General features: G+C 45.8%; 1 protein-coding gene across 4 annotated transcripts; it reads left to right on the plus strand.

Moving 5' to 3' along the window:
• The first annotated feature begins 4,631 nt into the window (after positions 1 to 4,631).
• kif20bb (kinesin family member 20Bb) lies at positions 4,632 to 145,708 on the plus strand. 4 transcript variants are annotated; one of them, XM_085994828.1, is made up of 34 exons: positions 4,632 to 4,871; positions 15,521 to 15,680; positions 16,610 to 16,705; positions 16,796 to 16,912; positions 31,126 to 31,261; positions 31,355 to 31,539; positions 33,305 to 33,353; positions 35,531 to 35,764; positions 35,960 to 36,071; positions 36,233 to 36,301; positions 41,432 to 41,578; positions 48,136 to 48,298; positions 52,068 to 52,355; positions 53,858 to 53,997; positions 62,833 to 62,977; positions 66,101 to 66,308; positions 73,296 to 73,354; positions 75,189 to 75,293; positions 89,692 to 89,845; positions 90,853 to 92,071; positions 102,609 to 102,747; positions 123,423 to 123,545; positions 124,201 to 124,338; positions 124,665 to 124,764; positions 128,103 to 128,228; positions 128,719 to 128,870; positions 129,851 to 130,006; positions 132,117 to 132,293; positions 132,686 to 132,898; positions 134,210 to 134,278; positions 138,311 to 138,415; positions 141,687 to 141,822; positions 144,195 to 144,337; positions 145,437 to 145,708. In XM_085994828.1, exons 2-34 carry the CDS (start codon positions 15,525 to 15,527, stop codon positions 145,518 to 145,520), a joined length of 5,643 nt encoding a protein of 1,880 aa, XP_085850954.1. In that variant the 5' UTR covers positions 4,632 to 4,871; positions 15,521 to 15,524; the 3' UTR covers positions 145,521 to 145,708. The 4 variants fall into 4 exon arrangements, with proteins under 4 accessions (XP_085850954.1, XP_085850956.1, XP_085850957.1 ...); XM_085994830.1 differs by having other exon boundaries at positions 35,564 to 35,764; XM_085994831.1 differs by lacking the exon at positions 134,210 to 134,278.
• The last annotated feature ends 142,650 nt before the right edge of the window (positions 145,709 to 288,358 follow it).

A 288,358-nucleotide genomic window follows, 5' to 3' on the forward strand; every position in this document is an offset into this window, starting at 1 on the left:
CCCCCCGTCGCGCTCTCTCTTCCCCCCCGTCGCGCTCTCTCTTCCCCCCGTCGCGCTCTCTCTTCCCCCCGTCGCGCTCTCTCTCTTCCCCCCGTCGCGCTCTCTCTCTTCCCCCCCCGTCGCGCTCTCTCTCTTCCCCCCCGTCGCGCTCTCTCTTCCCCCCGTCGCGCTCTCTCTCTTCCCCCCCGTCGCGCTCTCTCTCTCCCCCCCGTCGCGCTCTCTCTCTTCCCCCCGTCGCGCTCTCTCTCTTCCCCCCGTCGCGCTCTCTCTCTTCCCCCCGTCGCGCTCTCTCTCTTCCCCCCGTCGCGCTCTCTCTCTTCCCCCCGTCGCGCTCTCTCTCTTCCCCCCGTCGCGCTCTCTCTCTTCCCCCCGTCGCGCTCTCTCTCTTCCCCCCGTCGCGCTCTCTCTCTTCCCCCCGTCGCGCTCTCTCTCTTCCCCCCCGTCGCGCTCTCTCTCTTTCCCCCGTCGCGCTCTCTCTCTTCCCCCCGTCGCGCTCTCTCTCTTCCCCCCGTCGCGCTCTCTCTCTTCCCCCCGTCGCGCTCTCTCTCTTCCCCCCGTCGCGCTCTCTCTCTTCCCCCCGTCGCGCTCTCTCTCTTCCCCCCGTCGCGCTCTCTCTCTTCCCCCCGTCGCGCTCTCTCTCTTCCCCCCCGTCGCGCTCTCTCTTCCCCCCGTCGCGCTCTCTCTCTTCCCCCGTCGCGCTCTCTCTCTTCCCCCCGTCGCGCTCTCTCTCTTCCCCCCGTCGCGCTCTCTCTCTTCCCCCCGTCGCGCTCTCTCGCTTCCCCCGTCGCGCTCTCTCTCTTCCCCCCGTCGCGCTCTCTCTTCCCCCCGTCGCGCTCTCTCTCTTCCCCCCCGTCGCGCTCTCTTCCCCCCCGTCGCGCTCTCTCTTCCCCCCGTCGCTCTCTCACTTCCCCCCCCGTCGCTCTCTCACTTCCCCCCCCAGTCGCTCTCTCTCTTCCCCCCAGTTGCTCTCTCTCTTCCCCCCCAGTCGCTCTCTCTCTTCCCCCCCAGTCGCTCTCTCTCTCCCCCCAGTCGCTCTCTCTTCCCCCCAGTCGCTCTCTCGCTTCCCCCCCCAGTCGTTCTCTCGCTTCCCCCCCCCAGTCGTTCTCTCTCGTCTCCCCCCAGTCGCTCCCTCTCTCTCTTCCAACAACATGCCCTCAAAAAAGCCTCTGCACCGCCCCCCCCACTCGCTCTCTCTCTCTCTCTCTTCCCCCCCACTCGCTCTCTCTCTTCCAACAACATGCCCTCGAAAAAGTCTCTCTCCTCTCTCTCCCCCGTCTCTCTCTCCCCCATCTCTCTCTCTCTCCCCCAGTCTCCATCTCTCTCTCCCTCAGTCGCTCTGTCTCTCCCTCTCTCCCCCCGTCAGTCTCTCTCTCTATCTCCCCAGTCTCTCCCTCTCTCTCTCTCCACATCTCTCTCTCTCTCACCCCTCAGTCGCTCTCTCTCTCCCCCTCAGTCGCTCTCTCTCTATCTCCCCATTCTCTCTCTCTCTCCCCAGTCTCTCTCTCTCTCACACTCCCAGTCCCAGTCTCTCTCTCACACTCCCAATCGCTCTCTCTCTCACTCCCAATCTCTCTCTCTCTCACACTCCCAGTCTCTCTCTCTCACACTCCCAGTCTCTCTCACACTCCCAATCTCTCTCTCACACTCCCAATCTCTCTCTCACACACTCCCAATCTCTCTCTCTCTCTCACTCCCAATCTCTCTCTCTGACACTCCCAATCTCTCTCTCTCACTCCCAATCTCTCACACTCCCAATCTCTCTCTCTCACACTCCCAATCTCTCTCTCTCTCTCTCACTCCCAATCTCTCTCACACACACTCCCAATCTCTCTCTCTCACACACTCCCAATCTCTCTCTCTCTCTCACTCCAATCTCTCTCTCTCACACTCCCAATCTCTCTCTCTCACACTCCCAATCTCTCTCTCTCACTCCCAATCTCTCTCTCTCTCACACTCCCAATCTCTCTCTCTCTCTCACACTCCCAATCTCTCTCTCTCTCACACTCCCAATCTCTCTCACACTCCCAATCTCTCTCTCTCTCACACTCCCAATCTCTCTCTCTCTCTCACTCCCAATCTCTCTCTCACACTCCCAATCTCTCTCTCTCACACTCCCAATCTCTCTCTCTCTCACACTCCCAATCTCTCTCTCTCTCACACACTCCCAATCTCTCTCTCTCTCTCACACTCCCAATCTCTCTCTCTCACACACTCCCAATCTCTCTCGCTCTCTCTCACTCCCAATCTCTCTCTCTCTCACACTCCCAGTCTCTCTCACACTCCCAATCTCTCTCTCTCACACTCCCAATCTCTCTCTCTCACACTCCCAATCTCTCTCTCTCTCACTCCCAATCTCTCTCTCTCAGTTCAGTTCAGTTCAGTTCAAATGCTTTATTGGCATGAAAGTTTACAGAGAACCATATTGCCAAAGCTTACATAGCAAAAAGGTACAGTTTTCCAACATTCTGTAGGTGTCAATCGATTTGACATTTGTTGGGTACATACAATATTACTTTTAAACAATATTAATTTTAAACAGTCTTTCTACTTCATTTGGTACGTTCAATATTAATTTTAAACAGTCTTACTTTTAAACAGTCCTCAGGTTGTGACATGTTGTTACATATTTAGCCCCAAGGTATGGTCTGTCTCCTTCTCCTAGGACTAATCTCAATTTTGACAGATCATCCAATTCCTTGAAATCTGGGGTTGTTTGGCTTAGCTTGTTGAATAATATGTTTCTTGATGTGTTGAATTTTTCGCATTTTAGGAGGAAATGCATTTCTGTTTCAACCTCGCCAGCCAGACATTGATCGCATATTCTATTCTCTCTAGGCTGCCAGGATTTCTTGTATCTGCCTTTTTCAATTTCCAGTTGGTGGTCGCTTAGTCTGTACCTGGTGAGGGTCTGTCTCTGTTTTGTGTCTCTGATGGTCGTGAGGTAGTCTGCCAGTTTATATTCTCTTTTTAGGGCCCACACTCCCAATCTCTCTCTCACTCCCAATCTCTCTCACACTCCCAATCTCTCTCTCCTTCCCTCTCTGTCTCTCTCTCCTTCCCTCTCTGTCTCTCCTTCCCCCTCTCTCTCTCCTTCCCTCTCTCTCTCTCTCCTTCCCCCCCCTCTCTCTCTCTCCTTCCCCCTCTCTCTCCTTCCCTCTCTCTCATTCACTCTCTCTCTTCCCCCCAGTCGCTCCCTCTCTCTCTTCCAACAACAACATGCCCTCGAGAAAGCCTCGGCACCGCCGGGCTCCCCCAGCTAGTATATCTATAAAGGAGGCAAAGTCCAACGTCCTCCCTCCAAAGACAAAATTGTGCACTTATTGCCAATTTGAGCTGTACTATTACCAGTAAACATGCAACATAAATAGGGAGCAACACAAGACTCTCTCCCCAGACAAGTGTGATAAGCAGGCATGGACAGTAAATGGTACAGAGTTAACCACAGCTCATTGCACTTTTTACTTAACAAATGATCCAAGTTGATTCCAGATCAGTGGACGCCAAATAGGAAATGAGAGAAAAGTTATGACCGGTGATCAAAGACTCAGTTGCAGAAGATGGTTTGAAGGAGGCCTTTGAAGGTCGAGAGGTGGAGCAGTTTAGAAAGAGAGTTCCAAAGTGGAGGGGTGTGATGAAGGCTTTTGCCACTAACTGTGAAGTGAAGGGAAAAGAACAAAAGTCAGAAGAGCATGGGGGGTGGGGGCGATTGTTGCGGTCGTGTTTATTTGCAACACCTGATTTCTGATTGCTGTATAACTGTGGACAGCTTCAATTTTTAGCGTGTGAAGGTTTTCTAGTTTGGGAAAGGGTTTCAATTGTAAGCTCTATGCAGCATGTGGGTCTCCTACTCTAAAGGACGGAAAGCAGTTTGTCATCATAATACATAAAAGTACACAAAAAACAATTAAAAGACGCTAGAAGTTCCGCATTCCTCGGACATCCAAGCAGTTAACCCGTTTGACTCAGAAGCACAAACAATACTCACGATGCGCCGCGGTTTCTATGATACTTTGCAATCGCTTTCTCTCGGCGGTGTTGACGACGTTTAAATCTACGAAAAGCGCCATGCTTTCAAAAACGTGACGGGAAGTGATTGCTCGAGTCAGCGGCTTGACCTTTCCGCCTCAGTGGATGAACGCTCAACTCTCCCACCGCTCCACAGGGGCCCAAGAATTTGGGCTCACAGTCGTCATCCGCTCAGGGGCCCTGCTTTGAGTCAAAGAGCGTCAACTCGAGCAGCGCTGCCTCGGCCCGCAGAGCCCAGGCCCAGGAAACTACAATTCCCAGACTCCTGTGCGTCTTCCTTCCGCTTAGTTTCGATGTCCTAACAATAACAACACTTTCTCCTCACGAATGTCAACGGGATACCCTTGGGCGCTTCCGTCGGGTTTAATTTTTCGACGCGCCGTCACCAGTCCGCCAACCAGCGCCCGGTTGGCCGGGACCTTGGATCTCTTTTTGTAAAACCAAAACAAAAACAAGTTAAACAAGAAAACTGTAACTAAAAGTCTAGTAACCTTTTAAATAAAAAATTCAAGAATCAAATTAAAATTTGGTCACTTAACCCGATTATGCCGGGACCTTGGAGCAGGTGTACCGTCAACACCCGTGATGCCCCGCGGCGCTGCTGGCTGGCGATTGGTGGAATTTGAAAACTAGGGCGCGCGACAGGAGCGTTAGTGAGAGAGAGGGATTGCGAGCGCTGGTCGTTAGAGTGCGAGCTGCTGCGGCCGCTCAGCGGACTTCTGACTGACTGAGGGAGGGTCGCTGGGGTGTGTCCGGCTGGCCGGCCGTTGACTGCGGGGCTCGTTGTCTTCTGGACCGCGCAATTGCCAGTCTGCAGCAGAGCGTTCCTGGTCCTCGCAGCCCAGGTAAGCCCAGTGCCGGTTTACTGAGGCTCTCCCTTCACGGACTAGTGCCGGTTTACTGAGGCTCTCCCTTCACGGACTGTTGCCGGTTTACTGAGGTTCCCCCTCTGCGTTTTAACACTCAATCCCCATCTGCTCTGACCGCTCTGCCCTTGTACACTGTCCTGGCCATGTTCAACGGAAGTTTCAGGGATAGTGTTCGATCTTTCTCCTGGGCCCTTTGCAGCCCCTGGTCTCAACATTGATTACAAAGCTTACTAAAAAAAATCAATGTTGATACTTCAGTGCGGCACTGAATTCACTGACGTTGGTCAAGCATAACTGCATGGTTAGAGCAGCTGTCCTTTTGGATGAGATGTTCACCTAGGATCGTACGGGATCCCATGGCACTATTTGAGCAAGAGCAGGGAGATCTCCGTGTCTTATCCAACAGTCTTTTCTCGACCAAAATCCCTGAAAACAGATTACTTGGCACTTACCGCACAGAAACAGGCCTTTCGGCCCCACTGGTCTATGGCAGTGTTTATGCTCCACACGAGCCTCCTCCCACCCCTCTTCATCTCACCCTATCTGTGGATCCTTTCTCCCTCGAGCACTTCTCTAGCTTCCCCTTAAAGGCATCTATGCTAGTTGCATCAACTATTTCTTATGGTAGCAAGTCCCACATTCTAACCACTCCCAGGGTAAAGTAGTTTTTACTAAATTTATTGGATTTATTAGTGGCCATCTTATATTTATGGCCCCTAGTTCTGGATTTGCCCACAAGTAGAATCATCTTCTCTACATCTATCCTATCAAACCCTTTTGTAATCTTGAAGACCTCTATTAGGCCACCCCTCAGTCTTCTCTTTTCTGGAGAAAAGAGCCCTAGCCTGTTCAATCTTTCCAGATACTTGTAACCTCAGTGTTCTGGTATCATTCCAATAAGTCTTTTTTGCACCTTCTCCAGTGGCTCTAGATCCTTTTTTTTTATAATATGGAGACCAGAACTGTGTGCAATACAGCAAATGTGATCTAACCAAGGTTCTGTAAAAGTTTAACATAACTTATTTGCTTTCCAATTCTATCCTTCTAGAAATGAACTCCAGTGCCTTGTTTGCTTTTTTACACGCCCATTCTGCAAAGTTGTTAATGTCATCCTGTATTTTGTCACAGTCCTGAATTTTTTAATGAAGCAACAGGGAGGATCGATGAAGGGAATGTAATGGATGTTGTCTACATGGATTTTAGGAAGGTGTTTGACAAAGTACCACATAGAAGGCTGGTTAACAAAATTGAGGCTCATGGAATAGGTGGGTCAGTGGCAGCTTGGATAAGGAATTGGCTTAAGGACAGAAAAAGCAAGTTGTGGTAAATGGCTGTTTTTCAGACTGGAGGATGGTAGACAGTGATGTTCCCCAAGGGTTAGTGCTAGGGCCACTGTTTTTTGATATATAAATGACCTGGATATTGGAATACAAAGTAGAATTTCTAAATTTGCCGATGCCACCAAACTTGGGGGTGTGGCAGACAATGAGGATGATACCAATCGACTGCAACAGGACATAGAAAGGCTCGCAGAATGAGCAGACAAGTGGCAGATGGAATTTAATACAGAGAAGTGTGTGGTGATTCATTTTGGCAGAAGGAACAGGGAGAGGCAATATACACTTAATGGCGCAGTTTTAAAGAGTGTGCAGGGACAGAGGGATCCGGGAGTTAATGTGCATAGGGCCCTGAAGGTGGCGGGACATATTGAGAGAGTGGTTAGCAAAGCATATGGGATCTTGTGCTTCATAAATAGAGGTATTGAGTACAAAAGTAGAGAAGTTATGCTGAACCTTTATAAAGCATTGGTTAGGCCACAACTGGAGTATTACGTCCAGTTCTGGTCACCACACTTTAGGAAGGATATGAAGGCACTTGAGAGGGTGCAGAGGAGATTTACCAAAATGGTTCTGGGGATGGGGGAATCTTAGCTACAAGGACAGGTTGGAGAAGCTGAATTTGTTTTCATTAGAGCAAAGGAGGTTGAGGGGTGATTTGAGGTGTACAAGATTGACTGGTTTAGATAGGCTAGATGGGGAAAGGCTGTTCCCACTGGTTGATGGTACAAGGACTAGGGGACACAGATTTATGGTTTTGAGCAAGAGATACAGGGGGACTGTGAGGAAAAACCTTTTTACGCAGCGAGTGGTGAGGACCTGGAAAACTCTGCTGTTGGAAGTGGTGGAAGCAGAGACACTCCATATTTTCAAGGGGAGACTGGATAGGCACTTGAGGGAAATAAACTTGCAGGGCTACGGGGATAGAGCGGGGAATGGGACTGACTTGATTTGCTCTGCAGAGAGCCGTCACGGACTCGATGGGCCGAATGACCACCTTCTGTGCCGTTATGACTATGACTCCTCCTCTATTAACTACACTACCCTCCACTCCCAAATTTGGTGTCATTGGCAAATTTTGAAATTGTACTTCTGTTTCCTGAGTCCAAATAGTTTATGTCAATGGTGAACAACAGTGGTCCTTGTGGAACACCGCTTCCCACCATTTGCCAATCCAATTAATTACCTTTAACCCCTATTTTCTGTTTAGTAGCCAGTTTGCTATCCACTCTGCTACTTCTCCCCAGACTCCATGTTCTGACCTTAGTCATGAGTCTACTATGCGGTACCTTATCGAAGACTTTTTGGAAATCCAAATACAGTATGTTGCGTCAACTGCATTACCCTTGTCTACCTTTTCTGTTACTTCTTCAAATAATTCAATGAAATTGGTCAAGCATGACCTACCCTTTTGGAATCCATGCTGACTACTCTTTATTATATTTTCAGTCCCTAGATGTTTTTCTATTACATCTTGAGTAAGGATTCCATTATCTTTCTTGCATTAAGCTAATTGGTCTGTAGTTCCCTGGGCTCGTTCTATCTCCCTTTTTATATACAGGAATCATAATAGTTGTCCACCAGTCCTCTGGCACTATTCCCTTTTCTAATGAATTTTCATATATATGTAATAATGCCTCTGCTAACTTATTTTAATATGCACGGATGCAATCCGTCCCGGCCAAGGGTTTTTTCCTACCCAAGTTTGAATAATTTATCAATTATCTCCCCCTTTCTATCTTGATTGTTTTTATATTTTGTATTACACAAGCTATTTATGCTAATTTTTTCCCTCTCCAGTCTAAGATTGTCTCTTTTTGAGATTTCCATCTTTGATTGCAATATGTACTAATCTCAGTTCTGCTTATAGCCACTTAAGTGTGACTGGTCAGGTGGACATGTGCTAAAATGTTAATAGAAACATAGAAGATAGGAGCAGGAGTAGGCCGTTCGGCCCCTCGAGCCTGCTCTGCCATTCAATGTGATCATGGCTGGTCATCCAAATTCAGTACCTGGTCCCTGCTTTCTCCCCATACCCCTTGATCCCTTTAGCCTTAAGAAATATATCCAACTCCTTAAATATATTTAATGAATTGGCCTCTACTGCCTTCTGTGGTAGAGAATTCCACAGGTTCATCACTCTCTGGGTGAAGAAATTCCTCCTCATTTTCTGTCCTAAATGGCTTACCCCTTATCCTTAGACTGTGACCCCTGGTTTTGGACTCCCTGACCATCAGGAACATCCTTCCTGCATCTAGTCTGTCCAGTCCTGTCAGAATTTTATAAGTTTCAATGAGATCCCCTCTCATTCTTCTAAACTCCAGCGAGTACAAGCCCAATTGACCCAATCTCTCCTCATACATCATACCTGCCATCCCAGGTATCAGCCTGGTGAATCTTCGCTGAACTCCTTCCATGGCAAGAACATCCTTCCTCAGATAAGGCGACCAAAACTGCACACAATACTCAAGATGTGGTCTCACCAAGGCCCTGTACAACTGCAGCAAGACATCCTTGTTCCTGTACTCGAAGCCTCTTGCTATGAAGGCCAACATACCATTTGCCTTCTTAACCGCCTGCTGCACCTGCATGCTTACCTTCAGCGACTGGTGCACAAGGACACCCAGGTCTCGTTGCACTTCCCCTTCGCCCAATCTATTGCCATTCAGATAATCTGCCTTCCTGTTTTTTGCCACCAAAGTGGATAACCTCACATTTATCCACGTTATATTGCATCTGCCATGCTTCTGCCCAATCACCCAACCTGTCCAAATCATTCTGGAGTTTCTCGGCATCCTCCTCACAGCACACACGCCCACCCAGCTTTGTGTCGTCTGCAAATTTGGAGATATTACATCTAGTTCCCTCGTCTAGATCATTAATATATGTTGTGAATAGCTGGGGTCCAAGGACCGATCCCTGCGGTACCCCACTAGTCACTGCCTGCCACTCGGAAAAAGACCCGTTTATTCCAACTCTTTGCTTTCTGCCTGCCAACCAGTTTTCTCTCCAAGTCAATACCTTGCCCCCAATCCCATCTGCCTTAACTTTACACGCTAACCTCTTATGCGGGACCTTATCGAAAGCCTTCTGAAAGTCCAAATATACCACATCCACTGGTTCTCCCTTATCTATTTTACCAGTTACATCCTCAAAAAATTCCAGTAGATTAGTCAAGCACGATTTACCTTTTGTAAATCCATGTTGACTTTGTCCGATCCTGTCGCTGTTTTCCAAGTGCTCAGCTATTACATCCTTTATAATGGACTCTAGCATTTTCCCCACTACCTACCACCTGTTTTGAATAGTGGGGTAACATTAGCTACCCTCCAATCCATGGGTACTATTCCAGATTCCATCGAATGTTGGAAGATGATCAGCAATGCATCTACTATTTCTAGGGCCACTTCCTTAAGTACCCTAGGATGTAGATTATCAGGTCCTGGGGATTTATCGGCCTTCAGTCCCATCAATTTCCTTAACACCATTTCCTTACAAATACTGATTTCTTTCAGTTCCTCCCCTTCATCAGACCCTATGTTCCCTGACATCTCTGGGTGGTTATTTGTGTCCTCCTTTGTGAAAACAGAACCAAAATATGTATTTAATTGGTCTGCCATTTCTTTGTTACCCATTATAAATTCCCCTGATTCTGACTGCAAGGGACCTACGTTTGACTTCACCAATCTTTTTCTGTTTTTCTGTTCCCTGCAAGCTTACACTCATATTCTATTTTCCCCTTAATTAATCCCTTTATCCTCCTTTGTTGAATACTAAACTGCTCCCAATCCTCAGGTTTACTGCTTTTTCTGGCCAATTTATATGTCCTATCCTTGGATCTTATGCTATCCCTAATTTCCCTTGTTAGCCACGGTTGAGTCACCTTTTTTGTTTTATTTTTATGCCAAACTGGGATGAACAATTTCTGTAGTTCATCCATGCAGTCTTTGAATGCTTGCCATTGCCTATCCACCATCGACCCTTTGAGTGACATTCCCCAATCAATCCTACCCAACTCGCACCTCAGACCATCATAGTTTCCTTTATTTAAATTCAGGACCCTAGTCTCTGAGTCAACTACTTAATTCTCCAACTTAATGAAGAATTCGATCATATTATGATTGCTCTGACCCAAGGGGCCTTGTACAACAAGATTGCTAATTAATCCTTTCTCGTTACATAATACCCAGTCTAAGATGGCCTGATCTCTGGTTGGTTCCTCGACATATTGGTCCAGGAAACCATCCCGTAAACACTCCAGGAATTCCTCCTCCACAGTATTGTTACTAATTTGGTTAGCCCAATCTATATGTAGATTAAAGTCACCCATGATGACTGCTGTGCTCTTATTGCACGCTTCTCTAATTTCCCTTTTAATGCCATCCCCAACCTCCGCATTACTGTTTGGAGGTCTATATACCACTCCCACTAACGTTTTCTGCCCCTTGGTATTTCTCAGTTCTACTAGGGTTGCAAAGGGGTGGAAAGTTTCCAGGAAATTTCCGGAAATTTTCCACGGGAAGTTTAGCTTGGGAATTTGGGGAATTTTGCCCAAAAAAGCACATGCTAGCATAATATTGTTTTTTTTGTATTTTTTTTCCACAGGTCCTCTCTTAAGATTCCATCTCTGTTAGTAATTTTAATTATTAAGGAATTTCTTAATCAATATATGTTTATCGTCTTACTTGGCTTGTTTTAATAATTACAAGTTTTGTGTGTGACTGTGAACAAATGTGTCCTGATTGGTTGGATGAGCGATTAGCTCCCTCTATTTGTAATATTTGCATATCGAATTGTGATTGGCCTGCAGGCATCTGTAAGACTGCTATAGTTTTTTTTAAGATCCAGGTTAGGGGTCCTGAGGGAAGTCATTTTGTTTTCTGCTGATGTTGTGATGATGCAGTAAGTAAATCAGACTTTATACCAAATAAACCAGTTACTTGTTGAACTCTGTTGTCCTTCAATTTAAAATATACAAAATAATACACTATTGGTGATGTAGCGTCGTGTGTGTACAGGTCATGCTTCCATCACATGGAGCATCAGCAAAAATGTACTCACCCTGTTGCAATCGTGCTGATCGACCGCAGTTCGACACAGAGATGAATGCCCTTTATTTCTCTGCATAGAACAATGCCACGTTTACCGTCGGATGTGTGGAAGGATTTTACCCCAGGCATTAAAGATGGAAAGACTGTGTACATGTGCAAACACTGTAGAAAGCCATATGTAAAGAATGCCACAAAGATGCAGCAGCATTTATCCAAATGCAACAACTTCACTCAAAGCTCACCAGCAGTCAGCCAGAGTTCCTCTGCTTCCATTCAAGAAGATGATGGTTCTCATTCAGCATCAGGCTCCTTATCAGCCACTCCTGGCCCACTTGGAAGGTTCTTTGATACAATGGATAACCATAGCCAGAAGAATGCAGATGAGTGCCTTGCTCGAGCTGTATATGCAACAGGCTCACCCCTCATGCTCACAGCCAATGTGTACTGGAAGAGATTTTTTCAATGTTATTCGCCCTGCATACTGTCCTCCCACCAGACATGCTTTGTCTACTTATTTGCTAGAGGCTGAGTATAACAGAGTCCAAGGAAAGCTCAAAGAAACGATAGCGATGGCAGACTGTGTTGCAGTTATCTCAGATGGGTGGTCAAATGTACGAGGGGAGGGCATCATAAACTACATCGTCTCCACTCCTCTCCCAGTGTTCTTCAAGAGCACAGACACGAAGGACAACAGACACACAGGCACATACATTGCTGATGAGCTGAAAGCGGTCATCAACGATCTTGGATCACAAAAGGTCTTTGCAGTAGTTACTGACAATGCTGCGAATATGAAGGCTGCTTGGGCTCAAGTGGAGGAGGCCTACCCTCATATTACGTCTATTGGGTGCGCAGCTCATGGGCTTAACCTGCTCCTCAAGGACATCACGGGTTTGAGAACCATGGAAGCACTGTACAAGAGAGCCAAGCAAGTTGTTAAGTATGTCAGGGGAAAACAGGTAGTTGCAGCAACCTACAACTCCAAGCAAATGACAACGAACAAGAACACCACACTGAAGCTGCCCAACAACACTAGATGGGGTGGTGGTGTCATAATGTACAACAGCCTTCTGGAGGGTAAGGAGTCGCTGCAAGAAATGGCAATATCCCAGTCTGGGGATATGGAAACCACCATCAAGAAAATACTGCTGGATGATGTGTTTTGGGAGAGAGTGGTTAGCAGCCTTAAACTACTCTCACCAGTAGCATCTGCAATTGCTCAGATTGAAGGAGATGACGCTGTCTTGTCAGATGTTCTCAGGCTTTTTACTGATTTTAAAAGAATAAATCAGCATTGCCCTACCCACATCCCTGCTGCTCAAAACAGAGAAGGCAATTGTTCAATTCATACAGACGCGTCAAGAATTTTGTGTCAAGCCGATTCATGCTGCAGCATACATGCTGGACCCAAAGCATGTTGGGAGACCAATACTTTCTGGAGAACAGATCAACAGCGCTTAGTGTGATTTCTACCCTCTCACACCATCTCAATCTGGATGTGGGCAAAGTTCTGGGACACCTGGCAAAGTTCTCTACCAAGCAAGGTCTTTGGAATGGGGATGGGATATGGGAATCATGCAAGCATATCAGTGCACATACCTGGTGGAAGGGACTTTGTGCATCTGAGGCCCTGTCACCTATTGCATCGGTGATACTCCAAATCCCACCTTCATCAGCGGCCTCTGAACGAAACTAGTCGCTTTTTGGGAATACGCATACAAAGGTGCGCAACAGGCTGACTAACGAGAGTGGAGAAACTGGTGGCTATCCGGGCGAACCTACAACTTATTGAGCCAGATACAGAAGTGTCCACCACATAACTAGACAGTGACACAGGAGGAAATGAACACGTCAGAGCCAGAGTCAGAGAATCAGGAGGAGCAATGAGGAGTAGAAGACTCAGAAGGCTCATGAGTAGAAGACTCAAAGGGACAAAATAAGGACAAATTACAGGCTGACGCTCTTTTTATTTTATTTTAGATGGGTCTTTTTTGTGGGGGTTCAATAAAGTTCAAAATTATAACCTAAATAAAGTTTTGAAAGCCTGTTTTTATTTGTATGGAACAGTATGTCTATTTTGACAACAAAGATAATATAAGGGTCAGAGACAAAAACCATCAGTGTGCATAAATTCCCATGGAAAGTTTCCTCTTTTAAAAATTCCCAGAATTTTGCAACCCTAAGTTCTACCCATACAGATTCCACATCATCAGAGCTAATATCCTTCCTTACAATTGTGTTAATCCCTTCTTTAACCAGCAATGCTACCCCACCTCCCTTTCCTTTTTGCCTATCTTTCCTGAATATTGAATACCCCTGGATGTTGAGTTCCCAGCCTTGGCCACCCTGGAGCCATGTTTCCGTAATCCCAATCAAATCATATTCGTTTACCTCTATTTGTGCAGCTAATTCATCCACCTTATTCCGAATGCTCCTTGCATTAAGACACAAAGTCTTCAGGCTTGTTTTTTTAATGCTCTTAGACCTATTAGAATTATTATTTACTGTGGACATGTTTGATTTAAACCCTTGATTTCTCTGACTGCCACTTTTGTTTTTTCTCCTTCCTATCTTTTGCTTTTATCCTGTTTCCCTTTCCTCTGTCCCCCTGTTCAGGTTCCCAACCCCCTGCCATTTTAGTTTAAACCCTCCCCCAGAGCACTAGCAAACACTCCCCCTAGGACATCGGTCCCGGCCCTGCCCAGGTGCAAACCGTCCGGTTTGAACTGGTCCCACCTCCCCCAGAACCGGTTCCAATGTCCCAGGAATTTGAATCCCTCCCCCCTGCACCATTCCTCTAGCCACGTATTCATCTGAAATATCCTTCTATTTCTAGTCTGACTAGCACGTGGCACTGGTAGAAATCCTGAGATTACCTTTGAGGTCCTATTTTTTAATTTACCTTCTAACTCCCTATATTCAGCTTTTAGGACCTCATACTGTTTTTTACCTATATCGTTAGTGCCTATATGCACCACGGCAACTGGCTGTTCATCCTCCCCTTCCAAAATGTTCTGCAGCCGCTCTGGGACATCCTTGACCCTTGCACCAGGGAGGCAAAACACCATCCTGGAGTCTCGTTTGCGGCCGCAGAAACGCCTATCTATTCCCCTTACAATAGAATCCCCTATTACTATAGTGCTCCCGCTCTTTTTCCTCCCGTCCTGTGCAGCAGAGCCACCCCTGGTGCCAGGAAGTTGGCTGCTGCTGCCGCCTTCCTCTGATAAGCCATCCCCCCAATCAGTATCCAAAGCGGTATATCTGTTTGAGAGGGGGATGTCCACAGGGGACCCTTGCACTACCTGCCTGCGCAGGTAGTCCTCACGACCCTGTGCTCCCCTCTTCAATTTTTTGTTAGTATGAATAAACTACAATAAGCATATTTGTGTTGATGGATCAATGGCATGAATTGGCTGCTGGTCCTCGTGTCAATAGGATCTAAAACATCAATTTGAAACCTTGTTTGCAATAAAGTGCAGACTAACTGAGTGAGAGTGCAATATTGCAAATAAATCAGTATTTGTCTTATGAAGCAAATGTAATTTGCATTTTAAAACTTTCTAGAAAATATAGAAACTTAGTAAACAAAATTGTATTGTCACATGACTGATACCAGTCAAGGTACAGAGATTATGTCAAATAACAACAGAAAATGCTGGAAACACTTAGCAGGCCAGGCAGCATCCGTGGAGAGAGACAAAGTTAACGTTTCAGGTCTGGGACCCTTCTTCAGATGCTGCCTGGCCTGCTGAGTGTTTCCAGGATTTTCTGTTATTTCAGATTTCCAGCATCCGCAGTATTTTACTATTGTACAGAGATTGTCAATTGAAACGAGCCCTGAATTATGCAACAAGTTCCAAGCATTCTCACATTTGGGGAAAATAGAGCCTTTTGGCTAGTTGCATCTAGCATTTACAGTAAACTCTTTCGTATCAGGCATCTATGGTGGTGCCGGTTGATGAAAAATTCGGGATAACAATTTAACACAAAAAAAATAAAAACCGCGGAGTAACTCGGCCACCGCGGGAAACTTAGACTCGGAAAAAGGAAAAATGGATGGATTCAGCAAGATTACCGGTTATCTATTTTGCTGTTTTTTTAAAGAATTCTGGATGATTAAGTGCAGTTTAAACAAGAGTTTACTGCATTATACTTTACACTTACACAGGAGTTTTCCATTTTTTTTCCAAAAGTCAAAAATAAAATGTAATTTGCCAATATTTGTTTTTTTTCTTAGCACAATGGAGCCGGTACTAAATTCAAAGTTCACATTTATACAATCGCATGGAACTGTGAATGACGAACAAGAGATGTCTACTGCGAAAGATTTTGAAGACATTAGAAAGGATTTGATTGATGAACTTTGCAGGGAAGAAAATTCAAACGCATCACATGTGGTAAATATATAATAGGATGTCGCTGCATGCAGCAAGACATGGACAACATCCAGGCTTGGGCTGATAAGTGGCAAGTAACATTCAGGTCACACAAGTTCCATGCAATGACATCTCCAGCAAGAGAGAGCCTAACCACTTTCCTTGACCTTCAATGGCATTACCATTGCTGAATCTTCCACTAACCTCGTCCTGTGGGGTGGGGGGTCACCATTGACAAACTTACAACTGGACCAGCCACGTACATACTGTCACTACTAGAGCAGGTTAAAAATTGGGTATTCTGTGGTGAGTGGCTCACCTTCTGACTCTCCAAAACCACTCCAAACTACAAGCCACAAGTCAGGAGTGCGATGAAATACTCTTCACTTGCCTGGATGAGTGCAGCTGCAACAACAATAGAGATGCTTGACACCATGCAGAACGTAGAAGTCTGTTTTGATAGGCAACCCATCAACCAGTTTAACAATCCATTCCCTCTATGACCAGTATACTGTGGCTGCAGTGTCTACTGTCAACAGGATGCACTGCAGCAAGTCACCAAGGCTTCTTGGGCAACACCTCCAAAACCCATAATCTTCACCACCTAGAAGGGCAAGGGCAGCAGGTGCATGGGAACACCACCACTTCCAAGTTCTTCTCCAAGTCCCACCCCATCCTGACTTGGACATATATTCCCATTCCCTCATCTTTGCTGGGTCAAAATCCTGGTACGCCCTACCTAACAACTTTGTGGGGCTACCTTCTTCACATGGACTGCAGTGGTTCAAGAATGCCCACCATCACCAAGGGCTACTAGGGATCGTCAATAAATGTTGGCATTGATAGCAGTGCCCATATCCTGAGTGATTTTTTTTTTTTAAAGTGGACTTGCAAATTGTTTTCAACTTTCTTTTGATGTCTTGAAAAATATAAAAACACTTTTTTTTCAGGTTCAACAAAATTGTTCAGGTACAAAGGATCATTTGTGTGTTCATCTTCGTATTAGACCTTTCACTGAAGCTGAAGTCACACAAAATGAATCTCAGGTTGGTTATCTAAATTACTTTGGGAAAAGTAAACTCTTTAAACGTTTACCCCATTGATATTTATGCTGATATGTCAAACTCTCCTTCTAGGGCTGTGTGTTAATAGAAAACTCAACTCATGTGATTCTGAAAGCCCCACGAAATTCCTTGAGTTCCCGATGTGATCGAGGAACTGGCCAAATAGCTCAAAGCTTTACATTTTCTCATGTAAGTAAGAAATATAGTGTGTTGTGTATTTTACAGGCTAGCATAATAATCTTGAATAGAGGCCTAATTGGTACACTTATTTGTGCTTTTAAACAGAGTTCTGTATATGATGTGTTCCTTTTCTGAGCCTATGTCTGCATGCATTTAAAGATAGTAGCTAATGGCCTACTACATTTGTGACAAATTTCTAGCTTAAAATTTCACAGCTAACAAAAATGAAACTGCCTTGGGTAACAAGAGTTTGGCCGTGCTTAATGGTATATACTTCAATGCAAGGAGTCTAGTGAATAAGGCAGATGAGCTGAGAGCACAGATGGACACGTGGAAGTGTGATAACACGGCTTAAAGAGGAGCAGGAATGGCAGCTCAACATTCCTGATTACAGGGTTTTGAGATGAGATAGAGAGGGGGATAAAAAAGGAGGGGGGGTGTTTGCAATATTGGTTAAAGAAACAATTACAGCTGTGAGGAGGGATGATATGTTAGAAGGATCATCAAATGAGGCCATATGGGTTGAACTGAAGAACAAAAAAGGGGCAATCACAATCACTGTTTTCCCCCTAATTTTTTTGGTGCGCAGCCCATTCAGTTTCGTGCATGTGCAAAACTTAACATTGAAAAAGTCGGTCCCAGACTGCGGCTGTGCAGCTTCGCGGGAACATTGATCACAATGGGAGTGTACTATAGACCCCCAAACAGTTAGAGGGAGATGGAAGAGCAAATATGTAGGTACATGTCTGAGAACTGCAAAAACAATAGGGCAATAATAGGGGATTTCAACAACCCTAATAGTAACTGGGATAGAATTAGTGTAAAAAGTATAGAGTGCAGAATTAATAAAATGCATTCAGGAGAACTTTTTTTTAGCTAGTATGTAGCAATCCCACCGAGAGGGGGCAGTTCTGGACTTGGTTTTAGGGAGTGAAGCTGGGCAAGTGGAAGGGGTATCAGTGGTAGAGCATTTTGGTGGAAGTGATCATAATTGAGTTAGATTTAGTGTAGTTATGGAAAAGGACAAAGATGGAACAGGTGTAAAAGTTCTCAATTGGGGAAAGGCCAATTTTACTAAGCTGAGATGTGATTTAGCAAAAGTGGACTGGAAACCGCTAGTTGAAGGTAAATCAGTGTCAGAGCAGTGGGAGGTGTTCAAGGAGGAGATAGAGGATTCAGAACAAATATGTTCCTACAAAGAAAAAGGGTGTGACTCCCAAATCTAGAGCCCCCTGGATGTCAAGGGGCATACAGGGTAGAATAAGGATTGGCAGGGGGGGGGGGGGGGGTGCGGGATTGGGAAGCAAAGCTTTTGTCAGATTTCAAAAGCTCAGTACTACAGAAAGCCTAGAGGAGTATAGAAAATGCAGAGGTGAAATTAAAAGGAAAATTAGGAAAGCAGAGAGGGCATGAAAAATATTGGCACGGAAAACCTAAAGATGTTTTATAAATACATACAGCAAGACAAAAGCTAAGGAAAGAGTAGGGCCTATGACAAAAGGTAACTGTGTGGAGGCGGAAGACATCGGTATGGTTCTTGATGAATACTTTGCATCTGTCTTCACAAAAGAGAGGGAAGATGCAGACATTGTAGTTAAGGAGGAAGAATGTGAAATATTAGATGGGATAAACATCGTGAGAGAGGAAGTATTAAGGGGTTTAGCATCTTTGAAAGTAGATAAATCGCCAGGCCCGGATGAAATGTGTATCAAGCTGTTGAGAAGCAAGGGAGGAAATAGTGGAGGCTACGACCATCATTTTCCAATCCTCTCTGGCTACAGGCGTGGTGCCGGAAGACTGCTAACATTGTACCATTGTTTAAAAAGGCGAAAGGAATAGGCCGAGTAATTACAGGCCAATCAACCCAACCTTGGTAGTCGGCAAATTATTGGAAAAAATTCTGAGGGACAGTTCTGCTAAGTTAGTTAATAGCCTATAAAATAGAGGGAAATAGCTGATTGGTGAGTAGTGGGGGAGTGTTTTTTATTAAGTTTTAAGTTTTTATTTCTGCTGAGTTAGTTCTATTAATTAGAGAATGGCAGGGCAGCTCAATCCCGTGGAGTGCACAGGTGTTTCTGCGGCCGCAGACGTAACTCCAGGATGGTATGTTGCCTCCCTGGTGCCATGGTCAAGGATTTCACTTTGTGGCTGCAGGACACTCTTAGGGGGGAGGGTGAACAGCCAGAGGTTGTTGTCCAGAGACATGGGCAGAAAGAGGGATGAGGTCCTGCAGGCAGAGTTTAGGGAGTTAGGAGAGATTAAAAAGAAGGACCTCAAAGGTACCTGTCTGCCCCCCCTAACTATCGAAATGTGTTCAGGAGAATTTCCTTGACTAATATGTTCTTGGCCCAACTAGAAAGGAGGCATTACTGGATCTGGTGTTGGGGAATGAGGTGGGCCAGGTTAACCAAATGTCTGGGAGAACACTTGGGTATGAGTGATCATCGCATCATAAGATTTAGATTAGCAATGGAGAGGAGCAAGGAGCAATCTAGAGTGGAACTTCTAAACTGGAATAGGGCTAACTTCAATGGGATGCAAAAGGATCTAGCCAGGGTAAAATGGAACCAAAGACTGACAGGAAAAACTGTAACGGAACAATGGGTGATCTTTAAGGAGGAGATGTTCCAAGTACAGGCTAGATATAATCCAACAAGAGGGAAGGGTAAAGGAACCAAAGCAAGGGCTCCTTGGATGACTAGGGAGATAGAGAAGATGATGCAACAAAAAGAGCGTGTATAATGCATGCCAGGTGAATTCTTCAAGGGAGAACCAGACCAAATACAATAAGTTGAGAGGGGAAGTGAAGATGAAAATAAGATTGGCAAAGAGAGAATATGAGAGTAGAATGACAGTTAACATAAAAGGGAACCCAAAAATCTTCTATTGGCATGTAAACAGCAGTAAGTGGGTAGTAAGAGGCGGGGTGGGGCCTATTGGGGACAAAGCAGGTGATATATGTTTAGAGGCACAGGGCAAGGCTAGAATACTCAATGAGTACTTTATATCGGTGTTTACTAAGGAGGTATCTAAGTGGAAAAGGTAGAAGCAATGGAAGGGGTGAAAGGCACTTGAGGGAAATAAACTTGCAGGGCTACAGGGATAGAGCGGGGGAATGGGACTGACTGGATTGCTCTACAGAGCTGTCATGGACTCGATGGGCCGAATGGCCTCCTTCTATGCCGTATGACTATAAATCGTCATTTAGAAAGGCATGGATTAATCAAGGATAGTCAGCATGGATTTTTTAGGGGAAGGTTGTGCCTGACTAACTTGATTGAATGAGGAGGGATGATGAGGGTAGCAGGTTTGGCGTAGTCTACATGGATTTTAGCAAGGCTTTTGACAAGGTCCCACACGGCAGACTGGTCAGAAAAGTAAATGGGATCCAAGGGAAAGTGGCAAGTTGGTTCCAAAATTGGCTCAGTGACAGGAAGCAAAGGGTAATGGTTGACAGGTGTTTTTGTGTCTGGAAGGCTGTTTCCAGTGGGGTTCAGCAGGGCTCAGTACTAGGTCCCTTGTTTTTTTGTGGTATACATCAATGACTTAGACTTCAATGTAGGGGACATGATTAAGAAGTTTGCAGAAAGTACAAAAATTGGTCATGTGGTTGATAGTGAGGAAGAAAGCTGTAGACTGCAGGAAGAGATCAATGGACTGGTCAGGCGGGCAGAAAAGTGGCAAATGAAATTCAATCCAGAGTAGTGTGAGGTAATGCATATGGGGAAGGCTAACCAGGCAAGAGAATACAGTAAGTGGTAGGATACTGAGCAGTGTAGAGGAACAAAGGGACCTTGGAGTGCATGTCCACAGATCCCTGAAAGTAGCAGGGCAGGTAGATAAGGTGGTTAAGAAGCCATACGGGATACTTTTCTTTATTAGCCGAGGTATAGAATATAAGAGCAGGGCGGTTAAGCTAAACTTTATAAAACACTGCTTAGGCTACAGCTAGAGTACTGTGTACAGTTCTGGTCACCACATTACAGGAAATATGTAATTGTACTAGCGAAGGTACAGAGGAGATTTACAAGGATGTTGCCAGGACTGGAAAATTTTAGCTATGAGGAAAGATTGGATAGGCTTGTGTTGTTTTCTTTGGAACAGAGGAGGCTGAGGCGAGACCAAATTGAGGTCTATAAAATTGAGGGCCTAGATAGAGTGGATAGGAAGGACCTATTTCTCCGAGGTGAATAATCAGGGGGCATAAATTTAAAGTAATTAGTAGAAGCATTAGATGGGAGTTGAGGAGAAATTTTTTCACCTAGAGGGTGGGGATCTGGAGCGCACTGCCTGAAAGGATGGTAGAGGCAGAAATCCTCATCACATTTAAAAAGTGCTTGGATATGCACTTGAAGTGCCGTAGCCTACAAGGCTACGGGCCAAGTGCTGGAAAGTGGGATTAGGCTGGATAGCTCTCTTTCGGTCGGCACAGACACGATGGGCCGAACGGCCTCCTGTGCCATAAATTTCTGATTCTATTCTAAAGGTGACTCAGTGTTCATTATTCTCGGGTAACAAGAGTAACTAATTGTTCATAACTGTTGAGATACCGCGGCAAACGTGGGAGTCGAGACCAGAGCTATTGAAAACACAACTGCTTTATTCCAACCACATGACAAACAGGAACTAGAAAAGCCCGCGCATCCACTTAAATACTTCCCAGACAGGAAGTGCTCCCGGCAGCCTGTCCCTGCGGGAAACAAGTTGCTGGAGGAAAGGGCCTCCGGCTGGGGGCTTCTGCTTAGACTGTCTGTGCTGCCGTGAGCGGATTATGTCCAGTGGTGGCGTGTCGCCACAGAGCTCCCCCCAGAATCCGCTTAGGAGGAGTGGACGAGTCGTGACGGTGGTCTAATGGTTCTGCCGCAGCGGCTCTGAGTGGTCGCCGGTCTGGTTGGTTGGGTCGGGCGGTTCGCCGCTGGCTTGCCGGGGGGACGGCCTCTAGTTGGAGGCTGGGCCACGGGGACCTGTTCCCCTGGTTCTGTGTGCTGGTTTGAGCCGGTCGATGGAGACTGTCTCGACCCTGTCGCCGAGTCGCAGCTTGAAGACCTTGTCCCCGGTTTGTAGTACCTCGTACGGACTGTCGTACGGGGGTCGCAGGGGCCCGCGGTGCGCGTCGTGTCGCACGAAGACGAAGCGCGCCTGCTGTAAATTTGGCGGGACGTGAGGCGCGAGTTTGCCGTGTCGGTTGACCGGAAGTGGGGCGAACTGCTGAGCGGAAGAGAAAGAGTCGAGCCGCTGCTGTTCGGCCGACCAAGGCTTGGTAGGCTCCGGAAGGAATTCGCCTGGGACGCGCAGCGGTTGTCCGTAGACTAACTCCGCTGCCGAGGACTGGAGGTCTTTCTTGACCGCGGTGCGTAGGCCGAGTAGCACCCACGGTAGGCGGTCAGTCCAGGTACTGTCCTGCAGGCCGGCGCGGAGTGAGGCCTTGAGTGACCTGTGGAAGTGTTCACAAAGTCCGTTGGCCTGCGGGTGGTACGCCGTGGTGCGGTGGAGCGTCACCCCGAGGTTGCGTGCTGTGGCCGTCCAGAGTTCGGAGGTGAACTGGGCGCCTCTGTCGGAGGTTATGTCGGCCGGTACGCCGAACCTCGCAACCCAGGTGTTAACGAACGCCCTGGCGATGTCGGCTGTGGTGGTGGAGGTCAGCGGCACTGCCTCAGGCCAGCGTGTGTAGCGGTCGACCATCGTGAGGAGATAAGTTTGGCCTTGCGATGGCGGCAGGGGACCGACTATGTCGACGTGTACGTGGTCGAAGCGGCGGCTGGGTACCTCGAAGTCTCCCAGGGGTGCTTTGGTGTGCAGCTGTACCTTAGCCCGTTGGCAGGCGAGGCAGGAGGTGGCCCAAGTCCGAACATCTGTGCTGAGGCCGTGCCAGACGAAGCGCTTGGAGAGGAGTTTGACGGATGCGCAGGAACCCGGGTGAGAGAGCCCGTGGAGCGCGTCGAAGACGCGGCGGCGCCAGGTCTCAGGGACGACCGGCCTGGGTTGGCCGAGTGAGACGTCGCACGTGACTGCCGTGGCTTCGGGCCCGTGCGCGACCTTGGCTAGGCGTAGCCCTGGCAGGCTGGTAGCCGCCGAGAGGAGGTCTGGGTCCGTGAGCTGGGCCGCTGCTAGTTGTGCGTAGTCGACCGCGAGGTGATTCGCACAGACGGCGGGACGGGAAAGGCAGTCGGCGACCACTTTGTCTCTACCGGAGACGTGCTGAATGTCCGTAGTAAACTCGGAGACGGCCGCGAGCTGGCGTTGCTGCCTAGCGGACCAGGGTTCGGTGTGCTTGGCCATCGCGTATGTGAGTGGCTTGTGGTCCACATACGCGGTGAAGGGGCGGCCTTCTAGGAGGAACCTGAAATGGCGGACCGACAGGTGGAGTGCGAGAAGCTCGCGGTCGAAAGTGGAGTATTTGACCTCCGGGGGGCGCAGTTGGCGGCTGTAGAAGGCAAGTGGCTGCCACGCGCCATTGACCCACTGCTCGAACACGGCCCCGACCGCGTGGTCGGAGGCGTCGGTGGTGAGCGCGACCTGGGCATCGGCCCTCGGGTGCGCGAGCAGTGTGGCGTCGGCGAGCGCGTTTTTGGTGGCGTCGAAGGCGGCTGCCGTGTCAGTGGTCCAGGCTACGTCCATCTTGCCGGATTTTCCTCGGAGGGAGTTGTATAGGGGCTTCATGAGGGCTGCGGCTCTGGGGATGAACCTGTTGTAGAAGTTCACCATCCCGAGGAACTCCTGGAGGCCCTTGATGGTTGTGGGGCGGGGGAATTGCTGGACGGCCTGCACCTTGCTGGGCAGGGGGACGGCCCCAGCAGGGGTGATGTGGTGACCGAGAAAATCGATCTCGGTTAGGCCGAATTGGCACTTCGCCGGGCTGAGGATGAGCCCGTGTTGGGCTAGGCGCCCGAACAGGATGCGAAGGTGTTCGAGGTGTTCCTGTTTGGAGGAGCTGGCCACGAGAATGTCGTCTAGATAGACGAATAGGAAGTTCAGGTCCCGGAGGACTGAGTCCATAAGGCGCTGGAAAGCCTGTGCTGCATTCTTGAGGCCGAAGGGCATCCTCAGGAACTTGAACAGGCCGAATGGGGTGATGACGGCCGTTTTGGGGGTGTACGGGGACTTGGTGGTAACCGCGCACCAGGTCGACTTTGGAAAAGACGGTTCGTCCGGCCAGTCGGGCCGAGAAGTCCTGGATGTGTGGCACCGGGTATTGATCGGGGGTGGTGGCGGCGTTGAGGCGGCGGTAGTCCCCGCAAGGGCGCCAGCCTCCGCCGGGCTTGGGGGCGATGTGGAGGGGCGAGGCCCAAGGGCTGCTGGAGCGGCGGATGATGCCGAGTTGTTACATGGTGGTGAACTCGGCCCGCGCGATTTCCAGCTTGGCCGGGTTGAGTCTGCGGGCGTGGGCAGAAACTGGGGGGCCGGTGGTGGGGATATAGTGTTCCACACCGTGCTTGGCGGCTTTGGCCGAAAAGGTCGGGTTAGTGAGGGCGGGAAACTCAGCTAGGAGTGCCGAGTAGTCGTCCGTGGCCCTGGCGAGGCAGTAGGTCGTCAGGCCGGCCGAACGGGCCGGGGTAAAGGCGCCGGGGATGAGGGCCATAATGTTGATGTCGACGAGGCGGTGCCTCGGAATGTCGACAAGGAGGCCGTGGACGCGTAGGAAGTCGGCGCCGATGAGTGGGCAGAGGACCTTGGCTGTGAGGAACTCGTAGCGGCGGCCCGCGAGGTCGAGGGTGACCATGCGGGTGCCATATGTGCGGATTTCAGAGCCGTTGGCTGCAGCCAGTGTGATACCCCGTGTGCCGCGTTGGATCTCGAGGGTGGGGGTGATGCTGTGCTGGGCCCCTGTGTCGCACAGAAATCGGCGGTTGGTTCTGTCGTCAGAGTGACGTACAGTAGGGGCTCCTTCTGCCCCGCGGCCATCGCGGGGGGGGGTTTGAAGGTACACGGTGGTGTGCAGCGTTGAGCCCTAGCGCCAAAACGGGTGTGGTAGTAGCAGTGACCTGGAGTGGTAGGGCGGTCGGGCCTAGCGGCCCGGGAAGACCGCGTGGTCGTTGCCGTGAGGTCGGGCGCGACGTCGCGAGCGGCCTGTGCAGAGAGCAGCCGGTCGGCCTTTTCGGCTATATCATTCAGGTCCGTGGAGTCAGACTCCACAATGAGCGGGCGGATGCTGGCGGGGAGCTGCCGAATGAAAAGCGTGCGAAAAAGGGCGCCGGGGTTTTTGTCGTCTGAGAGGGACAGCATGTGGGAAAGCAGGTCTGATGGTGAAGCGTCACCAAGGCCGGGGAGGTCCAGGAGTTGGCAGTGGCGCTGGTAAGAGGACGTTTGAAATTTTTTAAGTAGCGCAGCCTTCAGATGTTCGTACTTGCCCTCCGTTGGTGGATTCTGCAGCGCTGCCCAAACCTTGGGGACTGTAGCGTAGGTGAGCGAGGCGACGAGGTAGTCGTACTTCGTGGCGTCGACTGTAATGCCTTTCAGCCGGAATCTGGACTCCGCTTGAACGAACCAGGCTTCGGCGAGGTTCTCCCAAAAGCCTGGTAATTTAACCGTGACTGCGTTTGTATCTGCCATGCTAGCTTAGGATTCGTCCTGAGCGTCGGGGTCACCAGTGTTGAGATACCGCGGCAAACGTGGGAGTCGAGACCAGAGCTATTGAAAACACAACTGCTTTATTCCAACCACATGACAAACAGGAACTAGAAAAGCCCGCGCATCCACTTAAATACTTCCCAGACAGGAAGTGCTCCCGGCAGCCTGTCCCTGCGGGAAACAAGTTGCTGGAGGAAAGGGCCCCCGGCTGGCTTAGACTGTCTGTGCCGCCGTGAGCGGATTATGTCCAGTGGTGGCGTGTCGCCACATAACCATAATAACTGAAAGGGGCAATTCAATCAAAGAAGCCCGTTTGAGAACTACCAAATTAATTAGACAAAATATACAATTGGGCTGAATATCAGATTAAATTTAACAACAAAAAAATAGGAAGAAAGATGGACAACAAGAACTTTCATGCATGGTGTTGAAATTGTATGGGCAACATTGAAAGATCTAGAGGTTTTCGTCACATTTTTGCTCTGCAATGATTTAATCAACAAAGCAAGTGGAATGCTGCACCGTGTAGCAGTGGAGTACAAATTGAAGGAAATCATGGTAAAATGATAGTGTTCTGATCAGATCATGCCTTGAGAGCTGGGTATTGCTCCGGAAACAGTACAGAGATGATCCACAGGATTGGTTTCTAGTGTCAGAAGACAGTAATGAGAAGGTGGCAGTGGTGTATAAGATAATTTGTGCAAAAGAGCTAAAATGGAACATTACTTTAAACTAACAGTAGGACAAGGGTACATGGGTTCTAATTTGTAAAAGGCTAATTTAAGATTGGCAGTTCTTTGCACAGAGGGAACAATGTATGGAATGGATTTCTAGATGGAGTCATACAAGTGAAAGCCATGGGACAGTTGAAGAAATGATTGGATGCTGTGATGGCTGAAAGTGCTAAGATGGACAAAATGACCACCTTCATCTGCATTTATTTTGAGATAATTCCCCCCTTCCAAATATTGAGAGTTTGCTTCATCATGAAAGGGTACAATAATATCACGATGAAAATGTTCTGCATTTAAAATGAAAATTTAGGTATTGACCATAGTCCAAATTTGATAAATAATTGGCCTTTTCAGCCTCTCCCCAGGCAACTACATTGGCCATGAACATAGAATAATACTTGAAACAGCCTTGTGCATTAGAACAGAAAAGGGCATTGGAACATAATCTAGTGTTTGACTAGAAAATGATGTACTATATTGTGGTTCACTTGCTGGCAGGAGATTATTAAGCGTGCTGCACGCATGACACTTTAGGTTTCCCTAAAACTTTGAAAACTGGTGTGTATGTGCACTATGTAGCTATACTTGCAAAGTAATGTTTTGAAAGAAGTTGAAATGGTTTGCATACATCCTAGATGAGACATCTACGAACTTACCTGAGGGCTCCCGAGGTCCAGATGCTCCTGGGCCTCTCCAAACTCGAAATGCGCAGGGCTCATGTATCCCAGAGGTGCATGCAGTTCGCAAGCGTCCTTGGGATCACGTGGGCCAGGCCAGCCAATAGTAGAAGGGAATCTCTCTTCATACTTTTGACAGATAGACCTGTCAAATATATGAATGGAGATCACCCCAAAAACACAGTAAAACATTAAATACATTTTTAAAAACCATCACGTTTTTAAAATTAGTTATAAAATTACAATAAATTAAATATTTTAAACAAAAATTTAATTTTTTGAAAAAAATAATTGGCCCAGAAATTCGGGTCGGAGGCTTCCTGTGGGTGCAAGCCTCCGACCTGCACTTACCTAGCGCGCCGGCCATTGTGCTGTGGGCCCGCGTGGGATTCCGACCCTGGGCCTCCTCCAACTGCCGGCGTGCAGAGCTTGCGTATCCCAGGGGCGCAGTTAGTTCGAAGCGTCCCCTGGGATCACGTGGGCCATGGAGAGCCAATCGGAGCAGGGAATCTCTATTCATAGATTTGACAGGAAGACTTGTCAAATCTATGAATATAGTTCAGCCCCAAAACATAACTAAAACTTCAACAACAAAAAAATTTTTTAAATCACATTTTTAAAATAACTATAAATTACATAAAATAACTATTTTAAACAATAATTTAAATTTTTGAAAAAATTAATTAGTTTTTAACGAGGCTAAAAATAAACTTACCTTTCTTTAAAGTATTTAAAAATAATCAACCTGTGGAAAAAATGTTTTAATTTTACTTAATTCACCACTTACCTTGTTAAAAGCAGGCCTTGCGATTGCTTTTTAAAAGCGTAGCTGCTGGAGACTTACCCTCCCGGAGAAACCTGCAAAAAAAACGGAAGTTCCAGGCGTACGCACTGCCTCTCCGGGGCACACGTTCGACCTGTGAACCCCTTCCTTTAAGGGAACAGAAGTCCCGGTTTCCCGCGCACGCGCAGTGCATGCACAAAACCAGCACTTTCATTGTGCCTATGCGTGAGTACCCAGTGCGTACTCGCTTGTGGGGACCTGAATTTCTGGCCCATTAAAGTTTTTTACGGGGCTAAAAATAAACTTAACTTTTTAAAAGTTTTTTTTTAACTTTTCTCAACTCTTATGCTGGTAAAAGCAGGCCATACGCCTGCTTTTACCAGGCGTAAGATTTCTAAGGGTTTTCTGCAGGCAGAGGTTCTCCAGAAAGCGGAACTTCCCTGGGGCAGGCATCCGATCTGTCAAGAGCAATTCTTGACGGATCGGAAATACTGGTTTTCAGCGCATGTGCTTTGCATGCCTGAAACCGGAATTTCTGATGCCCCTACGGGTATGTACACAGCCCGTACACACCCGTAGGCATCGGAAAATACAAGCCATAATATAGCTGGATGAAACAAAACTTCTCCAACTGAATATTGACATCCTCTTCACCTAAAATCAGTGTCTCTGGCCTTGAGCCTGTCACCCTTCCTGGCTTCTTTCCCCAAATCTGCTTTACCAAAACAGCATTCTTCAACGTCCACAATTCTTCCCTCTTCTCCCCACCCTTCTGCTGCCAAAACCCTAGTCCATACCTTTATTGCTTCAAGGCATGACTTTTCCAACACTCATCTAGCTGGGCTTTCCACATCAATCCACCATAAGCTTTAACTCATCCTAAAAGACAATAGTCCAAGTCTTTGTGCACACTCTGTCCTTTCACCATGTTCCCTTTGCACTGGCTCACTGCTCCGGCATGTCAATTTCAAAATTCTCATCTTTTGTTTTCAGTCTCTGTATGGTCTTGCCCCACCCAACCTTAGTTCTCTCTTTCTGCCTAATGTCTCTGCCTGCACCGGCTACTTCCCTAACACAGAATTGATCGCTGCACCCTTTGCCCTCTTACTTCTTCATTGGTCTTTAGTCATTCAGTTACTATGCAGTTGCTCTGTGGAATTATCTACTCCGTTCCCTCTCCCTCACCACTTGCACCTCCAGTCCCTTCTGTGTCATCTCCCCCCCCCCCCCCCCCCAAACCACTTGCAACAACACTTTCAAACTCTTAACTGTCTAGTCTTTGGCCCTCCATTCACCTGCTCAACAACTACTACAGGAAACTCTCTTAACCGGCACCTAAATATCCGGAAATCTCTCTTAACTGGCAAAATTCAGGAGTAGGTTCAGGTAAGTTTTACTATATATTAGTGGCCATGTAACTGGGGTTCCTGGATCTGTGGCCATGTAACCAGGGTTCCTGCACCTGTGGCCGTGCAACAGGGACTCTTGGATCTGATCCGTATAACCGGGACTCCTGCACAAGTGCTGTGTAACCGGGGCTCCTGCACCTGTGGCCGTGTACAGGGCTCTCGTACCTTGGTAAGTATACCTCTCTCTAATCTGGACTTTTTGATCAACCGGCACCACGCCGGTCCCGTTGGTGCTGGATAAGAGTTTCCTGTAATCTGCTCAATCACATCCTCACCTCCACCTTGAATGCTCTTGTCCACAGAAAAACCCTTGGTACGGCCCCCATCTTTGCTCCCTTAAGTCCAAACAATGCAGATGTGAACAGTTTTGCTCACAACTAGTTTAGCCATTCAGCACCAGATCTGGCTGGACCCACCAAGCTCTGCCAAAACTGCTCACGATGCCAGGTTCATACTAGAATGCAAAGATAACTCCTGGCCTCTTTTCTTCACTATCACACTCCCCTGCCTGCTCTGCCCTCGCCTCCCAACAAGTGTGAAGAGCTATGGACTTCTTTGTCACCAAGATTGAGGCTATCTGTTCAGCTACCTCTGCTGCAACCCTCCCTTCCCCATACCCACCAAGCCAAGCTCCCCCCCACCAAGGTTTTTCGCTCCGATCTCCCCTTGTGCCCTCCGAGCCCATCTTGTCCATGAGACTGACCTCTTGCTCTCTTGACCCTATTCCCACTAAACTGCTGACCACCCAACTTCCCTTCCTGGTCCCCATGTTAGCTGGTATTGTAAACAGTTCCCTCCCCTCAGGTACAGTTCCCCCTCCAATTTCCTCCAATTAAACATTGAGAAGACCAAAGCCATTGCCGTCGGCCCCTGCCTCAAACTCTGTTCCCTAGCCACTGATTCAATCCCCCTCTTGACCTGAACCAGCCTCAGCGTCCTATTTGACCCTGATCTGAGCTTCCAACCCCAAATCTTCGCCAGCATAAAGATTGCCTACTTCCACCTCCATAATATCACTCACTTCCTCCCCCTGCCTGAGCTCATCTGCTGCTGAATCTCTCCTCCGTGCTTTTGTTACCTTCGACTCGAATATTCCAACGCTCTCCCAACCGGCCTCCCATCTTCCACCCTCCATAAACTCGAGCTCATCCAAAGCTCTGCTGCCCGTATCCTAACTCGCTCCGAATCCTGTTCACCCATTACCCCTGTGCTCGCTGATCTACATTGGCTCCCAGACTGCCAACGCCTTGATTTTAAAATTCTCATCCTTGTGTTCAAATCCCTCCATGGCCTCACCCCTCCCCAGCTCTGTAACTTCCTACAACCCTCTGCGAACTCTGCATTCCTCCAATTCTTTTCTCTTGTGCACCCCATACTTCTTTTGCCCCACCATTAGCGGCCATGCCTTCTGCTGTCTAGGCCCTAAGCTTTGGTATTCCATCCCTAAATCTCTCCGCTTCTCCACCTCTCTTTCATCCTTTATGATGCTCTTTAAAACTTACCTCTTCGACCAAGCTTTTGCCCACCTGTCCTAATGTCTCCTTCTTTGGATTGGTGTCAATTTTTGTCTGGTTGTGCTCCTTTTGAAGAAGCACCATGGGAAGTTTTACCATATTTAAAGGTGCTATATAAATGCAAGTTGCGGTTGTTGATCGGCACCCACCCAGCTTTCAAAAACCTTGTTTAAAAAAAAAAAATCCTCTTTGTACCTTTTAGTTCCCCATTCTACTCTCCATTTTCTCCTTTTTCTCTGTTTGGTGTCTACTCTTTCTCCCTTAGTGTAAATATGTACCTGCACATGGGTGCAAGTTGTTATAATATATCTGTCTACTCGCTCTTTGTCTGCTGACCTAGTGAGTAGACTTGCACTATTTGCGGTATACTGTTGGATTGGGTCTACAGCAATGCTGCTTCACTGCCAGATGACCACTTTGTGTGATGTTTTAGGGTACTGGCTTAAGTGCAAATCCTTTTCTTTCTCGTGCATATTGATACCCTGATATGCTAAATAAGCCTGTTCTTTTTTTTAACCCATTATTTTAACTCTTAGGTTTACGGACCAGAAACCAAACAAAGGGAAATATTTGGAACAGTAAAACCACTCATTGAGGAAGTTTTGAATGGACAGAACTGTTTGGTGTTTACCTATGGTGTCACCAATGCAGGAAAAACATATACATTTCAAGGTTTGTTTTTTTTTAAATTATGGAAAAATAATATTTTGATTTTTCTTAAAAATAATCAAGTGTAACAACATTAAATGTTCTGTTTTGTTGTAGGACCAGACCACGATTTGGGTATCTTGCCGCGGTCGATGAGTGTTCTATTTAAGAGTATTGAAGGAAAGATTTATCAAAATATGAACATTAAACCTCAGAGATGCACAGACTTTAGTAGATTAACAGACGTGCAAGTGAAAGCAGAGGCGGCTATTAAAAAATCAGTACTTCATCTATTTAGAGAGGTAAACAAGTGAATTTATAGTTGAACGAATTATTTTTATGTTTTGTTAAAATCTGTATGAATAAACGATCTGTATTTAAACTAGCATAATTATTGGTCTTATCTTTCACAGCTGAGGATGAATGAATGCCCAAACAGCTCTTTACAAAGAATTGTGGATAACTTGATTTTTTTCTTAATATTAATTCAAAAATGATAAATTTGTATATTAATTGACTTCAAGTAGATACTAAACATGATATTAGTTAATAACGTCCACTCCATCAATCCTGTTCTTTTATTAAAAAAAAAAAAAAACATTTTAACATCTGCACATTGATTCAGTTCTTACAGTATTTATCTCATTATCCCAAACACAGAATTTTAATCCTGAGGAGGCAGGTTACTGCAGAATAAAGTGCTTTATTAAGAATAAATGATCATAATTACATTTTAAGGCCACCCCCTGTAGAGGAGCGTCTGTTTATTTTATTTAAAGTTGAAGAAACCAAATATTTTTGAGGCTTCAGTAGACCCCACACAACTTCTCTACAAAGTAAACAAAAATAATTATAATTAGGCTGCATATAATGACAGCACACTTCCCGGCCAGAATGGAGATGATTGAATAATACCCCCATAATTATAATTAGGCTGCATATAGTGACAGCACAAGTCCTGGCCAGGTTGGAGATGATTGAATAATTCCCCCATCAATCACCCTTGGAAACTGCACTGCTGAAAGTGACTGGGATTGATTTTACGGACATTATTTGTATTCTGCAACTATCTTCCACTCGCTGCATTTCGCTGGAGAAATAATCCTACTTTTATTGGGAGACTGGCCTCACTATCAAGCCCCCACGACGGGTGGGAGGAGGTCGGTTGGAGGGGATGGGATTAAACACTTTTTATTTTTTTTATTTTTTTTTAAAGGAACACGTCCCCAACCTGCTGCATAACGCTTACAGCGGCAGGTTGCAAGGCAGTGCCATTGGGTGCCTGATTTTAAATTTAATAGCTGCCAGGCAGGTTTTCCAGGGCTCGGGGAAACCTAGCAGCAAAAGGGAGGCGAGAGCTTTTCTAGCACTCCTTGTAAGACAGGAGGAGCTGCAGTTCTTTCCCGCCCCCTCAAGGATGTCTTCGGCTAATCACGGTCTCTCTCTAACTCCTGCCGCGATTGGCACCCTCTCCCCAAGCCCCGATTTGCAGCCTGCCCTGCGATCAGATTCTTGTAAATTTGGCTGGCTGCCGGGCAGGAAACTGGAGAAAAAAATTGAGGTTGTGTGGTCAAATTTGGCAGTACCGCTGCCTCCCCAGCTTTGCCAGTTTCTATTTCGCTTCCCTGCCTCCCCGTAAATATCAGGGCCTCTGCTGTAGTTTGTACAGACTCTGTTTAAATAGACTCTGTTTGTTTGTTGAGTGAATGGCCTCGGTTCGCTGTCAAATAGACTGCTGTAAGTCCAGCCCTGCCTTCAACTCATTGGCGGATAGAGTGGTGTCAATACCCACTCTGTTATAATTAAATGATTTTTTTAACAATGGTAGTGTGAAACATAACTAAGAAAAACAACCAAAGCCTTAAGTTAGACTAGAGAGTTAGCCTGTATATCATATTACATTAGCCTGGGGCCATGCTGCAAGGTAAAGTCCTTGTCCAACTCTGCTATAGCATGCTGTGCCCTCCAAAAGTGGACCCTATATAACTGGTCGTATTAAAGATCATTTTGGATTTAAGTACATTAAAACACAAACTTTACATTTTAAAAATCTTGTTTTCCCCTTAGAGTGACCAGTGTAATGGGAGCAGTCAGAGTACACTAGATGCTACAGAAGGTAAGTTGAACAATTATGTATAAAACATGTAAAATTTACTGATTCATTGGGGTATAATTCGATATTGTAAACTTTAGTCATGAATCAAAATAGTTTTTCTAGACCATGTTATAAACTTTCAGTGAGTTGGTCTTTTAAGGTTTGCAAATACAAGGGAGCAACTTTCAGCACCTTTATGTTCGAAATAGGCTACTGATTTGTTGCTGATTATGCCTCCTAGGTTATAGATGGGCGGGCCATTGAAGGTATTAGTATTTTTCAATCATCTTAACAAATTGTTTGGTGATATGGTCCTGCACCTTTGGGGTTCAAATGGCTATGTTACGCCTTCTAAATATGTATTATACTTTCAATGTGCCTAACACTTGCATATAAAAGAAAATGGCAAATGCCAAGAGTAAGAATTCTAATAATGTAACTTGTTTTGAATCATTGTAAAACCACATGCTTCGCTGCAGAGTGCCAAAGTACGCAAGTATATTTATATTTCCTTTAAAGATGGCTGAAAAGATTTAATTTATATTTAACTTCAGCCCTTGATGTTACTTTCTTAAATTTCAAACTGTTTTACTCCAGTATTGAGCCACATAGTTTTTGAATGACTGATTAGCAGTCAATTAGACCATGGTTGAAATCCCAATCATTTTCTTGAATTAATGTCACATCTACTGATAAATGGAACAGAGTAACAGGAGTAGGCCATTCAGCCCAGAGAGCCTGTTCTGCCATTCAGTTAGATCATGGCTGATATGTATGTTGTCTCCATTTACCTGCCTTTGATCCATATCCCAGGATGCCCTTGCCAAACAAAAATCTATTGATCTCGGTCTTGAAAATTTCAATTGACCCAGCATTCATAGCTGTATGGTGGACTGAATTCCAGATTTCCACTATCCTTTGTGTACAAAAAAAAGTGCTTCCTTATTTCACTCCTGAATGGCCTATCTCTAATTTTACGATTGCCGCTTGTTCTGGGTTCCCACCACCAGATGAAGTAGCTTCTCTATGTACCCTATCAAATCCTTTTATCATTTTAAACACCTCAATTCGATCACCCCTCGAACTTCTAAACTTGAGATAAACGCCAAGTTTATGCAACCTGTCCTCATAACTCCGGTATAATTCTGGTGAATCTGTGCTGTATCCTCTCCAAGGCCAGTGTATCCTTCCTGAGGTGCGGTTCCCAAAACTGAACGTAGTACACCACATTGGGTCTGATCAAGGTGCCACTTCCTCCCCTTTGTATTCCAGCCCTCTTAAAATAAAGATTCCATTAGCCTTTGGTTACGTTTGGCACCTGCACACTAGCGCTTAGTGATTTTGTGTAGCTGGACACCCAAGTCCCTTTTCTCCTCCACAGTTCCTCGTTTTGCTAGTAAGAAAATAATGTTTTTTGTCTTTCTTGGGTCCAGGGTGGATGACCTCATATTTCTCCACATTGAATTCTATCTGTCACCGTTTTGCCCACTCACTTAATCTGTCCATGTCCCTTTGTAACTTCCTGCTCCCATCTACACAGTTTACTGTGCCTCCTAACCTAGTGTCATCTACAAACTCGAATATGCAACTCTCTATCCTTTCATCCAAGTCACTGATGTATATGGTGTAAAACTGAGGCCCCCGTACAGACTCATGGGGAGCATGACTTGTCCCATCCCACCAATCAGAGTACATTCCTTTATTCCTACTCCCATTCTCCTAACTCGCAATCAATTAGCAACCCATGTCACAAAGTTACCTCCAATTCCGTGTGCTTTTATTTTTGCTAATCTCTTGTGTGCAACTGTATAAAGTATCTTCAGGAATTCCATGTAGAAAATTTCCATAGACACTCCTCTGTCCACCATGTTAGTGACCTCTGGCTCAGTTACTCCATTAGAATCTCTGAAGGTAAACTGACTTAATGATCACTGTTTAAAGCAAGATATTTGAAACAGCAACCAAGACGAGGGGAAAGTGTTAAATCATTTGTTGTAAGAGTACTAGTGGAGAAACTTGCTTTGTTCACAAAAATTAAATTCAAGATTTGTGTATTGACCAGATATTCTGAATTTTTGGGTCAGTGAAATTTGCAGAATAAATCAGCAGTGTGTGACTGTTAGGGGCAATATAGCATTTGTAGTTTGTTTCAAATGTGAGAGACTAATATTTAACTCATCTGACAATATCCAATCCAGCCGGAAGTTCACTGAAGCCACTTGGTATTCTAGGAGATTTTGCCGAACACTTAAAGCATTCCGAACAAGTTGCTGTGCATGCACCAGAAAGGATCAGATTTTCTGTCTGGGTTTCATTTTGTGAAATATACAATGAAACGCTTCATGATTTACTTGATCCAGTGCCATATAAATGTCAGAAAAGAAAGCTACTTCGTCTTGCACAGGATGCAAAAGGCAACACTTATGTGAAAGGTAATTGAGCAACTATTTAACAGCTTTATAATTTTTGCAAAATTGGTACTGAAGGAATAACATTGGCTTCTTACAATGTTTCATCCTTTTTTTAAGCCTTGTTTTCCTGTGACTAGTAACAAGTAGTTTTACTGTATTATTCAGTAGACGATCAGGGTCTTTTCAAAATGTCAGTGTGCTTTATTTTATTTTTAGATCTAAAATGGATTCAAGTTTCCAATGCAGAAGAGGCATATACAATATTAAAACAAGGGAGAAAGCAGCAAAGTATTGCGTACACAAAAATCAACAGTCTTTCAAGTAGAAGGTAATTTACTTAATTAAATTCAATTACTGATGTAAATGTTGTGTAGTAACAGCTATAAATAATCAATTTGCTTAACTTTGGTGTGTAATTCTGAGCAAAACCACATGCTTTAAACCAGTAACAGCTGAATTTTAAATGTCTCTTAAATGTTTGTTCTACAGCCATTGTACATTTTCAATAAGAATTTTGCATGTGGAGGATGGCGGACTTCATGTTACAAGAGTCAGTGAGTAAGTAGTATATTCTAGTTGAGATTTCTTTTCAATGAAAACATGATATTAAAAATTAGCAATAAATCCAAGGGGGAAAGTTGTTTGTCAAAAATTTGAGCTGTAATGAATTTTATATGCTGTAATTAGCAAACTGTGCCCCTTAACTATTCTCTCCCAACATTTGTGTGCCATCTTCACCTCCATCCTTGTCCTTTTTTTGTGGTTGGATTATGTCCCTGGTAAGGGGTTTAATTGCCCAAAACCAATCAAACCAGCAATCTGTATGATTTAAGAAGCTTTCAACTGTAGGCCTACCCTGCTTCTTTTCTGACTTCCCCACCCACCCACCCATTCCACTTCATCATGAGGGCTGCTTACAACTACATGAAATCTATGGAGGAGCATCACTACAGTTACATCTGTCAGAAGCAATTCAGACAGACTTTTGGACTCTGGATAATCCAGATTCTGGAATTCTATAAAAGATTATTTCAAGAATCTGAACAATTACAATTCACATTTTCCCTTTTAACTCTTCCAGTTTACAAACGAACTGCACAATTGGGAATTCTTCAGAAAAGGCTTTTTGCACATTATTTCAGTTGTTTTGGTCTCTTAGACTCTTGGAAGAACCTGCTCCTCAGCAGCAAAAGCTTCTCATTTACATAAAGCAAAAAGTCTTTGAGGGTGTGATAGTTAATCATTATCAAAGCAAGACTATTATTGTGATATGTCGAAAATGCGCAGACCTCCTTAATATGTCTCTAAATTTAGAAACCTATAAGATAGAAGCAGGAGTAGGCCATTCGGCCCCTCAAGCCTGCTCCGCCATTCAATGCGATCATGGCTGATCATCCAAGTTCAGTACCCGGTCCCTGCTTTCTCCCCATATTCCTTGATCCCTTTAGCCTTAAGAAATATATCTAACTCCTTCTTGAATATATTTAATGAATTGGCCTCAACTGCCTTCTGTGGTGGAGAATTCCACAGGTTCACCACTCTCTGGGTGAAGAAATTCCTCCTCATCTCTGTCCTAAATGGCTCACCCCTTATCCTTACACTGTGATCCCTGGTTCTGGGCTCCCCTGCCATCGGGAACATCCTTCCTGCATCTAGTCTGTCTAGTCCTGTTAGAATTTGATAAGTTTCAATGAGATCCCCTCTCATTCTTCTAAATTGTAGCGAATATAAGCCTAATCGACCCAATCTCTCCTCATGCGTCATTCCTGCCATCCCAGGTATCAGTCTGACGAATCTTTGCTGCACTCCCTCCATAGCAAGAACATCCTTCCTCAGATAAGGCGACCAAAACTGCACACACTACTCAAGGTGTGGTCTCACCAAGGCCCTGTACAACTGCAGCAAGACATCCTTGTTCCTGTACTCAAACCCTCTCGCTACGAAGGCTAACCTACCATTTGCCTTCTTAACCGCCTGCTGCACCTGCATGCTTGCCTTCAGCGACTGGTGCACAAGGACACCCAGGTTTCGTTGCACTTCCCCTTCTCCCAATCTATTGCCATTCAGATAATCTGCCTTCCTGTTTTTGACACCAAAGTGGATAACCTCGTATTTATCCACGTGTTACTGCATCTGCCATGCTTCTGCCCAATCTGTCCCAATCATCCTGGAGTTTCTCGGCATTCTCCTCACAGCACACACGCCCACCCAGCTTTGTGTCGTCTGCAAACTTGGAGACATTACATCTAGTTCCCTTGTCTAGATCATTAATATATATTGTGAATAGCTGGGGTCCAAGGACCGATCCCTGCGGTACCCCACTAGTCACTGCCTGCCACTTGGAAAAATACCAGTTTATTCCAACTCTTTGCTTCCTGTCTGCCAACCAGTTCTCTATCCAAGTTAGTACCTTACCCCCAATCCCATGTGTTTTAACTTTGCACGCTAATCTCTTATGCAGGACCTTATCGAAAGCCTTCTGAAAGTCCAAATACACCACATCCACTGGCTCTCCCTTGTCTATTCTACCAGTTACATCCTCAAAAATTCCAGTAGATTAGTCAAGCATGATTTACCTTTTGTAAATCCATGTTGACTTTGTCTGATCCTGTCACTGTTTTCCAAGTGCTCTGCTATTATATCTTTTATAATGGACTCTAGCATTTTCCCCACTACCGATGTCAGGCTTACCGGTCTATAATTCCCCATTTTCTCTCTACCACCTTTTTTAAATAGTGGGGTTACATTAGCTACCCTCCAGTCCATGGGAACTGTTTCAGAGTCTATAGAATTTTGGAAGATGACCAGCAATGCATCTACTATTTCCAGGGCCACTTCCTTAAGTACCCTAGGATGTAGATTATCAGGCCCTGGGGATTTATCGGCCTTCAATCCCATCAATTTCCCTACAAATACTGATTTCATTCAATTCCTCCCTCTCATTAGACCCTATGTTCCCCGACATCTCTGGGAGGTTATTTGTGTCCTCCTTTGTGAAGACAGAACCAAAATATGTATTTAATTGGTCTGCCATTTCTTTGTTTCCCATTATAAATTCCCCTGATTCTGACTGCAAGGGGCCTACGCTTGACTTCACCAATCTTTTTCTCTTCACATATCTATAGAAGCTTTTACAGCCAGTTTTTATGTTCCCTGAAAGCTTACTCTCATATTCTATTTCCCCCCTCTTAATTAATCCCTTTGTCCTCCTTTGCTGAATCCTAAACTGCTCCCAATCCTCAGGTTTGCTGCTTTTTCTGGTCTATTTATATGTGCTTTCCTTGGATCTTATGCTATCTCTAATTTCCCTTGTTAGCCACGGTTGAGTCAGCTTTTTTGTTTTATTTTTATGCCATACAGGGATGAAGAAATTGTGTAGTTCATCCATGTGACCTTTAAATGTTTGCCATTGCCTATCCACCGTTTACCCTTTAAGTAACGCTCCCCAATCCATCCTAGCCAACTCACACCTCATACCATCATTGTTTCCTTTATTTAAATTCAGGACCCTTGTCTCTGAGTCAACTATTTCATTCTCCATCTTAATGAAGAATTCGATCATATTATGATCGCTCCTCCCCGAGGGGCCTCGCACAACAAGATTGCTAATTAATCCTTTCTCATTACATAATACCCAGTCTAAGATGGCCTGATCTCTAGTTGGTTCCTCGACATATTGAGCCAGGAAACCATCCCGTATACACTCTAGGAATTCCTCCTCCACAATATTGTTACTAATTTGGTTAGCCCAATCTATATACAGATTAAAGTCACCCATGATGACTGCTGTGCCGTTATTGCACGCGTCTCTAATTTCCCATTTAATGCCACCCCCAACCTCGGCATTACTGTTTGGAGGTCTGTATACAACTCCCACTAATGTTTTCTGCCCCTTGGTATTTCTCAGCTCTACCCATACAGATTCCACATCATCAGAGCTAATATCCTTCCTTACTAGTGTGTTTATCTCTTTAACAAGCAATGCTACCCCACCTCTTCCTTTTTGCCTGTCCTTCCTGAATATTGAATACCCCTGGATGTTGAATTCCCAGCCTTGGTCACCCTGGAGCCATGTCTCTGTAATCCCAATTATATCATATCCATTAACTTCTATTTGCACAGCTAATTCATCCACCTTATTATGAATGCTCCCTGCATTAAGGCACATAGCCTTCAGGCTTGTTTTTTAACACTCTTAGTCCTTTTAGAATTATTATTTACTGTAGCCCTGTTTGATTTACACCCTTGGTTTCTCTGCCTTCTACTTTTGCTTTTTTCTATCCTTGCTTCCCATTCCTCTGTCTCCCTGCACAGGTTCCCAACCCCCTGCCATTTTAGTTTAAACCCTCCCCAATAGCACTAGCTCCTCCATGGACATCGGCCCCGGTCCCGCCCAGGTGCAAACCGTCCGGTTTGCACTGGTCCCACCTCCCCCAGAACCGGTTACAATGTAGCAGGAATTTGAATCCCTCCCCCTTGCACCATTCCTCTAGCCACGTATTCATCTGATACAAATTTATGATACAACCTCATGAGAAATGCCACAGAAAATACTCATGAGTAAATAAATACCCATTATGTGTAATATCCGATGTCTTAACAGCTCTTGACTGCAGACCGGGGGATGTAATAGATGCGCTTATGCCTCTTGCCCATCTGTAGAATGTGGGATGGATAAAAGAGATAATTCACACACAAATCAAAAGAAACAAGTATTGGGCAACAAACCTGCTGACATAAGAACATAAAAATTAGGAGCAGGAGTAGGTCATATGGCCCCTTGAGCCTGCTCTGCTATTCGATAAGATCAAGGCTGATGTTTGACCTCAACTCCACTTTCCTGCCTGATCCCCATATCCCTTGATTCCCTCAAGTACAAAAATCAATTATCTATCTCTCTGCCTTGACTATTGACTCCATTTAATATTGAAGGATGAGTGATTTGAATCCATCTTAATACTGATTTAAAAAAAAAAATACACACCTTAGATAACATTTCTATATTTGTCACACTTGACTACTTCTAAGCTAACTGGAATAGGGCATTGTTGTCATAATATGATGCATGTTCTTGTCTGAGCATCAGTGGCATGTCAAAAGCTAGGTTATAATAAATCTCAAAAGCTAAATACTGTGGATGCTGGAAATCTGAAATAAAGCGAAAATGCTGGAAATACTCAGCAGGTCAGGCAGCATCTGGAGAGAGAGAAACAGTTAATATTTCAGCTCAATGACCTTTTGTCAGAACTGGAAAAAGTTAGATGTACCAGTTTTAAACTAGTACAGGAAAATGGGGGAGGGGAGGGAAAGAACAAAAGGGAAGGTCTATAAATCTCTCTAGCTTGTATGGATTAAGTCAGTATCCAGTGTTGATGTGAAGGCTGCGGGATTGGTTGGGCAGATTAAAATGTTGCACCAGTACTTTACCTTTATTGGCAGGAGCCAGCTTCATTATTATGTACTTGATGAACCTTGTATAACTGCTGAAGACCGCTTAATATTTTGACCATGGTCCTAGACTGGTGTCCCACCTGTGGGATATCCTATTATAATCTGAACTAAAACTCTAATTTAGAAAGGAAGCTTCTCAACTGCCAGGCCAAGCTGTTAAAGCGCACAGTATAAATTAATTAATTTCTGGTTCAGTTAAGGATTTTTTTTGTCTGAATGAAACTGCTCTATTTACAGGTTGTCACTTTGTGATCTTGCGGGATCAGAGCGGAATGCAAAAACCAAGAATGATGGGGACAGATTGAAAGAAGCCGGAAACATTAACACTTCTTTGTTGATTCTTGGAAAATGCATTAATGCATTGAGACATAACCAAATTTCAAAGTAAGAGAACCCTTTGTCTCTTCCTGCCCTCCCCCCACCCCCACCACCATCAATTTGCTTGCTACAAGTAGTTCTTGTATCCTTTACAATTGCAGAATAAGATTTTAATGTTGTTTTCCTTAAGTAGTGATGAGAATTGTAAGTTTAAACATATCCTTTTGTTTACTGTAACATTCTTCTCTTCTCCCTCCCCAGTCATCAGCCATGTTATTTTTAAAAAAATGCTCCAATAGTGAGTAAATGAGATTTTTGGTAATATACAATTATCTGTGTTGCAGGTGGCAGTCGATTAACTACAGGTTGCTAAATTAGGGCAGACTCTAGTTTATCTCTATGGGCCCTTTTTGTATTTTTCAGTTACTCTGGCTCTAATAGACGAGACCACTAAAGGAATTATGAATCAATGATGTTTCCTATACTCATCCTGATATAAATACATTAGCTATCCTGGGCTTCAAAACAAAAAGGTATATCAACCTGAAACCTAGAGAAGGAGCTGAAAACTGCAAGTCGTGATTGTAGTCAACAACAACAACTTGTATTTATATAGTGCCTTTAGCGTAGTAAAACATCCCACAGCGCTGTACAGGAGTATTATAAGACACAAAATTTGACACCGAGCCACAAGGAGAAATTAGGGCAGGTGACCAAAAGCTTGGCCAAAGAGGTAGGTTTTAAGGAGCGTCTTAAAGGAGGAAAAAGGTTTAGGCAGGGAATTCCAGAGCTTGGGGCCGAGGCAACAGAAGGCACGGCCACCAATGGTTGAGCGATTATCATCAAGTTAAGAGGGCAGAATTAGAGGAGCGCAGATATCTTGGAGGGGAATGGGGGGTGCTGGAGGAGATTACAGAGATGGGGAGGGGCGAGGCCATTAAGGGATTTGAACACAAGTATGAGAATTTTGTAATCGAGGCATTGCTTAACCGGGAGCCGATTGTAGGTCAACGAGCACAGGGGTGATGGGTGAATGGGACTTGGTGCGAGTTAGGACACGGGCAGCCGAGTTTTGGATCACAAGTTTATGTAGGGTAGAATGTGGGAGGCCAGCCAGGAGTGCATTGGAATAGTCAAGTCTAGAGGTAACCAAGGCATAGAGGGTTTCTGCGGCAGATGAGCTGAGGCAAGGGCGGAGATGGGTGATGTTACGGAGGTGGAAATAGGCGGTCTTAGTTATGCCATGGATATGTGGTTGGAAGCTCATTTCAGGATCAAATATGACACCATGGTTGCGAACAGTGTGGTTCAGCCTCAGACAGATGTTAGGGAGAGGGATGGAGTTAGTGGCTAGGGAATGGAGTTTGTGGCAGGGTCTGAAAACAATGGCTTCAGTCTTCCCAATGTTTAATTGGAGAAAATTTCTGCTCATCCAGAACTGGATGTCTGATAAGCAGTCTGACAATTTAGAGACCGTGGAGAGGTCGAGAGAAGTGGTAGTGAGGTAGAACTGGGTGCCGTCAGCGTACGTTTGGAAACTGACGCTGTGTTTTTAGATGATGTCGCCAATGAGCACCATGCAGATGAGAAATAGGAGAGGGCCAAAGATGATCCTTGGAGGACACCAGAGGTAACAATGCAGGAGGGGGAAGAGAAACTGTTCCAGGTGACTCTCTGGCTACGATTAGATAGATGAGAATGGAACCAGGCAAGTGCAGTCCCACCCAGCTGGACGACAGTGGAGAGGCGTCGAAGGATGGAGTGGTCAACCATGTCAAAGGCTGCAGACAAGTCAAGAAGGATGAGGAGGGATAGTTTACCTTTGTCACAATCACAAAGGATGTCATTTGTGACTTTGGTGAGAACCGTTTCGGTACTGTGGCTAGGGTGGAAATCTGATTGGAGGGATTCAAACATGGAGTTGCGAGAAAGTTGAGCACGGATTTGGGAGGCGACAACACATTCAAGGACTTTTGAGAGGAAAGGGAGGTTGGAGATGGGGCGGTAGCTTGCAAGGACTGGAGGGGTCCAGGGTTGGTTTTTTGAGGAGAGGGGGGGAACAGTACCTGAGGAGAGAGAACCGTTAACAATGTCAGCTAACATGGGAGCCAGAAAAGGAAGTTGGGTGGTCAGCAGTTTGGTGAGAATAGGGTCGAGGGAGCAGGAAGTGGGTTTCATGGACAAGATGAGCGAGGAGAGGTCATGAGGGGAGATCGGAAAGAAACTGGAGAAAGATGTGAATTCAGGGCTAGGGCAGGGGGGAACCTTAGAGGAAGTTTGGCCCGGTGGGCATGGGGAAGGAAGGGAAGTGGCAGAGGCAGCTGAACGGATGGTCTCAATCTTAGAGACAAAAGTCCATGAGCTCCTCACGCCTGTTGTCGGAGGTAAGGGTGGAGGAGACAGGAGAGAGGGGTTTTAAAAGACGGTTAGCAGTGGAGAAAAGAAGCCGGGGTTTATCTTTGCATTCCAGAGTGATTCTGAAATAGTGAGCAATTTTGGCAGACGAGAGCAGGACTCGATGATGCTTTCTGGTCCAGCCCGATCTGGCGGTGAATGGCTAAACCAGTTGTCCGCCATATCCGTTTAAGTCTGCGTCCCTTGGACTTAAGGGAGAGAAGTTGAGGGTTGTACCGGGGGAACGGCCAGGGTAAGAGAGAGTAATTGTTTTAATAGGGACTCCGGCATCAAAGATGCTGGTGAGGGTGTGGTTGAGCAGATTGGTAGCTGCAGAAATGTCATGGTGAATGGATAGCTAAATCCTGGACAGTTGGGATTTCACAAGTGCAGTTGTAAGAGAATTTGGAGAGTTTTTTCCGGGGTGGACACAGAAGGAATTGGGGTTAGTAGGGAAGGTTGGTGAGAGAGTATGATGGGACAGTTGGGGTTGCTTCTTGTAAGGAGGCAGCAGCGAGTGCCTCGACGGGCCCTTTGTAGGATGCCAAGAGTGGCTCAGAGGGAAGCTGTAGGCTTACCTAAGAGGGAGTCAAGCCTGGGATGGCGTCAGGAGAGTCGGATGGTTGAAGAGTAATGAAGGGTGGGGATTTGGGAGAGCAGTGTATCCGAAAGAGGAGAGATGAAAGATGGCATGACTACAGGAGAGAGTGGTCAGGGAGGGACAGAGGGAAAAGGAAAAGGGGTGGGGGGGAAGTGGAAAAGTATTGAATGGCTTAGGTCCGGAGCGGTCCTAAATAATCGGTTGAGCTAGACTGACCGAATGCTCATTTGTCCATAAGAAGTTTGGTAGAAGTCTGAATAAAAAGTTTTTCCCAACATAAGCCCTTCTCGATATTCATACTGATAGGAAAAGGAGTCAAATATCTCGACTGAAATAAAATATCCACTACGGACTGAATTATTTACCTTGTTTTCTCTGCTTAATGACACTGGGATTCTTGACTGCATTTGTTTTCAGATGATTTAATGCCCAGCTAACGTTCTAAACTTTTAATCTCTATTTGGAAACTTCTACTTGTTCTCACAAAAGGATTATAATGTGAGACCAATTTATTTCATTAGTATTCAACTTCGAGGCAAATTTTTTATTGAACATGGATTAATTTAATCCGATTGAAGATTCCTTTTGCCAGTGGAAAATGAGTTGGGATAATCTCAGCCCAGTTTTCCTAATTAATTAGTGAGAATCCATAGTGCAGAATAGTTTATTACTTTGGACTTGTGTTGGCAGTCTCACTTCAGAGGTCAAAAGGTTGACTATTGACATGAAATATTTCAAGTAGTTGTGGCACATTTTTGGGGCAAAGATACAGGGAGCTTTTTCCTGTAGAGATGTCACAATCCCATGATCCAAAATGCTTTGCAGCCAATGAAGTACTTTTTGAAGTGTAGCCAATGTTGTAGGAAATGCATCAGACAACTTGCACAAAGCAAGGTCCCACAAACAGCATTGATATAAATGACCAGATAAATATTGGCGGAGACACTTGGGGAGAACTCCCCTGCTCTTCAATTAGTGTTATGGGATCTTTTATGTCTACTTGAGAGGGCAGATGGCTCGGTTTAACATCTCATCTGAAAGACGGCACCTCTGACAGTGCAGCACTCCCTCAGTACTGCACTGAAGTTCCTGCCTAGATTATGTGCTCAAATCTCTGGTGTAGTGCTTGAATCCATGACCATCTGACTCCGATGAGAGTGCTAAAACTGAGCAGCTACTGGCAGAAGGCAGAAATCCACTAGTGAGCAAAACTTTACATTTCAACTCTAGTTATGCCAAGCTTTGGGTTAATTTGCCATAGTTCCGATAAAACCCCATTCTGCCTCCACAATGATACTCGATTAAACTACCCATCCCCCATTTGCTACCAAACTGCAGCAGCTCTGCTGCAGTACTATCAAACTCCACGCCCCATCCCAGTTTTGCCAAACACTGGGACATTCTCTCCAAATACAGCTAATCATCTTTTCCCCCTCAATTCTGCTACTAATGTAAATATATCGCTAGTTGGTGCATATTTTATATAGAATCTTGCAGCACAGAAGGAGGCCATTCGGCCTGTCATGCCAGTGCCGACACTTTGAAAGAGCTGTCCAATTTAGTCCCATGCCCTAGCTTTTTCCACATAACCCTGCAAATTAGTCCTCTTCAAATTCATGTCCAATTGCCTTTTTAAAAGTTCCTATGGAACCTGATTGTACCACCCTTTCAGGTGGTGTCCAGATCTCAACAACCTGTGTGAAGAAATTTCTCCTCAATTCCCCGATAGTTCTTTTGCCAATTATTTTAAATCTATGACCTGGTTACCGGCCCAGTTGCCAGAGGAAATAGTTTCTCCCTACGTGCTCTATCAAAACCCATTATAATTTTGAATACCTCTATTTGGTCTCCCATGAACTGTCTCTGCTCTAAGGAGAACGATCCCATCTTCTCCAATCTCTGCACATACCAGTTCAGTTATCATCCTGATAAACCTCCTCTGTACTCTTTCCAGGACCTTGACATTATTCCTAAAGTGTGGTGCCCAGAATTATACACAATACTCCAGCTGAGGCCTAACCAGTGATTTGTAAAGCTTTATTTGACTTCTGTATTCAGTATTTTGTATTCAGTGCCCCTATTTACAAAGCCAAGTATCCCATACACTTAACCACCTTCTCAACTTGCTCTGCCTCCTTCAAAGATTTGTGAATATTGAAAGATCTTTCTATGTAATCTCAGCTTTAAATTTGGTAAGGAATCGAAATTAAGGCTAATCCTTTCCAGTTTCCACGGAACAATAGACAGAGTTACAGAATTCAATCCCTAAATCACCAGGAAGAATCCAAAAGACCAGGAAAATTTACAAAAATGGAATTTGACTTAATCAGTTACTGTAAATCAGTTGTCCTGATGTAATGCCCTACTTCTGTTATAAAACATCAAATCCTCCAATTCACTATTAGCATTGTTACAGGAGGTCTACTAGAATACAATATATATGAGCAATTAAGATTTACTTACAAGGAAAACACAGTTTTGAAATGTACACTAAACTGTTATTTTAATAAACCAAGTACAGGAAACTTTGTGCTATCCGGCACCCACGGGACCGAGCTACTGCCGTTGCCTCAAAACTTCCGGATAGACCAGCGTCAATGTTATCAGATGGGAGCTTTTCATCTCCGTATCTGACAACAAAGACTGTTGCTTAGCAACAGCTTGTCAGCACTCGGCCCGTGGCTTGGAAGTGTCTCTGGAGCTGTTGCTAAGATAGAGACGCTTTCTAGAGCCTGCCGTATCTGACCACAAGCACTGTTGCTCAGCAACAGCTTGTAAACACTCGGCCCAGTAGCTTGGAAGCGTCTCTGAAGCTGTTGCTAAGCTACAAAGACGCTTTCCAGAGCCTGCCTGTGAAAAGAATGCGAGGAGAAGAAAAAAAACCTAACCAAAATGGCTGCTGATTTCTGCCGTTAGATCGAAGTTGCCAGACATTCAACCTCCGGATAGCACAAAGTTTCCTGTATTTTTTATACACACGGTTCTTTTCTTGTCTCCTCTTCAAGCACTGGGAGCTAGCTATATATATTTGGTCAGATTTCAATCTGTTCAACTCTGCTCCACTCAAAGTTCTCTTTGCTCTTTTTATACACCTCCTCCGATTGCCAAGGCTCATTAGAAATTCATCACTGGCCACCCTGGCAGAAATGAAGTCCATGTATAATTGAAATTGTGTGTTGGACTTTGCAGCATAAGCAATGAGGTAGGCTGGGACAGTGCAGGTGTTTTTAAATGTTATGTCTGATTTAAGGGGATGGCTATCACATTTAAACATGATTGAACGGCTTAATTTCACTTTTTAGTTCCATATAAGAGATTTTCTGGCAAATCCTGTTTTGGAACGATCATATTTCAAATCTTCGAAACTTGTATTTTGAAAAGCCTGTTGGCAGTTTGCACTATTTAAGAAAAATTGAAGTTTCTTTCTGTTAATCTTTAACTTCAGTGTGCAAAGCTTACATTAGGTAGAGATCTAACATTTACAATTCAATTTGACGTGAGGGATGATTCTCTTGTCAATGAGATCTAAAAGGGGAATGTAGAAAACGGAATACTACTGTGGATGCTGAAAGTTATGTATGACAAACTCATTCAAGTTTCTGTAAAACTTTTTCTTTGTGTCCCTTAGGACTCGCAGCCATGTTCCATTTAGGGAAAGTAAGCTTACTCGCTACTTCCAGGGGTTTTTCTCTGGGAGAGGAAAAATTTGCATGATTGTAAACATCAGCCAGTGTGCTTCTATGTATGATGAGACGCTGAATGTATTGAAGTTCTCTGCAGTGGCACAAAAGGTAGGTTAGATATGTGAATTGATCAAATTGTCCTATTCTAATCCATAAACCTTTGTTAGTTGCACAATTGAACAAATGACAAGTACCCATTGGTAGCAGATTCAATAATAACTTTCGAAGGGGAGTTGGATAAATACTTCGAGGAAAAATTTGCAGGGCTATAGGGAAAGAGTGGAACTAATTGCACAGATCTTTCGAAGAGCTGGCACAGACATGGGACAAATGGTCTCTCATTGCACTAAGATTCTATGTATCACCATTTGCGTGATTCATGATTGGAGCTGCAGTTTATTATTTTTTTAATTGTTTTTATAGGATGTGGGCGTCACTGGCAAGGCCAGCATTTATTTCCCATCCCTAATTGTCCTTCAAAAGGTGGTGGTGAGCTGCTGCCTACAACTGCTGCAGTTGGTGTGGTGAAGGTACTCCCACAGTGCTGTTAGGGAGGGAGTTCCAGGATTTTGACCCAGTAACGATGAAGGAACGGTGTTATACTTCTAAGTCAGGATGGTGTGTGACTTGGAGGGGAACTTGGAGGTGATGGTGTTCCCATGCGCCTGCTGCCCTTGTCCTTCTAGGTGGAAGAGGTCGCGGGTTTGGGAGGTGCTGCCGAAGAAGCCTTGGCGAGTCGCTGCAGTGCATCTTGTAGATGGTACACTGCAGCCACGGTACGCCAGTGGTGGAGGGAGTAAATGTTTAAGGTGGTGGATGTGGTGCCAATCAAGCGGGCTGCTTTGTCCTGGATGGTATCTAGCTTCTTGAGTGTTGTTGGAGCTGCACTCATCCAGGCAAGTGGAGAGTATTCCATCACACTCCTTACTTGTGCTTTGTAGATGGTGGAAAGACTTTGGGGAGTCAGGAGGTGAGACACTTGCGGCAGAATACCTAGCCTCTGACCTCTTGTTGCTACAGTTTTTATGTGGCTGGTCCAGTTAGGTTTCTGGTCAATGGTGACCTTGATGTTGATCTTGGGGGATTTGGCAATGGTAATGCCATTGAATGTCAAGGGGCGGTGGTTAGACACTCACTTGTTGGAGATGGTCATTGCCTGGCACTTCTGTGGCGCGAATGTTACCTGCCACTCATCAGCCCAAGCCTGAACGTTGTTCAGGTCTTGTTGCATGCAGGCATGGACTGCTTCATTATCTGAGGAGTTGTGAATGGCACTGAACACTGCAGTCATCAGCGAACATCCCCATTTCTGACTATGTTGGAGGGAAGGTCATTGATGAAGCAGCTGAAGATGGTTGGGCCTAGGACACTGCCCTGAGGAACTCCTGCAGCGATGTCCTGGGGCTGTGCTGATTGATCTTCAACTACCACAACCATCTTCCTTTGTGCTAGGTATGACTCCAGTCAGTGGAGAGTTTTCCTACCGATTCCCATTGACTTCAGTTTTACTAGGGTTCCTTGATGCCACACTCGGTCAAATGCTAACTTGATGTTAAGGGCAGTCACTCTCTCCTCACCTCTGGAATTCAGCTCCTTTGTCCATGTTTGAACCAAAGCTGTAATGAGGTTGTGAGCTGAGTGGTCTTGGTGGAATCCATACTGGGCATCAGTGAGCAGGTTATTGGTGAGTAAGTGCCACTTGATAGCACTGTTGATGACGCCTTCTATCACTTTGCTGATGATCGAGAGTAGACTGATGGGGCAGTAATTGGCCGGATTGGATTTGTCCTGCTTTTTGTGGACAGGACAAACCTGGGCAGTTTTCCACATTGTTGGATAGATGCCAGTGTTGTAGCTGTACTGGAACAGCTTGGCTAGAGGCGTGTCTAGTTTTGGAGCACAAGTTTTCAGCACGATAGCCGGGATGTTGTCAGGGCCCATAGCCTTTGCTGTATCCAGTGCACTCAGCTGTTTTTTGATATCACATGGAGTGAATCGAATTGGCTGAAGACTGGCTTCTGTGATGGTGGGGACCTCGGGAGTAGGCCGATATGGATCATCCACTCGGCACTTCTGGCTGAAGATGGTTGCAAACGTTTCAGCCTTGTCTTTTGCACCTGCGTGCTGGGCTCCACCATTGAGGATGCGGATATTCATGGAGCCTCCTCCTCCCGTTAGTTGTTTAATTGTCCACCACCATTCACGACTGGATGTGGCGGGACTGCAGAGGTTTGATCTGATCCGTTGATTGTGGGATCGCTTAGCCCTGTCTATAGCATTAGTTCATAGCTTTAAGTCAAAAGCTTTGGTCGTTGTCTGATGTCTGCTTATTATTCAAGGAGAGTGTGTTTTAGTACAGCAATTGGTGGCAAGGAAGCCTATATTTATGTAGCTGATGTCCTTTTCCTACTTCATTATTGTATTTAGAAACGTATATTCTGGCTCTTCGATAGGTTTCCAAACTCCAGGGGTAAGACGCATTTTCTAGCTTTAGTGGCCAAAAAAATACTTTACAGTTTGTAATGTCTTTTTGATTTTCATCTGCAAATTTTAATCTTTCATTAGGTTTTTTTGTTCCCTTGTGTTCTGTTGCAGCTCTTTAAGCCATACATTAGTTTGTCTTCTGCATCAACGATTCCTTTTATGATGCTTTTTATTTAAAGCACAGGAAACTATTTGAGACTAATTGACTGACAGGTTTGAGAAAAGGTCCTGTTTGACAAATGGTAACAAGACATTTTCCCAGCATATATTCTGCAATTCAGTATGTTGCAAAGTTCTGTTGCCTCAGATCCTGTTGAATAAAACTTTAAAAAGCTTAAGCTCTATGCGAGGTTGTCTTTCAAGCTGTTGTCAATGTTTCTCTGGATAAGCTTCAGCTGACCTGTTGGTTTTCTAAAGTGAGAGTCTTCACAAAAAGGATCATTGAACTTTGTTGCCTAAGAAAATGTTTTTTTGAAGTCAAGGGTGGGGTAGAGAAGAAAAGTGAGCAACTGTGAAGGGAAGGGTATTTCCCTGAGGTAGGCTTCAGTTGTATCCTGACAAATTATTCCTTATTGAAAAGCTGGACACCAGTAACTAATGTGTTTCTAGTTCCAGTTAGAGACTCTCTTCACACTTTCAGACTAAGTGAAATTGCTTCGGTGTTATATAGGATTGTAGACCTATAATGGATGATTTATTGTAGTTTTAAGGGATAGCAGATATCTGCATTCTGTATGATTTGCTGGATTCTAGAATAGTGCTAAAGCGTGAAGAACTTAATTGAGTGAATACAATAGAATACTCCTCATAGTCCCTACGCAAGCCTAAACCTGGATCATATTCGTCTGTAGTAGGTAAAAGTGTTTAGAATAAGATTGATTTTTTTTTTAATGGATTGACACTACTTTGTAATTGATTTTCAGCTATGTTTATTTATGAATATTGTTTCCAGATTTTATTGAAGCAATTGAGATGATTGTGGCTGCGCAAACAGAATCTACTTATGGAACCAGAGACCAAGGAGCTAATATAATATGCATGTTTCAAAGTGCACTGAACTCACTTTTGCATAAGAGCTTAAATTTGGCTTTGTTTCCTCCTGAAGTACTGAAATTTTAATGGACAAATTAGTTCCCATCTCTTGTGATTGTCATTTTCTCACTTCATTTCGGATGCATGTAATTGACGGATTTGTGATGAGGATAATCTAATTAATGGGTGTGGATTAACAGCATTCCACTTGCAGCGTGGTTGCTTTCAGTGATTATTTTTAACAGCAGTGAATAGTTTCAATGCCTTTACTGTGCTGTGCTAACCTACTAAAATTAATTTTTGTTTTCTCTGACCAAAAAATAGGACTCACTTTTTATTAAACTAGTATTTTCTATTCTAGGTTCTTCTCAATAGTTCAAAGCTTCTTCCCACATTCTTGGTTCCAAAAAGATCAGCCAGGGATGTTTCACTGATCATCAACAATGCTGAAAATGAATCATTTTTGGGAAAAAGACGAACTATGTCTTGGGATGCTAGTCTGGAGGATGTTATTGAAGTGGAGGAGGGGGATACTGAGACAATTACTGTAACTGAAATGGAGGAGGAGGAAGAGGAAGAAGAAGAGGAGGAGGAGGAAGAAGAGGAGGAGGAAGAGGAGGATATAGTAATGAGAAAAAGCAACTATGAGGTAAATACATTGTATTTAATCTTACTACTAAACTGAAGAGAATTTTGTGCTGTGATATTTAGAAAGTCTTCTTGAATAGGTAGAAGATGACCATTTGCTAACACACTCTATTTTTAAAAGTTAATGAGAAACCTTTATCTACCTCCTGGATATGGACAGTACATCTTGCATTGGAATGTACCCTGGGTTCTGCATGTGGAGCTACCTCCCATGATTGGTAATGGATATAACTCCTTATGGAGAAAGCTTCACATAATAACAGAAGAGCAGGTCATTGAAGGATTTAATGTGATGTACAGTACAGTCCAAGGTATAGGATATATGGCCACCTTTTTCTATAAAACTACCATCTCTATAGAGGGTTGGTGACAAAGAACAAAACTGTGTGCCAGCTCAAGATGTTTTGAATGGCCCACTGGTACGGTAGTGTAGTGGTTATGTTACTGGACTTGAGAGTTCAAATCTGACCATGGCTGTCTGAGAATTTTAATACAATTTTATATATTTTTAAAAAGCAGCTGGTACCAGGAAAAGTGACCATGAAGTTGTTGGATTGTCATTAAAAACCCAACTTGTCCCCTAATGTCCTCAGTCAGTGCAACTACGGATGGGCAATAAATACTTGCCTTGTCAACGATGTCCACATACCAAGAATGAGAATAAAACTTTTTTCCTGTGTCATCTGTTAGTTTAGTTTGTTTTCATTCTCTAGTGATTTAGTTGGACAGATTGTTGTTTGGGCTCTTCCCTACACCCCACTATGTATGGTTTGTCGTTCACTAAGAAAATGCAGTGGCTATGATTCCTTTTGATTTTCAAGTATTGGTGTGGGAGCACATTCACACAAGTGTACTCTATACTTTTGGGTTGTTTTTCTCCCCCTTCTAAACATGGAGCAATATGAGGGGGGGAAGAAAGGTCCAGTCCTGTCTGATGAAAAATCAAACAAAGTTCTTTTGTGTGCGTAGATTTTATTTAATATCTCTTCAGGTGAAGTAAGAGATGTCATTGCAAGAGAATGGAACGTTATTTTCAGTACCAATAGATCAGGTATAGCATAGCCAGAAGCAGATGCCACTGTTCTCCAAAATGCACTTTAACCACATCTGCGATTCCACCCACCCCAAGCACTGTAATAGCGTGACATTTCCATATCCTATATTAATAATCACTACTGTTTTTTTTTCAAACTAGATCATTTGTGCTCAATTACAGGCAGTTGAGTTGCAACTACTTAAATGAATTTTGTTTGGGATCGTTGTAGCCAGCAGAGCAAGGACTTTCATCTCTAAGTTTGTGCTGAATTCAAGCTAAAGTCCCAGGAGTGAGAGTACTGAAGTTCCCTGTGATTTATGTATAGTTTTGATAGTGTTTCCAACATGCTTTATACTCTTTAAATACTGTTTTAGGGAAATATAATAGAAATATTCTCAAATTAAAGAAATTCTTCTGTTCGAATTTGAATGCGCCCTCTAGTTTTTCAATTGTCTTGCCATATATAGAAACTGCTGCTTTACATACAAGACCTGAAAAACAAGTTGATTGAGGAAAAGAAAGAAAAAGTGATCTTGGAAAAGAAAATCCGGGAAGAAGTTTGTCAAGAGATGGAAAAGTTCATGGCTCAGTTTGAAAATAATTTAAGGTGCGGTCTTGGGTGATTTTTTTATGGAAATGGTCACTTTTTAGAGTTTTGAAAATGTAATTTTGAAGGAAAATCCAAACCTATTAGTTAATTTAATGCATGACATAAAAATAAGTTTCTCATTTAGTTTTTTTTTTTAAATGTGTGAAGGGTGGGCACTTTAACTATAAAGTAACATCTATCCTATACTTTCATCTCCTACAACCCATGTCTGGAACTGAGATCACTGGTAAAGCCAGAGGAGACCTGACATTTCAAGTCCGAGGGTTTCAGCTTTTCTGCTGTATGTAACCTTGTTCAACAATTGTCTACTCCTAAGTACTTTATTGCTTAAATGAAAGAAGAGATCAACAGATTTTATAACATCAGTGATGTGGTCATAGCTTTTGATCATTTTTGTATCTTCAGGATATTCAATTTGAGATTGGTGGCATGTACGTCCCTTGTCTTATTCTGTAGGGCTGTGTTCTGGAAATTATCCATTGTTTTTTTTCCTTAAGTAGTTCATTCTTAACTAGAGCATGGGACAGCAGCCTAGTTGTATGTCTCTTTTCTTTTGTATCCAAGTTGCAACAAAAGAAAAGAAGTGTCCTTCGTATTAGAACTGCCCCAATTTTAAATTAGCTTCTCCGGTGAAGTTCGGAGACAAACCAAATGTGCATGTTAAGATTTAAATCTGTCATATTTTCCAGGTAGTTAGAGCATGAACTGCCTCTCACCGGTTTATTGCCTTTCTTTTGCCATCTGCTTAATTACCAGATCAAGTATAATAGCAACTAAAACTTGTATTTGTAGTAAAACTTCCCAAGGTGCTTCACAGGAGTGTTATCAAACAAACATTTGACACTGAGCCACATAGAGATATTCGGGCAAATAAGAGGTAGGTTTTAAGGAGCGTCTTAAAGGAGGAATAGTGTAGCGAGGCGGAGAGGTTTAGGGAGGGAATTCCAGAGCTTAGGACCTAAGCAGCTGAAGTAACGGCTGACAATGTGAGTGATTAAAATCGGGGATGCTCAAGGGGCCAGAATTGACTTGCTTTCCCATAGGCAGCCTCTGAAGTGCCAAGCAGCTTTGTTCTTTTTTGAACACCTAGCTGGCACCAATGGTAAGCAAGCCTGTATGTTTAGCATTTCAGACCCCTGAAGTAATTACAGATGCAATGTCTTGTTTAAATAAAACAAAATGAGAACTGAAAGGGGAGTCTATTCTGCTTTTCTTTAATATTAATCTTGGTCACCACCACCATTTCATTTGAATTTGTCATTGTTTTAGCTAACAATTGGTGCCTAACACAGTACAGTGAGACAGATTTCTTTATTGTTGTTTTCAGTGGTTGTGATACTGGGCTAACAAGCTAGTGGTTGGGAGGTAAAATCCCACCATGGCAACTTGTGAAACTGAAGTCAATAAATCTGGTAATTTAAAGACTAGTACCAGGAAAAATGATCTAAGCTGCCAGATTATTGTAAAACCCCACCTGTTTCACTAATGTCCTTTCAATTGGAACATGCTACCCCTAATTACCCGTATGCAGCACTTTGTGCGATCCAAAAATCTCCCATTTTCTACGGAAGATGTGAAAAGAATGTGCTCCTCCTGTAGAACTTGTGCGGAATTAAAACCGCAATTCTTCCGTCCATCGGATGGCTCACTCAGACACGCTATGCAGCGACTCAGCATTGACTTTAAAGGGCTACTGCCTTCCTCAACGCGAAACACCTACTTACTTACTATGGTGGACGAATATTCACACTTTCCCTTTGCTTTCCCCTGTCCCAGTATGCTTACTTCCACAGTGATCAAATGCCTTGATCAAGTCTTTTCCCTTTGCGGTACAGCCAATTTCATCCACTCTGATCGGGGTCCCTCCTTCATGTCAAGCGAACTCAAAAGTTATCTTTCCCAACGGGGAATCGCCACAAGTAAAACGACACGTATCATCCCATTGGTAACGGACAGGTTGAGAGATACAACGCTATCATTTGGAACGCTGTTCGTCTTGCACTGAGGTCACGCAACCTACCAGACCAGCAGTGGGAAACTGTGCTCCCTGACGTGTTGCATTCCATCAGGTCTCTTCTTCCCACGTCCACTGTGGTGTATGTAACCTGTTCCACCTTAAGAGAACTTAAGCCTGTTCCACCTTGAGAGGTACTACTTTCTCTGGCTGCTGTATACGTAATACCGGTGGTGACCACACCGGTATATAAGCACTGTGTAGTAATATTGTATTCAATATAGTCCCGACCTCCAACCAATAAAGACCTGTTGAATTTACTCTCTTAGTCTGTGTAGTAATTATCACTATAACACACACTTAACAGTGGCGACGAGTCCGATTCTTACCCTGCGGCAGTTATTTCCACGGCGGCTTCGTCCACAGACAGGACGTCGAAGAGAGGTTTCCACCCTCATCACCCTACTGGAAGACACGTCGAGCGGCAGGCATCGAGAAACCGGAGTGCAGAAGACATCCTGACCTCGAAGCCTCCATCAGCGACTGTCAGCTTTCTTCTTCTACCTCGGTGGTGGGTAAGCCGGGCAGCGACGCGACAGAAAGTCAACCGCGTTGGCTGTACAGACGGGGCTGGGAAGACGGAGGAATAAGGGCGGTGAGATCGATCGCGACCGGAGATAAGGGCCGGGCCGCTTTCGAGCGAGAGGCGCAGCGCGGGGACATTGATCGCGACCGGAGATAAGGGCCGCATTCGGGCTAAAAGGCGCAGCGTCTGGGGAAACTGAAGGCGCGAGAGCCGCGGTGAAGCGGAGACAGCGTCGGGGGACGGTTGAAGACCGCCAAGCGCGGGAAAACCGCCATTTTGTGGGCGGAGGACGACGACAAAGAGCGGGAAGCCACCATCTTGGATAACATAAAAATACAATAAATTGCAACGATGCCTAAACATGGGAACATTAATACCTTTGATAGTGACATCGAAGATTGGGCCATGTATGTAGAACGCATACAAAATTATTGTACGGCAAATAAAATTCCTGATGCAGATAAAGCACTAACATTATTAAATTTAATGGGTGCAAAGACATACGGGCAATTGAAACACCTGTTATCACCAGATGAACCGGCGGATAAGACGTTCGATGAGATTGTTACTGTCCTGAAAAATCATCTAAACCGCACGCCGCTGATGCTAGCGGAACGATTTAAATTTTACGACAGAAGGCAGCTGCAGAATGAAAGCAATGCTGAATATTTGATGGAATTACGTAAGCTAGCAAAATATTGTCAGTTTGGAACGGGACTGACAGAGGCACTACGAGATAAATTTGTGTGTGGTTTATTTAAACAGGATACACAAAAGCGACTGCTCGAGGAGAATGAGCTGACGCTTGAGAAGGCGGTCACTATGGCAGCAGCACACGAAGCTGCAGCGAGAGGCACGGCAGTAATGCAGCTACGGTCACCGGAACTCGGTACAAACAAATTGGGTTTGAGTTCTGTCAAATGTTATCGTTGTGGAAAGACCACGCACGATCAGAACCAGTGTTGGTTTAAAAACCAAGAATGCAGAACGTGTGGCAGGCTTGGCCACATAGCTAAAGTATGCCGGTCAGGAAAGAAGACCAGCAACAAAAAGTCACCGCAAGGAAAATACGCAAAGGTACACAAGGTGACAAAGAACAGTTTGACCGAACAGAAGTCAGATTCAGACGCTAGCAGTAATGAACTGGATAGCTTAAGAGTACACAACGTTGGTAAGGATGCAGATCTCCAGACAATTTGGGTCACTCTTCAGATAGCAGGAGTCCAAGTAAAAATGGAATTGGACACTGGATCGGCATTGACGGTCATGAATAAGAAAGATTACAGAAGGTTATTCCAACATATTCCCCTACAGGATACTGAGATTATATTGAAAACATACACGGGGCAAAGAGTGTACCCCATCGGAAAAATAGAGGTAGAAGTGGTCCACAAGGGCGAAGAAAGCCAAGTAATGGACTTATATGTGCTACCTGAAGGAGGTCCACCACTACTAGGACGGGAGTGGATTAGGAAAATGAATATGGACTGGCACTCCTTGAAAGCACTAACGGTAGATTCCGGGGAAACAGCTGTCGAACCTAAACGATTGTCCAGAATATTGGATGATGCTAAAGAGGTGTTCCAGCAGGGACTGGGAACACTGAGAGGAATTACGGCAAACATCAAGATTGATGAACATGCACAACCAAAATTTTTTAAAGCCAGACCGGTACCCTATGCAATACGACCTACTGTTGAAGCGGAACTGGAAGCACTAGAACGTTCAGGTGTACTGTCTAAGGTAGATTGGAGTGAGTGGGCTACGCCCATTGTTCCCGTTATGAAACGTCCTGCGAGCAACAAGCCAGGAGATCCAGGGAAGGTTCGCATCTGTGGAGATTTCAAAATCACCGTTAATCCGGTGCTTCACACGGTGCAGTATCCGCTTCCACGGATTGAGGATATTGTCGCTTCATTGTCTGGCGGGAAACACTTCACCAAGATAGACCTGGCGCAGGCGTACTTGCAGATGGAGGTTGAGGAAGAGTCACGCCAATACCTCACGATCAACACGCATCGAGGGTTGTACCGGTACAATAGGCTGGTTTTTGGAGTGGCATCGGCTCCAGCAATTTGGCAGAGGGCCATGGAGCAGGTATTACAGGGAATTCCAGGCACACAATGTTACCTGGACGATATTCTGATCACAGGTGATGGTGATGAACAACATCTCGCAAACTTGGAACTGGTGCTCAACAGACTGAAAGAGTATGGACTTAGAGTAAATCGGCAGAAATGTGAGTTCTTCCAGAAGCGGATCTCGTACTGTGGCCATGTCATTGACCAGGAGGGGCTTCATAAGTCTCCTGACAAGATTGAGGCAGTTGTAAAGGCTCCCGCTCCGGAGAATGTCTCTCAGTTGAGGTCGTTTCTAGGATTAATGAACTATTACCATGAATTTCTGCCAAATCTATCCACGGTACTGCACCCGTTAAACGCTCTTTTACAGAAAGGGGTACCATGGGAATGGGGCGAAAACTGTAAGAAGGCATTTCGCAAAAGCAAAGAATTGATCACCTCAGGAAGTGTTGGCTCACTTCAACCTGACACTGCCTATTCGGTTGGCTTGTGATGCTTCCCCATATGGTATTGGGGCAGTATTCTCACACAAGTTGCCAAATGGCACGGAAAGGCCAGTCGCGTTTGCATCCAGATCATTGACCTCCGCTGAGCGCAACTATGCGCAGATCGATAGAGAGGCTCTTAGCCTTGTATGGGGAGTGAAGAAGTTTAATCATTACCTGCAGGGCCAAAAATTCACACTTCTGACAGACCATCAACCGTTGGTATCAATTTTTAACCCTAAGAAGGGCGTTTCGGTGATGACAGCGCAGCGTCTCCAGAGATGGTCTCTTTTCCTAGGGGCACATCAATATCAAATAGAATTCAAAGGTACGAAACAGCATGGCAATGCTGATGGGCTGTCGCGCCTGCCACTACCTGAAGAAGAAGACACGACGAAAGTTGACCCTGTTGAGTTATTTCATTCGACCATCATCAAGTGTTTACCAGTCACCAATGCAAGTATTGAAAGAGAAACCAGGAACGACCCGACACTGTCCAGAGTCTACGAGGTGAAAGGATGGCCAACACGGGGTGATCCTCTGTTACCGGCATTTTCGGCAAGGCGAGACCAGCTGTCAGTCTGCCATGGTACCTTGATGTACGGGACAAGAGTGATTATTCCTCCCAAGTTAGGGGAAAGAGTTTTAAACGAACTGCATGAAGGTCATCTGGGGGGAGTTAAAATGAAAAGTCTTGCTAGGGCTTATGTATGGTGGCCGGGTATTGACCAACAGATTGAGGAGTTAACGAAAAGCTGCGCTGGGTGCCAAAAAGTGCAAAATGCACCTCCGATAGCACCGCTACACCCATGGGAATGGCCTTCAGCCCCATGGCAACGCGTACACATTGACTTTGCTGGTCCATTCATGGACTCCATGTTCCTAATCGCGGTGGACGCACATTCCAAATGGCCAGAAGTCATCAAGATGAATACCACTACTTCAGAAAAGACAATTGCGGTGTTAAGAACAATATTCGCAAGGAATGGATTGCCAGAACAGATCTGTTCGGACAACGGACCACAGTTTGTATCGGAAGAATTCCGACAATTCTTAAAGAAGAATGGAGTAAAACATTATACCTCTGCCCCATATCATCCGGCGACAAACAGGTTGGCTGAAAGATTTGTCCAGACATTCAAAAAGGCAATAAAGGCCATGAACGATGATCAGATTCCGCTGCAACACAAGGTCGACAAGTTCCTGATGTCATATCGAAACGCCGATCATGCAGTGACTGACCAAAGTCCTGCCATGATGTTTTATAACAGGAGGTTGCGGTCCAAGTTGGACTTGTTAAAACCAAATGTGCGGAGGGAAGTGGAAAACAAACAGTTTCGGCATATTAACAACAAGACCACTCGAACTTTCGACGTAGGACAACCAGTGTTGGCAAGGGGCTATGGAAACGAAAAATGGCAGTCCGGAACAATTCGGGCCAGACAAGGACCTCTGATGTACACAGTAGATATTGGTCATAATGTGATAAGGCGTCATGCGGATCAACTGGTCGAGTCGAGAGCAAGGGTCGAACCCATGGTTGTGACAGAGACAACTGTGGAAGACGTTAATGAACCTGAAGCATCTACCTCGGCAGGGAATGTACTTGATGATGATGACACCCAATACATTGGAAACCAAATAGAGGAGGCACCTCAACAACAAGAATCAGAGACTACTGAGGTGTTATCCAAGCCGCATCAGAAAGCCTCCTGAGAGACTGAACCTTTGAACTGTTATACCTGAAGTTATATATGTTATGATGTTATGTTAAATGGGGATATGACTGTTAAGCTAAAAAGGGAGGATTGTGGTGTATGTAACCTGTTCCACCTTACGAGAACTTAAGCCTGTTCCACCTTAAGAGATGTACTACTTTCTCTGGCTGCTGTATACGTAATACCGGTGGTGACCACACCGGTATATAAGCACTGTGTAGTAATATTGTATTCAGTATAGTCCCTACCTCCAACCAGTAAAGACCTGTTGAACTTACTCTTGTAGTCTGTGTAGTAATTATCACTATAACACACAGACTTAACATCCACCAACGTCACGCCTCATGGGCAATTCAGGTTCCAGCGTCGCTCCACACATGGGACGTCCCTACCGTCATGGTTGGCAGCTCCCGGCCCCGTGCTGCTCCGAAGATTCGTCCGATCTGCCAAAAACGATCCCCTCGTTGACGAGGTGGAGTTGACTGACGTTAATCCCACTTACGTGCACGTACGGTACCCTGATGGCCGGGAGTCCACCGTTTCACTGAGATCTGGCTCCCTGTCCAACCAGACCGAAATGATAGAAGGTCCCACGGTAATGATGCCGACACTCTGCGCTCCTTTTGAAGATGACGCCCTACCTGGGACATCGAGATCTGCCGGCTACTCCACCGGATCAACTCAGGGAGCCGAGCGCTCCCCATGGGATGGCCACCCGAAGCCAGACGCCAGTCAATCCCCGGCTACCAAACAAAATGAAGCCAGCTCCGCGCCTGTGGGGACCCACACCCGGAGTCACAATCTCCCCAGTCTCCCTCGGGTCGATCAAGGCGACATGGGCCCTGTCGACCCAGGGACCCAGACACGGTCCGGGGAGACGTGCCTTCCAGCCACAAGCGAAGAGCTAAAAGACTGCGGCTATTCGTGGTCCGGCTAATCCGTTAAAAGGAAGTCATCGGACTTCCAAATCTTTAGGGAGGAAGAATGTTATGAATCTTATGATCCATGAAGAAAGTCTCATGAAATAACACTGGACGGCCAGCTGGTGGCGCCGTCCAAGGAGTATAAATACTTGGGCGTGGGCCCAGCTTGCCCAGGACATTTTGTAAACAGGAACTAGTGAAAGATAACTAGACCTCCATGTTTTGAAACTAGTTGATTTAAAGCCTTGCTTTATACTCGAACCAAGTGCGTAGTGAGTTTTATTACGTCAACTAGCACAAAGGAAGAAGGTTGAAGGTCAATCATCACAGCCCCAGGACATCGCTGCAGGAGTTCCTCAGGGCAGTGTCCTAGGCCCAACCATCTTCAGCTGCTTCATCAATAACCTTCCCTCCAACATAAGGTCAGAAATGGGGATGTTCGCTGATGATTGCGCAGTGTTCACCATTCGCAACTCCTCAGATAATAAAGCAGTCCATGCCCACATGCAACAAGACCTGGATGACGTTCAGGCTTGGGCTGATAATTGGCAGATAACATTCGCGCCACAGAAAATGCCAGGCAATAACTATCTCCAATAAGCGAGAGTCTAACCACCGTCCCTTGACATTCAACGGCATTGCCAGCGCCGAATCCTGGGGGTCACCATTGATCAGAAACTTAACTGGACCAGCCACACACATACTGTGGCAACAAGAGCAGGTCAGAGGTTAGGTATTCTGCAGCGAGTGTCTTGCCTCCTGACTCCATTGATTATAATTACTGTAAAATGTTGGCGTTCTATAGTGACCATTAATTGACTGAATTAATCTGCTGTATGATTCCCCTCTGCCTATTTTTTAAAATGTTTTAATTCCCCATCCCCTCTCTTTTTCTGGATGCCTGTCCACCTCTTATTTTTCCGGCCTTAAGCAAGGGCCTTCACCTAAAACATAACCTTGCTGTATTCTCCATGCATAGTGATTGCCCTGCTGTGAGTTCCAAGCATTTTTTTTTTCCAGATTTCCACCATCTCCGGTATTTTGCTTTTCACTTGAATTGTTTCACCTGTGTTTTTTGTTTATAGAGAGCATGTAAAGGTAGAAAATCAGTTAACTGAGGACAGAATTGAAAAACGCAATGAAATATTTCAAACTTTGGTCAAGACGTATGTTGCTATTGACAAGAATGATGCTGTTACTGAAGCCTGTACTGAACCAGAAGTCAATCGGGTATGTGTTTTGCAGTTGTTTTCAGCAGAAACTATTGCCTTTTGAGATGTTCTTCTGTGCTGTTCATTGACAAACCATTTTCACAAATTCCAAGTACTCTTGCTAATCGAAACCTAGTACTGGGTGTCCAACCCTATCCAAATCTGCCTTGGTTCACAATTTCATCTGTCTCATCTAGCAGTTTTGGAGTCATCGTCCTCCAAAAGAAAACTCTGGCTGGAATTTTCTGGGGGGGTCAGCAGGCGGGGTCGGGTGGGAAATTTGATTTTTTTTTTTGGACCGGGTCAGGAACCCGCCGCAACGTGCCTTTCCCAATGTTGGGGTCTGTCGGCACTGAGCAGACCCGACAGGCAGCAGCGGGCAACCCAGTTAAACTCATTAGCATCTAGTTGACGGATCATTAACAGGCTTTTTTAACTTGCCTTTTCACTTTTTAACTTCATGGCCACGGGAACCACACTGTTCGGGGACCACGGCTGTCAACCTGAGGCGGGAGTTCAGTGGCCATTGCTCCAGCTGATTACTTGACAGCTTCAAATGTATGGTAAAAGCACCCACCTGCCATGATCACTTTCATTAGCCACAAGCTGTTTCTCAGTCCATTTCCAGCACAGATTCTACATGCTTTCCACTCTCCATTCTCCATCCATTCTTACCTCATTGGAAGAACACTCTCACCATTGGCACAATGCTTCCTTCATCTCTTCTTCACCAGCCATCTATTCCATTGACATGGGTGCCTTTATACTGTCTCACATTGGTCCTCAGAATCCGACCATGATCAGCCCCAACACCAGCAGCACGAGACACAGCAGCACCAACAACACCACCAACCTTCTCCACGATCACCTGATGCTGCACAGGATAGAGGGCATCAGCACCCAAGCACATTGCTGCCCAGGAGGCATGGGAGGGCCTCACTATGGCCATATTTACTTCACTTGACACTGTACACCCTGGCTGCCATGTGATGTGCCAGGTTGGCACCACCCCACACCAACACCATAAAGCATCCCTACAATGTCCAAGCCTTTCCTTACACCCCGCAATGGTGGGGACGGTGAACAGTTATGTCTCGCCATTCACTGCAACTCAGTAAGCCACTACCAAAGGTGCACACAAATCTGTCCAAGAATGGCAATTGTTGAAAGTATAGGTTTCAAAGTTTGATGGCACATTAACAGAAACTTTACATGAACATTGGATAAACACCCAAGTGGCGACCCGTGTTGTTAGTTGGTATGCTTGCACTAGGATGAGGGTGAGTGTGAGGGTTGGCTAGTGAGATGGGGATGTGAGAATGTAGATAGAGGGGGATGGGTGGACGTGCACGGTAAGTTGGTGAGTAAGGATGTGCAGGAGTAGGGTAGGGAAGGCAGAGTGATGGGGATGTGATGAGCGGCACAGCAGGATGAAGCTGAATGTGACTTTGTACTAACGTTTCATGATCTAATGAGATCATTGGAAGGTTTGTGCCACTGCACCCAGGTCCTCCTGACAACATCCCTGCTTGTGACCTCCTCTGCAATGTGCAACTAGGTTGTTTTGTTCTCCTGGGGAGGTCTCCTCCGCCCATCAGAAGGGAAGAGGAGCTCCCTGCATGCCCTGACTCCCCCATAAGCATATGGAGGGAGTCATGGGAGAACCTGGGTGCAGCCCTGCACCTCTGTGCAGTCATTCAGTGTTTGCAGCACTTCAATGCTGTAGAACACTGACGGCACAAATGTTAAAAGAAAGTTGGCCATGGTCCCTTTAAGGAAACCGGCTGATGATGCGTCATGAATGACTTCACCAGACCCGCGTCCTTTAATTAGGCAGGGAAACGTGCTGGGCGGGCTTAACGAGCCCCATCAATGGAAAATCATTTTCCAGAGCAGGATGGAGCCAGCAGTGGGGTCGGTGCCTGCCCCGGACCTACTGAGGTGAGGAAAATCCAGCCCTCTGTATCTGATCTTTCCTGTTCCTGGCACAAAGCTATATATGAGTGAGGTGAGCACCATTACTAAAAAGCAGCCCCCCACCACATACAATGAAATGCAGTGCTGACCACTGTCAATGGGAGCACACGTGCCTCCTGTGCGCCTTCTACTTTCAGTGGCAATGTCTGTTCCCCAGGGCTTTGAGGCTGCATGCCAGTGTCTGAGCGAGGTGTAGCAGGGTCACCAATTTTCTGTGGTTCTCTACAAGACTGTTTATGCTTGAGCCTGATTTTCCATGTCTGTCGGGAGCGCAAGGTACTAAAATTCCTCAATTTGTACCAATCCAAAAAGCCACACAAAATAAGAGTAATGAGCTTCAGATGCTATTACTTCTCTCCCTGAAACTTTTTCTTTGTATGTAGAATTTCACATGTAAAATTAAGCATCATTTGTTGAACACTGAAGCATGCATTTGACTGGGAAATTCACAGAATCACAGAAATCCCACAGTGCAGATAGAGGCCATTTCGGCCCATCGAGCCTGCACAGACACATATCCCACCCGATCCCCGTAACCCCTACACCAACACATATCCCACCCTATCCCCGTAACCCCACGTATTTAATCCCCCTAACAGTAAGGGTCAATTTTATCATAGCCAATCAACCTAACTCGCACATCTTTGGACTTGCCTTTGCACATTTGCAAATTGGCCTTGCACATTTGTTTCCAAGCACAGTTTCTCCCAATTTTGATGCTGGCAACCACCAAGATCAGCCTCATGTGTGATGTATCGTTAGTTGCCTCTGAATGAACAATCTTCTGCCACCTAATTGATCGTCTAAGGCCCACTGGCTTTCTCTGTTTCATTGTCAGCCTATTTTGAATAAGGGAAGGTTGAATAAAGTGACTGACTTTTCTAGGTTATTCTACAGACAGTTGGGGCACAGGATCACAAAATCTTGCTCACTGCTAACCTAATGGTTTGTACCTCCGTTCCATTGGATAGTCTTTAGTCACAAGGTTGCTGAATAGTTTCCACAGATGTGTGAAAAATTAAATGTAAGCATTTAGCTAGCATGTTATTAACATGATATGCAAGTTCCACTTTCAGTTAGTGTTCCAAAGATTTACTTTTTTCAATCCAGTGATTTGCTGATTTTATAATACTAGCTGTGCAATCCATCTACTTTTTCAAAACAGGAGAGTGTGGTTAATACTAATGTTGTGGGATACATCAAGTCCTTGGAACCAGATGTAGCTGAAATCAAGAAGCAAGCTGAAATGATCCATCACCATCTAACAACTGCTCCAGAACCTCCAGAAACTATTGCACTCCTGGAAGCTAATTTAGCTCATGTCATTCAGGAGCGTAACCAAACACAAGAAGCACTGAAAAAGAAAACTGCTGGTAAGCCTCGGCAAAAATATTGTTGTACTAATAATTATAAAACATTATGGTGTTAATACATGGTATTGGGTTTTAAGGTGGTTTGTTTTAGGTAAACAAATATGGCTTAATTTATGTAAAATTTGAATAGAACGGTTATAGCCATAGGGGATTTGGTAATTAGGGGGATAGATGCCATGCTCAAGTCACGACTGAATCCTAGGGTTCTAAAAGAGGTGAATGCATTGGTTGTGATCTTTCAAAATTCCCTAGATTCTAGAATAGTCCCCGTGGATTGGAAGGTAGCAAATGTAACCCCACTATTCAAGAAAGGAGGGAGAGGGGGAACTACAGGCCAGTTAGCCTGACATCAGTCGTTGGGGAAAATGCTGGAATCCATTATCAAGGAAGTGGTAACAGGGCACTTAGGCAGAGTCAACATGGTTTTATGAAAGGGAAATTGTGCTTAACAAATGTATTACTTTTTTGAGGATATAACTAGCCGGTTAGATAAAGGGGGAACCAGTGGATGTAGCATATTTGGATTTCCAAAAGGCATTCGATAAGGTGTCACATAAAAGGTTGCTATGCAAGATAAGGGCTCGTGAGGTTGGGGGGTAACATATTAACATGGATAGAGGATTGGTTAACGAACAGAAAACAGAGAATAGGGATAAATGGCTCATTTTCCGATTGGCAGGCTGTAACTAGTGGGGTGGTCAAGGATCAGTGCTTGGGCCTCAGCTGCTTACAATCCTATATTAATGACTTCGATGAAGGGACCGAGTGCAATATATCCAAGTTTGCTGACGATACAAAACTAGGTGGGAAAGTAACCTTTGAGGAGTACAGAGTCTGCAAAGGGGTATAGGCAGGTTAAGTGAGTGGGCAATAAGGTGGTAGATGGAGTATAATGTGGGGAAATGTGAGGTTATTCAATTTGGCAGGAAGAATAGAAAAACAATACTTTTTAAATGGTGAGAAACTATTAAATGTTGGTGTTCAGAGAGATTTAGGTGTCCTTGTACAGGAAACATGGAAAGTCAGCATGCAGGTATTGCAAGCAATTAGGAAGGCAAATGGCATGTTAGCCATTATTGCAAGGGGGTTGGAGTAGAAGAGTAAGGAAGTCTTCCTACAATTGTATAGAACTTTGGTGAGACCACACCTAGAGTACTGTGCACAGTCTTGATCTCCTCTGAGAAAGGACATACTTGCCTTGGAGGTGGTGCAACGAAGGTTCACTAAGATTGATCCCTGGGATGAGAGGGTTGTCCTATGAGGAGAGGTTGAGTAGAATAGGCCTATATTCTCTGGAGTTTAGAAGAATGAAACATAGAAGATAGGAGCAGGAGTAGGCCATTCGGCCCTTCGAGCCTGCTCTGCCATTCAATGAGATCATGGCTGATCATCCAAATTCAGTACCCTGTCCCTGCCTTCTCCACATATCCCTTGATCCCTTTAGCCTTAAGAAATATATCCAACTCCTTTTTTGAATATATTTAATGAACTGGCCTCCACTGCCCTCTGTGGCAGAGAATTCCACAGGTTCACCACTCTGGGTGAAGAAATTCCTCCTCATTTCAGTCCTAAATGGCTTACCCCTTATCCTTAGACTATGACCCCTGGTTCTGGACTCCCCGGCCATCATCAACATCCTTTCTGCATCTAGTCTGTCCAGGCCTGACAGAATTTTATAGGTTTCGATGAGATCCCCTCTCAATCTTCTAAACTCCAGTGAGTATAAGCCCAATCGACACAATCTCTCCTCATACGTCATTCCTGCCATCCCAGGTATCAGCCTGGTGAATCTTCGCTGCACTCCTTCCATGGCAAGGACGTCCTTCCTCAGGTAAGGCGACCAAAACTGCACACAATACTCAAGGTGCGGTCTCACCAAGGCCCTGTACAACTGTAGCAAGACATCCTTGTTCCTGTACTCGAACCCTCTTGCTACGAAGGCCAACATACCATTTGCCGCCTTAACCGCCTGCTGCACCTGCATGCTTACCTTCAGCGACTGGTGCACAAGAACACCCAGGTCTCTTTGCACTTCCCCTTCTCCCAATCTATTGCCATTCAAATATTAATCTGCCTTCCTGTTTTTTGCCACCAAAGTGGATAACCTCACATTTATCCACATTATAGTGCATTTGCCATGTTTCTGCCCAATCACCCAATCTGTCCAAATCGTACTGGAGTTTCTCGACATCCTCCTCACAGCTTACCCTCCCTCCCACCCAGCTTTGTGTCGTCTGCAAATTTGGAGATATTACATCCAATTCCCTCGTCCAGATCATTAATATATATTGTGAACAGCTGGGGTCCTAGGACTGATCCTTGCGGTACCCCACTAGTCACTGCCTGCCACTCGGAAAACGACCCGTTTATTCCAACTCTCTGCCTTCTGTCCGCCAACCAGTTCTCTATCCAAGTCAATACCTTGCCCCCAATCCCATGGGCCTTAATTTTGCACGCTAATCTCTTATGTGGGACCTTATCGAAAGCCTTCTGAAAGTCCAAATACACCACATCCACTGGTTCTCCCTTATCTGTTTTATCAGTTACATCCTCAAAAAATTCCAGTAGATTAGTCAAGCATGCTTTACCTTTTGTAAATCCATGTTGACTTTGTCTGATCCTGTCACTGCTTACCAAGTGCTCTGCTATTACATCTTTTATAATAGATTCCAGCATTTTCCCCACTACCGATGTCAGGCTTACCGGTCTATAATTCCCCGCTTTTTCTCGACCACCTTTTTTGAATAGTGGGGTAACATTAGCTACCCGCCAATCCATGGGTGCCGTTCCAGAGTCTATCGAGTTCTGGAAGATGACCAGCAATGCATCTACTATTTCTAGGGCCACTTCCTTAAGTACCCTGGGATGTAGATTATCAGGCCCTGGGGATTTATCAGCCTTCAGTCCCATCAATTTTCCTAACACCATTTCCCTACAAATACTGATTTCTTTCAGTTCCACCCTTTCATCAGGCCCTATGTTCCCCGGCATCTCTGGGAGGTTATTTGTGTCCTCCTTTGTGAAGAAAGAACCAAAGTATGAATTTAGTTGGTCTGCCATTTCTTTGTTTCCCATTATAAATTCCCTTGATTCTGACTGTAAGGGACCTATGCTTGACTTCACCAATCTTTTTCTCTTCACATATCTATAAAAGCTTTTACAGTCAGTTTTTATGTTCCCTGATAGCTTACACTCATATTCTATTCTCCCTTTCTTAATTAATCCCTTTGTCCTCCTTTGTTGAATCCTAAACTGCTCCCAATCCTCAAGATTATTGCTTTTTCTGGCCAATTTATATGTCGTCTCCTTGGATCTCATGCTATCCCTAATTTCCCTTGTTAGCCACGGTTGAGTCACCTTTTTTGTTTTATTTTTATGCCAAACTGGGATGAACAAATTCTGTAGCTCATCCATGCGGTCTTTGAATGTTTGCCATTGCCTATCCACCATCAACCCTTTGAGTGCCATTCCCCAATCAATCCTACCCAACTCACTCCTCAGACCATCGTAGTTTCCTTTATTTAAATTGAGGACCCTAGTCTCTGAGTCAACTACTTCATTCTCCATCTTAATGAAGAATTCGATCATATTACGATCGCTCAGACCCAAGGGGCCTCGTACAGCAAGATTGCTAATTAATCCTTTCTCGTTACATAATACCCAGTCTAAGATGGCCTGATCTCTGGTTGGTTCCTTGATGTATTGGTCCAGGAAACCATCCCGTAAACACTCCAGGAATTTCTCCTCCACAGTATTGTTACTAATTTGGTTGGCCCAATCTATATGTAGATTAGTCACCCATGATGACTGCTGTGCCCTTATTGCACGCTTCTTTAATTTCCCTTTTCATGCCACCCCCAACCTCTGTCTTACTGTTGGGAGGTCTATATACCACTCCCACTAATGTTTTTTTCCCCTTAGTATTTCTCAATTCTACCCATACAGATTCCACATCATCAGAGCTAATATCCTTCATTACAATTGTATTAATCCCTTCTTTAACCAGTAATGCTACCCCACCTCTCTTTCCTGAATATCGAATACCCCTGGATGTTGAGTTCCCAGTCTTGGCCATCCTTGAGCCACGTTTCTGTAATCCCAACCAAATCATATTCGTTTACCTCTATTTGTGCAGCCAATTCGTCCACCTTATTACAAATGCTCCTCGCATTAACACACAAAGCCTTCAGGCTTGTTTTTTTAACGCTCTTAGACCTATTAGAATTATTATTTACTGTGGCCACGTTTGATTTTAACCGTTGATTTCTCTGACTGCCACTTTTGTTTTTCTCCTTCCTATCTTTTCCTTTTATCCCTGTTTCCCTTTCCTCTGTCTCCCTGCTCAGGTTCCCAACCCCCTGCCATTTTAGTTTAAACCCCCCCCCCCCCCCCCCCCCCGAACAGTGCTAGCAAACCTCCCCGCAAGGATATTTGTCCCGCTCTGGTTCAGGTGCAACCCGTCTGACTTGTACAAGTCCCACCTTCCCCAGAAGCAGGCCCAGTGATCCAGGAAACTAAAGCCCTCCCTCCTGCACCAACTCTTTAGCCACGCATTCATCTGCTCTATCCTCCTATTCCTATACTCACTAGCACGTGGCACCGGGAGTAATCCAGAGATTACAACCTTTGAGGTCCTGCCCTTTAATCTGCTAACTAGCTCCCTAAATTCTTGCTGCAGGACCTCATCCCTCTTCCTACCCATGTCATTGGTCCCAATGTGAACCACGACCTCTGACTGTTCACTCTCCCCCTTCAGAATGCCCTGCAGCTGTTCAGTGACATCCTTGACCCTGGCACCAGGGAGGCAACAAACCATCCTGGAGTCAAGTCTACGGCCACAGAAACGCCTATCTGTTCCCCTTACGATAGAATCCCCTACCACTATTGCTCTCCCACTCTTTTTCGTCCCTTCCTGAGCAGCAGAAGCACCCCTGGTGCCGAGAAGTTGGCTGCTGCTGCTGCCTTCCTCTGGTAAGTCATCCCCCTCAACAGTATCCAAATCGGTATACCTGTTTGAGAGGGGGATGGCCACAGGGGTCCCCTGCACTACCTGCCTGCCTCTACTACTCTGCCTGATGGTCACCCATTTCCCTTCTGCCTGTGCAGCCCTTACCTGCGGTGTGACCACCTCATCAAACGTGTTATCCACGACCCCCTCAGCATCGTGAATGCTCCAAAGCCCATCCATCCGCAGCTCCAGCGCCGCAATGCAGTCTGCTAGTAGCTGCAGCTGGATGCATTTCTGGCACACGTCATCAGGGACACCGGCAGTGTCCCTGAATTCCCACATAGAGCAAGAGGAGCATAACACTGGGCTGGGCTCTCCTGGCATGACTTACCCTTTAATTAATTTAAATTAATTCACTATCACCAATTAAAGATAAACTCTAAGGTGCTTGTATGGTTTACCAACAGTTGCTGCTACACCAGAAAAGACCTTAGCAACTATAAACCACAGAGTTAAAGTTTAAAAAAGAGAAATACTCACCAACCAATCACTTACCTGCTCCCTGGTGACGTCACACTCTGATTACTTTTTATCTCTCTCCCCGCTGCTGAGTTGGTGGGCCTCGCCTCGCTCCTTTTTATACCCGGCCTCGGTGCTCTCCTGGTCCGATCTGGTCGGGCCTCGCCTCGCTCCTCCTTTTATACTCGGCCTCGGTGCTCTCCTGGTCTGAACTGGTCGGGCCTCGCCTCGCTCCTCCTTTTATACTCGGCCTCGGTGCTCTCCTGGTCCGATCTGGTCGGGCCTCGCCTCACTCCTTTTTGTACTCCGCCTCGGTGCTCTCCTGGTCCGATCTGGCCGGGCCTCGCCTCGCTCCTCCTTTTATACTCGGCCTCGGTGCTCTCCTGGTCCGATCTGGTCGGGCCTCGCCTCGCTCCTCCTTTTAACTGCCGCCTCGGTGCTCTCCTGGTCCGATCTGGTCGGGCCTCGCCTCGCTCCTCCTTTTGTACTCTGCCTCGGTGCTCTCCTGGTCCGATCTGGTCGGGCCTCGCCTCGCTCCTCCTTTTGTACTCCGCCTCGGTGTTCTCCTGGTCCGATCTGGTCGGGCCTCACCTCACTCCTCCTTTTGTACTCCGCCTCGGTGCTCTCCTGGTCCGATCTGGTCGGGCCTCGCCTCACTCCTCCTTTTTGTACTCCGCCTCGGTGCTCTCCTGGTCCGATCTGAGAGGTGATCTCATTGAAACATTTAAGATTCTGAGGGGGATTGACAGGGTAGATGCATCCCCTGGCTGGGGTATAGTCTCAGGATAAGGGGTCGGCCATTTAAGACTGAGATGAGGAGGCATTTCTTCACTGAGGGTTGTGAATCTTTGGAATTCTCTGTCCCAAAGGGCTGTGGCTACTGAGTCATTGAATATATTCAAGGCTGAGATATAGATTTTTGAACTCTAGGGGAATCCAGGGATATGGGGATCGGGCAGGAAAGTGGAGTTGAGGTCGAAGGTCACCCATGATCTTATTTAATGGTGGAGCATGCTTGAAGGGCCGTATGGTCTACTGCTCCTAATTCTTATGTTCTTTTGGCCTCTCTGGCTCAGCCCAACCTTTTGCCTCAACCCCTTGGGTCAGTGTAGATCAATGATAGTACTCAGTTGGCTGAGCAGTGCATCTTGGTCTCTAGCACCTGATGGGTGCAGAACCCCTCTTTCCACCACCACCCCCCCCCCCCCCCCCCCAAACGCAGGCTTGAACAAAGTGTTTTCCCATAGCTGCTGAAGTGGCGGTGATTAGACATAAATTCAGACATCAAGTAGGAAACGGTTCTGTTGATATTGAAGGCACCATACAATTGAGACATCAACCACTAATTTACTGTAGTCACATCCTGGCTACCTCTTTGGCCAATTTTTGTGCAGAATTCGTCTAGAGATTATGTTCAGGATGCCATGCTTTGATGCTGTTTTTCTAAGAGCTCGAACAGAGTGCCTTTTACTATCTGAACATTTGAGTAGGTTTACATACATGTTGTTTTTAAATTTCAGAATTAGAGGCGTATGAAAAATTGACTGAAGATGAGGGAAAATTGGGGGAAGCTCATAAGGTGACTGTTTGAACACTATCTGAAGGCTTTACTTCTACCATTTTCTCAAGTTGTATTTTGTTTTCATTTTGGAAATGGTGTTCACAGTTTTGGTATTTTTTATTTAAGAAAGCTATTTGAGAGTAAAAGTTAAAAATCTGCATTACATTTACCTTCCTGTCACATGATTTCATTGTAAGCATCTTGGAATTCATAGTGGTGAACTAGTCAGATTTGTTGCCCTATTCTGTGTGATTTGTTAGAGCTTTCTAACACTTTCTTCTGTTTTAGATGCATCTTTGACCACAATTTGATTTTTTAGCAGTGAGACATTTTCTTTTAACCTAATGTTTAGTCAAGAACTTGCATTTATCACCTCTCTCAAATATCCCAAAGAATTTCACATCATTAATTACTTTGCAGTGCAGTCACTGTTATGGAGGCAAATGTGGCAGCCATTCTGCACAAAGCAAAATCTCAGTGAGGTTAATGATCAGTTAAATTATTTTGGTCCGCATAATGTTTGCAGGATGCAGATAATTCCTGTTTTTTGAGTAGTGATGTGGGATCTTAAGTATACTATGGAGTGACAGACAGGGCTTTGGTTTAGTACCTCTGAAGGATGGCACCGCAGCACTCTCTCCATACTGCATTGAAGTGTCGACCTAGATTATGTACTGAATTTGTAGCCTGGGGCATGAGTTCACAACCTTCTGATTCTGATGAGAATGCTACCAAATGAACCAAGCTGACACTGTTTGAAAACTTAAAAGTGCAAGTAACTCATAGTGGTATGACAGTCACTCTCCGTAAGTTAGCTCTCTTTTGAAATAAAAACTAAAAGTGCTGGAAGTACACTACGGGATAGTCAACATCTGAAAGAAAAAGACCTGTTAAGAATTTCAAGTTAAAACCTTTGTATGAACTTTTATGGTCAGAGCATTAAGATTGCTGGAAATTACCGAAGCAACAGGTGGAGGTGAAGAGTACGCAGATGGTAACTATTTTCACAGAAAAGATAGCATTTGGGTGAAATAGTCTAACTTTACTTTTAAACCACAGCAAAGAGATTAAAAATCTCTCTGTTATACAAAGATCATCTTAGGTAGAGATGTGAAGAAATACACGAGTTTAAAAATTGCAAAACGAAAAGGGAAAGCAGTGGAACGTGAAGAATTCCTGAAATTCGATGGCGCGTGCAACCGCTTGTCCACGCCAGATCTGATGTCCTGAGGCATTTTTTGGTACAAGATATCCATGTCAATACTATTGTCTAGGTGCCCGAGTCTCCGCTTTAGCATGTACAAAGTCTTCTGAAAGCTCAGCTCCACTGCTGGCAAGGATAGGAACAATTGTCAGAAAGGAATCCTGACCCTAAAAATATCTGTCTATAATTGATTTGTTGTTGGTCTAGATGGGTCTCTGGTCTTCTGTCTCTTTCATTCTTATCAACTACTTTTTGCATAGTCCAGGGATCGTTGCCTCGATCTGCTTGGTCTCTATCCCTCAGATGCTTGCTATATAAATGCTGAGTAATTGGAAGAGCCACACCTGTAAATTTGCAGAGAGCCTTTAGTCACTGAGCCATACGGTCAAGTCAAGAATATCTATTTAGGTTGTGCTTTATTCTGTTTTCTGTGGGTTGGTTTTTATTTTAGCACCAGCCAAAGTTCCAATGGACAGCAAGTATACTGAACTTGTGTACTCAAACTTAAATTTAAATTAATGCTATTGCCCCAATTGATTCTGACTGCAGTGATGTTGGATTTTATTTTATTATCTACCTTGAGATAACATCCTACATGTATTTGTACTTATTTTTAATAATGCATTCTTTTCATATGAAAATGCATAGAATGATGAGATCCAAAAGTTGAAGGATGATTTAATGCTCAAGGATGCTGATCTGAATAAGGTGAAAACTCTGCTTGCAAGTTATGAGGAAAAAATGGAAGATTATGTAAGTTTCCAAATTATGTAATTTTAATTGCTTATTGTGGAACAGTTAGACAAATTAACTAGATACTTGCGCAAATATGAAACTTTAAACCTTCATAGTGACAGTGTAAAAACAGAGGTTTTAAGGAGCACAAGCCAAACTCGCTGCCAATTTTGGACTGAAGCAGTGGTTTTCAAACTTTTTTTGTGCTTGGCCCCGCAAAAAGAAAATCACCACTTCTTTTGCCTGATCAACTATGAATACTGATAACCAATATATTGGTGATATACCTATCAATTCATCCAATGAAAAGCGACGAGTTAAGAAAGTAACTATAGGTTTTTATTGGCTAAATAACAGAGCCCACCCTCGTGGGTGATCGGATACAACAAGGAGGAATGCCAGCCAGTCGACTACCTTTATACCTGGGCAGGTAGGTGGAGTCAGCAGTGGTCAGCCCAGGTATAGCAGCGTGACAAGAGGCGACCTCGTATAGTGATACAACAGTGTGAACAGTGATAACCATAGAGTAACGATATAACAGTGATAACTATAGTGTAGCGATAGTGAACGATAAAAGTGGTTTACCACATTCACCCCTTGTTTAGATTTGAGTCCGGCGGGGTGAAGTGTACTACCAGTTCTGGTATGTCAGTCTGTCCGGAGGCCTCGTAAGCCTTTCTGATCGTCGCAGCGGCGGTGTTGCATTATCCGTTGTTAATGCTGGTGTCTGCGTGGTCGGCGAAGGCTCGTGGGGTTCCGGCATGCCGTCTACCTGGTCTGGAATTGGGGGGGGTGGTGAAGGTGGTGTCTCCGGAGTGCCCGAGGGTGTGAGGTCTCGTAAGGAGACTGTGTCCTCCCGCCCGTCTGGGTATGCCACATAGGCGTACTGGGGGTTGGCGTGCAGGAGGTCCACCCTCTCGACCAGGGGGTCCGTTTTATGGGCCCCCACGTGCTTTCGCAGCAAGACGGGCCCCGGAGAGGTCAGCCAGGTTGGTAGCGTGGTTCCCGTAGTCGACTTCCTGGGGAAAACAAACATTCGTTCATGGGGGGTGGCGTTGATGGCAGTGCAAAGTAGTGACCGGGTGGAATGCAGCGCTGCCGGGAGGACTTCCTGCCAGCGGGAGGTTGGGAGGCCCTTAGACTTTAAGGCTAAGAGGACGGCCTTCCATACCGTCGCGTTCTCTCTTTCTACCTGGCCGTTCCCTCGGGGGTTGTAGCTGGTGGTCCTGCTTGCAGCAATACCTCTCGCTAGTAGGAACTGACGGAGTTCCTCGCTCATGAAGGAGGAGCCCCGGTCACTATGTATATAGTTTGGGAACCCGAACAAGGCGAAGAGGTCGTTCAGGCATTTAATGACCGTGGTACTGGTCATGTCTGGGCAGGGGAAGGCAAAGGGGAAACGGGAGTACTCATCAACAATGTTGAGGAAGTACACATTACGGTCAGAGGACGGGAGTGGCCCCTTAAAGTCGATGCTCAGGCGCTCGAAGGGGCGGGTGGCCTTGATCAGGCTTGCTCTGTCCGGCCTAAAGAAGTGCGGTTTGCACTCGGCACAGGTCTGGCAGTTCCTGGTCATGGTCCTGACCTCCTCGATGGAGTAGGGCAGGTTGCGGGCCTTAATGAAGTGGTAAAGTCTGGTGACCCCGGGGTGGCAGAGGTCGTTGTGGAGGGTCTGAAGTCTATCACTTTGCGCGCTGGCGCATGTAATTCGTGACAGAGCATCGGGGGGTTCGTTCAGCTTACCTGGCCGGTACAAGATATCATAATCGTAGGTGGAGAGCTCGATTCTCCACCTCAAGATCTTGTCATTCTTGATTTTGCCCCTCAGCTTGTTATTAAACATAAAAGCGACCGAACGTTGGTCGGTAAGGAGGGTAAATCGTTTGCCTGCCAGGTAGTGCCTCCAGCGTCGTACCGCCTCCACAATCGCCTGGGCCTCCTTCTCGACCGACGAGTGTCGGATCTCAGGGCCCTGTAGGGTCCTTGAGAAGAAGGCCACCGGTCTCCCCTCCTGGTTAAGGGTGGCGGCTAGGGCGAAGTCAGATGCATCGCCCTCGACTTGGAAGGGGATGGACTCATCCACTGCATGCATAGTGGCCTTGGCAATGTCTCCCTTAATGAGGGAGAAGGCTGCGCGCGCTTCCTCCGTAAGGGGGAAGGATGTGGACTTCATGAGGGGTCTGGCTTTGTCCGCATAATTGGGCACCCATTGGGCATAGTAGGCGAAGAGCCCCAGGGTTCTCTTCAGTGCCTTTGGACAGTGGGGGAGGGGTAGCTCCATGAGGGGGCGCATTCTTTCGGGGTCGGGGCCGATGACTCCGTTCTCTACTACGCAGCCGAGGATGGCAAGGCGCGAGGTGTTAAACACACATTTATCCTTATTGTAGGTGAGGTTCAGCCGTTGGGCCGTACGGAGGAATCTCTCCAGATTAACATCGTGGTCCTGCCGGTCGTGGCCGCAGATGGTGACGTTATCTAGATAGGGGAACGTGGCGTGCAGCCCGTTCTGGTCAACCATCCGGTCCATCTCCCTTTGGAAGACCGAAACCCCGTTGGTGACGCCGAAGGGAACCCTAAGGAAGTGGTAGAGGCGGCCGTTCGCCTCGAAGGCTGCATACTGGCGGTCCTCAGGGCGGATAGGGAGTTGGTGATAGGCCGACTTAAGGTCGATGGTGGAGAATACCTGGTACTGCGCAATCTGATTGACCATATCAGATATGCGGGGAAGGGGGTATGCGTCCAGCTGGGTGTACCTGTTTATGGTCTGGCTGTAGTCGATGACCAGGCGGTTTTTATTGCCGGTCTTAACGACCACGACCTGGGCACGCCAGGAGCTGGTGCTCCCCTCGATGATGCCCTCCTTCAGGAGACGCTGCACCTCCGAGCTAATGAAAGCTCTGTCCCCGGCGCTGTACCGCCCGCTCTTGGTAGCGACGGGTTTGCAGTCGGGGGTGAGGTTAGCGAACAGGGAAGGTGGCGGGACCTTGAGGGTGGATAGGCCGCAGGTGTTACGCGGTGGGCGGTTTAAAATCTGCTGGTTGTCGACTGTGAGTGGGGGGAGGGGTCCGCCGTATGCTAGCGTGACGCTTTGGAGGTGGGATTGGAAGTCTAGGCCTAGTAGGACAGCAGCGCATAGCTGGGGCAGGACGAGGAGTTTAAAATTTTTATACTCCGTACCCTTAACCAACAGGGTCACAACACAGTAGCTGCTGATGTCTGGCGTGTGACCTCGATGCCATCGAGATCCGGTTGCGCGTTGGCAGGACAGGGAGGGAGTAGTGGCTCACCGTGTCTGGGTGGATGAAGCTCTCCGTGCTTCCGCTGTCGAACAGGCAGGTCGTGGCGTGGCCGTTTACTTTGATGTCCATCATCGACTTGGACAGGTGATGCGGGTGGGCCTGGTCCAGTGTGACGGAGGCTAGTGTATAGCTGAGCGAGTTGTTGTAGTCTGCGGTTGAGGCGGTAGTCGGGTCTAGAGGCACGGTGGTGGTCGGGCGTGGTGGGTAAAATGGCGTCTCCCACGAGGTTGGACAAAATGGCGGAGATGATGGCTGCCCCCATAACTCACATGAGGCATTGCTGGTGTCGGTTGCCTGTATCAAAGATGGCCGCCCCATGACTCATGTGGGGTTGCTGGCCTCTGTTGCCTTGAAGGAAGATGGCCACCCCCACAGCTCGCATGAGGCACTGCTGGCCTCTGATGATCCACCTCTGCAGGCCTTAGCGAAGTGGCCTTTCTTCATGCAGCTGGGCAGCGCGACCTCGGGTGTTTCGCCTGGCCGCAAAAGAAGCAGCCGGCGGCCCGATCGCGGGGGTCCGATGTCGGAGCCGGTACCGGGGGTGGCGGTCTCGATCGGGTCCGGGACGCCGACGCTGAGGTAGGTCCCAGGGGGGTTGCTGCGGGGGGTATCGCGGTCGGGGTCGGTCCCAAGTCCCAGGGTCGCGAGTTACAGTACCTTGAGTATGCCTCGAGGTCCCGATGGGCCACCTCTAGAGAGAGAGCGAGGCTGCAGCTTTGTCCAGGTCGAGGTCCCTTGCTTCCAGTAGTCTTTGCCGTGAGTAGTCTGACCGCAGGCCTTTCACGAAGGCATCGCGGACATTGTCTTCAGTATTTTTTGCCGCCGTTACCGCTTTAAAGTTACAGTCTCTGCCGAGTGCTTGTAGCACCTGTAAAAATTCCTCCACGGGCTCTCCTGGCTGTTGCGGGCGGGATCTCAGGAGGTGTCTGGCATACATGGAATTTACCGGGGTTTGGTACTGTCTTTTCAGCCGGTTGATGGCGTCCTCGTATGTTTTAAGGTCCCGGATGAGTGCGAATACGTTAGGGCTCACTTGGGCGTTCAGAACTCTTAGCATGGATTTCTGAGGCACGCCGGATTCTCCCAGGTAGGTTTCGAAGCAGCTCAGCCAGTGTTCGAAGTCGAGGGCTGAGTTTGCTGCCTGTGGGTTTAGATCCAGGTACGGTGGTCTGAGGGCTCGCAACCAGGCCGGCTGCTGTGGCTGTTGTAGCTGGGCGTCTGGCTGGTCTCTTGGCTGGTCGTTTGACTGCTCAAGGGTCGACATTTTAAAATTTAGCCAATAAAATTGATATACCTATCAATTCATCCAATGAAAAGCGACGAGTTAAGAAAGTAACTATAGGTTTTTATTGGCTAAATAACAGAGCCCACCCTCGTGGGTGATCGGATACAACAAGGAGGAATGCCAGCCAGTCGACTACCTTTATACCTGGGCAGGTAGGTGGAGTCATGGGCGGAGTCAGCAGTGGTCAGCCCAGGTATAGCAGCGTGACAAGAGGCGACCTCGTATAGTGATACAACAGTGTGAACAGTGATAACCATAGAGTAACGATATAACAGTGATAACTATAGTGTAACGATAGTGAACGATAAAAGTGGTTTACCACAATTGGCAAAGCTTGCATTGTCTCCCCTGTTCTCTCATCACTTTTCACTTTTTCCTCATTCTATTCTCATTTCTTACTTCTCTGTTTTTACCTCTTTTTTTTTCCCCCTATTTGTTTAACACTTCCCCCTATATTTCCTGAAACATTCACGTGTGATGTGGGGAGAGTCTGCTGGAAGGTGGCAGAGTGGCTGTGATGCCCAGCAACAGGAGTTCAGGACTTTGTCATCCCATTGTGGCCAGCAAACATTTCATTTTAAAGCTTAAATTTTGCACCAGCAGATAGTGGATAGCCAGGAAAACCATTGGTCAAAGAGGGAGGAGAGCAGCACAATTCTTTACTTGAAGTTTGGACTAAGATCCTTTTGTTTTAAGCTATATTTGCCTAATTTTAACCACTAACTACATCCCATGTGGAAAGGCCTTGGTTGTATTTACTTTCAAACCTTAATGGTGGTAATCCGTGACTCTCTTCACAGCTAAAATTTGAAAACCCCTCTGGATTTTTCTGACTCCTTGATTCCAAGGCTGATGCTCCCAATGCCTGTCCGGCATCAAGTCTTGGATGAGTCAAGATTTCCTCCAGAGTCAAAACTGAAGTCTTCCCTCTTTGGCTTTCATCAGCTCCGACATGTCTACCTTCAATTCCACCACTCTCCTGACTGCCATCTTAGGCTAAATCCAGTAATGTAAAATCTGGGTATGCTGCTTGGTCCGAAGCTTAGTTTCCTTCCCCACATTTGTTTTGGTGCAAAGATGGAAGAAGGAGGTCATAGTAACATTGCCTGCCTGTGCCCCTACTTTTCTCCCATTGATCATGCCTTTGTCCATGTTGGTACCAACGACATAGATAGGACAAGGAAGGAGGTTCTGCTGAGGGAGTTTGAGCAGCTAGGGGCCAAATTAAAAAGCAGAACCACAAGGGTAATAATCTCTGGATTATTACCTGAGCCACGAGCGAATTTGGCTAGGACAAATAAAATCAGAGAGTTAAATGCGTGGCTCAAAGACTGGTGTGGGAGAAATGGGTTTTGCTTCCTGGGACACTGGCACCAGTACTGGGACAGGAGGGAGCTGTTCCGTTGGGACGGGCTTCACTTGGCCAGTGCTGGGACTAGAGTCCTGGCGGATCATATAACTAGGGCTGTAGAGAGGGCTTTAAACTAACTAGTGGGGGGGAGGTTCCTAGAGAGCAAATAATAAAAATGACAACAGAGAAGGTCAAAGACTTAGGTAGCAGTGGGGAAATTAAAAACCAGAGCGTGTCAGGAAGGGGTAGAAGGTGTGGAGTAAAAGGTAAAGTAATAAAAAGGGCAATAGCAGGAACTAAGTGTCACAAAACATATTTGAAAGTTCTTTATCTGAATGCACGTAGCATTCGTAACAAAATAGACGAGTTAAAGGCACAAATAGCTACATATGGGTATGATCTTGTGGCCATTACAGAAACATGGCTGCAGGGTGACAATGCCTGGGAATTAAACATACCAGGTTATTTAACAATCAGGAAGGACAGGCAGGAAGGAAGGGGAGGTGGGGTGGCTATGTTAATAAAGGAAGGAATCACTGTAATACAGAGAAATGATATTGGGTCAAAGGATCAGGATAATGAAACAGTTTGGGTGGAGATAAGGAATAATAAGGGGAAAAAAACACTAGTGGGTGTAGTATATAGGCCTCCGAACAGTCGCAACTCGGTTGGACGGAGTATCAATCAGGAAATAGTTGAGGCTTGTAATAAGGGAACATCTATAATTATGGGGGATTTTAACTATCATATAAATTGGACGAATCAAATTGGGCAGGGCTGCCTTGAGGATGAGTTCATTGAGTGTATTAGGGATGGGTTTCTTGAGCAGTATGGAACTGAACCAACCAGGGGGCAAGCAACCTTAGATCTGGTCCTGTGTAACGAGACAGGATTAATTAAAAATGTCCTAGTAAAGGATCCCCTTGGAATGAGTGACCATAACATGGTTGAATTCCATGTTCAATTAGAGGGTGAGGAGGCTGTATCTCAAACAAGCGTGCTAAGCTTGAATAAAGGAGACTATGAAGGTATGAGAGCGGAATTGAGTAAAGTGGATTGGGAAAATAGGTTAAAGGATTAGACGATACATGATCAGTGGTGTACATTTAAGGAGTTATTTTACAAATTCCAAAAAAAGTATATTCCACTGAGGGGAAAAAAAGGGTGTAAAAGAAAAGACAGCCATCCGTGGCTAAGTAAAGAAATTAAGGATAGTATTCGACTAAAAACAAGGGCATATAAGGTAGCCAAATCTAGTGGGAGGATAGAGGATTGGGAAAACTTTAAAAGACAGCAAAAAATAACAAAAAGATTGATTAAGAAAGGGAAGATAGATTATGAAAGTAAATTAGCAAAAAATATAAAGACAGATAGTAAGAGTTTTTATAGTTATATAAAAAGAAAAAGGGTGGCTAAAGTAAATGTTGGTCCCTTAGAGGATGAGACCGGGAAATTAATGGTGGGAAATATGGAGATGGCAAAAACACTGAATGAATATTTTGTATCAGTCTTTACAGTAGAGGACACCAAGAATATCCCAACACTTGACAAGCAGGGGGCTATAGGGGGGGAGGAGCTAAATACGATTAAAATCACTAAGGAAGTAGTACTTGGTAAAATAATGGGACTCAAGGCGGATAGATCACCTGGACCTGATGGCTTACATCCCAGGGTTTTGAGGGAAGTGGCGGTAGGGATTGTGGATGCATTGGTAATAATCTTCCAAAACTCCCTGGACTCAGCAAAGGTCCCGGCAGACTGGAAAACTGCTAATGTAACACCCTTATTTAAAAAGGGCAGTAGACAGAAGGCTGGAAACTATAGACCGGTTAGCCTAACATCTGTGGTAGGTAAAATTTTGGAGTCCATTATTAAGGAGACAGTAACAGGACATTTGGATAATCATAATTTAATAAGACAAAGTCAGCATGGTTTTATGAAGGGGAAGTCATGTTTGACAAATTTGCTGGAGTTCTTTGAGGAAGTAACATATAGGGTGGATAAAGGTGAACCAGTGGACGTAGTGTATTTAGACTTCCAAAAGGCATTTGACAAGGTGCCACACAAAAGATTATTGCTTAAGATAAAAAATCACAGGATTGGGGGTAATATTCTGGCATGGATAGAGGATTGGCTATCTAACAGAAGGCAGAGAGTTGGGATAAATGGTTCATATTCAGACTGGCAATCAGTAACCAGTGGTGTTCCGCAGGGGTCAGTGCTGGGTCCCCAACTCTTTACAATCTATATTAACGATTTGGAGGAGGGGACCGAGTGTAACATATCAAAGTTTGCAGATGATACTAAGATGGGAGGGAAAGTAGTGAGTGAGGAGGACATAAAAAACCTGCAAGGGGACATAGACAGGCTAAGTAAGTGGGCAGAGACTTGGCAGATGGAATACAATACTGGAAAGTGTGAGGTTATGCACTTTGGCAGGAAAAATCGTAGAGCAAGTTATTATCTTAATGGCAAGAAACTGGAAAGTACTGAAGTACAAAGGGATCTGGGGGTCCTGGTGCACGAAACTCAAAAGGTTAGTATGCAGGTGCAGCAAGTGATTAAGAAGGCCAATGGAATGTTGGCTTTCATTGCTAGGGGGATAGAATATAAAAATAGGGAGGTATTGCTTCAGTTGTACAAGGTATTGGTGAGACCGCACCTGGAATACTGCATACAGTTTTGGTGTCCATACTTAAGAAAAGACATACTTGCTCTCGAGTCAGTACAAAGAAGGTTCACTCGGTTAATCCCGGGGATGAGGGGATGGACATATGAGGAGAGGTTGAGTAGATTGGGACTCTACTCATTGGAGTTCAGAAGAATGAGAGGCGATCTTATTGAAACATATAAGATTGTGAAGGGGTTGGATCGGGTGGATGCGGGGAGGATGTTCCAGATGATGGGTGAAACTAGAACTAGGGGGCATAGTCTTAGAATAAGGGGCTGCTCTTTCAAAACTGAGATGAGGAGGAACTACTTCACTCAGAGGGTGGTAGGTCCATGGAATATGCTGCCCCAAAAAGCTGTCGAAGCTACATCATTACATAAATTTAAAACAGAAATAGACAGTTTCCTAGTAGAAAAGGGAATTAAGGGTTACGGGGAGCGGGCAGGAATTTGGACAGGAGTCTAGGTTCGGATAGGTCATGGCCCTGTGGGTAGCGGAGCGGGCCCAGGGGCCGTGTAGCCTGATCCTGCTCCTGTTTTCGTGTGTCTAATGCTGTTAGATTCAGGAGATAGTCCTGTCATAGTGGATTGGCGGTTAGGATCAGATCAGCCATGATCTTATTGAATGGCGGAGCAGGCTCGAGGGGCCAATTGGCCTACTCCTGCTCCTATTTCTTATGTTCTTACCTTGGGGCTCTAATTTTCTCCTAGCTGGCCTCCCTGCAACTCACTCAAAGCCATTCACTTATCTGTCTCTTTAACTCCATTATTGATGCTGCTTTTTCAGCCACAATGTCTTTGGAACTCTTTCTTTCCATCCCCTATCCTATTTGAAAAACTTTCTCCAATTGCTTTTTCATCCAGATGACTCCATTCTACCTATTAATTTCTCTGCTCTATGTCCACTGGCCTCAAATTTGTAAAATCCTCTGAACTCTTTCAAATGTGAGGAGCCATACATAAATACAAGCAATTGTTCATTGAGCATAATGCAATCTTGCATATATAGTGGAACATGTTTTTAAAGACAGCCTGTTCTGCCAAGAAAGTGATATCTCAAAAAATGTGATTGCTCATTGAGGGACAGTGCATAATGTGAGACTTTCTACCCAGGATATTGTGGTTGCATATGACCGGCGTTTAAAAAGACAGGTTGTGTTGTATTAAATTTTCACAGCCAGAATAGTTTTTATCATGTTATGTAGATAGACTATGCATTTAGATTCTTTCCTTCCTTTGTATTTTTAAAATCTTTTGCATTCAACAGTCAGTTTGAAATATTATAGTGAAGAAAATGATAGCAATAACTGAGGAAATATCTTGCGTTCTTGTTTATAGTGTGATGGATTTTAAGCAAGACAGTCCTAAGATTGCATCAGAAGTTTAAATTAGGAAGAACGCATTATATTGCATGGGAACATAGGAATATACAGGATCAGAGAAGACCATTGATCAGTCCCACTGTCTAGAACATATCTTCTCTCACGACACCGCTTATGACCCTCTACCTAGCTTTCCTCCAGGTACTTAGCCAATTCGCTTAAATTTGTAATCAGTCTTTGCTGGCTGCCTCCTTGTGGTCCATTCCATACATTTAACACCATCTATGTAAGGTAGTTAAATCTAAACTGTCTTGTAGAATCTGACTAAATTATACTTAATTGGGATAGAGTTTTCGCTTTGGATTCAACTGGTAATCCGGGAGCAAATCGCGCTAGTTTTGTGAAGCGTTTTTTTTCCCCCCTCAAGTTTCTGCTCAAACTCATTTCCATATTGCTGAGCACAAAATCTGCCATAAACCAGTACAATTGGGCAGCATTTTGGAACATAATTTAAAAAAATTTGGAGGAAAGTATTCCGTAATATATTTGTGGTAACTTGGTGTAGTTCGATTAATACAGCTGAAAATGAGTATCACCAATAATAAGCATTTTAATCAGTGTCTCGTCCACCACTTGTGAGTAACTTGATTTTAAATAACTGTGACTTTTAAAAACTATACCGAACCATTTACTAGTTATATTGGTGTACAGTAGTCAGTTTCTTAGTAAATTAAATTATATTCAATAGCTTTTAAAACTTGCCTATTCGTGTCCTTGTGCCTTTTATAAAAAAAAAGCTTAATTTTTATAGCCTCCACGTAGGCCTGCAAACAAATGCAATTAGTGGAAACTCGCATTGGTGATTTGTGGGCAGGTCCGGCTTCTAGCACTTTTTTAAACTACCACAAAAGATCGCGGAAACTCGAGTTGTACTGAATGTAATTTGCACTTAAAATTGAGCGAACTTTTGTGCTAGGTTGCTGATTTTGGGCGAATTGTACTGAAAACAACAGCGCAACCGAGTGGAAACTGCAGGCCATTGACATTAATCTTGTCTATACCCTTTAGGATCTTGTATATTTCATTAATGCCGCCCAGGCCATTTCTTCTCCAGTGCAAACATTTCCAGTCTCGGAATCTAATCGCAACTATTAGCTACCTTTCACTGCACCCTTTCTATTGCATGGATGTCTTTCTCATAATATGGTGACAACAACTGTGCAGAATACTTGGTGGAGTCAACTAACATGCTATCCAAACTTGGTCACTGAGATTTGTGCAATATAGCCTGAGATCTTATTGCTGTCTTAACTGCTGCCACATGCTTTGATGGCTTCACTGATCAATCCACCAGTACCACTAAATTCATCTCCTGTGTTGTGTCCTGCAGGATATCAATTAATTTACACTACCACTATTTATTATTCTTTCCCAATTTCAAGACTTCATTTGTCCACATTAAATGACATCTGCCACTAGTCAGCCTAGTACAGGAAACTCTCGTTTAAATGGCACCTAAATATCCAGAATTCTCTATTAACCGGCAAAATTCTCACTCCGAAAACAACACCTCAATAACCGGCAATGTTTCCGAGTCTCCCGCGGTGGCCGAGTTAGTCAGTGGGGGTAGTTCTCCAAAATAACAACAGAAAATGCTGGAAAAACTCAGCAGGTCAGGCAACATCCGTGGAGAGAAATTTGAGTTGACGTTTCGGGTCGAACCTTTCTTCAAAACTGGAAAGAAAAGAAAATAGATCGAAGGCAGGGCTGCGATTGGACAAAAGAAGTGAAAGAAACAAAAGAAGTAAAAGAGCTAGACGAGATGGTAATAGGCTGAGATTAGGTGTAAAGTGTACTGGCAGGGCAAGAGATAGCTGCCAGGTGTGAGAGAGAAACAAAAGGAAAGGGGGGGGGGGGGAAAGGAGTGGAAAAATTACAAGAAAAAATGTGTAATAGGGGCCGAGGTTATGATCTGAAATTGTTGAACTCGATATTGAGTCTGGAAGGCTGCAGAGTGCCTAATCGGAAGATGAGGTTTCCCTTTCCTTTTGTTTCTCTCACACCTGGCAGCTATCTCTTGCCCTGCCAGTACACTTTACACCTAATCTCAGCCTATTACCATCGCGTCTAGCTCTTTTACTACTTTTGTTTCTTTCACTTCTTTTGTCTGATCGCAGCCCTGCCTTCGATCTATTTTCTTTTCTTTCCAGTTTTGAAGAAGGGTTCGACCCGAAACGTCAACTCAAATTTCTCTCCACGGATGTTGCCTGACCACCTGAGTTTTTCCAGCATTTTCTGTTATTTCGGATTTCCAACATCTGCAGTATTTTGCTATCGGGGCAGTTCTCCAAACTGCCACTACTCGGCTTCGTGGCGCTGTCGGAAGTCGGAACACCTCCATACCCCTGTAACAGGAGTCTGACTCTCCCACGCTGCCGGTAGTCTCTTCTGATCTGCCATTTTACAGGGATACTGTGTCTCCCACGCTGCTGGTAGTCATTGCATTGCATTACCCTCAACTGGCAGTACTGTACTTAATCAAGCATCTTCCACCATCCATTTAACACAACATTCTGTAGGTGAGTACCCAATTACTGTATACTGCACATTTCTTGACTTAAAATTTTTTTTTTGTTAAAAATAGCCTCGGTAGATTACCCTCTCCGTCATCCGGAATTTTTGATCAACTGGCAACACGGCGGTCCTGTCGGTGCCGGATACCAAAGAGTTTCCTGTACCCTAATCTATCCAGCTTCTTCTGTAATTGCAGTCCCTTCCAGCTCGGCATCATCAGTAAACTTTGTTTCTGTTCCCACTTTTAAGTCATTTATGTATACTGTAAACAACAACTGCAGCACTGATCCGGGAAGCATCCAATAATTTCCTCCTTCCCTGCTGATTCAGCTACACACAATTTCACAAGCACTAGGCCATGCCATTCAGTTTCATGAACCAATCTCCTGCATTGCACTATATCAAAAGCTCAAATCTACATCCAATCAGTTTTCCCCATCAACCAGTTATTTATCTCCTAAAAGATCACTCTGGATTTGCCAGGCATGATCTTTTTAGAGGACTTACTTTTTTCAATATTTAGATTAATTAATAAGGTTATTAGAATGTTAATGTCAAGTCAGTTTTATTAAGATTATAGTACTTACAATCACACCAAATGATTGGGGAATCAAATGTTTTGTAGCTCTGAGCTCAGTCTTCAGATTGATTCACCCTCCGAATCTGAATCTGCGTTAAAGTACACTACCGTATATACCTTAACTGCTTACAAGTTTCTTATCAAAATGTCCTTTAATAACATGCTCAACATGACATCATCATGCCTTGTTTGCATGCAACTTTACATTTGAGCTACAGTGTACATGATCAATTTATGATTTGCAATGATCCTATTGACATGGATGAAGATGACTCAACCTTCCATCATCCTGTTTTCAACTTTCTTAATTTGGCGAAAGTAACCAAGGTCCACATATCTTTTCTCGAGGTTGCCAGGCCAATCTCAAATTTTAATGAGGTTAGAGACTCTCAGTACCATGTATGAATGTTACTAAGGTTCAGTAAATGATGATGCCAAGTGGGATATGCCTCTCCTTGCAGGGGAAACAAAATGGTGACTTACCGAACAATGGAGCCTCTGCTGTGTCTTTTTTTAACCGGAGCCACCATTCTGAATTTAAAGCCTTTTCACCCATGCCTCCTTACCATCTCCCTTCCGAAAAGTCGTGCTGTCTCCCTCTTGTAATTCCATATTTCTTCAGATGATTTATTACTCTTGCTTCAGGACACCCTCCAGTACTTTCTCTCTCTGGGTATCAGAATGGCCGGCCTATAGTTCCCTATATGTATGGTCTTCCTCTTTTTTTTGAGTGTTGGCTAACCTCCGCATGCATCTCTACCTCAATGGGTTTGGAGCTTCTTCTTTTGCCTTTTTATTACATTGTAACCGCTTAGTTTGTTATTGCTGTGCAACAAGGTGGAATTTTAGAACAAAGCATTTTGTGCATTAGGAGCTAGGGAAAACCATATGCTTGCATGGCTTAAGAAAGGGTGTCTTCAAAGCTGTCTAAAATTGTTTCAGCCTATTCTCCGGAGACTAAACTACATTTAAAGAATAATAATTGTGCCCCTTAACTAATTTACTATTCTGACTGTCTTTTGACAAAACAAGTCAACACAAAAATAGCTTATTGAAGCTTACTAGTGATTCTTTGCCATCCTCAAGTGAAATCAAAATTCAGTTTCAAATTAGAGCTCTGCCTTTTTCCATTTCTAATCACCTGTTTTGTGAGTAATTGCCTGTGATTTTTCTTTTGCTGAGCTAGACCTTTGCCCTTCATGCGATTTAAAAATAATCTTTTGCCTGCGTCAACCTCCTAATCAAAACTTATTTTGGCTTTTCCTCTTAATTTTTTCACTTTGTGCCCGTTATAGTATAGAAACTGCATGTGTGTTTTTTTCTTGTTGCTTCTAGGAGAAGACTATAGAAAATATTCAAGAAATGTTGGAAACACGTGGGGTAACTGAGGATCCATGCACTAAACCAATGAAAAATCTTTCAACTACTAATAGAAAACGTACTTGTGAAAATTGTGATGAACAGGAAGACCAGCCACCTTCCAAGAAAGGTACCACTTTCCCTTGCATTAAAATGATCAGACGCAAGCCGGTACAAAGGAATGATGGTAAAGCAGCTCGTAAATTTCTCAAGCCGAAGAGGAGCAATGGTTTAAGTAAATCTACAAATATAAGTTTATAAATTCCATTCTTTTCATGAACTGTTTCTGAAGAACTTGCATACATACTGTATTCCACTGAATGTACATAAATGTGAAATCCACTGAGAGGTTTTATTGTTTGCATTTGCAAAAGTAGCCCTTCTCATGAGTTGTACAGACCAAGCTCACTTGGCTAATTAATAAACTATGCCATCCTATTGTGTATCTTCTCTGTACCAGGCATTTCAGGTTAATGTAGTGTGTAATAATATAATTAATTGCTCTTTGTAGACTGACCAGTTGTCCCATAAAAATGCTACACAACACATTTTTGAAGTGCCATGATGGATTTGCATGGTATTAATTTCTGTATGTTATTGCGGTGATGAGCAGGCTGGCAACATGTGGTTGATTACTCCGAACATGGGCATTTGAAAGAACCATATTGTTTATGTTCTACTTGTGCGCCTTGCAATACGTTCTGGTCATTGTACAGTTTTATTTTAGAAAACTTTTCTCTTCCTATACAACAAAAAAATACAGTAATATAATGAAATAACAAATTCAAAAAACAGTCTAGAATACAAAATTCTGAAGATAGTGTGTTCTTGGCATGTGGCATGCTTATCCTAGAAATCTGCATCCCCTTGCATGTCCCATTAGGTGTGGACCTTCATTTGAAAACCTGTGGGTTAACTAAACTTTAGCAAAGCAATGTGTGCATATTGTTTAAGTGTACTTTTCAAAGCCTTTTTTCACATTAAAATTTTGTATTTTATGAATTTGAAACTTACCATCCCATGTGATGTACTTTTTATTTGCTGTTTGGTAGCCAAGCACACACTTCTATCTGCTTCTGGAAATTCTTTTAACAAATAAAAGTTCCTTGAACTTTTATTGTGTTTTTCTTTTTATAGGTCCATTTAACAAAGAGGCATACAACTGCACCAGCATGAAAACTCTGGAAGAGAAGGTTGAAGGAATGAGAAAGGAACTATCTGATAAAGAGAGAGTGACGACATTAAAAGGAGAAATACAGTCTTTAGAAAGCCAGTTAGCTTTAGCCAAAGAGAATCTTGACAATGAGAGAATCTCAAAGGAAGGGCTGAGTAAACAGGTAGAAAGGCTTCAATTAGAACTAGCTTCTTCGGCTGAGACCGCTTTGAAACTAACTGAAGAGATTGCAAACCAAAATTCTAATTATGAAAAGTTTGAGCTTAAATTTGAGAAGGAATTGAATGAGCAACAATCTGAAAAAACTAAACTGCTCCAGCTAGAGATAGAATTAGGTAAGCAAGAAATAGCACAGAGAGAACAGCAAAATAAAGCATTAGAAGATAAAATAAGCAAGCTAAATGATTTCCAGAAAGAATTTGAATTGTGCGCTGTGGAACTGAAAAACACCATGGATCTCCTGGAAAACGCAGATAGAGAGTCTCTGAAGAAAATGACAGAAATTGAATCTCTGCAGAGACAACTATCTGTGCTTAGTCAAGAACTAGATAATGCAAAGGATACAGCGCAAAGACGGGACAGTGCTCACTTCCATAAAACGATTGAAACACTCCAGAAGGAGTGTGAGCATATAGTTAAGATGTCATCCCAAAAAAGCCAGCAAATTCAAGAACTAGAAGAAAAGCTCGAGTTCTTGAAGCAAAGAGCAGATCTCCAGGCTGAACGTACTGAACTGAAAGTAAATGAAGCTATAACTCAGGATTTGCTTCAAGAAAAAGATGCCCACCTTCTTCAGTTGAAAGTAACGCTTGAAGAAACTGAAAATAAAATGCAGGCTTTAATACAAAGCAAAGAAAATATTACAGAACTTCAGAAAGAGATTGAAAATTACCAACACACAATAAAAGCTCAAGAGTTGGAAATCTCAAAAAATAAAGGCAATTTAACCAGATTTGAAGAGCAATTGAAAGAGAGAGAGCACCTCATTGTCGATTTGCAAAATAATTTAAAATACACGGAAAAGAAATTTCATGACTCAGAAAAATGCATTGGTGATCTGAAACTACAGGAAATGAGATTTGAGAAAGAAATCAGACAGGCCCAAAATGCTCGGGATGTTGCAATGGAAACTCTATCCAAGAAGGAAGGAGAACTGGAATGTAAACATTTAGAATTTCTTCAGTAAGTACTCTGAAATGCATTACTTGATGGTGCAAATATGGTATTCGTAACTCTGCAGTACTATTTGCAGATGGTGACTCTGAAAACGCCAAGCTTTGCTTATTGATGAATGCAAGACGGCAAGGTGTATATTACTCTGATATTGCAATATATTCTTTTCAATCATGCCATCTTTTAAAATCACTAAACTTAAAAGTGTGACTTAATCCATCTTACCCATTTAATTTTTGCATCTACTGTAATTTTCAAAATTTGATTTTTTTATAGATCTGATCTCTTCCTAACCTTAGAGTCATTGAGTCATAACGACACAGAAGGAGGCCATTTGGCCTATCAAGTCCGTGCCAGCTCTCTGCAGAGCAATCGAGTCAGTCTCATTCCCCTGCTCTATTCCCGTAGCCCTGCAAATTCATTTCCCTCCAGTGCCCCTTGAAAACATTGCGTGTGTCCGCTTCCACTACTTCCGTCGGCAGCGAGTTCCAGGTCCTCACCACTCGCGTTAAAAAAATTTTTAAAAAATAAATAAATAAATAAATAAAAATTCCCCCACATGCCGAAAACCTTAAATCTGTGTCCCCTAGTCCTTGTACCATCAACTAGTGGGAACAACCTTTCCCCGTCTAGCCTATCCAAACCCGTCATAATCTTGTACACCTCTATCAAATCACCTCTCAACCTCCTTTGCTCTAATGAAAACAAATCCAGCTTCTCCAACCTGTCCTTGTAGCTTGGATCCCCATCCCAAGAACCATTCTGGTAAATCTCCTCCTCTGCACCCTCTCAAGGGCCTTTACATCCTTCCTAAAGTGTGGTGACCAGACCTGGACTCAATACTCCAGTTGTAGCCTAACCGGCGCTTTATAAAGGTTCAACATAACTTCTCTACTTTTGTACTCCATACCTCTATTTATGAAACATAAGAACATAAGAAATACGAGTAGGCCAATTGGCCCCTCGAGCCTGCTCCGCCATTCAATAAGATCACGGCTGATCTGATCCTAACCGCCAATCCACTATGACAGGACTATCTCCTGAATCTAACAGAATTAGACACGCGAAACAGGAGCAGGATCAGGCGACACGGCCCCTGGGCCCGCTCCGCTACCCACAGGGCCATGACCGATCCGCACCTAAACTCATGTCCAAATTCCTGCCCGCTCCCCGTAACCCTTAATTCCCTTTTCTCCTAGGAAACTCTCTATTTCTGTTTTAAATTTATGTAATGATGTAGCTTCGACAGCTTTTTGGGGCAGCATATTCCATGGACCTACCACCCTCTGAGTGAAGTAGTTCCTCCTCATCTCAGTTTTGAAAGAGCAGCCCCTTATTCTAAGACTATGCCCCCTAGTTCTAGTTTCACCCATCATCTGGAACATCCTCCCCGCATCCACCCGATCCAACCCCTTCACAATCTTATATGTTTCAATAAGATCGCCTCTCATTCTTCTGAACTCCAATGAGTAGAGTCCCAATCTACTCAACCTCTCCTCATATGTCCATCCCCTCATCCCCGGGATTAACCGAGTGAACCTTCTTTGTACTGACTCGAGAGCAAGTATGTCTTTTCTTAAGTATGGACACCAAAACTGTATGCAGTATTCCAGGTGCGGTCTCACCAATACCTTGTACAACTGAAGCAATACCTCCCTATTTTTATATTCTATCCCCCTAGCAATGAAAGCCAACATTCCATTGGCCTTCTTAATCACTTGCTGCACCTGCATACTAACCTTTTGAGTTTCGTGCACCAGGACCCCCAGATCCCTTTGTACTTCAGTACTTTCCAGTTTCTTGCCATTAAGATAATAACTTGCTCTACGATTTTTCCTGCCAAAGTGCATAACCTCACACTTTCCAGTATTGTATTCCATCTGCCAAGTCTCTGCCCACTTACTTAGCCTGTCTATGTCCCCTTGCAGGTTTTTTATGTCCTCCTCACTCACTACTTTCCCTCCCATCTTAGTATCATCTGCAAACTTTGATATGTTACACTCGGTCCCCTCCTCCAAATCGTTAATATAGATTGTAAAGAGTTGGGGACCCAGCACTGACCCCTGCGGAACACCACTGGTTACTGATTGCCAGTCTGAGAATGAACCATTTATCCCAACTCTCTGCCTTCTGTTAGATAGCCAATCCTCTATCCATGCCAGAATATTACCCCCAATCCCGTGATTTTTTATCTTAAGCAATAATCTTTTGTGTGGCACCTTGTCAAATGCCTTTTGGAAGTCTAAATACACTACGTCCACTGGTTCACCTTTATCCACCCTGTATGTTACTTCCTCAAAGAACTCCAGCAAATTTGTCAAACATGACTTCCCCTTCATAAGACCATGCTGACTTTGTCTTATTAAACTATGATTATCCAAATGTCCTGTTACTGTCTCCTTAATAATGGACTCCAAAATTTTACCTACCACAGATGTTAGGCTAACCGGTCTATAGTTTCCAGCCTTCTGTCTACTGCCCTTTTTAAATAAGGGTGTTACATTAGCAGTTTTCCAGTCTGCTGGGACCTTTGCTGAGTCCAGGGAGTTTTGGAAGATTATTACCAATGCATCCACAATCCCTACCGCCACTTCCCTCAAGACCCTAGGATGTAAGCCATCAGGTCCAGGTGATTTATCCGCCTTGAGTCCCATTATTTTACCGAGTACCACTTCCTTAGTGATTTTGATCGTGTTTAGCTCCTCCCCCCCCCCCCCCCCCCCCCCCTATAGCCCCCTGCTTGTCCAGTGTTGGGATATTCTTAGTGTCTTCTACTGTAAAGACTGATGTAAAATATTCATTCAGTGTTTTTGCCATCTCCATATTTCCCACCATTAATTTCCCGGTCTCATCCTCTAAGGGACCAACATTTACTTTAGCCACCCTTTTTCTTTTTATATAACTATAAAAACTCTTACTATCTGTTTTTATATTTTTTGCTAATTTACTTTCATAATCTATCTTCCCTTTCCTAATCAATCTTTTTGTTATTTTTTGCTGTCTTTTAAAGTTTTCCCAATCCTCTATTCTCCCACTAGATTTGGCTACCTTTTATATGCCCTTGTTTTTAGTTGAATACTATCCTTAATTTCTTTACTTAGCCACGGATGGCTGTCTTTTCTTTTACACCCTTTTCTTCTCAGTGGAATATACTTTTTTTGGAAGTTGTAAAATAACTCCTTAAATGTACACCACTGATCATGTATCGTCTTACCCTTTAATCTATTTTCCCAATCCACTTTGCTCAATTCTGCTCTCATACCTTCATAGTCTCCTTTATTCAAGCTTAGCACGCTTGTTTGAGATACAACCTCCTCACCCTCTAATTGAACATGGAATTCAACCATGTTATGGTCACTCATTCCAAGGGGATCCTTTACTAGGACATTTTTAATTAATCCTGTCTCGTTACACAGGACCAGATCTAAGGTTGCTTGCCCCCCTGGTCGGTTCAGTTACATACTGCTCAAGAAACCCATCCCTAATACACTCAATGAACTCATCCTCAAGGCAGCCCTGCCCAATTTGATTTGTCCAGTTAATATGATAGTTAAAATCCCCCATAATTATAGATGTTCCCTTATTACAAGCCTCAACTATTTCCTGATTGATACTCCGTCCAACCGAGTTGCAACTGTTCGGAGGCCTATAGACTACGCCCACTAGTGTTTTTTTCCCCTTATTATTCCTTATCTCCACCCAAACTGTTTCATTATCCTGATCCTTTGACCCAATATCATTTCTCTGTATTACAGTGATTCCTTCCTTTATTAACATAGCCACCCCACCTCCCCTTCCTTCTTGCCTGTCCTTCCTGATCGTTAAATAACCTGGTATGTTTAATTCCCAGGCATTGTCACCCTGCAGCCATGTTTCTGTAATGGCCACAAGATCATACCCATATGTAGCTATTTGTGCCATTAACGCATCTACTTTGTTACGAATGCTACGTGCATTCAGATAAAGAACTTTCAAATATGTTTTTTGACACTTGGTTCCTGCTTTTGCCCTTTTTATTACTTTACCTTTTACTCCATACCTTCTGCCCCTTCCTGACACGCTCTGGTTTTTCATTTCCCCACTGCTACCTAAGTCTATGACCTTCTCTGTTGTCATTTTTATTATTTGTTCTCTAGGAACCTCCCCCCCACTAGTTAGTTTAAAGCCCTCTCTACAGCCCTAGTTATATGATCCGCCAGGACCCTAGTCCCAGCACTGGCCAAGTGAAGCCCGTCCCAACGGAACAGCGCCCTCCTGCCCCAGTACTGGTGCCAGTGTCCCAGGAAGCAAAACCCATTTCTCCCACACCAGTCTTTGAGCCACGCATTTAACTCTGATTTTATTTGTCCTAGCCAAATTCGCTCGTGGCTCAGGTAATAATCCAGAGATTATTACCCTTGAGGTTCTGTTTTTTAATTTGACCCCTAGCTGCTCATACTCCTTTAACAGAACCGGCTTCCTAGTCCTATCTATGTCGTTTGTACCAACATGGACCACGACGACTGGATCCACCCCCTCCCACTGCAAGTTTCTTTCCAGCCCAGAGGAGATGTCCTTAACCCTGGCACCGGGTAGGCAACAGAGCCTATGGGACTCTCGCTCTTGGCTGCAGAGAACTCTATCTATCCCCCTAATAATACTATCCCCTACCACTACAACATTTCTATTTACTCCCCCCCTCTTGAATGGCCCCCCGTTCCACGGTGCTGTGGCCAGGTTGCTCATCCTCCCTGCAGCCCCTGCTCCCGTCCCCACAGGGTGTAAGAACCTCGAACCTGTTGGCCAAGAGCAAGGGCTGCGGCTCCTCCAACACTACCTCCTGGTTCCCTGTACCTGCCTCACTCGTAGTCGCACCGTCCTGACCCTGGCCATGGGCTACATCTGAATTAATTAACTTCATAGGTGTGACCACCTCCTGATACAGAGTCCAGGTACTTCTCCCCCTCCCTGATGTGTCGCAGTATCTGAAGCTCAGACTCCAGCTCATCAACACGGAGCTGGAGATCCTGTAGCAGCAGACACTTGTCACAGATGTACTCACCGTTAGCCTCAATGGGGTCTACCGGCTCCCACATCTCGTAACAGTAACACATCACCTGCTCCATTCTATGTAATTAAATTTTTAAAAATTTATTGTTAGTTATGGACAACCTCTTCCCGATTATAGATGCTAGTATCCCCTTTAATTAATTGGATTTAAATTAAATCAATCCCTCTAATTACACCAGTTAAATGGTTTACCAACTGTCTCCACTACAGCACAGAGACCCTAGAAAAAAACAGCAGAATTTAAGATTGTAATAAAAAGAAGAAATACTCTCCAACCAATCACTTACCTCCTTCCTGGTGACGTCACACTTCGATTACTTTTTACCTCTCTCCCCTGCTGTTGAATTGGTATGCCTCGCCTCGCCCCTCCTTTTAAAGTTGCCGCGCTGCCTCTACCTCACGCAGGTCCGCTCTGGTCGGGCGTCGCTGCTCACTGCATATGCTTTGCTAACCACTCTCTCAATATGTCCTGCCACCTTCAGGGACCTATGCGCGTTAACTCCCAGGTCCCTCGGTCCCGGCACACTCTTTAAAACTGTGCCATTAAGTGTATATTGCCTCTACTTGTTCCTCCTGCCAAAATGCATCACTTCACACTTCTCTATTAAATTCCATCTGCCCATTCTGCTAGCCTTTCTATGTCCTGTTGCGGTTGATTGGTATCAGCCTCACTGTTTGCCACACCCCCAGGTTTGGTGTCATTAGCAAATCTACTTTGTATTCCAATATCCAGGCCATTTATTTAAAAAAAAAAAAAAAAAAAGCAGTGGCCCCAGCACTGACCCTCGGGGAACACCACTGTCTACCATCCTCCAGTCTGAAAAATGGCCATTTACCACAACTTGCTGTTTTCTTTATTCCTAATCCAAGGTGCCACCTATTCATGAGCCTCAATTTTGTTAACCAGCCTTCTATGTGGTACTTTGTCAAATGCCTTCCTAAAATCCATGTAGACAACGTCCATTGATCCTCCCTGATACTTGATCAAAAAATTCAATTAGATTAGTCAAACGTGATCTGCCTTTTACAAATCCGTGTTGGCTCTCCTTAAATATCTGAAACTTCTCCAAGTGCCTGTTAATTTTTCTTGTGATTATTGTTTCTAAAACTTTACCCACCACTGATTTTAAACTGACCGGCCTGTAGCTACTAGGATTGTCCTTGCACCCTTTCTTGAACAATGGTGTCACATTTACCACTTTCCAATCCTCGCATCTAGGGAAGATTGGAAAATTATGGCAATCTTGCTAGCACTGACTTGGTGAACTCAATAGTCTACGCAGTTAAGCAATCGCAACGGGCACCTTGCAAAACACTACAATCTATTTTTTTTTAAACTAAAGTTCTTAAGATTTGTGAGAAATGTTGTGGTTATATTTTCCACTGATTCCTGAAAACAGACCTTGGTTTAACTGCTTTTGTAGCAACTGATCCTTCAATGGTTTACTTTTGGAATATGTTTTTGTCCCTCTCCGCCCTGCTGGCTTGCAAATTTGACCTTTTCATAGTTTAAGAAGTCTTGTGGTTTTGTATGACCTCTAGCTTGATGCATTCTGATTTGGTTTATGATAAAGACTGTACAAGACTGAATCTTGTACTTTTCTCCTGAATGGTCAACATTTCTAAGTACAATGATTACAATTGGAATTGCTGTTGTGTGACTAACCAGAAAAATTGTAAGAAGGGGAGATCAACTTTACCAACGGATCCTTCGCTTGAACAAAGTTTGTGAAGCTTGTGCTTGTACCTTTTTTTAAAAACGAGTATGGGAAGGTGACTTTCAACTTGCAAAGCATTGATGTCAACAACATTGATAAAATGGCGAGTGCTGTGATCTGTAATACTTAAATATGAACAATGCAAAACCTATGTGTGACAATCTTGGTCTTCCATATGTCCACAAACATATATCTTGAATAAGAATAGAAAATCGGAGAAGTTAAGTGAAACCTATTCCAGTCAGGTTCTGTTCCCATAATTTTAAAAAGAATTGTAATGCTCTTTTTAACTATTGATCAGTTTGTTCCTACACAGAGTCACCCAGTGGTAGATACTTCCCAGGAAGGATAAAGTAAGACAAACAATACTGAAGATAATAGTGAGGAATAAAAAAGTGTACTAGGCTAGTGAAATGGGAGATTAGAAGGCCTAAAAGGAAATATGAAAAAAAGGCTAGCAATAGTATAAAAGGAAATAGTAACCGCTTATATTCGCTTATTCAAAAGTTTTTTTTAAAAAGTAGGGAATGTACGACCACGGATGAAGGATTTATGGCAGATACACTAAATATTTTACATCAGTTTTTACAATTGATCAGGGAAATGAGAACATTGTTATGCTAAAGGAAGATATAGAACAATTGATAGAAATGACTGCAGAAAACAATTTAGTTCTGAAGAAATTAGCAGATCTCAATATGGATCTGTCACATGGCCCTATTGGCATACACTCTAGGTGTTGAAACAATGGGCCAGAAATTCGGGTCGGAGGCTTCCCGCGGGCGCAAGCCCCCAACCTGCACTTGCATAGCGCGCCTGCCGTTGTGCTGTGGGCCCGCGTGGGATTCCAATCCTGGGCCGCCTCCAGCTGCCGGTGTGCAGTGCTCGCGTATCCCAGCGGCGAAGTTAGTTCGCAGCGTCCCCTGGGATCACGTGGGCCATGGCGAGCCAATTAAAACTTCAAATAAATTTAAATCACATTTTTAAAAACTATAAATTGCATAACTATTTTAAACAAATTTAAATTTTTGAAAAAATGTATTCGTTTTTAACGGGGCTAAAAATAAACTTACCTTTAAAGTATTTTAAAATGATAAACCTGTGGAAAAAATGTTTTAATTTTACTTAATTAACCTCTTGCCTTAAGAGATTAGCGTGTAATATTAAGGCACATGGGATTGGGGGCAAGGTATTGACTTGGATAGAGAACTGGTTGGCAGACAGAAAGCAAAGAGTTGGAATAAACGGGTCTTTTTTCAAGTGGCAGGCCGTGACTAGTGGGATACCGCAGGGATCGGTCCTTGGACCCCAGCTATTCACAATATATATTAATGATCTAGACGAGGGAACTAGGTGTAATATCTCCAAATTTGCAGACGACAAAAAGCTGGGTGGGCGTGTGTGCTGTGAGGAGGATGCCAAGAAACTCCAGGATGATTTGGATAGGTTGGGTGATTGGGCAAAAGCATGGCAGATGCAATATAACATGGATAAATGCAAGGTTATCCACTTTGGTGTCAAAAACAGGAAGGCAGATTATTATCTGAATGGCAATAGATTGGGAGATGGGGAAATGCAACTTGACCTGGGCGTCCTTGTGCACCAGTCGGTGAAAGTAAGCATGCAGGTGCAGCAGGCGGTTAAGAAGGCAAATGGTATGTTGGCCTTTGTAGCAAGAGGGTTTGAGTACAGGAACAAGGATGTCTTGCTGCAGTTGTACAGGGCCTTGGTGAGACCACACCTTGAGTATTGTGTGCAGCTTTGGCCGCCTTATCTGAGGAAGGATGTTCTTGTCATGGAAGGAAGTGCAGTGAAGATTCACCAGGCTGATACCTGGGATGGCAGGAATGACGTATGAGGAGAGATTGGGTCGATTGGGCTTGTACTAGCTGGAGTTTAGAAGAATGAGGGGATCTCATCGAAACTTATAAAATTATAACGGGACTAGACAGACTAGATGCTGGAAGGATGTTCCCGATGGTCGGGGAGTCCAGAACCAGGGGTTAGTCTAAGGATAAGGGGTAAGCCATTTAGGACAAAGATGAGGAGGAATTTCTTCACCCAGAGAGTGGTAAACCTGTGGAATTCTCTACCACAGAAGGCAGTAGAGGCCAATTCATTAAATATATTCAAGAAGGAGTTGGATGTATTTCTTAAGGCTAAAGGGATATAGAGAGAAGGCAGAAACAGGGTACTGAATTTGGATGATCAGCCCTGATCTCCTTGAATGGCGGAGCAGGCTCGAGGGGCCAAATGGCCTACTCCTGCTCCTATCTTCTATGTTTCTATGTAAAAGCAGGCCTTGCATTTGCTTTTATCACGTGCAGCTGCTAGGGACTTACCGCACGGAGAAACCTGTTTTTAAAAAAAAAAAAAAAAAAAAAAAAAAAATCTGAAGTTCCAGGTCTATGCGCTGCCTCTCCAGCGCACGCGTCTGACCTCCGAACCCCTTCCTTCAAGGGGACGGAAGTTTCGGTTTGCAGTGCATGCACGAAACCGGCACTTCCATTGGCCTTCCGGGTGAGTACACAGCGCGTACTCACCAGTGGGGACCCGAATTTCTGGCCCAATCAGAGACAAGATGGCCAGGGCCTGGCCACGGTTTGTCAAATCTCATGCAAATTGTTCTGTGGGATGAGAGTAATAAAGAGACTTACATTTAGTGTCAGCATAGATTTTTGTGTTCCAGTCTTGAGTGGGACTTGAACCCACAACCTTGTGACTCAACGACGAGAGTGCTACCAACTGAGCCACAGCTGACACTGTAACACTCTTGTTTAAGGAGAGAGTAAAATGCACTGGGTAACTATAGACTAGTTAGTTTAATGTCATTTGTGGAAAATCTTAGAATCCATAAATAGAGATAAAATTAGTAAGCATTTACAATTGCATGGGTTAATCAAGGACAGCCAGCATGGATTTGTTGAAAGCAAGTTGCGCTTAACAATTTTTTTTTTTTTTTTTTTAAATAGTGACCAATTTGGATAGATAAAGGGAATATAGTTGTAGTGTACATGTTTCTTGAGAAGGAATTCCATAAGATGTCCCGAGGCTTGTTACAGGCCTATGGTATATGAGGAAATGTAGCAGCATGGATAAAAGGTTGGTTGGAAATAGTTAAGGTAAATGGATACTGCTCAAACTGGAGGAGTGTTTGAAGTGGTGCCCTAGGGGTCAGTGCTGGGTCCATTTTTGTTCCCTGTGTATATAGATGATTTGGACTTTGGCCTTGGGAGCACAATCTCAGAATTTGCTGATAACAGAAAAGTAAGATGTTGTGACCAAGAGAACAAACAAGTTGGTGGAAAAGGCAGAACGGGACCTCGGTATAGGGTCTTGTCTCATCCAAAATCCAAACTCTCCAACAATATAGCAGCACTCCTGTTCTGCACTGAAGTGTCAACTTGGATTATTTTCAAGTCCTTGGACTGCGTTTTAGAAACCACAACCTTTTGACTCTGGTAAGAGTGCTACCACTGATTATCCTGACACTTCATGTCAAATTTGCATTATTGGGCATAAATTCAGAAGCAAACTTGCAGTATAATAGCTTAATATGAATAATGCCTATATTGCAATTTATATTGTTCCTTGACAAACTGGGGTATGTCTACACTCGCATTGTACAAATATCCGGAGCAGGCATGTAATTAAGCTCAGGATGGATTGGGCTATGTCTAATATCCTGCTCTTCGCTGTTTCCACAGGTTTATTTTTCCCTTTGAACAAATTTTCTTACCAAGTTTAACTTTTGTGTTTGTGTTTTTGTTGTATCAAAGGCTAAGGAATGAACTTTCTGATAATGCTTCAAAATGTCAAATATTGACAGTAGACCTGCAGAGGAAAGATGATGAGTACAGTGAACTCAAGGAAAAATACGTAGATGCCAAGAAACAGATGCAACAGGTAGAGAACGAGGTGAGTCATATGGTTAAAATAAATAAATGCTGCAAACCTGAAATATAAACAGAAAATGTTGAAAATGCATAGCAGGTTTCTGTAAAGAGAAAAGATCACTCAATGTGTTGTGTGGAAGAGTTCCTTAATGGAGCTGAACAGCAATAAAAGGGGGGGGGAGGGGGAGAATGGGTTGAATGGCCACACAGATTTTGACTTTAAATTTGTGTAAATTACAACATAACTTTATATTTGTAAATCAAGAAATTAGTCGTGATTTTATTTAGTTACCATGAGATTCTCTTGCACCAGTTCCTTTCTGTGAATTATACCTGCAGTAGTGTTACTTCAATTCAATGTTGCTATGTCTATTGTGGCTAGTTCTGTAGAAGTTTGGCTTTAGCAGTTAGTTAATTTAAGTAGTAACTAGTTGATTCTCTCGTGGCTTTGCCCTTGGATCTGAAAAATTAATATAACAGTCTCCCATTTTTTAATTCTTTGTCTCACGTTTTGTGTCTCATTCTCACACTTAGACAAACTATTAGGTGTGGGAATCTGCCATGTGCAGTGAAGACAACTACTTGTATTCTGAAACTAGGTAGTTTCATCTAGGCCAAGAGATCACTGCCTGCTAGAACACTAAATAGGTGGACTGTTTTAAATTTCTCAGGAAATCAAAAATCACAGATATAGCAATAAAATCTAAATATTAAATAGAACATACAAACCAGGTTATGGCTCCCAGTTTCAGCCAGCAGTTTGTCATTCAATTTTGTAAACATTAATATTATTTCCCTCATAGCTGGAGGAATAAATTACAATGTTTTGAGCAAAAATATGAATGATTTCTTTTATATTCCAGATAAGGAGCTAATGCAGTCAGTCCCTCTGAAGGGATTCTTTCAATTAGAAAGATTGCCTCATTGTTTAGAGAGTGGATTTTTATAGTAAGGACCAAGAACTGTAAAGCTGTAGAAAAGATTAACCTAATCTTTGGTAAATTAAATATCCAATATTTAATATTACTAAAGTTTTGCTTAAATATGTTTGAGGGCTTTATTCAGAGCTCCCCTCCAATTTGATTAACAGTACAGCTCTTCCAGATATCTGTCTTTCCTTTTAACCCTCGTTTTTAGTTCTTGCGTTCTCTCTGATACACCGGGAACTGCAGCTGCTTTAATCATTTAGCATACATTCCAACAGTGACAAAATTTCACTTGTTTGCTGTTGAATGTTGTAACTTATGGTTTACCTTATTTTGATGCGTTTTTATACGCACAAAATGCCAATTCCCTTCACTTCAAATAATGGATTTGCTTGGTTTTTAGTGCTGCCAGTCTTGGGTATATTTCCGTTGCTGGATACAGGAAATATGGCGTTTACAAATGGCAAGTCCTGACATGCTTTGTGAATTGTCAGGTTTGCGGTCAACCACGTACATGGGGCCTGTGAGCACCGATTGCTTGACAAGAGTGGCCTTTGGTGTGTTCTGGGAGTTGTCTATTACCTTAAGCCTCTTCAGCTGACTTGAGAATTCTGGTAAGCCCCATGAACTCAAGATCTAGGCTGCCCAGAGAGGCACAGGTGTATGCTGGAAAACATTTATATACATTTCAAGCACACCGTGCTAATGTGTGGGTAATTTTAAAAATACATATTTTCCAGCCAATTTTTTTGTTTTGTTTTCATTGTTACAAATTTTTTTCCAATACATAGCTTTTCAACTTTAGCGGATGTACTGTCATACCTCTCGCATCGTGTCTGCAGTTCTGTTTGTGTTCAACTATTATTTTGTGCCTCAGCACCTTTTTTCTAGGCGTATCCTTTGCATTTCTTTCAATCTCCCTGTATGGCTTTGCCAGATTTATGTCTTGTCTTTGTTAAAGGCCAGGGTAGCTAGATGCCAGCCAACATTTATAGGGTTGGTGGTAGATACTGGAATCAAGTGGAATAGACTGGCTAGGTAGGGGCTGCTGTAATGTATAAGTGAGTAAAAACCTATATTAAATAACCACTGCACCATTTTTGTAGAATGCTAACAATTCTATTTATACAGAATGCCTCTGCATTTTTTTGTGTTTCTTGCTTCTATTTCCAACTATTGATAATGTAAGAGCAACTGAACACTTTGTTTTGTACCTGCAGGAGTGGGTGGAAGGGGCAATAGCTATGGTTTAAGTCTGAGTAGAGAGAATAGGTTGCTTGGAGGGAGTAGGTGAGTTTGTTTTGTGACTGGAGCGGGTTGTGTCAGGCCTGTGAGCATGCAAGGTAATGCTGCAAACTTGAAGAGTTCAGGGGGGGCTCTTAAGGCATGGGCACATTCAGAAGGGATGCCTGGGATTTGGGAGATATCTGGAGTGGACATGGAATGTGAGCACCTGAGGAAGAGCAGGCACTGGTGAACACTCACAGGGAAGCTGGGGCCAGTGAGCAATCTGGTTGATGTGGTGTGGTATGGGTAAGTGAGCACTTGTGTGCGACTGGAGCTAGTGAACACTTGTGGCTGGGGATGGGTGGAGAAAGGAAAGAAAAGTTAGGCACAGGGTGGACATAGTGCAGTGTAGAATTGTATTGTGTAGTTGAGGAAAGGGATGGATCCAAGAATAGAGCACAAGAGCCCATGCAGTGAGCAGACTGGTGGCAATGAAGTTGGGGTTTGGAATAACTAGGGAGGAAGCAAGTGCGCAAAGCCTGGGCTTGGCATTGTTATCAAGCAGAAGGGAATAGATGAAGTAGACAGTGGGGACTAGAGATCATTGTCGAGGACAACATTAAGTCTCACTTGGGGAAGCATGGGTTAATAAAGGACAGCCAGCATGGATTTGTTCAAGGCAAATTGTGTCTGACTAACCTGATTAAGTTCTTTGATGAAGTAACAGAAGGTTGATGAAGGTAGTGCAGTTATTATAGTGGTCATGGCTAAAGTATTAAATGAGTACTTTGCATCTGTCTTCACAAAGGAAGCAGATGATGTGAAGGTTACACTATAAAAGAGGAAATGGAAGTTATGAACAGGATAGTAACAGATCGAGAAAAGATGTACTAAAAAGATTAACATTACTGAAAGTTAGCAAGTCACCTGGTCCAGATGGATTGCACCCCGGGTTGCTGAAAAAAACAAAGGTAGAAATAGCAACGGCATTGGTCACAATCTTTCAATCCTCATTGGATACAGGAGTAGTACTGGAGGGTTACTAATGTTATACCACTATTCAAGAAAGGGGAGAGAGATGAACCAGGAAACTACAGGCCAGTCAGCCTAACATTGGTGGTGGAGAAGTTGTTGGAAACCATTCTCAGGGACAAAATAAACTTTCATTGGGAAAGGCATGGGATAATCAAGGCGAGCCAGCATGGATTTGTTAAAGGCAAATAGTGTCTGACTAACTTGATTGAATTTTTTGAGGTAACTCAAAAGGTTGATCAAGGTAGTGCAGCAGATGTTGCACATATGGACTTTCAGAAGGCATTTAACAAAGTGCCACACAGGCTTGATAAGATGGAAACCCAAGGAATTAAGGGGAAAGTGGCGGCATGGATATGGAATTGGCTCACTTGCAGAAAGCAGAGAGTGATGGTGGATGGATGTTTTTCAGACTGGGAAGTGGTTGCAGTGGTGGTCCCAAGGATCAGTTTTGGGTCCATTGCTCTTCATTTTTATAAGCGACCTAGACTCTGATGTTGGGAGCAGCATTGTAAAGTTTGCAGATGATACGAAACTTGATAACATAGAGTGATGAGGATAGTTGTAGACTTCAGGATGACATACAGGATGGTGAAATGGGCAGAAGCATGGCAGATGGAGTTCAATGTGGAGACGTGCGAAGTGGTGCATTGTGCAATGCCAGTATACTATAAATGGCACGATTTTGAAAAGTGTAGATGAGTAGAGTGACCTTGGTGTCTCTATACAGAAATCCTTAAACGTGGCAGGGCAAGTTGATCAGGTGGTTAATGTCGTGTATGTACCTTTTTAAGGGGAGAACTACTTTTTACAGCTCCTGTATACTGTAGTACCGGCAGTGACCCCACCTGTATATAAACCCTGAGTAGGGATCTGTACATTTAGTTTTAGAGTAACCCTCATCCAGTAAATACCTGTTGATTGTTCCTGCAGTCTCGTGTCTAGTTATTGAAGGACACACTACATCAAAAATACACGGATCTAACAGTTAAAAAAGCATATGGGTTACTTGGGTTTATAAATAGAGGCATAGAATATAAAAGCGAAGAGTTCATACTAGAACTTTATAAAGCAGTGACAAAGGATCTAGAGGGAGATGAGAATTTTTTTCACTGAGTTGTCGAGATCTGGAACGCTCTACCGGAAAAGGTGGTGGAAGCTGATTCTGTTAGATCCGTGTGTTAATGGAGACACGGAATGCAGGAGTTGATTTAACAAGTGTTTACTGAACAAAGTCTGGAGGTGAACTAACTACACAAGACGCTACACAGGCTTATATACCCGAGTGGTCACTACTGGTACTACAGTATACAGGGGCTTCAAAAACATAGTTCCTCTTAAAGGTACATACACTACAATTCCTCCCCTTTTAGATAAATAGTACATAACATTTTATGTAATCATTAAACAACATTTTTACAAGAATAATAATATACACATTTGCTGAAGTTAATCAATTACAAATTCAGTCTCTCTGGAGGCTTCCTGGCTCGGTCCGGATAACGCCTCGGTGGTGTAGTAGGTTCTTTTGGCAAGGTTGATTTGGCTTCAATGCCAGTGTCGGGTTCATCTGGTTCCAGTATCAGTGGATCGGAGGTAGATACTATGGGTAGCTCTGCTTCATCACTAGGCGTATAGAGTTGTGGTGTAGGTTGTCCTTTTTTGGATGACTCTATGATCTGGTCAGCATGGCGCCTTATTATGCTTTCGCCAATGTCCACGGTATACATCAGCGGTCCTAGTCGTGGGCAAATAGTTCCAGGCTGCCATTTCTCGGTACGGTAGTCCCGGGCCAAAACTGGTTGACCTATCTGGAAGGTTCTAGTTGGCCTTTCATTCATGCTTTGAAATTGCCGGTTCTCTACGTCCCTTCTGACGTTTGGCTTGACCAAATCCAGCCGGCATCTTAGGCTTCTATTGAAAAACATCATGGTGGGGGTTTGGTTTGTAACCACATGTGTTGCATTCCTGTACGCAAACAAGAAGTTATCTACCTTATGTTGTAGATTTATGCCTTCATTACCCATGGCCTTTATGGCCGCCTTGAAGGTCTGGACAAACCTTTCAGCCAATCCATTGGTGGCGGGATGGTATGGGGCGGACGTGTAGTGCTTAACCCCATTGTTTTTTAAGAACTTCCTGAATTCTTCGGATACAAATTGCGGTCCATTATCAGAACAGATCTGTTCAGGCAGCCCATTCCTGGCGAATACAGTCCTTAATACTGTGATTGGTTTTTTCCGTGGTGGTGGAGGACATCTTTATTACCTCCGGCCACTTGGAATGTGCAACCACTGCGATTAAGAACATTGAGTCCATAACTGGACCAGCAAAGTTGATATGTACCCTTTGCCATGGAGATGAGGGCCACTCCCATGGATGTAGAGGGGCTTGTGGTGGGGCGTTTTGGACCTTCTGGCATCCTAGACAGCTCTTGGTCATTTCTTCGATGTCTCCATCGATACCTGGCCACCACACAAACGCTCTGGCTAAGTTCTTCATTTTCACTCCACCCAGATGCCCCTCGTGAAGCTCCTTTAGCACTCTATCCTCGAGTTTGGGTGGAATCACCACTCTGGATCCACACATCAAGGTTCCTCGGCACACTGACAGCTGTTCTCTTCTTTGCGAGAATGCTGGCAACAGTGGTTCGCCATGTGCTGGCCATCCCTTCACCGTTAAATCGTAGACTCGTGAGAGAGTCGGGTCATTTCGCGTTTCCTTTTCAATGGTAGAATTTGTCACCGGTAGACATTCCACTATGGTTGAGTGGAACATCTCCACTGGGTCCACTGTAGGCGCCTCTTCCACCGTTGGCAACGGTAGGCGCGATAACCCGTCAGCATTCCCATGCTGTTTTGTTCCTTTGTATTCTATGTCATATTGGTGTGCCCCTAGGAAAAGGGACCACCTCTGTAGCCTTTGCGCTGTCATAATGGGAACGCCCTTTTTAGGGTTGAATATGGAGGCGAGGGGTTGATGGTCAGTCAACAAGGTAAATTTTTGTCCGTGTAGGTAATGGTTGAATTTCTTCACCCCTCTCACCAGGCTGAGTGCCTCCCTGTCGATCTGGGCATAGTTACGCTCAGCTGAGTTCAATGAGCGTGACGCAAAAGCTATCGGCCGCTCCGAGCCATCAGGGAATCTATGCGATAATACCGCTCCCACACCGTAAGGGGATGCATCGCACGCCAGTCTGATTGGCAGTGATGGGTTGTAATGAGCCAACACTTCCCTGGACGTGATCAAGCCTTTGCATTTATGGAAGGCACGTTTACAGTCTTCGCTCCATTTCCAAACTACTCCCGTTTGTAGCAGTGCATTAAGAGGGTGCAGAACCGTCGACAAGTTTGGTAAAAATTCATGATAGTAATTTACTAATCTCAGGAACGACCTTAATTGTGAGACATTTTCAGGCGCTGGGGCCTTTACGACCGCTTCAATTATTTCAGGTGACTTATGCAACCCTTCTTCGTTAATGACATGGCCACAATATCATTATTTGTTTCTGGAAAAATTCGCACTTGGGGCGATTTGCTCGTAGGCCCCGTTCTCTCAGCCTCGTGAGCACCTGCTCCAAGTTGGCAAGGTGCTCGTTGTCGTTTTCTCCTGTTACAAGGGTGTCGTCTAGGTAGCATTGAGCCCCCGGAATCCCTTGCAGGACTTGCTCCATAGCTCTTTGCCAGATAGCCGGAGCTGATGCCACTCCGAAAACCAGTCGATTGTACTGGTACAGGCCTTTGTGTGTGTTTATCGTGAGATACTTTTTAGAGGCCTCCTCAACCTCCATCTGTAGATATGCCTGTGCTAAGTCAATTTTGGTGAAACCTTTCCCTCCGGATAGTGAGGCGAAAATATCTTCTGTACCGTGTGAAGAACCGGGTTTACAGTCACCTTGAAGTCCCCACAGATGCGAACTTTTCTCTGTTCTTCAGATTTATCATTATTCAACGTTTTCTTCATGACCGGGACGATGGGTGTTGCCCACTCGCTCCAATCTACCTTGGATAGCATGCCTGCTTTTTCCAAATTCTCCAGCTCTGCCTTGACGGCTGGACGAATTGCGTATAGCACCGGCCTTGCCTTAAAAAACTTGGGAATTGCTGCATCTTCCACTTTTATTGAGGCGGTGGCGCCTTTCAGGTTTCCTAGTTCCTGTTGAAACACTTCTTTTGGCGTTAGCCAAGATTTCTTTTAATTGTCCAGGTATGACGTCATCATCGTTTTTTTTCTTACTGGTCACTGTCGGTGCCTGAATGGAGTGCCAGTCTTAACGTATCTTTCTCATCCATTCACGTCCCAACAACGGTGGACCACCATCTTGCAGAACATATAAATACAACTTCTGTATTTCCTTGCCGTTGTATACAACAGGCACCCTTATTTTCCCTTTGGGGTATACTTTCTGCCCCGTATATGTCTTCAAGATAATGGATGTGTCTTTCAAAGGTATATGCGGAAATAGCCGCTCGTAATCCCGTCGACTCATGACGGTCAGAGCTGATCCTGTATCTAGCTCCATTTTGACTGGGGACCCGGCTATCCTGAGGGTAACCCAAATGGTCTGGTAATCTTCTTTGGCAATTACATTATGTAATTTGAGACAGCGTAGTCTCTTGTTTCCGGAGTCGCTATCACTCTTCTGGTCTTCGGACCTACTGTCCGTCATCATTTGTACCTTTCTGTACTTTTCCTTAATGACCTTTTTACTGTCAGCAGATTTCTTTCCAGATCTGCATAGACGTGCAATGTGTCCCATCTTTCCGCATTGCCTGCATGCTTTGTCCTTGAACCAGCAGTCCTTCTGGTCATGGGTGGATCTGCCGCAGCGATAACATCTCTCGAAACCCCATGTCATTTCATGGGTGCCGAAGTCCTGTGGCTTTTGCTGTATCTCTGCAGCTCCTCTTGCTGCTGCTTCGTATGATACAGCCACACTGAAAGCCTTGTCCAGTGTCAAATCTTTCTCAGAAAGTAGTCTTTTCTGTGTTCCTTTGCTTAGGAGACCGCAGACGAATTTGTCTCGTAGAGAATCTGCCAGTCCTGCCCCGAATAGGCAGTGCTTTGACAGCTTTCGTAATTCGGTGAGGTAATCAGCGTTACTTTCATGTGCTGATTCCTCCTGAAGAATTTGAATCGTTCCGCTATCGGCAGCGGTGTTGGGTTTAAGTGCTCCTGTAAGGTATCAACAATCTCCTTAAAATTCTTGTCCATCGGTTTGGCTGGAGTGATCAAGTTTCGTAACAGCCCGTATGTCCTTGCGCCCATCAGATTTAGAAGTACCGATGCCTTTTTATCATCCGCTACTTCATTCGCCTTGCAATATGCCTCCACTCTTTCCACATATGTGGTCCAATCTTCTATATCACTATCGAAAGCAGTAATATTGGCAGTCTTTGGCATCTTGAAAATCTAAAATGGCGCTTCCCGCGCTTTTCCTCCGTCCCCGATGGATCAAAATGGCGCCTCCCGCGCTTTTCTTTCTTCCCCGCCGAGTTAAGATGGCGCTTTCCTGCCGCTGCTGCCAACGCTGTTCTCTGCGGTTCCCGTTGCGACCTGCAGCTTTTCGCGGTATTTCTATTTTTTTTTATATATCGCTTCAATAGTTTCTCCGTTACTTGGAGAACCGTTCCCGTCGTGGAGCGGACCCTCTGGGACTTTCCCCTCCCTCTGCTCGGTCCGAACGCCGACCTGCTTTGCAGCACCAGCTGCACCCTGAGTGCTCCACCCTCTCTCTCTCTTTGCTTCTGCTTCCCGACTCGCTGCCCGGCCCCGTTGCAGAGCCACCCGATTGAGCTCTAGCCTGCCGCAGCCCAGGAAGGATCAGTGCACTACCTGCCACCAGCCCGTTTAGCTGGTGAAACCACAGTTTTTTTTTCTTCTTGCTTCTGGCTTCGACCTTCGTCTGAGGAATCGATCCCCTTGAGGTGCTGCCGAATTGCAGGCAAGTTCGTTTCTAACTCGTCGCCACTGTTAGATCCGTGTGTTAATGGAGACACGGAATGCAGGAGTTGATTTAACAAGTGTTTACTGAACAAAGTCTGGAGGTGAACTAACTACACAAGACGCTACACAGGCTTATATACCCGAGTGGTCACTACTGGTACTACAGTATACAGGGGCTTCAAAAACATAGTTCTTAAAGGTACATACACTACAGATTCCATAAATAATTTTAAAGGGGAGTTGAACAAGTACTTGAGGATGAGTAACTTAACAGGGTTATGGACAAAAAGCAGGGGTGTGGGACTAAGCACAACTGCTCTTTCAAAGAGTCAGCACAGGCATGATGGGCCAAATGGCCTCCCTCTGTGCTGTAAGTTTCTATGATTCTATTTGACAAGTACCTCATAACAGACTTACAGGAAACTTTTTTTTAATCCGGGACCGGCGTGTTGCTGGTTTATCAAAATTTCCAGATGACTGAGAGGGTTATCTACCGAGGCTATTTTTAAACAAAGAAAAATAAAAAGATCAAGAAATGTGCAGTATACAGTAATTGGGTACTCACCTACAGAATGTTGTGTTAAATGGATGGTGGAAGATGCTTGATTAAGTACAGTACTGCCAGTTGTGGGTAATCCATAACTCTTTAATTACTTAACAGTAAAACAAAACTTAAACGACTGTACAGTACAGTATAAAGTACTGTGGTTGACTGTACACTTATTCCAAGTCAACTGGTTCATCAGGAATATCCATGCCAGCTGGGTCATCAGGATCATGCACTTCAACAGATTCTTCAGGCACTTCCATTGCTTCAACTCTTTTGGAAACTTTCTTAAACATGTCCCGGATGTCTGCTTGCTTAGTGGACTCTTGCCTTTTTTTGTAGAAAGGTGGAATGCAGAATATGGAGGTGCATAACTTCTTGGGCAGAATAGCAAGGATGCCTTTCAGCAAATTTGAGGAATAAAGCAAATCCTTCTGCAGCTTTAGCCCAAGAAATCATCGTCTCTTCAGAAATCTTATCCTCTTCACTTTTCATCTCGCTTTCCTTTTCTTTTTTTGGATTCAAAACATTCTCCATTATTTCATCATCACTTCGCATATGCACAACAGCAACTTCTCTATCTGCATCAACCCACCAAAATAAGCCAGTTTCATCGGCATTGTATAGCTGTGCTGGCGACAACTCATGTTGCTGCACAATCCGATTGAGATAATCGCAGTATTCTTCTGCGGCGTTGTGATCAGCTGATTTCTTCTCCCCGGAAATATCGAGTCGTCGTCATCCCGTGCCATACCTTGAAGCACATTAACCATCCCTCGGAGAAAGCAGTGAGCTCCATCTTTGTGTAGAAATCCTTTGCTTTTTCAACTAGCATGGGTCCGGAAATCGGAACACCCTCCGAACGCTTAAGAGAAAACCACTCCTAAAGCATGGTACCCAGCTCTTCAAGCTTAGGCTTACAAAGCGTACGCCGTTTCTCTACACCCTTAGATGTCTCCGAGCTTGAATAAAATTTGAGCAGCTTATCCTTCTGCGATTTGATGTCGTAGATTGTTGACGAACCGATTTTGAATTCATTCATAATGTTGATACGCTTCTCTCTCCTTTCTAGTCATTGGCATATGTCGATTTTCTGTTTTAAAGTTAACACCACTCTCTTCCTTTTGCTTGGACCAACTTTTGGGATTTCCATAATGCAATGACTACCAGCAGCGTGGGGGAGACACAGTACCCCTGTAAAATGCGGATCAGAAGAGACTACAGCAGCGCAGGAGAGTCAGACTCCTGTTGCAGGGGTTTTGAGGTGTTCCGACTCCCGACAGCACCAAGAAGCCAAGTAGTGGCAGTTTGGAGATCTACCCCCACTGACTAACTCGGCCACCGCGGGCGACTCGGACTCGGCAACATTGCCGGTTATTGAGGTGTTGTTTTCGGAGCGAGAATTTTGCCGGTTAATAGAGAATTCCGGATATTTAGGTGCTGTTTAAACGAGAGTTTCCTATATTTGGAAAATTGAAGCAGATGGTATTAAAGATCGGTGATAACTTGGGTATAAAATTGGCTACAGGGTAGGAGGCAGAGTGTAGTGCTGAATGGATTTCTTTTGACTGGAGAGAAGTAAGCAGTGGGGTCCCCCTGGGGTCAGTATTGGGACCATTGCTTTTCTTATGTATAAATTACCTGGAGGGAGTTCAGTTATGTGGAGTGATTGGAGAAGCTAGGATTGTTCTCTGAGCAGAGAAGGTTAATGGAAGACCTAATAGAAGTATTAAAAATTATAATGGGTTTTGATAGAGCACGTAGGGAGGAACTATTTCCTCTAGCGACTGGGTTGGTAACCAGAGGTCATAGATTTAAAATAATTGGCAAAAGAACTGGAGGGGAAATGAGAAATTTCTTCACTGAGTGTTGAGATCTGTAATTTGTAGTGCTATGGGAGAAAGGCTGGGGTGTGGGACTAAATTGGACAGCTCTTTCAAAGAGCCACCACAGGGGTGATTGGTCAAATGGCCTCTTTAGACTAAATTTTCCGTGGTGTTAGTGGGTGTGATCGGTGGTGGGTCGGGTGGGAAAGTTATTTTTCCACAGGCGCATCTCAGCGTGGAGCAGACCTGACCTGCAGCGGCGGGGGGACCCAATTTAAATCCTTGAGGTACTTTTTAAGTTTCCCTGCATGGCCACAGGATTCACACAGCTCGTGAACCACGTCCGTCAACCTGAGGTGTGAGTTCTGTGGCCATTGCTCCAGCTGATGACTTGATAGCATGGAAAACAAACCAAAATAAAAACATGTTGATTACATCAGCTAATAGATTGATGGAGATTCTGTGCTACTTGAAAAGCTACTGGTAAATGTTAATTTTTCACTGGCCATCCTCGGCTGTTGCCTTCCAACTGAACAGTAATTGCAGTGAATTGATCTGCACTATAAAAAATGACTAATAGAGATTGTAAATAGCCATGGCCCAAGCACTGATCCTTGCAGCACCCCCCCCCCCCCCTAGTTACAGCCTACCAATCTGAAAAAGGACACGTTTATCCCTACTCTTTTTTTTCTGTCCTTTAACCAATTCTCTATCCATACTAATATATTACCCCCCAACCCCATGAGTATACTGTGATCGTTCAGTTGCACATTAAACAAGTTATCATCCGTAACAATTTCATTCTCATCACTCATTCCACTGGTTCAATTTGCTTTTCGGTCCCTGAATGACTAATTTAATTTTTCAGTCTGAGACTTTAGTGTGAATTTCTGCAGAGGTTTTCTCACTTGTCCATTGTTAACTTCAATGGAAGAGCTACAGAAATCCTGGAAGCACATTGTAAGCACCACTTACACTGTTTGTCAGGGATTCGGCAGCTCTTCCGCTGAACTTGCATAAGATTGTAAATCCACCCCATTACAATTATGTTTAAAATCTGCTTAATTTTATGTCTTACCTGTGCACACATCCTTTATATGTACCAGTTACTGATACAAAAGTCTATAGATTTGTGACTAAAGCACCAATAACTTCCCAATTAATGTACTTTTTAAATTATGTTCTTGATTGTGTTTGTAGATGGAGTCATATTACTTAATTTTATTTAAATGTTTCTTTGTCACTCACATATAACTTATTGTACAGTAAAGATTCAATACCCACGGTTAAATTGAACTTAAAATTTAATGTGGCCAGGGTCCCTTTAAGGATCCCAGCTTAAAACGCATCATGAGTGATGTCACCAGACCCACTCCATCTAATTGTGCTGGGTAACGTGCTGGGTGGGCTTAATAGGCCCCATTAAGGTAAGTTCATTTTGTACAGCGGGATGGAGCCAGCAGCAGAGTCGGGACCCACCAAGGTAAGGAAAACTCTGGCCTATGATTCTATGAAATTAATGGTTTCCTAGTACATTTTTCAGTAGAAGAAAGGCACAGATTAAGATCATTTGTATAGAGCCCCAGCATTTAAAGAAATATTTCATAATTCTCAATGAATATACATTCCATTGAGAAATTAAAAACTCCACAGGAAAAGAGATCTGTTCGTGGCTAGCTAAAGAAGTTAGGGATAGTATCAGATTAAAAGAAAAGGCTTATAATGTTGCCAAGAGTAGTAGTAAGCCTGAGCATTGGAAGAGTTTTAGAAACCAAAAAATTGATTTATTTTCCCCCTCTATCAAGAAATATAAAGATTGTAAGAGGTTCTACGAGTATGTAAAAAGGAAGAGAGTAGCGAACGTAAAAGTGGGTCCCTTAGAGGCTGAGACAGGAGAAATTATAATGGGGAATAAGGAAATGGCAGAGATGTTAAAAAAAATTAAAAAAATAAAAAAAAAATACTGTGCATCTGTCTTCACAGTAGAAGATACAAAAAACATATCAGAAATAGTGGAGAACCAAGTGTCTAATGAGAGTGAGGAACTTAAAGTAATTAATATTAGTAAAGAAAAAGTACTGGGAAAATTAATGGAGCTAAAAGCCACCAAATCCCCTGGACCTGATGGCCTACATCCTGGAGTTTGGAAAGATATACCTATCAATTCAGTTCATGAAAAGCGACGAGTTAAGTTAGTAACTATAGGTTTTTATTGGCTAAATAACTGAGCCCACCCTCGTGGGTGATCGGATCCAACAAGGAGGAATACCAGCCAGTCGACCACCTTTTATACCTGGGCAAACAGGCGGAGCCATGGGCGGAGTCAGCTGTGGTCAGCCCAGGTATAACAGCATGGCAAGAGGTAACCTTGTGTAGTGATACAACAGTGTAAACAGTGATAACCATAGTGTAACGATAGTGAACGATAAAAGTGGTTTACCACATTCACCCCTTGTTTAAATTTGAGTCCGGCGGGGTGAAGTGTACTACCAGGTCGGGTATGTCAGTCTATCCGGAGGCCTCGTAAGCCTTTCTGATCGGCGCAGCAGTGGCGGCGGAGGTGTAGTATTCGAAGTTAAGGCTGGTGTCTGCGTGGTCGGCGAAGGCTCATGGGGTTCCGGCATGCCGTCTACCGGGGCTGGATTTGGGGGAGTGGTGGGGGGGTAACGGTGGTGTGTCAGGGGTGCCCGAGGGTGCGAGGTCTCGTAAGGAGACTGTGTCCTCCCGCCCGTCTGGGTATGCCACATAGGCGTACTGGGGGTTGGCGTGCAGGAGGTCCACCCTCTCGACCAGGGGGTCCGTTTTATGGGCCCTCACGTGCTTCCGCAGCAAGGCGGGCCCTGGAGAAGTCAGCCATGTTGGTAGCGAGGTTCCCGTAGTCGACTTCCTGGGGAAAACAAACATTCGTTCATGGGGGGTGGCGTTAATGGCAGTGCAAAGCAGTGACCGGATGGAATGCAGCGCTGCCGGGAGGACTTCCTGCCAGCGAGAGGTTGGGAGGTCCTTAGACTTTAAGGCTAAGAGAACGGCCTTCCAGACTGTCGCATTCTCTCTTTCCACCTGGCCGTTCCCTCGGGGGTTGTAGCTGGTGGTCCTGCTTGCAGCAATACCTCTCGCTAGTAGGAACTGGCGAAGTTCCTCGCTCATGAAGGATGAGCCCCGGTCGCTATGTATATAGTTCGGGAACCCGAACAAGGCGAAGAGGTCGTTCAGGCATTTGATGACCGTGGTACTGGTCATGTCTGGGCAGGGGAAGGCAAAGGGGAAACGGGAGTACTCGTCAATAATGTTGAGGAAGTACACATTACAGTCAGAGGACGGGAGGGGCCCCTTAAAATCGATGCTCAAGCGCTCGAAGGGGCGGGTGGCCTTGATCAGGCTTGCTCTGTCCGGCCTATAGAAATGCGGTTTGCATTCGGCACAGGTTTGGCAGTTCCTGGTCATGGTCCTGACCTCGATGGAGTAGGGCAGGTTGCGGGCCTTAATGAAGTGGTAAAGTCTGGTGACCCCGGGGTGGCAGCGGTCGTTGTGGAGGGTCTGCAGTCTATCAATTTGCGCGTTGGCGCATGTACTTCGTGATAGAGCATCTGGGGGTTCGTTCAGTTTACCAGGCCGGTACAAGATATCGTAATCGTAGGTGGAGAGCTCAATTCTCCACCTCAAGATCTTGTCGTTCTTGATTTTGCCCCTCAGCTTGTTATTAAACATAAAAGCGACCGAACGCTGGCCGGTGAGGAGGGTAAATCGTTTGCCTGCCAGGTAATGCCTCCAGCGTCGTACTGCCTCCACGATCGCCTGGGCCTCCTTCTCGACAGAAGAGTGTCGGATCTCAGGGCCCTGGAGGGTCCTTGAGAAGAAGGCCACAGGTCTCCCCGCCTGGTTAAGGGTTGCAGCTAGGGCGAAGTCGGATGCATCGCTCTCCACTTGGAAAGGGATAGACTCATCCACCGCGTGCATTGTGGCCTTAGCAATGTCTCCCTTTATGAGGGAGAAGGCTGCGCATGCTTCTGCTGTCCGGGGGAAGGAGGTGGACTTCATGAGGGGTCTGGCTTTGTCCGCATAATTGGGCACCCATTGGGCATAGTAAGCGAAGAGCCCCAGGGTTCTCTTCAGCGCCTTTGGACAGTGGGGGAGGGGAAGCTCCATGAGGGGGCGCATTCTTTCAGGGTCGGGGCCGATGACTCCGTTCTCTACTACGCAGCCGAGGATGGCAAGGCGCGAGGTGTTAAACACACATTTCTCCTTATTGTAGGTGAGGTTCAGCCGTTGGGCCGTATGGAGGAATCTCTCCAGATTAACATCGTGGTCCTGCCGGTCGCGGCCGCAGATGGTGACGTTATCTAGATAAGGGAACGTGGCATGCAGCCCGTTCTGGTCAACCATCCGGTCCATCTCCCTTTGGAAGACCGAAACCCCGTTGGTGACGCCGAAGGGAACCCTAAGGAAGTGGTAGAGGCAGCCATTCGCCTCGAAGGCGGTATACTGGCAGTCCTCAGGGCGGATAGGGAGTTGGTGATAGGCCGACTTAAGGTCGATGGTAGAGAATACCCGGTACTGTGCAATCTGATTGACCATATCAGATATGCGGGGAAGGGGGTATGCGTCCAGCTGGGTGTACCGGTTTATGGTTTGGTTGTAGTCGATGACCAGGCGGTGTTTATCGCCGGTCTTAATGACTACGACCTGGGCACGCCAGGGGCTGTTGCTTCCCTCGATGATGCCCTCCTTCAGGAGTCGCTGCACCTCGGAGCTAATAAAAGCTCTGTCCCCGGCGCTGTACCGCCCGCTCTTGGTAGCGACGGGTTTACAGTCGCGGGTGAGGTTAGCGAACAGGGAGGGGGGCGGGACTTTGAGGGTGGATAGGCCGCAGGTGGTACGCGGTGGGCGGTTTAGGAATTGCTGGTTGTAGACTGAGGGGGGGGGGGGGGGAGGGATCCACCGTATGCCAAGGTGACACTTTGAAGGTGGCATTGGAAATCCAGCCCTAGTAGGACGGCAGGACGAGAAGTTTAAAATTTTTATACTCCGTGCCCCTAACCGACAGGGTCACAACACAGTAGCCGCTGATGTCTGTTGAATGGGACCTCGACGCCATCGAGATCCGGTTGCGCGTTGGCCGGACAGTGAGGGAGTAGCGGCTCACCGTGTCTGGATGGATGAAACTCTCCGTGCTTCCGCTGTCGAACAGGCAGCTCGTGGCGTGGCCGTTTACTTTGATGTCCATCATGGACTTGGACAGGTGATGCAGGCGAGCTTGGTCAAGTGTGACGGAGGCTAGTGTATGGCTGCGGGTGAGGCGGTGGTCGGGTCTGGAGACAAGGTGGCTTACGAGTGTGGTGAATAAAATGGCGGCGCCCACGACGTTGAACAAAATGGCGGAGAAGATGGCCGCCCCCGCGACTCACACGAGGTGATGCTGGCATCTGTGGCCTTGATGAAAGATGGCCACCCCCACAACTCGCATGAGGCACTGCTGGCGTCTGTGGCTTTCCCCCTGCAGGCCTTCGCGAAGTGGCCTTTCTTGTGGCAGTCGGAGCAGGTCGCGTTTCTTGCAGGGCAGCGCGCCCTCGGGTGTTTCGCCTGGCCACAGAAGAAACAGCCGGCGGCCCGATCGCAGGGCTCCGATGTCGCAGCCGGTACCGGGGGTGGCGGTCCCGATCGGTTCCGGGACACCGACGCTGTGGTAGGCCCCAGGGGCGGCGGTGCGAGGGGTATTGCGGCCGGAGTCGGGCCCGAGTCCCAGGGTCGCGCAGCACAGTACCTGGAGTACGCCTCGAGGTCCCGATGGGCCACTTCCAAGGAGCGAGCGAGGATAGCAGCTGTTTTCGGGTCGAGGTCCTTTGATTCCAGCAGTCTTTGCCGTGAGTAGTATGACCGAAGGCCTTTCACGAAGGCATCGCGGATATTTCCATCGGTATGTTCTGCAGCTGTTACGGCTTTAAAGTCACAGTCCCTGCCGAGTATTTGCAGCGCCCGTAAGAAATCATCAACCGACTCTCCTGGCTGTTGCGAGCGGGATCTTGGGAGATGCCTGGCGTACATTGAGTTTACCGGGCTCCGGTACTGCTCTTTTAGCAGTTTGAGGGCGTCCTCGTATGTAGCAATGTCCCGGATGAGTGCAAATACTTTAGGGCTCACCTGGGCGGTCAGAACTCTTAGTTTGGATACCGGAGGCACGCCGGATTCTCCCAGGTAGGCTTCGAAGCAGCTCAGCCAGTGTTCGAAGTCGAGGGCTGAATTCGCAGCCTGTGGGTTTAGATCCAGGTATGGCGGTTGGAGGGCTCGCAGCCAGGCTGGCTGCTGGGGCTGTTGTAGCTGGCCGTTTGGCTGGGGCTGTACGTTTGGCTGGTCGTTTGGCTGCTCCGGTACAGACATTTCAAAATTTAGCCAATAAAATTGATATACCTATCAATTCAGTTCATGAAAAGCGACGAGTTAAGTTAGTAACTATAGGTTTTTATTGGCTAAATAACTGAGCCCACCCTCGTGGGTGATCGGATCCAACAAGGAGGAATACCAGCCAGTCGACCACCTTTATACCTGGGCAAGCAGGCGGAGCCATGGGCGGAGTCAGCTGTGGTCAGCCCAGGTATAACAGCGTGGCAAGAGGTAACCTTGTGTAGTGATACAACAGTGTAAACAGTGATAACCATAGTGTAATGATATAAACAGTGATAACCATAGTGTAACGATAGTGAACAATAAAAGTGGTTTACCACATAGAGCTAGTGGATACATTGGTTGTGATCTCCAAAATTCCTTAGATTCTGGAATCTAAGTGGATTGAAAGGTAGCACATGTAAGACCGCTGTTCATGAAAGGAGGGAGAGAGAAAATGGGGAACTACAGGCCAGTTAGTCTTGCATCACTTGTTGAGGAAAATGCTGGAATCCATTATCAAGGAAGTGGTAACAGGGCACATAGAAAATCATAATGGGCAGATATTCCGATCCCTATGGGCGGGTACGTGCTGTGCACCCACCTGTAGGGACATCGGAAGTGCCAGTTTAAGGCATGCGCTGAAAACCGGCATTTCCGATCTGTCAAGAATGCTCTTGACAGATCCTCCGGCTGCCCTGGAGAAGGACCTCTGTGGGCGGATAGTTCCGTTTTTTGGAGACCCTCCGCCCGCAGAAAACCTTAATAATTCTTACACCTGGTAAAAGCAAAAAAGAAAAAGAATTTTCACTAATTAATCATTAAAAAATACTTTTAAAGAAGGCAAGTTTATTTTTAGCCCCGTAAAATACTTTAATTATATTTTTCAAAAAATAATGTTTTTGTTTAAAATACTTAATTTATTGTAATTTCAAGTCACTTTAAAAAATGGGATTAAAAAAAAAATTATTTAAAGTTTTACTATTTTTTTCATTTGAGCTCCATTCATATATTTGACAGGTCTTCCTGTCAAACGTATGAAGGGAGATTCCCTTCTGTGATTGGCTCCCCATGGCCCACGTGATCCCAGGGACGCTGCGAACTACTTGCGCCTCTGGGATACGTGGGCCCTGCGCACTTGGAGTTTGGAGAGGCCCAGCATCGGAACTGTGTGCGTCCTGGGAACCCTCAGGTAAGGGCGCAGATTTTTCCAGATCGCAGGCCTGCGATCGGAAAATACGGGCCATTATGATTAGGTAGAGTCAACATGGTTTTATGAAAGGGAAATAGTGTTTGACAAATCTATTCGTTTTTTGAGGATGTAACTAGCAGGGTAGATAAAGGGGAGCCAATGGATGTAGTATATTTGGATTTTCAAAAGGCATTCGATAAGGTGCCACACAAAAGGTTGTCACAAGTTAAGGGCTCATGGGGTTGGGGGTAATATTAGTATGGATCGAGAATTGGTTAAAGGACAGAAAACAGAGTAGGGATAAACGGGTAATTTTTCAGATTGGCAGGCTGTAACTAGGGGAGTGCTGCAAGGATCAGTGCTTGGACCTCTGCTATTTATAATCTACAGTATATTAATGACTTGGATGAAGGGACCGAGTGCAATGTATCCAAGTTTGCTGACGCTACAAAGCTAGGTGGGAAAGTAAGCTGTGAGGAGAACACAAAGAGCCTGCAAAGGGATATAGACAGGTTAAGTGAGTGGGCAAGGTGGCAGACAGAGTACAATGTGGGGAAATGTGAGGTTATTCACTTTTTGATAGGAAGAATAGGAAAACAGAATATTTTTTTAATGGTGAGAAACTATTAAATGTTTGTCTTCAAAGGGATTTGGGTGTCCTTGTACACAAAACACATAAAGTTAACATGCAGGTACAGCAAGCAATTAGGAAGGCAAATGGTACGTTGGCCTTTATTGCAAGGGGGCTGGAGTATTAGAGTAAGGAAGTCTTGCTGCAATTGTACAGGGCTTTAGTGAGACCACACCTGGAGTACTATGTATAGTTTTGGTCTCCATTCCCAAGGAAGGATATACTTGCCTTCGAGGGGGTTGCAAAAAAGGTTCACTAGATTGATTCCTGGGATGAGAGGGTTGTCCTATGAGGAGAGATTGCATAGAATGGGCCTTTACTCTGGAGTTTAGACGAATGAGCGAGGATCTCATTGAAACTTATAAAATTCTGAGGGCTTGACAGGGTAGATGCTGAGAGGTTGTTTCCCCTGGCTGGATAGTCTAGAACTAGGGGGTACAGTCTCCGGATAAGGGGTCGGCCATTTAGGACTGAGATGAGGAGAAATTTCTTCATGCAGAGGGTTGTGAATCTTTGGAATTCTCTACCCCAGAGGGCTGTGGATGCTCAGTTGAGTATATTCAGGGCTGAAATTCATAGATTTTTGGACTCTTAAGGGAATCAAGGGATATGGGAATCAGACGGGACAGTGGAGTTGAGGTCGAAAATCAGCCGTGATCTTATTGAGTGGCGGAGCAGGTTCAAAGGGCCATATGGCCTACTCCTCCTATTTCTTGCATTATGTTCTAAAAATTGGGACTCCAAAACAATGCTACCACCAAACTCAAGTGTCCTGGACATATACATGGTTGCCAGAAGAAATGAGTGGAAATTGTTTGTGATTTGGTTTATTTTCAGCAATGGTGGTTACATGAGACAGTTATAATCCAAACCTCCACCTTCCCCAGGAAATGTAACATTATGACCATGCTTTAGATGATTTATTAGCTTATCTCCTTTATTTCTGATTGATTTTAAAAATCTTCTGCCATTGTTCACTCTCAAATTTTCAGATTTCCACAAGGCGTGAAGAAGAAAAGTCTCTGAGACGCAAAGTTCAGGAACTTGAGAGAATGAAGAATCAAGTGACTCAGGATCTTGAGACTAAAGAACGGATGATCCAACAGTTGAAGAAGGTACTACTTTTTTAAATAAATGCTGCTCCAAGTGGATAAATGGGGATGAAATACAAATCTATAACCTGATTGTGGATTCTTTCTAATTGTCAGCAATATACTAGTGGTGATTCACTTGGAAAGTGGTCTTCAGTTGCTGTTTTATACTGTCCTTTTGAAGATTTTTTCAGTCCCATTTCCAGATCTCGATTTTGATTCTTCTGGTTTGAAGCTTAGTGAGCTTTTTTACTCGGTGTATTAAGGTCTTCAATCAATATTTACATTGTGCTTTCTTCAAAGTTTTGCCAAGATTGCCCTAGCCTTTCATACACTCTCGCTGTCTCGCACACAGGCTGTCATTGAGATGAGGAAAAACCACAGAACACTTTTTTTTGAAGAGCTCACACTCCCTAATAATCAAAACACAGTTTGCCTACTGTGTATGGAATTCTGTTCTGGTACTGCACATCAGTGCTCTCCTACATTTACGAGCAGCACTCCTTATCTTTGCCCCGCCTCTTGGTTATATGGTAACAATACTTGGCAGCAAATCTGTGGCTATTTCCATGTTCATATCGTGTTAGTAGCTTATCCTTTTGCAAATGTTTCTTCATATTTTTGTAAATACTGTGCAAGAGTTTTTAATTTACTAACCATATTCCTTAATGGGTTTTAGGTGTGTCATAATGAAGCAGACTTGAAGAAGAAGGTAGAAGTGTTAATGATCACCTTAGATGAAAAAGAGACTACTTTAACGAAACTGGAAAAGGACTTGGAAGAGAGTAAAACGCTACACCAATTGAGGGAGCCACAGGTCAGTGTGGTTCGAGTTTAAGCTAAGTAAAGTAAGCGATAATTTTTATAGCTTAAGCATTTAAATAGTAAGCCTTTCAAAAACCAGCATGGAATGTTTATGATATCCTAACCACTACAAGTCATTACCTATTTACCAACCCAAGCTAATTGCAGTAACCGAATAGTACTTTACTGAAAGTGTCTATTGTGTTCTTTAAATTGTATTCGGATATGTAATTTTTTCCTTTAAATATTCTCCTCGCTTGTTAACATAACACAATATTCTTGTCAGAGTAGTATTTGTGTTGATATCTACATTGCTTTAATGATGATGTTGATGTCTAGGGGTCAAGTGAAGATCATAAACCCACACAAGAACCTCTCATCATGTTAACTGATATTAAGGCAGAAGAAGCTGTACATCTTTTTCAGACTCCTTCCAAAGGTAAAGAACTGTGCAGTGCAAATCAAGTGAAGTTCAGATGTTTATCAATCATGCTTTATTCAGATGCTGAGGATTTTGAACGAAATTCCAAAAAATTGATAAAGGGAAAATAGAATGAGAGTAAACTAGTGAGAGACATAAAAAGACTAAAAGCTTCTATAGGTATGTAAAAAGGAAAAGATTAGCAAAAGTAAATGTGTCCCTTACAGGCTGAGACAGGATAAATTATAATGGGGCATAAGGAAATGGCGGAGAAATTAAACAAATACTTTGTGTCTGTCTTCACAGAAGACAACGCAAAAAACTTCCCGGCAATAGTGGAGAATCAAGGGTCTGGCGGGAATGAGGAACTGAAAGAAATTAGTATTAGTAAAAAAAAAAAAAATAGTACTGGAGAAATTAATGGATTGAGAGCCAATAAATCCCCTGGACTTGATGGCCTACATCCTAGGGTTTTGAAAGAGGTGGCTATAGAGATAGTGGATGCATTGGTTGCCATTTTCCAAAATTCCATAGATTCTAGAACGGTTCCTGCAGATTGGAAGACAGCAAATGTAACCCCACTATTTAAGAAAGGAGGCAGAAAGAAAACTGGGAACTACAGACCAGTTAGCCTGACCTCAGTAGTACGGAAAATGCTAGAATCTATTATTAAGGATGTGATAACAGGGCACTTAGAAAATAATAATAGGATTGGGCAGAGTCAACACGGATTTATGAAAGGGAAATAAAGTTTGACAAATCTGTTAGTGTTTTGAGGTTGTAACTAGCAGAATAGATAAGGGGGAACCAATGGGGGTGTGGTGTATTTGGATTTTCAGAAGACATTCGATAAGGTGCCACACAAGAGGTTATTAAACAAAATTAGGGCTTATGGGATTGGGGGTAATATACTAGCTTGGATTGAGGATTGGTTAACCGGCAGAAAACAGAGAGTAGGAATAAACGGGTCATTTTTGGGTTGGCAGGCTGTAATTAGTGGGGTACCGCAAGGATCAGTGATTGGGCCTCCGCTATTCACAATCTAGATCAATGATTTGGGTGAGGGGACCAAATGTAATACAGGAAACTCTCGATTTACCAGCACCTAAATAACCGGAAATCTCTGTTAACTGGCAAAATTCGGGAGTAGGTTCAGGTCAGTTTTACTTCATATTAGTGGCCGTTCCTGCAACTGTGGCCGTGTAACCAGGGTTCCTGCACCTGTTGCTATGCAACAGGGACGCCTGGATCTGTGGCTGGGGTTTCTGCACCTGTTGCCATGCAACAGGGATGCCTGGATCTGTGGTAGTGTACAGGGCTCTCGTACCTTGGTAAGTATACCTCTCTGTAATCCGGACTTTTTGATAAACCGGCACCACGCCGGTCCCGTCGGTGCTGGATAAAAAAGAGTTTCCTGTATATCCAAGTTTGCTGATGATACAAAGCTGGGTGAGAATGTAAGTTGTGAGGAGGATGCAAGGAGGCTTCAAGGGGATATAGACAGGCTAAGTGAGTGGGCAAGAACATGGCAAATGGAATATAATGTGGAGAAATGTGAAGTCCTACTGCAATTATATAGGGCCCTGTTGAGACCACGCCTGGAGTATTGTGTACAGTTTTGGTCTCCTTACCCAAGGAATGATATATTTGCCTTGGAGGGAGTGCAACGAATGTTCACCAGACTGATTCCTGGGATGGGGGGATTGTCCTATGAGGAGAGATTGAGTAGATTAGGCCTATATTCTCTAGTGTTTAGAAGAATGAGAGGTGAGCTCATTGAAACACAACATTCTTACAGGGCTTGACAGGGTAGATGCAGGGAGGATGTTTCCCCTGGCTGGGGAGTCTAGAACCAGGGGTCACAGTCTCGGAATAAGGGGTCGGCCATTTCGGACTGATGAGAAGAAATGTCTTCACTCCGAGGGTGGTGAATCTTTGGAATTCTCTACCCCAGAGGGCTGTGAAGGCTCAGTCGTTCTGTATATTCAAGACAGAGAGTGATTAAATTTTTGAATATTAAGGGAATCAAGGGGTATGGGGATAGTGCAGGAAAGCGGAGATGAGGTAGAAGATCAGCCATGATCTTTTTGAATGGCGGAGCAGGCTCAAAGGGCCAAATGGCCTTTTCCTGCTCCAATTTCTTTTGTTCTTGTTGCCTAGGGGACTCTGACAATTTGGAAGCTTGTTGATTAAAATAAAGGCACATGAATAGCAATTAGGTTTTTTTAAATTTGTGTTTTTATTCAACTTGATTATTTTGCAGCAGCAGGTTGGCTAATTTTAACATGGAGTTCCGGAGCATCTTGCACAATGTCTGTCAGCTGTGGCTCAGTGGGTAGCGCACACTCCTCTGAGTCAGAAGGTTGTGGGTTCAAGTCCCACTCCAGGGACTTGAGCAGTGCTGAGGGAGTGCTGCACTGTCGGAGGTGTCGTCTTTCAGATGAGATGTTAAACTAAGGTCCTGTCTGTGCTCTCAGGTGGACGTAAAGGATCCCATGGCACTATTTTGAAGAGCAGGGGAGTTATCCCCGCTGTCCTGGCCAATATTTATCCCTCAACCAACATAACAAAAACAGATTATCCGGTCATTATCACATTGCTGCTTGTGGGAGCTTGCTGTGTGCAAATTGGCTGCTGTGTTTCCTACATTACAACAATGACTCCATTTATTTTTTTTTAAAAACTTCATTGGCTGTAAAGCACTTTCAGACATCTGGTGGTCGTGAAAGGCGCTATAGAAATGCAAGTCAGTCTTTTGTGCAAAAATCTACAAATTGCAGGGCATTTTTAAGTGGAATTCGATTTTATCAATCCACTTGAAGCTGGAAGACAATCTGTAAATAAGCAGTAGACCTGTTAACCTCAAGCCAAAACATAACTTGTGGAGAAAATATGGCACGTATATATTTCAGAGGAGTCTTTAACAAGCGCGGTACATCAGTAGCTTCAAGAGACTTCAATTCAAAAATGTGTGTGCTTCGATCTGGTTTGCTGCTGCGGATCCAGGTTTTAACTCACGGTGATAAATTAGGTTGCATTAAAATATGGAAACAATGTGGATGGAAAATTACAGGGTTTTCCTCCCATGGAAGCTACTCTGTAACTTATTTTTAAACAAGGTGTTTGTAACATCAATAATGTGTTTGGAGATTTCTAGCTTTAATGAAAGGATTACATCCATTAACGTGTGATTTGTCACCCTGATACCTTCAGGTCCCACACATTTCCTGCCCCCTCACCACGGCGCAATTATCACTTTACCTCAAATTATTGAAAATCTATTTCAAAATTAGAGTTCAAAATCTATCTGTTTACTCTGGAATTGCTGTTGACCTTCTGTTATGATTCATGTCAAGAACTTCAGGAAAAAGAGAGAATAATTCAAGATATGAAAATTGCATTAACTGAACAAGATCAAACCCAAGCTGAGCAAGATCAAGTGCTTGAGGCCAAGTTGAAAGAGATTGATGAATTGAATACAGGTGATTGCACTATTACAGTTACACTAGGGATTTTGTATATTGGTAACTGCTGCCCATCAAATAGAATGCAAAGTGGAAAATTAGTTTGCTCAGTTTTTTTTAAATTGCTGTACAACTAGTAACTTGTGAGATGAACAAACCCAGCCTCTAACTAACTGGACAAAACTGCATGCTGTACTAGCAGCTGGGCCCCTGAGATTAACTATAGTAAACCAGCCAAAATGAGATGTGCGCTCTTTTTTGTTGTGTAAAATTTAATTGCTTTGAGTTTGTTAAATCATTTTTTTAAGTAAAACATAGTAGAAGCCTGTTGGAGTCATTGGGTTCTTTTGACAGCTGATGTTCCATGGCGAATGCTATATTCTGATTACAGACATTTCAAGTTTTATAATGAGTCCATTTTATTTTGCTCTTGAATTGAGGAATTGTACATGTACAAAACCGATTATTTTGGCTTGATTTTGTAAAATATATTATTTTCCCTTCTTAGAATTAGAGAAATGGATACAGCATGCCAAAGAATTTGAGAAAAAGTGTAATACACTTGAACACAGCCAGTTGGTGAAAAATGCAAGAGAAGGTCATAATACAGAATCAGGACAGTTTCAAAAAGAAATTGAAGTTTTAAAAAAGCAGTTGTTGGTAAGTTTTCTCATCGTTGGCTCAGTGGTAGCACTCTTGTCTCCTTGAGGCAGAAGATTATGGTTCAAGTCCCACTCCAGAGACTTGAGCACATAATCTGGGCTGACACTTTAGTGCAGTACTGAGGGAATGCTGCAATGTTGGAGGTGCTGTCTTTTGGATGAGATGTTAAACCAAGCCCCCACCTGCGCCTCCGGTGGACGTAAAAGATCCCATGGCACTATTTGAAGAGTAGGGGAGTTCTCCCCAGTGTCTTGGCCAATATTTATCCCTCAGCCAACATGAACTGAAACAGATTATCATATCATTATCTTATTGCTGTTTGTGGTACCTTGATGTATGCAAATTGGCTGCCATCATTTCCCTATAGTGACTATACTTCAAAGTACTTAATTGACTATAAAGTGCTTTGGGACATCCTGAGGCCATGAAAGGTGCTAGTTTCTGTTTATTTTTTTTCTCTCTTTCTCTTCCCCCCTCCCCCCACCCCTCTCTCTTTCCCCCTCTTTCTCTCTTTACCCCTCGCTCTTCCTCTGTCAGATTTTTCTACAGTAATTTAAGGAAATCAGGAGCTCTTTTTCTTACTATATCCAACTGTTGATCTCCTGTGACATTACACATGTGGAGATGAAACCAAGTGTTGCCTTCAGGTGAGGCAGGGTTAGCAGCTGGGAGACATAACAGGGACTACAGCGGCCCATACCAGCAGGAGGATGTAATTGCAGTAGGACGTGGGTGGTTACCATTATAACTGTGGATGTAGGAAATTATAATGGGAAACACTGATAATAGGAAATAAGGTTTTGTAGATGGGAAGTATTCACAGATGAGATTTTTAATAAGATTGTAATATTTTCTAACTATTTGGATATTTACAATTGGAGGCTATTGAATATAAAACCTCCCGGTGGCTGGTTAGCTGACTTTTTAACATTTTAAAGTTCAATGAACATTGAGTGAAACTGGTTTAAATTCTTTAGGAAATAGAAGATAAGCAGATATGTAATCGAAAGAAATGGCTTGAAGAGAAAATGGTTCTCATTAAGCAAGCAAAGGAAGCTGAAGATCGGCGCAATAAAGAGATGAGAAAATGGACAGAAGAAAGAGAGCATTATTCTAAATTACAATTGGAAATGGTAAGAAAAGTCTGGCCAGATTTAATCAATTTATATGAAGTTGCCAAAAGAAATGTTTTTTTAATGTGTGTGTGTGTGTGTAAATTTTTTCTGTAAAAAGTGCCCCGCAATTTCCGGGTTTCTGCATGCACTGTGCATGCGTGAAAACCCGGAATTTGCAATGTCAATTTTCAGCTTGATAGATCCTCTGCATGCGCAGGAAATGGACATTTGCTGGCGGAGAGTTGGGCTATTTACCCAACTACTGCCCAGCGAATGCTCACTAAACCCTTACGCTTGATGAAAGCAGGCGTAGGGTCTTCCTTTACCAGTGTATGGGTGAAAATAAATAGGAAAAATCATTTAAACATTCAAAAATCTTTAAAATTAGTTTAGGTTATTTTTGGCCCCTTTAAAAATGTTTACATTTATTTTTCAAAACATTTAATTTTTGTTTTAGATGTTTAATTAAATTGTATTTTTATTAATTTTAAACGTGATTTATTTTTATTTAGGTTGTGTTTTTTATGTCGTTCCTAATATGCTTATGAAGATTCCGAGCATAAATGGAATCCCCATAAGCATAATGGGAATCCCCCTTTGTCATTGGTTGGGCCGACCCACATGATCCCAGGGACGCTTGTGAACCACATGTGCCCCAGGCCCAGGACTGCAAGAGTCCGAAGATACGGAGGCACCTGGTAGGGGCATATATTTCTTGCGGATCGGAGGCATTCGCCTGCGGGAAGCCTCCGACCACAATTTCAGGTCATATATTTTCTGCAAACATTGTCCTCCAAATTTTAATTGGTCGTATTTTTAAATGACAAAATATATTTTGACACTGGTATATACTAATATAACAAAACCTTGTATAGCTTTTCTCAACCAATTTTGTTTTAAATCCTATCCTCGGTGGGAGGGTTGGGCAGGGCGGGGAGGGAGAGAAGGGAAAGAGAAAGTTGAATGGCATTAAATCATAAACCTATTGAAATTTCCATGCCCTCTGGGTTTTCCTGGTTTTCCTTTTTGACTTCTGCAGAAGCGTCCCATCTCAGAATTTTTCTAAAGCAATGTATTGGCCAAGCCACACTCCACCCTGGATGGAATGTCATGGTAAAGTCATCAAGATCCTATGGGAATCTCAAATCTCAACCACCATTATGTTGAAATGTACTCCCAAATTTGAGTTCAGCTTCTACTGGTGCAACTTTCAGCATTCTACAAAGCTGTTGCTTCAAGTTGGACTGCAATGAGAATCCAATTTAACTCTAGAATCTTGGCAAGAAACTATATAAAGTCCTTAAGAATCAAATTTGTTCCAACACTTTTTTGGCTCCTTTTATTTATATATAGTGGCTATCTCTTCACATGTAGCCTTAAACAAGGCCAAGCAGGATTGTCCCTTCTACTACTGATGTCAGCCAGGCCAGATTTGGCTTCATCTAACAAACAGGTCTATCTAACTTATTCAACCAAAGCCAGTGGCTTCTTTCTGACTTATTCCGATTTCTCTACCTTCTGAAGAGGAGATCTAGAAGGGGGAGGCCATCTTTTCCAGGAGCCACTTCAGACCTTTGATTCTGATCTCCACACTGCATTCATCTGTTGGAGATGACAGCATGGTCACAAGCAAGTTACACTGAGATCATTTTCCCTATAGATTAATGGAAGTTTCTCTAAGTGTTAGGTTACCTCAGTGGTAGCACACTAGCCTGAGTCAAAGTTGTAGATTCAAGACCCACCACAGTGTGAGCCCATAATTCATGCTGTCGCTTCAGTGCTTTTGTATGAGATGTTAAATCAAAGCTTTGTCTGCCTGTTCAGGTGGATATAAAAGATCCAATGACACAATTTGAAGAGGAGCAGGGAAATTCTGTCAGTAACCTGGCCAACAGTTATTCCTTAACCTACACCAACAAAAACAGATTAATTGTTCATTTATCTGATGTGATGTTGGTGGGATCTTGTTTGCAAATTGGCTGCCACATTTGCCTACATAATAGTGACTACGCTAATTTGTTGGCTGGGGATTTCGTGATGACAAAGTCCATATATAAATGCCAGCCATGTATGCTATGGTAAGCATGCTAAACTGTTAAATAATTTTTTTAAATTGTTCTTTGTTAAGGAAAACCTTGCATCTGTGGTGGTTGAGAAGGATAAGAATCTGCAGAAGTGGCGAGAAGAGAGGGACAGCTTGGTAAAGGAGCTAGAAGTGCAGCTTGGGAATCTTATAACCAGCAATAAACAGAAAGATAAAGTAATAGAAGGACTCGAGGCTTCTGCAAAAGTGAACACAGGAGAGGTGAGGAGAGAAGGTTGTGTATGTGCGCTCCTGACTGGCTTAGAAAAGTGCTTGTTTACAAAAAACACGATGTAATGGCAAGTGGGCAGGGTTTTTATCTTGGAAGGATTAGATCAAATGGGCTGAAAGGCTGCTGCCTTGTGACGTGCAAAGTCAATGCATATGAAGTTGACAGAGAAAATAATGAATGGTGAGTTGGTTAAGAGGTGTAAGAGTAGGAGTGCTCATTACCATTACTTCACATTTGGAACTTGTATGAAAACATACTTTATTTTGAGTGGTTAAAATAATTACATCTTTTTTGAATTTTGTATATAGAATCACAATCTTGAACTTTAAAATGAATCATCTTTATGGGACTTAACTTTTTTTGTTTAAAAAATGCTTTCTAGCTGTTAGTTGACCAGTCAGAATCTGTCCTAGATTCTTCAGAAGTTTCAACAGACAATGGAGAAAGAAAAAGTAGGTTTCCAAAACCCGAATTGGAGATTCAGTTCACACCTCTTCAACCAAACAAGATGTCGGTGAAAGAACCAAGTGGCAATTTGATCACTGTGAAAATACCCAGATCCAACAGAAAAAGAAAAAGCTCTGCACTGGAAGAGGTAAAGAATGCGTGTAAAGTACTTGTTATGTTACGCTACTACATTGCCTTCAGTTTGACAGAGGGAGGTTTTTTAAAATCCAGGTTCATCTATGTACATAGCACTCTCACCTCTGAGTCAGAAGATTGTGGGTTGAAGCGCCATTACAGGGACTAGAGCACAAAATCTAGGCTGACACCCCAGTGCAGTACTGAGGGGGTGCTGCACTGTTGGAGATGCCGTCTTTCAGATAAGATGTTAAACTGAGGCCCTGTCTGCCCCCTCAGATGAATGTAAAAGATCCCATGGCACTATTTCGAAGAGCTAGGGAATTGTCCCTGGTGTCCTGGCCAATATTTATTCCCTCAACCAACACCTAAAAACAGATTTATCTAGTGATTATCACATTGCTGTTTGTGGGACCTTACTGTGCACAAATTGGCTATAAAGCACTTTGGGACTTCTTGAGGTCATGATAGGCCCTATATAAATGCAAGTCTTTCTTTACATTGTGTTTATCAAATTACTTCTTACAATAATAGCTTAAAATTGTCTGTTAGCAAGCTATATATGCTTTACACGAGAGTTAGTGCAGATTGGCTAAGCAGGTATCCTGGGTACCCTTCCTTGGGTTGAGGGAAGCTGCTTAGCAATGTGAAACTGCTCTGCTTCACTGTGTGTGTGTGTGTGTGTGTGTGTGATAGAATCATAGAAATTTACAGCACAGGAGGAGGCCATTCGGCCCATCTTGTCTGTGCCGGCCGACAAAGAGCTATCCACCCATATCCCACTTTCTAGCTCTTGGTCTGTAGCCTTGTAGGTTATGGCACTTCAAGTGCATATCCAAGTACGTTTTAAATGTGATGAGGGCCTCTGTCTCTACCACCCTTTCAGGCAATGAGTTCCAGACCCCCACCACCCTCTAGGTGAAAACATTTCACCTAAAATCCCCTCTAAACCTCCGACCAATTACTTTAAATCTATACCCTCTAGTTATTGACTGTGTGTGTGATTATCTGTACTTCATCTTACCAAAGCGAGGTTTATATTTGCAGTAGATGTAGTTTTGAAGTCTATGGAAAATGTATTTCATTTGATGCATTGGTGCTTTAACCATTCTTAAATATTGGAGTATTTGTTTTGAAAAATAAGTTCAGATCTTCCCTTAAATAATATAGATTGCATTTTAAAACTTGCCTCTTTAGTCTTTTAAACATAAAATCTGGTGCAATATTTAAAATTTCTGAATGAGGTGCTCATTTATAAGGTTCCATATATTTTGGTAATATTTAAATATACTTTTTTCCCCTCATTCTGCAATTACCCTTCAAGAGTGGTATGCTGTCAGGCTGCTGGAAAAGCAATTCTACAAAGAAATCCTCAGCAGCTGGCACTTGTAAGGTACAAATCAGTCTTGCTGAATAAAGCAGTAGTATCTTCAGTGGAGTTTTAATTCATGCAAAGGAGATTAATATTTGAGTTATAACTCCTTTAATTGGGATTGTTGATTATCATAATCCAGTGTTCTATTTAAATAGAGACATGTGCCTGTTCAAGTCTAATTCTGATAACGTGAGCAATTTAAATGTGCACAGTTATCCATTTACTTTTATTGTATGCAATTCTGAACCAAACATTACCCCCTGAATAAAAATCTTATTCAAGCATAAAGTATTCCTTTATATGTTCAGTGCACCAAATCTGGCCAATTAATTGCAAAAGAGCATAGAGAGATGTCATTCGTCAAATACTTTCATACTCTGAGCCCACAAGGAAGTGGAAGATAACCACAGCCAGCTTCTACACATTTAAACAATCAACAAACAACCCTGGTCATTCAACAATTACACACAACTGTGGTTTTTTGTTTTTAATTTGAAAAATGTCCTTCCCTTCCCTTTCCTGATGGTGCTGACTACCACTTGTGGACAGTTCTGTGAGCGCCAGCCGTGTGAACCCAGACAATGTGTCATAGCAGGTTATTTAACCATAAAGGGCAGCATTGCCAAGTCCGATCCTGTTCTCTCCTGAAGTTCAACTGGTTGCATAGGGATCAGAAGTAGTAACCCGACCAAGTTTCTTCTAGTCACCCCACCCCACCCCTTGGTTAGGGGCAGTGAAGCCAATTGTAGTATCCCAATTGCTTCACCATGGATTTCAGCTGCATAGGAACAGGAATAGCCTCAACTCCATTTAGCTGCCTTTACTCCATATCCTTTGATAATTTTACCTGCTTTTTCACCATATCCTTTAATAACTTTACCTATCAAAAAACTATTGATCTGAGTCTTGAAAATTTCAATTGACCCAGCATCCACAGCCTTTTGAGGGAAGCGTGTTTGATTTCCACTGCACTTTGTGTTTAAAAGAAAAAGTGCTTACTGATTTCAACCCTAAATAGCCTAGCTCTAATTTTAGAACGGTGCCCCCTTGTAATGGACTCCCCCACCAGAGGAAATAGTTTATCTGTATCTACCCAACCTAATCCCTTTATCATTTTAAAAACCGCAATTAACTCCTCCCTCAACCTTCTAAACGCAAGGGAATACAAACCCTGTTTATGTAACATGTCCTCATAATTTAGCCCTGGTATTCTGGTGAATCTATGCTGTAACGCCTTCCTGCGGCCCTTAGGGGAGACGACTTGTCACTTACCACCAATCAGGAAGAATCCATGAGGAATTGGATCTTGGGAACTTCTATGTACAGCTTACTACAGGAAACTTTCTGATATCTGGCACTGACGGGACTGAGCTGGTGCCGTACCGTCAAAAGTGCCGGACATACCAGCGTTAATGTTGAAACATACGGAACTGAAAAGCTCTGTGAATCAACAAACCCAGCTTCAAAACAGTCGGCTGCAGCTGCAAGCGTCTCTAGCTGAAGCTGTTGCTATAGCTACAGACCTTGCAGTGCCTGACTTTGGGGGGGGGGGGGGAAAAGCAACGCGAACTAAAAAAACTTAAAGAAAACGGCTCCTGATTTTTGCTGTTAGATCGAGTATTCCGGACATATAACCTCCGGATAAACCAAAGTTTCCTGTATTACATCAGGCAGTACATCAGGGTAACTGTTTGATTAAATTGAAAGTGGCTGTTACAAATATCTACTAGATTAGGTATTAGCATTTTATAGCCACCATGTTAAGTTTGTTTCTTGGGGAAAACTTAATTATGATCCTTTCAGGATTCAACTGCAATTCTTGTATTTAGTATAAGAGCATCAATTTTATTCAAAAACAGTCTGGTTGGCTATAATTAAATAGAACACTAGGTATCTTTGATTAAGGAATGTGACTGTTTCATCAAATATTCCTGTAATTCAAAGACTAAATTTAATCAGGAGAACAAACTGTTCAGAAAATAATTCTTGATATTTGGAGGTATAGTCACATTGTACTGTAATTGCCCCATTAACAGTATTTGGTGTAGGTGTTACAGCATTAACAAAAACATCTTAGCATTAGAGCTTTTGCATCTGTCAGTCAGTTAGAATTTGGTCATATACCTCTTCCCATTTTTAAAAACTTATTTTTCTACTGTTTCAATTTACCATTCGCAACAATCACTTGGCTTTAATGTGGACTGAGTACTTTACATAATCTGTGTGTGGGACAGAGAGCATTGAGGAATAACTTGACATAATTTCACTAAAAGTGGGATTCTTGTCTAGTTTAAGGAATGTGGTGTTGATGTTTCTGTCGGGAAAATACATTCCAAACTTTGAACAAATGCATGACTTTACCTAATTATAGTATCTGCATACATTGCGATTAGATCTGTTAGAAATTTTGCTTGTGTTGTTTAAGGTTTTCCCCCCCCCCCCCCCCCTTTCTAGATACGCTTCCCTGTTCATCCATTGAAAATTAATCTAATCTTTGGGTCATTCAAAAACACAGGAGATTCAGCCCACTTCTTTTCCTCTCGATTTTAACAGTTTATTACTTTAAATTTTATTTCTAACTTCATACCCTTGGTGAAGGAAAGCATAGTGAGAGGGAATGAAGCTGAGCTGTTCATCTCTGGGAGTATCTGACAATTTGATGGAAAGCACAGGGGGAAAAGAATATTAAAAGCCTGAAGAGAGTGAGGAAAACCAAGGCCGAAGGTGCACCTGCAGAAAGCAGCAATGACAGGCCACATATGTGCTCTGAGGGGCAAAGATGTTGCACATGAGCAGAGAGACCTGACCAGTATCTGTAAAGAAGACCCATGTGAGAAAACGAGGCTTCAGGAAGGGAGCCAAAGCCAACCCAAGCGCTCGGCTCATGCGTTCAGAGCCTTGTATGGTGAAAAATTGTAGAAGTGATTTGAGTACATGGGCAATTTTTTGTATTTTGCTGATTTATTAAATTTTTACATCTCTTTATAGATGTTTTCAGCTGTTTGCATAACCAAAATGACCACTCAAAAAATTTGGAGCTAATTCTTGAGTAATTTGCTTGGACTTTTGATAGTTGTTGATTCCTGGTTGGTGGCTTGGGTACAATTTGAGCAGCTTTTTGGGGTGGTTGGTTCCTGACATTTTTGCGGACTGTCCAGTGACAATTGCATATTTGAACAAATCCAATGATTAGTTACAATAATCATTTGGTGAGGTGTGGTGCTTTATGGATGTGCCTTAGACACATTTAACTGTATAGATAGACGTGTGCAGCTTCTATCATAAAAAATTGAAAGCTAGATCTTATAAATTGGAACTGGAGAAATAATGAATTGAAGAACGTTTAAATATTTACACTAATCTTGGAATAAAAATGGGAGTTGCAATTAGGATTTCAGTGAAATGTAATAGTGTAATATTTCTGTACTGTTTTCGGTTAAACTCTTACTGTTTTGGTAGTTTTTTTTAATATTTTGATTTTTGTCCTTCAAACTGAAATTATTAGAGAGCATTTTCAGTTCTACAATGCACGGGTGAAGTGCTGGTGGTATTGTTGGGGGAATTTGAGTATCTCACAACATTAAAGTGTATTGACTTGAGTTCACTTTCCTATAACGTTTTGGTTCCATATATGCTGAGTTGACAATACTATTGTAAAGGGATCAGTGTGTTGTGAGAAAAAGATACTTGCAACTTGAATATCACACACACATTTGAATTACAAGTCTTGCACAGTCCATAGATTCAGTATATACACTTGAGTTGAGAGGATCTGCTTGGTGCTTGCAAGTTACGTAATGCTAGTTCAGCTTCAGAGTTGCGAAATACAGGAGAAAAATAAATCACTATCAGTAAAATGTTCATTTCAAAGTATAATAATTTAGTATAGGGATTGCAACCTCTTAATACCCATTACCTCACCCCACATACACACATGCTTGTAGTTCTCTTGCATTGTTTGCTAATGGCTGCTGGCATTCTTCCCTTCCCAAGAAAGTGGAATTCATGCTTATCAATGCTTTTCATAACTTATTTCTTTTGCATTGTTAGAATAATGATGACTGTGAAAACAGGAAAAATGCCATTGTATCTAGAATGGGATGCAGCACTCCTCCAACTTTTCCTACTCTCACCCTTACCAGCGTTGCAGAAGAGGTTGGTCTTTCTATTGCTACCTTTTAGCAAACGTGTTACTTTCCTATTTTTTGCCATTATGCAGAGTATAATTGGTAATAGACTTTTAGTAAATGCTTTCATTCATCCATTAATGTGCAGTTTTGTCTTTTTTGACATTGCAAAAAAAATAAAAGGTAACATGTGCTTCTAAACTGAGCCAGGCTGGTCTATAGTACTCCAGGGCACTATTGATGATTGACCAGCCAGCTTGGTTATTAAGTGCTCCAGAGAGGGTAGATCCAGTGGTGTAGTGCCAGTTTTAGAAGTACAGTAGGTGTATTTTTGATGTAAAGAATTGTTTTTTCCCTATGGAGATCTGTGGGCATGCTTCCCCATCCCCCAGAAATGTTAGGTTTTTAACACTATATTTGGTGCATTTTGGAGTACATGTTTTCATATATTCAGAAATATTTTCTGATGTATATACCACTTTGTATGAGAGAATATAGTCCACTTGGCTGGACTGAACTATAGGTAGGGTGAATCATGGATATTGTAGTAATCTTTTAAAATAATATACTTATTTCCTGTTGTACCACAATACTTTTTCAGCCTTAAAATTGTTGTTTAGTGATATCAGTATCATATTCTTCTGACTTTTTACTGCAGACATTAACCCATTTATTTTTATTGTGAAGCATTCATTTAACAACAGTAATTTCTATGCTTTGATCTCAATAAATCCCTGATATGGTATATTATAAGATACAGTTCTTCATTATAATAACTGGCACAGAGCCTTGGTCTTTATCAGAAAATGACTGCTCGTATTGCCTTGACCTTTTTATGATTTGTAATCTTTGCTTTGGGATCATGACCTTGGCATCCAAAATACCGTGCACTGTACCCTCATCACTGATGGTTGTGACTTTTGCAACTTTGATCCAGATTATCCAGCAAGCTAATGCCCCCACTTTCTTTATTTCCAACAGCAATATTTTAGTGCCAATGTATAAAGTCAGTCTCAGTCCAAGAGATTTATCTAATTTGAGGTTTCCAATTACTTGAACTGATCCAAAAATAAAAAGTTGGCTCCGTGACTAGTTTCAAATGTCATATTTTACTTTATATTTTTGTGATTTTTTTTTCTTGCAGAATAAATGAAGTAGTACAATGTTTCAAATTTTACTTGTTTTAATCTATATATTGACTATTTCCATTAACTCCAAGGTTCCCCAGAACACACTCCCTCTCTCCCACTCTGTTCCTTCTCAGAAATTATCTTCTGCACTCAACACTTTCCACTCTTGCTGTTAATTCTCCTCTGCATTTATCAAGCTCCTTTTAGATTGCACTTCCTCAGCAGTATTACAGTCCAGACATTTTCCAATCATCATTTACTTATTTTCGCCGCACAAAGGCAGTTTTTATTAGCAGACCTTTGTCTTCCGTGAATTGAAGTGAATGGGGGATAATGTGCCACAGGTCTAATTATTGCCTTTTTCTGCAATATTATGCACCAGAGACTGCGTGGCTTGCCCATCACTATCTTCTACATTCCAAAAGGTGGAAAATATGCTGTTAGAACATATAATTCAGGCTAAAAAAACTAAGGCAAATGTATTTTTCAATGAGAACTATACAGATGTAGAAATGCAACACACATAACTTGTAGTTGTCTTTGTATTTTATTCGGAAATTGACAATTGATTTTGTGACTAATCATTGTGGCAAAGAGCTATCTGTTGGAAACGGGTAGCCAAAGCAAGGAAATTAATTCCTGAATGGGTGTCCAAATATAATTATTTTTGCTTTGAAGAACAGCATTATTTCTTTGTGGTCAGGCAATCAGAATATTACTAAGTTCTCCCACTTGTGTAGATGAGGTGTGAACAGCTGTCTCCTGCTTGCCTGTTGGGTTGTTTGCTTGGATACCTGGGTGCAATAGAAAATCAATTCTGCATGTCTGACATAATTTAACAGACTTTATGGACTAGGAAAACAAACCTAATCTGAATTGTTCTCTTGGTCATGTCTCGGGACTTTTTGACCATTTTTCCCACCCAGTAGTTGGAAAAAGTTTATTTTTAGATGTTGGATTTTTATAGTGAAGTATATTCACACACGTTTAGGGGAAACACCCAAAGGAAAAGTAATTAATGGCCCGGAACTTGTGGTCCTGATGACGGCAAACTGGCAGCGTTCACTGTCATTTCGCCTTTGAAACTGATCAACTTCAGAATTTAGCGCATGTGCAGCATAACGTGGAAACCCTGAAGTTGCAGTCTGTCATTCACTGCTCCTCCACAGGCAGCGCTGTGGACTCCCCCCACCCTCCCAGAGCTGGCAATCAATGAAATCACTGATCTGACAAAAACTTCCCCTTTTCTGAACAAATATCGCTGTTAGAAACCCATAAAAAGCTAGGCCCATTTAAATGAAGTGTAACTGGGTTTTTAATGGCGATCTGAGTAATAACTGCTGATAAACAACCATTCTGGCTCTGAAAAACTAATTTTATATTTGTGGAATGTTAAATTTCTCCATTTAAGATTAAAAAAAAAAAAAAAATTATTTGATTTTAAAGTTAATTTTTAAAAAAATTAAAGTTTGTTCATGATATTTCAGCTTCTACCTTAACCTAATGTGTACGTCCCCATCTTTATTTTGCTCTCAAATCTTTTGAAAAGTGCTTGATGATTAGTGCTTTCTATTTCCTGGTTTCCAATTCTGCGATGTGATTGGCTGCTTTGACAGCTTGTTGACATCACAGCAGCTCACATTATAGGATTTCCACTATACTACGTCGGTTTCAACTGCATGTCGGAAAAGCCGAACTCGCCACAGAGCTTGCAAGATCTTTGTGGGGGGCTTACTTTGCTTCGCTGCTGACCGCAAATTACGGGCCAATATGCTAATGGAGTCTGGTTTCACCAAAGGCTGTAAATAAGAAGCAATTTGTTAGCTTATCTCAGTAATTGAACACCTTGCACCCATTGCGTTGGGAAGTCTCTGATCCCTTTCTGGTTTGCGAACAGAGGGAGATAAAACGGGGACATAGACAGTCAGGACCTTTCACTTTGGTTTCTCTCTTTTTAAGCAGATAACCTAATCAAAACTATCTTGGTAAACTCATTATTCATCAACTATTGTTCCCATATTAAAGTCTTGTTACAGGGTAAAATGTTATTTGGAGGGGAAGAGATAGTGACACACTTGCATGTGCAACCACCTTTGTAAATGTAAATTGACAATTCTATGGGTTTAATCTGTGGCACAACAATGTCTCAATTCAAGTTTTTTGTCTCAGGATGTAAAAGGTACAGCTAATTGGCTAAGAAAACAATCCTCTGTCTCAAGTCTTGGGTCACACAGAAAGAACGATGGAACATTGCAGAAAATTGGTGATTTATTGCAAAGTTCCCCAACAATTCTCCAGAACAAAGGTTAGTACATACATATTTTTGCATGCTAAGCTGTAGTAAAATTTGTATGTGGAGACTGAACAAATGGTTAAAAAAAATTAATTACCTATCTTTTGGAATCCTGCAATAGCTTGTGGGTAATGGCACTGCCCAATTTAACACTGACCCATGTGTGATCTATAGTTATGAATTTAAGCTTTACTTAGTTGGTAGAGTTCTTGCCTCTGAGTAAGAAGGTTGTGAATTTGAGTGCCACTCTAATGCAGTACTAAATGAGCGCTGCATTTCCTGAGGAACTGTTCTTCGGATAAGATGTTAACCTGGTGTTCTGCCTACCACATCATGTGGACATTTAAACATTTAATTTGAAGAAGAGCAGGGATTTGTTCTAATACAATAACAAAATACTGCAGATGCTGGAAATCTGAAATAACAACAGAAAATGCTGGAAACACTCAGCAGACCAGGCAGCATCCATGGAGAGAAACAGAGTTAACGTTTCAGGTCTGTGACCCTTCATCCGAACTGGAAAAAGTTAGAGATCGAACAGATTTTAAGCAGGTGCAGGGGAGGGGGGAGAACAAAAAGAACGGTCTGTACTAGGGTGGAAGGCTGGAGTAGTTAAATGTTGCAAATGGGGATGGCAGAATCATCAACAGCTGCCGCTGGAAATAATAGGAGCAGGGGTTATAGTCTGACATTGTTGAACTCAATGTTGAGTCCAGAAGGCTGTAAAGTGCCTAATCGAAAGATGAGGTGCTGTTCCTCGAGCTTACGTTGAGCTTCATTGGAACAGTGTAAGAGATCGAGGTCAGTGGGAGTGGAGTGGAGAATTAAAGTCACAAGCGACCGAAAGCTCAGGGTCACTGAAGCCCACTGACTCCCACAGCTACCTGGACTACACTTCCTCCCACCCCACTTCCTGTAAGGACTCTAATTCCATTCTCCCAGTTTCTCCGTCTCTGCCGCATCTGTTCTGACGATGCCACCTTCCATACTGGTGCTTTCGATATGTCTTCCTTTTTCCTGAACCGAGGATTCCCCTCTACCGTGGTTGGCATGGCCCTCGACCGTGTCCGTTCCATTTCCCGTACTTCTGCTCTCACTCCTCCTCTCCCAGAACCACGATAGGATTCCCCTTGTCCTCACCTTTCACCCCACCAGCCTCCACATTCAACGGATCATCCTCTGCCATTTCCGCCACCTCCAGCGTGATCCCACCACCAAACGCATCTTCCCCTTCCCTCCCCTTTCAGTATTCTGAAGGGACTGTCCCTCTGCAACACCCTGGTCCCCACTCCTCAATCACCCCCAACAGCCCCTCCCCTCATGGCACCTTCCTGTGCAAGCGCAGGAGATGCAACACCTGCCCTTTTACCTCCTCCCTTCCACTGTCCAGGGCCCCAAACACCTCTTCCAAGTGAAACAGCGATTTACTTGTACTACTTGCAATTTAGTATACTGTATTCGCTGCTCTCGATGCGGTCTCCTCTACATTGGGGTAACCAAACACAGATTGGGTGACCGCGTTGCGGAACACCTCCGTTCAGTCCGTAGGGGTGACCCCAAGTTTCCGGTCACTTTAATTCTCCGCTCTGACCTCTCTGTCCTTGGCCTCTTACACTGCTCCAATGAAGCTCAACGTAAGCTTGAGGAACAGCACCTCATCTTTCGATTAGGCACTTTACAGCCTTCTGGACTCAACATTTTGTTCAACAATTTCAGACTATAACCCCTGCTCCTGTTATTTCCGGCAGCAGCTGTTGATGATTCTGCCATCCCCATTTGCAACATTTAATCTCTTCTGCCTTTCACACTAGCACAGACCGTCCCTTTTGTTCTTTCCTCCCCTCCCCCTTTCCCTGCACCCGCTTAAAACCTGTTACATCTCTAACCCTTTCCAATTCTGACGATGTGTCACAGACCTGAAACGTCAACTCTGTTTCTCTCCACGGATGCTGCCTGGCCTGCTGAGTGTTTCCAGCATTTTCTGTTGTTAGGGATTTGTTCTGATGTCCTAGCCAATATTTCTCCCTCAACTAGTGCTTCCAGAAACAGTGTCATTATGTTGGCACATTAATTCATTTTATGCAAAGCGCTTCGAGATATTTCTGAGGTAATGTGTTACTATATATTACAGTCTTATACTAACAGTAGATACTGGAAAGGTTGCCATGTTTTTGTGAATAAAAGTTGATCTTAATTCTTGGATTTCAGAACTACATTTGACTCCATGGAATATCAAATTATGTTTAATGACACATTTGGAGATATGAAACTTTACCAGTTCAAGAACTCTGCCATAAAATTGTAAAATCCTTTAACCGATTTTAAATGACCACTTTTTTACAGGCCTTGCAGATTGTATGTTTATAATTTACATTTGTTTTCAGCCAAGAAGTTAATGGAAACATTAAGTGCCCCCAAGTATCTAGAAGTGGAAACTTCCTGTAATAATGATGCAAAGCCCAAAAGAACAAGAAGGAAACTGTATAAGCAAGATATATCATCACCGATGAACTTTCCATCCCAACCAGTAAGTGCAGCAACCAATAAGTCACAATGTAGTGTTTTTGTTTTATCTTTTTTAAAAACAGCTTAAGTACATTTCTTTTATTAAGTAGAAAGTATTGAAGTGTTTTTTGTAAACCAATACAGGAAACTCTTTTTTATCCGGCACAGATGGGACCGGCGTGGTGCCGGTTTATCAAAAAGTCCGGATTACAGAGAGTTATAGTTAAAAGGTACGAGAGCTCGTACACAGCAACAAATCCAAGTTTCCCTGTTGCTTAGCAACAGCTGCAAGAAGCCCGACCACAGACCAAGCATCCCTGTTGCTTAGCAACAAGTGCAGGAACCTCCGATTACACAGCCAAGAATCAAGAAACGGCCACTAATATGAAGAAAAACTTACTCCTGAATTTTGCCGGTTAACTGAGATTACCAGTTGTTTGGGTGCCGGTAAATCGAGAGTTTCCTGTACTTGCACAAAAGATACAAAATTATAGTGAAGCTGCAGTACAATTATGGTTAAATTTGTAAGTGTCACTACGGTAATTTTGAAAAAGACCATATGGTTTCAAATTGAATAACTGAAAACACAGCTTGCTACAAAACTGGTGATATCATCTGATCCAGAGCTACAGTTGATAGCAGTTGAGTCAGGAGGATCTGATATACTAACAATAATACGATCGTTTGGGCATATTCTGAGCATTTCTTCTCTGAGGGTTGTGAATCTTTGGAATTCTCTACCCCAGAGAGCTGTGGAGGCTGGGTCATTGAATATATTTAAGGTGGAAATGGACAGATTTTTGAACTATAGGGGAGTCGAGGGTTATGGGGAGCAGGCGGGAAAGTGGAGTTGAGGCCAAGATCAGATCAGCCAGGATCTTATTGAATGGCGGAGCAGGATTGAGGGGCCAAATGGCCTACTCCTGCTCCTATTTCTTATGTTCTTGTATTCCTAGACTCTAGCAGATCAGCAATGCAATGTAGTTATTGATGGGGAAAATGAGTAATTCCAAAAAATCCAATAAACTTCCATTAAAAATAAACTGCATTGTTGGATCTTGTACTGAATTATGTGTAAAATTCATATTTTGAATTTAACCAGAAACTTTTGAAATTTGCAGATAATAGAGTTGAGTGAAAAAGAAAGTGATCATTCAATCATGAAGAGGCGATTACGTACAAGAGCAGCTAAAATGGCAAAGTGATCTTCATCTCGATGTATGGAGTGGTTTTATCTTTTTTTTAAACTGCAATCATTGTACTTGTATAAGCGACCTCTCATTTTTAACAAGCGATGTAAAATTTTATATTTAGCTTTTTGGGTTTAAGATTGCATTTGTATATATTGTAATTCTTGTCGCATGTAAACCAATAAACTCAAACAGTAAATCAATTCTGAACTATTAAAACTTGATTTGAGAAACCATGAAAAGCACGGACCAAGAATAGTGATGCGCTATCAATTACTCAAAAGACTGAGGTTAAGCGAGTAACTAACAGGCTTTTATTAACAAGAGAATGAAGGTGTGCCTCGAGTGGTCGACCAGTCCAGAATACAGAGGGACTGTGGAGCAGTCACCTTTATACCTGGACTCGTGGGAGGAGTCGGCCGAGGCATGTACAGACATGTACCCAGTGGAATACAAACACTCATACAGGCAGGTATAACAGTGGCTTACCACATTCACCCCTTGTTTAAAAATGAGTCCGGCGGGGTGAAGTGTATTAAAAGTTTGTGTATTGGAGTCTCTCCGGAGGTCTTGTCTGCCGCTGTGATCGACGTGGCGATGGCAGGGGTAGTGAAGCTTCCGGCGTCGAGTCCCGCGTAGGCTGGGGCACTGGTGTGTAGTCCTCGTGGGTGTCGAGCAGGTCGCGGGGCCCAGGCGTGCCGTCTGCCGGGGTTGGATATTGGATCGTGGGGGGGGGGGGGGGGGGGGTGGTAGTGGGTTACTGGGGCCCCCGAGGGTGCGAGGTCTCGTATGGAGACTGTGTCCTCCCGCCCGTCCGGGTACGCAATGTAAGCATACTGGGGGTTGGCGTGGAGGAGGTCGACCCTCTCGACCAGGGGGTCCGTTTTATGGGTCCTCGCGTGTCTTCTCAGTAGGACCGGCCCTGGGGACGTCAGCCATGGCGGTAGCGATGTCCCCAATGTGGACTTCCTTGGGAAGACAAACATTTTCTCATGAGGGGTGGCAGTGCAGAGCAGTGACCGAATAGAGTGGAGCGCATCAGGGAGCACATCCTGCCAGCGGGAGATCGGAAGGCCCCTAGACTTTAAGGCTAGCAGGGCGGCCTTCAAAACTCGCATTCTCTCTTTCCACCTGTCCGTTCCCCCGGGGGTTGTAACTGGTGGTCCTGCTTGTGGCAATACCCCTAGCGAGCAGGTACTGGCGGAGTTCATGGATATAGCTGGGGAAACCGAACAGGGTGAAAAGGTCGTTCAGACATTTAATGACCGTGACACTGGTCATGTCCGGGCAGGGGATGGCGAACGGAAAACGGGAGTACTCATCAATAATGTTGAGGAAGTACACATTGCGGTTGGAGGAGGGGAGGGGCCCTTTAAAATCAACGCTCAGGCGCTCGAAGGGGCGAGTGGCTTTTATCAGGTGAGCCCTGTCTGGTCTATAAAAGTGCGGTTTGCACTCAGCGCAGACTTGGCAGTTCCTGGTCATGGTTCTGACCTCCTCAATGGAGTAAGGCAAGTTGCGGGCCTTGATGAAGTGGAAAAACCTGGTGACCCCCAGGTGGCAGAGGTCATTGTGGAGGGCCCGCAGTCTATCGATCTGCGTGCTGGCGCAGGTGCCACGCGATAGAGCATCCGGGGGTTCATTGAGCTTCCCGGGCCGGTACAAGATCTCGTAATTGTAGGTGGAAAGTTCGATTCTCCACCTCAAGATCTTGTCGTTTTTGATTTTGCCCCTCTGCTTGTTGTTAAACATAAAAGCAACTGAACGCTGGTCAGTGAGCAGGGTAAATCGTTTTCCGGCCAGGTAGTGCCTCCAATGACGCACAGCCTCCACAATAGCCTGGGCCTCCTTCTCAACAGCGGAGTGTCTGGTCTCCGGGCCCTGGAGGGTTCGTGAAAAGAAGGCCACGGGTCTCCCCGCCTGATTAAGGGTAGCGGCCAGGGCAAAGTCGGGCGTGTCGCTTTCCACCTGGAAGGGGATGGATTCGTCCACTGCGTGCATGGTGGCTTTGGCAATGTCTTCCTTGATACGGTGGAAGGCTAAGCAGGCCTCTGCCGTCAAGGGAAAAGAGGTGGACTTGATCAGCGGACGGGCCTTGTCCGCATAGTAGGGGACCCACTGGGCGTAATAGGAGAAAAACCCTAGGCACCTTTTCAGGGCCTTGAGGCAGTGGGAGTTCCATAAGGGGACGCATCGGGTCGGGGTCGGGACCGATGACTCCGTGTTCCACAACACAGCCAAGGATGGCGAGGCGGGTTGTGCGGAATATGCACTTCTCCTTGTTATACGTCAGGTTCAGGAGTTGGGCGGTGCAGAGGAATTTTTCGAGGTTTGCGTCATGGTCCTGCAAGTCATGGCCGCAGATGGTCACATTGTCCAGATATGGGAAAGTGGCCTGCAACGCATTTTGATCGACCATCCGGTCTATCTCCCTTTGGAAGACGGAGTCCCCGTTGGTGACACCAAAGGGAACCCTAAGGAAGTGATAGAGGCGGCCGTTTGCCTCAAAGGCAGTATACTGGCGGTCCTCAGGGCGGATAGGGAGCTGGTGGTACGCTGATTTCAGGTCAATGGTCGAGAAGACGCGGTACTGCGCGATCTGGTTGACCATGTCAGCTATGCGGGGGAGTGGATAAGCGTCAAGCAGGGTGTAGCGATTTATTGTCTGGCTGTAGTCGATGACCAGGCGCTGCTTCTCGCCGGTCTTAACGACCACAACCTGGGCTCGCCAGGGGCTGGTGCTGCCCTCAATAATCCCCTCCTTCAGGAGCCGCTCCACTTCGGTTTTAATGAAAAACCCTGTCCCCGGCACTGTATCGCCTGCTCTTTGTGGCGATGGGCTTACAGTCGGGGGTGAGGTTAGCAAACGGGGGGGGGGGTGACTCTGAGTGTGGAGAGGTTGCACCTGGTGCGCGGCGGGCAATTTGGAAGCTGCTGGCTGCAGACTGTGAGTGGGGGGAGGGGTCCACCGTACGCCATCGTAACACTTTTAAGGTGGCACTGAAAATCTAACCCCAGTAGAACGGCAGCGCAGAGGTGGGGCAGGACCAGAAGTTTAAAATTATCGTACACAGTCCCATCTACTAAGAGTGTCACCACGCAGTGTCCGCCGACTGGGACTCGGAGGCCATAGAAATCCGCTGGTGCGCAGGCAGGACTGGGAGAGAGCAACGCCGCACCGTGTCGGGGTGGATGAAGCTCTCCGTGCTCCGAGTCAAAAAGGCAGGTTGTTTCGTGACCATTTACCTTAATGTCCATTGTGGACCGGGCCAGTTGGTGCGGTCTCGCTTGGTCCAGCGTAACGGAGGCCAGCGTAGGGGTCGGTGTGTCGCTGCGGGTATCAGATGAGGCAGTGTCCAAGATGGCGGCGTCCATGATCCCCATGTGGCTGGAGGCATCCAAAATGGCTGCTGTTCCGGTGGTTCGCACATGGCTGGGGAGGCCCAAGATGGCGGCCCGCACGGCCCACACGCGGCGCTGCTGGGGTTCGGGGTGGCTTTGGCCCTGCAGATGCTGGCGTAATGTCCCTTCTTCCCGCAGCCCGAGCAGATCGCATTTTTCGCCAGGCAGCGCGCTCTGGGGTGTTTGGCCTGGCCACAGAAGTAGCATTTCTGGCCTTGGGACACTGCTGCGGTAGTTGGGCCGTTGCTGGGATGTGGCTGGGGTGGCACAGCGCTATGAGACGGTCCTACCGTGTCCCAGGCTGTCGTTCCCCGCAGCGTCCACGGTGCAGAGGAGTAGGCATCCATGCCCCGGTAGGCTGCGTCCAATGATAGTGCGAGTTCAGAGGCCTTATTGAGGTCGAGGTCACTCTGCTCCAACAGTCGCTGTCAGGTGTAATTGGACCTGTGGCCCGCTACAAAAGCGTCCCGGATAAGTTCCTCTGTGTACACGGCGGCCTTTACATCCTTACAACCACAGGCCCGGCCAAGCACAGACAGTGCCTGAAGGTATTCCTCGGTCGATTCCCCAGGTTGTTTACGACTCCCCAGGAGGTGCCTGGCGTACACCTCGTTCACTGGGCGCGTGTACTGGTCCTTGAGGAGCTTGAGAGCAGCCGTGTACGAGGTCGCGACCTGGATGACCGAGTACGCTCGGTGGTTCACTTTGGAGGTCAGGACATCCAGTTTGTCCTCATCCGATTTGACCGTTGCGGCGGAGGCGATCAGGAATTTTTCAAAACACCTAAGCCAGTGAGCAAACTTGGTGGATGCGTCCGCCTCCCGATGGTCTAAGTCCAGGCATGCTGGTGTGAGGATCTTCTCCATTATAAAAAAATCTTGTTAATAAAATTGATGCGCTATCAATTACTCAAAAGACTGAGGTTAAGCGAGTAACTAACAGGCTTTTATTAACAAGAGAATGAAGGTGTGCCTCGAGTGGTCGACCAGTCCAGAATACAGAGGGACTGTGGAGCAGTCACCTTTATACGAGGAGTCAGCCGAGGCATGTACAGACATGTACCCAGTGGAATACAAACACTCATACAGGCAGGTATAACAGTGGTTTACCACAAATAGTGATTTACCTGATGTCAGAAAGATGATTTATGATCCTCTTCAGACTTTAAACCGCTCATTTAAAAGTTGTAATTTGTCTCAACAGAAAAGTTGGCCCCACCTAATGTACTTTCCCTTTCAAGGTTTGAGGAGTCCGTTGTTGTCCTCTTCCCCCTCCTGGAAAGGCAGCTTGTCATGGCTCCTTCTGACCAGGGGAAGAGCCATTCTCAGATGGCCCCACTCAGCTCAGCTGACCACTCCACACATACGGAGGCCAAAAGCATGCGTCAAGAGTCTGGATACAGTGTGTTGAGACAATGTCCAATACTGAGATACTACATACCATAGAAAAGTACTTCATTTTTGAGGAGAACCTTTGATTGCTTGTTTAAGTGTAAGGTTCTAAAGTCTTTTGTGAAATGAATGCTACATTACATGAACTATATAAAAGTTGATTCTATTGTCAAAGCCCCATTTTTTTGACAACTGGTCAGTATAAGAACATAAGAAATAGGAGCAAGAGTCGGCCATTCAATACGATCATGGCTGATCTGATCTTGGCCTCAACTCCACTTTTCTGCCTGTTCCCCATAACCCTTGACTCTCCTGTAGTTCAAAAGTCTGTCCATCTCAGCCTTGAATATATTCAATGACTCAGCCTCCACAGCTCTCTGGGGTAGAGAATTCCAAAGATTCACGACCCTCTGAGAAGAAATTCCTCCTCATTTCCATCTTAAATGGGTGACCCCTTATTCTGAAACTATGTCCCCTAGTTCTAGATTTTCCCCATGAGGGGAAACATCCTCTCCGCATCCACCCTGTCAATATTCCTCAGAATCTTGTATGTTTAAATAAGATCACCTCCCATTCTTCTAAACTTCAATGAGTATAGGCCCAACCTGCTCAACCTTTCCTCATAAGACAGCCCCTTCATCCTAGGAATCAACCTAGTGAACCTTCTCTGAACTGCCTCCAATGCAAGTATATCCCTCCTTAAATAAGGACCAAAACTGTACACAGTACTCCAGGTGTGGTCTCACCAACGCCCTGTACAGATGTAGCAAAATTTCCCTACTTTTACACTCCATCCCCTTGCAATAAAGGCCAGCATTCCATTTGTCTTCCTAATTACTTGCTGTACCTGCATGCTAACTGTGTTTAATATACGAGGACACCCAGATCCCTCTGTACCGCAACATTCTATAGTCTCTCCATTTAAATAATATTTTGCTTTTCTATTCTTCCTACCAAAGTGGATAACTTCACATTTTCTCAAATTTTTGCCCACTCACTTAACCTCACTCCCTCCACCACCGGCGTACCGTGGCTGCAGTGTGTACCATCTACAACATCACTGCAGCAACTCCCAAACCCACAACCTCTTCCACCTAGAAGGACAAGGGCAGCAGGCACATGGGAACACCTCCAAGTCACACACCATCCTGACTTAGAAGTATATTGACGATCCTTCATCGTCGCTGGGTTAAAATCCTGGAACTCCTATCTAACAGCACTGTTGGGAGTACCTTCACCACACGGACTGCAGCGGTTCAAGGCGGCGGCTCACCACCACTTTCTCCAGGGCAATTCGGGATGGGCAATAAATGCTGGCCTTGCCAGCGACACCCACATCCCATAAACTAATAAAAACTATATATCCCTTTGTAGACTCTGTCCGCCTCACAACTTGCTTTCCCACCTATCTTTGTATCATCAGCAAATTTGGCTACAGTACACTCGGTCCCTTCCTCCAAGTCATTAATATAGATTGTAAATAGTTGAGGCCCCATCTCTGATCCCTGTGGCACCCTACTAGTTACAGTTTGCCAACCTGAAAATGACCTATTTATCCTGACTCTGTTTTCTATTAGTTAGCCAATCCTCTATCTATGCTAATATATTACCCCCAAAACCATGAGCTCTTATCTTGAGCAATAACCTTTTATGTGGCACCTTATCAAATGCCTTTTGGAAATCCAAATACACTACATCTACTGGTTCCCCTTTATCCACCCTATTCGTTACATCCTCAAAGAACTCTAATAAATTTGTGTCTCGGTTTCCCTTTTGTAAAACCATGTTGACTCTGCTTGATTGTATTATGATTTTCTAAATGCCCTGTTACTACTTCCTTGCTAGTGGATTCCAGCATTTTCCCAATGACCTGTTTAGCTAACTGGCCTATACTTTCCTGCTTTCTGTCTCCTTTCTTGAATATGGGTGTTACATTTGCGGTTTTCCAATCCGCTGGGACCTTTCCAAAGTCTAGGGAATTTTGGAAGATTACAACTAATGCATCCACTATCCCTGTAACCACTCCTTTTAAGACCCTAGGATGCAGGCCATCAGGTCCAGGGGACTTGTCAGCCTTTAGTCCCATTAGTTTGCCTAGTACTTTTTCTCTAGTGATAGTGATTGATTTAAGTTCCTCCCTCCCTATAGCCCCTTGATTTTCCACTATTATTGGGGTGCTTTTGGTGTCTTCTACCGTGAAGACAGATACAAAATATTTGTTCAAAGTCTCTGCCATTTCCTTGTTTCCCATTATTAATTCTCATCCTCTGAGGGACCAACGTTTACTTTAGCTACTCCTTTTAATATACTTGTAGAAGCTCTTACTGTCTGTTTTTATATTTCTTGCTAGTTTGCTCTCGTAATCTATTTTTTCCCTTTATTATTTTAATCAACCTTTGCAAGTTTCTAAAAAAGTTCCCAATCTGGCTTACCACTAATCTTCGCAACATTGTATGCCTTTTCTTTCAATTTGATACCCTCCTTAACTTCCTTAGTAAGCCACGGGTGGTTCATCCTTCTTGTAGAGTCTTTCTTTCTCATTGGAATATATCTTTGTTGCGAGTTATGAAATATCTCCTTAAAAGTCTGCCACTGCTTATCTACCATCTTACCTTTTGATCTATTTTCTCAGTCCACTTTAACCAACTTCATACTCTTGTAATTGCCTTTATTTAAGTTTAAGACACTAGCTTCAGACCCAAGTTTCTCACCCTCAAACTGAATCTGAAATTCTATCATGATCACTGTTCCCGAGAGGATCCTTTTATATGAGATCACTAATTAATTCTGTCTCATTACACATTACCAGATCTAAAATAGCCTGCTCCCTGGTTGGTTCCACAATGTATTGTTCTAAGAAACTGAAATAACAGAAAATGCTGGAAACACTCAGCAGGCCAGGCAGCATCCATGGAGAGAAAAACAGAGTTAACATTTCAGGTCTGATGCTTTGAACCAGAAAAAGTCAGAGATGTAACAGGTTTTAAGCAGGGGGTGGGGAAGAAAGAACAAAAGGAATGGTCTATGCTAGGGTGGAAGGCGGGAGTAAGTAAATGTTGCAAATAGGGATGGCAGAATCATCAACAGCTGCCATGAGGAAAAAATAGGTGCAGGGGTTATAGTCTGAAATTGTTGAACTCAGTATTGAGTTCAGAAGGCTGTTAAGTGCCTAATCGAAAGATGAGGTGCTGTTCCTCGAGCTTACATTGAGCTTCATTGGAACAGTGTACGAGGCCGAGGTCAGAGTGGGAGTGAAGCGGAGAATTAAAGTGACAAGCGACCGGAAGCTCGGGGTCACCCTTACGGACTGAACGGAGATGTTCTGCAAAACGGCCACCCAATCTGTGTTTGGTCTCCCCAATGTAGAGGAGACCACAGCGAATACAGTATACTAAATTGCAAGTAGTACAAGTAAATCGCTGTTTCACCTGGAAGAGGTGTTTGGGGCCCTGGATAGTGGGAAGGGAGGAGGTAAAAGGGCATTTGTTGCATCTCCTGCGCTTGCACGGGAGGGTGCGGAGGGGAGGGGCTTTTGGGGGTGATTGAGGAGTGGACCAGACTCCACTCACTTCCTCCAAATTAAAGGTGTTGCTATGGGAACCCACATGGTCCCTAGCTATGCCTGCCTTTTCGTGGAACACTGTTCCAGTCCTACTCAGATCCCCTCCCTCACCTCTTTTTTCCGTTACATTGATGACTGTATTGGCGCCGTTTCCTGCACTCGTCCTGAACTAGAAAATTTCATTCACTTTGCTTCCAATTTCCACCCTTCCCTAACCTTCACATGGTCCATCTCTGACTCTTCCCTTCCTTGACTTCTCAGAGTCATAACGGCACAGAAGGAGGCCATTCAGCCCATTGTGTCCATGCCGGCTCTCTGCAGAGCAACCAAATCAGTCCCATTCCCCCGCTCTATCCCCGTAGCCCTGCAAGTTTATTTCCGTCAAATGCCTATCCAGTCGCCCCTTGAAAACGTTGAGTGTTTCTGCTTCCATCACTTCTGTCGGCAGCGAATTCCAGGTCATCACCACTCGCTGTGTAAAAAAGTTTTTCCTCACATCCCCCTGTACCTCTTGCCCAAAACCTTAAATCTGTGTCCCCTAGACCGTGTGCCATCAACTAGTGGGAACAGCTTTCCCTGTCTAGCCTATCCAAACCCATCATAATCTTGTACACCTCTATCAAATCACCCCCCAACCTCCTTTGCTCTAATGAAAACAAATCCAGCTTCTTCAACCTGTCCTTGTAGCTAAGATCCCCCATCCCCAGAACCATTCTGGTAAATCTCCTCTGCATCCTCTCAAGGGCCTTCACATCCTTCCTAAAGTGTGGTGACCAGAACTGGACACAATACTCCAGTTGTAGCCTAACCAGTGCTTTATAAAGATTCAGCATAACTCTCTACTTTTGTACTCAATGCCTCTGTTTATGAAGCCCAAGATCCCATATGCCAATATCTCCTGGCACCTTCAGGGACCTATGCACATTAGCTCCCAGGTCCCTCTGTCCCTGCATACTCTTTAAAACTGTGCCATTAAGTGTATATTGCCTCTCCCTGTTCCTTCTGCCAAAATGCATCACCTCACACTTCTCTGTATTAAATTCCATCTGCCACTTGTCTGCCCATTCTGCTAGCCTTTCTATGTCCTGTTGCAGTCAATTGATGTCATCATCACTGTTTGCCACGCCCCCAAGTTTGGTGTCATCGGCAAATTTAGAAATTCTACTCTATTCCAATATCCAGGTCATTTATTTATATATATCAAAAAAAGCAGTGGCCCCAGCACTGACCCTTGAAGAACACCAATGTCTACCATTCTCCAGTCTGAAAAACAGCCATTTACCAGAACTTGGTGTTTTCTGGTCTTAAGCCAATTTCTTATCCAAGCTGTCACTGACCCACCTATTTCATGAACCTCAATTTTGTTAGCCAGCCTTCTATGTGGTACTTTGTCAAAAGCATTCCAAAAATCCATGTAGACAACATCCATTGCATTCCCTTCATCAATCTTCTGTTACTTCATCAAAAAATTCAATTTTTAAATTTTTTTTTAATTCATTGATGGGATGTGGGCGTCACTGGCTGGCTAGGCCTGCATTTAGTGCCCATCCCTAATTGCCCTTGAGAAGATGGTGGTGAGCCGCTGCCTTGAACCGCTGCAGTCCATATGGTGTAGGTACACCCACAATGCTGATAGGAAGGGAGTTCCAGGATTTTGGCCCAGCGACAGTGAAGGAACGGCGATACAGGTCCAAGTCAGGATGGTGTGTGGCTTGGAGGGGAACTTGTAGGTGGTGATGTTCCCATGCGTCTGCTGCCCTTGTCCTTCTAAGTGGTAGAGGTCGCGGGTTTGGAAGGAGCTTTGGCGAGTTGCTGCAGTGCATCTTGTAGATGGTACACACTGCAGCCACAGTGCGCCGGTGGTGGAGGGAGTGAATGTTGAAGGTGGTGGATGGAGTGCCAATCAAACGGGCTGCTTTATCCTGAATGGTGTTGAGCTTCTTGAGTGTTGTTGGAGCTGCATTCATCCAGGCAAGTGGAGAGTATTCCATCACACTCCTGACTTGTGCCTTGTAGATGGTGGAAAGGCTTTGGGGAGTCAGGAGGAGGTTAGATTAGTCAAACACGATCTTCCTTTTACAAACCTGTGTTGGCTTTCCTTAATTAGCTTAAATTTCTCCAAATGAGCGTTAATTTTTTCCTTGATTATTGTTTCTAAAACTTTACCCACCACTGATGTTAAACTGACCGGCCTGTAGTTACTAGGATTGTCCTTACACCCTTTCTTGAATAATGGTGTTACATTTGCCACTTTCCAATCCCCAGGCACTTCCCCCGCATCTAGGGAAGATTGGAAAATTATGGCAATCCCTTCTGCTATCTCCTCCCCCAATTCCCTTAGCAACCTGGGATGTAAGCCATCTGGACCAGGCGATTTGTCCACTCTAAGCATATTCTAGCACATATTGTCTATCAATTTTCATCCCTTCCATTCCTTCTACCTTTTCCACTACTACCGATATTTTGTCAGCATCCACCTCCTTAGTAAACACCGATACAAAGTACTCGTTGAGTATTCTAGACTTGCCCTGTGCATCTAAGCATATATCACCTCCTTTGTCTCTAATAGGCCTTACCCCACCTCTTACTACCCGCTTACTGTTTACATGCCCCGTAGAAGATTTTTGGGTTCCCTTTTATGTTAACCGCCATTCTACTCTCATATTTTCTCTTTGCCAATCTGATTTCCATCTTCACATCCCCTCTCAACTTATAGGGCTGGATATTCCGATCCCTACAGGTGTGTACGCGCTGTATACCCACCCGTAGGCATATCGGAAATGCCGGTTTCAGCATGTACTGCACATGCGCTGGAAACCGGCATTTCCGATCTGTCAAGAATCCTCTTGACAGATCCTCCGGCTGCCCAGGAGAAGGGCCTCTGTGGGCGGAGAGTTCCGCTTTTTGGAGACCCTCCGCCCGCAGAAAACCCGTCCAATTCTTGCGCCTGGTAAAAGCAGGCATAAGGCCTGCTTTTACCAGGATAAGAGTTAAAAAAAAGTTTTTAAAAATAAAAAAATTTCACTGATTTATCATTTAAGAATACTTTTAAAAAAGTAACGTTTATTTTTAACCATGTAAAAAACTTTAATTATTTTTTTCAAAAAGTTACATTTTTGTTTAAAATAGGTAGTTTATTATAATTTCAAGTCATTTTAAAAATGTGATGTTTTAAAAAAAAAATATTTAAAGTTTTACTATGTTTTGGGGGTGATCTCCATTCATATATTTGACAGGTCTTCCTGTCAAGTGTATGAAGGGAGATTCCCTTCTGTGATTGGCTCCCCATGGCCCACGTGACCCCAGGGACGCTGCGAACTGCCTGTGCCTCTGGGATACGTGGGCCCTGCGCACTTGGAGTTTGGAGAGGCCCAGCAGCGGAACTCTGCGCGTCCTGGGAGCCCTCAGGTAAGGGCGTAGATTTTTCCAGATCGCAGTCCTCCGCCCGTGGGAGGCCTGCAATCGGAATATCTGGGCCATTCTATTTATCTGGTTCTCCCTTGAAGAATTCACCTGTCATGCATCATACACCCTCTTTTTTTGTTGCATCATCTTCTCTATCTCCCTCGTCATCCAAGGAGCCCTTGCTTTGGTTCCCTTACCCTTCCCTCTTGTTGGAATGTACCTAGCCTGTACTTGGAACATCTCCTTAAAGATCAGCCATTGTTCCGTTACAGTTTTTCCTGTCAGTCTTTGGTTCCATTTTACCCTGGCTAGATCCTTTCACATCCCATTGAAGTTAGCCCTATTCCAGATTAGAAGTTCCACTCTAGATTGCTCCTTGCTCCTCTCCATTGCTAATCTAAATCTTATGATACGATGATCACTCGTACCCAAGTGTTCTCCCACAGACACTTGGTCGACCTGGCCCACCTCATTCCCCAACACCAGATCCAGTAATGCCTCCTTTCTAGTTGGGCCAAGAACATATTGGTCAAGGAAATTCTCCTGAACACATTTCAGAAATTCCTCCCCCTTCTTTCCCTTTACCCTAGCAGTATCCCGGTGCAGCGTGGACCAGCAGCGGGGTCGGGAGGACTACACTGCCGTGAAGGAATAAGCCATATAACCTGTTCAGAAAAATACACTATCTTATGAAATAATTCTGGCCTTATTAAAACAGGACAAACTGGGTTTGGAAATCTAGAAACTTAACTGTGAAAAAGCTGTGAAAGCATTCGGGCGATTGAGATAAGACAGTTGTTGAGCCTGAATAAATAACCTTATTGAAACAGAAGGTGAAGGGCTCCGACAGGCTGACCTTTGGGAACAAAAACAATGGTTCACCATGGATAAGATGTTCTAATTTACACTTCGTAAAGTGGCACATAAGGTAAGGAACATCTGCCCTCGTAAAGGAACACCTGCCGTCACATCGTTTTTATATGGTAAACTTAGAACACCTAGAGAGGAGACCTGATTCTGGCTGAGGTGGCTGTAAGAGTTGCAGAGGTCAGCTGAAAAATGACTAGAGATAATTAACTTGCATCAGCAGAAAACCTTAAAGGAAATACCACTGGAAAAAGGTATAAATATTGAACTCTCAAATGGGATAACAGACTCGCTTTAATTGGGCAAAGCGATTCTCGGCTTCAGAGGCGGCTCTGTAAGTCTCCAGCTCTTTGTACCTCGGAGATCAAAGGTATTTGATTTTGGTGGATATCCTGTAGGAGACTAAGAACTGTAATACTGTAGTGAAGTTAAGATTTAAAAGTAAGATTCTCTGTTAATAATAAGATTGTAAGTTTTCTCTTTTTAGAACTGTTAATGTTGCGATTGACTCACCAACTATAAATTACAAAATAACAACAGAAAACGCTGGAAAAACTCAGCAGGCCAGGCAACATCCACGGAGAGAGAAACAGAGTCAATGTTTCGGGTCAAAACCCTTCTACAGAACTGAGAAAAAAAGGCAGGAAATGAAACAGATTAAAAGGCAGTTTGGGGGCTGGGAAATGGGGAAGGGGATGAAAGAAGAGACATTAAGAGATTCAAGGTGAGACGAGATGGTAATAGGACAGGTAAAGAAACAAACAGTGGCTCTAGACGAAGTGTGAAATGCGCTGGCAGAGTGAAAGACAGCTGCCATTGGGAGAGAGAGAGAAAAAAAAGGAAAAGGCACAAACCAAAAGTGGATAAAAAAATATATAATTGGGGCCGAGGTTATGATCTGAAATTGTTGAACTCGATATTGAGTCCGGAAGGCTTTAAAGTGCCTAATCGGAGGATGAGGTGCTGTTCCTCGAGCTTACGCTGAGCTTCCGTGGAACAATGCAAGAGGCCGCAGACGGTGAGGTCTGAGTGGGAATGGAACGGTGAACTATAAATTACATGTCGGTTCTTTAATAAATTATATATTTTTAGAATTGTCTCACATAAGACTTCTGTATCAAAAACTCGCAAACTCAATCTCTGTACACTCTTTGGTGAGGAGTTGCAGAATTCTGAGGGAGTTTTCCAGACCCTCATAATATCTGGAACGTTACAGTCTAGCTAAACTTATTAAAGTTAGCTGGAGGACGGCAACATTCTTGGGTTGTTCCTTTCCTTTAGGGAGAGATAGCCCAGACCTTTAGACCCAGTTAAGTGTCTTTAGGATTCAGCTACCTCAAACTTTAGTTGAAGGTGAACGTCTTGAGAAATACGCCTGATCCGGGGTAGCCCTAAAGGGGCTAGGACTAGTAATTATCCCTTCACTGCAGCCTATGAAACTCAGGCAGAGATGACCTGCGGGAAGGAGGGAGGAGGACTGTAGGAGTATGTTTGTGTGTGTGTGCTAGGCCGATGTAGCAGAGCCTGGTCTCCAATCGTCTTGGATCCCCTTGCCATTGGACCAAGACCTTGCTCTGTCAAGCCCATGTGGTAGCTGGTGTGCAACGGCCACCCCACATTAAAATAATTCACGCACAGGCATCTTCCACCCTTTAAAATGAAGTTCGGTACCTGGAACATCAGGACCCTCATGGACAACCCCAACAGCGACAGACCGGAACGCCGTACTGCTATCGTTGCCCGGGAGCTCAGATATTTCGACATAGACATTGCTGCCCTAAGCGAGACCCGGCGGGCAGGGGAAGGCCAGCTCAAGGAGCAAGGCGATGGTTACACCTTCTTCTGGAAAGGCAAACCTAAAGAAGAACGCCGCCTCCATGGGGTAGGCTTCGCCATAAAAAATGAGCTAGTTGAACATCTCAGAGACGCCCCTTGTGAAATAAACGAACACCTCATGACTCTGCGGCTCACCCTAGCCCAGAACCTGTGTGCTACAGTCATCAGTGCATAAACTCCAACACTGGAAGCCACAGGCAAGACCAAAGAGGAATTCTACTCCAGCCTCGAACAATCCCTGTCCCGAGTCCCAACGGGCGACAAGCTGATCCTCCCTGGCGACTGCAATGCTAGAGTTGGAAAGGACACAGACCTCTGGGGAGGTGTGATCGGCAGAGAGGGGGTAGAGAAAGCCAACTCCAACAGTACCCTCCTCCTGACGAAATGCTTAGAACATGGCCTTGTCATAACCAACACCTTGTTCCATCAGAGAGACAAGCACAAGGCTTCATGGCAACACACTCGCTCCAAGCACTGGCATCTGCTGGACTACGTCATCGTCCAAGTGAGGGACCGCAAGGATGTCTGCATTACCCGTGCCATGACAGGAGCTGACGACCGCTGGACAGACCACCGCCTAATCCGCTCTTTCATCTCCATCAACGTAGCCCAAAAACAGTGGCGGCAACAAAAGCAATGCCGCAGGAAAATCAACGCTGGAGCACTCAAAGACCCTGCTAAAAAAGCCCTATTCAGGCGGCGCTTCACAACCAACCTGACCACTCCCAGTGATTCAGAGACACAGAGTGTCCATAGCACCTGGTCTGCATTCAAGGCCTCCATAATCAGCACCTGTGAAGAGATGCTTGGTCAGTCGACCAGGAAACACCAAGATTGGTTCGATGAGAACAACCAGGAGATCCAAGAACTAATAAGCTGTAAGCGCAAGGCATTCCTGATCTGGAAACAGTAACAGAACTCTACAGACACCTGAAGGCTGAGGTCCAACAAAAAACTCACGACCTAAAGAACAGATGGTGGGTGGGGAAAGCGCAGAAGATCCAGCAGCTAGCCGACACCCATGACGTGTGATGTAACAAAAGAGTCTCACACATCAAGGAACTTTAAAGTAAGCTTTAAGCAACTTATAATTAAACTATATACAAGAGCGGTCTTCACCATGCCTCTAGGTGAAGCCCTTTTACCATACTGAGCAGTACAGTATTTATACTAGTCCAAACACAGGAAGTGACGTATGCACAGGAAGTGATGTATGCACAGAGTTCACAGTTCACAGGAAGTGATGCGCACATAACTTCCCGGAAGTTATTATTATGATCACATTCTTCCCTCCTGCGAGATTAGAAGGCTGTGGTCTTCCTTTTATTCCACAGCCGCTGAACGAGGAAGAGTCGCACCCGTTTGGGTTCCCGTCGTAGAGGGTCGCTGGTCCGCTTACATGCTGTTGGCCATTGGTCAGAGTCTGTGTGGCCTGGATTACCCTGTGAAGGGTCGGGGAGATCATGGCTTCGTGTACGAGTCCCAATAGGTGCAGAGTCGGTCTGTCTCTGTTCAGAGGGAGGTGCAGAGCTGACCTGTGGCGGATCAGTACTTTGGTGCGCGGTACTGGGAGGGTCGCAACTTTGAGTACGGGGTTCTACCGGCACCAAGCTAGTTGGTGTCAGATCAGGATCCTGGAGAGGGGTACCCGGTAGGTTCCAAGAGGCTCCTGGTAAAATACCATCACTCGATGTCCCACTAGGTCCTGGTGGGCAGGGAGCCAGATCCCGTAATGATACGGTAGATTCTCGGCCGTCGGGATATCGTATGTATGCATAGGTGGGGTTGGCATCGGTTAGTTTGACCTCGTCTACGAGAGGGTCATTTTTAGATGTCCGAACATATCTTCGGAGTAGTACAGGTCCAGGAGTAGTTAGCCATGACGGGAGGGATGTCCCATAAGATGAGCGACGCTGGAATCCAAAGAACCGCTCATGAGGTGTAGTATTTGTGGCTGTAGAAAGAAGGGACCGTATAGAGTGCAATGCATCCGGAAGCACTGTTTCCCATTGCTGGTTTGGTAGGCCCCGAGATCTTAAAGCAAGATGTACGGAATTCCAGATGATACCGTTATACCTCTCTACCTGCCCATTTCCGATGGGATGATATGACGTCGTTTTGCTTGTAGCAATTCCCCGTTCTGAGAGGTAGTCCTTGAGTTCCCTTGACATAAAGGATGGACCCCGATCCGAGTGAATGTAAGCCGCCATGCCACAGAGAGAAAATACCTGCTCAAGGCAGCAGATTACTGTGGACGCCAGCATATTGGAGCAGGGGAAGGCAAACGGAAAACGTGAATATTCATCAATCATGGTGAGCAAATATGTGTTCCGAGTTGAAGAGGGTACTGGGCCCTTAAAATCGATGCTAAGTTGTTGCATCGGTTGGGTTGCGTGTATGAGCATACCATCTGAGGGGCGGAAGAACTGAGGTTTTAATTCTGCACAAAGCCAGCATTCTGAGCACATTTTCTTTACATCTCCAGTAGAAAAAGGGAGATTCCGTGATCGTACAAAATGTAGCATGCGCGTAACGCCAGGATGACACAATCCATTATGGACATCTATGAGAGTAGAGGACGACATAGTGGAGCAGAATGCTCGTGTGAGGGTATCCGGGGCCACATTCTCCTTGCCAGGTCGATAGTGAATGGTGTAACCAAAAGAGGCCAGTTCCATCCTCCAAAGCTGTATTTTATTATTCTTAATTTTGGTTCGTTTTCGATTATCGAGCATGAAGGCGACTGATCGCTGGTCCGTGATTAATGTAAAGTGCTGGCGAGCTAGGAAATGGTTCCACTTCCGTACCGCCTCTATGATGGCTGTGGCTTCCTTCTCAACCGGAGGATAATGTAGCTCGGCACCTTGTAAGGTCCTGGACATAAATGCTACAGGACGACCTTCCTGATTTAGAGTAGCCGAGATCGCCACCTCCGAGGCATCACATTCGACTATGAAAGGGAGATTCTCATCGATGGAGTGAAGAGCCGCTTTCTCCAACTGTTTTTTGAGAAGGTTAAAGGCTGCAACAGCCACTGTTTCCAATGGAAATGATCGAGCATGCAGCAAGGGTTGGATTTTGTCTGAAAAATTAGGAATCCATTTAGCGTAGTATGCAAACAGACAGAGAGCCCGACGTAAAGAAGCCGGATTCTTAGGTGACGGGAGCTCTTGGAGCGGGCGAAGTCTTTCTGGGTCTGGCTTAATGATACCATTGCCTACGCAGTAGCCAAGGATGTTGATGGTCGGTTGCGACTCAACAGATTTAGATTCATTCAAAGTTAAGTTACGGTGATGGAGGGCATCCCGAAATTTTTGGAGGTTGGCGTCGTGTTCCTGTTGATCGTGACCTGCAATAGTAATGTTATCAAGATAGGGAAAAGTGTCCCTTAAGTTTTCCTGCTTAACCAGGCCATCCCTTGCCCGTTGGAAGACAGCCACTCCATTAGTAACCCCGAATGGGAGGCGACGAAATTGGTACAGCCGTCCATTAGCCTCAAAGGCTGTGTACTGCTTATCTGAGACCTTCAAGGGTACCTGATGATAGGCACTTTTTAAATCGTAAGTTGAGAACACTTTGTATTCGGCCAGTTTATTAACCATATCATCAATGCGTGGCAATGGGTAGGCGTCCAAGTCAGTATATTGATTGATGGTTTGCGAATAATCAATGCATAGTTGTTGTTTGTGAGGTTTTAGAGGGTTCTTGACGATGACGATTTGAGCCCGCCAGGGCGACGAACATGGTTTGATGATACCCTCTGCTAAAAGTCGAGAGATTTCAGCCTCAACAAAAGATTGGTCTTCCTGACTAAAGCGCTGCGATTTCGTTATTATTGGTTTGCATCGAGGAGGAATACAGGCAAATAATGAGGGTTCATCAAGTGAAGCTGCTGATAATGCACAAAATGGTAATTTAGACAGTATATTAGAAATAGTAAGTCCAGGTTTGGATCCGCCGAACTCAATGGTGAGTTTCTTATGCTGTTTTTGAAAATCCAGCCCTAAGATGAGATCACTACATAAGTCCTTGAGCACCGAAAGTCGGGTGGAGGGATACATGCGATCATTAAGTGTCATATCAATAATACAAAAGCCGGAGATTCTGGTATTAAGTGATGACTGAGCCATCGCAATTGCCTGGTCCGATGGGAAGATATGTAGTTTCAATTTCGCAACAATTTGTTCTCTAATGAAACTATCAGTACTTCCCGAGTCAATTAAGGCATCTAAGGTATGCCCATTAATTGAAACTTTTGTAGCTGCATGAAACAGGTTCTGTGGGCAAGCAGCTGTAATTGGTGTGGTTGCACAGAGAGTGACTGAAACTCTAGGTGTGCTTCTTCAGGAGAGAGCTCGAGAGGAAGCTTGATAGGTCCTAGCCGGAGCATCTTGATAGGCCCTAATTGGGGCAGTTCAGTAGGCCTTAGCTGGATAGGCCCTCGTAGAGGCTCTTGATTGGCAAACTTTTGCAAAGTGTCCCTTTTTATCGCAATGACTGCAGATCGCATTGCGAGCAGGGCAGAATTTCCTAGGGTGAAAAGAATCTCCACAAAAGAAGCATTCCTTCCTAGATTGCCAAGAGGCTGCTAAAGTGGGGTCATACTCCTCTTCTTCATCAGAAGTATCATCAGGATTAGATTCCTCCATGATAGGGTTCACCTGAGGCCACTTGAATCGTCTGGTTGCAGTTACAGCAGCAGATCGAGATCTGGGCAGCTGATAGAGGTCTGCATTTTTCTTTGCCAAATCCAGAGAACAAGCCAGGTCAAAAGCCTTTTGTAGCTCAAGTGTTTTACTTTCTAGTAGACGTTGGCGTATAAATGGAGAGGCAATCCCGCAGATGAAAGCATCACGAATCATTTCTTCGCGGTACAGCTCAGCCGAGGCTGCCTGAAAGTTACAATCTACGCTGAGCCTGCGAAGTTCTTGAAGGAATTCGTTAATCGATTCCCCTGGCCCTTGTCGGGCTGTGGCCAGTAGATGCCTAGCATAGACCTCATTTGCGGTCTTGGCATATAGTTTTTTAAGTGCCTGGATCACCTCATCGTAATTATCCCATTCATCAACATATTCAAACACTGTTGGGGTCACATAGTTGATAAGTATCCTCAGTTTAGTAGAAGCATTCGCTTTACATTCATCAAGAAAATTCTCAAAAGTACGGTACCAATGCTTCCATACCCTGCCAGCTGCTGGTGCGTTTGGGTCCAAGTCCAGACGAGTAGGTTTAAGGATGTTTTACATGATGGGTGGTTCCCTGGATCCTTAACTCTGAGTTTGTCCGAAGGTCTAGTATTTGTGAGTGTAAATACTAAGTTGCTTAAATTGATGTAACAAAAGAGTCTCACACATCAAGGAACTTTAAAGTAAGCTTTAAGCAACTTATAATTAAACTATATACAAGAGCGGTCTTCACCATGCCTCTAGGTGAAGCCCTTTTACCATACTGAGCAGTACAGTATTTATACTAGTCCAAACACAGGAAGTGACGTATGCACAGGAAGTGATGTATGCACAGAGTTCACAGTTCACAGTTCATAGGAAGTGATGTGCACATAACTTCCCGGAAGTTATTATTATTATCACAACATGCATGGTTTCTTTAGCACAGTCAAGACCATCTACGACCCAAGGCCCTACCCCACTGTGGGCCAAGAACGGAGAGGTTCTTATCAAGGACAGAGAGGCAGTCAGTGCCCGCTGGAAGGAGCACTTCGAAGATCTCCTTAACCGAAATTCTGTCTTCAACGCGAGTGTCCTCAACTCCATCCCGCAGCATGCTACCCGCCACCACCTCAGCACAACCCCAGCGCGGCATGAGGTTGAAAAGGCCATCCGACAACTGAAGAACAACAAGGCCTCAGGAGCAGATGGAATCCCCGCCGAGGCGCTAAAACATGGCGGAGAAGCACTATTGGCGCGAATACATGAACTGATTTCTCTTATTTGGAAGGAGGAGAGCATGCCAGGGGATCTCAGAGACACCGTAATTGTGACCATCTTCAAGAAAGGTGACAAGTCTGATTGCGGTAATTACAGAGGAGTCTCCCTGCTGTCTGCCACAGGGAAAGTCATCACAAGAATCCTCCTCAATCACCTTCTCCCTGTGGCTGAAGAACTCCTCCCAGAGTTGCAATGCGGATTCCGCCCACTAAGTGGCACAATGGACATGATCTTCACCATGCATCAACTACAAGAGAAATGCAGGGAACAGCACCAACCGCTATACATGGCCTTCTTTGACCTCACAAAGGCCTTTGACACCATCAACCATGAGGGATTATGGAGTGTCCTCCTCAAATTCGGCTGCCCTCAAAAGTTTGTTACCATCCTCTGCCTGCTTCATAATGACATGCAAGCCGAGATCCTGACCAATGGATCCACCACAGACCCAATTCACGTACAGACAGGGGTCAAGCAAGGCTGTGTCATCGCACCAACGCTTTTCTCGATCTTCCTTGCGGCAATGCTGCATCTCACCCTCAGTAAGCTCCCCGTTGGAATGGAGCTAATCTACAGAACAAATGGGAAACTGTTCAACCTCCGTCGTCTCCAGTCCAGATCCAAGGTCATCCCGTCCTCTGTCATTGAATTACAGTATGTAGACGCACTTGCATCTGCGCACACTCCAAACCATCATCAACACCTTCACCGAAGCGTACGAGAGCATGGGCCTTACACTAAACATCCATAAGACAAAGGTCCTCTACCAACCTGCCCCCGCCACCCGATTATCAAAATCCATGACAAGGCCTTGGACAACGTGGACCACTTTCCATACCTCAGGAGCCTACTGTCAGCAAGGGCAGATGGCGATGACGAAGTCCAACACTGCCTTCAGTATGCCAGTGCAGCCTTCGGTCGCCAGAAGAAGAGAGTGTTTGAAGACCAGGACCTCAAACCCAGCACCAAGCTCATGGTTTACAGAGCAGTAGTGATACCCGCCCTGCTCTATGCTTCAGAGGCATGGACCATGTACAGCAGGCACCTCAAAGCACTGGAGAGGTACCACCAACGCTGCCTCCGCAAGATCCTGCAAATCCATTGGCAGGATAGGCGCACCAATGTCAGTGTTCTCGCTCAGGCCAACATCCCCAGCATCGAAACTTTGACCACGCTTGATCAGCTCCGATAGACAGGCCACATCGTCCGCATGCCCGATACGAGACACCCAAAACAAACGCTCTACTCGGAGCTCCAACATGGCAAGAGAACCCCATGTGGTCAGAGGAAACACTTCACGGACACCCTCAAAACCTCCTTGAAAAAGTGCGACATCCCCACTGACACCTGGGAATCCCCGGCCCAAGACCGCACAAAGTGGAAGAGAAGCATCCGGGAAGGCGCCGAACACCTCGAGTCTCTTCGCCGGGAGCAAGCGGAAGCCAAGTGCAAACAGCGGAAGGAGCGCACGTCAACCCAAGCACCCCACCCACCCGCCCCTTCAACCATCATCTGCCCCACCTGTGACAGAGACTGTAGGTCCCACATTGGACTCATCAGTCACCTGAGAACTCGTTTTTAATGTGGAAGCAAGTAATCCTTGGTTCCAAGGAACTGCCTAAGAAGAAGATCCCAATCGATATTTGGCTAATTAAAGTCCCCCAATATCACCACTCTATAGCTCTTGCATATCTCTGCAATTTCCCTGCAGATTTGCTCCTCTACCTCCCTTTCACTATTTGGAGACCTGTAGAATACCCCCAATAGCGTGATCATACCCTTTTTGCTCCTCAACTCTAACCAAATGGATTCTGTCCTTGTCCCCTCAAGAACATTCTCCCTTTCCAACACTACAATGTCTTTCTTAATCAGCACTGCCACCCCACCGCCCTTTTTTCCTTCCCTATCTTTTCTGAACACCTTGTACCCTTGAATACTAAGTGCCCAGTCCTCACCGTTTTAAGCCACGTTTCCGTTATTGCCACAACATCATATTGCCACACAGCTAATTGTGCTTGTAGCTCACCAACCTTATTCACCACACTTTGTGCGTTTACATACATGCATTCTAAACCCATTTTTGAATTTTTTGTAGTCTTTTTTAGTCTGCTCCTATCTAATATGGTACTACTTCTGCCTCTAGTACTACTTTCTTCTCTAGTACTATCCAACACACTCACTCTTTTATGTACCTTATTCCTCTTTTCTACCCCTTTATGCCAATATGTCATTTATTTAATTCCAGAGACTAGCAGGGTAAACATTTATGCACCATTTTCTCTCACCAACTGTCTGTGGCTATATCCTGTTGTGTAAAACAATATTTAATTATGCTGAGCTGTCAGAATTAATGGACCCTGCCCTCCCCAAAAGGCTCCTTCATAATTTGGGTAATAGGTGTAAAGTAGTGTACTTGTATGCTCCCATTCAGAGACCCACTGTATTGATTTCAGGAATATCAGACTCAATCCAATTTGGTAATACTTTTATAATCAGCATGGCCATATCGTGAATCTCTTTCCAGATCTCAGTAGTATGGAACTAAAGCCAGCTGGATGATAGGATATGACTATTTATTTCTTGAGTCAATTGGTCTTTCCTGAGTCAGACTTGCATGTTCAAACCATCACTGAGCTCCCAATTGTATTAAACATATATAATGCAAATTAATTTCAAAGCACTTGGAGAAATAGATTTAATGTATCCAGTATCTGTAAGCAAATAGTTAATTTGCAACTGCTGTATATGACCCTCAACCCAATGCCCTTGAGTCAGTTAGAATTGAAAAATGTCAATGCATGTTAAAATCACCAGTTACCCCAGACAATAATGAATGTTAGATAAAATTGATGAATTATTCACAAACCGATTTTATTTTAATTTTTGGTCATGCACATTATGACTGAGGATAGTAGCTGAAGAATAGGGCTATATGCCAAAATTGGAAAGTCCTGCCAGACAACGAGTTTGCAGACACCCAAGCCTACAAAACTAGTAGCAGTCATTAAGAATCAGTCTCCCTTAGGCAGGAGCCAATGGCAGATGAATCAAAATAATATCTTTGTGTTGTACTTATAGCCTGCTCCATCTTCTCTCACCATCAGAACAGATGCCTTCCTCATAGGCTGGGGGAGCTGATATGCAGAACAGATGGACGAGGTGGCAACCTCTTCACGACAGTCCATCTGGCATGTTGACAAGATTAAAACTCTGCCCACTGTAATTGGCACTGTTACAATTACACTCTTCTATGAGTATATGTGGGGTGGGGTGGTGGGGAGGGAGGGAAGACAAGACACCCATTTTCCCTCAATCAACATCACTAAAACAGATTATCTGGAGATTATCACATTGCTGTTTGTGGGACCTTGCTGTGCACAAATTGGCTGCCGGATTTCCTACATTACAACTGTGGCTACACTTCAAAAAGTACTTCATTGGCTGTAAAGCATTTTGGGATGTCCTGTGGTCGTGCTATAAAAATGCAAAGCTTTCTTTTTCCTCTACAATGTAATGATCCAAGAGGTGCACTATTTTCAGAATGCTTTTGTCAAGGTTCTGCATCTATGGATCGGCACTGGTGGAAGCATGTTCCTGATTTACAGCAGTGGTGACCCAAATACTATCTGACTCAACAATCTTTTCTTGCACTGCTCACTCCCCCATAACTCCCACTTAATTGTTAAAGCAGCTTCAGGGCCCTGCAGCGGTGCAAAGCTCTATATTCGAAACAATGTTCAACCACTTCATAGCACAAGATTTTCCAGTAGCAGCCTCTTTGGGTGATACAGGTAACAGCAATTCCCCTTTTAGTTATCTAGTGGGCACAGTGACCAGCTCTTGATAAATTTTTCCATTTTGTCCAGAAGCAAGTGACCCATTTTGCTGTTAAGTAACAGATTGATGCTATCAAGCAAAGCGCAACAATCAGACTGAACAGCATATGTCTCTTGCAGGCAGATTGACCCTTGTTCATTAGGACAGGCCTGTTTCACAAGCTGCACTGCCTCAAATAATTTTTTTCCTATCCAAGGTCTAACTTAAAAAAAAGTCCCTGGGCTAGATTTTCAGTTGCTTGCGCCAGCAGTTAGTGCCTTAAGAGAAGTGATTTTCGGGCGCTATGCGTGTAGCGCCCGGGCGCAGCGCAGTTTGCGCCTCGCCCCAAATTAAGTTGGCCGTTAGCGCCGGCGCAAACTTTAGCGTCCGCCCGGATGCGCGCGCAGAAAATGATGTCAGATCCTCGTGCAACGCCCTTTGGCCGCCCCGATTCCAAACTTCAGTCGGACCACCCCATTGTGCGGCTGGCGGCCAGAGCGTTTGAAAAAAGGAACGCAACACAACCAGCGCGGGCCCCGGGGGGCGCAAATTAAAGGGGACGTACCCTCCAGTATAAAGCCCAGCCATTTTTCAGCAAACACTCTTGTGCAACGCATTTCTGTACACACAACAAGGAGGATAGCTAACTGGTTTCAAGCAGCAACAGCTCAGGTATTTTTGGACTCAGGCCAGAGCGCTGCAAGTGGCCTTTTGGAAATTTGAGTGTTTGCCAGGATTTGATGGGGGTTGCATGGGGTGCCAACGCGGAGCTGCAGCGCCATGTCCGTAGGGCTCGCAGACGCATTGTGAGAGGGGCAGCCCTGGCTAGAGGCAGAGGGGGCTACGGGCGTCGGCCACGTAGGCCTTACCCAGTCAGGCTGTACCGCCCGCAGCGCTCCTACCTAAACATGAGTGCCGCGCGATGTGTTAGAAGGCTCCGATTCCGAAAGGAGGTGATTGCAGAGATCTGCCACCTGCTTCGCAGAGATCTGCGGCCAAAGCTCAGGTGCAGGACGTCTCTGTCGGTGGAAGTGAAGGTGACGGTGGCATTGAACTTCTATGCCACCGGCTCCTTCCAATCCGCTGCTGGGGACATAGCAAACATCTCCCAGTACGGCGCGCATCGCTGCATCCGCCAGGTGACTGAAGCACTGTTCAGAAAGAGAAGCCAATTCATCTCCTTCCCCATGGCCCTGCAGAGCCAGCATCAGCGCGCCTTGGGATTTGCCAGACTCGGGGACTTCCCCTTGGTGCAGGGCGCCATTGACTGTACGCATGTGGCTTTGCGGGCCCCTCTGGAGCATGGCAAGCAGTATCGCAACAGGAAGGGCTACCATTCTCTGAATGTGCAGCTGGTGTGTGACCACAAGCAGCGCATCCTGGCTGTCAATGCCAGCTTCCCAGGCAGCAGCCACGATGCGTTTATCCTGCGGCAGAGTACTGTGCATGACATGTTCCAGGCACAGCCTCCCCCAAGAGGATGGCTACTCGGGGACAAAGGCTATCCTTTGTGTACCTGGCTCATGACCCCGCTCCGCGCGCCCAGGACCTCTGCTGAAGAGGCCTACAACGAGAGCCATCAAACCACCTGCAACATCATCGAGCAAACTATTGGGGTCCTCAAGCAGCGGTTCCGCTGCCTTGATCGCTCTGGAGGAGCTCTCCAGTATTCGCCGGACCGGGTCTCCCAATTTGTGGTAGTTTGCTGTATGCTACACAACCTGGCTATCCGCAGGACTCAGGCACTGCCACCTGACATTGGAGCAGCACCTCAGGAGGAGGAGCAGGAGGAGCAGGAGGAGCAGGAGGAGGAGGAGGAGGAGCAGGAGTACGTTCCCAGGAGGGAGCGACCAGGGCCAAGGGCCGCGCGACGCCACCTTATTACACGTTACTTCTAAGCCCCCTGTCAGGGAATGCCTTGGGGCCATGAGGGAAGATGAATGCAGCCGCTCCGCAAGCCCTCAGCCGGCGAAGCCAACAAACACTAAAAGAAGAACAACCATGGAGACTGTATGAATAAAGATAATTATTTATTACACAAAAATGAAAACCCCTTCCCACATGAATCCCCAAAAACAGTCAACGGGCCCCACAAAAAGCCCAACAAATGACTCACTCCCACAAACTGGGGAGGAGTCACTCCACATTTGTACAAACCTGGCCTCAACCTCGGCCTTAACGCAAAAAATAAGCCCACGAACCAAACAACCATGGGCAAAAGAAAGATGGCGACCGCCATATAAAACGAAAGCTGGCCACACCCTCTACTGAGTGGCCCGCGAGGGCGAGACCTTGCCCAGCCTTTTGCCTCCCCTGCCCGGCCTGCTGCTCCTTCGCAAGCTCTGCCCAGTGGCTGCTGCGAGGCTGGGGGAAGGCGCCTGAGGCTCAGATGTCCTTCCGCCATATGCCGCTGGGGGGCGGCCTACACGGCCTTTGGGCCTCGAGGGGCCGTCTGCTGAGTGGCGCACCTGAGCCGGGCCAACATCAGCTCCAGCCGCTTGCCCTTGACGCCCCAGTGGGGGAATGGCGGCGACAGATGGCGCAATGTGGGCCAGCTGGCGTCTGGGATGCGCTGGCTGGTGCTGTGGCGCGCTGGCACTCGGCCGGGCCCGCACTGCAGGATCCGCAACAATCAGCCGAGGGGCGGCTCGCTGGGATGCTCCAGCGCGGCGCCTGCCCTGGCGATGCCTGCCTGAGACAGCGCGTGTGGCAGCAGTGAGTGCCCCTGTTGTCCTGGTGTGCGCCCGCATCACACCCGCCAGGGTCTTGACGGCATCAGTGAGCATGCGGCCACTCGCGGCAGTTGATGCCCCGAACTCGCGCACACTGGTCGCCAGCGACTCGATGGCCTCAGGCATGCGCCCCACCACGCTCATGAGCTCCGTGTGGCGCCGGTCCGAATCCTCGGCCATCTTGTCCAGCTTCCGCGCCTCCTCCGAGGTGAAGGTGTCCGGACTGGAGTCGCGACTCTCCCGCTGGGGAGGAGGGGACCGAACTAGGGGAACCTTGCCACGTTGGTGGCGGCGAGTGTCCCGATCAACTGCACTCCCCTGTGATCCTTCCCCCCTTTGGGGGTTGGCCGCGGCCCACGCGCACGGCTCCTGGGTGGCTGGACGCCACTGGTCCCAGAAGCTGCATTCCCCTGCGACAGTTGGTCCAGGCACTCGTCCAGTGAGGACGTGTCAATCATTTCGTCCTCTCCTGCGGGACCTGAGTGTTCCCCCGATGGTCCGGCTTGCTCTTGCTCCTCCTCCTCCTCCTCCTCCTCCTGCTCGGAGGGGCTGTCACTGGCTGCTTCAGGGTCCTGGTCGTCACCAGCTGAAAGCAGGAATGCACAAGAGTAGCTTCAGAGTGAGGAGACGGCGTCAGCGAGGGAGTTAGGACTGGTGGAATTCAGCGCATTGGTGGGACAGTGGCAAAGGAGGTAGCTCTGATGCGCAAGTGTGACGCGAGAGGGCCAAAAGGCGAGGTCCTTACCATTGCCGGGCAGTGGAGGGTCGGCTACTCCGCACGCTGTGGGCACGATCAGCCAGGCTCCCATGAGCCCACACACGCGCTCCTCCAGGCGAGTGAGCTTCTGCAGCTTGGCGCGGCCTCCCCTGGCCCTGGCACGGGCCTGGCGATTATAGGCAACTTTAGCCTGCAAGAGAAAGGACGGGCTGTAAGTGCGCAGTGTAGCCCTGATGTAGTGTGCACTGCCTCCCATGGTGGAAGAGCTTGGCCAGAGTGTAGCCCTGATGTAGTGTGCACTGCCTCCCATGGTGGAAGGGCTTGGCCAGAGTGTAGAGTGCAGAATGGGCAATTGATGCTCATGACTGTCCCAATGCTGCTGGCTGAGGGCTGGCCATTAGGACTTTCAGCTCCCTTTGCCCATCATGTCAAGTGTACATGCAAGAATGAGGAGGAGACTGGAAAGGGTGCTCACCCTGACAATTCTGGTCAGGTCGTTGTATTTTTTCCGACATTGTTTGTGGGTCCTGGGGGCATCGCCGGTGAACGTCACCCTGTGGGCGATCTGCTTCCAGGCTCTGGTGTAGTCGTGGTGGTTCGGATTCCTCCCAGTCTCTGGGAACAAGATCCTGCGCCTCTGCTCCAGAGCTGTGACCATTATTTCCAGATCACCCTCTGAGAAGCGCAGGGCACGCTCACGGGCCTTCTCTGGCGTTGTCATGACTCCCTGGGGCTGAGCAGCAGTGTTGAGGCCTATTTGCAAAGCTGCAGTGTGCAGGGCGTGGCAGCAGACCAAATCGTCCCTTCCCCCTTTAAGAGCTGGTCGGCGCCACGGGGTCTGCTGTCAATCAAAAAATGACCGCACCCGCGCTGCGCCCCGCCTCGGCGCTATCCCTCTGCACCGCCGGCTTAGCGCCTAAAGATAGTAGTGGAACGCCTCTTTTAGCGCTCCACCAACCTCTTAGGGCGAAGCCACTGAATTTCCGGCAAGGGGGCGCAACTTTGGGGCGGGCGCTAACTTGGGGCGGGCGCTAACGTTAGCGCACCAAAACTGGCTATACTGAAATTCTACGCCCCTATCCTCAAGTGATACCTTTTATAAAAAAATATGTCAACACTGGCAGGAAAGGTTGCTGGTATAACGCCCTTGGAATCATGTATGAGCTTTCTGGTCTTTGCGCGGTTCATTGATTGCTGCATCTCCAGATCTTTGGTTGGATGCCAGACAATAGAATTCCATCTAATCAGCGACCTGAATTTAGCTTTTTTTAATTTGTTATGTTTTATGCATTTGTTTGAATGTGAATTTGAGGGCTAGAAATAGTTGCTCTTTGTCTTATTGGTACAGTTGTGTCAGTGAATGTGCCCTGTCAGCTGATAGTTATGTTGGTTGGGGTTGTTATCACCCAAGATATTTCTAACCCTCAAATTCACATTCAAACAGATGCATAAAGCATATCAAATTTTAAAAAACATTCACAAGTATGTAAAAAGAAAAAGATTAGTGAAGACAAATGTAGGTCCCTTACAGTCAGAAATGGGAGAATTTATAATGGGGAACAAGGAAATGGCAGAACAATTAAACAAATACTTTGGTTCTGTCTTCACGGAAGATGACACAAATAACTTCCCAGAAATGCTAGGGAACCAAGGGGCTAGTGAGAAGGAGGAATTAAAGGAAATTAGTATTAGTAAAAAAATAGTGGAGAAATTAATGGGACTGAAAGCTGATAAATCCCCAGGGCCTGATAATCTGCATCCCAGAGTACTAAAAGAGGTAGCCATGGAAATAGTGGATGCACTGGTTGTCATCTTCCAAAACTATAGATTATGGAACAGTTCCTACAGATTTGAGGGTCTCAAATGTAACCCCACTATTTAAAAAAGGAGGGAGAGAGAAAACAGGGAACTACAGACCGGTTAGCCTAACATCAGTAGTAGGGAAAATGCTAGAGTCTATTATAAAGGATGTGATAACAGGACACTTAGAAAATATCAATGGGATTAGACAAAGTCAACATGGATTTATGAAAGGGAAATTGTGTTTGACAAACCTACTGGAGTTTTTTGAGGATGTAACTGGTAGAATAGATAAGGGAGAACCAGTGGAAGTGGTGTATTTGGATTTTCAGAAGGCCTTTGATAAAGTCCCACATAAAAGAGGTTAGTGTGCAAAATTAAAGCACATGGGATTGGGGGTAATATACTGGCATGGATTGAAAATTGGTTAACACAGGAAACAGAGTAGGAATAAATGGGTCTTTTTCGGGGTGGTAGGTGACTAGTGGGGTACTGCAGGGATCAGTGCTTGGGCCCCAGCTATTCACAATATATATATCAATGATTTGGATGAGGGAACCAAATGTAATATTTCCAAGTTTGCTGATTACATGAAACTAGGATGCAAAGAGCCTTCAAGGTGATTTAGACAAGTTGAGTGAGTGGGCAAATACATGGCAGATGCAGTATAACATGGATAAATGTGAAGTCATCCACTTCGGTAGGAAGAACAGAAATGCAGAGTATTATTTAAATGGTGATCGATTGGGAAATGTTGATGTACAGAGGGACCTTGTACACCAGTCACTGAAAGCAAACATGCAGGTGCAGCAAGCAGTTAGGAAGGCAAATGGTATGTTGGCCTTTATTGCAAGAGGATTTGAGTAGAAGAGCAAGGATGTCTTACTACAGTTATACAGGGCCTTGATGAGAGCACACCTGGAGTACTGTGTGCAGTTTTGGTCTCCTTACCTAAGAAAGGATATACTTGCCATAGAGCGAAGGTTCACCAGACTGATTCCTGGGATGGCAGGACTGTCGTATGAGGAGCGATTGGGTCGACATGTCCTGTATTCACAAGAGTTTAGAAGAATGAGAGGGGATCTCATTGAAATGTATAAAATTCTGACAGAGCTAGACAGACTGGTTGCAGGGAGGATGTTTCCCCTGGCTGGGGGGTCTAGAACGAGGAGTCATAGTCTCAGGATACGGGGTAGGACACTTAGGACTGAGATGAGGAGAAATTTCTTCACTCAGAGGGTGGTGAACCTGTGGAATTCTCTACCACAGAAGGCTGTGGAGGCCAAGTCACTGAATATATTTAAGGAGATAGATAGATTTCTAGACACAAAAGGCGTCAAGAGGTATGGGGAGAGAGCGGGAATATGGTATTGAGATAGAGGATCAGCCATGATCATATTGAATGGCGGAGCAGGCTCGAAGGGCTGAATGGCCTACTCCTGCTCCTATTTTTCTATTTTTCTATGTTTCGATTTTGGTAGTTTATTCAAACATGGAAAATTACTCTTCCCATCGCTTCCTCCCTTTTGTCTTTGAATTATTGTTGCTTGTCTAAACAGTGCACCCTTGACTTTGTCTCTTTAGTTCCTACCTGCACGGGGAGATTTTGATTCCTGTAGCATTATTTTCCCGATACTGTTATGCCTGCTCTGTGCTTCTGCACCTTCCATTGTACTCAGGATCTGGCTAGTGCTCCTTGATCCCGGTTGCTGAGCCCAGCAATGCTGATGTTGCCTTGACTCCTGGAACCATGGATGGTTAGGGTTTCTGCCTTTTTCCAAGACCAAAACGGAACAGTGGACTTGACGGGTGAAATCACGGTTTGAGTTCTGATTTATTTTCAGCTGATGAAAATTAATTAAATATTTATAACCTGCAAAGACACACACAAAAGTATTTGGAAAAATGAACTGTATATTATAAACAGTTTTGGTGTCTGATTTACGTTTTAGAAATTCCCAGATGATCCACTCAAAATCTAAATAGTTCTGTCCAAATTGGATAGGTAACAGTTTAATTTTATGGCCAATTTGGCCACAAAGAGTTCTACCATAGCCACTATTTAGGAGATTGCAAATGCCATTTGTGACTGGGACCCACTGCACCTAATGCTGGTGTAAAGCTTTTATATGAAGTGATAGCTCTGCGATATGTAGCATGTTTAGGAGGAAAAAGGTGACTGGACCGATGATTCCAAAAACTCTCCAGCAGTGGGGTTTTCCTTGTGTCATTTCTGGGTCTGTTGTAGACTAAGGGCTAGAAATTCAGTATCGCCACTTTTGGGGCGGTAAAGTCGGGCGGCCGCTGAAGTTTGCGCCCGGCGCAAAGTCGAGGCCACTTCGCCGATATTCAGTTGCATCGCCCTAAGAGGTTGCTGCAGCGCTAAAACTGGCGATGCACGACTATCTTTAGGCAGAAAGCCGGCGGTGCTGAGCGATACTGCCGAGGCTGGGCGCAGCGCAGGTGCGGTCATTTGTTGATTGACGGCAGACACGCTGGCGCCGGCAATCTCTTAAAGGGGGAAGGGTCGAGTTGTTTGGCTGCCACGCCCTGGACACTGCAGCCCTCCAGTTAGGCCTGAGCACTGCTGCTGCACCTATTTAGCGACCAGGACGATGCAGAAGGCCCGGGAAAGAGCGCAGCACTTTACTGAAGCTGACCTGAGGCTGCTGGTTTGCGCTGTGGAGCGAAGACGCCATATTTTGTTTCCAGACACTGGCAAGAAACCGGTGACCAGCGTCTTCCGCAAAGCCTGGAGGGATGCCTCCAACAGGGTGACATCCAACAGTGTGGTTGGCAGGACTCCTGTACAGTGCAGGAAGAAGTTTAATGACCTCACTAGGATTGTCAGGGTGAGTACCCTTTCCACTGTCCTCCTCATCCTTGCATGTGCACCTCACATTATGGGCAAAGGGACCTGAAAGCCCTAATGACCAGCCCTCATCCCGCAGCTATGGGACTGGCATGACCATCAATTGCACATTCTGCACTTTACACACTGTGCAAGCTATTCCACCATGGGAGGCTGTGCAGACAAGATCAGGGCTACACACCGTACTTAGAGGCCATCCTTTCTCTTGCAGGCCAAGCTGGCTAACAATAAGCGTAGCTAGCTTGCCACCGGGGGAGGCGGCCCTTGGCACCAGGAGCTGACCGACCTAGACCAGCGCATGGAGCGCATCATGGGAGTCCGTGTCATTGGCCCCGTTGCCACTGGAGATGCCGACCCTGTTCTGGGCACCAATGGTAAGGACATGACCTTTTGGACCTCTCTCATTCCACTTGCGCATCAGATCAACATCCTTTGCCACTGTCCGACCGCTGCGGTGAATGGCACCACTCATGCTTCCCTCGCAGACGCCCTGTCCTCACTCAAAAGCTACTCTTTTGCCTTCCTGCTTTCAGATGGTGAGGCGCCAGGTGAGGAAGATGTCCCCGAAGCTGCCAGTGTCAGCCCCTCGTCGTCGTCGTCGTCATCGTCGGAGGAGGAGGAAGAGGAGGAGGAAGAGGAAGGCGGGCCATCAGTGGCACCCTCAGCCGCGCCAACCCATGGCGATGTAGGGGACACGTCTTCCCTGGAGGGGAGCCTGGGGGAAGGGTCAGTGGGGAGTGCAGGTCCTGGGCCCAGCGGCCTGCAGCAACGCGGGAGGGGTGGGGAAGCTCGGCGGCCTTCTCCCCAGAGGGTGAGTGCGGCCTCCAGTCCGGCGACGGTCAGCGCAGAGGAGGTGCGCCTCCTCGAGGAAATGGCGGTCGACTCGGAGCGCAGGCACACGGAGCTCATGGGGGTAGTGGCACGGATGCCTGACGCCATAGAGTCATTGGCGAAGAGTGTCAAGGAATTCGGGGCATCACAGGCCAGAAGTCTGGAGCAATTCGGGGCATCACAGGCCAGAAGTCTGCAGCAATTCGGCGCAGCTCATGACAGGAGTCTGCAGCAATTCGGGGCAGCTCAGGCCAGGAGTCTGGAGGAAGTCGGGGCAGCTCAGGCCGCTAGTAGCCAAATGATCAGTGGTGCCGTCCAGTCACTGGCTGGTCTGATGCGGTCACAGACCAGGGCAACACGGGCACTAACTGCTGCCACACTCGCTCCGTCAGCCAGGCATCGCCAGGGCACCCGCCGCGCTGCAGCAGCACAGCGGTCTGTCCTTCAGCAGATTGCTGCGCATGCTGCAGTGCTGGCCCGGGCGAGTGCCAGTGTCTCAGGCGACCAGCGAGCGCCTGCCATCAGCCAGCTTGTCCCCATTCCTGCTGCCGCCACTGCCACTCCCCCAGTGGAGCTGCCATGAGCTGCTGGACAGACTGATGCTGCCCAGCCACAGCTGCAGCAGTCACCAGCTGGCCCCTCGAGGGCCAGAGCTCATCTAGGCCGACCCCCAAGGGCATCTGCCGTCACGCCATGTGCCCCTCAGGAGCCTTCCCCCAGCCTTGCTGCAGCCACTGGGCTCACTTTGCGGAGGAGCAGCAGGGCGGGCAGGGGCCACACAAAGATGCCCAAGGCATCGCCCTCGCGGGCCAAAGAGTAGAATGTGTGTCCAGTTGTGTTTGTTTTTGGAGGACGAGAATTTGATGTTAGTTGTTTGAAGGCCGAGGCTGTGATGTTTGTTTTTTACGAAGGCCGAGGATGACGGCCATTTTTGTTTCACACTTTTGTTAATCCTCTCCAGGTTGTGGGAGCGAGTAATGTGTCTGAATGTTTTTTGGGGGTTTCTTCTGTTTTTGTTTTTCATGTGGGAAAGGCTCTGAGTTTGTGCAATAAACAATTTTCTTTATTCATATTGTCCATGTTTGAACGTTGAAGTTTTGGTTGCCTTAACCGGCTGAGGGCTTGCGGAGCGACTGCATTCATGTTCTTTCATTGGCACAAGCCATTCCCTGACAGGGGGCCTAGAACCTACGTTCAATAAGCCGCCGACGGGTGGCCCTTGCACCTTGTGCGTCCCTCCTGTGCTGGTCCTCCTCCTCCTCCTCCTCCTGCTCCTCCTGCTCCTCCTCCTGAGGTGGTGCTTCAACCTGAGGTGGCAGTGCCTGAGTCCTCCGGATAGCCAGGTTGTGCAGCATGCAGCAAACGACGACGAAATGGGAGACTCGCTCCGGCGAATACTGCAGGGCTCCGCCGGAACGATCCAGGCAGCGGAACCGTTGCTTCAGAACACCAATTGTTTGTTCGACGATGTTCCTGGTCGCTTGATGGCTCTCGTTGTATGCCTCTTCAGCAGGGGTCCTGGGCGCGCGGAGCGGGGTCATGAGCCAGGTACACAAAGGATAGCCTTTGTCCCCGATAAGCCATCCTCTTGGGTGAGGCTGTGCCTGGAACATGTCAGCCACAGTTGTCTGTCGCAGGATAAAGGCATCGTGGCTGCTGCCTGGAAAGCAGGCATTGACAGCTAGGATGCGCTGCCTGTGGTCACACACCAGCTGTACGTTGAGGGAATGGTAGCCCTTCCGGTTGCGGTAATCCTCGGCATTCTCCAGCGGTGCCCGCAAAGCCACATGCGTGCAGTCAATGGCGCCCTGCACCATGGGGAAGTCCGCTATTCTTGCAAATCCCATTGCACGCTGCTGCTGCTTCTCCAGGGTCATGGGGAAGGAGATGAATTGACGTCTCCTTCTGAAAAGGGCATTAGTCACCTGGCGGATGCAGCAATGCACGGCGAACTGGGAGATGTTAGCAATGTCCCAGCAGCGGATTGGAAGGAGCCGGTGGCATAGAAGTTCAGAGCCACCGTCACCTTCACTGCCACCGACAGAGACATCCTGCACCTCAGCTGTGGCCGGAGATCTCTGTGAAGCAGCTGGCAGATCTCTGTGACCACCTCCCTTCTGAATCGCAGCCTCCTAACACACTGCTCGTCAGACATGTTGACATAGGAGAACTGCTGGCGGTATACCCTGAGTGGGTAAGGCGTCCCTTGCCGACGCCTGTTGCCCCCTCTGCGTCTAGCCAGGGCTGCCACTCTCTCACGGCGTCTGTGAGCCCTTTGGACGTAATGCTGAAAGCCAGCGTTGACAGCCCCCATAATATGCTGGCAAACAATGAAATCTCAATGAAGGCAAAGAGAATTACAAAGCTGTGGCCTGAAGCCAGAAATACCTGTCCTAGTGTTGGGCCAAAGCAGTAAGCTCTCTACCTTGGTCTCTCTCCAAAAATCCGTCTCAAAAGAGTGAGTGCTGCAAAATGGCTGGCCTTTATAGTGCAGTGGAAGTGCCCTTTAATTTGCGCTCCACACGGCCCGCATCGGCTGTGCACCGTTCCACTCCACAGTCCTTAGGGCCGCCAGGCGCACAATGGGGCGGCGCGACTGAAGTTCCGGTTTGGGGCACCCAAAGGGCGTTGCACGAGGAAATGATGTCATGATCTGCGCGCGCAGCTGAGCGCGCGCAAAGACTTTGCGCCGGCGCTAAATGTCTACTGAAGTTGGGGGGAGGCGCAGATCGCGCTGCGCCCGGTCGCTAAGCACCTAGCGCTCGAGATCTACTCCTCCTAATGCGCTAACGGCTGGCGCACGCAACTGAATTTCTAGGCCTAAGACATTAAACCGTGGCCCCGTCTGCTCTCTCAGGTGGATGTAAAATCTTCCATGGCACTATTTCAAGGAAGAGCAGGGAGTAATGCCCGGTGTCCTGGCCAATAGTTATCCTTCAATCAACATCACTAAGTCAGATTATCTGGTCATTATCACTTTTCTGATTGTGGGAGCTTGCTGTGCACAACTTGGCTGCGCATTTCCTACATTACAACAGTGACTACACTTCAAGAGTACTTCATTGGCTGTCAAATGCTTTGTGATGTCCTGAGATTGTGAAAGGCACTATATAAATGTCTTTTTTTAATTGAGATTGATTGCTATGAATAGTCAACAAGCCCATTATTGCATTTTAAATTTCTCATCCTTGTTTTCAAATCCCTCCATGGCCTTCCTCCTTCCTATGTCTGTAACCCCCTCCAGTCCTACAACCCACTGCAATTCCTGTGCTCCATCAATTTTGGTCGTTTGTGCATCCGTGATTTTTTTTGCTCCACCAATTGCGGCTGTTAAGTCTGTGTGTTCTAGTTATTGTTAATAAGAATCACTGCACACAGACCACAAGAGTAAATTCAACAGGTCTTTACTAGTCGGAGGTCAGGCTGAACTGCCCAATAAATCATTACACAGCACTTATATACCGGTGTGGTCACCACCGGTATTACAGTATACAGCAGCCAAGATAAAGTAGTGCATCTCTTAAAATAGTTCTCTTAAAGGTGGAACGGTTACATACACCACAGCGGCCGTCCTTTCAGCTGCCTAGGCCCTAAGCTCTGTAATTCCCTTCCTAACCCTCCATTTTGCTCCTCCTTTATGATGCTCCTTAAAAACCTACCATGTCCCATCCTAATATCTCCTCATGTTGCTCCATGTAAAATTTTGTTTGATAATATTCCTATGAAGCACCTAGGGATGTTTTACTACATTAAAGGTGCTATATAAATGCAAGTTGTTATCATGCACCCACCAGGATGGTAGAAGGTGAACTAGGTGGATCTTGGTCTTTTTCCGTCTAGCTGTTCCTTTGTTCTTTTTTATACAAAAAAACTGGCCAATAAGGAGAACTATTGATGTATAGTGTTGTACATCTTTCCTGTGCTGCTTTCTTAATGGTTATCCTCTTAATCCAAATTAGCTGATATTAACATGTGATGGCCCTCAATACATCTGAGTTAGGGAAGTGAAAATCGTACAGGATTCAAGCTCCTAATCACAATCCAGCAGCCCCTGCAAAGGGTTTTGTGTATATGGACCTGGGGGTAGGGATGGATGATGGTAAGAGGAGAACTGGGTTGGGCTGTGCTGTAAAGCCTCCAAGAGTGAATAGTCTGCTGAAAGTTATTTCTTAGATTCATACGTGAAGAATGGCCACTTGGATGCAATACCAGAGAGCAACTAAAGCCCATGGATCTGAAATAGAAGAGATTATTAAGGAATGTCAACATGGCTTCTAGAAAGGACAATCCTGCCTCACCAACCTAGTTGAATTGTTTGAGTAAGTTACCGAGCTGGTGGATTTCAGATGCCCACTCAGATGTCAGATGTGTCTCTTTATTTTCAATAAAGTCCTTTGACAAGGTGCTGCGGGGAAAAAAAGGCTAGGAAACAAGGTTGTGTTCTGTGGGATTAGCAGGCAAATCTTGGGTTGGATAAGGAACTGGTTGCATGCTCTCCTGCCAGAACTTCACAGGATAAACTTCTACAAATACTTAGGATGTGGCAACACAAAATAAGTTACAGGTTATAATAATACACTTTGTAGCGTGCCTTTTTGAGGCAGGTTCTTGACATGCAATGCAACTTTTTATGAACAGCGCTTTTTAGTCAGCCATCTTCCCCCTGACCTGTATCTAGCTCTGCTGGGTCCTGTAAACAGCATTGACTCTGCCTGCAATCTTCCATTATGCTTGCTGTACCAGTCATTTTTCAGGAGGATGCCCTTCTGTCCTAAATGGGACAACCCTACTTTCCCACATTTCATGGTGAGAATCCCCAGCGCTTGGTCATCTAATGGAGCAGTCATTCCTCGGCTAACCACCAGGAAATTATAACACAAACTCCTGGCCTGCCCTCCCTGTACAAATGCAGGGATTTAAAAGCCTGCTGGATCCATTTAATGGCTGGCCAGCTGCCCAATTTGCCCTAGTGTTCCATTGACCAGCTTGTTGTGCAGAGAGGAGATCACACAATTTGCACATCCTGTCTGCTCGGAGCACTTGACCACAGAATGAGAATCTCGGCAAGGGCAGAATATATGGAAAGTAAAACTGCCAAATTGTAGTGAATAAGCGTTGACTTATGTGAACCACTGTTAGACTATTAAGTGAGAAGATGGGATTAAAAGCCTTGAAACTGTAGCAGCTGCATTATTGATGCTGGGTTTTGTTACTTGTAAGTCGTTCAATGTTTCCTCAAGATGAATTACATCTGCAAACTTCTTTTTCTCCTTTTTTTGTATTCTGAACCACATTTAGAAAAAAAATGTAACCTGTGCTCACATTCTGCCTTTAGGACTATGTTTCCATTGAAAGTATTCTTCCAGTAAGAAAAACACACTACTGTACAATAAGTGTTGCATTTTGTTTCTTCACTACATTGCATCCAACAACTTTATTATCTGACCTGGTTATGCTGAGTTAGAATACAAGTTAAGAAGGAAACGAAGGTATGTATTATGATTGATAAATACTAACCTCTTGATCTATCCCAGTCAGTTATTTTTATATCCATTATATAGTATCTAATTATTCACATTTACAGGGCTCCTTTTCTTTGCCTATAAGAATGGGAAATGAATGTGCTGAGGTGCTGTCGGCTAAGGGCATCTCTCCAGCTTGTTATTTTTTTATCAATGTCAGGATGATTGGTAAAAACTTGGAACAAAATTGCAAAGTGCAAGGACAGCTCAGTATTGTTCTGAGAACAGATCATACTCACTGACACTGCTGATAGGAAGCAAGTTAGTTAGACTTGAATTGTGATTTGAAAGGGCAAATTATATAATTAGTGAAACTAGAATGTTACTCAATGGGGGAAAAAACATCTACAGCCATTTTATAGTTTACAAATAAATCTGAAAATGCATAATTTGTTTTGCGATCCTCTCCATAATTCCCAATACTTTCCACCAGAACATTGAAACTGGTTGCATTTAATCTTGCTTTTTGCAACACTTATCTTAGAAAGGCAGAAAGGTGGAAATAAATTAGCATATCTACACAGCTTTTCATGTATCATCAATCATTCAATGATTAGGTTTTAATCTGACAAAAGAACCCTAACATGGGACGGCAGTTTTTAGAGAGTAAATTAAAATCAACATACAAAATTAAAGTAATTCATCAAATTTGAAAAGTTTACAGGACTATTTGAAAATAGTGTCCCATACTCATAAATACATCATAAGCACTTTTTACATTTGCTAATTATATTTAGAAGTCTATTTGTGAATGCATTTCTCAATATTCTCTCAGCAATAGCTTGCATTCGAGATGATATCAAATACTGCAATTCATAATCCCAGTACAAAGTCTGTAGATGTTTTGCAATTCCGTAATCATGCACACATTGAATATTTATTTAAATAATATATCAATTTATTTAAAGTGGGTCATTTTATGTACTGAAATCTACAAAAAAAAAGGCTTCTGAAGCTTTTGGGTTCATAACACAACAACCTATCTGGAGAAAAGGATTGTGCTGCTCCCGCCCCTTCCCTCTTCCTTTGGAAACAATTTTATGGTGCCGTCCGTGACCCCCTTTACAAGGGGATCATATTGAAAAGCAATTTTTAAACGTTTGTATCCTCTTCAGGGTTTCAAACCTCAATCCCAGCCTGGAGCCCCAGATTGGCTGCATTTCTGCCCTTAGCTACACTTAGGGCTCGATTTTGCCGGCGCTCAGGGGTCGGGTTTGGAGGCGGGACTGCTGGCAAAATCAAAAAGATTGGCAGTGGGTCCTGAACCTGCTTCCAACCCACCTCCAATCAATCTTTCCGGGAATCGGGTCCCCGATTTATGCAGGGACCCGACTCCTAGCGGCGGGAAGAGCATTATAGCCACTGAACTGCTTGTTAACAGGTCATTAACAGGCAGTTAAGAGGCTTTTTCCAATTTTGCCAGGTCGACTGCTGGCTTCCCAATATCCGGACTTCACACCAGGTAAGTGTGGCGTGTTGTGAGTCTACTGTAATGTTTCTTCATTGATGACAGCTGCAGAAGTGGTGTGAAGGATCTAATGGTACACTGGTGAGTTTCAGAGGTAAGAAAATGCTGGGAAAATCATTTTTAATGTTTTTAGACTTTTCTGTAGGTAATAAGGTTTGAAGTGTTTGTGTAGTCCCACCTCATTGGGAGAAACTCTCTCACTAGTGACAGATCGCTTCTGTAACCTCACCTGCAGCTGTCATCTGTTTTATCCTAAGGAGGGAGTCACTGGAGAGCCTGCGTGCAAGGGCTCCCTTTGTACAGTGATTGTCAGTGTTTGCAGCACCTCAATGCTGTCAAACACTGAAAAATCATCTGTCAAACAAAAATGAACGTGTCAACTGACATCATCTGACACCGGCTTTCTCTTAATTGACTGGCAAGCCCGCAGGGCAGGCTTAACAAGGCCAATTGACGCAAAATAGCATCTGTGCATCGGATGTCGCTGGGGGCGGGACTAGAACCCGGAAGGCAGCAGTCCTGCCCCCAACGCGCCTCTTCAGGTAAGATCATGGCCTTAGTGTCACCAGGCACAGGCCGGGTCCCACTGACAGACAACAGATTACGGGAATGTCCAACTTGGGGAGTCCTGATCCCCAGCCCTTTCCTATGCTGATGGCCATACTTGGGGTGGGAGAAGGATTCATTACCCAACAGAACATCGTGGGATCCCCAACTGAAGGCTAGGGCCTGTCCTAACCAGGTCCTGGCCTAGTTTCCAGCAGTTCTGGTGTATTTCCACTGGAGTCACAGCAGGAATATGTCAGAATGGCTGCAGATTTCTAGTTCAACTATTATAACATCATAAAGCCATAAATAATTAACCAGTTCTGCATAAAATTGCTTATTCACACTCATAGTGTTGCCTGTATTGTACTGTTAGTCTCTGGATATGTTTTCCAGGGAATTACAGTACATTAAAGAGAGACCTACTCCTATGTTCAAATTGGAGTAACTGACCAAAGCTTGAATTATTAAAGTGGGATCAAAACAGAAAATGCTGGAAATACTCAGCAGATCAGGCAGCATCTGTGGAGAGAGAAACAGAGTTAACGTTTCAGGTCAATGACCCTTCATCAGAACTGGAAAAAGCTGGAGATGGAACAGGTTTTTAAGCAAGTGCAAGGGCAGGGAAAGGGGGGAGGAGAGGAAAGAACAAAAGGGAAGGTCTGTGATAGGATGGAAGACAGGAAAGATTAAGAGACAAAAGGGCTGATGGTGCAAGGCAAAAGGAGATGGTAATGGGACAAGTAAAGAAACAAAAGATGAAGTGTAAATGGCACTGGCAGAATGAAAGACGAAAGGTCATTGACCTGAAACGTTAACTCTGTTTCTCTCTCCACAGATGCTGCCTGACCTGCTGAGTGATGCGCCTCAATGACTTCAAGACTCAAAGTTAACTGAATAAAACAAGGCTTTTATTAGCAAAGAAAAGATGCCTGTCTTCACCTAGCTTCACCTAGCATGCTGCTGTTCTGCTGCAAGACAAGCCTGGGCTTGTCTTAAGTAGGGCCAGGTATGGGCGGAGCCGACACACAAAGGGGGCGGTGCACTATACACAATACAAGGTAAAACATCGGAGCAGGCAATACAATATATGTAGTTAACTACAGAGTCTGATGAATGACATATTTCATCACATTCACCCCTTCTACAGATTTAGTCTGTCCGGGGGTGTGATAGTCCTCTGTGACCGACGTAACGGTTGCGGTGCCGCGGGTGCCGGCTGGGTGTCCCGGGTGGTCTCCTGGGTCTCTGCCGGGGGCGCCACTGGGGTTGTTGAAGGAGTAGGTGGTGGGGGTACCATTGGCTGGTGTTCTTCCGGGGGTGATGAAAGAATAGTGGGTGGAGTGGGTGGGTAATAGTTGTTGTAGTTGTTGTGGTTGTTGTGGTTGTTGTTGTTGTTGTTGTAGTCATTGTCGTTGTTGCTGTTGTTACCGGCTGGGGCGAGGTCTTTTATGGACACAGTGTCCTCCCGTCCGTCGGCGTGCCGGACATATGCATATTGTGGGTTGGCGTGGAGCAGGTGCACTGGCTCCACGAGAGGGTCCGTCTTGTGGCCCCTCACATGCTTCCGCAAAAGTACCGGACCTGGGGTGGAGAGCCATGACGGTATGGATATGCCCGAGGTGGATTTCCGGGGAAACACAAACATTAGCTCATGAGGCGTGGCATTAGTGGCGGTACACAATAGTGACCGTATTGAGTGGAGCACATCTGGGAGGACTTCCTGCCAGCGGGAGATAGGGAGGCCCTTGGTCCTTAGAGTTAGGGTGACTGCCCTCCATACTGTCCTGTTCTCTCGCTCCACCTGACCGTTACCCCGGGGGTTGTAGCTAGTGGTACGGCTCGTAGCAATCCCCTTGGACAGCATGTACTGGCGTAGCTCTTCACTCATGAAGGACGCCCCCCTATCCGTGTGGATATAGCTTGGCATACCGAACAGGCAGAACAGGCTGTTGAGGCATTTAATGACCGTGGCGCTGGTCATGTCTGGGCAGGGGAAGGCGAATGGGAAACGGGAGTATTCGTCCACAGTGTTCAGGAAGTAAACATTGCGGTCGACGGACGGGAGGGGGCCCTTGAAATCTAAGTTAAGCCGCTCAAAGGGCCGTGTAGCTTTGATTAGGTGGGCTCTATCAGGGCGGTAGAACCGAGGCTTGCACTCAGCGCAAGTGCGGCAGTTCCTGGTCAGGGACCGAATTTCCTCAATCGAGTAGGGTAAGTTGCGGGACTTTATGAAGTGGAACAGCCGTGTGACCCCTGGGTGGCAGAGGTCGTTGTAGAGGGTCTGTAGCCGATCCCCGGTGGCGTTGGCACACATCCCTCGTGAGAGGGCGCCAGGGGATTCGTTAAGGGCCCCCGGCCAGTATATGATGTCGTACTCGAAGGTGGAGAGCTCGATCCGCCACCTAAGAATCTTATCATTTTTAATCTTCCCCCTCTGTTTATTATTGAACATAAACGCTACCGACCGCTGGTCGGTAAGTAGGGTGAAGCGTTTGCCGGCTAGGTAGTGCCGCCAGTGGCGCACTGCCTCCACGATGGCTTGGGCCTCCTTTTCCACGGAGGAGTGTCTGATCTCGGGCCCCTGGAGGGTCCTCGAGAAGAAAGCTACGGGCCGCCCCGTCTGGTTGAGGGTGGCCGCCAAGGCAAAGTCAGACGCATCACTTTCCACTTGAAAGGGAGTGTTCTCGTCCACTGCCTGCAGTGTGGCCCGCTCAATATCCTGCTTAATGCTTTTGAAGGCAGCATGGGCCTCAGCAGAGAGCGGGAAAGAGGATGCTTTCAAGAGGGGGCGGGCTTTATCGGAGTAGTTGGGGACCCATTGGGCATAATACGAGAATAACCCCAGGCACCTTTTCAGGGCTTTGGGAGTGATGGGCAGGGGCAGCTTCCGTAGGGGGCGCAATCGGTCGGGGTCTGGTCCGATTTCCCCATTCTCCACCACACTGCCTAGTATGCAGAGGCGCGTGGTGTTGAAAACGCATTTGTCCTCGTTGTAGGTGAGTTTGAGTTTTTGTGCGGTTTTCAGAAACCTCGCGAGGTTTGAGTCGTGGTCCTGTTGGTTGTGGCCGCAGATGGTGACGTTGTCGAGATAGGGGAAGGTTGCCTGCAAGTGGTGGTCATCGACCATGCGGTCCATCTCCCTCTGAAAGACCGAGACCCCATTCGTCACCCCAAAGGGGACTCTGAGGAACTGGTAGAGGCGTCCGTTTGCCTCAAATGCAGTGTACGAACGGTCCTCTGGTCTGATAGGGAGCTGGTGATACGCTGACTTGAGGTCGATGGTGGAGAACACCCGGTATTGGGCGATTTGGTTCACCATCTCGGATATGCGGGGTAGCGGGTAGGCGTCTAGTTGGGTATAGATGTTGACTGTTTGACTATAGTCAATCACCATCCGCTTCTTCTCGCTACCCCTCACCACCACCACTTGGGCGCGCCACGGGCTGTTGCTGCGTTCAATAATGCGCTCCCTCAGGAGCCTGTCTACCTCGGTCGCGATAAACCGCCTGTCCTCCCAGCTGTACCTCCTGCTTTTGGTCGCTATTGGCTGGCAGTTAGGGGTAAGGTTCGCGAATAGCGAAGGCGGCTTTACCTTCAGGGTAGCCAGACCGCACACTGTGAGGGGCGGCTGGGTCCCACCGAAATTGAGCATGATGCTTTGGTGGTGGCACTGAAAATCCAGGCCCAAGATCATGCTCACACATAAATCCTTCATAATTAACAGTTTAAAATTATTATATACAGTGCCTTTAACGGACAATCGTACCGCGCAGTAACCCGTAATAGTCGATATCTGGGTTTTGTCGGCCATAGAGATCCTGCCCTGAGTAGGGACTATAGTTAGAGAGAGTCGTTGTACCAGATCAGGGTGAATGAAGCTCTCCGTGCTCCCGCTGTCAATTAAACATTTAACCTTGCACCCGTTTACCTCGATGTCCACCATCGATTTGGATAGTGGGTGCGGTCTGGACTGGTCCACTGTGATCGACGCCACTGTAGGGCCCTGATCGGGACAAGATGGTGGGCCACACGAGGCCAGGTAAGATGGCGTCCACGATGTCTGCTCGCGAGATGGCGGACCCCACGAGGTCGGACAAGATGGCGTCCAAGATGGCCGCTCCCACGGCGCGCACGCAGCGGTGGCGGTTTTGCCTGCGGAGTTCCCTCTGCACACCTTCCCAAAGTGCCCCTTCTTACCGCACTTACAGCAGGTGGTGCCTTTCGCCGGGCACAGGTTCCTGGTGTGCTTCGGCTGCCCGCAGAAGTAGCAGTTGGGGCCCCGATGCGTCGCGGTGGTCGTAGGGCTTCTGGGGGGAGAGCAGGGCCCCGACGGTGTTGGGCTACCGGGCGGGGAAGCAGAGGCGGCGTGGGCCACGCGGCCTGACGAGTAGGAGTCAGAGTTCTTCTGAGCCACATCCAGCGATCGCGCTGTGTCCACAGCCTGTGTCAGATCTAGGCCCGTTTTCTCTAGCAGTCTCTGCCGGATGTAATTAGAGCTAAGGCCTGCGATAAAGGCATCCCGAATAAGCTCGTCTGTGTATACCGTGGCTTTCACGTCTTTGCATTTGCAGTCTTTTCCAAGCACTTTTAGGGTGACTAGAAAGTCCTCTAGCGACTCTCCGGGTCGCTGTGTGCAGGTAGCAAGCAGGTGCCTGGCGTACACCTCGTTGGTAGGCCGCTGATAGTGGGCCTTTAGAATGTTGCAGGCATCCAGGTAGGTGGCGGCGTCTTGGATGAGTGGAAAAACCCGGTGGCTTACCCGATTCTGCAGGATCCCGAGTTTCACATCTCCGGTGGCTTTAGAGGCTGTGACGGCTTCGGAGTTGGCCATAAAGAATTCCAAGCACTGGAACCAGCGTCCAAACCGTGCCGATGCATCCGAAGCATGCGGGTCCAAATCCAAGCGTTCCGGTTTCAAAAGTTGATCCATCGTTAAAGTTTGCTAATAAAATTGATGCGCCTCAATGACTTCAAGACTCAAAGTTAACTGAATAAAACAAGGCTTTTATTAGCAAAGAAAAGATGCCTGTGTCTTCACCTAGCTTCACCTAGCATGCTGCTGTTCTGCTGCAAGACAAGCCTGGGCTTGTCTTAAGTAGGGCCAGGTATGGGTGGAGCCGACACACAAAGGGGGCGGTGCACTATACACAATACAAGGTAAAACATCGAAGCAGGCAATACAATATATGTAGTTAACTACAGAGTCTGATGAATGACATATTTCATCACACTGAGTATTTCCAGCATTTTCTGTTTTTATTACAGATTTCCAGCATCCGCAGTATTTTGCTTTTTTGTTATTAGAGTGGGCTTTGACAATTTTTTGTAAGTGCCTCAGTTCTTCCAGATTGGCTGCTGTCCATGTTGATGATGGCAAGCCCTCCCCCTCCTCATTTTGACTCCAGAGTGCACTTAAGAAACCTTTACAAAAACAAGAAAATGGAGGATCAATCTTGTTTCCTAATCCTCTTTCCTAATATTCCTCTATCAGCTTACTCAGCAGGAGAATATGGTACATTTCTAGTGCAACTGTTTCCCCCTGACCTCCAAGTTGTGACGTCTTCCAGTTTCAGGCCAACGAGGCAGCAACAAGCAACTGAAATTCACTCATGCAGCACATTAACATCAGCCACATTTAAAATGTTGATTATTCTTAAGTCCCTCATCTCGACCAACTGAAACATGTAACAGCTTGTTCCTTTGCATCATTGTTGTAGCCAAATGGGCATTTCATAAGCCGCCAACTAATGTACTGAAGCAGGAGAATGGCAAAGTGCTTACAGCTAAGAGAATAAGCAGATGGTGTGGTATTTTATAGAGATCTTTCAGTGAAATATTGAACAAGGAACAGAATGCCAGTTTGTATTTTCGGCTTGCTTTGCACCTTGTGCAGCATTAATAATGATTAATTTGCCCCTATTGATTCCCAGCTTTTGCTTCAGATGCCCTGGCATGTTTTAGGTTGAAAAGCTATGTTGAAATGCAGTAAACAATACAAAACAGTTTTTGAATAGAGCGTATAAGCAACCCTAGCAAAAAGCAGCTTGTCAAAAAAGTACAAAATAATAATAGGCCCAGTGATCTGCCTCATGATATTTTCTCATGACAGATGATCATGTTCCTTATCTGCTTGTGTTCTTGATGCTGTGGAAGTCTGGGAATCTTGCCGTCTTCAACGATGTCTAGCTCAAGGTCCAAGGCCTCCCCGAGATTCAGCGATGACTCCCTCAATGTGTTGGTGAAGGGAGTAACAGCTAATAAGGAGGTGCTCTTCCCCTCTTCTGGGAGGAAGAAGCCTCCCCAGCAAACATAGACTGTATGGCTACAGATTGCAAGGGAAGTGAGTAGCAGGTCGGAGTGCAGCAGAACCTGGCTGCAGCGCCGTAAAAAGTTCAATGACTTTGTGTGAACAGGAAAAGTAAGTAAACCATCACCTTGACTCTCATTCTGCTCCCCTTCTCCTCTCATCACCAGCACTCTGCATTGTCAACCTCCTCCTCCACATCCCACTGTACCCTTACATCCCTTGCACCCTTAACTATCCCTCTCTCTGTATGTACACAATCACTTCACTATTCGACTATGTTGCCCTCACACTCGCTATCACAGTTATGCAACGACAACAACTAACAACACACAGGGAGGGCCCTTGGTATTTGCACCTCACTCCATCTTTGTCTCCTAAGCATCTATGCTCTGGAATCTCTACATTCACTCCATTATTCTCAATCAAACTCCACTTGTCTCCCTGCAGGAAAAGAGAGCCCACAATAAGCGGGAAAAGACGAGGACTGGAGGAGGGCCACCCTCAATAGCCCATCTCACTAATGCTGAGGAGGCGGCCCTGGAGCTCGTTGGCGCTAGCGTGGATGTGGAAGTGGGGGGTGAACAGACAGGCGCAGAAGAGCAAGCTGGTGATACTGCAGAAGTGACTGAAATGGCTTCTGATGCTCTAACAGATTGGCTATTGATGATCTGCACAATTCCATGTGCATGCTACATTAATATCAGATGTCTAACTCATGCCTTTACTCCATCACAGGACCATCGACATCCCCCCTCCCCACTGTCCCGGAGGAAGAAGGCGATCGTGAAGACTCCTCAGGGGAAGCTGCAACCTCTGAGGTAGCAGTGTCAGCAGACGTAAGCGCACCCCGCACCAGCGCAGATACGCACACCTCGGTGGGACCTTTGCGACATAGAGTAGTGTTGTCACCTGGTGTATCACAGCTCACAAGTGAACATCAGCAGATGGTGGAGACAGCGACAGCAGCGGAGAGTCCTTGTCGGAGGGCACAGGACTCTCCTAGCTCTGCTCAGCTGCATGTGGACCCTGTGCCTCCGGGTCCATACAGAAGGAGAGCGGTGCTGGAACTCCAGGAACAGGTGCAGGAATCTCTGGCAGGTTTTGTCTCCAGGGTCACTGTGAGTGTGGAGAGGATGGAGGAGTCCAACTCTAATATGAGCAGAGCCTTTGTGGAGTCATTGGCGCATGAACGCACCACCACGGAAAGGATGGCAACCTCCGAGGAAATGATTGCTATGGTACAGGGGTGGATGGCTATGGCCATTGAGGAGCTTAGTCGCCAGAGTGTTGAAAACATGGTCATTGTTCAGAATAGACTGACATCTCTGGAGGAGCGATGGTCAGATATTGAGCCAAGAAACCAGAGCTTCATGGAAGTCCTCTGGAGTAGGACTGCCAGTGCAGAAACGGGTCCTCATGGCCCCCCTGAAGAGCAGCAAGGTGCTGTCAAGCCACTTGCTAGCACTGAAGTGGGGCTGACCCATGAGAGGGATGTTGATGGTCGCCAACAAGGAAGTAGGGGCTCCTCTCCAGGCGCTCACACTCCTATGTCACTGTGGCAAACCACTTTTATCGTTCACTATCGTTACACTATAGTTATCACTGTTATATCGTTACTCTATGGTTATCACTGTTCACACTGTTGTATCACTATACGAGGTCGCCTCTTGTCACGCTGCTATACCTGGGCTGACCACTGCTGACTCCGCCCATGACTCCACCTACCTGCCCAGGTATAAAGGTAGTCGACTGGCTGGCATTCCTCCTTGTTGTATCCGATCACCCACGAGGGTGGGCTCTGTTATTTAGCCAATAAAAACCTATAGTTACTTTCTTAACTCGTCGCTTTTCATTGGATGAATTGATAGGTATATCAATTTTATTGGCTAAATTTTAAAATGTCGACACTTGAGCAGTCAAACGACCAGCCAAACGACCAGCCAAGCGACCAGCCAGACGCCCAGCTACAACAGCCACAGCAGCCGGCCTGGCTGCGAGCCCTCAGACCACCGTACCTGGACCTAAACCCACAGGCAGCAAACTCAGCCCTCGACTTCGAACACTGGCTGAGCTGCTTCGAAGCCTACCTGGGAGAATCCGGCGTGCCTCAGAAATCCATGCTAAGAGTTCTGAACGCCCAAGTGAGCCCTAAAGTATTCGCACTCATCCGGGACCTTAAAACATACGAGGACGCCATCAACCGGCTGAAAAGACAGTACCAAACCCCGGTAAATTCCATGTATGCCAGACACCTCCTAAGATCCCGCCCGCAACAGCCAGGAGAGCACGTGGAGGAATTTTTACGGGTGCTACAAGCACTCGGCAGAGACAAACTTTAAAGCGGTAACGGCGGCAGAAAATACTGAAGACAATGTCCGCGATGCCTTCGTGAAAGGCCTGCGGTCCGACTACTCACGGCAAAGACTACTGGAAGCAAGGGACCTCGACCTGGACAAAGCTGCAGCCCTCGCTCTCTCTCTAGAGGTGGCCCATCGGGACCTCGAGGCATACTCAAGGTACTGTAACTCGCGACCCTGGGACTTGGGACCGATCCCGACCGCGATACCCCCCGCAGCAACCCCCCTAGGACCTACCTCAGCGTCGGCGTCCCGGACCCGATCGAGACCGCCACCCCCGGTACCGGCTCCGACACCGGACCCCCGCGATCAGGCCGCCGGCTGCTTCTTCTGCGGCCAGGCGAAACACCCGAGGTCGCGCTGCCCAGCCAGGAACTCTACCTGCTCAAACTGCATGAAGAAAGGCCACTTCGCTAAGGCCTGCAGAGGTGGATCATCAGAGGCCAGCAGTGCCTCATGCGAGCTGTGGGGGCGGCCATCTTCCTTCAAGGCAACAGAGGCCAGCATCCCCACATGTGAGTCATGGGGGCGGCCATCTTTGATACAGGCAACCGACACCAGCAGTGCCTCATGTGAGTTATGGGGCAGCCATCTTCTCCGCCATTTTGTCCAACCTCGTGGGAGACGCCATTTTACCCACCACGCCCGACCGCCACCGTGCCTCTAGACCCGACTACCGCCTCAACCGCAGACTACAACAACTCGCTCAGCTATACACTAGCCTCCGTCACACTGGACCAGGCCCGCCCGCATCACCTGTCCAAGTCGATGATGGACATCAAAGTAAACGGCCACGCCACGACCTGCCTGTTCGACAGCGGAAGCACGGAGAGCTTCATCCACCCAGACACGGTGAGCCACTACTCCCTCCCTGTCCTGCCAACGCGCAACCGGATCTCGATGGCATCGAGGTCACACGCCACAGACATCAGCGGCTACTGTGTTGTGACCCTGTCGGTTAAGGGTACGGAGTATAAAAATTTTAAACTCCTCGTCCTGCCCCAGCTATGCGCTGCCGTCCTACTAGGCCTAGACTTCCAATCCCACCTCCAAAGCGTCACGCTAGCATACGGCGGACCCCTCCCCCCACTCACAGTCGACAACCAGCAGATTTTAAACCGCCCACCGCGTAACACCTGCGGCCTATCCACCCTCAAGGTCCCGCCACCTTCCCTGTTCGCTAACCTCACCCCCAACTGCAAACCCGTCGCTACCAAGAGCAGGCGGTACAGCGCCGGGGACAGAGCTTTCATTAGCTCTGAGGTGCAGCGCCTCCTGAAGGAGGGCATCATCGAGGGGAGCACCAGCCCCTGGCGTGCCCAGGTCGTGGTCGTTAAGACCGGCAATAAAAACCGCCTGGTCATCGACTACAGCCAGACCATAAACAGGTACACCCAGCTGGACGCATACCCCCTTCCCCGCATATCTGATATGGTCAATCAGATTGCGCAGTACCAGGTATTCTCCACCATCGACCTTAAGTCGGCCTATCACCAACTCCCTATCCGCCCTGAGGACCGCCAGTATACAGCCTTCGAGGCGAACGGCCGCCTCTACCACTTCCTTAGGGTTCCCTTCGGCGTCACCAACGGGGTTTCGGTCTTCCAAAGGGAGATGGACCGGATGGTTGACCAGAACGGGCTGCACGCCACGTTCCCCTATCTAGATAACGTCACCATCTGCGGCCGCGACCGGCAGGACCACGATGTTAATCTGGAGAGATTCCTCCGTACGGCCCAACGGCTGAACCTCACCTACAATAAGGATAAATGTGTGTTTAACACCTCGCGCCTTGCCATCCTCGGCTGTGTAGTAGAGAACGGAGTCATCGGCCCCGACCCCGAAAGAATGCGCCCCCTCATGGAGCTACCCCTCCCCCACTGTCCAAAGGCACTGAAGAGAACCCTGGGGCTCTTCGCCTACTATGCCCAATGGGTGCCCAATTATGCGGACAAAGCCAGACCCCTCATGAAGTCCACATCCTTCCCCCTTACGGAGGAAGCGTGCGCAGGCTCCTCCTTCATGAGCGAGGAACTCCGTCAGTTCCTACTAGCGAGAGGTATTGCTGCAAGCAGGACCACCAGCTACAACCCCCGAGGGAACGGCCAGGTGGAAAGAGAGAACGCGACGGTATGGAAGGCCGTCCTCTTAGCCTTAAAGTCTAAGGGCCTCCCAACCTCCCGCTGGCAGGAAGTCCTCCCAGCAGCGCTGCATTCCACTCGGTCACTACTTTGCACTGCCATCAACGCCACCCCCCATGAACGAATGTTTGCTTTCCCCAGGAAGTCGACTACGGGAACCACGCTACCAACCTGGCTGACCTCTCCGGGGCCCGTCTTGCTGCGAAAGCACGTGAGGGCCCATAAAACGGACCCCCTGGTCGAGAGGGTGGACCTCCTGCACGCCAACCCCCAGTACGCCTATGTGGCATACCCAGACGGGCGGGAGGACACAGTCTCCTTACGAGACCTCGCACCCTCGGGCACTCCGGAGACACCACCTTCACCCCCCCCCACCACCCCCCCAATTCCAGCCCAGGTAGACGGCATGCCGGAACCCCACGAGCCTTCGCCGACCACGCAGACACCAGCATTAACACCGGATAATGCAACACCGCCGCTGCGACGATCAGAAAGGCTTACAAGGCCTCCGGACAGACTGACATACCAGAACTGGTAGTACACTTCACCCCGCCGGACTCAAATCTAAACAAGGGGTGAATGTGGTAAACCACTTTTATCGTTCACTATCGTTACACTATAGTTATCACTGTTATATCGTTACTCTATGGTTATCACTGTTCACACTGTTGTATCACTATACGAGGTCGCCTCTTGTCACGCTGCTATACCTGGGCTGACCACTGCTGACTCCGCCCATGACTCCACCTACCTGCCCAGGTATAAAGGTAGTCGACTGGCTGGCATTCCTCCTTGTTGTATCCGATCACCCACGAGGGTGGGCTCTGTTATTTAGCCAATAAAAACCTATAGTTACTTTCTTAACTCGTCGCTTTTCATTGGATGAATTGATAGGTATATCAGTCACTGCGGAGCCCTCGGTCAGAGCCCCACCAGAGTCCTCACCCAACTGAGATCGGCATCTCAGCCCCTGCACAGCCGCAGGAGGAGCAGACTGTTGCCGAGCCCTCACAGGCTTGCAAACCTAGAGGACACTCACCAAAGGTGTCAAAACAGGAGCAGCATGCAAGTGAGCAAGGTGCCTCTACATCTGCTGAAGCCACAGGGGAAGCACCACGTAGAAGCACGCGTATTTTGGTTCTGTCTTCACAAAGGAGGACACAAATAACCTCCCAGAGATGTCGGGGAACATAGGGTCTGATGAAAGGGAGGAACTGAAAGAAATCAGTATTTGTAGGGAAATGGTGTTAGGGAAATTGATGGGATTGAAGGCCGATAAATCCCCAGGGCCTGATAATCTACATCCTAGGGTACTTAAGGAAGTGGCCCTAGAAATAGTAGATGCATTGCTGATCATCTTCCAACATTCGATGAAATCTGGAACAGTACCCATGGATTGGAGGGTAGCTAATGTTACCCCACTATTCAAAAAAGGTGGTAGAGAGAAAACGGGGAATTACAGACCGGCAAGCCTGACATTGGTAGTGGTGAAAATGCTAGAGTCCATTATAAAAGATGTAATAGCAGAGCACTTGGAAAACAGTGACAGGATCGGACAAAGTCAACATGGATTTACAAAAGGTAAATCGTGCTTGACTAATCTACTGGAATTTTTTGAGGATGTAACTAGTAAAATAGATAAGGGAGAACCAGTGGATGTGGTGTATTTGGACTTTCAGAAGGCTTTCGATAAGGTCCCACATAAGAGATTAGCATGTAAAGTTCAGCGAAGATTCACCAGGCTGATACCTGGGATGGCAGGAATGACGTATGAGGAGAGATTGGGATGATTGGGCTTGTACTCGCTGGAGTTTAGAAGAATGAGAGGGGATCTCATTGAAACTTATAAAATTCTGGCAGGACTGGACAGACTAGATGCAGGGAGGATGTTCCCGATGGTCGGGGAGTGCAGAACCAGGGGTCATAGTCTAAGGATAAGGGGTAGGCCTTTTAGGACAGAGATGAGAAGGAATTTCTTCACCCAGAGAGTGGTGAACCTGTGGAATTCTCTACCACAGAAGGCAGTAGAGGCCAGTATATTAAATATATTCAAGAAGGAGTTGGATATATTTCTTAAGGCTAAAGGGACCAAGGGGTATGGGGAGAAAGCAGGGACCGGGTACTGAATTTGGATGATCAGCCATGATCGCATTGAATGGCGGAGCAGGCTCGAGGGGCCGAATGGCCTACTCCTGCTCCTATCTTCTATGTTTCTATGTAAGAGGAAGATAAAGCACAAGTAGTCACAAGGGTAGTCACTTGGGTGTTCTGTTCTGTTCAATTGTTACATGCCATCATTTACTGATTTTAATAAACTGCAGTGATGGCAAACTGTTGCAGTTCTGGTCTTTGTCATTTTGGAACTGGAAGTTTCACTTTGAGGACTCAGGGCGACTTGGACTGGACTTGGACTGGTCAGCATGGTGGTCACAGTGATAGGAAGCCACAGGCTCTTGTCCATTGACTATGGAGTGGTAAGAAGGTGCCAGCCACATGTGTTTGATTGGGCAACCTAAGTGTCATGCAAGCGTATGCGGCTGACTGGGAGATGCCACTGATGGTTGTTGATGATCCCTGGAAGGAGACTGAAGCAAAAAAGGTGAGTGCGGTGGTGACTTTGACAGCCACTGGTGAGGGGTTTCCACCCACTCCTCTGGGCTCCAGGTGTTGGTGCAGCATTGCGTAGATTTCTGCGACTATCTGTAACGAATCTCTCATCCTCCTTCGGCACTGCTGCTTAGTCATGTTGGGAAAGGTCATCCTCCACCTCTAAACCCTGTTTTGTGGGGTATCTCCTGAGGTGACATACTTCCTTGCGCTGATGCCCTCTGCCCTGTGCAGCATCAGGTGGGTGAGGAGGAGTTTGACGCTGCTGTTGTTGGTGCTGCTGCTGCTACTGTTGTTCCTGGTGCTGCTGCAGCTGCGGGTGCTCCTCGTCCGAGGCTGAGGTCCACGATTAAAGGAGACAAATGGTTCCCATGCTGCTGGTGGAAACCTCAGGCGAGGAAGCGCTCAGGCAATGTGGGGAGAGGGTTTTCCCAGGAGATGACACTGGAGATGAATCTCATCCTCACTAAATCCAAAATCTGTAGGCCTGCAAAAAGTTCTCCACTACCTGAAAATACAAAGTTATGCAACCTGCAAGTGATCCTTGGTGAAAGCTCTGCTTTTATGGTGGAGCTGCATCAGTCAGGAAGGCAGCCGCCAGTGAAACCGCCAGGTTTAGCTGGCGTGTTGCAGGAGAGGCATGCAGGCTGCTGAAAATGTTGCCAAATCTGAAGGGCCTCCCAAAATCGGCTTAGAGAGGTCGTTAAGTGGCTGTTAAGGGCTTTAAGGGCCTGTCCCGCCGCCTGGAGGTGGGACTGAAACGGTGTCTCCAAGCTCGCCTCTGGGGACATTGCGCGGAGGCGGGATCGGAGCCCAGCGCCGGCAAAATCCAGCCCACAGTTTGTGATGTTTGGTATGGGCCCAGTCTAAGCTAGGAAGCAGAGCACAGGAGGGGTTTAGTGAATGCAGTACAGGAGAGGACCAGGGAATGAAGAACAGTGATGGAGTGTTGGAGAAAGAATCTTAAAATTTGAAGTTATTGTACCTTGAAAAAGTAGGTGATATAACAAACTGTGATGGCAGTGTTTTGAGAATTTTTTTCCTGGATCTGATTACCAATCAGAAGGTTGCATGTGGGAGAAAATAATTTCTGTTTGTCCAATTGGAAAATTAGAATGTGCCTTTTGTTAATGATTGGCACAAAGTTGGTCATTCACAAAACAGCCCAAAATGTCCTGCCTGTAAGCCTCAGCATACCTAGCAGTACCACATTAGATTGAGGAAAAAGAGGCAGCCTTAAATATTGCTAATAAAATTTCTCTTGCACAGGGCTTCCCTGAATGGGACTTGAGGTCTGCTGTATTTTCCCAGAAGATTGAAGGTAGAAGTCCCAGTGTCACTTGGTACGTTGTGGGAGTTGTCGTCGATTAGAGTGACATGTACCAAGTGACTCTGGGACTTTCTCAGAGTCAGCTATTTCATTGAGCCTCTTCTATCGTGGACCTGGGAAATGCAGCAGACCTCAAGCCCCAGTCGGGGCAGCCCTGTGTAGGGGAAATTTTATAAGCAAGATTCATAATTTTCTTTCAGAATTTTTGTATGGGTTTGTTATCTTCTAAATGTTATTTTTATGGCTTTATATTCAGCTGGGTCAGAAATAAAACTGATGGCTGAAACTACTTTGAAACAAATATATAGCAACATGATTGGTTGAAGTTGCAGTCTTTCAAGTGGTTATTTTTCTGTAGGATCTTTGCTGTTCTTCACTGATGACACCCAACTCTACCCCTCCACCACCTCTCTCGACCCCTCCAGTGCCTCTATGTTGTCAGACTGCTTGTTCAACATCCAATTATGGATGAGCCATAACTTCCTCTAGCTAAATATTGGGAATTTCAAAACATAGAAACATAGAAGATAGGAGCAGGAGTAGGCCATTCGGCCCCTCGAGTCTGCTCCGCCATTCAATGCGATTACGGCTGATCATCCAATTTCAGTACTCAGTCCCTGCTTTCTCCCCATAACCCTTGATCCCTTTAGCCTTAAGAAATATATCCAACTCCTTCTTAAATATATTTAATGAATTGGCCTCTACTGCCTTCTGTGGTAGAGAATTCCACAGGTTCACCACTCTCTGGGTGAAGAAATTCTTCCTCATCTCTGTCCTAAATGGCCTACCCCTTATCCTTAGACTGTGACCCCTGGTTCTGGACTCCCCGACCATCGGGAACATCCTACCAGCATCTAGTCTGTCCAGTCCTGTCAGAATTTTATAAGTTTCAATAAGATCCCCTCTCATTCTTCTAAACTCCAGCGAGTACAAGCCCAATCATCCCAATCTCTCCTCATACATCATTCCTGCCATCCCTGGTATCAGCCTGGTGAATCTTCGCTGAACTCCTTCCATGGCAAGAACATCCTTCCTCAGATAAGGCGACCAAAACTGCACACAATACGCAAGATGTGGTCTCACCAAGGCCCTGTACAACTGCAGCAAGACATCCTTGTTCCTGTACTCAAACCCTCTCGCTACGAAGGCCAACATACCATTTGCCTTCTTAACCGCCTGCTGCACTTGCATGCTTACCTTCAGCGACTGGTGCACAAGGACACCCAGGTCTCATTGCACTTCCCCTTCTCCCAATCTATTGCCATTCAGATAATAATCTGCCTTCCTGTTTTTGCCACCAAAGTGGATGATCCATGTTATATTACATCTGCCATGCTTTTGCTCAATCACCCAACCTATCCAAATCATCCTGGAGTTTCTTGGCATCCTCCTCACAGCACACACGCCCACCCAGCTTTTTGTCGTCTGCAAATTTGGAGATATTACACCTAGTTCCCTTGTCTAGATCATTAATATATATTGTGAATAGCTGGGGTCCAAGGACCAATCCCTGCGGTACCCCACTAGTCACTGCCTGCCACTCGGAAAAAGACCCGTTTATTCCAACTCTTTGCTTTCTGTCTGCCAACCAGTTCTCTATCCAAGTCAATACCTTGCCCCCAATCCCATGTGCCTTAACCTTACACGCTAATCTCTTATGCGGGACCTTATCAAAAGCCTTCTGAAAGTCCAAATACACCACATCCACTGGTTCTCCCTTATCTATTTTACCAGTTACATCCTCAAAAAATTCCAGTAGATTAGTCAAGCACGATTTACCTTTTGTAAATTCATGTTGACTTTGTCCGATCCAGTCGCTGTTTTCCAAGTGCTCTGCTATTAAATCTTTTATAATGGACTCTAGCATTTTCACCACTACCGATGTCAGGCTTACCGGTCTGTAATTCCCCGTTTTCTCTCTACCACCTTTTTTGAATAGTGGGGTAACATTAGCTACCCTCCAATCCATGGGTACTGTTCCAGATTCCATCGAATGTTGGAAGATGATCAGCAATGCATCTACAATTTCTAGGGCCACTTCCTTAAGTACCCTAGGATGTAGATTATCAGGCCCTGGGGATTTATCGGCCTTCAATCCCATCAATTTCCCTAACACCATTTCTCTACAAATACTGATTTCTTTCAGTTCCTCCCTTTCATCAGACTCTATGTTCCCCGATATCTCTGGGAGGTTATTTGTGTCCTCCTTTGTGAAGACAGAACCAAAATATGTATTTAATTGGTCAGCCATTTCTTTGTTCCCCATTATAAATTCCCCTGATTCTGACTGCAAGGGACCTACGTTTGACTTCACCAATCTTTTTCTCTTCACATATCTATAAAAGCTTTTACAGTCAGTTTTTATGTTCCCTGCAAGCTTACTCTCATATTCTATTTTCCCTTTCTTAATTAATCCCTTTGTCCTCCTTTGTTGAATTCTAAACTGCTCCCAATCCTCAGATTTACTGCTTTTTCTGGCCAATTTATATGTCCTCTCCTTGGATCTTATGCTATCCCTAATTTCCCTTGTTAGCCACGGTTGAGTCACCTTTATTGTTTTATTTTTATGCCAAACTGGGATGAACAAATTCTGTAGTTCATCCATGTGGTCTTTGAATGTTTGCCATTGCCTATCCACCATCAACACTTTGAGTGACATTCCCCAATCAATCCTACCCAACTCGCGCCTCAGACCGTCGTAGTTTCCTTTATTTAAATTCACGAACCTAGTCTCTGAGTCAAAGGGCCCGATTTTGTGGATTGTGTGGGAAATGGTCGGATTCCCCAAATGTGGGGTTCTGATCCAAAAAAAAATGGGTCAGCCAGCTGCACGCAATTTTCCCTCAAGTGGCCAATTAATTTCCAGCGTGTGGACAGCCTTGCTAATTGTCTATTTCTAGTCAGAAAGCCCCACAATATGATGTCATCATTCGTGGTGCTTTCAAGGTCCACAGCAAGCATTGCTTCCTCTGTTGGCTTCCAAACGAACCATTCAGGATGGCAGAGGAGCCTGCAGCAGCTGTGGCCAGTGCCAGACCCTGAGCTGCCTCCAAATTCGACGAAGCTTCACTGCAGGCATTATTGGATGGGGTTAGGGCCCAGAGGGAGGTCCTCTTCCCTAGGTCAGGCAGGAAGAGGCCTCCCACTGAGACCAAGGCTGCATGGATGCAGGTGTCAGCAGATGTCAACTCGAATGTGCATGTAACCTTGGCATCACATCTCTAACTCCTTCCTCTACTCCCCCACAGGACCAACCAGAGCCCCCGTCCCCACTGTGGAGGAGGAAGAGGCTGTGCAGCCAGACTCCTCAGAGGAAGCTCCAACCTCTGAGGGCACAGCGTCAGCAGAAGTAAGCGACCCAGCACCAGCGCAGACACTCACACCTTGGGGGGACCTTCGAGACATAGAGTAGTGTTGTCAGCTGGTGTTTCACAGCTCACAAGTGAGCCTCAGCAGATTCTGGAGACAGGGACAGGGCGCAGGACTCTGCCAGCTCAGCTCAGCTGCGCTGCATGTCGACCCTCTGCCTCTGGGTCCATCCGCAAGAGAAGAGGTGATGGATCTCCATGCACAGATGCAGGAGTCTCTGGCAGGTTTTGTCTCCAGGGTTGCAGCGAGTGTGGAGCGAATGGAGGAGTCCATAGCGACCATGAGCAGAGCCTTTGTCGAGTCATTGGCGCATGAACTCATCACCCTGGAAAGGTTGGCAACCTCCATGGAGGAGATAACTCGCCAGGGTACGGAAAACATGGTGAGTGCTCATAAGAGAATGACATCTCTTGAGGAGCGTTGGCCATCTATTGAACAGAGAAACTAGACCTTCATGGAAGTCCTTCTGTGTAGGACTGCCAGTGCAGATACAGGTCCCCAGGGCCCCCTAAAGCGCAGCAAGGTGCTCTCAAGCCACTTCCAAGCGCTGGCCCCTTCTGGCCTGTGCAGCTTCAGGTGAGTGAGCAGCAGCCTGGTGCTCCTGGTGCTCATCCTGCTGTTCCTGGTTGTGCTGCTGGAGATCCTCTAATGGCAAGAAGGGAAGGAAAAAAAGGTGTCCCATGCTTCTGGTAGATGCCTCCATTGAGGAAGCGCTGAGTGAGGGTGGCGAGAGGGGCTTCCCAGGAGTTCACATTGGAGAAGGGTGTGAGGCTCCAACCTTCCACAGCTGTGCCTAAGCCTTGAAGAAGTAGCCCCAAGCCTGCAACAACAAGGTCCTTCAACATACAAATGCTCTCCGATTAAATCGCAGCTTTCCCGAATGACCTGCAGCTGAGAGCAAGCAAGCCAGCAAGCTTCACGCCAGGTTTCATCAGTGGGGTTCCCCACAGTTGTGTTTAGCATGGGGAACCCTTGAAAATCACAAGGGCCCCTTAAAATGGCATTAAACATGCCAATAATTGGTGATTAGGGTCCCGACGGCCAGTCCCGCCAGCGACGGGCGGGACTGATTCGGGTCGCAGAGAAACGGCGGTCCGAAAGTCGGACGGGGCGGGGAATCAGGCGGGGGGTGTCGCGGCCCCCTATTTCTGCGATTTTCAGCCCCCGCCCGCCTGAAAACCCGCCCGACGGCTGGCAGAAAATCGGGGCCAAATACTTCATTCTCCATCTTAATGAAGAATTCGATCATATTATGATCGCTCCGACCCAAGGGACCTCGTACAACAAGATTGCTAATTAATCCTTTCTCGTTACATAATACCCAGTCTAAGATGGCCTGATCTCTGGTTGGTTCCTCGACATATTGGTCCAGGAAACCATCCCGTAAACACTCCAGGAATTCCTCCTCCACAGTATTGTTACTAATTTGGTTAGCCCAATCTATATGTAGATTAAAGTCACCCATGATGACTACTGTGCCCTTATTGCACGCTTCTCTAATTTCCCTTTTAAAGCCATCCCCAACCTCCGCATTACTGTTTATGGATGTCTATATACCACTCCCACTAACGTTTTCTGCCCCTTGGTATTTCTCAGTTCTACCCATACAGATTCCACATCATCAGAGCTAATATCCTTCCTTACAATTGTGTTAATCCCTTCTTTAACCAGCACCTTCACCCACACTACAAACACTCTTCATTTGCCACCAATTGTTCCTGTTTCCCTGACTACTGTCTCAGACTACTAGAAACCTCTGCATCCTGTTAGACCCCAACCTGCTTCTAACCTCATATCCTCTCCATCACAAAGACCACATTCTTCCAGCTCTATAGCACTGTTTGCCACCTTTAAACTTGACTACTACAGTGATCTCCTGGCTGGTCACTCAGCCTTCCCCTTCATCCAACACTCTGCTGTCTGTATCCTATCCCTCACTTAAGTTCCTCTCACCCATCACACCTCTCCTTGCTGACCTACATTGGTCACTGGTCTCCAAACCTCAAATTTAAAATTCTCCTCCTTGATTCATTACATGACGTCACATCTTGCTATGTCTGTAACACCCTCCAGCTCTACAACCTCTTCCCCGACTCTCTGTTCCTCTGACTCTGGCCTCTTGTGCACCCTCTCCCTTCACCTCACCATTGGTGACTGTGCCTTCAGACGTCAAGGTCCCGCTTTCTGAAATTCCTTCCCTAAACTGCTTTACCTCTCCACCTCCTTTCAGATCCTTCTTAAAACTCTTGAACCAAGCTTTCATTCCTCCTGGTCTCTCTTCCTTTGGCTCAGCATCTGTTTTTTTCCTTACACCTCTCTGAAATGCCATGGGGCATTTTTCTACATTAAAGGCGCTATACAAATGCAAGCTGATGTTGTTGCTGTTTATGTTGTTGATTTATATTTGAGAAAAGAAATATTTGCATTTATATAGTGCCTTTCATGACCTCAGGATATCCCAAAGTGATTTACAGCCAATTAAGTACTTTTGAAGTGTAGTCACTGTTGTAATGTAGCAAACACAGCAAGCTCCCACAAATAGCAATGAGATAATGACCAGATAATCTGTTTTAGTGATGTTGGCTGAGGGACAAATATTGGCCAGCACACCAGGGAGAACTCCCCTCCAGTTCTTCAAAATAGTAGCATTGGTTCTTTAACATCCACCTGAGAGAGCAGACGGAGCTTTGGTTTAACGTCTCATCCAAAAGACGGCATCTCCGACAATGCAGCACTCCCTCAGTACTGCATTGAAGTGTCAACCTAGATCTTGTGCCCAAGTCATTAATATCTATGGTGATCAGCTGAGGGCCCCATACAGATCCCTGGGGAATACCACTTGTTACATGCCACCAATCAGAAAAAAATCCCTTTCTCCCTATCTATCTCCCAACCAATCCTCAGGCAGTACAATCTCTAATCTTAAGATTGAGATCTACTACAGAATAACTCACTATTTCTTTTCACTTATGTGTCCGTATTCTCTAATGAACATAAGGTGGAGGCTAGACAGCAATCTCATTCATATTGCAAGAAATGTGATATGGGACCGTGGAATGGAGGAGAGGTGGTGTGGCTGTGAGGGGTTGTTGGGGTTCTCTAGTGCCTGCTAATATTCTCATTCATCTTTCTTTACACCAACAACTTGCACCTACACCACCTGCCTCATCCTTGTAAGCACCGCTCTTTCCCCTTGCTGGGTCTGGACAGCTTTGTGGCCACTTCCCCACCCACCTTTCTCCTTTCTTTAAATCAGTTATAACATCTGCAGCTCTCCTTGCACAACCCCTAGGGAGGTCCAATTAAGATGACTCGGATTAAGATCATGTGCCTCCTCTCATCCATCTTGTTAAGGGAGATGCCAACCCAATCAGCAATTATTTAGTTAATTGAGACCTTTCTGATGCTTCGCTTACTTAAGCCTGTTTCCAGTAGACCAGAAAATATTAACACCTTGTGGCCTTTTCTGGAACATTGGGTTCCAGTGTAACACTTCATGGTGGCAACAGCATCTCAGCCCAAACCAGGCACTAGCAGGGAATGGGCATGGTTGATTGGCTCCATTTAAACTCCTAACCTACAGTCACAGGTGTGAAGTGCTGCAGTCACTCTAATGTGTATTGAGGCTTGCATAAAGACCAGCTCGCCCTTTCATCTACTTGCTGGTGCAAAGGCTAAGGGCTTGATTTTAATTCCTGAGACGGGTTGGTATCGGGTTGCGTGGTGGGCGGGTTCGGGAGCCGCTTCCGGCGGGATCAGCTGCAGATGTCCGATTTTGATTCAATGAGCTTCTTAATTTCATGGAGGCATGCTGGCTGGTCCAATGAATGCGATCGGGTCAGCTGGCCACCTCTGATGACGTCATAATAGCAACTGTTTTTAAAGCTGCCATCCAGCCTGAGCCTTTCCATTGTGATTTCCTGCACTTGATTTAAACGCTATGACTTCTTCCAGAGGCAAGGCAGCTCCTCGTTTTAATAAGGGGCTGGATTTTGTCAATGGGGGCACGTTGGGGGCGTGACTGCTGGTTGTCGGGTTTCAGTCCCGCCCCCAATGATGTCCGGACAACCCACGCTATTTTCCCTTGATTGACCTTGTTAAGTCCGCCCTGCGGACTTAGCTGGCCAATTAAGGAAAGCTGGTGACAGAGGATGTCAGCGTATGACGTTTCATCTGTCGAAAATTTTTGACAGATGAATTGTCAGTGTTTGACAGCTTTGAGAAGCTGTCAAACACTGACAATCTCTGTTCAAAGGTGAGCCCTTGTACTGAAGGCTCACAAAAACCTCTTTCCTCAGCAGAAATCAGATGGCTGCCCAGCCATTCTGTCATCTCTGCCGTTGAGATGAGGCACCTCCGGATCCCCAAGGGTTGAAGCCTGCAGGAAGAAACAAAGGTAAGTAAACTTTTTCTAACACTTTACACTCACCTGTCATACTTACTGTTGTGTATGTACCTTTAAGAGAGAACTGCTTTTATACTGTAGTACCGGCAGTGTCCACACCTATATATAAAGCCGTAGCAGGCTTCTGTACTTTCAGTTCCAGCATACCCTCTGTTCAGTAAACACCTGTTATTATCGTTCTCCTGCAGTCCGTGTGTTATTGATACATGGACACTACACTGGCGACGAGCAGGTTCGAACTCACCTGCAGCACTGCATCACCTCACGGGGATCCATCCCTGAAAAGAAGCTTCTTGGAGGTCGAAGTCAGAGCAACGGGCGTCGACCGCGGGCAACCGCCCAGTGATCCATCGGAGTTCAGAGAATCGCAGGGGAGGCTGTGGAGAGCTGGGCTTGGCTCCCCAGTCAAGGTGTTCCAGCAAATCGTGCTGGTAGCAGGTAGTGCGCTGACCCTTCCGGACTGCGGCGGGCTTGAGCTCGATCGAGTGGCTCTGCAAAGGGGCCGTGCAGCGTCGTCAGGAAGGAAAAGAGAGAGAGAGGGTGGAGCGCACAGGACGCGGTCGGTGCTCAAGAGACGGGCAGCGTTAGAGAAAATAAAATGAGGGGAAGGAAAAGAGAGATGCGCCGAAGCCGCGGGGCACCGCCATTACTCTTTAGAACGCTAGGAGCAGCGTTGGCAGCAAGGGGAAGAAGAAAAAGCGCGGGAGGCGTCATTTTATTCCATTGGGGAAGAAGGAAAAGCGCGGGAGGCGCCATTTTAATCCATTGGGGAAGAAGGAAAAGCACGGGAGGCGCCATTTTAAACCACCCAAGATGCCGAAGAGTGGCAGTATCACTGCTTTCGACAACGAAATAGAAGACTGGACCACGTATGTGGAAAGATTGAAGTGTACTGAAAGGCAAATGAGGTGGCCGATGGAAAGAAGGCGTCGGTATTATTAAATTTGATGGGCGTGAGAACGTACGGCCTATTGCGGAATTTAATTACCCCAGCTAAACCAATGGAGAAAAGCTTTGAAGAGATTGTCAATATCTTACAGGAACATCTAAACCCTACACCGCTGCTGATAGCAGAAAGATTCAAGTTCCATAAAAGAAACCAGCACAAAGATGAGAGCAATGCTGACTATCTTACGGAACTACGCAAGTTATCGAAGCACTGCCAGTTCGGAGCAGGACTGGCAGATACCTTAAGGGATAAGTTTGTCTGCGGGCTCCAGAGTGAAGGAACCCAGAAACGACTACTTTTGGAAAAGGACCTGATGCTAGAACAGGCTTTCAGCGTGGCAGTATCCTACGATGCAGCAGCACGGGGAGCTGTGGAAATACAACAGAAACCACAAGAATATAGCACTAATGAAATGGCATATGGAGCAGAAAAGTGCTATCGCTGCGGCAGAACAACCCATGATCAGAAGGACTGCTGGTTTAAGGACAAAGTATGCAGGCAATGTGGGAAAGTGGGACACATAGCAAGAGTCTGCAGGTCGGGAAAGAAAACCAACACTAAAAGAACTACTAAGGAAAAGTACAAGAAAGTAAAAAAAATGACAGACAGTGGTTCAGAAGATCAGGAGAGTGATAATGACTCCGGGAGCAGGAGACTAAGTTGTCTAAAGTTACACAACGTGATCTCAAAGGAGGATCACCGAACCATTTGGGTCACCCTCATGATAGCAGGGTCCCCAGTAAAGATGGAATTGGACACCGGATCAGCCCTAACTGTCATGAATCGACGAGACTATGAGCGGCTATTCTCACACATACCCTTGAAGGACACGTCCATTGTATTGAAGACATACACTGGGCAAAAAGTCTACCCCAGAGGAAAAATAAGGGTGCCCGTTAAATACAACGGCAAGGAAACACAGAAACTGTATCTATATATACTACAAGATGGAGGACCACCATTATTGGGACGTGAATGGATCCAAAAAATACAATTGGATTGGCATTCCATTCAGGTGCTAACTGTGGCTGACAAAAAGGATGACGACATCACACCTGGTCGACTGTCAAAAATTCTAACTGACGTGAAAGAGGTGTTCCAACAAGGACTTGGGACTCTAAAAGGAGTAACGGCAACGATAAAAATTGAAGATAACGCAAACCCAAAATTTTTTAAGGCCAGACCGGTACCGTACGCGATCCGCCCAGCCGTTGAAGCAGAGCTGGAGAGTCTGGAGCATTCGGGTGTGCTGTCCAAGGTGGACTGGAGCGAGTGGGCCACACCCATCATTCCTGTAATGAAGAAATCATTGAGCAGCACGCCTGGGGAGCCGAAGAAGGTTCGCATCTGTGGGGTCTTTAAGGTAACTGTGAACCCAATCCTGCACACAGTACAATATCCACTTCCACGGATAGATGATATTTTCGCCTCACTATCTGGAGGGAAACGCTTTACGAAGATTGATCTGGCCCAAGCGTATCTACAAATGGAGGTAGAAGAAGCATCTAGAAAATACCTCACGATAAACACTCACAAAGGTCTTTACCAGTACAACCGACTGGTATTCGGGGTAGCATCAGCCCCGGCTATTTGGCAGAGGGCGATGGAACAAGTCCTGCAAGGGATCCCGGGGACCCAGTGTTATTTGGACGACATCCTGGTTACGGGCGAAAATGACAGTGAACACCTTGCCAACCTGGAGCAGGTGCTCACTAGATTACAAGAATATGGGCTACGAGCCAACTGCCCCAAATGCGAGTTTTTCAGGAGACAAATCTCGTATTGTGGCCTCATGATTGATGAGGAGGGGTTACATAAGTCCCCAGACAAGATTGAGGCAGTAGTCAAGGCTCCAGCACCGGAAAATGTGTCGCAACTGAGGTCGTTCCTCGGGTTGGTGAACTACTACCATAAGTTCTTGCCGAATTTATCTACAATTCTGCACCCACTGAACACCCTGCTGCAAACTGGAGTAACATGGAAATGGAGTGATGAGTGTAAGCATGCCTTTCAGAAATGTAAATGCCTAATCACTTCAAAAGAAGTATTGGCCCACTACAATCCAACACTACTGATTCGGTTGGCATGTGATGCGTCTCCCTACGGCATTGGAGCGGTGCTGTCACACAAATTCCTTGACGGTTCAGAGAGGCCAATAGCCTTTGCGTCGCGCTCATTAACCTCAGCCGAGCGTAACTACGCCCAGATTGACGGAGGCCCTCAGCCTGGTGTGAGGGGTGAAGAAGTTCAATCACTATCTGCACGGGCAGAAATTCACCCTACTGACTGATCATCAGCCTCTGGTCTCCATTTTTAACCCAAAGAAGGGCGTTCCGGTGATGGCGGCGCAACGGCTGCAAAGATGGTCCCTTTTTCTAGGGGCACATCAATACGACATAAAGTACAAGGGTACGAAACAGCATGGAAACGCAGATGGGCTGTCGCGCCTACCGTTGCCTACGGTGGAGGAAGCACCTGCAGTGGACCCTGTTGAGATATTCCATTCGACCATAGTCGAATGTCTACCTGTTACAAACTCAAGTATAGAGAAGGAAACCCGAAATGACCCGACACACTCTCGGGTCTATGATTTGACGGTGAAGGGATGGCCAGCACATGGCGACTCACTGTTGCCAGCATTCTCGCCAAGGAGAGAACAGCTGTCAGTGAGCCGGGGGACCTTGATGTGTGGATCCCGAGTGGTAATTCCACCCAAGTTGAGAGATAGATTGCTAATGAGCTTCATGAGGGTCATCTGGGAGGGGTAAAAATGAAGAGCCTAGCCAGGGCGTTTGTGTGGTGGCCGGGAATCGATAAAGAAATCGAGGATATGACCAAGAGATGCACAGGATGCCAGAAGGTCCAAAACGCTCCACCACAGGCCCCGCTACACCCATGGGAGTGGCCCTCATCTCCATGGCAACGGGTACACATTGATTTTGCTGGACCATTTATGGACTCAATGTTTTTAATCGCCGTGGACGCACATTCGAAATGGCCAGTGGTCATCAAAATGTCCTCCACCACCACGGAGAAAACTATTGCAGTCCTACGGACCATCTTCGCCAGGAATGGCTTGCCAGAACAGATTTGCTCCAACAATGGACCATAGTTTGTGTCCGAGGATTTCCGGAGGTTTTTGAGGAATAATGGGGTAAAACATTACACATCTGCCCCATATCATCCAGCCACAAATGGATTGGCTGAGAGGTTTGTTCAGACCTTTAAAAAAGCAATAAAGGCGATGTATAACGACGACATACCACTACAACACAAGGTGGATAATTTCTTGTTTGCTTACCGGAATGCGACACATGCAGTCACCAACCAAGCTCCAGCCATAATGTTCTTCAACCGAAGGTTAAGATGTCGCCTGGATTTGCTCAAACCAAACATAAGACAAGATGTTGAGGATAAGCAATTCCAGCACATCAATGAGAAGCCAACCAGGAGCTTCAAGATAGGGCAACCAGTCTTGGCCCGCGACTACCGAGCAGAAAAATGGCAGCCAGGAACGATATGCACACAGCAGGGACCACTAATGTACACAGTGGACGTTGGAGAGAGCATCGTGAGACGCCATGCTGACCAGATTCTAGAGGCACAGGAACAAGTCAAACCCATACCACGAGCATGCGCACCTGGTGATGAACCCGAAGTACAGATTGCGTCTACCTCAGAATCAGTGGTATTGGAAGCTGACGAACCAACCAATGACAATGAGCCAGAATCGACTCCGCCGCAAGAACAGGATACTCGAGAAAGGTGCTATCCAGCCAGGATCAGGAATCCTCCTCAAAGACTGAATTTATAAATGATTACTTCAGTTGATGTATATAGTACAGAGAAAATTGTAATTAGTTATTATTTAGTTGTTAAATGAATGTTATGCGCTGTTTATCTAAAAGGGGAGGAATTGTTGTGTATGTACCTTTTAAGAGAGAACTGCTTTTATACTGTAGTACCGGCAGTGTCCACACCTGTATATAAAGCCGTAGCAGGCTTCTGTATTTTCAGTTCCAGCATACCCTCTGTTCAGTAAACACCTGTTATTATCGTTCTCCTGCAGTCCGTGTGTTATTGATACGCGGCACTACACTTACCTCTCCATACTTGCACCCATCACTCACCTCCACAGTGGACTTTTCGATCCCTCTCACCCCCACAGACCCACTGCTCGCCTCGCTGACCCTGGCGGGGTTTCCCGACGTCGGGAAGCCTGCACTTGCAGGGGTAAAATGGGGATGAGCCTCAAAACTGCCTGTTAACTACCTGTTAACAGGCATTTAAGGAGACGGGTTCCTGCGCGAGTCGGGTCCCGCCTCACGGGAAGATGGCACAGAGGCGGGTTGGGAGCGGGTTCGGTACCAGCTCCCAGTTTCTGCCATTTCCCCACCTCAATACCTGTCTCTCCAGGGCTGGGAAATGTCCCCCTGATGAGTCCCTCCAAGTTCTTGTGGATGCTGTCAGAGAGTGCAGGGAAATTCTCTTCCCTCCTGATGGCCGGAGGAAGCGTCCTCAACAGACCAAGGCAGCCTGGCTGTGCATTGCTCAGGAGGGCAGTGCAAGGTCCATTTATGCATGCTCATGGATCCAGTGCCAAAAAAGGTTTAATGATCTTGTGCGAACATCAAAAGTGAGTATCCCATCTCACTTGCCTTCACTCTGCTTCCCTTCTCTTCTCATTACCAGCATGCTGCGTTATTAGCCTCCTCCTTTACATGCCACCTTACTCTTACTTCCCTTGCACCCTTTCCTATCCATCTCTGTCTCTGCACTGAATCACTTCAGCATCCTGCACACCCCTTCGACTCGCTCTCACTGTCATGCAGTGACAACAACTAACAACGCACAGTGAGATACCTTCCTCTTGGCACCTTACCCCACCTTCGTCTCCCTCAAAGCTTCTATGGTAGGGATTAATCACTCTCACTCCATCACTGTGGCTGAAACACCACTTGTGTCCCTCCTTGCAGGAAAAGATAGCCCACAATAAGAGGGAGAGAGCAATGACTGGAGGAGGAACACCTACCCTAGCAACATTGACCAGTGCTGAGGAGGCTGCATACGAGATTGTTGGAGGTGGTGAAGACCTGGAAATGGGCGATGGAGAGATGGGCACACTAGAAGAAGCTGGTGACATAATAGAGTTTCATCCCTCTCAGAAAGCAATGCTCATAGAGAATCGCATTGTATCATCTGCTCAAAAGGATGTGTCTGCTACATCAATATCAGATGTCTAAATCATGCCTTTACTCTCCCACAGGACCATCAAGCACCCCCGGCTCTCCCCCCCCCCCCCCACGATCCAGGATGAAGACCCGGACAACTCCTCAGAGGAACCTGAAGCCGTGGTGGAGGCAATGGCGCATGAATACACCACCATGGATAGGATGGCTACCTCAATGGAAAGGATGGCTACGGCCATGGAGGAAATAAGTCGCCAGAGTCAAGAAAACATGGTGACTGTTCAGAATAGAATGACATCTCTGGAGGAGCGATGAGCAGCTATTGAGCAGAGAGACCAGAGCTTCATGGACGTCCTTTTGAGATGGTCCCACTGAAGTGCAGCAAGGTACTCTCCAGCCACTTGCCAGCACTGAAGTGCGGCTGACCCATGAGAGGGATGTTGTTGGCAGGACAGAAAGAAGTGTGGGCTCAAAGTGCTCACACGACCATGCCACTGTGGAGCCCTCGGTCAGAGACCCACTTTGAAATGTGCAGTGAACTGGAGGGATGCTGCATTGGCCACAACAGGGCATGCAAAGTGCCCCTCGTCCTCCTGCTACTCCTCTTCCCAGGAAGAGCTGTGCTGAGCCATGCGGCTGCTACACCTCCGATTATGAGGACCAGGATGAGAGGGCATAAATGTTTCCCATCCCCTTGCTATAGATTTCATTTGAGGCAACAATCTTGTAAGTGCACAGTAGAAGTGGCCTGAAATTATTCCATTCATGACACACTGCAGATGGGTGTCAGCTTGAACAGTCAGACGGTCAGTAGATGTGCAAAATGTTATCCCATACCTACAACAGCAAAGTTGTTGCATTTGAATGTCAGCCATGTTTCAGGGGTGCTTTTAAAGCGCTCCACCAATGAATACAAATCATGTCCTCCAGCAAGTCGTCTCCTGACAAGTCGGGAAACAGGAGCCAGAAGCACGAAAATGGGAAACCACTATGAAAATAGGATTAGCAAGACAGTTAACAGGCTGTTAATTGCCTCAACTACCTGTCCCACGATTCTAGATGGGTCAATTTGGGAGCGGCTAAACAGACACTCATGAAAATCGGGTGGAGGCAGGATGGAGGCAGGTTGGGTGTCTGAAGCCATTTTTTCCGATTTTCACAACAGCCCCACCTCCAAACCCGCCTCCTCAGGGCTATTAAAATCGAGCCCTAAGGGTCTGTAAGCCACTCACTGGGCTGCTGGCTGACGACACTGCCTTTGTTACAGATCCAAAGGGAAGTAACAGTAGGGCCTATGTCTATTCCAAAGGCCCTTTCCTCTCTGGATCCGAGGGCATGCACAGAGCTATGTGGGAAGACCCGGCAAAGTTCAGCCCATGGGATGCCGGACGGCTCGAGGCTCCACTGGCGCTGACCCTGGCTGACTTGTCTGAAGGCCTCCGCCAGTTAGCCCGGAATAAAGCTCCGGGGCTGGGTGAGCTAACCGTAGAGTTCCACAGGGAATTGTGGGATGCCCCCCATAATTCCCTGTGTTAATATTTTCTGGTCTACTGGAAACAGGCTTAAGGGGAAGGCACTGATGATTGGCAGAGACAACCCTCTCTTGACGCAGGGCAGACTCAGCATTTCTTGGGTTAGATAATTTAGCATGGGCAGTTTAAATCTGTGTGTTTGGCCAGAGATTAAGTAACAGAATATATTGCATCAACCCTCAGCTTTTATTGAATAAGTTCAACCACAATTTTGTTCAGTTCAAAAGTGCTACACTGATGATTGTTTTAGCAGCTGAAATGATTTTAGCTCGCTCTTGCCACCATTGGATTTCATAGTTCTCACAATATCACTGTTTTCAATCTGTAGCAGGGAAAGTGACCTTGACAGTCAGTCGTTTAGCTCCTGAGACACATATGAGTCATTATCAGTGACAGCTGTGGCAAAACTACCCATACAGGAACATTGGTCACTGGTCACTAAACATAACCGAATGTTAGCTATATTTCGGAGTTGAATGCAAGAAAATAATCTCGTAGGAGAGCAAATATTTAAACACTTAGACCAACCATAGCCACTTTTGCAGCAGTATTCGACTGAATGAATTGGAATTACACCTGTCTTTCGTGATGAAAGGTAAGATATTACTGCAAAGTCTCAAAGTGGGTAATGAAGATTTGCCTGTGTGGATTGAACTGGCAGAATACAATCGTGTTGTAAAGTATCTATTCATACTGTAAAATTTATGATAACAATAAAACTCATGCTTGGCCAGTCACTAGTACTATTATATCGTCCTCTTAATTGTTTAACATGTAGAATCAGGGAATTTTGTGATTAAACTTACTGTGCAATTATGCAGAAGCAGTCTCCACTGAAATGAATAGCAAATTAGTTCTGTATCACAACTCCTAACTACATAGTCTATTATACTGTACCTGGAAGAATGCAAAAATCAACATAATGCACTGATTGATTTCACAATTTATTCCATTGCACTTTTAGCTGAAAAGATAGGTGTGGCAGTACAAATTTACTATCTGAGCATTGGGGAGTTTGAATGATAGATCAAACAATAATGAAATACATAAATAAGTGGATGAAAATGAGTCTAAAGTTGGCAGCTCATTGCAGATAAATGGAAAATACTTAGGGGAATAGGAAATTCCCAGAACAGACGATTGCAGTCATATGGCCAATTTGAAATACTAAAAAAAGAAAAAAAAGATTTGCATTAATATAGCACCTTTCACAACCTCAGGATATCCTAAAGTGCTTTACAGCCAATTAAGTGCTTTTGAAGCATAGTCACTGTTGTAATGTAGAAACATGGCAGCCAATTTGTGCATAGCAAGCTCCCACAAACAGCAAGGTGATAATGACCAGATAATCTGTTTTTGGTGATGTTGGTTGTGAAAGGATTCGCAAATTTCATGTCTCCCCGAAGATTTACTTTTGGTTTATTAAAGAAACCCTGGTTGGACTGAGTTTAAAATCCAGGGCACAACAAGATGGCTGCGGTCAGCCTCATGGCCAAAGCCTGTAAGTTTCAGTTTGGACTGACAGCTTGTATTCTGATGACTGTGAGAAGGAACTTTCCAGAACTTAAATGCAGACAGACCTTCTGCATTTATGCATTAGAAGCAAACCCAGTGGCATTCAGGCCTCTGATTAAAAGCCATCAAGGTTGTTTGCACAAACAATCAACAGCAGTCAGGGCCTATTGAATATGTAGTGGGACAAGCTCAGCCGCATTCAGGCCTTCGTTTAGAGAACATCAACACTGTTTACAAACGATCAACGGGGCATTCAGACTGGAATGGCCCCATCACGAAACCAGTTGGACAAAGGGGAACACTGATGAGATCAGTAAAACCGATTACCGACCATCCAGGTCGATGGGCCCAGATCGGTACCTTTTGTATGCGTTTCAATACGTCCAGGTTAGACAAAAGAAATGAGTTGATCTGGCGGGAGATAAGGGCTACCGGGAAGGGTATAACTAGTCCCTCAGGAAGCCATCTCTCTCTCTCCCACCTCGCCTCCAGTTCCCTGCCTTACCATCAGCCCAGCAAGAGGACCGTCGACGAAGAGCCCGTCCAGGGAAGTAGAATACCCGCAGTTACGTTTAAATTACTGGGGTATCTCTGCTTTGGGCGGTGAAAACCTAAGACATCGGCAGGCAACAGGGCATGGAGCAGTTGTTTTAACATCCTAGACTGGTGAGCATAAATATTCTGGCCCATCACAAGGTAATCTAGATAGGTGTAAAGGGTGGGAGTTAAGGGGAATTGCTAAAGTGTCATTTTAGTCATTTCCCCTCGATGTGTCCATTTCTCCTCCCCCGTTAAGTGTAATTGTGCTGCATCCATAATGATTTTCTCTGTATAGTAATTGTTCTCTATTTTAATAAACATTGGTTTTCTTTGCACCGAACCACTGGTCTCGTTTGTCTATATCGCTACTTGTAAATAAGTCCGGTGGTCAGAACCAAAGGGGAAGCGATTCGAACCGCACGGGGCTGGAGCAGCTCAGACACACGACTGACTGACCAGACACAAACCCCAAACCAAAACCCCCTACAGAAATGGCGACCGCAGCAGGACCATCAGCGACAGTATGCGATATGACAGACAGTGGTGCAGAGGGAGAAACTGCAATGGAAGAGAGGTTGCCCACTTATGTGTGCAGAAAGGGCAATATCGACAAGAAATGGGTGGGTGCTATGTTAAAGGCCGAGCATCCCATAGAGGCCGCCGCCCAGTGGACGGTGAGTAAACAGCATAAGAGGGCAATTGAAAAGGCAGTCTGGTTAATGTGTTACAAGAAACAAGTCCTAGTGCTGACAGGCTGCCAAGCTCAAGAAATTGGCCCTAGAAATGTAGGATAAGGTTTTAGCGGAAGAGAAAGTGCCAGTGGTGCTTCAGGCGTTAAGCCAAGAAAGAGTGCAGGTGGCCAAGGAACACCAGGCAAAGGTAGAGCGCCTGGAGGCCCGGGCCGTCGAAGTGCAACAGGAACACCAGGCAAAGGTAGAGCGCCTGGAGGCCCAGGCCGTCGAAGTGCAACGGGAACATCAGGCAAGGGTAGAGCGCCTGGAATACCAGACCACTGAAATTAAAGCCAGCGCTAGGCGCAAGATGGAGCACTTGGAATACCAGGTCAGAGAGGTGAGGGGCAGCGAGATAAGGCGAGATAAGGACACGATTTGCGACCTCACCCAAGAATTAAAAGAGCAGGAGGAGAAAGTAAGGGAGGTAAAGGCAGCATACAAGCTAGCCTGCGACCGGGGGTTCGAGGAGGCAAATCACGGGCCCTGTAGGGAGGAGATAGAAAGCTTGGGCATGGCCTTATCGAGGGCAAAGGGCATGGTATGCCTCATCAGCCTGAAGGCGGGCCAGTCGGACTTTACCAGCAACACAAACAGAACCGTCCCACAGGCAGCACCTAGAACAAAGTTGGCTAGGGAATCAGAGGTCCCACGGCTGCCACCCATAGCTCCGAGCTTTCAGGCGTTCTGGCAGCAAGGGGAGGTGGAGGATGAGGTGGGAGGGGAAGCACAGCAGGCCCCGCTAGATAGGCCGGGACCAGGACCAGTGTGCCCCCTCCGACAACGGAGGTACGGCCCGCCCGTTGATGACGAGGACCCAGGGACCATCCAAAATCAGTTTGTGGTGCCGCATGGCACCCAACAGCTCAGGGCCATGGTTAGTCACATTCCCAAGCTCACCAAAAAGGGAGACCCCTCTCTGCACTTCAGGGAGATAGAACAGGCAGCGTGCGTTCATGACTGCGATGACGCAGAGCAAGCTAAGATGCTGCTGTTTTCTCTGGGGAGTGATCTCCTCCAGACCCTATCTGATGAATGTAAAAAGGGGCAGAAAGATTATGAGGATTTGAGGAACGAGATATTGGAGGCCATGGGACTCAATGACGGTAGTCCGTTCACCCGGGCGGAAAAAACGGTACAGCTCCCAGGGGAGTCCCCGCAGGCGTTTGCAGACAGGCTGCGGCCAGTCTACTGGAGCGCATGCCCGGGAATGCCAGCACGGACATTACTCAACCAAGTCCAATTGACCCACTGGCTCCGTTGTCTAATGACAAACTGCCTGCCCCAAATCCGAGCCCAGGCTGCAGCCTGGTTTGACCCCCGAAGCCCCCAGACCACCGAAGAAATGGTGATCCACCAGCTCACGGTAGCGTTTAAAAGTATGAGGGGTATCGAGATGCCCCAACCCAAGGGAAAGGGCCATGAGGTTAAACCTGGGGGCCTGGTTAAGAAAGAGTGGCACCAGGAGGGGAACCGTCCCTCCCAGACTAAGTTAAACTGTTATGGGTGCGGGAAGGATGGCCACTGGCGAAAGGATTGTAAGAATCCCTGGAAGGAGAATAAGGGGAAGAATTCATCAGCCCCAGCCCAAAAGGCAGAGCCAGGTATCCCTCCCGCTGCGATCGAGCCACTCTTGGAGTCGATACAGTCCCTACGATCTCTCCTCCTGACCAGCCAGGGGAAAATAGCAGCCACCACCGGTGTGGTGGTTCCCTTGGCCCCCTTTGATGTCCCACAATGGCTGGAGCCCGCGCAGCCTGTCTACCTGTGTGCTCTCCGGTATGACGGATGGAAGAGACCACTTGTGCAGATGGAGGTAGAGGAGGTTAAAGGGACTTATCTGCTGGATACGGGAGCATCATGCTCCGTGGTTCACGCAGCTAATTCCATCACCTCACCTCTGTCTAGCGGGGTTCCAATACGTTCTATCGGGGTTCACCGGTAAGGAACAGGCGGGAGCATTCTCCAAGCCGCTCTCAATCCGCCTGGGCATGCTCCGGACCAAGTGGACGTGCATTCTGGCGAGGTGAGAAGCGGAGGGAGGAAAGGGGATCCTAGGGGCCGACTTCATCGTGGGCCACGGGATCCTCGTGGATCTCCGCAATCATTGCCTTTGGGGAGCCAACATGGGTAAAGAGGGAGGTGTAGTAGTCATCCCGAGCAAGGAAGGGAAGGGGACCCTGTGTACTGTGAAGCCGAAAGAAGGTCACAACCTCGGGCTCATGGTCGACGGTGTCCCGGGGGAATTTCAGGCATTCGTGCAGGCTAACCTAGCTGCATTTGCCACGCACAAACACGACTGTGGGAGGGTCACCGGGTTTGAGGTCAGAGTGGACGGGGACCTCATGGCCCGGCCCCAGAAGCAGTACAACTTCCCCAGAGAAGCAGAGCCCGACATGGAGGCAGCCATGTCCTCTTTAGTACAGCAGGGAGTGTTGAGGCCCATAGCCACCCATGTTAACTCTCCACTTTGGCTGGTCAGAAAACCGGACAATTCATGGAGAGCCACGGTGGACTATCGGGTGCTCAACAGCAATATCCCCGCGTGCGCCCCCACAGTGGCAGCAGTGGCCGACCTCATCGGGAGTATTCCAGCATCCGCGACTACGTTCACGGTGCTGGATATTTCAAATGGGTTTTGGTCCATCCCCTTGAGGAGGGAGGACCAGTATAAGTTCGCTTTTACTTTTAAAGGGCAACAGTATACTTGGAACTGCTTGCCACAAGGCTTTCATAACAGCCCCAGCATCTTCCACCAGTGTATGGCGGATAGCTTAAAGGAATTTAGTCAGCCCACCCAGTTGCTGCAGTATGTGGATGACCTGCTCTTGTTTACCGACTCAGTCGGGGAGCATGGCCCGCTGCTGGCCGAACTGCTGGAGCTGCTACAGGGTAAGGGGCTCAAGGTCAACCCGAAAAAGGCGCAGATCGGCCAGCGGGAAGTTAAATTCCTGGGCCTAACCGTCCGCACAGGAGAGAGAGCCATAGACAAGGCTAGGAGGGAAGCGGTCCAAGAGTTGCCGGTCCCCAACACAGTGAGAGGTGTGAGGTCGTTCCTAGGGTTAACGGGGTACTGCATGGACTTCATTGAAGACTATGCAGCCACAGCAGCCCCCTTGCTCCGACTCCTACACAGAGGAGTGGAGTGGTCTTGGGATGAGGGTTGCCAGGCAGCATTTGTCAAGCTCAAGGGAGACTTGCAGAGTGCACCAGCCCTAGGAGCCATAGATGGGGGGAAAGAGTTCTTTCTGGAGGCAGCGGCTAGCGGGGATAGCCTGAGTGCTGTGCTGCTCCAAGAGCGGCATGGTAGGCTAAGGCCCGTGGTCTACTCCTTCAGAGTACTCACTGATGTGGAGAGGAGCTACTCAATTTGCGAATGGCACCTTTTGGCCACGCATTGGGCTGTGAAAAGATCCTTGATCTTCACAGGCACCTCTCCCATCACCCTCCTCACACACCACACACCCACCCAGATGCTTCTGGATGAGAGGATTAAAGATGGGACAGTCAGCAGTGCACGCATTGCACGCTGGACCCTCCTCCTCTCGCAGATGGATCTGAAGGTGAGGGGCCTTTGCGAGCCAAAGCTCGCGGCCAATATGGTATATCCTGGAACAGCCCATCGGTGTTCCATAGAAGGGGTATGGGGGGTGAATGTAGGTTTACGGGCCGGGATACATCCCTCAGGCCGCGAAATCTATGTAGTCGGTTCCAGCATGGTATCTGCTGGCGAACGACTCACGGGTTGTGGAGTTTATGACCCAACGGCAAACATTGCCCTGGCGATCAAGCTCCCCAGCACCATGAGCGCCCAACAGGCTGAACTGTCCGCGGTGGTGTACGAGGTTACCCACCCCGAAATCTTCCTCACCCCATACACGATTTGCTCGGACAGCATGTTCACTTGCAACTCGTGTACGGAATACCTGGCCATCTGGTCCCACCGCGGGTATATCTCCGCCGACAGGAGGCCCTTAACAGTAAAGCCCCTGCTGGAGAAAATCCTGGCAGCCGTGGGGGAGGAAGGCGAGGTCTTCATCCACAAAGTGAAGGCCCATTCCTCCACAGAGCCCCGCAGCCAGGGTAACCAGCAGGCCGACATGCTGGAAAGGAGGGTGCACGCACAGGCACTTTCTGGGACCCGTATGAGTCCGGGCCCGTGGCGGCGGTTAGAGGCAGGGATGGGACCCAAGGGAGCTTAGGAGTAGTGTTAGCCCCGGACCTTAAAACGGTCCAAGCCCAGGACCCTGTCCTGAAAACCGTCATTAGCGCAGTAGTGGAGGGCAGGAAGATAGAAGGCCCTTACGGCGCAGCGGCCCTCTCCATAAGGGAAGGCATGCTGTTCAAAGAAGAACAGTGGGTAGTACCCCAGCAACACTGGAGAGAGTTCCTTCAACTGGCCCATGAGGGTCGGGAGCGGGACACCCCGGGCCTGAGACCACCTGGCAATGGGTGGAACAGGCGGGATGGTGGCCAGGACTCCGGGTAGACGTCCGTGAGTTGTGTGCTAGCTGTCTTGTGTGCGCTGCAAACAACCCCGACCCCCACAGAAGGAACGTTAGGAGGGTAGAGGGACCATGGCAGTCGATCCAGATCGACTACATCAGGCCCCTGCCCACCGCCCAGGGAGGCTACAAATACTGCCTCGTCCTGGTAGACGTGTTTTCCAAGTGGGTGGAAGCCTTCCCCTGCAAAACGGCCACAGCATTGGGGACTGCAAGGATCTTGGTGCGAGACGTGTTCTCGCGGTGGGGACTACCCCAGTTTGTGGAGTCCGACCAGGGAAGCCACTTCACCGGCCAGGTCATGCAGAACACCCTTACGCTGCTCGGTATTCAGGGGAAGTGGCACGTAGCCCACAATCCACAGCCCTCAGAGATTGTGGAGCGCATGAACCGCACCGTTAAAGAAAAGTTGAGGAAGGAGACAGTGGGCTCGCCCCAAAAATGGGCGGAGGTCCTGCCTCCAGTCCTCATGGAGATCCGGGCCAGCCAGTCCAAGAGTACAGGGTATTCCCCGCACGAACTCATGACCGGTAGGGTTATGAGGACCCCCACCCATGTCCTAGCCCCAGTTCTTACTGAAGGGCAGCTTCGGGAGATAAATCGGGATAAATTCGCCCGAACACTCCTCGAGCGCCTGAAACAGATTTACGAACAGGCAGCAGGTAGCATGGGGAAGCAACATTGGAATAACCGGTTGATGCTCGAGCCTAGCAAGAGTCACCAGTGGGAGATAGGGGACCAAGTGATGGTTAGGAACTACGCCCGAGTGGGGAGTTTAGAGCCACTGTACATGGGACCCTATAGCATAGTCGATAAAGCCAGCCCCATGGTTTACGCAGTAAAAATGCCCCGGTGCACAAAATGGTTCCATGTGAATCAATGTAAGTTGTTTAAGCCGGAGGCAGGGAAACAGGCAGCTGGGATTCAACCCGAGGTTAGAAATCCTCAGCCCGCAGCGGGTATGGGCACGCAGGCTGCACACGCAGGCGCAGTCTGTGCATCAAGGGAGAAGTTCCCCAGCACTTTGTCCAGACCACTCCCCCTCTCTTATGGGGTTCCGAGGAGGAGAAGCCCGAACCAGGTTTTGAACCTGGAGGGGAAGACCCTCAGGCACTGGCAGCTGGTGGCGAGGGATTGCCCGTCCCCAGTTCAGGTTTGGGAGGGGAGGGACCCGAGGGAGAAGGCCCCCAGCCAGCGAGGATTGTGACCCGAGCCAAGGGTCCGCTCGCCAGGGTAGCCCCACCAGTAGCACTCCCTAGGAGGTCTTCTCGGCCACCCCAGCCCAGAAATGTATGGTCACCGGCTCTTCAGTTCAAAAGGGCAGCCTCCCGAGTCAGGGAGAAGCCAAAAGACAGAGGTCCCCAGCCAGCAGCCATAAGCTGCGAGGGACCAGAAGTGGAGATCAGTCCAGCTTCACCGCAGGTAGTAGCCTGCAAAAGTCCTAACAGAGATTAGGCTGGCCGCTCGGAGACGGGCGGCAGATGTACATAGCTTTGTTTAAGTTTTAATAATGTGTATAAGGTTAAGTTAGGGTGTTTTAATTTAATTCTATGTAAGGAACCGGTAGTCTATAAGTTTTAAGTTTGGAACCGTTCCAGAGTGCTGTCTACGTGAGTTGAGGTCGCGGTACCCGATCACACTTCCCCTGAGCCAGGGAGCCTCCAGGGAACCTGGCTAGATGCTTTTATGTCTTTTTCAGAATTTTGAAATGTGCGGAGGCATAATCCTGCTTGCCCTGTTCGGGCTGAGCCTCGCGAGAAGGGGCGATGTCGAGGACCATCATATCTTCGGATGCTCGGGGAAGAGAGCGCCCCTAGCACACGACGGAAGTGGTCTATGGGAGGCGGATGAAATCACCTCGTATGTCCACGAGGGGAGCTGACCAGGATGGCTGGGATCCAATTCGACCCAGTATTCTAGTGAGACCGGCTTCACGTATGGGGAGGCCTCCCTCCAGTGCCTGAGGATACGAATCGTCACCCCAAGGATTAGCGTCACCGTGGGCAAAAGAATATGTTTGACATGTAAAGGGGATGTTCCCCTGGATAGGTGGTGGTGGCTCAGAAAGTTAAGCAAAGACATGGGGAACCCCAGGGTAGACTGGGAAAGATTAGTGAATGACACTCACAGGACCATTACAGGGACCCAGGGAGGGTTAAGTGTGTGCTGGGATAAATGGTGGGAACCGGATCAGGGAATCTACGTCTGTATGTGGGGATCAGAGAAAGTCTGCCCCACAGGCGTTTCCATCATTTTCCGCAGCCAGTGGCAAAATAACGGGAGGGGGATGGACTGGGAGTCCCGCCTGGACGCATGCGCGATCCCGTACTCCCCAATCTCGGTTAATGCCACTGAACTAGTGACCCGCCCCCGACGGCCCCTGCCCATGACCCCGACGTCACGGACAGTAGCAGAGGGATGCCCCGCCACCACCAAGGGACCAGGGAACGGCCTGGTGCTAGTACCCACAGACCAGGTGCTGCACCAAGGGGTGCATTACGCGGTGGCCTCGGTGATTTTAAACCTCACTGACATACACTTACCTGCGTGGTGCCCCGCAGAGACTGCCAAATTGTATCAAGCCCTATTAACAGAGATGTTTCGAAAATTCCGTGAATTTGACTTTTCGGAGGTCAATAAGACCGAATTGTATACTCAACACGAGATTTGGGATGGGATTGGGAAGCAAAGAAGGGGTGTTCTTAATGATGTTTTAACTGGTTTTAACACGGGGTCCTCGGTCATCAACAGTTTAGATGACATCGAGCTGCAGACCCAGATTAATGGTCTAAAAACGCAATTAAAGGGTATTTTAACTGATGAGAATAAGGTGGTAAGTTCTGAGTTGCATGAAGACCAGGCCATGACTCTCCATTTGAAGGAGATCATCGGAGAGCTGGAAAAACATGCAAAGACGGTAAATGCTCTCATCAGGGAGGACAGAAACGCTTCTGACCAGGCTGCGCAAAACGAGGTGTGCGTGCTGTATGGGGCATGGTTGCTGGGCGAGGGCCGCAGCAATCTGGAGGATTTAAAGCAAGGTTTAGTCCCCTCCTGGATCAGCAACAAACACCTCACAGCCCTCCACCCTTTTGAGAATGCATTAAGCCCGTGCCAGCTCCGGTTAGCTTCTGAGGCCTACGCAGTCCCAGTGGACTGTGGGTGGTCCAACCACACTGTCATGGGGATAGTTGTAAGAATGCTGGTCATGGACGGGACGGCCCGACCCGCACCGGTAGACAGGGTGGAGAACATTGGAATCATTCAAGGGGGTGCACACATTTGTTTTGCAGCAGTCCCGTCCTATGTCATAAAGTGGGAGCACGCTATGATGGGTACTGACCTCTTGGGGTGCCATAGCCGGGGAGCACACATCATCCTGTGTCCCCAGCACTTGAATGCCTATTCGAAACCACAATGCAGGTTCAGAGCTGCTGACGCAAAACCTATAAATTGTACCATGGAAGCCATGGCACAAGGCCATGTTCCCCCATAGGTAGCATATAGCGGGTGGGACATATTGCATCACCACAGGAGTGTCTCAGTACCAGCATGGACAGCACAGCTGGTGCGTGGTGAGTGACAGCAGCTTCTGCTTCAAACCCGAGGCAGAAGTTCAAGTGGCACAGACACGAATTGTCCCCATTCCTGGCCGTCCACTGTTCACCTCACTGTGGAGGAGAGTTTTACCCACCTCCAGGAATATGTCGCCCACTTCGGTTACCCGATTCCCCCTCTCCCAGAGCACCTTACCAAATTATTAAAAGCCGTTCTAGTATCGCAAAAGCACTTCTACACTTTGGAACAGAAGACTGTACAGATAGGGGCCGACATTTTGGATATTACGACCCCACCCTGGTGGGATGTTTTTGAAAGTATAGAGTTCCCCTCCTGGATTCGTATTGTATCCCACATCTTAGTAGTCTGTCAGCTAGGGATCGTCCTCTACCTGGTTTGTGTCCAGTGTAGGAGAAAGGGTCCCGAGGTAGAATTTAAAGCAAAAAGGTTGTGGAAGGACCGGTATGCCCAGGTGGAAAAAGAAACACCCGTGTGAGCTTTGTGTCATATCACTGCCGAGTGATGGCAGATCCGTTTGTTATTTTTAACAAAGCTTGTTCCTTCTGTTCATTATTTTTAATAAATATGGTTTTGGCCTGATGTTAATTTTATTAAAGATTGTGTGTTGTAATAAAGTTTTATGATGTCCCAAGTAGTGCAGGGGTATTGGACCCCCTCCGTGCTTGGATTACTGTAACAGATCATTTTTTTCTATCGATAGATGCCTGTCGTGCACTGCAGTTTTCTCCAAGTAAGGGGAATGTATGAGTCGGGGGATCGTGGATAGATAAATATAGGGGAAGGTTGTTTGTGGGGGGTCAGAAATATTGCTCACCTTGATTGGACACTTCAAGCAAGTTTCAGTATCCTAGTGGGGAATGAAAGGATTCGCAAATTTCATGTCTCCCCCGAAGATTTACTTTTGGTTTATTAAAGAAACCCTGGTTGGACTGAGTTTAAAATCCAGGGCACAACAAGATGGCTGCGGTCAGCCTCATGGCCAAAGCCTGTAAGTTTCAGTTTGGACTGACAGCTTGTATTCTGATGACTGTGAGAAGGAACTTTCCAGAACTTGAATGCAGACAGAACTTCTGCATTTATGCATTAGAAGCAAACCCAGTGGCATTCAGGCCTCTGATTAAAAGCCATCAAGGTTGTTTGCACAAACAATCAACAGCAGTCCATCAAGGTTGTTTGCACAAACAATCAACAGCAGTCAGGGCCTATTGAATATGTAGTGGGACAAGCTCAGCCGCATTCAGGCCTTCGTTTAGAGAACATCAACACTGTTTACAAACGATCAACGGGGCATTCAGACTGGAATGGCCCCATCATGAAACCAGTTGGACAAAGGGGAACACTGATGAGATCAGTAAAACCGATTACCGGCCACCCAGGTCGATGGGCCCAGATCGGTACCTTTTGTATGAGTTTCAATACGTCCAGATTAGACAAAAGAAATGAGCTGATCTGGCGGGAGATAAGGGCTACCGGGAAGGGTATAACTAGTCCCTCGGGAAGCCATCTCTCTCTCTCTCTCTCTCCCGCCTCGCCTCCGGTGCCCTGCCTTACCATCAACCCAGCAAGAGGACCGTCGATGAAGAGCCCATCCAGGGAAGTAGAATACCCACAGTTACGTTTAAATTACTGGGGTATCTCTGCTTTGGGCGGTGAAAACCTAAGACATCAGCAGGCAACAGGGCACGGAGCAGCCATTTCAACATCCTAGACTGGTGAGCATAAATATTCTGGCCCATCACAAGATAATCTAGATAGGTGTAAAGGGTGGGAGTTAAGGGGAATTGCTAAAGTGTCATTTTAGTCATTTTCCCTCGATGTGTCCATTTCTCCTCCCCCATTAAGTATAATTGTGCTGCATCCACAGTGATTTTCTCTGTATAGTAATTGTTCTCTATTTTAATAAACATTGGTTTTCTTTGCACCGAACCACTGGTCTCATTTGTCTATATCGCTACTTGTAAATAAGTCCGGTGGTCAGAACCAAAGGGGAAGCGATTTGAACCGCACGGGGCTGGAGCAGCTCAGACACTCGACTGACTGACCAGACACAAACCCCAAACCAAAACCCCCTACATTTGAAGGATAAATATTGACGCGGACACCGGGGAGAATAGTGGCAAGGGGTCTATTACGTCCACCTGAGAGGGTAGCTGGAGCCTCATCCATGGCACCTCCAAAAGTGCAGCATTCCCTCAGTGCTACACTGGAGTGTCAGCATAGAGTGGGACTTGAACTGGCAACCTTCTGACTCAGAGGCACTGAGCCACAGCTGACGCCTACTGCTCAATTGCCCACTTCCTCAAATATCTATCCAATTCTCCCTTAACTTTTTCCACATTATTTGCCTCCATTCCACACACTCATCACCCTCTGTATAAAGTTTTGAATCTAAACTCGGTTCTCCTTCCCTCTTCTGAGCTTGAGCCTGTGTCAAATGGCTTCAGAGTTTGTGATGGTCGCAAACATATTAATGGGGTTTAATTTATCTATTCCTTTAAGAATCTTGAGTAATCTCCCCCCAAGCCACCTTTTTTTAAGAGTAAACAATCGTAAGGTCCTCAATCCCTCCTCAAAGCTCGGAAGCTGTAAGTTGGGTATCAGTTTGGTTGCCCTTCTCCGCAGCTAAATACTTACATTAATATAATATCTTGTGTTGAAACATCTCAAGTACTTCATACAACCAATTATTTTTGTGACAGTTATGTAGGCAAATGTGGTGGCCAATTGTACATCCACAATGTCCCGCAAAGAGCAATGACATGAATGACCAGTTCATTTGTGCTTTTGGTGGCATTGGTTGGGGGAGGAATGTTAGCCAGAACACCTGGGAGAACGCCCTACTCTTCTTTGAATAGCGTCATGAGATCTTCATGAACATATTGGTCTATGTCTCATCCAAAGCATTACACCGCAGCATTGCATTGGAGTGCCAGCCTAGATTATGCACTCAAGTCATGCTATGGAACTTCAATTGATAACCTTCTGACCCACAAACTGATTATGCCCCCTTCCCCTGCCATTGTGGCATATATGAAATGGCATAAGAGCATTTAGTTGTCAGTGGCAGTGTAAGCATCAACGCAGGCTCCAAGGATTTTTTTGTATCAGACATTTTGAATGACTGTTACTGCTGATTTGACCAGCAGCCTGTTTGGAGAAGATGGGAGGGTCCCAGGTGTTCGTGATGGACAGGAGGTTCCAGCCAGGCCTACAAACTAATTATGGGAGAATGTCTGGGCAGACAGAATTCTCTGGGAAGACAATGGGTCTGGGTAGGTGACTCATACGGTAATGAGCACCTAGATGAGATAGCACCAAAAGGTGGAAACCGGACAAAAGAGGGCCATTGTAAATTAATGGGAAGCCACTTAACCCAGGATCAGGTGAGAAGTGCGGCCCATCATCTGCCATTAACACCAGCACCTAGATGGGATAGTCCCGAAAGATGGGAAACCAGACAAAGAAGACAAAGAAGGGTGATTAAAAAGACATCACTGCAACTACACAGCCTGGAATGAACTTTTAGGGTATACAGAGAAGGCAGCTTTGGCCTTTCTCTCTCTCGCTTGCTCTAAACCACCACCAGCGACAAGAGCCTTGCCTTGCTCTTCGACTGTAGGGATGAACCTCAAAACTGGGACTTGGATACTGCATCGGCGATACGGAACCAGGAGACACGTTCTGCACAGGGGAGCAGCGAGCAAGAAAACGGACAATCGGGGTGAGCATTGTCCAAGCCCACGCATCCTTAAGACCACTGGTACTGTGTGAGGGGGTGTTGTGTGTCCCAACCAGTCCAGAGGGGTTTAGTGGGGATGTTCTGTGTGTATTATATAGTGTATGTTCCGGGTTGGTGGGACAAGTCCATTTTATACTTTGTATGCAACACAGTGTGATTTTAGGCATCTTAATATGAGACAGGGGCCTGTTCGACGGGTCAAGGTGTATTGTTGTACTGTTTGTTTTACGCCACCAGGCATTTTATGTACTGGAGGCGGGTGTGTGTGTTAACCTTATTAAACACCATACGGTTGAGTCTGAAAAGCTTGTCTGTGTCCCAGTCCTGTTCACCGTAATTTCTGTTGTATAGAACTAAGTAGGAGGAGTGATTCATACCACCAAGGCAAACCACCTACAGCAGTCCTGTGCCATCGCATAACCCTGTAAAAGGTGGCTGTATCTGCCACTGAAAGCAGTGACATCACAGTGACTCCAGCAAAGGAGATCCCTGACACTGATGCAGGTCCATCATGGTCAGCCACAGATACAGGTAGTGCTCCTTCAGAATCTCTGCAGTTTACCACTTGGCTAGGCATCCACCCACTTGTGCTATTTCTTCAACTATGGGTGTGCTTAATAGATGCACACGTAAGTGACACAGAAGCTCACAACACAAGGGAAAAGTGTAGCAGGCAATCACATTAAACCACATGTGCAAATAGCTGGATAAAATTAATTCACTAATGTATTTTGCAGTATGTCATTCTCTCATTGTGCTGTTGTGAGACATGTGGCAGCTTTGCCCTCTGTGCCCTCAGGCTGCCTGCGGTGCCCTCAGGCTGCTGTATCCTTTTCCTCCTGCTCCATTAGTGTAAACCCACCTTGAGAAGCAAAATTTGGACTTTTTTTTACAGGCTTCATGAGTCTTTTTAAACCATTTTTTACTCAGAATCTTCAAAATAAAATCTGGACAAATAACACAATGTGCTCTCTCCCGATGTTACACCACTTTAGATTTACATCTACAGTACTTTTTCATTCTAATTAATGAACCAGGATTGTCAGGCCCCAAGGCTTCAGACTTGTCTAATTAATCGAGTCACACAATTACTATACATGTCATTCAATTAAACGAGAGGTACAGCAAGCCAAGAGCTAAGGTTTAGATCTGGACAGTTGTAATAGGAAATGCAATTCAGCAATGTTTTTGATATGTCAAGTGAAAGCATAAAACCAATTGAACTGTAAGAACTTCAACCATATATGCCACAAAACTTCTTGCATCTTCATTGTTATGGTGACTGACCAGTACTGAACATGTTTTGCTCGGTTGCAAACTGAAGTAAACATAGAAACATAGAAGATAGGAGCAGGAGTAGGCCATTCGGCCCCTCGAGCCTGCTCCGCCATTCAATGAGATCATGGCTGATCATCCAAATTCAGTACCCTGTTTCTGCCTTCTCTCCATATCCCTTGATCCATTTAGCCTTAAGAAATATATCCAACTCCTTCTTGAATATATTTAATGAACTGGCCTCTACTGCCTTCTTTGGTAGCGAATTCCACAGGTTCACCACTCTCTGGGTGAAGAAATTCCTTCTCATCTCTGTCCTAAATGGCTTACCCCTTATCCTTAGACTGTGACCCCTGGTTCTGGACTCCCCGACCATCGGGAACATCCTACCAGCATCTAGTCTGTCTAGTCCTGTTAGAATTTTATAAGTTTCGATGAGATCCCCTCTCATTCTTCTAAACTCCAGCGAGTACAAGCCCAATCGACCCAATCTCTCCTCATACATCATTCCTGCCATCCCAAGTATCAGCCTGGTGAATCTTTGCTGCACTCCTTCCATGGCAAGAACATCCTTCCTCAGATAAGGCGACCAAAACTGCACACAATACTCAAGATGTGGTCTCACCAAGGCCCTGTACAACTGCAGCAAGACATCCTTGTTCCTGTACTCAAACCCTCTCGCTACGAAGGCCAACATACCATTTGCCTTCTTAACCGCCTGCTGCACCTGCATGCTTACTTTCAGCGACTGGTGCACAAGGATGCCCAGGTCTCGTTCCACTTCCCCTTCTCCCAATCTATTACCATTCAGATAATAATCTGCCTTCCTGTTTTTGACACCAAAGTGGATAACCTCACATTTATCCATGTTATATTGCATCTGCCATGCTTCTGCCCAATCACCCAACCTGTCCAAATCATACTGGAGTTTCTCGGCATCTTCCTCACAGCACACATGCCCACCCAGCTTTGTGTCATCTGCAAACTTGGAGATATTACATCTAGTTCCCTCGTCCAGATCATTAATATATATTGTGAATAGCTGGGGTCCAAGGACCGATCCCTGCGGTACCCCACTAGTCACTGCCTGCCACTTGGAAAAAGAGCCGTTTATTCCAACTCTTTGCTTTCTGTCTGCCAACCAGTTCTCTATCCAAGTCAATACCTTGCCTCCAATCCCATGTGCCTTAATTTTACACGCTAATCTCTTATGTGGGACCTTATCGAAAACCTTTTGAATATCCAAATACACCACATCCACTGGTTCTCCCTTATCTATTTTACCAGTTACATCCTCAAAAAATTCCAGTAGATTAGTCAAGCATGATTTACCTTTTGTAAATCCATGTTGATTTTGTCCGATCCGGTCACTTTTTTCCAATTCCAAGTAATTTAATGCCTGCCTGATATAGTGTAATGGACTGACATGCCTGGTTACATCGAGGCTTCCCATAATGGAACTATTCCATTGAAGATACCCATTGATTCCCCTGGAGGGCAGAAGTGCTGCATCACATACCACAGAATGAAGAGTGCTCCAGCATAAAATGTTTTCTATCTCTGGACTGGATTGGGGTTAACACTAAATTATATGTATTAGTGGATGTATAAAATGGTTCAGAATCACTGATTATAATTTTAATAAATGTGTTAAAGAAGTATATTTCAAGTTTTAGTTTGCTTGCTAAATAAGAAAAAATAACATATGTGACTCCTCATGGTGCCCCCAGGATGTCCCAACGCACTCTACAGCCAATAAGTTACTTGTAAAGTACAGTCATGGTTATGTATGCAAACTCAGCAGCCATTTGTCATACAAGGTCCCATAAATAGCAAATGAATGACCATTTTTTTCTTGATTGAATAATGCCAAAAGACCTTTCTATCCACCTGAGCCTACATTTAATACCTCGTCTAAAATACATCACCTCCAATGGATGCAGCAGTCCCTCAGTACCGCACTGAAGATTTACCCAGATAAAGTGTTCAATTCCACTGTGGGGCTATGAGCACACAGGGCGTGATCTTGCCAGCCCTAGGGAGGTGGGTATGGAGGCGGGACTGCCGGGAAAATGACAGAATTTGGGGGCGGGTGCCCAACCCACCTCCATGCCATCTTGCCAGGAGGTGGGAAGCCGTCCCACGCTGGGTCCCATCTCCTTGGAGGAGGAAAGGGGATTACAGCCACTTAACAGGCAGATAAGAGGATTATCCCCATGTTCCCAAAGGCTCCAAAGCCGAATTCAAGAACTCATCAAACAACAGAGAATGTCAGTGTTTGACAGCTTCACAGAGCTGTCAAACGATGACAATTCATTGACGTTCTCTGTAACCGGCTTCCTCTTAATTGGTCTGCTAAATCTGCTGGGTGGGCTTAACAAGGTCAATCAAGGGAAAATAGTGTGGGTTGGCCAGAAGTTGATGGAGGTGGGACTGAAACCCGACAAGTGGGAGTCCTGCCTCCAAAAGCTCCCCATTGGCAAAACCCAGCCCACAATGTCTGATTCCGAGTCAAGGGCACAACCAGCTAAAGCAAGCTGACTCTTTGCTTTATTTGCAAAAAAAACCTAACAAAATTGCAGTTGTGGAATTGAGATTACTCTACACTTGTGGTGTAAAACAGGGAGCAGAAAGGATTAGTGGAACACATATTTCTCTTGAAAAAACCCTACTTAATATGTTATTACTTCTTTTGTTATGCAGATTAAACAATGTATTTCTGACATTTCTTAATATTTTAGTGCAAATTCTATGGCTAGAAATTTTAACATGAAAGCAATTTTTTTGAATTGTAGAAATTAGATATACTTCATCATTCATAAGGTGCAAATAATTCATAACGTGCATATATCACCAAATATTTTTTCCATTGCACTTAGCCCAACAGGTAGGAGTCATAAAAATATCCTTTTTCCCAAAAAAAAACAGTTGCACAAAAATATATTTGACATTTATTTTGTTATTTATAGTTTAACACATAACAACACTAAAGCCATGGGAAATGTGGAAACAGCAAAAGCTTCTGGCACAATCTAGATGTTTTCCCATATGAATTAAAGGACGTGGAACAAAAGCTAGGAGTTCCATGGATTAGTAGAGAAATTCAAATTAAATTGAGATGTAAAAAATATTCTGGCCTCTTGTGCATCCCTGATTTTCTTTCTTCCACCAAAGGCGGCTGTGCCTTCAGCCATCTAGGCCCTAAGCTCTGGAATTCCCTCCCTAAACTTCTCTGCATCTCTAGCTGTCTCTCCTTTAAGTCGCTACTTAAAACCTACCTCTTTGACCAAGCTTTTGGACATGTGTCCTAATATCCCTTTATGTGGCTTGGTGTCAAATTTTGTCTGATAACGTTCCTGTGAAGCGTCGTAAGACGTTTTACTATGTTAAAGGCACTATATCAATACAAGTTATTGTTGGTAAATAGAAAATAGAGAGGAAACTAAATTAGATTAGAAAGGCTAAAGAGACGGTATGAAGAAAGACTGGCAGGTAAATAAAGGAAAATAGTAAATTTTAAATATATAAAAGAATAGTGAAATAAAGGGTAGGGCTGATTGGAGATGAAAAATGAAATCTTATGGAGGATGAAGAGATGGTGGAGATACTAAGGCCTAGAAAGTCAGGGGCTTAGCGCCGGCTGTTAAGGCTGGTTTTGTGGAAAAAAATGGTGCCACCTCGCTTCCACCCACTTCCGGCGAGGGCGTTGTTTAGCTTCGTCTGAAGCAGGTTTAGGCCATTAACATATTCAAATAAGGAGCCTAACGCCTGCTTCTGCTCACTCTTGCAAAATTTGGCTTGCGTCTGAGGCAGCACTAGCGGTGTTTACTCCCGGGAAAACAAACGTTAAACAGCGCCAAATGAAAAAAAGGTAAGCACTTACCATTATCATCTCCGCCCTCACTCCAGGACTCTCCGATTTCCCCATGATCCTGGCCCCAACCTCCAGGTCCCCTCCCAATGCTGGCCCGAGTCCCGACCTGCCCCCAATTGTGGCCCTCAGACCCTGACCCCGATTGTGGCTAGGACCTCCCTCCCGATCCTGGCCTCAAATCCCGACCTACCTCACAGTCCTTGCTAGGCGTTCAGCCATGTGGTGCTGGGCTGAATGTCACAATAATGATAATGAGCAGGCAGCACCAAGTTCCATTGCTGCCTGCACTCTTTTTCCGGGTGGCTGTTAACCTCGGCCTGCCGTGGCACCGGCCGTTTCCGGGCTAATCGAATTTCTATGCCTATGTTAGTATTTTGTCTCTGGCTTCATAGAATTGTGTGGTAGTCAGAATGAAAGGGTACAAGAGATACAATTTTATAATCTACCAAAGTGACCTGGACATAATTGAACTTTAGAGCATCCTAACCTTTATGTGGTGATGGCAGCATCTTGGGAGTCAGGTGGCCCTTCCCTTCTTTGATCACAGGGTGGTCCGGCTCTTGGCTCCGCCATGTAGGCAGTTACAGAGGCTGTCTGGTCCTACATGCTTGTTGTCACATGCAGGCAATGGAGTGGGGTGGCTTGAGGACACCGATGTGTTGCAGATGTCTATTGATTAGTGTGGTAGCCAACCTAATGGCACCAATGAGATCAGCGAAGCCGCGAGTAAGGATTCTCTTGAAGCAATCCCCAAGCGTCTGGCAGCTGAGAGTCAGAGAGAGTCCCCTCCATCCTGGAACCTCTACAGCAGCAGCAGTCTGAGCATTCATGAGAGATACAAAGACTGGCATTAGGGCTTCATTGGGGGCTCCTTTGTAGATGTCAGTGGAGTTGCCACATGCTTCGTGGCATTCTATAGTTCTACAAATACATCCACCAGCACTATGCAGATGCAAGCAGTACCATGAGCTACTGCGGTTTGGCTGGCCTTCTCCAATAATTCTCCAATGCTCAAGAAGTTTGTTATTTAATAGCAGAACCCATGAGTTCTGCATCCTAGGCCCAACAGGTGAGGATGGGTGAGAGCTGGTCCTTTGGACAGCAGGTTCTTAGTCTGCCTCTGCCACCTGCTCATTCACAGCAGTGCTCTGTGCATCAGCTGGCGAACCCTCTTCTAATGGATGTACCTAAGCTGATGTTTACACAGATAAGAGTCAATGATGCTGTGAGGTATTGACCATGTCTGGCACACTAGGAAGCGGCACAGGCTCATGGACACACCTACAGAAAGAGAAGACAAATATAGATCACAATGCTTTCATCGTCCCATTCTTGAAATATATTTTCAACAGAATAAGTCACATGGTACTGTGCTTGACTGTATGCCTTGGTATCAGTGCGTGAGTAAGGAAGGTGAGAAGGAAGAGCTTAAGAGGGAGAGTTCTGATCCTTAGATGGACAAAGATTTCCAACTTGTCCTGCAGTGCTGTTTTCAACGATGATCTGGAGGATGGCCTCCTCAACATTGCTCCTGAATTTATGGGGCATTTCCTTTTGTACCTGCCTTTCCACCTCTCTGCAATTGTAGGTGGAGAGAGACAGAGCAGCATTAGAATGGGCTGAGCTAGCGACAGCAGCATCAGGAATTGGCCAGAGACACAGGCAGGTAGAAGTAGGTAAGAGCGGTAGGACTGTGACTCGGTGTGTGGGTGGGGAGTCCAGGCCCCAGCCTATAGGCTGAATTGGTTTGCTCATTAATTTTATTTGCCCAGCTGCAGTACGGTGGACTCTTGAAGCAGAACCTGTGCCAGCAGTGCAGTTTGTTTTAAATTCCAAAGGCCCTACTGACAGACTAACCCTTTTCACTGAAGGGTTTTCACGGAGTTGAGCACTTTGTATTAATTACATTTTCCTTAGCTCTATACAAGTGATTAGTTCAGCAGAGGTCCATGGGCTAGATAAAGTGAGCTGGATTCAGCCTGGAGTTGGACTCCATCTCTAGGAGGCCTCCATAATACCGAACCGTAGGGATGTAAAATCTTCAGTTCAGTGGATACTACAAACCATTTTGCCTCATAGACATTGTTTTGATATGGATTTAAGTGTAACTATGCAGAGAATATTGCCATTTAGGCAGTTTGAAATTTTGTTCGTTGTGAGTTGATATTGATAATTCTAGATTACTGTGTTGATAAAATGTATATTTTTATATAGAAAGGGAGGAATGTTGTGTATTGATCCATTCTGTGTTTTGTGTCTGAGAGTAGTGCTGTCTCATCATCAGAGGTCATTGGTACAGGTTTGTTTGTTTAGCAATACTCAGTCAGGCAGATTATTCCAACTGAAGTAAGCTTTTCTTACTATCTGCTTTAGATTTTACTCTTCACTAATTCACCATTTGCCTGCCCAATTGAACAAATCTAAATCTTTTCCTGCAGCCTTTATGTCTACTATTAAGCTTATTTAGTGTCATCAGTGAACTTCGCAAGGCCACATTTACTTTTAGTATCGAGGTCATTTATGTAAATTAGTGACCAAAACACATGCCCCTACGGGAGACCATCAATCATTCCCAGTTTTGTCACCTTTGGTTTCAATGAAAAAAAAATTCTTATTCAGCTTTGGGTTCTATCCTGGTTTTTAATCTTAATTAAATAGTAACACATTGTAATTACATTACAACAGTGACTGCGCTTCAAAAATACTTCATTAAGTGTAAAGGGCTAGAAATTCCTCTCGGGCGGTGGCATAACAAGCGGTATAGCCCGTTATACACAGCGCCATTGTGGAACTGAATATCAGGCACTACATATAACGGGCGGCCAATCCGATACCACCCATTTTGTGGCACCGCCTGAGACAAATTTCTAGGCCAAAGTGTTCTGGAACGTCATGAGGTGCTGTATAAATGCAAGTTAGTACCTTTCGTTTAGAAAACTTTCATGTGAAACTTTATCAAAAGCTTTCTACAACTCCAAATAAACAATAGTATCCATTTTATCTGCGATACCCTCAAAGAAGCCAAGAAGGTTGCATGTTTCTTTTTTAAATTTTAAGTTGGATATTTATCGATGAAGTGGATTAGTTTGTTGTTCAAACTTAAATGACTGAATCAAAGATACATTCTAAATGAATCCCTGCATTCAAACTGAGGCTTTAAAAAAAATTATTTCACTTTATCTTTGACTCTATTTGGATTTGGATGATCCATGTGGTTATTTGTGGAATGTAGGTGAGTAGCAGGTAGCAGCTACACTACAATACATTGATATCTTATTTTGTCTGTAAGCATTTACTGTGCATGAAGTAAATCTTCTAAAAAGGGTTATTGTGAAAAGAAAGATCTTCATGGGCAATTCAAAGTCATTTAACAAAATGAATATACTTTTATATTATCACAGATTAATTTTCCACATCCATCCTCTGAGCTTTGTACTTCCATGATTGCTATGTTGGTGTTTTGTAGTGGAGCTGTTGAAAAGTGACACACTGTACAACACTTACAGCAGTAACCATTCATGGCAACTTATATAATCATGAGCTGTTAGTTCTCATTAGTGTTGGTGGGTCCCATTTACCAAACAGTCCTGGTGAGTTACGTTCCAGGATTGTCAAAGCAGGTCCTCAGCTTACATTGTGCTTTCCTTCCATCTTGTGTTTTTGTGCTTTGCATTTCTTGTGGTCTTTATGATCACTCCATACCAATGAGCCCCTCATCCACACTGAAGGAGGCATAACATATTAATAATTCAAGTACTGAGGTTCAAGGAGCAGTTTTTGTGAAGTGACAAATTAATTTAGGCAAATTCAGAAAAAAAACAAAATCATTCTTTGTGCTTAAGGACCTTTTTTACAGCCTTGGTTCCCCTACACTAGATCCTACCTGAACTACTTTTGAATTTGGCATAATGAAATCTCTATCCTCTGCCAGTAATATCAGTGATCATGCACCATAAAATAATTTAATTATTTATTTTGACTTGGAGGACTATGTACCTGGTGATCTTGTAGGCATGTTATAGGCAATCAGAGTAATTATGTTTCCATAATGAAAATACTACCTTGCCTTAGTCATTCTGTGTTTGCTTTATAACATAATTCCCTCTTCCCTGGGTTCCTTGTCTTCACCTTCCACAAACTTCAGCTAATCTAAGACTGTGGTTTGAGTCCCCGGTACAAAGCCCCAACACTGTTTTCCTCCCAAGCTTCCTGGAGGATATCACAGATAAAATAGATAGCTGAATTTTGATTATATACTTTATTTAGAGTCGCAGAAAGCTTTTGATAAAGTTCCACATGAAAGGCTTCTAAAGGAAAGGCATCAATATAGCACCTATCACGACTTCAAGATGCCCCAATGAATCAATTTTGAGATCCTAATCCTTTGAATCGCTCCAGCGCCCCATCCCCATCTGAGTGGTCTACTCAAGCTACATGTTCTAGTCATGGCCTTTGCTCCTCTCATTCTGTAATGTTTGAAGAAAGGCTAGCATTCATATGAGCATAAAGCAGTGTAGTGGTTATGTTACTGGACTAGTGATCCAAAGGTTTGGACTAATAATCCCACCATGGCAGTTTGAGAATTTGAATTCAGTTTTTTAAAAAAGCTGGAAATAAAAAACTGGTATCAATATAAGAGACCATACAGTTATCGGATTGTTGCAAAAACCCAACTGGTTCACTATATCCTTTAGGGAAGGAAGCTTTACCTGGTCTGGCCTATATGTCACTCCAGCCCCACGCCAACAGCCCCTTGAAGTGGCCTAGCAAGCCATTAGGTTATATTGAACTGCTGCAAAAGAGTAACAACCTTCACCACACAAACTACAACATTTCAAGAGGGCCCACCATCTTCTCAGGGCAATAAATATTGGATTTGCCAGTGGCACCCTCATCCCAAGAATGAATTTTTTTAAGCCTTTTATACATCCTCAGGATATTCCAAAGCACTTCACTGCCAATAAGCTACTTTTTGAAGTGTAGTCACTGCTATTATGTAGATAAACATGGCAACCAGGCAACTGTTGTTCCTTCCCCACTCCCTCTGTTCCCCCATTGGGTAATCTTTCAGTCATTACATCCTGCCTTCTGGAATTTTCTCCCAAAACCACTTTGCTTGGCAATTTTCCTCCCTGCTTTCGAACCTCCTAAAAACATACGTCTTTGACCATGCCATGAGTCTCCCCCTTAAGTTCCTCTTTTCATGCTTGGTATGACCTCTCCCTCTTCTAAAGTGCTTTGCGATCCCCTTTTACTTGAGGAGCATTATAGAAATGTAACCTGTTTTGTAGCAGTGGAATATGATCTGGGGTCAGAGCCAGATTAACAATTCTTGAGGGCCCCGATGCATTAAAACACAGACATGTTTTACCGGGAGCCCCATATTGACAGGGGGCCCTGGGCCCATGCATTAATCTACCCCTGTCTGAAGTGAAACAGTTGTTCTGAACACTTACTCTAACAACCGAATAGACGTTTTAGCTTTGCAGCTGTTTTGTCAATTTCAGTCATTAAGAATCTCGCTGGAAGTTGGAGGTTCCCCCTCTCACAGCCAAGCAGAACGTTGTGAATGTATTTGTGTGATTCCACTCTAACTGTGTTTTCTGAGTTGAATCTGTTCAGATGCTTTTACTACTTCAGTAGATGCAATGTAATGACAGCAAAATCACAGATAATGAGATGGGCTGTCATTTCTAGCTTCTGCGACTTGTGTGAGCTATTTTCAAGTACAGTACTGATGTATTCATGCTAAAATAAACACCAGTTTTAAAATAATGCAATTTGGTGTAAAAGTGTGTGACCTATATTCTAACCAAATCCCTTGTTCAGTTGTGTTTTTATTGCACTATTAATGATTTCTACCAATGGACTAAAGACACTGGTTCCAATCAACTGCCACCTGCACTGTAGGATAGAAATTATCAGCAAAGTCAATGGCCCGGAAATTGCGGTGGGTAATAATGGTGAACTAACAGCGTTCACCGTTATTACCCCTCTGAAACTGACCGCAACTTCAGGATTTAGTGCAAGCGCATCTAAACGCGGAAATCCTGAAGTTGCGGTCAGTCATTCACTGCTCCGACTCTGGCTGCCCGTGTAATCAGTGAAACTGATGAAAGCTTGGGCTTTTCCGCGGTAATATCGCTGTTAAACACCTCATTAAATGTTAAGCCTTGTTGGAATAGGTGTAATTGGGGTTTCAACAGCGTATTGACTGCTAAACAAATGTTATGGCTCTGAAAAACTAATTTTTATATTTGTGGAGTGTCAAATTCCTCCATTATGATAAAATTACAATTTCTAAAAAAAAATTAAAAACTTTTTTTAAAAGTTTGTTCATGATATTTCAGGTTTATCTTATTCCCATGTGAGAGTCCCAATCTTTGTTTTGCTCTCTAACATTTTTTTTTGAAAGTCCGGATAAAAGAGGCTTCTCATTTCCTTGTTCCTGGTGTCTGTGAGAATTCTACAATGTGATTGGCTGCTTAGACATCTTGTTGACGTCACAGCAGCATCGCACTAGGGAATTCCCACTACAGAGGACTGAAGTCAAATGAACGTCGAAAAAGGCAAACTTCTCGCCACAGAGTGGGCAGCTTTCTTCGGGGTGAAAACCTTTGCTTCGCCGCTGACCGTAAATTCTGGGCCATTGTTTATTTGAAATGAGTGAATGCCTCCATTAATATAACAGAGAGAGAGGAATTTGGTACAAGAACATTTAGCATTTGTACAATAATATCACGGACAGGATTTATAGGGTCATTTTGTGTAGGTCAGACTTGTGGCCTCACCCCCTTGAAAAAGGGCGACATCACTAACCTTTTTGGTTTAAAATAAATTAAGTCAAAACAGTACAGGTAGACTATCCTTTAACCGAAAACCTTGGGACCAGCTGTGTTTTGGTTTTCGGAATTTTTCGGATTTCAGAAGGTTTTCATCTCCGTATCTGACAACAAACACTGTTGCTTAGCAACAGCTTGTAAACACTCGGGCCCTGCCTCGGAAGCATCTCTGAAGCTGTTGCTAAGCTACAGAGACTCTTTCCACAGCCTGACTGTTTAAAAAAATGCTAGGGGAAGAAAAAAAACCTAACAAAACGGCTGCTGATTTCTGCTGTTAGATCGAGGTTTCCGGCTCCCCCTGCTCCGTATCTGAATTCCTTGACTTAGCGGAGGTCTGGGGCTCGACTGCCGCCGCCAGTTGTGGGAAAGCCGGATATCGGCTGACTCCTACACTAAGCTGGCCCGCAAATCAGGTCGGGGTGGGGGGGGGGGAAGAAAAGACTATCGGACGGGCCGCTGCAGCTATCGGACGGGCCGCTGTATTGTTGGGTTCACTCTCCCGGTACCTCCTTCACACTGCCCGGCTCGGCCTGCAATCTCCTACCCAGGAGGGAACTCTGTGACCCTCTGTCCTGCTCACAGGGAAAGGCAGAGCTCCCGGACCACTCCTGTCATGTTTGGCGCCACTTGGGTCATGTTGTGCGCACAACTTACGCTCTACGAAAAAACTTTCGGTTTTTAGAGGTATTCGGTTTTCGGAAGTGCGGATAAAGGATAAGTCTACCTGTATTATCGGAAAAAATAAAAATTGGATGTGCAATGAAGCAGTTAATTGTTTAGCAAAGTGGAGAAGGAAAATGATTTGATTGAATATTGCCTATTCACTGAAAGTCTGTAGCTAATGGAATCACAGAATAAACAGCTCAGAAGGAGGCCATATAGCCCATCGTGCCTATGCTGACTCTTTGAAAGAGCTGCTAATTAGTCCCATTCCCCTGCTCTTTCCTCATAGCCGTGCAAATTTTTCATTTTTAAATATATATCCACTTTCCTTTTGAAAGTTACTATTGAATCTGCTTCCACCACCTTTTCAGGCAGAGCATTCTAGATCATAACAACTCGCTATTCTGTGAAGCTATTTTCAATACAGCTAAGCTCATAAGATACATCTCGCATGCGTTGCCTATATGTTAAAGCAGGTGATAATGAATAAAAACCTGTAAATGGGGGATAGCTGAAATAAAAATGGAAAATGCTGGGAATGCCCAGCTGGTCAGTCAGCAGCTGTGGAGAGAGTAGACAAGTCAATGTGACTGCACGGGTCCATCTTCCCAACTGAAAAATTGAAGCTTATTCTGACCCTCTCCTGGCGAGGCTACATTTGGAATACTGTGCGCACTTTTGCCCACTCTCCCACCCAGAGAGCATTAATGAGTTGGACACAAGTTCAGAGAAAAGCAACAGGGATGATTCTAGGACTTTGGGGATTTTTAATTGAGGAAAAACTCACAGAACTTGCTTTCACTGATTACCAAGGAGTGATGCTTGAGCAGTGGTGTAAGAGGGAGGGTTTTAAATTTTTGAGGCATTGGAACCAGTTTTGTGGTAGGTGTGACCTATACAAAAGGGACGGTCTACACCTGTGCAGAGATGGAACTGATGTTCTCGGGGTAATTTTTGATAAAGCAGTTCGGGAGCATTTAAACTAGTATGGCAGGGGGCTAGAAACCTATGTAGTGAAATAGAGGAAAGTGAAAGGCAGACAGAAATAAATGGTAAAAGGGTGAGGAACAAAAAACAAAGGGCCAAACTAATTCATAAAAAATGTGAGCATAAAAAAAGCCTGAGGGTTTTATACCTTAATGCGAGAAGCATCAGGAACAAGGTAGATGAATTAGCTGTGGAAATAGAGGTTAATAATTATGATCTAATTGGGATTACGGAAACATGGTTGCAGGGTGAGCAGGGCTGGGAGCTTAACATACAGGGGTATTCAGTATTTAGGAAGGATCGACAAAAAAGAAAGGGAGGAGGGGTAGCATTGCTAGTAAAAAAGGGGATAAATGCAATTGAAAGGAAGGATATTAACTCAGTTAATACAGAATCTATATGGGTGGAGCTAAGAAATAGCGAGGGGCGAAAAACATTAATAGGAGTGGTATATAGGCCTCCAAATAGTAAAATAGAGGTTAGGGAGGGCATCACGAGGGAAATTAGAGAAGCGTGCAATAAGAGCACAGCTGTCATCATAGGTGACTTTAACTTACATATAGATTGGACTAGCCTAATCAGTAAAAATAATGAGGAGGAGGAATTCCTTGAGTGTTTAAGGGATGGTTATCTGGATCAATATGTCGAGGAACCAACTCGGGAACAGGCTATATTGGACTGGGTACTGTGCAATGAGAAGGGACTAATCAGTAATCTTGTTGTACGGGGACCCTTGGGTCAGAGCGATCATAACATGATCGATTTCTCACTCGAAATGGAGAGCGAAGAAATTGACTCAGAGACTAAGGTCCTGAATTTAAACAAGGGGAATTATGATGCCATGAGACGGGAACTGAGTAGGTCTGATTGGACAACGTTCCTGGGAGGACTGGAGGTAGATAAACAATGGCAAACATTTAAAGATAGAATGACAAAATTGCAAAAATTGTTTATACCAATCTGGCATAAAAGGAAATCTAAAAAGGTGACTCAACCGTGGATAACAGGGGAAATTAGAGACAGCATAAAATCCAAAGATAGGGCGTATAAAATAGCCAAAAAAAGCGCCAGAGCGGAAGATTGGGAACAGTTTAAGATAGAGCAAAGGAGGGCAAAGGGCATAATCAAGAGGGGCAAAATAGCTTACGAAAACAAGCTGGCGGAAAATATAAAAACTAACTCCAAAAGCTTTTATAAGTATATCAAAAGGAAAAGACTGGTGAAAACCAAAGTTGGTCCATTGCAGTCAGATACGGGGGAATATATAATGGGAAATAAGGAAATGGCAGATCAACTAAATGCATACTTTGGGTCAGTCTTTACGAAGGAAGACACAAAAAACCTCCCTGGGATATCGGGAAAAATAGGGACATTGGCAAAGGAGGAACTGACGCAAATCAATATCTCTAAGGATATGGTGTTAAGGAAGCTAAAGGGATTGAAGGTGGACAAATCCCCAGGGCCTGATAACATGCATCCTAGGGTACTGAAGGAGGTGGCCCTAGAGATAGCGGATGCACTAAGGATGATTTTTCAGAATTCATTAGACTCGGGAACAGTGCCCATGGATTGGAGGGTAGCTAACGTTACCCCACTATTCAAAAAGGGGGGTAGGGAAAAAGCAGGTAATTACAGACCTGTAAGCCTTACATCAGTTGTGGGCAAAATGCTGGAGTCCATCATTAAGGATGAAATAGCGGAGCACTTAGCAAATGGGGACAGGATAGGACAGAGTCAACATGGATTTACAAAGGGTAAATCGTGCTTGACTAATCTATTGGAATTTTTTGAGGGAGTAACTGGTAGAATAGATGGGGGAGAGCCAGTAGATGTGGTGTACCTGGACTTCCAAAAGGCCTTCGATAAGGTCCCACATAAAAGATTAGCATGGAAAATTGAGGCTCATGGGATAAAGGGGAAAGTATTGGCGTGGATAGGGAACTGGCTGTCAGATAGAAAACAGAGAGTTGGAATAAACGGCTCATTTTCTGAATGGCAGGCAGTAACAAGTGGGGTACCACAGGGATCTGTCCTGGGCCCCCAGCTGTTCACAATTTACATTAATGACCTGGATCAGGGAGTCGGATGCAGCATTTCCAAATTTGCAGACGACACTAAACTAGGAGGGGGGGTGGGCTCAGAGGAAGAGACCAGGAAGCTCCAGAGCGATTTGGACAGACTGGGCGATTGGGCGGATAAATGGCAGATGCACTATAATGTGGACAAGTGCGAAGTTATCCACCTTGGGTGCAGGAACGGGAGGGCAAATTATTATTTAAATAGCAATAGATTGGGAGAGGGGGAAGTACAGAGAGACCTGGGTGTTCTTGTACACCAGTCACTGAAGGCGAGCATGCAGGTGCAACAGGCGGTCAAGAAGGCAAACGGTATGCTGGCCTTCATAGCAAAAGGGTTAGAATACAGGAACAGGGATACCTTGCTGCAGCTGTACAGGGCACTGGTGAGACCACACCTCGAGTACTGTGTACAGTTTTGGTCGCCTCATCTGAGGAAGGATGTTCTTGCCATGGAGGGGGTGCAGCGGCGATTCACCAGGCTGATACCAGGAATGGCGGGAATGACCTATGAGGAGAGACTATGTAGTTTAGGGATGTACACACTGGAGTTTAGAAGATTGAGAGGGGACCTCATAGAAGTGTATAAAATTCTGACAGGTCTAGACAGACTGGATGCAGAAGGAATGTTTCCCTTGGCGGGTGAGAACAGAACTAGAGGACATAATTTAAGGATAAGGGCTAAACCATTTAGGACAGAGATGAGGGGGAATTTCTTCACTCAGAGAGTGGTGAACCTGTGGAACTCATTGCCACAGAGGGCAGTGTACGCCAGCTCATTAAATATATTTAAGAGGGAATTAGATATATTTCTACGGGCAAAAGGGGTTAAGGGTTACGGAGAGAAGGCGGGGACGGGATACTGAATTAAAGGATCAGCCATGATCTCATTGAATGGCGGAGCAGGCACGAAGGGCCGAATGGCCTACTCCTGCTCCTATCTTCTATGTATCTATGATACGGTTCAAGCCTCTTAAAGTTCTGCGACGCTGAGATTGTGCAGATTTGAGCAGACTATTTGACTTGGAACTGTGAATGGAGAATCAGCGGGCACGGGCTTAAAACAAACAAGCCTCACGTGGCACTACATATTTAAAATGACAGGGTTAAATTTCTAGAAGCTTCTGCCTGCCTGTTTACCCTCTCCTTGATCCCAGGGACAAGGTTATTTGAATAATAGGGGTGAGCACCTGTGCCCCTACTGGTGCTACTGGGACGCCCACCTTACAGAGCCAGCAGGATTTCAGGACGCCATCTAACGTCGATGGTGATGTTGCTCTCCAAACAGCGATTACCTGAGAGTGATTGCTGTTTAGATACAGTATTGTATCAGATACTCTTAGGTCAAATACGCCTGTTTCATGCAGACCTACATACCACCGGCCGTATGATGGGCAAGACTGGCGGGATTTCCAGGTGAGCCTCGCAACCCACCAATCCTGCTTCCAAAAGTGTATTTCTCCCTGATGCCAGAAAGGGGTGGAGAGCCCCAAAAAAAATGGGGCCTGCTCCATATTCCTCTCACTGCCCAGATCAACGCTAAATGGTAAGGACTTTCTAGGCTGTTTTCTTTTCCATAGAGTATTCCTTGGGTAGTGCAAAAAGGGGATGGAGACTCATTACATCACGTCTCTGCCCTCTTTGCCTTGCCCAAGGACCTCCCTCTGGCCTCATTACCCTGGGTCTCCACTTGGCAGAGATGTAAACACAATTGTGCCCAGCCTGCTCAGCTCGGAAGATTGGAATAGGGCCTGAGTACAAACCTGTGGCCAGCCAGAAGGAATGGTTTTTTCATTCTACAGAGGCAGCAGGATGGGCTGAGAGTGTTTCTGGACAGCAGCAGGAGATCTTTGAAGTTGGCAGCCATTACTTCTGCTTCCAGGTGCAAGTCCCTGCATCAGGGGAACATTGGGTGTGGAAAATGGCTTGAACTGAGAAATGCAGGTGAGTTGATGTCCGGTCAAGTGGAACATATTTCAGGTACAGAGTCTGACGTGCGCCCAGGTTGGGGATGGGGTGGTGAATCGAGGCTTTATATTTCTCGGGATCATTACAGCTAAGTGTTGGCCAACAGCATAAGACCTAATAATAGTGCTGAGCTTTTGTGCCCTTTGAAATGCTCCATACTTTTGAGTTGGCCTCTTGCATATTTATTTGAGAACTTTTAAAGAGGGAGTCATACCATTAGTGGCAACTTAAAAATTCAGTTACACAACATTATGATTAACAGCGACAGCCTTTGCTTTTTGAATTTTAATTTCAGTGAAGTGATGTTTTGTCAAATATGCTGAGATTGTTTCTGGGAGATGTTATTATTTTAGACAGTGTCTGCACTAAATTAAGGTCAGTAAGTACAGTCATAAACCAAGGGTGGCTCGTCAACGCATTATTTTCTGTGCATGTTACTTTGTCACACTTACATGGACTGGTTCAAACAACTCTTGAAATCTACACTAGTTCGTTAAATAAAATAAATATCAAGGATTCCATAGACAGGAATAATCAAACATAAAATTTTACAGTTGCAATTCATTCTGTTGACAGTTTAATTTTTCCTGCTTAAGCAGAATCTAGGGATAAAAATAAAGGGGGGATTGCTTGCAACTGAAGTGGTAGTAGAATGGAAACAAAACAGAAATAGGGATGGAGATTGCACAAGCCGTGCTGCAACTTTCTTAGCAAGCCCTCCTCTGAGATTCTGCACAGGACCTTACAAGAATTATAGCTGCCCAAAAGACTTTAGGAAAAGCATTTAGTGTTCTTGTCTGAAGATGCCTGATTGGATATGCTCCAAGTCAGTGATACATGCCAACACTTCAAACGGCTCTCTTGGTGGCTTGTTGAATCATTCAAGGGTTTCTAGTTAGAGGATGGCGCCTATTTATGATGAGATGTTCTATCTATTCCTCAAAACCAATAAGGTTCTTCAAATAGCGAGGTCAAGCGTTCAATAGTTTTATTAAGCATATCATACATGTAGTAGCACGTAAGCATATAAAATATAGTACTTAAAATCACAACTGATGGCTGAGGACTCAAACGCATTACAATTTTGAGCTCCGTATTCGGGTTGATCAAATCCTCATTACAGTCTACCACTTTTTGTACCTTTCTGAGCTAAGTTCCTTATCAAAATGTTCCTATATGACAAACTATGCAGACCTGATCACGTCTTGTTCATATGTATAGCTTTACAATGTTAAATTGTATAGTAGTGACTAATGGGTAATTTTTCAATATTGCTATTGATTGACATGAGTGAAGATGTAAACATATTGCTGTCCACTTTCACCAGGTCTCTCTCATCTCTGAAGCTCCAGATTCCAAGCACAACTGCAGTCCCGTCTGAGGGAAACTTCTTGCAGGCATTTCTAATGTTGATTAATCAGTTTTATAAATTTATAATAGCTTTCAGATCAATACAATTTTTTGTTATTTCTAACTGTATACACTCACCTCCGTGAAGAAGCAAAATGGCAGATGAAAACTGCCTGAAGAAATTGTTTGAGCTGTTTAGTCAGTCAGATTTGAGCTAGTTGCTGGTTAGAGAGCGGTACCTGTTAAAATGAGATCTGATTGTTTGCTTTTCTGCTGGTTATTTGTTACTCATTGAATGAACCAAAAATAGTTACATTTACCATTAAGTCAATTACATATGATTGGTAACTTAACAGAAAAAACAATAATTTTTTTGCCCTGCACTTTAGAGGTGTGACACTTTTGAGATGCAACACCTTTGAAAGCTGTGATGTGACACATGTGCTAGATGCAAGACTTAATTTAAAACATATAACACTTTAATAGCATTAAATTACTGCTATATACCATTTTATAGACATTTTAGATACAGGATTACAGTCTATTATTTTCCTAGGCCTGTAGCCTAGTCAATGGGATGTAGACCTCAAGCCTTTTTAAGCTGGATCAAAAGCTGGACTTCATTCTCTTACTGAACTAGATAGAAAGCAAGCACTGAACTCAATCTCCTAGCCGAAATAAAGAGGGAGTGATTTTGAAGACGTTTACACAATTATATTTTGTTGATCCTGGAAGGATGTGGGCTGATTCCCAAAAGAAATAGTTTAGCGTGAGTCAGTTAACTGCGACAGAAATTAAACTTCCACTTGAGGCAATAGAAGCTCACTTGTTAGTTTGTTCTTTAGCTACCCACAATTAGGTAGCTTTATGAAAAGCTGTCTTTGAATGCATTCACACTACAACTGTAGGGTCGGTCCGAAGCAGTTTAGTTAGGAACATAGTGTTAAGCCCGTGAATGATTTAGACACGGACTAGCAGGAGAGAAAACAAACAGATGTTTACTGGTGGAAGTCCATAACGAATCAAAACAACAGAGGCTCTCTAGCGCCTTTTATACAGGGGTGGTCACTGCCGGTACTGCAGTCTGAGACCAGTTATTCTCTTAAAGGTACATACACAACAATTCCTCCCCTTTTAGATAAACAGTACATAACATTCATTTAACAACTAAATGATAACGAATTACAATCACAATTACGGTTACTAGATACAGTGGTTAAGTTTAAGCAATTATAAGTTCAGTCTTTGAGGAGGCTTCCTGATTCTGTCTGGATAACGCCTCTTTGGGGTAACAGGTTCTTCTGGCAATGTTGAGTCGGAATCAATGTCGTTGTTTGGTTCATCTGCTTCCAATATTACCGGTTCTGCGGTAGCTGCAATTGGAACATCGATTTCATTACCAGGTGTATCAGATCGTGGTGTGGAGTTGACGTTTTCCAGTGACTCTAGAATCTGGTCAGCATGGCGTCTTACAACACTCTCCCCAACGTCCACGGTATACATGAGAGGTCCTAGTCGTGTACAAATCATTCCTGGCTGCCATTTCTCAGTGCGGTAGTCCCGGGCCAAAACTGGTTGACCTATCTTAAAACTCCTGGTCGGCCTTTCATTCATATTCTGAAACTGCCTGTTCTCCACATCTCTTCGGACGTTTGGCTTAACCAAATCCAAGCGGCATCGTAGTCTTCGATTGAAGAACATCATGGCTGGAGTTTGGTTGGTAACCGCATGTGTCACATTCCGGTAGGCAAACAAGAAGTTGTCCACCTTGTGTTGTAGGGGTATATCTTCATTACACATTGCCTTGATAGCCTTCTTGAATGTTTGGACAAACCTCTCGGCCAATCCATTAGTGGCTGGATGATATGGGGCAGATGTGTAATGCTTAACACCATTGTTCTTTAAGAACCTCCGGAACTCTTCAGACACAAACTGTGGTCCATTGTCAGAGCAAATCTGTTCAGGCAACCCATTCCTGGCGAATATTGTTCGTAAAACTGTGATAGTTTTTTCCGTGGTGGTTGAGGACATTTTTATTACCTCTGGCCACTTTGAATGTGCATCCACCACAATTAAAAACATCGAGTCCATGAAGGGACCAGCAAAATCAATGTGCATCCTTTGCCATGGAGATGAGGGCCACTCCCATGGATGCAGAGGAGCTTGTGTTGGGGCGTTTTGGGCCTTCTGGCATCCTGCACAGCTCTTGGTCATCTCTTCGATTTCTCTATCGATTCCCGGCCACCACACAAACGCTCTGGCTAAGCTCTTCATTTTTACCCCACCCAGATGACCCTCATAAAGCTCATTGAGCACTCTATCCGTCAACTTAGGTGGAATTACTACACTGGATCCACACATCAAGGTTCCTCTGCACACTGACAGCTGTTCTCTTCTCGGCGAGAATGCTGGCAGCAGTGGTTTGCCATGTGCTGGCCATCCCTTCACCGTTAAATCATAGACCCGTGATAGTGTCGGGTCATTCCGTGTTTCCTTTTCTATGTTTGCATTCGTCACAGGGAGACATTCGACTAAGATCGAGTGGAATAACTCCATTGGATCCACTGCAAGGTCTTCTTCTTCCACCGTCGGCAACGGTAGACGTGACAATCCATCAGCATTTCCATGCTGTTTAGTTCCTTTGTACTCGATGTCATATTGGTGTGCCCCTAGGAAAAGGGACCATCTCTGCAGCCGTTGTGCTGTCATTATCAGTACACCCTTCTGAGGGTTGAAAATGGAGACAAGAGGTTGATGATCGGTTAGTAGAGTAAATTTTTGACCGTGCAGATAGTGATTGAACTTCTTCACCTCCCACACTAGGCTGAGGGCCTCTCTGTCAATCTGGGCGTAGTTACGCTCGGCAGAAGTTAACAAGCGTGACGCAAAAGCTATCGGCCTCTCCAAACCATCAAGGAATTTATGTGACAGTACCGCCCCAATGCCGTAGGGAGACGCATCACACGCCAGCCTGATTGGCAGTGCTGGGTTGTAGTGAGCCAATACTTCCTTCGAAGTGATTAAGTCCTTACTCTTCTGAAAAGCACGTTTACAATCATCGCTCCATTTCCATGCTACCCCCATTCGTAGCAGGGCGTTCAGCGGGTGCAGAATTGTCGACAAATTCGGCAAAAACTTATGATAGTAATTCACCAACCCGAGGAATGACCTCAGTTGCGACACATTTTCAGGTGCTGGGGCCTTGACAACCGCTTCAATTTTGTCAGGGGACTTATGTAACCCCTCTTCATCAATCACGTGGCCACAATACGATATCTGTTTCTTAAAAAATTCGCACTTGGGGCGGTTGGCTCGCAACCCATGTTCCCGTAGTCTAGTGAGCACCTGTTCTAGGTTGTTAAGGTGTTCACTGTCACCTTCACCTGTTACAAGGATGTCGTCCAAGTAACACTGAGTCCCCGGAATCCCTTGCAGGACTTGTTCCATCGCTCTTTGCCATATCGCCGGAGCCGATGCTACTCCGAATACCAATCGATGATACTGGTAAAGACCTTTGTGAGTGTTTATCGTGAGATACTTCCTAGAGGACTCTTCAACCTCCATCTGCAAATATGCTTGTGCTAGGTCAATTTTTGTAAAACGCTTCCCTCCAGACAGTGAGGCGAAGATGTCTTCTATCCTTGGAAGAGGATATTGTACTGTGTGAAGGACAGGGTTCACCGTCACCTTGAAATCCCCACAGATGCGAATCTTCCATGGCTCTCCGGACTTACTGCTTAACGTTTTCTTCATGACAGGAATGATGGGTGTCGCCCACTCGCTCCAGTCGACCTTAGACAACACACCCGCCTTCTCCAGATTCTCCAGCTCTACCTCGACGGCTGGGCGAATTGCATATGGTACCGGTCTCGCTTTGAAAAACTTGGGAACTGCATTCTCTTCTATTTTTAACGAGGCGGTTACGCCTTTAAGCGTGCCCAGTTCTTGTTGAAATATCTCTTTGGCGTTAGCTAAGATTGTTGACAATCGTCCAGGAGTGACGTCGTCATCTTTTTTACCGTCCACCGTCATTGCATGAATGGAATGCCAATCCAAGTTTATCTTCCTGATCCATTCCCGTCCCAATAACGGTGGTCCACCATTTGGCAGTATGTAGAGATACAATTTCCGTATTTTCTTGCCATTGTATTCAACAGGCACCCTTATTTTTCCTCTGGGGTATACTTTTTGCCCCATATACGTCGTCAAGACGATGGATGTCTCTCTCAAGGGTATGTGTGAAAATAGCCACTCGTAGTCTCGTCGATTCATGACGGTTAGTGCTGATCCTGTATCCAATTCCATTTTAACTTGGGACCCTGCTATCATGAGAGTGACCCAAATGGTTCGGTGATCCCCTTTTGCGATTACATTGTGAAGTTTGAGACAGCTTAGTCTCCTGTTTCCGGATTCACTATCGCTCATCTGGTCTTTGGAACTACTGTCTGTCATCTTTTGTACTTTCTTGTACGGTTCCTTAGTAGCCTTTTTGTTGTCACTGGTCTTCTTCCCAGACCTACAAACTCGTGCAATGTGTCCAATCTTCCCGCATTGTCTGCATATTTTGTCTTTGGACCAGCAGTCCTTCTGGTCATGGTTAGTTCTGCCGCAGCGATAACATTTTGCAAATCCCCGTGTCATTTCGTGGGTGCCGTATTCCTGTGGTTTTTGTTGAATTTCTGCAGCTTCCCTGGCTGCTGCTTCATACGATACTGCTACGCTGAAAGCCTGATCTAGCGTCAGCTCTTTTTCTGCGAGTAACTTCTTCTGTGTTCCTTCACTCAGGAGTCCACAGACAAATTTGTCCCGTAGGGTATCTGCCAGTCCTGCTCCGAACTGGCAGTGCTTTGATAGCTTGCGCAGCTCCGTAAGATACTCAGCATTGCTCTCATCTTTGTGCTGAGTTCTCCTGTGGAATTTAAATCATTCTGCTATCAACAGCGGTGCAGGGTTTAAGTGCTCCTGTAGTACAGCAACAATTTCGTTAAAACTCTTCGCCTTCGGTTTGGCTGGAGTAATCAGATCCCGCAATAGGCCGTACATTCTAGCGCCCATTAAGTTTAACAATATCGATGCCTTTTTCCCCTCCGCTATATCGTTTGCCTCGAAATATGCCTCTACTCTTTCCACATACGTGGTCCAGTCCTCTAATGTATTATCAAAAGCAGTGATACAGCCAGTCTTCGGCATCTTGCAAATCTAAAATGGCGCCTCCCGCGCTTTGCCTTAGAGTCATAGAGTCATAGAGTTATACAGCACGGATAGAGGCCCTTCGGCCCATCGTGTCTGCGCCGGCCATCACGCCCTGTCTAATCTAATCCCATATTCCAGCATTTGGTCTGTAGCCTTGTATGCTATGGCATTTCAAGTGCTCAGCCAAATGCTTCTTGAATGTTGTGAGGGTTCCAGCCTCCACAACCCTTTCAGGCAGTGAGTTCCAGACTCCAACCACCCTCTGGGTGAAAAAGTTCTTTCTCAAATCCCCTCTAAACCTCCCGCCCTTTACCTTGAACCTATGCCCCCTAGTTATTGACCCTTCTACTAAGGGAAAAAGCTCCTTAGTATCCATCCTATCTATGCCCCTCATAATTTTGTACACCTCAATCATGTCCCCCCTCAGCCTCCTCTGCTCCAAGGAAAACAAACCCAATCTGTCCAGTCTCTCTCCATAGCTGAAGCGCTCCAGCCCTGGTAGCATCCTGGTGAATCTCCTCTGCACCCTCTCCAAAGCTATCACATCCTTCCTGTAGTGTGGCGACCAGAACTGCACACAGTATTCCAGCTGTGGCCTAACCAGTGTTTTATACAGCTCCATCATAACCTCCTTGCTCTTATATTCTATGCCTCGGCTAATGAAGGCAAGTATCCCATATGCCTTTTTTACCACCTTATCCACCTGTTCCGCCGCCTTCAGGGATCTGTGTACTTGCACACCCAGATCCCTCTGACCCTCCGTCTTGCCTAGGTCTTACCATTCATTGTGTATTCCCTTGCCTTGTTAGTCCCCCCAAAGTGCATCACCTCGCACTTTTCCGGGTTAAATTCCATTTGCCACTGTTCCGCCCATCTGACCAACCCATCTATATCGTCCTGCAGACTGAGACTACCCTCCTCGCTATTTACTGCCCTACCAATTTTTGTATCATCCGCGAACTTACTGATCATACCTTTTACATTCATATCCAAGTCATTAATGTAGACCACAAACAGCAAGGGACCCAGCACCGATCCCTGTGGTACCCCACTGGCCACAGGCTTCCAGTCACAAAAACAACCTTCGACCATCACCCTCTGCCTTCTGCCACTAAGCCAGTTTTGTATCCAACGTGCCAAGGCACCCTGGATTCCATGGGCTCTTACCTTCTTGACCAGTCTCCTGTGTGGGACTTTATCGAAGGCCTTACTGAAATCCATGTATACCACATCCACTGCGTTACCCTCATCCACACACCTAGTCACCCCCTCAAAAAATTCAATCAAATTAGTCAGACATGATCTTCCCTTGACAAAGCCATGTTGACTATCCCTGATTAATCCTTGCCTCTCCAAGTGGAGACTAATTTTGTCCCTCAGAATTTTTTCCAATAATTTTCCCACCACTGATGTTAGGCTCACTGGCCTGTAGTTCCCCGGTTTTTCCCTACTCCCCTTCTTGAATAATGGAACTACATTAGCGGTTCTCCAGTCCTCTGGCACATCCCCTGTGGCCAGAGAGGTTCTGAATATGTGTGTTAGAGCCCCCGCAATCTCTTCCATTGCCTCACACAGCAGCCTGGGATACATTTCGTCCGGGCCTGGGGATTTATCCATTTTTAGGCCTGCTAAAACCACCAATACCTCCTCCCTCTCGATGTTAATATGTTTGAGCATATCACAGTCCCCCCGCCCTATTTCTATGTCTACATCGTCCTTCTCCATAGTGAAAACAGATGCAAAAAATTCATTTAGAACCCCTCCTACATCTTCCGGCTCCACACACAGATTGCCACTTTTGTCCCTAATGGGCCCTATTTTTTCCCTAGTTATCCTCTTACCCTTAATATACTTATAAAACATCTTAGGGTTTTCCTTTATTTTGCTTGCCAGTGTTATTTCATGGCCCCTCCTTGATCTCCTAATTTCTTTTTTAAGTATCCCCCTGCACTTTTTGTACTCCTCTAGGGCTTCCTCCGTCTTTAGTCTTTTGTATCTGCCAAAAGCCCTCCTTTTTTTCCTAATCCATTCTCGTATATCCCCTGACATCCAAGGTTCCCTGTGGTTTTGGAACCACCCTTGACCTTTACGGGAACATGTTGCCATTGTATGATCTCAATCTCCCTTCTGAAAGCCTCCCATTGCTCCGATGCGGATTTTCCTACAAGTAGCTGATCCCAGTCCATTTTGGCCAGATCCTGCCTTATCCTATTAAAATCGGCCTTCCCCCTTCTTCTCCGATTTAACAAAATGGCGCCTCCCGCGCTTTGTCTTCTTCCCCGCTGTTGTTAGCGCTGCTTTCCACGGTTTCCTGCGCGTTAAATATTAATTCGTTTTCTTTTATTATCTTCCCGTCATGGAGCGGACCCTCTGGGACACTTCCCTCCCTCTTCTGAGGTCCGAACGCTGCCCGGCTTCGAAACACCGGCCGCGCCCTGTATGCTCCACCCCCTCTCTCTCTCTCCTTGCTTCCCGACTCGCTGCCCGGCCCCGTTGAAAGGCCACCCGATCGAGCTTCAGCCCGCCGCAGCCCAGGAAGGATCAGAGCACTACCTGCCACCAGCCCGATTAGCTGGGAAACCACGGACCGAGGAACCCAGCCTGGCTCTGGAAAGTCGCTCCTGCAAAGCCTTGAACCCGATGATTGACGGTCGACGCCCGTTTCTCGAGTTTCAATGGCCTCTATTTTTTTTCTTTCTTCTGGCTCTGACCTTCAACAACGTCGTCGGAGCTGCTGCTGAGTTGCAGGTAAGTTCGTTTCTTTACTCGTCGCCAGTGTTAAGTCCGTGAATGATTTAGACACGGACTAGCAGGAGAGAAAACAAACAGATGTTTACTGGTGGAAGTCCATAACGAATCTAAACAACAGAGGCTCTCTAGTGCCTTTTATACAGGGGTGGTCACTGCCGGTACTGCAGTCTGAGACCAGTTATTCTCTTAAAGGTACATACACAACACATAGGAATTGCTAGACGTAAAAATACCGAGGTCCATATAGCTTGCCTTCTACCATCCTGGTAGTCGCATGATACAATGATAATGGAGTCGTTGACTAAGCAGGGCAATCAATCGCTATTAATTATTCTACAACTAATTGAAAATTTCCCACCGCACTGTTGTAACAATGTAAATGTGTGGGGATGAGATGTGGTGTAGTTCTTCAAACATTAGGGTTAAGGCAGGCAAGTGGTCAGAGCATATGAGGTTCACTCTGCATGTGGCCATGGTGTATGACCTGGGAGTCATTTAACCTGATACTAGGAACCCAAAGTGGAAAAAAATGTTTCATTCTTCAATAATGTTTCCCCTTAACTTGGTGCACACAAAAATTCACCAAAAAATTTAATTTTCTTTTATATGTTCTTGGGATGTGGGTGTCGCTGACAAGGCCAGCATTTATTGCCCATCCATAATTGCCCTTGAGAAGGTGGTGGTGAGCCGCTGCAGTCCATGTGGTGAAGGTACTCCCACAGTGCTGTTATGGAGGGAGATCCAGGATTTTGACCCAGCGATGATGAAGGGACGGCGATATATTTCCAAGTCAGGATGGTGTGTAACTTGGAAGTGATGGTGTTCCCATACAACTGCTGCCCTTGTCCTTCTAGGGTTTGGGAGGTGCTGTTGAAGAAGCCTTGGTGAGTTGCTGCAGTGCATCTTGTAGATGGTACACACTGCAGCCACGGTACGGCGGTGGTGGAGGGAGTGAATGTTTAAAGTGATGGATGGGGTGCCAATCAAGTGGGCTGCTTTGTCCTGGATGGTGTCGAGCTTCTTGAGTGTTGTTGGAGCTGCACTCATCCACGCAAGTGGAGAGTATTCCATCACACTCCTTCCTTGTGCCTTGTAGATGGTGGAAAGGCCTTGAGGAGTCAGGAGGTGAGACACTCTGTTAAGTCTGTGTGTTATAGTGAGAATTACTACACAGACCACAAGAGTAAATTCAACAGGTCTTTACTGGTTGGAGGTCGGACTATACTGAATACAATATTATTACACTGTGCTTATATACCGGTGTGGTCACCACCGGTATTACGTATACAGCAGCCAAAGAAAGTAGTACCTTTCTTAAGTTGGACCAGGCTTAAGTTCTCTTAAGGTGGAACAGGTTACATACACCACAATCCTCCCTTTTTAGCTTAACAGTCATATCCCCAAATAAACATAACATATATACATATATAACTTCAGGTATAACAGTTCAAAGGTTCAGTCTCTCAGGAGGCTTTCTGATTCGGCTTGGATAACGCCTTTCAGTGGTCTCTGATTCTTGTTGTTGAGGTGCCTCCTCTAGTTGGTTGCCAATGTATTGGGTGTCATCATCATCAAATACATTCTCGGCCGAGGTAGATGCTTCAGGTTCATGAACGTCTTCCACAGCTGTCTCTGTCACAACCATGGGTTCGACCCTTGCTCTCGACTCTACCAGTTGATCCACATGACGCCTTATCACATTATGACCAATATCTACGGTGTACATCAGAGGTCCTTGTCTGGCCCGGATTGTTCCGGACTGCCATTTGTCGTTTCCATAGCCCCTTGCCATCACTGGTTGTCCTACGTCGAAAGTTCGAGTGGTCTTGCTGTTAATATGCCGAAACTGTTTGTTTTCCACTTCCCTCCGCACATTTGGTTTTAACAAATCCAACTTGGACCGCAACCTCCTGTTATAAAACATCATAGCAGGACTTTGGTTAGTCACGGCATGATCGGCGTTTCTATATGACATCAGGAACTTATCGACCTTGTGTTGCAGCGGAATCTGATCATCATTCATGGCCTTAATAGCCTTTTTGAATGTCTGGACAAATCTTTCAGCCAACCCGTTTGTCGCCGGATGATATGAGGCAGAGGTATAATGTTTAACTCCATTCTTCTTTAAGAATTGTTGGAATTCTTCCGATACAAACTGTGGTCTGTTGTCCGAACAGATATGTTCTGGCAATCCGTTCCTTGCGAATATTGTTCTTAACACCGCAATTGTCTTTTCTGAAGTAGTGGTACTCATCTTGATGACTTCTGGCCATTTGGAATGTGCGTCCACCGCGATTAGGAACATGGAGTCCATGAATGGACCAGCAAAGTCAATGTGTACGCGTTGCCATGGGGCTAAAGACCCATGGGTGTAGCGGTGCTATTGGAGGTGCATTTTGCACTTTTTGACACCCAGCGCAGCTTTTCGTTAACTCCTCAATCTGTTGGTCAATACCCGGCCACCATACGTAAGCCCTAGCAAGACTTTTCATTTTAACTCCCCCCAGATGACCTTCATGTAGTTCTTTTAAAACTCTTTCCCTTAACTTGGGAGGAATAATCACTCTTGTCCCGTACATCAAAGTACCATGGCAGACGGACAGCTGGTCTCGCCTTGCCGAGAATGCCGGTAACAGAGGATCACCCCGTGTTGGCCATCCTTTCACTGTCACCTCGTAGACTCTGGACAGTGTCGGGTCGTTCCTGGTTTCTCTTTCAATACTTGCGTTGGTGACAGGTAAACACTCGATAATGGTCGAATGAAATAACTCAACAGGGTCAACTTCCGTCATGTCTTCATCTTCAGGTAGTGGCAGGCGCGACAGGCCATCAGCATTGCCATGCTGTTTCGTACCTTTGAATTCTATCTGATATTGATGTGCCCCTAAGAAAAGAGACCATCTCTGGAGACGCTGTGCTGTCATCACCGAAACACCCTTCTTAGGGTTAAAAATGGACACCAACGGTTGATGGTCCATCAGAAGTGTGAATTTTTGGCCCTGTAGGTAATGATTAAACTTCTTCACTCCCCATACAAGGCTAAGGGCCTCCCTATCGATCTGCGCATAGTTGCGCTCAGCAGAGGTCAATGATCTGGATGCAAACGCGACTGGCCTTTCCGTGCCATTTGACAATTTATGTGAGAGTACTGCCCCAATACCATATGGAGAAGCATCACAAGCCAACCGAATAGGCAGTGTCGGGTTGAAGTGAGCCAACACTTCCTCTGAGGTGATCAATTCTTTGCTTTTGTGAAATGCCTTCTTACAGTTTTCGCCCCAGTCCCACGGTACCCCTTTCTGTAAAAGAGCGTTCAACGGATGCAGCACCGTGGATAGATTTGGCAGAAATTTATGGTAGTAGTTAATTAATCCTAGAAACGACCTCAACTGAGAGACATTCTCCGGAGCGGGAGCCTTTACAACTGCCGCTATCTTGTCAGGAGACTTATGAAGCCCCTCCCGGTCAATGACATGACCACAGTATGAGATCCGCTTCTGGAAGAACTCACATTTCTGCCGATTTACCCTAAGTCCATACTCTTTCAGTCTGTTGAGCACCAGTTCCAAGTTAGCGAGATGCTGTTCATCACCATCACCTGTGATCAGAATGTCGTCCAGGTAACATTGTGTGCCTGGAATTCCCTGTAATACCTGCTCCATGGCCCTCTGCCAAATTGCTGGAGCCGATGCCACACCAAAAACCAGCCTATTGTACCGGTACAACCCTCGATGCGTGTTGATCGTGAGGTATTGGCGTGACTCTTCTTCAACCTCCATCTGCAAGTACGCCTGCGCCAGGTCTATCTTGGTGAAGTGTTTCCCGCCAGACAGTGAAGCGAAAATATCCTCAATCCGTGGAAGCGGATACTGCACCGTGTGAAGCACCGGATTAACGGTGATCTTGAAATCTCCACAGATGCGAACCTTCCCTGGATCTCCTGGCTTATTGTTCGCAGGACGTTTCATAACGGGAACAATGGGCGTAGCCCACTCACTCCAATCTACTTTAGACAGTACCCCTAAACGTTCTAGTGCTTCCAGCTCCGCTTCAACCGCAGGTCGTATTGCATAGGGTACCGGTCTGGCTTTAAAAAATTTTGGTTGTGCATGTTCATCAATCTTGATGTTTGCCGTAATTCCTCTCAGTGTTCCCAGTCCTGGCTGGAACACCTCTTTAGCCTCATCCAATATTCTGGACAATCGTTTAGGTTTGACAGCTGTTTCCCCGGAATCTACCGTTAGTGCTTTCAAGGAGTGCCAGTCCATATTCATTTTCCTAATCCACTCCTGTCCTAGTAGTGGTGGACCTCCTTCAGGTAGCACATATAAGTCCATTACTTGGCTTCCTTCGCCCTTGTGGACCACTTCTACCTCTATTTTTCCGATGGGGTACACTCTTTGCCCCGTGTACGTTTTCAATATAATCTCCGTATCCTGTAAGGGAATATGTTGGAATAACCTTCTGCAATCTTTCTTATTCATGACCGTCAATGCCAATCCAGTGTCCAATTCCATTTTTACTTGGACTCCTGCTATCTTAAGAGTGACCCAAATTGTCTGGAGGTCTGTATCCTTAACAACGTTGTGTATTCTTAAGCTATCCAGTTCATTACTGCTAGCGTCTGAATCTGACTTCTGTTCAGTCAAACTGTTCTTTGTCACCTTGTGTACCTTTGCATATTTTCCTTGCGGTGACTTTTTATTGCTGGTCTTCTTTCCTGACCGGCATACTTTAGCTATGTGGCCAAGCCTGCCACACGTTCTGCATTCTTGGTTTTTAAACCAACACTGGTTCTGATCGTGCGTTGTCTTTCCACAACGATAACATTTGACAGAACTCAAACCCAATTTGTTTGTACCGAGCTCCGGTGGCCGTAGCTGCATTACTGCCGTGCCTCTCACTGTGGCCTCGTGTGCTGCTGCCATAGTGACCACCTTCTTGAGAGACAGCTCATTCTCGTTGAGCAGTCGCCTTTGTGTATCCTGTTTAAATAAACCACACACAAATCTATCTCGAAGTGCCTCTGTCAGTCCCGTTCCAAACTGACAATATTTTGCTAGCTTACGTAATTCCATCAAATATTCAGCATTGCTTTCATTTTGCAGCTGTCTTCTATCGTAAAATTTAAATCGTTCCGCTAGCATCAGCGGCGTGGGGCTAAGATGATTTTTTAGGACAGTAACAATCTGTTCGAACGTCTTATCCGCCGGTTCATCTGGTGATAACAGGTGTTTCAATTGCCCGTATGTCTTCGCACCCATTAAGTTTAGTAATGTGAGTGCTTTATCTGTCTCAGGAATTTTATTTGCCTTACAATAGTTTTGTATGCGTTCTACATACATAGTCCAGTCTTCTATATCACTGTCGAAGGCATTAATGTTCCCATGTTTAGGCATCGTAGCAATTTATCGTATTTTTAATGTTATCTAAGATGGCGGCTTCCCGCTCTTGCCGCCGTCCTCCGCCCACAAAATGGCGGTTTTCCCACGCTTGGCGGTCTTCACCCTTCCCCCGACGCTGTCTCCGCTTCACCGCGGCTCTCGCGCCTTCAGTTTCTCCAGACACTGCGCCTTTAGCCCGAATGCGGCCCTTATCTCCAGTCGCGATCGATGTCCTGCGCTGCGCCTCTCGCTCGAAAGCGGCCCGGCCCTTATCTCTGGTCGCGATCGACCTCACCGCCCTTATTCCTCCGTCTTCCCAGCCCCGTCTGTACAGCCAATGTGGTTGACTTTCTGTCGCGTCGCTGCCTGGCCTACCCACCATGAGGTAGTAGAAGAAGCTGACAGTCGCTGATGGAGGCTTCGAGGTCAGGATGTCTTCTGCACTCCGGTTGCTCGATGCCTGCCGCTCGACGTGTCTTCCCATAGGTGATGAGGGTGGAAACCTCTCTTCGACGTCCTGTCTGTGGACGAAGTCGCCGTGGAAATTACTGCAGCAGGGTAAGAATCGGACTCGTCGCCACTGTTAAGTCTGTGTGTTATAGTGAGAATTACTACACAGACCACAAGAGTAAATTCAACAGGTCTTTACTGGTTGGAGGTCGGACTATACTGAATACAATATTATTACGCTGTGCTTATATACCGGTGTGGTCACCACCGGTATTACGTATACAGCAGCCAAAGAAAGTAGTACCTTTCTTAAGGTGGACCAGGCTTAAGTTCTCTTAAGGTGGAACAGGTTACATACACCACACACTCGCCGCAGAATACCTAGCCTCTGACCTGCTCTTGTAGCCACAGTATTTATGTGACTGGTCCAGTTGAGTTTCTGGTCAATGGTGCTGAACACTGTGCAATCATCAGCGAGTATTCCCATTTCTGACTTTATGATGGAGGGAAGGTCATTGATGAAGCAGCTGAAGATAGTTTGGCCTAGGGCAGTGCCTTGAGGAACTCCTGCAGCAATGTCCAGGGGCTGGGATGCTTGACCTCCAACAACCACAACCATCTTCTTTCATGCTAGGTATGACTCCAGCCAGTGGAGAGTTTTTCTCTTGATTCCCACTGACTTCAGTTTTACTAGGGCTCCTTGATTCCACATTCGGTCAAATGCTGCCTTGATGTCAAGGGCAGTCACTCTCATCCCACCTCTGGAATTCAGCTCTTCTGTCCATGTTGGGACCAAGGGTGTAATGATGTCTGGAGCTGAGTGGTCCTGGTGGAACCCAAACTGAGCATCGGTGAGCAGGTTATTGGTGAGTAAGTGCTGCTTGATAGCACTGTCGACGATACCGTCCATCACTTTGCTGATGACCTTGTGTACCTTTGCATATTTTCCTTGCGGTGACTTTTTATTGCTGGTCTTCTTTCCTGACCGGCATACTTTAGCTATGTGGCCAAGCCTGCCACACGTTCTGCATTCTTGGTTTTTAAACCAACACTGGTTCTGATCGTGCGTTGTCTTTCCACAACGATAACATTTGACAGAACTCAAACCCAATTTGTTTGTACCGAGCTCCGGTGGCCGTAGCTGCATTACTGCCGTGCCTCTCACTGCGGCCTCGTGTGCTGCTGCCATAGTGACCACCTTCTCGAGAGACAGCTCATTCTCCTTGAGCAGTCGCCTTTGTGTATCCTGTTTAAATAAACCACACACAAATCTATCTCGAAGTGCCTCTGTCAGTCCCGTTCCAAACTGACAATATTTTGCTAGCTTACGTAATTCCATCAAATATTCAGCATTGCTTTCATTTTGCAGCTGTCTTCTATCGTAAAATTTAAATCGTTCCGCTAGCATCAGCGGCGTGGGGCTAAGATGATTTTTTAGGACAGTAACAATCTGTTCGAACGTCTTATCCGCCGGTTCATCTGGTGATAACAGGTGTTTCAATTGCCCGTATGTCTTCGCACCCATTAAGTTTAGTAATGTGAGTGCTTTATCTGTCTCAGGAATTTTATTTGCCTTACAATAGTTTTGTATGCGTTCTACATACATAGTCCAGTCTTCTATATCACTGTCGAAGGCATTAATGTTCCCATGTTTAGGCATCGTAGCAATTTATCGTATTTTTAATGTTATCTAAGATGGCGGCTTCCCGCTCTTGCCGCCGTCCTCCGCCCACAAAATGGCGGTTTTCCCATGCTTGGCGGTCTTCACCCTTCCCCCGGCGCTGTCTCCGCTTCACCGCGGCTCTCGCGCCTTCAGTTTCTCCAGACGCTGCGCCTTTAGCCCGAATGCGGCCCTTATCTCCAGTCGCGATCGATGTCCTGCGCTGCGCCTCTCGCTCGAAAGCGGCCCGGCCCTTATCTCTGGTCGCGATCGACCTCACCGCCCTTATTCCTCCGTCTTCCCAGCCCCGTCTGTACAGCCAATGCGGTTGACTTTCTGTCGCGTCGCTGCCTGGCTTACCCACCATGAGGTAGTAGAAGAAGCTGACAGTCGCTGATGGAGGCTTCGAGGTCAGGATGTCTTCTGCACTCCGGTTGCTCGATGCCTGCCGCTCGACGTGTCTTCCCATAGGTGATGAGGGTGGAAACCTCTCTTCGACGTCCTGTCTGTGGACGAAGTCGCCATGGAAATTACTGCAGCAGGGTAAGAATCGGACTCGTCGCCACTGTTAAGTCTGTGTGTTATAGTGAGAATTACTACACAGACCACAAGAGTAAATTCAACAGGTCTTTACTGGTTGGAGGTCGGACTATACTGAATACAATATTATTACACTGTGCTTATATACCGGTGTGGTCACCACCGGTATTACGTATACAGCAGCCAAAGAAAGTAGTACCTTTCTTAAGGTGGACCAGGCTTAAGTTCTCTTAAGGTGGAACAGGTTACATACACCACACACTCGCCGCAGAATACCTAGCCTCTGACCTGCTCTTGTAGCCACAGTATTTATGTGACTGGTCCAGTTGAGTTTCTGGTCAATGGTGCTGAACACTGTGCAATCATCAGCGAGTATTCCCATTTCTGACTTTATGATGGAGGGAAGGTCATTGATGAAGCAGCTGAAGATAGTTTGGCCTAGGGCAGTGCCTTGAGGAACTCCTGCAGCAATGTCCAGGGGCTGGGATGCTTGACCTCCAACAACCACAACCATCTTCTTTCATGCTAGGTATGACTCCAGCCAGTGGAGAGTTTTTCTCTTGATTCCCACTGACTTCAGTTTTACTAGGGCTCCTTGATTCCACATTCGGTCAAATGCTGCCTTGATGTCAAGGGCAGTCACTCTCATCCCACCTCTGGAATTCAGCTCTTCTGTCCATGTTGGGACCAAGGGTGTAATGATGTCTGGAGCTGAGTGGTCCTGGTGGAACCCAAACTGAGCATCGGTGAGCAGGTTATTGGTGAGTAAGTGCTGCTTGATAGCACTGTCGACGATACCGTCCATCACTTTGCTGATGATTGAGAGTAGACTGATGGGGTGGTAATTGGCAGGATTGGATTTGTCTTGCTTTTTGTGGACAGAACATACCAGGACAGTTTTCCACATTGTTGGGTAGATGCCAGTATTGTAGCTGTACTGGAACAGCTTGGCTGGAGGTGCGGCTAGTTCTGGAGCACAAGTCTTCAGCACGACAGCTGGAATGTTGTCGGGGCCCATAGCCTTTGCTGTATCCAGTGCACTCAGCCTTTTCTTGATATCACATGGAGTGAATTGAATTGGCTGAAGACTGGCTTCTGTGATGGTGGGGACCTCAGGAGGAGGCCGGGATGGATCATCTTCTGGTTGAAGATGGTTGTAAACGCTCCAGCCTTGTCTTTTGCACTCGTGTGCTGGGCTCCACCATCATTGAGGGTGGGGATATTCATGGAGCCTCCTCCTCCCGTTAGTTGTTTAATTTTCCACCACCATTCATGACTGGATGTGGCAGGACTGCAGAACTTTGATCTGATCTGTTTGTTGTGGGATCGATTAGTGTGAAGGAATAAGCCAAATAACCTGTTCAGAGAAATACACCATCTTATAAAAGCATTCTGGCCTTATTAAAACAGGACAAACTGGGTTTGGAAATCTAGAAACTTAACTGTGAAAAAGCTGTGAAAGCATCCTGGCGATTGAGATAAGACAGTTGTTGATCCTGAATAAATAACCTTATTGAAACAGAAGGTGAAGGGCTCCGACAGGCTGACCTTTGGGAACAAAAACAATGGTTCACCATGGATAAGATGTTCTAATTTACACTTCGTAAAGAAGCACATAAGGTAAGGAACATCTGCCCTCGTAAAGATGACATCAAGTAAGGAACATCTGCCGTCACACCATTTTTATATGGTAAACTTAGAACACCTAGACAGGAGACATGATTCTGTAATGCTACCAGCTGAGGTGGCAGTAAGAGTTGCAGAGGTCGGCAGAAAAATGACTAGAGATAATTAGCTTGCATCAGCAGAAAACCTTAAAGGAAATACCACTGGAAAAGGGTATAGGAACATAGAAGCATAGAAGATAGGAGCAGGAGTAGGCCATTCGGCCCCTCGAGCCTGCTCCACCATTCAATGAGATCATGGCTGATCATCCAAACTCAGTACCCTACCCCTGCCATCTCCCCATATCTCTTGATCCCCATAGCCTTAAGAAATATATCCAACTCCTTCTTGAATATATTTATGAATTGACCTCAACTGCCTTCTGTGGTAGAGAATTCCACAGGTTCACCACTATCTGGGTGAAGAAATTCCTCCTCATCGCTGTCCTAAATGGCCTACCCCTTATCCTTAGACTGTGACCCCTGGTTCTGGACTACCCCGCCATCGGGAACATCCTTCCTGCATCTAGTCTGTCTAGTCCTGTTAGAATTTTATAAGTTTCAATGAGATCCCCTCTGATTCTTCTAAACTCCAGTGAGTATAAGCCCAATTGACCCAATCTCTCCTCATACGTCATTCCTGCCATCCCAGGTATCAGTCTGGTGAATCTTTGCTGCACTCCCTCCATGGCAAGAACATCCTTCCTCAGATAAGGCGACCAAAACTGCACACAATACTCAAGGTGTGGTCTCACCAAGGCCCTGTACAACTGCAGCAAGACATCCTTGTTCCTGTATTCGAACCCTCTCGCTATGAAGGCCAACATACCATTTGCCTTCTTAACCACCTGCTGCACCTGCATGCTTACCTTCAGCGACTGGTGCACAAGGACACCCAGGTCTCGTTGCACTTCCCCTTCTCCCAATCTATTGCCGTTCAGATAATAATCTGCCTTCTTGTTTTTGCCACCAAAGTGGATAACCTCACATTTATCCACATTATACTGCATCTGCCATGCATCTGCCCAATCACCCAACCTGTCCAAATCATATTGGAATTTCTCGGCATCCTCCTCACAGCACACACATATTGAACTCTCAAATGGGATAACAGACTCGCTTTAATCGGGCAAAGCGATTCTCGGCTCCAGAGGCGGCTCTGTAATTCTCCATCTCTTTGTACCTCGGGTGTCAAAAGTATTTGATTTTGGTGGATATCCTGTGGAACACTTTAAGAACTGTAATACTGTAGCGAAGTTAAGATTTAAAAGTAAGATTCTCTGATAATAAGATTGTAAGTTTTCTCTTTTTGGAACTGTTAATGTTGCGATTGACTCACCAACTGTAAATTACATGTCAGTTCTTTAATAAATCTATATATTTTTAGAATTGTCTCACATAAGACTTCTGTATCAAAAACTTGTGAACTCAATCTCTGTACACTCTTTGGTGAGGAGTTGCAGAATTCTAGGGGAGTTTTCCAGACCCTCATAATATCCAGAACGTTACAGTCTAGCTAAACTTATTAAAAGTGCTATCTGGAGGATGGTACCATTCTCAGGTTGTTCCTTTCCTTTACGGAGAGATAGCCCGGACCTTTAGACCCAATTAAGTGTCTTTAGGATTCGGCTACCTCAAACTTTAGTTGAAAGTGAGAAATACGCCTGATCCGGGGTAGCCCTAAAGGGGCTAGGACTAGTAATTATCCCTTCATTAGCTCTGTCTATAGCATGCTGTTTCCACTGTTCAGCATGTATGTAGTCCTGTGTTGCAGCTTCCCCAGGTTGGCACCTCATTTTTTGGTACGCCTGGTGCTGCTTCTGGCATGCTATTCTGCACTCCTCATTGAACCAGGGTTGGTCCCCTGGCTTGATGGTAATGGTAGAGTGAAGGATATGGCAGGCCAAAATTGCATAGCATCACGATCTGTAACCTCATGGCCCAGCATATCCCTCACTCTACCATTACCATCAAGCCAGGGGTTCAATAAGGAGTGTAGAAGAGCATGCCAGGAGCAGCACTAGGCCTACCTAAAAATGAGGTGCTAACCTGAGGAAGCTACAACACAGGACTACATGCATGCTAAAAAATGGAAGCAGCATTCTATAGGCACGGCTAAGCGATCCCACAATCAACGGATCAGGTCAAAGCTTTGCAGTCCTGCCACATCCAGACGTGAATGGTGGTGGACCATTAAACAACTAACGGGAGGAGGAAGCTCCATGAATATCCCCATCCTCAATGATGGTGGAGCGCAGCACATGAGTGCAAAAGACAAGGTTGAAGCGTTTGCAACCATCTTCAGCCAGAAGTGCCGAGTGGATGATCCATATCGGCCTACTCCTGAGGTCCCCACCATCACAGAAGCCAGTCTTCAGCCAATTCAATTTATTCCATGTGATATCAAGAAAAGGCTGAGCGCACTGGACACAGCAAAGGCTATGGGCCTCGACAACATCCCGGCTGTCGTGCTGAAGACGTGCTCCAGCACTAGCTGCACCTCTAGCCAAGCTGTTCCAGCACAGCTACAACACTGGCATCTATTTGACAATGTGGAAAACTGCCCAGGTATGTCCTGTCCACAAACAGCAGGACAAATCCAACCCGGCCAATTACCACCCCATCAGTCTACACTCAATCATCAGCAAAGTGATGGAAGGTATCATTGACAGTGCTATTAAGCAGCACTTACTCACCAATAATTTGCTCACGATGCTCAGTTCGGGTTCCGCCAAGACCACTCGAATCCTGACCTCATTACAGCCTTGGTCCAAACATGGACAAAGGAGCTAAATTCCAGAGGTGACTGAGAGTGACTGCCCTTGACATCAAGGCAGCATTTAACCGAGTGTGGTATCAAGGATCCTTAGTAAAACTGAAGTCAATGGGAATCGGGGGGAAAACGCACCACTGGCTGGAGTCATACCTAGCACAAAGGAAGATGGTTGTGGTGATTGAAGGTCAATCATCACAGCCCCAGGAAATTGCTGCAGGAGTTCCTCAGGGCAGTGTCCTAGGCCCAACCATCTTCAGCTGCTTCATCAATGACCTTCCCTCCAACATAAGGTCCGAAATGGGGATGTTCACTGATGACTGCACAGTGTTCAGCACCATTCACAACTCCTCAGATAATGAAGCAGTCCATGCCCGCATGCAACAAGACCTGGATGACATTCAGGCTTGGGCTGATAAGTGGCAGGTAATATTCGCGCCACAGAAGTCCAAGCAATGACTATCTCCAACAAGCGAGAGTCTAACCACTTCCCCTTGACATTCAACTGCATTACCATTGCCAAATCCCCCGCCATCAACATCCTGGGGGGTCACCATTGACCAGAAACTTAACTGGACCAGCCACGTAACTACTGTGGCAAAAAGAGCAGATCAGAGGCTAGGTATTCTGTGATGAGTGTCTCACCTCCTGACTCCCCAAAGCCTTTCCACCATCTACAAGGCACAAGTAAGGAGTGTGATGGAATACTCTCCACTTGCCTGGATGAGAGAAACTCCAACAACACTCAAGAAGCTCGATACCATCCGGGACAAAGCAGCCCGCTTGATTGGCACCCCATCCACCACCTTAAACATTCACTCCCTCCACCACCGGCATACTGTGGCTGCAGTGTGTACCATCTACAAGATGCACTGCAGCAACTCGCCAAGGCTTCTTCGACAGCACATCCCAAACCCGCGACCTCTTCCACCTAGAAGGACAAGGGCAGCAGACGCATGGGAACACCACCACCTCCAAGTTCCCCTCCAAGTCACACACCATCGTGACTTGGAAGTATATCCTTCATCGTTGCTGGGTCAAAATCCTGGAACTCCCTCCCTAACAGTTCTGTGGGAGTACCTTCACCACACGGATTGCAGCGGTTCAAGAAGGCGCCTCACCACCACCTTCTCAAGGGCAATTAGGAATGGGCAATAAATGCTGGCCTTGCCAGCGAAGTCCACATCCCATAAAAACGAATTAAAAAAATATTGATTCATGCTGATGTTAGTTCCGAACCCAAAACCGCTGCAGTAAAAAAATGATCAGCCAGCCTGCAGTTCTTCAATGAAGCCACAGGGTGACACCAAAGAGTTCCATTTTCCTGCTGGGAACACCCGTTCAGCAACGGCCTATTTGTACTCTTCGTAATCCTCGCAAGCATTGACCAGTTTTTTGGCTTTTGGCCCCATTCCTCTGCTGATCTTTAATTTGTCCATTTTCCCCCTCTCCCATCGACCAGTTCTTTGATCTCTACATCTCTCTCCTTTCAGCCCTCTTCTTCCTCCTTATCCTGACCCCCACCCGCAACCCCCGCCTTGGTCGAATTATCCCCCCGCCCCCTAACCCTGCTCAGTCAGAATGCTGCACTTGGTCTTGACTTCCGTCTGCAATGTTTTGGGAGACGAACTAATCTTAAAGAATAATAAACCTCATGCAGCCAATGACATATTAATGATATTGGGAATAGTCTTGGCAACAGAAAACAGGCGGTAATGATAAATGGAAACAACTCTGAGCTACGTTTTCCACTTTTAGAAATGTGTCTGTAAATCAGTTGTAAATTGTAAGGTTTTGTCCACAACAAAGGGAATAGCTAATGACTGTACCTTTGTTTTCAGCTGGGTGTGTTCATTCAGTAGGATTTTGTTATATTCATTGGCAGAGACCCAGCCAATTAGGACTTGCATTCAATATCACTCATTTTGTAGCTCTCAAGTGGCTTAAAAATACCTTTTTCCCTTTTTTTGTACCTCAACCTGTCTCTGACCAAAATCAATCCACTGATGGCCAAGGATGTTAGAATCATTACAGCAACAGAAAGAAGCCATTTGGCCCATCGTTCCTGTGCTGGTTCTTTGAAAGAGCTCCATTCCCATATCCTTTTAAATGTTTCTTTTTTCAAATATTTATCCACTAACCATCTAAAAGCTATTCTGGTTTCTGTTTCCACCATTGTTCTGAATAGGGCATTTCATATTCTAACCACCTCTAACTTAAAAAAAACCTCCTAAGCTCTGCTCATTTGGTGGTGATCTTAAATACGGGTCAAAATCCCCCCAGGGTAGTTTGAGAATGTGATTTTTTTCTTTTAAAGTCTGGAAATAAAAAGATGGTATCAGTAAAACTGACTATGAAGCTGTCGGATTATTATAAAAACCTAACTAGGGATGGGTAATAAAGATGGCCTTGTCAGCGACGCCCTCATCCTAAGAACAAATTAACAAAAGCTCCATTTTTGGTACAGTGTCCATTTTCTTGATTATATTTCTGTGAAGCGCCTTGGGACATTTTTCTACATTTAAATCGATACATAAATGCTATTAGTCGTTGTAGGATTCGCAAAATCCAGAAAATACAGTCTAGATTGGTAAAACCCCTGAAATGGCCACATTGTGAGAACACAAGATGGAGTTGGCAGTTCTCATGGCTCAGTTCAAAAGGACACACCAGCAGCATCTTACAGCAGCCTGAGTCATCACCGATTAGAAGATTCCAGAACTTACTGCTATTGATATGATAATATGGTTACAGCAGTAACGAACTCGTAAACAAAAGTATTTGCACCTGGAGGTGCGCTAATTGCTAGCAAAATGCAAACCCATCTCTGAAATCGCTGAGCGCAGAAAAAAACCCATTATCTGTACCAAACTCAGAGGGACACAGGACAGATCCCATCAGTTTCATTTACAAGACATTAAAATAAAGTACTTGCTTTTGTCAAAGCAGCCTGCCCATTACCTTGACAAAAGAAAACCCCTGATTTGGCGCCGAGATAAGGACAAGGAAACAGTATAACTGTGGAGGGAGAATCGACAGCAAGACTTCTTTTTCATTCAGTGAGATTCAGACAGATCCATCATAGATTCACACAGACACAAGGTCAAGGACAGAGCGAGGAGGACCCACAAGATTGTGCAGGAGAGCAGATTCAGAAGTTCAGTCCAGATCCAAGACCATCAGGAGTTCGAAGGCCGAGTGGAGAGGAGACGGTTCGAGGAGTTCGGAGGACTTTCAAGATTGTGCAGGAGAGAGATTCAGCCAGACTCAGACAGATCCACAAGATTCACCAGAAGCAGTGAAGTCCAAGTCCAGATACCATCAGGAGTTCGAAGACCGTGCGGAAGAGTAGACGGCTCGAGGAGTTCGGAGGACTTCCAAATTTGTGCAGGAGAATGGGTCCAGGAGCCGGTCCCATAAGGAAGATTGGAGATCCCGGACGTAACAAGGAGTACCAAGGTCCAGGAGGGTTTTAAAATTCTGGTGAGCATAAAGGCCCAACTCTACCTAACTGACATAGTTGAGGTATATTTTAGCAACGGGAGGGTTTGTAACATTAAGGGTTTTGTAATTCAGGAGTGTGATTTATCCCTCGATGTGTCCGTGCGCTTTTCCCACCCCCGTTTTAGTATACCGCTGATTAAGAATTGTTGTATGATTTAAGATAGTCAAAGTTATTCCTTGTGTGTTAAATTTTAGTTCCCATTGGGAGACGTGCTAATGATTTTTGTCTAAATTGATTCTTGCATTCTCTGTGTTTATCCTCCTTGAAAATAAAGATATTTCTGATTTAAAACTCACCTTGTCTCACCTGATCCATTTGTCTTCCGAGTCACAAGTTGGGCCACACATCAAGGTTGTCTGGCAATAAGCCCAGTGTCTAGAACCGGTGAGGGGGGAGCGCTTCGGAACCGCTCATGAGCAGTGCGAAATCAAAACCGACCTAGCACACCATAAGCTCGTTAAAACGACCCCTTACACGTATTCTAGATTTTGAAAGAACGATTTCCAGATCAATGTTTTTCTTTCTTTGTAGGCTAACAAACCAAATTTTAGGATTTTCAATTTCCACTTTGAGAGATTGAAATATACAGCTGGCCCTTATCAACTGAGTTTATTGCCCAATGTGTACTGCACCAGAGGCTGCAGTGAAGGGTTTGAAAGCCCGAGTGATAATTGATGGGTGCTTCGATTCCAGTGGAGTTTGAGCTCCTGGGCATTCTTAGCACTAAACTTCAACCAATCTATGTGGAATAGACACTCTGTCAAAGGGATTAGCTGCTTCATTGCTGAATTAACTGAGTAGTTATCTGTGTCTTGTTTGCTAATCTGATTTTATTTTCCAGTGCTATGTTTGATTTATACTGGTTCCTTATCACCTGTACAAAAGCAAAATACTGCGGATGCTGGAAATCTGAAATCTGAAATAAAAACTGAAAATGCTGGAAATACTCAGCAGCTCAGGCAGCATCTGTGGAGAGAGAAACAGAGTTCTGACGAAAGGCCATCGACCTGAAACAGTAACTCTGTTTGTCTCTCCACAGATGCTGCCTTATCACCTATGCCCTGTTACGGTTTACCCTCCATTGTAAATGTCGCTTAGTTGATGCTGGATTTTCTCTGACGTAAAAAGCCAGAAAAATCATACACTGGGTTTTGTAGTGAAGGCTAAGAAATATAAAAATTTTAGAATCATCTTTTTTAGTTGTCCATTCACCATATATCTCTGCAACATTCCTTGGTGATCCTATGAACCTGAAATTGTCTGGGCGGGCAGGGGTGAATTTGAACATAAGAAATAGGAGCAGGAGTAGGCCAATCGGCCCCTCAAGCCTGCTCCACCATTCAATAAGATCATGGCTGATCCAATCTTGATCTCAACACCACTTTCCCGCTCTCTCCCCATACCCCTTGACTCCCTTGTAGTTCAAATGTCTGTCAATCGCCGCCTTGAATATATTCAGTGACTCCGCCTCCACAGCTCTCTGGGGTAGAGAATTCCAAAGATTCAAGACCCTCTGAGAGAAGAAATTCCTTCTCATCTCCGTCTTAAATGGGTGACCCCTTATTCTGAAACTATGCCCCCTAGTTCTAGATACCCCCACGATGGGAAACATCCTCTCAGCATCCACCCTGTGAATCCCCCTCAGAATCTTATATGTTTCAATAAGATCCCCTCTCATTCTTCTAAACTCCAATGAGTATAGGCCCAACCTGCTCAACCTTTCGTCATATGCCAACCCCTTCATCCCAGGAATCAACCTAGTGAACCTTCTCTGTACTGCCTCCAATGCAAGTATATGCTTCCTTAAATATGGAGACCACAACTGTATGCAGTACTCCAGGTGCGGCCTCACCAGCGCCTTGTAAAGTTGCATCAAAACTTCCCTACTTTTATACTCCATACCCCTTGCAATAAAGGCCAACATTCCATTAGCCTTCCTTATTACTTGCTGTACCTGCATGCTAGCTTTTTGTGTTTCATGTACTAGGACCCCCAGATCCCTTTGTACCGCAGCATTTTGTAGTCTCACTCCATTTAAATAATAATTTGCTTTTTCATTCTTCCTTCCAAAGTGGATAGCCTCACCTTTTCCCACATTGTACTCCATCTGCCTAATTTTTGCCCACTCACTTAACCTATCTATTTCCCTTTGCAGACTCTTGGGGCTGGATTTTGATTCTGGAGGCATGTAGGAGGCGGGTTGTAGTCCCGCCTCTATCGAGTTGTGGCCAACCCACACGATTTTCACTTGATTGACCTTGTTGAGCCCGCCCATCGGGCTCAGCAGGCCAATTAAGGGCCACCCGGCAACAGGTGATGTCACAGATTGACATTTCATCTGTCAAGAGCTTTTGACAGATGAAATATCAGCGTTTGACAGCTCTTTGAAGCTGTCAAACACTGACAATCTGTACACTAAGTTAATTCCTTCCTCTCAGGCTGATTTAGAGATCGCTCCAGAACAGAAAGCTGAATGCTGCAACTTTTGACAGCTCGCGGCCATTCTGCTTTCTGTGCCGGTGAGATGAGGGACTTCTGAGACCTGAAGGAAGGAAGGCTGTAAAGGTAAGTAAAACTTATTTAAACACTCTACACATACCAAACACACTTACCTCTGTACTCATGCACACATCACTCACCTGAACACCGGACATCTCGAACCCTCCAAGCCCTTCAGCCCGACGGTCCACCTCGCTAACTTGGCGTGGTTTGGAGCCATCGGGAATCCCACACTTCAGGGATAAAAATAGGGATTAGGCTAAAAACTGCCTGTTAACTACCTGTTAACAGGCAGTTAATTGGCACTAATCCCCTTCCTGCCTCGGGGAGGTGGGTCCCAGCACAGGTCGGGTATCCGCCTCCTTTGAAACTGGCATGGAGGTAGGTTGGGGGCAGGATGGGTTTGTGCCCCCTGATTTTGCGATTTTAACCCCCCACACGCCTCCAATCCCGCCTCAACGGCCCAATGAAAATCGAACCCTTTGTGTCCGCCTCACAACTTGCTAACCCACCTATCTTTGTATCATGAGCAAATTTGGCTACAGTACACTTGGTCCCTTCATCCAAATCATTAATATAGATTGTAAATAGTTGAGGCTGCAGCACTGATCCCTGTGGTACCCCACTAGTTACTGGTTGCCAACTGGAAAATGACCCATTTATCCCGACTCTCTGTTTTCTGTTAGTTAACCAATCCCCTTTCCAGGCCAAAATATTACCCCCAACCCCTTGCGCTCTTATCTTGTGCAGTAACCTTTTATACGGCACCTTATCGAATGCCTTCTGGAAATCCAAATACACCACATCCACTGGTTCCCCTTTATGCACCCTGTTTGTTACATCCTCAAAGAACTCTAGCAAATTTGTCAAACAGGATTTCCCTTTCATAAAACCATGTTGACTCTGCTTGATTGTCTTATGATTTTCTAAATGTCCTGCTATTACCTCCTTAATAATGGATTACAGCATTTTCCCAATGACAGATGTTAAGCTAACTGGCCTATAGTTTCCTGCTTTCTGTCTCCTTCCTATGTTGAATAGTGGCGTCATATTTGCAGGTTTCCAATCCGCTGGGACCTCTCCAGAATCCAGGGAATTTTGGTAGATTACAACCAACGCATCCACTATCTCTGCAGCCACTTCTTTTAAGACCCTAGGATGCAGGCCATCGGGTCCAGGGGACTTGTCGGCCTTTAGTCCCATTAGTTTGCCTAGTACTTTTTCTCCAGTGATAGAGATTGTTTTAAGTTCCTCCCTCCCTATAGCCCCTTGATTATCTATTATTATTGGGATGTTTTTAGTGTCTTCTCCCGTGAAGACTGATCCAAAATAAATGTTTAGAGTCTCTGCCATTTCTCTATTTCCCATTATTAATTCCCCAGTCTCATCCTCTAAGGGACCAACGTTTACTTTGAGACGGCACCCCTTTGTGGAAGATCACCGCCCCTGTTTTCAGCATTGCAATTTCATCTGTAAGTGGGGGGAGGCACTTCTTCTCCCCACCCTTTCCGTATGGACATCAATGAAAGAGGCAGGCCAAACGGGATAATTTCATCTGCATGTATTCCAAGCAATTGCACCTGATGTCTGAACGGTGCAGGTGCACATGCTGGTCAGGACCTCATCCTGGTGGAAGTGGGGCCCACAAATGTTTAAAAGGCTGGTCTCTCTGATTGCAGAATGGAAACCATCCTATTTGGGAACCAACACTTGTTCCTACTGTTCTGAACTCTTTGGCCAGCACATCCTACTCTTCAATGCTCCAACGCAGCTCTGCAGGCACCCCCACTCCTCCACCCCCCCAAAGCAGGTAACCCAGCTGTGCCGCAAGTACTGTGGGCATCTGCCCAAGTTATGACCCTGCAAATTCGTGGTGCAAATGGCCAGCAAGTGGAAGCCCCGCTCTGCCATTGTAATGGTGGCAGAACGGGATTTGTGAATTTTTGGGGCTACTGTATTCAACCAAAACCTGTAGGTAAAACATTTTTAAATTCAGCACTTTAACTTAATATTCCCTCCAAATGTAACTAATGGCGCAGTTCTTCCACATGTTGTTAGCTGTTTATATGAACAATCGTTATTGTTCAGTTCTCAGTGGAACCAATTAAAAGTAAAGCACCTTCTGTAACCATTTTGAATACATTACAAAATATAAAGATTCCACTTTGAAAGCTTTAAATTATTGGGCTCAGTACTAATTATGGAACACGTCATTCTCTCACACTAATCTGGTCTTTCATTAAAGGACAATACTCTTCCACAAACCCATCCTTTTTTAAGTCAACTAAGTGGTTCCTGAATGTCTGCTTCGATTGGGCAAGAATAATGTTAAACACGACAAACAATTTTCCAATATTTTGTTTGAATTATCCATATATTTGTTTATTTATCCTACACCATATTGCTTCACGTGTTGCATTTAATGATTCAATGTCCCTTTTTGAAATGGAAAGATTGGTTTCAATATAATAATCACTAACTGAAAATATTCTCAGAAATCAACTGTTTTCCAGAGCAGCCATGTCACCGTGCAGACAAGGTGAGATGAAGTAGGGTGGGTGGAGGCTCGTATGGAGCATAATCACCAGCACAGACCAGCTGGGCCCAATGGTCTGTGTTGTAAATTCTATGTAATGCTGGAAGGCAACTTTAAACACCACACATTTGTTTCGTCTGCATTGATACCTTTTTTTTTAGTTATTTTCAATCTCTGCCAATAATTTCTTCCACTCTAATCTTTAATTTGTTAGAACTCTTGCTTGTTACTGTTTGGCAAGGTTGTTCAATGCCAGGAAACCTGCTGTTATCCTTTCCTTTGGATGCAGTTTCACAAAGGAGTGGGGGGGTTTTTTTCAACCATTTTATTTATTTAGTGAGAGAACAATGACTCACTCTCTTTAAAGTGAGCACTGCTTTAATTTTGTGATGGCTTAGACTCTACATCCCACTGACACTGAACCGCAAACACTTTCAGTTGACTGGTGTGACAAGAAAATAACAGCGTGCCACATAAAATGTGAAAGGAAGGGGAAAGCAGCAGTAACCGAAAGTGTGAATGAAAACACAATATTACTGGATAAAAATGGGAATCTGTTAAAATGTTTGGAACTTTAGAAAAAATGAAAGCATGTTGGAAGTGACGCAAATAGTTTGAGTCATACTATTTCATTCACAGATGCTTAATGAGAACTAAATGAATAGATTTCTTAACAGAAAATGCTGGAAATACTCAGCAGGTCAGGTTTTAATATTCGAATCATCAGCAACAGCTGCCATCCGAAGAAAATGAGGGCAGCTGTAGCTGATGATTCTGATAGTCCCACTTACACCTCCTCTAGACCCATCTTTTCTTTCTTTACTTGTCCCATTACCATCTCCTTTCACCTTGCACCATCATCCCTTTTGTCATTTAATCTCTCCTGCTTTCCATCCTATCACAGACCTTTCCTCCCCTCCCCCCCTTTCCCTGCCCCTACACTTGCTTAAAACCTGTTACATCTCTAACTTTTTCCAGTTCTGACGAAAGGTCATCGACCTGAAATGTTAATTCTGCTTCTCTCTCCACAGATGCTGTCTGACCCACTGAGTATTTCCAGCATTTCAGTTTTTATTTCAGATATCCAGCATCCGCAGTATTTTGCTTTTGTAATGGATTTCTTAAATTGCTGTGTTTTAACATAATGCAGTATCTTTTGCAACTTTTTAATGAGAAATGTGGTGAGTGCAAAAAGTAGGTAGTATTTTACATCCATATTGGGTACTAATATGGTACACTACTGTCGGAGGTGCCAACATTCAGATGAGATGTTAAATTGAGGCCCCGTCTGTTCTCTCAGGTGAATGTACATCACCGCAGTGACTACACTTCAAAAAGTACTTAATTGGCTGTAAAGCACTTTGGGACGTCCAGTGGTCATGAAAGGCGCTATATAAATGCAGGTCTTTCTTTTCTTAAAAGATTCCATGGCACTACTCGAAGAAAAGCAGGGGAGTTCTCCTCAGCCAACATTTATCCCTGATCCAACACTACTGAAACAGATTACCTGGTTATTTTTTGTGGGACCCTTTTGTGCGCAATTTAGCTGCTGCATTTGTCTACTTTGCATCAGTGACTACATTTCAAAAATACTTAATTGGCCGTGAAGCGCTTTGGGATGTCGTGATGACATAAATGGGGCTATTTAAATGCAGGTTTTTCTTTTTTCTTTCTAATGTATAGGTTTAAGACAATTATTCATAGATAATACTCAACCATTGGTCAGATTACAGACATGGGGGGAAGTTTTACTTCCCGACGTACTGAGAGCAGGGGAGGGTCCGGTAGCACACAGGAAACCTGGAATTCTACTGCATGCTTCCTCTTACAATCGGGCGGGAAGCACTTTGGAGGAGGCCGCAGGACCAGATAGGTCTGATCCCCGATCATGGGGTGGGGGGTCCAATCCCGGGGGGTCCGAACCCTGACTCTGGGGGGGGGTCCGATCCCACAAGTGCTTGATCCCCGACCGCGCGGGGGGGGGGGTGGGTGGGTGTTGTAAAGTATGTGTCTATACTTAATCCAATAATGAAGAGACAGCTTGGAAGATTCAACGTAGGTCTTTACTTAATACCAACAGGCGGGAACTGAGGGGAGATCAGTACCCACAGTACTATTTATACCCCTATGGCCAGGAGTGGTACTATGGTATCACTACACCCTACAAAGTAGTGCCGCCCTGGCCATAGGTTTAAAGTAACATACATATTACATACACAACATTCCTCCCCTTTTAATTAAAACATACCCGTGCAATTAAGTCAACAGATGCACCATAACTAGGGCTAATAACATTTGGTAACACAATATACATAACATATTTACATCAGAGTTGTCTACCTATATATATATATAAAAAGAAACATGTTATAGATTCAGTCTCTGAGGAGGCCTCCTGTCTCGACTAGGATAACGTCTTTCTCTAGTCGGTCTCGGTGTAGGCGGCGGTACTTCCGTCACCACTTCATCGCTGGAGTCGTCGGTGTCTGATGGCACATCCTGTGCCGTGGAGATCACTGGAGTGCTTGAACTCCTCGCAATCCTGAGACCTCTGTAACGACGAGCTGGGCCGTGATTCCGCTGTAGCAATGTGCTGAGACGTTTGAGGTAGTGAATCAGTTGGGTTTCTGGACTCCACAAGTTGATCAGCATGTCGTCTGATTATGCCGTCCCCTGTATCCACTGTGTACATCAAAGGTCCCTGGTGGGCCTTTATCGTACCAGACCGCCACTTTTCATTTCTATAATCACGGGCCAACACTTGCTGCCCCACCTCGAAGCTCCGTGTCTGTCTGTCAGGAGCCCTACGAAATACTCGGTTTTCCACATCTCTCCGGATGTTTGGTCTGAGCAATTCAAGGCGAGACCTTAACCTTCTATTAAAGAACATGACGGCAGGGGCCTGGTTGGTCACCGTATGTGCAGCATTACGGTACGCGAATAGGAAATTGTCCACCTTGTGTTGTAGTGGCAACCTTTCCTCCCCCATCGCCTTGATGGCCTTTTTAAAAGTCTGTACAAAGCGCTCTGCCAGCCCATTTGTAGACGGATGATATGGTGCGGACGTATAATGTCGCACTCCATTCCTTTTTAGGAATGCTTGAAATTCTTCTCCCACAAATTGTGGCCCATTGTCCGAACAGACTTGCTCGGGCACCCCGTTTCGGGCAAAAATGGTCCTTAAGACTGCGACCGTCTTTTCGGCTGTCGTTGATGACATCTTTATGACCTCCGGCCATTTTGAGTGGGCGTCCACTACAATAAGGAACATCGCATCCAGGAAGGGCCCAGCGAAGTCCACGTGGATCCTTTGCCACGGCGTTGAGGGCCACTCCCACGGATGTACTGGGGCTTGGGGTGGTACGTTCTGTACCATCTGGCACCCTTGGCACGCTTTTGCTACTTCCTCGATGTCCCTGTCGATGCCGGGCCACCAGACGTAGGCTCTGGCGAGGCTTTTCATTTTGACACCCCCCAGATGACCTTCGTGTAAGTCCCGCAACACTTTATGTTGTAATTTTTGAGGGACCACCACCCTGGCTCCGCACATCAATGTGCCCCGGCAGACGGACAACTGGTCCTTCCTTGCCGAAAACGCCGGCAATGATGCGTCACCCTGCGCCGGCCAGCCTTTCACGGTCAATTCGTAAACCCTTGCCAGTGTCGGGTCGTTCTGTGTTTCCCGCTCGATACATTGGCTGGTGATGGGCAAGTGTTCCATAACAGCCGTATGATATATTTCCACGGGGTCCTGTACTATCTCTTCGATCTCGGCAGGCAATGGTAGCCGCGACAGGCCATCCGCATTGCCATGCTGTTTGGTACCCTTATATTCGATAAGGTATTGGTGTGCGCCTAAGAACAGTGACCATCTCTGTAGCCTTTGGGCCGTCATCAGGGGCACCCCTTTTGTTGGATTAAATATCGACACCAACGGTTGATGATCCGTCAGTAGTGTGAAACGTTGCCCATGTAGGTAGTGGTGGAATTATTTTACACCCCACGCCAGACTGAGGACCTCCCTGTCGATTTGCGCATAGTTTCTTTCGGCTGTAGTTAACGACCTTGAGGCAAATGCTATTGGCCTCTCCGTCCCATTGGGAAATTTGTGTGACAACACTGCCCCTATACCATATGGGGAGGCGTCACATGCCAACCTCATTGGCATTTTTGGGTCAAAGTGTGTGAGCACTTCCTTTGATGTAATGAGTTGTTTACCCTTTTTAAAAGCAGCCTCACACGCTTCGTTCCAATTCCAGGAGACTCCCCTTTGCAGCAATGAATTTAGTGGATGTAAAATGGACGATAAGTTCGGGAGGAACTTATGGTAATAGTTTATAAGGCCTAAGAATGATCGTAACTGAGATACATTCTCAGGGGGCGGGGCCTTCACTACTGCCTCGATCTTTTCCGGGGACTTATGCAGGCCTTCCTTGTCTATAATGTGACCACAGTATGAGATACGTTCCTGGAAAAACTCACATTTCTGCTTGTTCGCCCTGAGTCCGTATTGTTGTAACCGCAGAAGTACTTGCTCCAGGTTAGCGAGGTGGTCGTTATCCGTTTGTCCTGTCACCAAGATGTCATCCAGGTAGCATTGCATTTCTGGAATGCCCTGTAAGACCTGTTCCATGGTCCTCTGCCATATTGCCGGGGCGGACGCCACACCAAATACCAGGCGATTGTACTGGTACAATCCCTTGTGTGTGTTAATTGTTAGGAGCTTTTTTGAGTCCTGTTCCACCTCCATCTGTAAATAAGCTTGACAAAGGTCAATCTTTGTAAAGCGTCTACCCCCAGCTAACGATGCGAATATGTCCTCTATCCGCGGCAACGGATACTGTACCGTGTGCAGGACTGGGTTGATAGTTATCTTAAAATCCCCGCAAATGCGAACCTTCTTTGGTTCCCCCGGTGTGTTATTTGCAGATTTCTTTATAACTGGGATGATGGGTGTGGCCCACTCACTCCACTCAATCTTTGTAAGGACACCTGCACTCTCTAAGGCACCCAGTTCTGCTTCCACAGCTGGCCGAATGGCGTAAGGCACCGGTCTGGCCTTACAAAACTTGGGGTTTGCGTCTTGAGCAATAGTTATTTTTGCTCTAATGTCCTTTAAGGTCCCCAGCCCTTGTTGGAACACCTCTGGCATTTTTGCCAATATTTTCGACAGCCTGCTTGTAATGGTTGTATCATCCTTGGTGGTCTCTACTTTTAACTCGTGTATCGACTTCCAGTCGAAATGGATTTTTCTTATCCATTCCCTACCCAAAAGTGGTGGTCCACCGTTTGGTAGGACGTATAAATAAAGTCCTGGCACTTTTCTGCCGTTGTATTTAACTGTTACTTGCATTTTTCTCTTCGGGTAAACTTTTTGTCCCGTATATGTTTTAAATTTAATTTCCGTATCCTTTAAGGGAATGCGTTTGAACAGCCTGTTATAATCTTGTTCATTAATTACTGATAGGGCTGAACCCGTGTCCAGCTCCATATTAACTTCAACGCCTGCTACCTTCATTTTAACCCACATTGTGCTGTGGTCCTCCGTTTTGTCTACACCATATAACTTGAGACATCCCAGACCTTTAGGCCCTGCTTTTGTGCCTTCCTGTGACTCGTCTGAGCTATTGTCAGACATCTTATGTATTTTTGTCCTTGCCTTGGTACTGCTCGGACTGCCCCCACTATTGGGTTTCGTACCCGACCGACAAACTTTCGCTATATGCCCCTTTTTCCCACACTGCCGGCATATTTTATCACGAAACCAACAATTACTTTGGTCGTGGGTGGTTTTGCCATAACGATAGCATTTACCTTTGTGAAATGTCACCTCATGGGTGTCATAGCCGGTTGTATTTTGTCGTATTTGGGCAGCACCCTGTGCTGCTGCTTCATGAGCCGATGCTATTTCAATCGCCTGATCTAGGCTGAGCTGTTTCTTGGCTAGCAACCGTTTTCGTGTACTCTCATTTAACATGCCACAGACAAATCTGTCTCTGATCGCGTCCGCCAAAAAGGCTCCAAACTGGCAATGTTTGGACAACCTTCTGAGCTCAGCCAAATAGGCTGCCTGCGACTCATCATTCCTTTGGTCGCGTCTGTAGAAGCAGTACCTTTCCGCTATAAATGGTGGCTTAGGGTTTAAATGTTCCCTTAACGTATCAACAATTTGGGCATACGTTTTGTCTGCTGGCTTTTCTGGAGTAAGAAGATTCCTCAGCAGACCGTATGTTTTTGCCCCCATAAAATTTAATAAGGTTGCTGCCTTTTCATCATCTTTCACCTTGTGTACTATGCAATAAAGTTCATGCCTTTCGACATAGGCATCCCACTCTTCTGTGTCCTCAACAAATTCTGACAACCAACCTTCTTTAGACATTTTAAACTGCTGAAGAGCTTTTCCCGCCTTTGTCCACTAGATGGCGTTTTTAAAATTTTTTTATTTTAAACTGCTGAAGAGAAAAAACTTTTCCCCTTTGTCCACTAGATGGCGTTTTTCCAGCCTTTTCTCCTGCTGCTGCTAACGACCTCTCTCCAGCGTCATTATTTTTGGCCCTTGCAGCTCCCGTTATTGCCACCGCCGCTATTAACAACGACCTTCCCCTCTCGTGGCTTGCTAGTCCTCGTGGCTCCGTTTGTTCCCCAGATCGCCTGCCCGTTCTGGCCCTTGCAGCTCTCGTTCCCCGGGAAGGATTTCAGTTTACCTGGCCCTGGGTGGACTTTTGCCCCGTGGCTGGAGCGCCCGATCAGCCTCTTCTCTCAGCTGCTGCAGCTTCTGTTGGAACCCTCTCTCTCTCTCTCTGTTGCTGCTGCTCCTCCCGAACCTGGAGTGCTGGGCGGTTTCCTTTGGTCGACGCTGGACTCTGTAGGCTGGCTGGTAAGAAGCCTCTCTCCTTCTCTCTCCGTACTGCTGCCGTTCCTTTGTTGCACCGTGTACTGGTGAGTTCGAACCTTACTCGTCGCCAGTGTAAAGTATGTGTCTATACTTAATCCAATAATGAAGAGACAGCTTGGAAGATTCAACGTAGGTCTTTACTTAATACCAACAGGCGGGAACTGAGGGGAGATCAGTACCCACAGTACTATTTATACCCCTATGGCCAGGAGTGGTACTATGGTATCACTACGCCCTACAAAGTAGTGCCGCCCTGGCCATAGGTTTAAAGTAACATACATATTACATACACAACAGGTGTGTGGTATTGTATGAGGGGTGGGGGGACCTGATGGTGGGGGAGCTTGGGGGGCTGGAAGGAAGCACAGCTGCCGGGTTTCCTGAGGCCCGGGAAATCCGAGGCTTCCAGCCTCATTAACATATTTTAAATGCCAACCTGCCCCCTGGGAGTGGGTTGACTGCCCGCCCTTGTCCCGCCTCAGTAAACCCCAGAAGTTGGCGGGTTGGAGCCGGCTTCCTGACATGTTTTGATTGTTTTGTCCATTTAACCCCCGACCTATACCTGCTACAACCAGCTATAACTATATTAAAATTTCCCCCATATTTTCCATGTACATACATATTTTGTTTTTAGCACGATTTAAAGCAAAACATGAACAATTTGCAAGGTGCCAACCCTTTCTTTAAGATCACAAATTCACGAGATGGTTATAGATGAAGAAGGCCATTCGGCCTTTCTTAATCATCTATCTGGAATGATCCTAAAGTCCCCCTCTTTGGAGCATATAATTGTTTCTTAAAAGTTTCCAAGGTTTTTACCTCCACTACTCTTCCTGGAAGTCTGTTCATATGGAGGTTGTACGGCCCATCGCATCTGTTATGTTGATCACTTTGTGTGAAGAAAAATTTCCTGATAACAGTACTAAATTTACTTTTACCAGTAAACCTATATCCCCTTTTCCTACTTATTATTTTAAAGTAATATTCTAGATTTACCTATTCCATTCCCTTAAGTATCTTAGAAACCTCTATGAGATCACTTTCCAGATGCCTCCTTTTCAGGATGAAAAGCCTGTTTCTCCAGCCTATCCTCATAACTCAGACCTTTGACACTGGGGATCAGCTTCATGGCTCTTTTCTGTGCTGCCTCCAGTGCTCGAATGTCTATCTTGTGTCTCTAGATCTGGATGTAGGGCTCTGGTCTGACCAGGGCACATACCATTTGGTCATGACCTCCTCTGACTTGTATTGTACAATTCTGGCTATGTAGTTCAATATTCCATTGGCTTTGTTGACTGCTTCTCTGAATTGGTTGGACATGTTAAGTGTTGAGTCTACTAAGACTCCTAAGTTGCTTTTGGCTTCATCTTTGGTTATTTCAAAGGCAACCATGAAGTACATGTGCCACTTATTTTTTCTTATGTGCTGTAGTGGTACCACCGAGTGTCCCTTACTTATTATACATAATTCCCTTTAACTTAACAATGTATATATATAGTTTGATAGCAAAATACTGCAGATGTTGGAAATCCGAAATAACAACAGAAAATGCTGGAAAAACTCAGCAGGTCAGGCAACATCCGTGGAGAGAAATTTGAGTTGACGTTTCGGGTTTGACCCTTCTTCAAAACTGGAGAGAAAAGGAACTAGATCGAAGGCAGGGCTGCGATCGGACAAAAGAATAAAAGAACCAAAAGAAGTAAAAGAGATTAGAAGCTAGACGAGATGGTAATAGGCTGGGATTAGGTGTAAAGTGTACTGGCAGGGCAAAAGATAGCTGCCAGGTGTGAGAGAGAAACAAAAGGAAAGGGGGGGGGAGGAAAGGAGTGGAAAAATATAAGTAAAAATGAAATAGGGGCCGAGGTTATGATCTGAAATTGTTGAACTCGATATTGAGACCGGAAGGCTGCAAAGTGCCTAATCGGAAGATGAGGTGCTGTTCCTCGAGTTTACGTTGAGCTTCCGTGGAACAGTACAAGAGGCCAAGGACGGTGAGGTCCGAGTGGGAATGGAGCGGTGAGTTGAAATGGCAGGCGACCGGAAGCTCGGGGTCACCCTTACGGACTGAACGGAGGTGTTCCGCAAAGCGGTCACCCAATCTGCGTTTGGTCTCCCCAATGTAGAGGAGACCGCATCGTGAGCAGCGAATACAGTATACTAGATTGCAAGAAGTACAAGTAAATCGCTGTTTCACCTGGAAGGGGTGTTTGGGGCCCTGGACAGTGGGGAGGGGGGAGGTATAGGGGCAGGTGTTACATCTCCTCCGCTTGCACGGGAAGGTGCCAGGCGAAGGGGAAGGGCTGTTTGGGGTGATAGAGGAGTGGACTAGGGTGTCTCGGAGAGAGCGGTCCCTGCGGAATGCTGAAAGGGGAGGGGAGGGGAAGATACGTTTGGTGGTGGGATCACTTTGGAGGTAGTGGAAATGCCGGAGGATAGTTTACCTGTTCGGGCCGTTGCC

The sequence above is a fragment of the Somniosus microcephalus genome, chromosome 8, assembly GCF_052327205.1.
Source record: "Somniosus microcephalus isolate GS21.2 chromosome 8, FLI_Smic_1.0, whole genome shotgun sequence".
Lineage (NCBI taxonomy): Eukaryota > Metazoa > Chordata > Chondrichthyes > Squaliformes > Somniosidae > Somniosus > Somniosus microcephalus.

Coding starts and splice junctions, on each gene's coding strand:
- kif20bb (XM_085994828.1), top strand. CDS start 15,525: ATGGAGCCGGTACTAAATTCAAAGTTCACATTTATACAATCGCATGGA. Junction 31,262..31,354: donor AAAAACATATACATTTCAAG/GTTTGTTTTTTT, acceptor GTTTTGTTGTAG/GACCAGACCACGATTTGGGT. Junction 134,279..138,310: donor CAGCAGCTGGCACTTGTAAG/GTACAAATCAGT, acceptor TTGCATTGTTAG/AATAATGATGACTGTGAAAA.